The sequence below is a fragment of the Festucalex cinctus genome, chromosome 4, assembly GCF_051991245.1.
Source record: "Festucalex cinctus isolate MCC-2025b chromosome 4, RoL_Fcin_1.0, whole genome shotgun sequence".
NCBI lineage: Eukaryota > Metazoa > Chordata > Actinopteri > Syngnathiformes > Syngnathidae > Festucalex > Festucalex cinctus.
The window spans coordinates 23,493,377-23,781,734 of NC_135414.1; the positions used below are offsets into that span (position 1 = coordinate 23,493,377).

The 288,358-nt window shown below is 39.8% G+C and overlaps 5 protein-coding genes across 12 annotated transcripts in view; 2 read left to right on the forward strand and 3 right to left on the reverse strand.

Annotated features, from left to right (window-relative positions):
* Positions 1 to 266: 266 nt before the first annotated feature.
* Positions 267 to 148,716, reverse strand: insyn1 (inhibitory synaptic factor 1). Of its 5 annotated transcripts, XR_013283268.1 has the most exons (6): positions 148,665 to 148,716; positions 90,694 to 90,760; positions 82,294 to 83,057; positions 80,491 to 81,936; positions 9,157 to 10,883; positions 267 to 968 (listed from the first exon to the last, which is right to left on the reverse strand). XR_013283268.1 is itself a non-coding variant. In XM_077519780.1 (5 exons), the coding sequence occupies exons 4-5, from the start codon at positions 80,632 to 80,634 to the stop codon at positions 10,074 to 10,076; spliced, it is 954 nt and encodes a 317-aa protein (XP_077375906.1). In that variant the 5' UTR covers positions 80,635 to 81,936; positions 82,294 to 83,057; positions 90,694 to 90,760; positions 148,665 to 148,716; the 3' UTR covers positions 8,222 to 10,073. The 5 variants fall into 5 exon arrangements, 1 of the variants encoding a protein (XP_077375906.1); XM_077519780.1 differs by lacking the exon at positions 267 to 968 and having other exon boundaries at positions 8,222 to 10,883; XR_013283271.1 differs by lacking the exons at positions 80,491 to 81,936; positions 82,294 to 83,057 and having other exon boundaries at positions 148,665 to 148,710.
* LOC144017026 (uncharacterized) lies at positions 104,959 to 108,059 on the reverse strand. 2 transcript variants are annotated; one of them, XM_077518269.1, is made up of 5 exons: positions 107,815 to 108,059; positions 107,479 to 107,602; positions 107,003 to 107,163; positions 106,666 to 106,882; positions 104,959 to 105,287 (listed from the first exon to the last, which is right to left on the reverse strand). In XM_077518269.1, exons 2-5 carry the CDS (start codon positions 107,489 to 107,491, stop codon positions 105,184 to 105,186), a joined length of 495 nt encoding a protein of 164 aa, XP_077374395.1. In that variant the 5' UTR covers positions 107,492 to 107,602; positions 107,815 to 108,059; the 3' UTR covers positions 104,959 to 105,183. The 2 variants fall into 2 exon arrangements, 1 of the variants encoding a protein (XP_077374395.1); XR_013283060.1 differs by lacking the exon at positions 107,479 to 107,602.
* A 36,573-nt stretch (positions 148,717 to 185,289) lies between the features above and the next one.
* loxl1 (lysyl oxidase-like 1) lies at positions 185,290 to 205,557 on the forward strand. Its single transcript, XM_077518174.1, has 7 exons — positions 185,290 to 186,490; positions 193,104 to 193,212; positions 193,979 to 194,116; positions 198,755 to 198,911; positions 202,741 to 202,836; positions 202,907 to 203,022; positions 204,739 to 205,557. Exons 1-7 carry the CDS (start codon positions 185,494 to 185,496, stop codon positions 204,743 to 204,745), a joined length of 1,620 nt encoding a protein of 539 aa, XP_077374300.1. The 5' UTR covers positions 185,290 to 185,493; the 3' UTR covers positions 204,746 to 205,557.
* A 10,770-nt stretch (positions 205,558 to 216,327) lies between these two features.
* On the reverse strand, positions 216,328 to 224,309 carry scamp5b (secretory carrier membrane protein 5b). Its single transcript, XM_077519781.1, has 7 exons — positions 224,111 to 224,309; positions 222,512 to 222,549; positions 222,192 to 222,311; positions 221,463 to 221,619; positions 219,863 to 219,964; positions 218,908 to 219,025; positions 216,328 to 218,121 (listed from the first exon to the last, which is right to left on the reverse strand). Exons 2-7 carry the CDS (start codon positions 222,516 to 222,518, stop codon positions 217,942 to 217,944), a joined length of 684 nt encoding a protein of 227 aa, XP_077375907.1. The 5' UTR covers positions 222,519 to 222,549; positions 224,111 to 224,309; the 3' UTR covers positions 216,328 to 217,941.
* A 5,217-nt stretch (positions 224,310 to 229,526) lies between these two features.
* igdcc4 (immunoglobulin superfamily, DCC subclass, member 4) overlaps positions 229,527 to 288,358 on the forward strand; it is a 61,842-nt gene continuing 3,010 nt past the window's right edge. Inside the window, exons 1-20 of one of the 3 annotated variants that reach the window (XM_077519782.1) lie at positions 229,527 to 229,999; positions 260,946 to 261,260; positions 266,238 to 266,379; positions 270,159 to 270,295; positions 273,783 to 273,917; positions 275,223 to 275,375; positions 277,457 to 277,867; positions 279,013 to 279,177; positions 279,277 to 279,414; positions 279,544 to 279,726; positions 280,834 to 281,034; positions 281,488 to 281,586; positions 281,677 to 281,863; positions 283,476 to 283,603; positions 284,305 to 284,475; positions 284,894 to 285,028; positions 286,341 to 286,443; positions 286,665 to 286,884; positions 286,958 to 287,077; positions 288,020 to 288,358. The exon at positions 288,020 to 288,358 is cut by the window's right edge and continues 3,010 nt beyond it. In XM_077519782.1, the coding sequence (XP_077375908.1) occupies positions 229,933 to 229,999; positions 260,946 to 261,260; positions 266,238 to 266,379; positions 270,159 to 270,295; positions 273,783 to 273,917; positions 275,223 to 275,375; positions 277,457 to 277,867; positions 279,013 to 279,177; positions 279,277 to 279,414; positions 279,544 to 279,726; positions 280,834 to 281,034; positions 281,488 to 281,586; positions 281,677 to 281,863; positions 283,476 to 283,603; positions 284,305 to 284,475; positions 284,894 to 285,028; positions 286,341 to 286,443; positions 286,665 to 286,884; positions 286,958 to 287,077; positions 288,020 to 288,358 (3,549 nt within the window). In that variant the 5' untranslated portion in view covers positions 229,527 to 229,932. The remainder of the gene's footprint in view (positions 230,000 to 260,945; positions 261,261 to 266,237; positions 266,380 to 270,158; positions 270,296 to 273,782; positions 273,918 to 275,222; positions 275,376 to 277,456; positions 277,868 to 279,012; positions 279,178 to 279,276; positions 279,415 to 279,543; positions 279,727 to 280,833; positions 281,035 to 281,487; positions 281,587 to 281,676; positions 281,864 to 283,475; positions 283,604 to 284,304; positions 284,476 to 284,893; positions 285,029 to 286,340; positions 286,444 to 286,664; positions 286,885 to 286,957; positions 287,078 to 288,019) is intronic. The other 2 variants (XM_077519783.1, XM_077519784.1) reach the window with 2 other exon arrangements.

Below are 288,358 nucleotides of genomic sequence, written 5' to 3' on the forward strand. Positions count from 1 at the left end.
TCTCCCTTAGAGATAGGGTGAGAAGCTCGGTCATCCGGGAGGGACTCAGAGTCGAGCCGCTGCTCCTCCGCGTTGAGAGGAGCCAGCTGAGGTGGCTCGGGCATCTGGTTCGGATGCCTCCTGGACGCCTCCCTGGGGAGGTGTTCCGGGCATGTCCCACTGGCGGGAGGCCCCGGGGACGACCCAGGACACGCTGGAGAGACTATGTCTCTCGGCTGGCCTGGGAACGCCTCGGGATCCCGCCGGAGGAGCTGGTTGAAGTGGCTGGGGAGAGGGAAGTCTGGGTTTCCCTCCTGAAGCTGCTGCCCCCGCGACCCGACCCCGGATAAGCGGAAGAAGATGGATGGATGGATGGATGGATTAATGCACCTACAAATAATCCTATTTAGTCAGATAATTGTAATTATGAGCGTGAATGGACAGTTGACATAATGCAAGGACGGGAATGAACGGACAGATGTTGCGTCTTCATTGAGTTTTGCGTATTTACGACATCATACTCCTTTTACCTCCTACCTTGTAAATGTGCTGCTGATCAGCCCCTCCGCTCGGCGCGCACGACCAGAAGATTTACGCCCCGACACGCTCCTCGAGTCCTGAGACGACGCGGCGGCTGCCAGGAAGTCCAGATTGTCGGACAAGAGCGCACCCATTTAACAGCCTTGTGGGCTTTACGGCCCCCGCTGATGCACTGAGAACACAAGCAAAAAAGAGAACATTGATTGACCACTTGGACCGGGCCGAGGCGCCATAACTTCAAAGTGTGGCCTGATTGCCTTTTATCCCAACTACATTACGGGGCCTTTGGCCGTGCAGCTCCACCGGTGAATGGGGAAGAGGAGGCGATGCTGCTTGATGGTGGATGTGACTTGGCATGCCACCAACCGTAATACATCCCAATGCTAACCTCGCCTTAATGCTTTTGTTGGAGCAACTAAGCAATATGCTGAGTTTGGCACGGTCGATGCCTAAAGTGGAAAACAAAACCATCAGTGATCATTCATAAACCATAACAAGACACACAAGATGAGAATAACAATTGCTCTCATTTCTAATTCCCCATGCCAGTAGTGGGTGGTAGTTTTTTATTTTGTCCAGTCATATTTTGTCCTCTATGTGTTACCATGTCAATATAATCTGCCCCGGGCCTTCAAAAATTGGTGGTGCTGTATGATATCCTCCTGACAACCAGCAATTCAAATTTGTCCTCTGTAGTGGACCTTTTGTTATTATCAACTGTCATCATTTTTCATGTACAATTAATACCTTTATAAACACATTTTTCCACTTTCTGTCTACTGAAGAGGTCACCTGTGTTAAGGAAATCGATAACGACCAATCATGGCTGACCTGGTTTCTCGGTTTGGTCAGCAAACCGAGCCATGATTAACCGGTGAATTAACAGGTGATGTCATCAAAGTGGTTTTTAAAGGTAGTAATTGTTCATGAAAAATAAGTTCCAAAGTCTTCTGTCTGCAATCGACAAACCAATGAAATATTGGGCCTGGGCATCCACTGTGCTTTGCAGTTTGCACACCACTGGTTCAGAAGGTCAAAACTCATCGAACTCTCACCTGTCCTTGTACATTTCATCATCTGATGAAGACATCTGCAGTGTGCTTCAGTGTTGTGTTGATGAGCAAGAGAGGGAGAGAGAGAGAGAGAGAGAGAGAGAGAGAGAGAGAGAGAGAGAGAGAGAGAGAGAGAGAGAGCGAGAGAGAGAGAGAGAGAGAGAGAGAGAGTCACAGTGTAGAGCACAAAGGCTGTGGACGAGGTCATAAATATGAGTGATGGGGAAAGCCCTTTGTAAGGTGAAATAAGGGCCACTCAACTGTCTTATTATCATTCACTCCTCTGATGTGTAGCTCTTTCTTAAGTGTCAGCACTTCTGCGCTCTTTACAAGTAAAATGTTCAAAGTGCTGTCAAAGTACAACCGCATATTAATTGCACAGCACTTTTCTTTTTAATCAACACATTTGCTTGTCGCTCTCTACTTTTTCTTTTTATTTCCATCCCGCATAGATTTTTTCATGTAATTGTGCACTTTTGGGGAGGATTCAATTATTGTTGGGAGTTTTCCTCGCTTGGCCGAGCGTGTTATTGTTACACGCCAGCATTTGTGTGCACTTTACGGCGCTGCGCAACGAGGTTACGCCACCGCGGTAATTTCCTCTGGCAATGATGCTCGTCGTATTACATGGCTCCGCCTGTAAAGATGTGTTTTTCCACGAGAGTGCATGCTGGAAAATACAAATCTTTCCTAAACACAAGTGGAGTGGCACTCGGTGGAGCGTACCGACCCTGAGACAAGCAGCGACAAATTGAATCCGTCTACTGTAAATACATACATACATTCTACCAGGAAATGTGTGTGTTATTCAGAGGATGAAAACAACTAAATAATACACACTCACTCAATCGCCGGGCCGATTATCGGTGCCGATATTTGGCATGTTGACCAATATCGGCATCGGCTTTTTTACGAAACTGAAGGCCGATAAAAGCTGGAATCGCTCCTAACAGCAAATGTTGTTTTATCAGGATTTGCAAGATGTGCACAGACACTTTTTACTTGTTGCAAATACATTTCAAACATATTCAGACAATTTGTCAATGTCTGATCTTCTGAACCCTGACGAAAACCCAAAATTAAATGCACTTAATTTTGCATACATTTTTCACTGCTGACACTGGGAAGTCCCAACACTTTTTAATATATATATAAAAAAATAAAATAAATAATAATAATAATAATTACAAAAAATAAAATTAAAAAATTGTTGACATTTTGGAAAACTTTATTTACAGTACAAAACTTTAGAAAAATATTTATTTATTCACTGCAAACAAAAAAAATACTAAAAATGATTAAAAAAATACATTTAGAAATTATGGAAAACTATTTATAGTAGGAAACGTATTTATTTATTTAATTTATTTACTTGCTTAGTTTTGAATTTAGCTCAACACAAGCTGATGACCCTGGAAGTTCCCTACAATTTCTACAATTTCTGTTAGAATTTTTAATAAACAAAGCTGTCTATTGTTTATATGTTTAAAATTAAAAGAAAAGGCAATTTATTTTTTTTATGCTATTATTTTCTCTTTTACTGCAAATGAAAATCGGCTCAAAATATCGGTTATCGGCCTCCTTGACAACTAATAATCGGTATCGGCATCGGCCCTGAAAAAGCCATATCGGTCTATCACTAATACACAGGAGCGAGAGGACCTCTGCCAAGGCCACACTGTTACCAACAACAACAACAAAATATCCATGCCTGAAATTTGTTTGTTAGTAAGCCTCGTTTACTCCAAAATAAGTCATTCGACACGTTTATCTAGAAATCCACCCAAAGTCTAATGAATTCTTACAAATTTCAAATGTAAAGTAAGTAAAGTTTGAGCAGGAACTTTAATAGATTATTTCTATTCACATTTCTGTTTGGTTGAGTTTGGATTGAGAATGGATTGTTTCTATTGTCATTATTTCTTCTGGTAAATGGTCTAAAAGAGAACAAATCAACGGTTTACCAGGAAGAGATAATTCTATTATTTTCATATTTTGGAAGAATAAAAAAAGAAAACAAATCGAAAGGCCAGTAGGAACAGGAACGGTTAATTTCTATTTCAATGGGAATACTTTTAAAAGGAAGACAAATTAGATGTTGAATGGGAACAAGATAGTTGTATTTCCATTCATGCATATGGAAAAAACAATGAGAACAAACTGAACGTTGAACAGCAACAGGAACGTTTTGTCTGTTTGAACAGGAACAAATTAGCTCCAATTCCATTAGTCCCTCTGTCAATGATTTCTCATACTGGGGAAACTGGAAATTAGAATCAAGTGAAGGTTGAACAGGAACAGGACTCTTCTATTTCAATGTGAAATGACAGCAAATTAGTTCAAGGAACAGGAATGAATTATTTTTGTGTTGTTATGTTCATAATTTCTCAGGAAATTTTGAAATGAGAACAAATTGATAGTTGGACAAGACCAAGAACAGATTATGTATGTTTAAACAGGAAGAGGAATGAATTATTTCTATTTTCAGTACACCTGGCTAGGGAAACTCAAAATGAGAAAGTCAAAGATACAACAGGAATGAGAACTGGTTGTTTCTATTTGAAAAGAACAAGATTGAAATAGATTACTTTGTCATTATTTTTGCTGCAAGTTTGAAAAGATAACAAATTAACGGTTGAACAGAAACAGGAAGTTATTTACCTTTAAACAGGAACAGTAAACTCATTGTTTGGGTGTATGTTGTTTTTATGGGAATGTTAAAATTAGAACTAATCAACAAGAAGAACAGGAATGGTCCAATTACCATTCATTTTCAAGGGGGGAAATGAAAATCAAAATTTCAACAGTTTCAGATGAGGAAAAAAAAATCAAACAGGAACAGGATTAATATTTTTCTAACAGTTCTCATGGGTAACAAATAAAAATGTCAACAGGAACAGAAGATTTCTTTTTCCAAATTTTTCTTTGTAGAAAATTTCTCCGAGGGCAAATTTTTAAACGACAACATACAGTATGGCAGAACATGAATTGTGGTGGTGGTCCAGCTGCTTATTGGGTCACCGCAAGCCTTCTCACTTGTGAAGCACCTAAAAGTGACCGTGACTCTCATTAGGTTTAATTAGAGAGTGCCAAGTGAGATGTAACAGGTAGTGTTTTTGTTCCAGGAAATAAAAAGCAACCCCCACAGTCACAGACACACGGTGCCCGTCCTTCATCACCCACTGAAGGTCTCATCTTATCTAGGGCTGCTGCTTGCCTCTTCATTAATCACTCCGAGGCCCAATCCAATGGTGACTGATGGCTGACGCGGCCTTGTCCAGGCCATCCCTCAATTACTGGGAGTCACTCTGTGCTTGAGGGGAAGGGTGGGGTACAGTAGGAAAAAAAAGTGGGGGGACGTGGGGGTGTATGGATCGTGAAGGTGATGGAGGTGTGTCGTGTTGTGTCGTGTCGTGTCGTGTCGTGTCGTGTCGTGTCGTGTCGTGTCGTGTAATGTAATGTAATGTAATGTAAGGGCTTTTTTGTTGTTGTTGACGAGGGACTGCCTTTTGGGCCTGCCGGACAGAACAATCGTGGCTCTTGAACTTGAATCATTCCAGACTGAATTGTTTGCGAATGGAAATAATGTTTCCCAATGAATGGAAATTGAAATTGTCTGTTCCTCCAGGACATGTTTATGTTCACCTTGTTTTTAATCAGTGAGTAGTAAAATATAAGTACAGTACAATATTGAGTTTTTGACTTGATCGGTTGCCCGCCATGCTGGAGGTCGAAATGGCAAGGATAAGTTAAACTTGAATTTTTTTTACTTTGGTTATCAAGTGTGTCTATTCAAACACTCAATAAGCAATGGTTAAAAAAAAAACATTGTGTTGACCTCCAAAGGCGAATAAGTGAAAATACACGATATTATGCAAAACTATCACAATGTGTTTGCTAGCAAATCACTTCTTAGCTGACAAATGAAGAGGCCATGGCTAGCTCTCCTGTTACGCTAACGTTATCACCTGGTCTTTATTTATCCACCAATAATTTACTTACCTCTTCTGAGGTCTTTGCTAGGCTAACATAATACAGAGGCAACTGTTGTGCTACGTTAACTTGTGGAGTTGCGGCTAAATCTTCAGGCATGATGAGCCAATTTATGGTAGGTAAATTTCTCCAAATGAAACTGTGCGGTGAAATCCGAAACACAACACAATTCTCATGTTGACCCATTACTTCGTAACACTATAGCTCTTGATTCAGTTACTTCGCGGCCACACCTAGCGCTAATTTAAAGGAGAAAAAAAAAGCCTGACAAACTACGAGAAAAAGCACAACTGAGCCATCAACTTACATGCCAAGACTGTAGTAGAAGCAGAGTTAGGTGAACCAAGGCAATATTTCTTTGAAAATTTGGCGTTTATGAATATAGGCTCCATTGCCTTTAGTTTTTTTTGGTCATCCAATCCATTCCAAAAGAATGAAATTATAAATGCAAATCATGGCAGCAGGAGGTGGCAAATGAATTGTTTGCTCTCATAGAGGCAGGATATAAATGGTCCCCCAAAAAGATGAAACAAATCAAGCTGAGGGAGCAAGCCGATCCATAGTAATCAGTGGCACTGCATTGAGTTCACTGCTTCACCAATCAGCAGCGCAAATACACATTTGTTCTACTACTACCACATAAACACACACGTATACAGTGATGATGGAGGCAATAAAACTGAAAGTGTGGTAATTACATATGAAGAGTGGGCAAGGGCTATTTTTGTGTCACACTCACCTGTTTGATGCCGCACTCCCTCATGTGATTGGCCCTCAACGTGACAATTATTTGACAAATCAAGCGGTTCAAACTTGTTCCTTGTGGACGTGCCACATATGTAATGCGTACACCCACATTAGTGAGGCTGCTGTTTCCGTGTTAAATCGAGGTTCCACTGCACATGCTTTTCATTGTTTGCAAAATTCATGTCACTAAATGTGGGGATCCATGCTTGTAATTGGTCACAGCTTTAAAGATAAGGTTGATCATAAAATTCCATTATATTCAGTTTTAAGAAAATCGTCAAAAAAATAAAAATGTGGCATCTACGTTTGTGGCAGTATTGCCGATGGCAGACGGACGATGTAGATTCACCGCACTTAGACGTGAGGCGAGGACAGAGCTTCCTTTCCTAATGGAAATGAATAATGAGCCATTTGGCAAAAGAGACAGCACTTTGCCCAAACATTTCAAATCTGCCCGTTATATTGGTGATTCACAGCACAGATGACTTTTAAAATCTTTACCAGCCAGGGGAAAAACCCACACACAGGCCTCTGGCATGCTGGCGTCTGGAGGCTGTTTGGGCATCACAATGAGGGCTTAGTTTGTTTTTGCTGTAATTGATGCTTTGCCCGTGTGGTGGCCCGGCATTGTTTGTTTATGCTAATGACTGCGATGACCTCTTTGCTCCGCAATCTCGCTGCAAAATGGCAGCCGCTGCTGTGGGGAGGAAGCAGCCATTGCCTTCACTTCAATGCTTCCTCGCTTTCTTTCGTCACAGGTCAGGAGCAACAGCAAACAGAATGAATGATGGCCATCGTAATTGTTGGATAGAAGGTTGAGCAGGAACAGTTTAGTTCAATTTCCATGATTTCTTGTAAGGAAAATTGAAAATGAGGACAAATCAAAAGGTAAACAGGAACATAATGGAATAATTCTTCTTCAGCAGGAACAATGACAGACTGTTTATATTTGAACTACAATAAAGACAGATGTTTTTTGTTTCTATTTCTATTCTTTCATACGGGCAAAATTTGATCCAGATTATTTGTACTTCAATGAAATGCAATGGGGATAATTTGAATATTGAACAGAAATGGAATGTTTCTTATTTTTCTTTTGAAAATGTGCATAGGAAACAAATCTAAGGTTGAATTCAATAGGAAGGGATTACTGTAATCCAATGTCCATTGCTGATGATGGACCACATTTGACACTTGAACTAGTGAAATGTTGAACAAAAACAGATTTATATTTTCATGCTTTCCAAAAGGGAAGCAAAAGTGGATGTTAGAAAAACAGTAAACCAACCCAGGACAACAATCCCTTGTGCTAATTTCTAAACATGACAATAATAAAAAAAAATATATATCCAATGGATCATTTGGTATGATTACAATAACAACCAGAAATCGCAATGGTCACAAACAAATCAGCGGCATGGTGTCAGGGTCGTCTGTTGGCTCTTCATTCATGCAAACGACAACGGCCGCTAATGGCTATTGAACAACTGTCGCTTGCTGCAGAGCCGCTTTTGATTTACATAGAACAAATCTGATTAAATGTCACATTTGGACGACACCATTGGCACTAAATGAACGTGAGTGATATGATTCAATTTTATAGTAAAAATTGAGTGCTTCTCAAACTGTCCCATAGGGGTTTGCAAACCCTGTATCATTTTTATTTTTTTGTAAAGTGCATACCTACATAGTGGGACCAATGCAACAATAAAACAAACATACTAAACCAAATAAATACTCTTCCCGAAAATCACTTTGAATTAATTAAAACCTCTGATATGATTGCAAAGTATCAATATATGTATTGCTAAATATCAAATTCAATTTTAATTGATTAAATTCCTTTCTGTTAAACAGATCATGAATATTTCAGTGAAAACATTATTAAAACAAATGTTCCTTTGGCATTTAATTGTATGAATAGTAATTATGTTTATTTGGAGTTAGGATTATAAAGGCAGGCGCTTAGAAAAATGTCAGGAGTCACAAAAAGGTCAACTTTGCAGGTGTCTGCGAACTTTTCACTCCAAGCCTACAATATTTTTCACTTTTCAAACTCAGCAGGAAATTGGTTGAATGCTAGCGTGTTGCCGGAGTAGTAGCGGGCGTACAAAGCCGATCCACAGGGTGGATTATTGCCTGCGGACAGGGAAAAAAAAAACAACAAAAAAACTTTGAACAGTAACATTCTCTCTTCAGCTCTCACTCTTGGATGCTTATTTTTTTGTAAATGTCACTCCTATATGGCTGAAATGCTTTTTAGTTTAAGTCAATGGGTCTGACTGTGAGTTTATTGTTCGCCGTTCCCCCTGGCAGCACCCTCCCTCGAACATATTGATCCGAAATGGCTATTGGCATTAGCCCTCTGTATAAACACTCTCCTACCGACTTCTATTCTCCACTGGGCCGCTCAATGGAGAGACAAAATCCTTAGCGGCTTTTTTTTTCTCCACCATTTAGCTCCGAGCCGACGCCTTTAATGACACCGCCGCTGGGCGCACGGGAGGGGGGAACTAGGAAATGTTACGCGTTGTATAAGGAATTTATATCTGCTTCTGTCGACTGCAGACTGAGAGGTGTGATGGAATTATTGTTTGGGATTTGCTTCTGTAGTCTTGGGAAACTGAGAAGACCATGCTGCATTGAATGCATCAGTCAAAAAGAGACTTAAGGAACATAAATGGAGGAGACATAGCATTTCCTGTATTCATCTTTGGTATTCACCAAACACAAAGGAAACAAAGAATAAACATTTTGACTCAAATAGATGTGTGCAATGGTCAACCTTGCTGGCTAATGCTAATGCTAACTGAGTATGAAACTAGCATAAATAACGTTGACTCACCTCCAGCTCACTTTTCTCTCGAATTCTTCTCCGGCCGCCCAGCAATCTTAGTTAGCTTCCTTCCAGTAGTTCTTGCTCACGTGGAGTTCAGGTGGATTTGTTTAACGTGTGAGAAGTGTTGTTCAAGACCTCAAGTACCCGGAGTTTGTTTCTGTTGTGAATTAGCACTATATAAATAAACCTGACTTGGTACCACAATAGCAAGTGTGAAATTTTGTCCTCACCGTCGCCATAACAACAACCTGAAGTGGAAAAACACAGATGCCATGATGCGGTTAGGATCAGGGGTCAGGGTTCAAATTATGTTAAAGGTTTGTGTTTGGGGTTACGGATATAATTTGAGATTGCGTTGCAGGGTAAGGTTTAATTTTGGAGTGTAGGTATAATGGAATGATGGTTGATGTTATGGTTTGGAGGTAAGTGGTTAAAGGTTTGGAGTTTCGGTTTGGGATTTACATGGAAGTTAGGGGTTATTATGGGTTAGTGTTCAGAATCGGGGTTAGGTCCATGGAGTAAGGCTTTAGGTATAGTAGGTATATGCATTGATTTAAAACAGACATATTTTTATATATTGTTTGATAAAGTAAAAAAAAGTCTAAAACACGAAAAAGGGAGAAGGGAAAGGTGGGGTGGAGGATAAACAAGGTTAGTTAGTGTTAGGGATTATGATAGGGTTAGGTTAGAATCAGGGTTTAGGGGTTAGAGTCCAAATTTCACTTTTGTAACCAAGATTCAATGCACGTTCCTGAGTTTTGGAATGAATTTAGGGAGCCCAGTGATTTTTTTCCCCATATATCATTTCTTTATTTAGTAATTGATTTATTTGTGTATTAATCTATTAGCTATGTATTTAATATTAAATAATGCACAGTTCTTGTACAGAGCTGTATGATAAACGGAGGGAGATTCCGGCTGGCTCAGTGCTCCTTTGTTTTCTGTTTGTTTGGAATATAGGGCAGTACAGTTTGGGTGCTCTTATCCGACACAGTTTGCGTGCTGCTGTTTCGCAGCAGTTTTTTGCGGCAGCCGGGGTTCAGGAGGCCTTTCCTGGGTAACGTGTGCGCTCCCGTCATGCTTCTCGCCGACGGGGGTACGTAAGAGGGGTCGAGGCAGTTGTGGAGGAGCGAGTGCTCGGAGGAAGAACGTTTGGGGGCGAGTGGCTCGACCAGGAGGCTCGGCTCGCTGTCGCTGTCAGGCGTGGCGCGGCCGCTCTTGTCATCTGGTAGATCCTCCTGCTCCTCTTCGTCATCGTCGTCGTCACAGCACAGGGCGTGGTAGAGGATCTTGTCACTGAATCTGACCCTCTCCCTCGTCTTTTGGCTGTGCGTGGAGCTGCTGGCCTCCTCGCTGGATGAATCCGGCGTGATGATCCGCGGCCCGTTGGGGATGGGCAGCCCGCCGTTCATTTGCGAGTAGACTGAGGCGGTGGTGGCGGGGGCCAGGGTGGGCGTCTGGGTGGGTATTGTCCCTCGGCCCGAGGGCGCTCGTGGGTAGTAGCCCATCGGCGGTTCGCTGGCCGTGCGGGCGCAAGCCCCACTGGCCGACTCAAGGTAGCCGCAAAACTCCCAGCTGTCGGACAGCACGTCGGCGTTGAGGAAGTCGAGGCGGAAGGCTTCCCCGAGGCCGCGCTCGCTGCTGGACGTGCTGCTCGCCGTCGCCACCGTCCAGTCATCCGGATCCAGGTCAAAGTCAAAGTCTGACGTCAGTTTGTCGATCTGGCCCACCACCTGGAAGGATGTAGAGCAGAAGAGGGAGTAAGACAGAGGACGTTTTTAGCCAGTCTCAACTTACTGCTGTAAAAATGATGCAAGTCATGTTGAGCTCCGCTAAATGATTTGCAAGACGAGTCAAGGAAATGGGGTGGTGTGGCTCAGTGGCAGTGTGGTCATCTCCCATCTATGAGATTGCAGGTTTGATCCTCTCCCTGGTGACCATGTCCAAGTGTCCTTGAGCAAGACACTGAACCCCACTGAATTTGTTTCCAGTGGACCTGGCAGCACCCTGTGTGGCAGCAGCCGACCACTGGTGTGCGAATGTGAGGCTATGTAAAGCGCTTTGGGCACTATAGCTAAAAAAAAAAAAAAAAAAAAAAAAAGTGTGACATAAATAGCTGTCCATTCCAAATCACAAGGTAAGTCACAGGATCCATCCATCCATCCATTTTCTTGACCGCTTATTCCTCACAAGGGTCGCGGGGGGTGCTGGCGCCTATCTCAGCTGGCTCTGGGTAGTAGGCGGGGGACACCCTGGACTGGTTGCCAGCCAATCGCACAGCACACAGAGACGAACAACCATCCACGCTCACAAGCACACCTTGGGACAATTCGGAGAGCCCAATCAACCTACCATGCATGTCTTTGGAATGTGGGAGGAGACCGGAGTACCCGGAGAAGACCCACGCGGGTACAGGGAGAACATGCAAACTCCACCCAGGAAGGTCGGAGCCTGGACTCGAACCGGAGTCCTCAGAACTGGGAGGCGGACGTGCTAACCACTCGTCCACCGTGGCGCCTGTCACAGGATCTTGTTCAGTCATTATTGTAATTGACATTGATGTTTTAGAGAAGTTTACCATGGTAAATTATAGTACATGCTGGTTAATTTAAGGTACCAAGATGATTATTTTGAGATAAAGCGCAAATGCTAGTTCCGGCTGTTCAATTTCTATGTTGATTATCCTATTCAGGGTCCCTGTGAACAGGAACTTATCCTAGCTAACATTTGGGTAAGAGGTGGCCCACAACTTGAACTGGTCACTGGTCAATCAATCTTTGGGTACATATAGAAGCAGACTGCCATTCATACTTATACCTAGTGTTGTAGTCAAAACCACACCAACCAAAACCAAGACGTTATCAAGACAAGAGACAAAACTAAGACTTTTGGAAATCAAGACCAAGAAAAGACCAAGACTGTATATATAAAAGAAAAATTGAGGAATTTATTAGAACAAGGTCAGATATTTTGTTTATCATTGTCCGTGTTGATGTAGCCGCCACTCGGGCCCGCACTGTGGTCAATCTGTGTTTACCCTCACATGGCTTCACAGCTTTGCACAGCTTGGCCCACCAGCAATCTGGTGCGCTAAAATTGTGCTATGTATGTTAAGCTACAATTTATTCCTTCTCTAATGTCCCAACACATTTACAAATGGCATGAACAGAGGACTCACTCGGGGTTGGTGTTGAGCAGAAACGGGTTCCCACTCGTGATAAATAAATCATAATAGCAGGTGGAGCTGAATATTCGAGAGAAGCACTCTTGTAAACGTCGGACCGCGTGGAATCCATTTCCCAAATCACCACTCGAACCGAGCAGGAGAAACTATCCGGAGACTTTTTACATTACTGACCATCACTCGGCGTCACGCCGTCATGTCAGAGACGAGGCATCCGCGAGTGGCCTCTTTCATTCTGACCCTCAATTACACAACCCAATCATCTCTGACAGGTGTCGAGGTACAGTAATAAACCCTCGGCTGATGCTGTTCGGCCTGCCTCTCCATTAAAGTGACTCTGAGAGTGGCGGAGTGACCTGACTGAGTTGATCAGGTGCAGTGACCATGGTTGACTCTTGACAGTTGGCACTGGAAGGGGGGTGGAAATCATGTATCGCTTAACATCGGATGTGCTCAATGGTATCTTTACATAATTTTAATTCTCGCACACAATCACGGATATTATTGTTCTCGGTGGCTTCCACAAAGACGTAATTTACAGCAGAAAAGAATGTCATAAAAGATTATTGACTACCATTCTTTTACTATATTGCTTAACTGTGTTGCAAATGAAGTCTCTTCAGTCACCAGGAAATGCTGTCAATGCTTCATAAACTTTATAGAGTGACGGCTTCATAAAGTCCATGGGGGGAATACACACTGAACCCCAGCCTCCAGCAGCACGCCACAGATTTAGCATTGGGAGGTAAACAAAACGAATGACATGTCTACTTAGCTGCTGGAGACATTTTAACCACTTCGCCCACCTTTAGTAACCCTTCGTTCCACTGGGGACTGTGGGCATTTCAGTTGAGACTGCTGCAGAAGGGTGTGTCTGGTTGCTTTAACAAATACAGTCGAAGATCAGGTCAGGATCAAAGCATTTTCAGAAAGCTGAGCTGTAGTGTCTTTGTTATCTTTACATGCCCCATTTGTGTCTCCCCAAGAAGCTGATTGTTTGATACAAAGTCATCCCATCGGTAGCAAAACATTTTTCTCAGGGACTTGAACACAAAAAGAGTCAGGTAAGCTAGTAAATGTAAAGGTCCCACAGCCATAAATCAAGTCGTGAACATTTGTCTCGAAACACCAAACATTCTGGTTCACATATTCTTTTGCGCCCCATATTCGACCCTAATATCTGTTGATGTTATTTGCACCATCACTAGAACAGTGTGATGTCTTTGCCAAGGTAAGTGAACCAATTGTTTTCATGCTTATATTGCCCATTAATACGAGGTTGGTAAAAGTATCAAAATGCCTTGATTTGGGTCTTCTAAGACAGCCCGGTCCTCAAGTACCCCTATCCAGTTTGTTTTGTATCCAGGCATAGCTTGCTGATTGTTCGAAACACGTGTTGGGTTGAGAACCACTGCTCTAAGACACTCCACTAACTTCCCAAATATAGTAGTATCTTTCATCACAGTTTGTAAATATTTCAGAACTGACAGATGCACACACTTTCTGTCGAAAAATCAATCATCAATAAATACGGTTTAATAATATACGGATTCAAAGAATAAAGGGTTTGTTAGCTTGTCATGCTAGTTAGCGAGCTACTAACTAGCTAGGTGTGATTTGCCTGCCACTCATCATCAAAAAGTAGTAGTAATAGTAGTAGCATAGTAGTAGTAGTAGGGGTAGGTAGTAGTATTCGTTTTAAATATCTTTTGACAGTTCCTGTTTAAAAAAGAAAAAGTGGCATGACATTTACTGTCAATCATTTGTCAGAAAACTTGTTTCTCTCCCTGAGCCAATGTGAAAGTGAACAGATTGCACTTTTTTTGTACACGGAATACTCAAAATGCTTTAATTGCTGAACAGAGATGCATAATTTACGACCACATGAATGCTGAGTGTTTTCATTTTGCGATGGATTGTCATTGAGAGCGCAAGGCTTTATTGAAGGTGCCAAAATGTCAAGTGTGTGTTGTGGCAAAGCGGTGCGATTCCAGTTCAAGTGCTCCATCGTCCTCAAACATCCAATGGATGCTGATGACAAAGGCAGAGGTTAACTCTTGTTTGAAATGCTTTAACATCATACGCTTCCCATGTAGCAGGCCAACAAAGGAGCGGCATCATGGACACTACAACGTCCAGCAGAATTTTTGCTGGGGGCTTCTTTCCTTTCTCTTGCAAAGGCTTTTTCCGCAGAGCTTTTTAAACACCTGTCCATGTGACATTTTAAAAAGAGTTTCAAAACCCCCCATTAAGGATTCGTGGGTGCAAAGTGGTGTGATGGAAAAGCAAACGAAGATCTATTAGTAGCTGCGAAAAAGCAAATCTTTGCTTTTGTTCAAGCCTGCCTGAGGTGTCCAAACCACAGGATATTAGCATGTGGAAATGTGATCACGTGTAATACTGCACAAGTCTATGAATACCATTATGGGGAAATTTACTATTATATATTAGGAACATGTGGATTCAATGGCTTGGAGCTTTTTATGACTGGATTAAATGGACGTACATAAAAAAAAAAGAAAGAAAAAAATAATAATAATAATACTAAAAAGAAAACCCTCCTTTGGATGTACTTCATTTGAAGATGGACATCAGTTAGAAATAATTAACTGACATTTCAACGTGACTGATATTTAGATTTTTAAATCTTATCAGTGATTTCAAAAAGATTGAATGTCTGCCTGTGACGTCTCCTTTCTGCCTGTCCAAATATGTGAATCCATGATCAGTGAATTGGGATTATGTGGAGAAACACTATAAAGATTTCCAGCTTTTTATAGGCCAGAGAAAGTGGCCTGACCTTCACAACAGTAGTTACAGCCTCCGGGCTAACCCCCAAGCAAAGCATATTTCTATAAAAACCAACATGTGCATTGATTTCTGTTGCTTTTTAAACAGGCACAGCTTGTACACCTGTATAGTAATGTTTAATTTGCTTGGTAAACATATGGCTTGTATTCCCACTCTAAATGAAAAAAAAAAAATATATCTTCAACATGCTGTAGATGATCCTTATGAAGCGAATATTACATTTCCCAAGTTAGGGCTTAATGTTGAATACTTGAGCATTTATCGGCAAATTAAATGGCCTCTGCTGGCAGCGCAGTTGGTACATGTGTAAATAAATCAGGTGTGAGTTGCCAGGATAAATGAAACGTAACGCCCTCGCTGAATGCGTCGGGAAAAAAAAAAAAAAAAAAAAACACCATAGGAGTGAACTTCATTACTGTGTTCGAGTGGCCCCGCGCCATCTGTTCCAGCACTACGCGTCATTTTCACAGATTCTGTAGTGCTCGCTTGTTAATTATAAAGCATCCAGCGTCTAGTGCCTTCTTTGTTTGGTTCCTGGGGAGGAAAATATGGAGAAAAATGCATTTGCTGGGGGCCATTCGAACACATCGGCATCATTATTTCTCGCTCGGTGTGTCGAAGGATGCAGCGCTGCACCTGCAGCTGATCTCCACCATGATTGCCTACGCTTGTGAAAATATACTATTTGCAAACAGTACTTTAGTACCGTTCTATATGAGCTATTTCTCAGGCAAAAAACAAGAAATTGTGGAGTTTACACTCTAAAAACAAATTGGTCAAATCGACCAAAAAAAAAAAAAAGGGTTAGATTTGACCAATCTAGCAGGTACTTATGTGTCCGACAGATCCTTTAGTTAAAACAACTACTCTAGAATGGTAGGTGTTTTCAACCAATATATATTGGTGATTGGGCCAACCGATACAAATTGGTCATTCTGACCCAAGAGATTGGTTAATCTGCGTTAGAGGCTGAAAAAAAGTACCACTGATTGTCACACTTACTTTTTGTTTTTTTGTTTTTTGTTTTTTTTTCTCCAAGAGTGTTGTCCAATTACCGTTTTCTGGAATAGTGTGGAGCCAGAACCGTTAAATTTTGACAAACATTTTACTCTTGACTTATTTTTTATGTTCAGAGTTTAGCTTTCCGTCCGTTTTGGGGGCCTGTTTGAAGATGAAGTCAACCCCGATTTTTTTGTTTTTAAATAACAGTGCTTTGGAATTTAGAGGAGGGGCCAGAAGGGGCTAAATTAGAGAAGCAAGTAGAACAGCCTATGTGTCTGTCAGTATATACAGTAAGCTGACGCTCCTATTTTTTGAACAATACAATATAAAATATATCCATTTGTGTATTTTTGATACAGTTTTCCCCCATTAGGGTCACAGTGAGCTGGAGCCTACCACAGCTGGCTTTGGGCGACAGGTGGGGTCCACCCAGGACTAGTCGCCAATCAATACCACAAGGACACATATCGATAAACAACAATTCACAATCACATTCACACAAATTTAACTTCTTAAGTGAACTTAATATGTATTATTTTGAATGTGAGAGGAAGCCGGAGTAGCAGAATCCAATATGCAGTGTTACTTTTTTTAAACACACTGCCATAGGTCTTGGCTATCCTCATTCACATTCCTGACGTGAATAGAGCACTCACATTGTGCTGTTGTGATTTATCTCATCCCCGGCAGCTCATTTATCATCCCCGGCTTGTTCGCCACAAAACAAAACAAAAAAACACACAAAAGTCCACGCTTTTGAACACCTTTCCTTCGAACTGCATTTTGGGAGCGTTTTGAGCGACAGATGATGTCATTGGATCTTATTGCATTCACTTCTGTTGTTCGGAGAGAAAGCAAAACAAAAGAGACTGAAGAGAAGAAAAAAAAGACAAATTATATTCACAGTTTGTTCTTCTTCATTTTCCAGCCATATTTAATGACAATAACTCAAAAGTTTTGCAATTTAGCATCACCTATTAGTACACAAGGTTCAAATGTGGTCTGACTGACAACAACCCCCAGAATTTTATTTTATTTTTAAAGGCGATGTCACCAAAAAAATAAATAAAAAATCTCGAAAATATGTTCTATGCAGCCCCACTAGTCCAAATATGGTATTCTGGTTAATATTGTATTAGTGGAATAAGAGTTAAGCAGTAAAATCTAGCAGTTTTTATCCATCTCAGAGTGCAGCCATTTTTCACTTGCTGTCAAGTGAAAATGACATCACAGTTACTCAGGTGCCACTTAACAACCAATCACAGGTCAGCTTCAAAACAGGTGAGCTGTGATTGGTCGTTGCCTGAGGCCTGAGAAACTGTGATGTCATCTTAAGTCGACAGCAAGTGGCAAAATGGCCGCCCCCTGAGATGGATAAAAATGGCCGGATTTTGCTGCATAACTCAACAAATTTAATATTAATCAGAACGTCATGTTTAGTTAGATTAGTGAGGTCATACTATTGTCAAGAAATGTTTAAGGTTAACTTCCTCTTTAAGAATTGGTCGAATCCTGGAATCAAATCTTTGGAATCGTTGACTCCCTTGAGCATTAGTTAAGAAGCCTGTGAGGTGATTTAGGTCATTTTAACGTGTGCGATGCAGACGATGGGTGCGAGCACATGTACGAGGTGTCCCTTTGAAGTGCTTAGGGCCGTAATGATCCTGTCCCGAGCATCTTTTATAAGCCTTAAACTTCATTAGGACGTGCACATGCTGCCCTTTTCATCTCCAAAAGCTCGTCTTGGGCTCAAAGTGTTAAACTGCGATGCTATGCCCGCGAGGACAAGTCGCTGATCAAAAGCATCATTAGGGAATCTCGCTGCTTAATGGGCCTCGTTTATCCCTCTGGGGGCTTTATAGGAAGGGAAGGTGGGCTTCTGGAGTCATTAAAGAAGCAACTTTTTAATAGCATTTTTGCCGAGAGTTAGGTTACTGCAATCACAGAGGGAATAGGATTGGTCTTCTGGATGCGAGATGATCATTTATTGAAGTTCACCTTCATTGCTTCTATCGAGGAATGATCAGGAAGAGGGAAAAAAAAGAAGAGGATAATGTCACGCTAGAGCGTCTCTTCCTTCACATAGCCATGAGATTAGACCTGAATCTTGTAAGGTCACATGCCGGGAGCAAAAGGAGTGGTCTTCGTGGCCTCGCCTCGCAGTTTAACAACAGGATGATTCCTAATAAAGCCAGATGAGTCTGAAACCACAGCAGAGAATGATGAGGTGATTCTGTGCGCTTGGTGAACCTGTACTAAGAAGAATTTTTCAAAAAGCGGGAAAAACAATACTAAATTCATATACGGGGGTCTTCAATTTATAATAGAGAGTATGAGTAGAGTGGAGTAAAGTCAGAATTGCAGTAAATATTGATATGAAAACACTCATAGGCTATAAGCGTAAAATAGGTTTTCCAGACTTATGCTAAGGAAGTTACAGTATGTTATGCAAGAACAACTACATCAAGCCTGAAACTGTCATGACATGTTGCCTGTGTGTTATTTGGGGCCAGGGTTATGATTGGGTCATGACCGTGTGGTCAAGTGTCTGTTTTGAACTGATGTAACAGCATCTAGTTTCAACTGATAAGACGCTATGTGATGTCAGGAGCTATGTGATGTTAAGTATCTTTAATCTCTTTATCTAGTCAACAGCCAATCAGTCCAACAAGCTAGTCCGTAATGTAGTGTTTTTGTTTTTTTTGTAAAACACAACTGTACAGTTCAGAAGGATTCTATGATGGTCAAACAGATTACTACGGCAACGGAGGTCCTTTGACTCAATGCTAGCAAAGTGTTGGAATGCGCCAGTCAAACCATTTGAGTATCAGTGCAAGCCATTTATTTGTTTTGGGAAAGCCCGCAGAAAGTGAAACATTAGTGCGGGTTGGCTAGCTGACTCGACAGAGACCAGATAACGCGTGTGTGCTTCCAGGTCGTCACTAAAGGTCGAGTGATTTAGTGGCGTAGTAAAGCTGCTTTCATTACATCCAGGTCTGCTGAGGGTGACTGATTGTTTGCCATGCAGCCAGAGAGACACCGATAACGCCGGCCGCATTCATTCTGTCTTTTGTGTGTTTGTGTGTGTGCTGACCCACAATATCAACATTTTGTTTATTCCTGTTTGTTTTTTTCAAGGGGCAGCTGTTTAATCCCAATATTACACTTTAGAGAATGCTGGGCGCTCATTAATGTCACATCCGTGATGCACGGCTGTCGCGGAAGTGAGGAGTGAAAAGGAAGGACACCCTTGAGGGATTGTGCTAGTCCTGAACACTCACGACCATATCAAAAAAGAATAAGGATGACATTTTAACACACTTAAATGTTCAGCCTGCTTAGTGTCAAAATCGCCATTTTGAGGACTTACGCATAATGTACTACACATTTCACGAGCATCTTCATTCTGGTGAAAATAGTTTGATTCCCTGCAGTTGTTATAAATAAATAAATAAATATGCCCCCCAACGGTAGTATCACTTAGCAACTTGCCAAATGAAACTTGAGTAAACACAAAAATGTCTCAAGAACTCCTGCCCGAAAACACAGCAAATCTGCCATTTTAGTTTGAAGCGGCCATTTTGAGGTCATTTGGGCCATTTCTACACATCTTGAAAGACAAAATAGAGATTTTGTTACCAAATTTCAACCATGTATGTGTGACAGATGGGTGACTCTAAATTGTGAAAGATTTAAGAGCTTTCGTTGTGCTCAGGCTAAAATTCAAATGAGGCAGTTTTGGCCTTAATGACGATGTTTGAATAATGATAACTGTTCTAATGCAATAAAATATTTAAAAAAATAAGCCTAGCTGAAGCCAAAGAGAGACAAAATAGAGATTTTGTTACCAAATTTCAACCATGTATAAACGACAGATGGGTGACCCTAAATTGTGAAGATTTAAGAGATTTCGTTGTGCTCAGGCTAAAATTCAAATGAGACAGTTTTGGCCTGAATGACGATAACTGTTCTAATGCAATAAAATATTTAAAAAAAATAAGCCTAGCTGAAGCCAGTAGCAACATGACAGTTTGAATCATGAGCAGACTCACATAAAAAAAAAAAAAAAAGTCTCAACAACCCTTGCTAAATTGCGAATATTTTTTCATCATTGTGTGTGGGCAGAGCATGGAAAAAAAAACACATTTGAGTGTCATATTGGTTTTGTGTTTAGTCCTATATACCCATGTGACAGAAATTTGACCATAAAAACCCTCAGCCCCCCCAAAACCGCTTCACTTAGCACCATGAAATTCGGTAGGCATGTCATCAGTAGACGACCACGAAAATGTCTCAAAAATCCATCCATAAAATGGGAGATCCATTTTGTTGTGAAGATGCCATTTTAGTCATTTTTGTCCATTTCCAGGCATCCTTTAAAAGTAAACGTTTTTACACGTTTTGTCTGATTAGCACCATATTTGAACCATCTTGACTAGATGACAGATGGATAATGCTAAATGGTGAAAAATGTTACTTTTTTTAAAATTGTGTTTACCTGGTGCATTAAAGACAAGCTATCACAGAAAAAAACATTATCACAAAAATCTTAATCTAATTATTTTATTTATTTAAATTTTTCATTTTGATGAAGGGGCATTTTACAGTCAGTCGGAGTCCTTCAAAAGCGAACTTGTCCTTGAACGAAATCAACTTTGAACCACAGCAGATGGTTGACCCTGAATTGCTAAACTTTTTTTTTTTAGCTTTCTTCATCACGTGTGGCCAGAGCATGACAGCAAAGTTTGATGATGCAATAACGCCTTCCCAACTCTGTCTACTCGCATCGGCTCCTCTGTCCGGCCTGTTCATCGCTGCTCGCAGCTTTAATTTGAATTATTTTTTTTTTCTTCCAGAGGGAAGGATTATGTGCAGATAGCGAGAAGGAGGTGGACAGCCCGGGCAGAAGGAGAGATTGGCGGCAACTTTTATGACTGAGGAAGGGAACTGCAAAACTCAGCAAAATATTTCCATTAGCCCACCCCTCTCCAGCCAAAAGCCAGTTCTATTTATAGACATTATCCATGGCTAGGGTTACCATAGAGAAGCTTTCTCCCCCCCCCCCCCCCTCTAAGTCATTAATCCAGATTCAAGCTACGGCTTCTATTAGCGTCCATCCTTGGCGATGAACACGATACTTCCGTGCGGCATGCTGTCATTCCAAGACCGTCTTGCCGAAGATAAATGACAGAATGAAGGATGAATGTGGCCATTTACCCTCATGGGACATATGCCCCTCGAGCTGATGGGGTAATAACGAGAAAAGGAGGAGACGTTGAGGACAGAGGAGGTCAGATTCCAAATAGCGACTGATCCAATTTGCTAATTTAACCATGACTAAATGTTACGACAATGGAAGCGACCGGTGACAAGCGCCTGTAAAGTTGCAGAAGCTTGGACTTGCATGATGTCAAGCGCGACCTCAACACAATTTACAAGGCATCAGTTCAGAAAAGATGCAACATTTATTAATTTAAGCAATACTGTGTTCCCCGTTGCAGATTTTTTTGTGTGGAACGTACAGTGGTGTCTTGAGATAAGAGTTTAATTTATTTTCTTGTTCTCAAAACATGATCTTAAATCATACTTCCTCACTAAAATGAATGAAAATGCCATGAATCTGTTCTTGCCATTCCCCAACTCAAAAATAAACAACTCCAAATAACTCTCTCCCTCTATAACGTTGAACTTTATAAAAGCATTCATTAATGACATCATTAATTAGAAGATGAAGAATAAAAGTGTTTGTGTATCGAGATTAATTCATTGCAGCTCCGGCTGTGTGTGCCATGGCTATAGGGCAGGAAAATCCAGTCATGCAGAAACCAATGAAGAAGAGCTACACAATTACTGCAAGTGGCTCAGTTAGCTGCATATTAGTCATTTTTTGCAAAGAATATGCACCTGTGGGTGTTATACTATTACTATACTCATAATTTGTGTTAAATATCTGTTGCTTAAAGCATTATAATAGCGCCACATAGACACTATTCATTAGCTTGGTAACCGTATTCCCCATCATGTTTTAGCATTAAGCCATATATAAGTGCACAATCATACTGTATATAAAAATAATGTACTGGGCTGTTGTCAAAATTGGCATTTTATAGCAATCCTGTTAATGTTTTTCTTTTTTTGTAATACAGCTTTTACATTGACATAAATACTGTGCATGATTGACAACATTTATTGAAGACTATTTCTGTAAATTATAATAATTTAAGCGGTCTTGCGGGGGTTTCGTTGTTTTTTTGCTGTGACTGACAGCTGGTAACGATCCGTCTTCTATGACAGAACACTTTCAAGTTTCGTGTTATGCCCCTTAGTGAACCCAAGTGCCAGAGGAAGATCTTTAACATTATAGAGATGATTAAAAACTCCTGCATATACTTAAGAAAGGACGGAGTTTGGCGGCAGTTGACTTGAAAAAGCAAAACAACGATGTCGACGATGAACGTAACATCCTGCAATGGCTCGGCTGCAATTACTCCCATCTAGTGGTAATCATATCACACAGCACTTATAAATACTGTACAGTATTTTATAGGCAATTTCTACTTGCCATGTTTGTGTTAAACACGGTTTTAATGTGTTTAAAATGTGGGAGGGGTTAAACTATATATATGTTTTTTTTTTTAAAACTGTGATAAAGTTACGGTATTTACTTGACATTCTTTCCAATGGGAACATTGTTGTGGAATTCCCCGTGATTGACTAGCACCAGTCCACCCTACCTCTCGCCCGTAATCAGCCGTGATGGGCCCCATCTCACCAGTCACCCTAATGAGGACAGGCACTTTACAAAAGGGGAATGAATAGATGTCATGGATTCAGAACACCATATTTGAATTTCTTTGAAAGTTGTTATCCAAAGAGCTTCTATTCTTACTACAGACGAATTTGCGAAACAACTGGCGCAAACATCTGGCGTGTCCGATTCAGATGTGTAAAAAGCCTTTAAACTCCAGGAGGCGGTTGAAAAGCAAGTTGGCCCAAATAGTTATCGCTCCCTACCTCGCAGTAACTCATAGATGATGATGCTAATTAACCAATATTGATGGCCCGGTGTGATGACTGAGCAGTAGTTAAATTTAATAAATAATCACTGCACCTGCTCTAGTGCCGTCTTGATTGTGGGGAGCTTCTCATGCTACCTGGCAACATTCACTTACGATTTCACAGCATTCCACTGAAAATTGACTCTAACTTTCTTTTTAATTTTTCTCTGCTTCGAGCTTAGTTTTCATTAGAATCGGTGCTGGGCCGTGACTTTGGGATAAGAAGTCCAGGCTGGGAGAGTAGCGGCTGGCCCCCTTCTATTAATACAGGCCACACAATCAATATGCCGCTGGCATTTCTGGGCTTCCTCTGGGCTGTGGCGCTTATCTTAATGGCAGTGTGCTCCAATTTTCTTTTCTTGTGTGGACCCATATATCATTGCTTACAAATACATATATATATATATATATATATATATATATATATATATATATATATATATATATATATATATATATATATATATATATATATGTATATATGTATATGTATGTATAATACCTGATTTCAAATGAATTGGAGGTATTGCGACTGAGTAAAAGATAAACATTTTTTACTTTTAACCCTGAGTAGGACAACAACTATTGCTACATTATCTCAGGCCCATCTCTCTCAGGGTAGCTTCACATTTATAGGGAACTTTTCAATTGCTTGTATACACCGATTCGGGTCTCAGGAGTGCCTGCACTCCCATTAAGTGTGAAGTTACACAACCTTTTTTTTTTCTTTTTTTTTCTTACAAGCTGTCCGTTAGGCAATGTGCCTTTAAGCAAGAGGTTTACTATTAGTGCTCTTACTGTGTCAAAATTTCGCTAATTTAATACCCTTTACACCAACCAAGAGAAAAGATGCAATTTTCCTTTTACACACAACTGCTATCATGTTAAAGGCAAAAGCTAAGCAGAGCTATACACTTACTGTATTATTTGACGTAGTAGCAGCCATGACAGCCTGAAAAATCCGTATTAACTTTAAATGTGTGCCACCGTACAAGAAAATAACACACAGAGAGGTCTTTTGCAAAACGCAATAAATCAATTTAAAATCTTACAAACAATAGACCAGCTCAGTTTGAACATTTACGACAATAGAGTAAAAACAGAGAAAGAAGGATGCGACATTCTATGTTCAATTTCAATTCAATGTAGCTTTTATCTTATTCTCATATCAAAAGCGCTCTGTTGGCATACCAAAATATGATTTGAGTTCTACTTTTGTGTCAATTCGCTGGCTTTTCAGTCACTGTAGATCCCTCATTGGACGAGCGACGACGATTTGAGTGTTTACAGTATGTACTGCAGCATAAATAGCAGATTAAGCTTTGTATGTACATTTTTTTTAAGATATTTTAGGGCCAAAGTTTAACAGAAAGAAAACATTTGCTGAATAATAATATTTGGAAGTTCATATGAGGAGGATTGAATATTACATGAAAGTGAACAGACTTTTATTATGTGGCTATAAAAATGCAAGTAATTATTGGTTGATCATTTCAAATGGTGTGAAAAGTAGGCCTATCAATATCCTTGTTAAATGGTCATCTGTATTGTGTTCTTGTTAAAGGCCATCGTTGTATTCAAGGTAAATGTCAAACTTCAACTAAAAAGCCACTAAAAACAATTCAATTACATCCAGAGACAGTAGTACTGTAATACAACCACAGCATGTCCGTTATATTGATGGCCGTTTATAGTGGTAATATCGGAACGCACTAACCTACACTGACACAGCTGTAAAGACATTAATACAGTCAATATTTAGATGAAAAAAAATTCTAGGTTATAAACAATGCAACGAAGTAAGTGAGCGTGCATTCTTATGCCGGTGACGTCACATTCTTACACCACAAAATAGTTCATTGTGTGCCGTTTGCAACCTACAAACATTGTATATTGGAATTTGGGACCAATGTACAGCAACGTGAAAATACCACTCCTGTATTTAATCTTTAAAGTCAGGAAATAGTAATATAAGAAGTAACTTAAAAATAAATAAATAAAATGTCAAGACTTTTTTCGTTCACGGACACCCTGCTTCTTTTTATGACTGGTGGTTGTCACATAATGTTTTCAGCGGTGATAATCCTCATGAAGCGTAGCATAGGAAGGAGATGACGGGACGCATATTAAGGGGAGGCCGGGTGATGCGGGCAGAGATGCATATTTATGTGGACAGATTTCTTGAAATGATACGTGGCGCATCGGCGGGCTCAAAGACAAAAGCAACGGCTCGTCCGCTCGGCAACGATGACTCCGTGATGCGTTTTGGCATTTCAAATAAAAGTACGTCTGGCGCTGGCCCGCAGTGTCTGCCGAATATCAGCGCTCACTGTCGCTGCATTAGACACACTTGCACAATCTGTGGAGATCAAATATAAGGCCGAATTGGATTCTGACAAGTGTACCCGAAGCCAGTATGGTTTACTGCTGTTGTCAAGACTCACAAAGTTGCTGCACCAAGCACATACTTGTGACTTTGGTCTCCTTCAACTTGTCACCATCATCTTTGAAACTAAACCGAGTGAAATAGAAGTGCTGTTTATAATGATTCCCGCAAGAAAACACAAATGGGATTACTACATAAAAGAAGGACCCACTCACTACGGCGGTATTGAAACGATTCAGAATGCTAATGCCACTGCCTATATGTTTGTTTTCCTCTACAGAAAATAGCCTGTGAACTAACAAACAACACAACTGCTGTTATGGTACTGTTGTCATTTTGGTTTTTCGCCTATACGATTTAGAGTGACAGTCTATTTATTTGACCTCCTGAATTTACACGACAGATTAGGTTGCATGAATAAAAAAAAGATGTCACCATACCAATGGAAATTAATATAGTGCTTTATGATGGGAGTCGTGTAAAAACTTATAAGACAGAAGTGAACCAGAACAGAAGTGGACCAAAGACAGACCCCTGCGGGACGCCATAACTTTCTGACATGTACAAAATAATTATTGCCAATCCATCAACAGGACTGAAACCAACTCACAACAGTTTCTGTAATGCCGCCAACACATTAACAGTATCTGTAACGTGACAATCAAATCGTTGGTCCAGGACTTAATACTAATGTAGCGATAATGTCGTGATATCGCGACATGAAAACTGCCACAATAAAACTTCCTTGTCATGTCACGATAGTAAAAGCAGTACATCAGTTAAAAAAATAAAATAAAATAAAAAGTCAGGTTGATTTCCATTTGTGCAGTTCTAGGACCCTTTTTTTTTTAAAGTACAATTTAATTTTCATACGGCATGCTTTGGCCCTTCTTTGTTTAAAATCCACGCAAATGGTCAGCTGAAGGCGCACGTGCCACGTAATATGCTTGTGAACCGAGCTAATATGTGGAGGAACTCAATGTGTGCGTGCATTAGCAAGAAGTGTCTCAATATGAAGTGTTATTAGAGATTTTAGGTTGTTTATATGCATTGCTGTAATGCACAAAAGCGCAATATTGTATTTATTTTTAGTATGAGCTCTTTTTTTTTTTTTTTTTTTTTAACAATATTGTAACCTTTTTTGTATTGCCAACCTCCCCACAACATCGTGATAATTATTGTATTGTGGCCTTCATATCGAGATAATATCGTATCGTGATGTTTGGAGATCGTAACATCCCTACTTAATACTGATCAAATATTTCATTTCATTTACTGTTAATGTAATTTGATGATGGCCCTTCTGTGTGCAGTTAGCTTCTCCATGATTCCACCCACATTCCAAATACATGCATAGTTCACTTGAAGATTAAATTGTCTAGCGTGTGAATGTGATACGGAATGACTGTTAGTTTATCTGTGCCCTGCAACTGGCTGGCGACCAGCCCAGGATGTACCTCGCCTCTTGCCCAAAGTCAGCTGGGACAGGCTCCAGCTCACCCACCCTTAAAAAGGACATTCACTATAGAAAATGGATGGATAGAACCTTGTGGTTTTACATTAAGCTTTCTCTCTCTGATGGATGGATTGATGGATGATTGTGATGGTCAATGGTGTCAAAAGAACCATTAATATCAGCACATAGATGCATTCTGACACAGAGTACTCAAAGCATCGTCTCTTACTGATGTCAGTCATTGGAAAAGTACCCTGAAAATACCCCTTTAAATCACACTTTCTGTGGTAACAAGGCTAGAAGGCTCTATTCCTGTTGTTCTCATTCTTGGTGGCTTGATCGAACTCTCAGTCAGTCTTTGTGTGAATAAATGACTTCAACTTTGATCAAACCGGTGTCATGCATATGACTCCATCTGATTGGGATATCTGACAAGAAGGAGCATTGAGTGAAGACGTAGACTCTCATGCTAGCAATCTGCCATATGCTCGTCACTTATGAATAAAAGGTAGAGAGTGTTTGATGTATGTTTTTTTTCCCATCACATTAGCGGTTATTTTCATCTTAATCTTGTGCGACAGTTAAAAAATGAGACGTTTGATGTGCATCACCTTTATTAATATTTGAGGGTGTTTGAAGAGGATTTTCTCATATTAATGCAGTCGTTAAAAGATGTAAAAATGGGACTTGAACCACTGTCTGTACAGTTAATCAAGGCTTTAGAGACAGATTGTTTTGATTTTAGACAAATGTTTTTGTGTGAGAGCTATAAAAGTTGAATCAAGAAAACTGGGCTCTTGTTGGTTGACGACATTTTATCTTTAATGCAAAAGGCGTCAACTTTAAGCTGTAGAAAAACTGCATTGCAATCCATTATACAAGTGTTTCCAAAACTTCTTTTTGGGGGCCTGACCTGATACCTGGAAATTACGATATTCCTCCCTCTGCAGAGCCAGACCACGGATATTGGCAAGACTCGCTCTTCTCACTTTCGCCTTCCCAAAACAATTTGTCACTGCTTCTGCTGTTTCTATCTGTGACAACCTGTAGGCCGCTTGCCTCAGTGAGTGACAAAACCTGTCACCCTGTGTCACTTCCACTCTCTTCCCGGCTGGCGTTTGGACATAGCAGTGCCGTCTCCACATAAGTCAAGGCTAAAACGGGCGAGTCTGATGGAGACATGCCGGGCTGCATTTTTCTTAACGGAGAGACCTATTTGCAAACAAAATCACCAGGAGACATTCCCCCCACCAGGCACCATCTGGCTGCCTCATGCACGTACCTGCTTCCATCACCAGCGCCTCTATTTATAGACGCTCTCGTGTCCGCCACCCCCACGCTGCATCTTGTAAAAAACAGCAACCAAAATCTACCTGCAGGATGCGCAGACGGGTGATCCGTCAATGCATCTTCCGATAACATTTTGAAACCTCGTATAAGCGGTACCGTCGTATGCCAAAGATTACAAGTTTGGCAAACTAGTAGACTATGCTGATAACAAATATCATCATTACATCATATACTACACCATAATTTCATACAAAGATGTTAGAGTGATATATCTGGAATAGGGGTGGGTGAAAAAAATCGATATCGCAATATATTGTTGCGCTCTCTGTTGCAATAAATTATCGATTACAATGACGGTAGATATCGATATAATGTGTCCATTTGTGCAGTGTTATGTTTTAAATGTTTATGCACTTTAATTTGTCTCACTTTACAATGTTTACAGTTAAAAGGCTCAGAGGCAGTGAGGCACTATGCAGAACTTTGTACATTGTACAAAGTTTTGGTATTGAATAAATGCATAATTAGATATGTTTTCCTTTTTATGGGCATTTGTTGGCTTTTTCAGTCACATATCGTGATATATTGCTAAAACATTTTTTGACAATATATCAAAAATCGTAGATATCGTGTATCGTGATATTATCGATATCGTGAGCCAAATACCGTCACAGTATTGAATCGTGGTTTACCCGTATCGTCCCACCCCTAATCTGGAAACAAATTTATATGATAGAACACAGAATAGAATGACTTTCGAGGTTGGTGGATGAAGCACGAAAAAATGTCACGTGTATAAAGTAGGGGTGTCAAAATTAGTATGTTAATTTTGATTTAATTTAAAATTCCTTTAAGATCACCCATTTTTTTTTCATGTGCAATTCATGACCGCCCCTGACTTGGAATGCCTGTACTCGGGGAATTCCAGTCGAAACACAACAGACACGTCCACATCAAAATAGAGCAGTAATAAATTTAATAATATTGCATATATTTGTGGAGACTGAGGTCAAGTTTTATTTTACAATTTTAAAAATGTGTAGAATTTCGCAAATTACATCATGTTAAAAATTAGCTCTTAGTATGAAAAGAAAAATGCACTGCACTGTCACCGTCTTACAAATGCAATGATGCCATCTAGTGGCAGAAAAATAACCTCAACACAAATCAATATCACACTCGTTTTTACAGTACAGTACATCTTTTTAATTTTAACTCAATTTTATTAATTATTATGAAATTATTGTATCAATGACTAAAAGATGCAACCTGACACCCGTAGTATAACCATTTCTCAACAGGCAGATTGGTTTAAGTTGCAACCATCATTCATTTGTATCTGTCTCAGTATCGTCCTATACTTTATATTGTAAAACCAGCAACCCAAATCTACCTGAAAAATCCACTAAAAAGCGCTCAATGCTTCGTAGGACTACCAGAACGGGCCAACTCCTTGCCAGAGAAAGCCCGCCAGTGACATTGTTTGTCATCATTTGACGGCTATTTCGTGTTGGTTATGAAATACAACCCCTCCCAACTGACTTATATCGGCTTACGAGGGCGGCAACATTTTCGCATATTTCACGTCGACACCCGCAGAATGCGAGCTGATGTCAGCCGTGAACCGCAGCGGGCTATCGGGGTTATCAATAAAGTGATTAGAGTCTCATCTCAGAGAGGTGCTGACTGAATACTCATCACTCGTATTATGCTATTGAACGGGCACTCCCCAGCCAGGGGGAATGATATTGAGAGGCCCTAATAGAGACGTGCACTTGCAAGCTTGTTAGGCATTTGCTGCATTTTGATAAGGTCCACAGCGGTTATATTCGCTCTTCAAATCTTTCTTCAATTGCAATGCAGTACGTTACAGTACGTGATCCCTTGACTTATGCCTGCTCCAACGTGCACGTTTTTTGAGTCATGAGCTGTTGCTTGGTCGCTTTTGCGTTGCAAGCCAGAATTTGACTCGAGTGGGCTTCAGATATGCCATTGCTCAAAAGTGAGGTGAAATAATTTCAGTGTATCAGTTCAATTAATGAAGACCTTAGCAGTAAGCCACTAGGCCCGTCTGTTTCTATTGATAATAATGGCTTACCATTAATATCAACACATTTTAAAATGAGTGTAAACAAATCCATTCTTACATTCCTCTCCACTTAATTGCCTTTGTTGAGACTGGTCCTTCATTGGGAATAAGTCTTGCAAAAAAGTAAAAACACATGTAGAGCCTTCGAGCTTTTGCATGATATGCAGACTTCTTGCATCATCCTTAACTGTCCATATTGGGGAATGAATGTCAGAAAAGCAAAATGCACAAAGAGTTAATCATTCTATAGCCGCTTAGCTGAGGTCATTAACGGATGATGTCATGCCAAGTAAACAAATAAATAAATAATCACAAAATCATCTCTCTGTAGCCCATTGCAGATGGTGGCAGCTTTTACCATGCATGTTAGTCAGGGAAAAATAATGAATACCTTATCAGTGAGCCCATCTGCTACTGTTGAATATAATGGCTTATCATTAATATAATTCATTTTAGCAATAAGTGTGTCATTCAGCATTATGATAAGATCATCTTATTAGTCACACAATGAAATGAAAAGTAGTTGACAACAAACCAAGTGCTATTACCATGTTACGTACAACACTGCCTGTGCAGTTACTAAAAGCTGTATGATTTTAAAAGACTATTCCGCATTTAATTAATCTCACTGGGACATTTTGTTTTGAACTATTCCAATTGTTTTCGGCACAGCCCCATCACATTTTTGTCATTCTTTTACGAAATGACTTACTGAGGTGATATATCTTGGCACAAATTCCCATGGAGACCATTTACCACAGGTGCCACAGTGCTCTTAATTGACATTTGACATCAGTTTTCTTCATCTCAGTTTAGTCAGCGTACATCAATGCGCTGTGAGTTGGTGAATGCTGACTTTGAGGGTTTTCCACTACACTTTTCCTAATTGCATGTATATTCGTGTCAAAATTCCCACATCCTTATTTGTCTGTTATACACCATAAGCATCAACAGAGAACAGAAATGTCCAACTTCCTAGTTGTCTAGAACGCACAATAAATTTCCAATGTAAAACAAAGAAACGAACAAGATGAATCAAAGCAGAAAGCTTCCTAGTTGTCTGGAACGTGCCAAAAATGAAAGCACCTCAAGACAAAGCAAAATGCCCAGTTGTCCGGAACTGTTTTAAAGCCTCAATATACATTATACATCAATGAATTTCAAAGAAAAAGCGAAGTGTGGTTGTTTGATGCTCACAAAACGAAGTCTCACAAGATTCTTTGTACAACTTTCCAACTGTACTTTAATGCTATAGTTGTCAAATCCTGAATTGCACAACCTCAGGGACATTCAATTTAGTTCTTAGTGATTGGTTAAGACGACAGCTATAAATGCGATAAACCATTGGTCGATTGGCTGATTCAACAACAAAATACAGCTTGATATAAATATGATGGTTTCTAAAAAGGGAAGCTGGGACATCATTCCTTAGCATCTTGCTTCTGAATTCCTTACATTCATTTGAAACTCTTTATATTGGAATTGAGAGGCTCACGTGCAATCCCAAAGCAGGCGTCTTATCTTAACACCACAGCATTCTCACGTCTCAATAAAGTATATCACCAGCAGAACAAAAGAAGTCGTCTCGTTTCATACGCAAATCTTCACACGCGATGGCCATGGCTGACGGCTGCTGATGTCACCGATTCCCCAAAGAATAATTGCAAAAAATGAAAACTAAATACTCAGCTGCTTTTATAAACATGCCAAGGTTTCATCCAATTTAAAATTACAGCTTTTGATGAAGTGAAATCATCAGCAAGCAGATGTGCTGGCACACTTCTCTATTGAGGTGCTATAAAAGCCTCTCTCGCTCTCTTTTCGGATGGATTTCACCAGTCATCCCAACGTGGGAACAATTAGTCAATGTGCATGGATCAGCACCTAAATAATTACATATTGAGTTATTACTCAAAAGCTCATAAACATATTGATTGCTTGCATATTCCCTGAAATGTGCCGAAAACGCATGTTCCCCCATTTAGATTAACCATGCAGAACGTTTTCGGTCCTGACAAATCTCTTGATTTGTATTTTAGTGTGTGTTTGTGTGCGGTGATTGTGGAGTATGCGCAGTGTTGGCAGGGAAACACAGCGCTGTGTGAGGAGAGGTGTGACCTCGCGCCTGAAAAAAAAAACGGGAAAAAAAAAGCCCTCCCGACAAGAATGAGCAAGCTCACTAAAGCAAGTAATCAACATTGTATCCGAGAGCAAGTCAGTTCCGAGCAGTGCTCCTTCCAGAACCGAAGATAACCATTAGCATGCCAAAGTGGTGGGCAGGTGTGTTATTATGGTGCCGCATCTCTGCCTGGCTAACAGTTATTCAGACGCGCGTACTGTATATACATGCCGCCCACTCATCCCAAATTATCAGCAATGTTAGTTGAGTAGTCTAAAAGGAGACAAACATTTCACATCGCACATTGTGGATCCTTGCAGGCTCTGGTATTAAAACAAAAATAAATCCACAATCTTAAATTCCGTAGAAAAAAAAGCTCAACTGCCTTCTTACCTATTCTTGTTTTAACACTATTTACAAAAAGGTTCTTTGGAATGTCAACATTTTCAGGAGAAATGAGCTGGCTTTGGGCAGAGAACATAACGAACACTAGAACATAAAGGAGAAAAAAAAATGTTCCTTCAATCAACAGAACGTGTTTATGCAACGTGGGAAGAAAGTACACGAAGAAAATCTATGCAAGAGCCACACAGAAAGGCTGGATTTGAACATAGGACCTCAGAAATGTGAGCCGGCCGCGCTGACTACTACGTTACCGTGCTGCCCCTTCACCTATGTTGGAGACTGAGGAACCGAGGCAAGTGGAATTCGCCGATCGGCATGGCTATCCTGATTGCTCTGTACAAAAGAAAAACATCTGAAAGTGAACTGCATTTTCCATAATGACAAAATCAGACCTTCACCATGTGTGCCCACAGTTAACAACCACTGCACAATGTTGGCCTGGTCGCTGATGCGAATTAGCTCCGCTACTTGTCCTTCAGTACTTGCATCTATGCTCAGTACAATATGACTAACTACATAAAAAAAACAAGTCCATCCATCCATTCATCCATTTTTTATGCTTATCCTGTCAGGGAGGGTGAGAAGCTCAGACCTATTTCGGAGAATCAAAGTTCAGTTGCCACTTCACCTCATCGGAAGCAGATGAAGTGGTTAGGGCATCTGCATAGGATGCCTCTCTGGTGGGCTCTTCTGGGCACATCCCATGCAGAGGAGGTCCCGGAGACGACCCAGGATATACTGGAGAATAGTCTCTCAGTGGCTCCCAGCTGGCCTGGGAATGCATCTGGATTCTCCTGGAGGAACTGGATGAAGTGGCTGGGGAGAGGGTAGTCTGAGTTTCCCTGCTAAAGCTACTACTCCCGCAACTTGAGTTTAGATAAGGGGAACAAAATGAATGGGTGGATGGCTGACTTTTGGGCAAGATGCATGCTACACACTGGACTGGTCGCCAGTTTTAACCACGGAGTACATTCACAGTCCAGTCAGGAGATCTGGGTTTTAAGAATTTTTTGGAAGACCTCTGTGTGGCGTTTGCATGCTCTTTACGAGTTGTGTTGGTACTCCCACTTCCCCTAACATTCTGAAAACAGAAAGGTAAGATTCATTGAAGACTAATTTCCATAGGTGTGAATGTGGCTGCTCTATGTGACCTGTGATTGATTGGCGACCAGTCCGAGGTGTATCCCACCTTTTGCCCAATGTTGTTTCCAGTTACTCACAACCGGAAGAAAGAGCAAGTGCTATAGAAAAGTGAGCAATGTGACGGTAATCAACGATTTGTTTAGAACTACCAATATGACCTGCTAACACTCTTGGTTTGTCTATCATTCAAAATCCAAAGTACACAATAAACCCTGAAAAATGGTCGAAGTTACAAAGACAACCTGTTATCAACATTCAGCTCGGCCGCCTTGTTACAAACAAAACAATGAGGTTCTCTACCTACATCCTCCATGAGAATTAAAAGGTCTAATTACCGCAGACAAACGAGCACCGCATAGTGAACGCCAACAACAAGACATTTTTTCCCAGCCTTATCTACGCTCCCTCCATCCCCTTATTTTCTGCCCCCTAAATCATGGGCGGCTAAACTAGGGGCAAAATGAATGGTGTCGTTGATACAATAGAAGCGGCTAAGCAATGAAGATGTATGGTTCTATGTGGCGAATATTCATCTTTTAGATAAAATGTAACATTAGAAGAGGAAGTACTGTTGATACGAGTTTGAAAGCTATAAGTATTCTCTTTCAACTAACAAAAGCAGTGAATACAGGAGGTTCGTGACTACACAAGCAGAACGGGACTTTGCCATAGATTTGAACCCCGAACCTCAGACGTGTGAAGTTGACAAGTGACACGGAAGGCAACACTGTAGACAACGCTGTACCATATTTCCCAAAATAGGCATCGATGTACTGTGTTAAAGATGCCTTTCCCCACATGAGTAGACTAGTAACGGCCTCGCTGAAATAGACATCAGAATAAGCAACTATCTGACTTCCTGCTTCTGTCATTTTCAATCCTGCAATCATCTCAATTAGTTACTTTTTAGCCATTCACTGCCGTTGACGAGTATACTTGTCAATTGTGTTTTTCAATCAAGCAAGCCGGACGAACGTCTGATGCTGCTGCAACGTCAATTCAAAATTTTGAAACAACTTTATTGATACACAACCACCAGTAGATGGCAACGATGCCCATTTTAGATATGAGATAAACGTAGTTCAGATCAAAAATGGAAAAAAGACATAAAGGAGAGAGTATTCTTAGTAATAATGCTCTAAAATGGCTGGCAATGAATGAGTTTTTATGGGTAATGGTTTAATATGAGTTGGAAATGCTGTTTAAGTCTTGTGGCATATTCATTGTATAAAGTAAATATTTTGAAGTAGGCGCCAATTACATTTTTTTTTTCTATTCATGGTGTAGGCCAAGATGGCCGGAGGAATGATTAACCTCTGTGCCCACCTGTTATCATTCATGCAACATAATAATAATAGGTTTATGTTTAACTAAACAGGCACAGATTTCACACAAAGTACATTTGTGATTAAATGGCAACAAGATCATCATTAATTTCATATTAATACGTTTTGTTTGGTGGTGTGCCATGAGATTATCCTACCATGAAATATGTGCCTTGGCTCTCTCAAGGTTGTGAAACAATGCAAAAAAACGGACACCAGTTCAATCCATAACGTTGTGGGCGTCAATTTTTATGATTTCCACGGGCTGTTCTGTAGGTTCCCCAACCCTGCTCTAAAATGTTCAACAATATTAATGTGGAAAAGTATGTACCATACCAAGTTTGATTTCTTATTAGGTCTTACTCTTCATCTGCTCAGCCTGCCAACAAATCACTTCCTCTGTCCACATGATGCAATGTTTACAGAGGCAGTCGCCGCACTTTTCCTGGAAACATTTGAACAGGCGCGGCATTAATAATCCATGCGATACGTGTTCACGCGTAAATGCGGTGCCAAGCTGTAAGTGCGTGTCCTCAGTCGGCCACTGTTTTTTTTTTTACCTGGGAGATCTTTTTTCGCGGGGCTAAGCTGTGATTGATGACACAAGGGCAGGATGGGGAGATAACGGGCCCGGGCCGAGAGAGTTCTGCTGTTAGCCGGGAGGAAGAGAGCGAGGGAGGACAGTGTTGGGTAATATAACAGTCAGTATATTTATATGGTGTGAGAGAGAATTGAATTACTGGCCTAGTCCCACAGAAACGGGTCTGTTATGATACATGTAAACACGTCAGTGCAACTCAAATTGTACCAGTGTTGGTTATTGTTTGGTGGGTGGCAAGGGTGATTGTTTTTGGCTTAAAGCACGTTCAGAAAATCAGACCAAATTTGAGCATTTTTTTTTTTTTTGGAAGCTGTTAAGACTGTTAAACTCGAAGTGTGCTGTGCAGCCCCGCCCCAAGCCAATTCATCCCTGCATGTTCAACACTTTTTTTTTTTCATCTATTTTTTTTCCCAAATACAAAGAGCATGGGAATATCAAGCGCAATTTAAGTCTCTTGCATTTCTATTTGCATCATTGCACGTGTTAAAAACATAAATAAGCATCTCCCTCATCTTTTTATTGTATTTATTTTAGCTTATTTTGTTGTTCTATTTTTAATTAACCAGACATGACACAAAATATTTCATAATTGTTTTTCTCTTCACTGTGGTTTTAATCCTCCTTTGTAAGTAACTAAATATTCATTTAATCATTACCTGAACGATACAGTAAATAAACATTTTTTAAAACAAAATATGATTTTTTTTGTCTTTTTTTTCATCAAAATGTTTCATTTGACTCCTCTAAATAACAATGTACAGTACTGTCAGAAAATTAGACTATTGTGATAAAGTCCATAATTTTCTGTAATGCAATTAAATAAGCAAAAATGTCATACATTCTGGATTCCTTACAAATCAACTGAAATATTGCAAGCCTTTTATTGTTTTAATATTGCTGATTATGACTTTTTTTTTTTAACTTGGTCTGAGGAAATATTCTAATATTTTAGATATTTGAGTTTTCTTAAGCTGTGAATCAGCAATATTAAAATAACAAAAGGCTTATAATATTTCAGTTGATTTGTAATGAATCCAGAATTTATGACCTTTTTGTTTTTTTAATAGCATTACAGAAAATAAAGTACTTTATCCCAATATTCTAATTTTCTGAGACAGTCCTGTAATTTGTACTTCTAGTGAACCACCAAGAAGGTGGCAAAGTACTTCTTTTGTTTAGGCAAGGCTATGATCTCATTAAATGAAGCTCTTCCCGTCACTTCAACATGGTTGCTTGGCTTCAAAATGCCAAAAGATGGCACCAAAATAAAAATTGTATTAGACACAGCTTTGGGCTGAGAACAAAAACACACAGGGAATAGGTGAGTTTTTCCGTGACTAACAGAACCGTTTCCCCCCTAAAATCCACGAAATGGCGAATTTGTGAATGCCAAACTGCAAATGTTTTCGATTTTACTCTATATATGAATGTACAGTAAATCTTTTTTTTTTTTTTTTCTTCCTCAGTATGTGCCTAATACTCCTTCGGGCGCCATGGCTCAGTGGTAGAATGGTTTTCTCAAATCCGTGAGGTTATGGGTTCAATCCTCTCCCCTGATGACCATGTTGAAGTGTCCTTGAGCAAGAACACTCAACCCCAGTTTGTTCCCAGTGGACCTGGCAGTCAACCACTGGTGTATGAATGGGTGAGTGTGTGTGTGAATGGGTGAATGTGAGGCTATATAAAAAGACGTCCATTTCCCATTTATTACTCCTTGTTAGAAAATTCCTTACATGTATGTAAAAGTATTGATGAGTGAGGGGTTTGGTTATACAACAGTCAGCGATTAAAGAGGCCTTGCAGTTTGCTAAGCGCACAAATCTCCACCTTCGAATACGGAAGACAAACACAAGCTAATGTCGTTTCATTTTAGACGTGCGACACCGCCGCCAGTCAGGAGCGATGTGAACGAAAACCCGCGGCAGGGCCACGCCGCTGGCGTTCCATCAAATCAATCCGATGTGGGAGGCGTGCGCAAACAAAACGCACGCTCGGGCGAGAGCGCGCACGCACTCCCACGGTAATCACCCACAGATGCACACTCGCACACACTGTGTCTCCAATCTCATATCATCTGACTAGTACTCACTTAGAACACACATGCATCAATCTCTTGCTCTTTTTTTTTTTTTATACTCCTCCCTGACTCAAATATAAACAAAGTGTCATACACACAACACACATAGTCCTTCAAAATAGTAGCACAAAAGACGCCTCCTTCATAACATAAATACAACACTTTTGGTAACCCACGCTCATGTATAGTGGTGCTAATTTAACAATAACAACCCTAACACAGATGGCTCAAATTAACCATAAATTAAAGGGGAAGACAACCCCAAATAAAGTTCTGGACAATAATATGCACTATGCAGCCCCGCTAGTCTAAATACGTATTGTGGTTAATATTGTTCTTAAAAAAAATAAAAAAAAATAAAATAAAAATAAAAAAATAAAATAAAAAATAAAAATAAATAAAAAATAAAAATATTGTGCGAGTTGAATTAAGCAGCAAAATCCAGTCGTTTTTTTTCTTTTTTTTTTTTTTATCAATATCACAAGGCAGCCATTTTGCCACTTGCTGTCAACTGAATATGACATCAATGTTGCTCAGGTCTTAGGTAGCAACCAATCACAGCTCATCTTCAGAAAACAGGTGAGCTGTGATTGGTCATGGCTTGTGCAAGTGTGATGTCATCTTCAGTCGGCTGCAAGTGGCAAAATGGCTGCCTCCTGAGATGGATAAAAATGGCTGGATTTTGTTTCATAACTCATATTCTACAAACGTAATATGAATCTGAATGTAATGTTTAGACTAGTGAGGACACAGCATAATTGTCAAGAAGGTGTTTAAGGTTGATTTACCCTTTAACTCTTACAACTGGTATCAGGAAACTCCCCTGAAACTCACGTGACCTTCATCATAATGTACAGTATGTTGGACACTCACATCGGTGGTTGGGTGTTTAGCATTCTCTCCATCTCATCCGCAGACAGCAGTAAAGTTCTGACAGATCCGACCTGGCTTGCTCCTACCGCTAGGTGACACATTCTCTATTTATTTCTGCTCTCCTCCGCTTTGCTATTTACTCCATAGCGCTCTGGACCCTCCAGCTATTGTCAGTTCTGCTCGCCTCCCATGTTCGAGAAAAAAAAAAAAAGACTCAAATGGATTTACGCAAGGTTTACCATCAACCGCTCCTCGTTTTTCATTCCGACGCGAGCCATTCGTCAACGCTGACCTGGTCACTCTACTCCAATGGCTGCTCTCTGTCAAGTCCTTTGCAGAGAAGGCTGCAGCGCATCTTGACCCGCGTTCGATATTATTCCGCTGAAGACTTGCAACATCCTATATCAGCAGACTTCTGCTCAGTAAGTAGCTAAAGCAGGCCTTCTCAAACATGCATAATAGTGATGCATTAAGTTCTTTGGATCTCACATACTGGAATAGTACTTTCCAACATTAACTGTACGGTTAATAATGGTTTATGATGGTGACAGTTAGAACAAATTAATGGACTTGACAATTGTTTCCTATGGGGAATAATGCTTTGAGATTAGAACCTTTTACTAGGACAGTGTTCCACTTTGGAGATTCTGAAGCAAGACGATTCTTTCAGGCCTAATAGCAAACAAGTAAGTGATCACGCTCACAACCAAACCTCGTAAGACGGCGTTCCCACACGTGGGCTTGAATATAAACTTGGTGTTCTTTGACAAGCTCGGAAATGAGCGACTACAAAACGCTGCTCAACATCGGCACGCTCTATTCAGAATTCAGCAGACTTTGTGCAACTGCGCGATTGACACCACGGCATCCATTCCGATGAGATACCCTCTCGCTCTATGCACAATTAATTTGATACAAGTGCTCCATCTCCCCCCCAACATAAATCCTGGATGATTATGCCGTGTTCAGGACAAAAGGCTTGTGTGACTATTTCCATCTTCCCCGAGCTGGAGGGAAAAAAAAAATAGAGGAAGGGAAATTAGTTTTGTTGTATTATGTAGATGTGACGCATTCTGCCGCATAGACAGCATTCAGCAGTCAGCCTTTGAATGGGTCAAGGTTATTAAAGTAAAAAACAACACCCTCTTCCTCCATTTGAGTGACTTTGAAAGTAAAAGTTTTCACTGAAATCAGTTATACTTGTAATAATCCATCTCTTCCAAACTGTCACTTTCATAAAACCTTTACAAACCTGTACAGATAAGGTTTGAAATGACATTTTAACACTCTTAATAATCATACAATTTTCATAAGAAGTGAACCAGTCTAAAAAAAACATATGGGGCCCGAGAGTATAGTATAGTATAGTATAATATAGTATAGTATAGTTCAGGGGTGTCCAAACTTTTTCACTTGAGGGCCACATACAGAAAATCAGGACGCAAGGGCCACATAATGTTATGAAGAGAAATTGTTAGTCCTAAAGATTGTACAAATAATTTATTTGTGCTTTTGCATATTTAGAAAAATGCTACAGTATATTATTTATTTGTCATATGGCAGTACGGTTATTATAGTTTTGGAATTTTTCATTTCAGTTAGTTTTTTTATTAGTTTTCAGGGTGGTTTTGTTAGTTTTTATTAGTTTAGTTCTTTAAAAAAATGCGTTTTAGTTAATTTTAGTTTAGTTTGTTAGTTTCAGTATTAGTATTATTATTATTTTTTTTGAATTTATGTGTATTACTTGTGCGCAATATTTAAAAAACACCATGGGTGCAACGTCATCTGAAGATGCTTTTCTATTGGCTGCTGCTGATGACGTCACTTCTGCGTGACATACTTTCAAACGTCATTATTCCGGTTTATATCAAAATAAATCTACTAAAAATCAAACTTAAAATCATCCCCAAAGTCTCATGCATTAAATTAATTACCAAAGACTAAAACGAAGGACGTTTGCTATAATTATAGTTAGTTTTAGTTAGTTTTGTAAACATAAAATGTAGTTTCAGTTAATTTTCGTTTTTGAAAAAGCATTTTCGTTTTTATTTTATTTCGGTGACAATATTGTTTTTTGAATTTTAGTTGTAGTTTTTTCATTAGTTTTAGTTAACTAAAATAACATTTAATGGCACCTGTTTTTCGATACCCTTTTTAACATATGTCGCGGGCCACTGAAAAATGGATGGCGGGCCGCAAATGGCCCCCAGGCCGTAGTTTGGACACCACTGGTATAGTTAAAGTAACTGGGGAAAATCCCCTCTTTCTTGTTGCCCCCACCCCCGTACGAAAAACACAATTAAAAACCCACCGGGTGGGTCTGGAAAGCGGCCAGCTGCTACGGGTTAATAGATGGGGTTTGGCCAGACGTCTGCGAGGTGACCGCTAGGCTGGCAACCGGCTGGGATAAGGTTGCACATCGTAAGTGGACATGCACTTCGCTTTCGCGGGCTGTGTAGTTGTCACGGGAGATGATAAAGCACCTTGACTCTCCCCTCCCCTCCTCCTTTATCCTAACCTTCCTCACTGTCGACCAAGGCCAAAAGAAGTACAGTGCTGACACGTGGTGGTGGTGGTGAGGGGGCGGGGGACGACTTGGCAGACTCCAGAGCCCCCGAGTGAAGCGTCTCTATTGACTCAGGGGGGCTCCAGCGATCGAGGACAGAAGCTTCCCTGGAAAAAACAAAACAAAACAAGAGGCTGCTTCTACCGTGACGCTCGACTTCAATTTGAATCACTGCAAAAGCGCAGATATGATCCAGCCTGACCTAGAGTGACTTAGCACACTAAAACATACGCAGCACGTTGCCCTAAATATCCTCCTAGAGTGTCCCGGTTACAGCTTCTTCTTATTTTAGATTTGGCTTTCGATGGGTTCTGTCCCGCTTTTTAGAAAAGACATTGACCCATAGTCGTCTGAAGACTCGAGGGAGGAATAAAATACGTTGGCTCCTCAGTTTACGATGCCTCTTCAGTGACCTTTTTTGAATTTGTAAGTAAGTCAGAATACGTGCTAGTTTATCATTTACATAAGTATATTTGTGCTAAGGACTTTTGTTACATAAACTGCATCAAGCCTGTGACCCACTGACAACGCTAAATATTTGTACGTCTTGAAACTTGATTTGATTGCAGTATTTCATTATACCTCACTCACACATATTTTCAGAAATAAGGAGGAAATCAAATATTTACTTGGTTGTGTAATTTCTTTTGATGGGTAGGCAGTCACTCCAGAGACCCAACTATTGTATAAGCAATTAAAAAGTCAAATTTCCATAATAGGTCCCCTTCAACGATAACATCTACGACTTAATGTGATTGCAGTTACAGTTGTCTACTAGCTGATTCCTTCCTCAGGGTTCTCTATTTGAGGGCCATTATATTGGAGGAAATATGGTATTTTGTCATAGAAGCAAGGAGAAAGACTCTTGTAACAGCTCTGTACTACTTTATTGAAATATTTACTAATATGCTGTTTACTCATTCCGTAAGATTCTTCTACATGAGCAATCTTTATAAATAATGGCTCAAAATGTTTCCCGAATGTGATTGATTGAGAGACACAAAATGCTGATTTTCCATCCGAAAGGCAAAAAGTCCTTAATTATGTATGTGAACAGTGCCTCTGCTCAATAATTTACTGTATGTAGCCAAACAAATGATGGATTGGGCCTCAAATGTATTCCCCCCCTCTTGAATGTAGAACGAAGGGAAATGCGAGAAGGTAAGCAGGGCAATGAATTATAAGTAATACTTGCAGAGCCTAAAGTTAAAAGGCAATGCATGCTGTATTAATTTACTGGTCACGCTTGGTGAAAACCTGCATGGCATTAACGGACTTCAATCTGTCACAAAATGCCTTGGGTGTGTAAAACGCAGCTTAGAGTGGCAGGAGAAGTTCCGGACGCTGTAATGCGGTAGTACAGCGAAGGGGTGGGGGGGGGGGGGAGCAAGTGGAAGTCTTGCAAAACTGGCTCCACACTGGCCTGATTAATATTCTATTTACAGCACAGAGGACGCTGGTTTAAATTTATCCAGCAGAAGCGGGGGTAAAAAAAAAAAAAAAAAAAAGGAAAAAGGGGTCACTCTTCCAACTTGGAAACAGAGTGGACCAGACCCAAACTGCTGTCTTCTTATCAGGATATGGAAATATGTGGCTTTTCATTTTTGCCTCGGGCCGCGATTCTGGCACTTGAGTCAAAGTCCTGCGTCCGGGCTTCTAATGACATGCCATGGAGCGGCTGGCAAAGATGCCGTTCTTGGACGCCACATGAGTGATAGTTTCAACGAGTGTGCGGCGTTGCAAGGCCACTTTAATCGGTCGTATGAATAAACATGGAAACAAACACAAACCTCAAGAGCCCTCGTACCAAGAGCTGAAAATGTCTCTGTCGTTAGCTGTGCAATTAGTTGTCCTATTATGTCGGGATGAGTAGATCAGTGGTCAATGAGTGTCGTTAAAAATAAATAAATAAATAAATAAATAAATAAATAAATAATTTACAAACATGCACAAGACCATCTCAGGGTGGGTGTATTTTGCTGTTTGCAGACGTGTCTACTGTATGTACCACAGATCTGCAGAGTAAAGCTAAATTTACAGTACACTGTACACTACAGCCGCATATTCACGTTTTGGCATTTGCAAATTCACCTATTTGTTTATTTTTTGGGAGCTTATACTCACGATCTGCTGTTTATAGCCAAAGCAAAATAAATATTATTTTTGCGCCATCTTGTGGACCTATGCTTAAGTTACTTGAATCGTTTTATTTGGACAAATGTAACCCTTCACCGCCATTCTTATTCTTGTCGTATTTACATGTATATGCAATAACAGCTTGTGTACGAGAGTTTCCCGAATGGCCGGTTATCATTAATTTATTATTATTATTATTATTATTATTATTATTATTACCATTATTATTATTATTATTATTATTATTATTATTATTATTAGGGGTGTTAAAAAAAACGATTCCGCAATATATCGCGATATTACAACGCGCAATTCTCGAATCGATTCAATATGCGGCAGAATCGATATTTAAATATCAATTTTTGATGGAAATATTCAACGAAAAGTCCTACTTTGGGTTAGAGTTCACACTTTAAGCACAGAAGAGTGTTATATTAATAGAACAATAAGCCTTAATATTTTATTTTAATGCTGTTCAAACATGAAACAGATTGCAACCTATTTGTTAAATACAGTCTTGATGTTTCAGTTAAATAAATACATTATGATACAAATGTTACAGTGTACATGTACAAGTTTACTGATTATCCATCCATCCATCCATCCTCTTGACCGCTTATTCCTCACAAGAGTTGCGGGAGATGCTGGAGCCTATCTCAGCTGGCTTTGGGTAGTTGGCAGGCTCCACCATTAACTGGTTGCCAGCCAATTGCAGATTTACTGTTTAGTATTTTCTAAATTTGAGATAAAAAAAAAACAAAAAAATGCAATAATCGACTTACAAATTCGTATCGGGATTAATCAGTATCAGATCGAATTATGACCAATGAATTGTGACACGGATGAGGCAATTCACACTCTTAATTATTATTACTATTATTATTATTATTATTATTATTATTATTATTATTATTATTATTATCATTATTATCATCAACTGTCAAGTTCAGTGTGTGGTTGAGGACCCAAATGTGAGTCCCAACAAATATTTAATAAACAGAAACAAGGAAGTAAACAAGATACTGGCTGGGGCGAAAAAAGTACACACAAAAAAAGGCAAGCGAGGAGACGTGGGGCGAAGACAGGGCAAAAATAGCGGCAGCAGGACCAGAGGAAACAACAATGGATCAACAAGGACAGACAGGAAACCAGAGACGAAATACACAAAACACTAATTGACAAAACGAGAAACACACCTGGGCAAGACACACAAGGAAGTGCCGGCAAACACAGGTGGACATGATCAAGCTTGATGAGACCGGTGGAGACACACAAAGATAACAAAACAAAACACAGGCCATGTCTAATGAAAGGTACAAAATCACACAAAAAACAAGCTAAACTAAACTAGACAAAACCATGACATCATCATTATTGTGCTGCAACAATAGGCCTATTCAGTATGTGATCCTTGGGATATTTTGATGAAAGCATATCCCAGAAAATGTTATTAAGGTATCTGAGAACTATTTTAAAGTGAAAGAAATTCTGGAATCCACTACAACACAGGCAGTACCCTGTCTGTATTTTGATACTGTTTAGATATTGCCTCCGAAGCCAGGACATGGCTAAAGTTGACTTCATGCTCCAATTCTGTGTCTGCTGTTTATTCAGAACAGCCTCACTGCTTCTGCAGGCAGTGATAAAGGGGCTGCGGAGAAACGATCACTCAATAGTAGGGAGAAAAATGAGTTTTCTCTCAGACGATGACAAATAATCTCGGAAAGTTTGGCAGAAACATTGCGATGAGATATGACAACATGCACATGAAAATTCATCGAGTGTTGCATTGTCCTGTGAAATGATGTCCGTGCTTGACTATAAGATGGAAAAATCCCTGTACATCTGCAGATCGCACACGCAAGGATCATGTTGGGCAATGTGTGACTTTGTGACCTTAGCTAACATATCCATCAGTGGCCAAATGGTTGTCCTGTTATAGAACATTAATCCCTGGAATTCTGGGGAAGATTGTCTGAAAATTGTGACCGGAGGAGGGGCTGAAGCAAGAGCATTGCGCTGACGTGACCCTTGGTCTGAGCTATCACAGTGTCAAATATAGTTACAAATGAATAAAGCCCAGATTCCATCAAGCAACAGAGTTGTTTGATTCTCACTGTCAAAAGCTTTAAAATGTACTAAAACAAGTGAGCCGTACAAGTCTACTATTTGCTATCGAGCCATATGTGTATTGACTTTTGTGGTTCAGTTGTAGCTAGGAGGATGGATGCTACACAATTGTCACTTCTGTGAGACATCAAAGGAATGGAAATTCCACTCTACTGTAAAACTGTACAGTGTAATATAGTGGCTAGTCGAGGGTGTATCACTTAACCATTCCACATACTCAACAGTGGAAACAACAAGGATGTCATTCCAAACTTTCAAGTGACCAGCAGTCATTGGTCAGGTTTCCATCCAAATGTTTCGAAATTTTTCAGTGATTTTTGTGAGAATGTGCAAAACGGACACGCAAATAGTGAGAGGAGACTGCGCCACGAGATGACGTCATATAAGTGCGTCTCTCTGCCACAAGACACAAAATGGACAGATTGCTTATCTAAAATTGCATTTGTTTGTTTTTCCTTTAATTCATTCTAAAAATATTTGTTTCTTCATCTCCCCAAACATATCTTACCCGCCATTTTTTGGTGACTACAAACGTGTGACGTAGTATCTGGTCAAAACGTGCGACGTGACTGTCTTGTAGTCGCTTATTCGCAAAAGCAAAAGCTATTTCCGTAGCCAAAATGTGCATTTTCCTTTTTTCGATATCGTTTCAAAACTTTTTTATTATTATTATTATTTTTTTTAAATTTCCAGCGTTTCCATTCAGTTTCTTTTTCACAATTCTTGAAAGTTTGAATAAAAATAGGTGAATGTAAACCCCAATAGTGGTATAGGCTAGTTAGCTAGCTAATGTAGCAGCCTCAATCTATACTGTTACTACTTGTTATACAGAACAGACAGATGACTCAAAACAAGAACACAATTAAATAAGCCAAAATAAAGCCAAATGAAATACATTAATTAATTCAACACAAAGCTGGTGTTGTGTTGTATGAACAACAACAGGTGTATAGGAAACGCAGGTTAATTGTACCTACTGCCATCTAGTGGAAGAACGTGCAATTGTTCTGCTTGTCACGACATACCTGCCACAGCCATAGATGAGCAAAGACATACGGTATATATTATTTGTAGTAAATAAATATTAATTTTCAGACCAATTTTGATCATTTCCAGTGGCACAACAGACGATCTCTCACTGGGAACTTGTTGGGAATCACTACACTAGTACACGGTTCTGCCCAACTTAATCCAGTCGTCTCCGAATCTTAAGAATGATCTGAAATTCTCCACATCTGTCATTTCAACAACGACTGTCTGCAGCCAATTAAGAGAATGTGACGGCCTGTTTCTCCTCTCTTGCCGCAAATCATCGCTAAATAGTGGATGAAGGAAAGGGAAATCCAATAATGTCTAAAATGGATAAAGAATACTGCCAGTGGCTGTCACCAAAAGTTCACAGTGAGTTTATCATGAGAACATTTTCTCTCCTGCTCCAAAATGGAGTCTCGCTATCAAGGGCTGTTTAGGCCTGCTGTGTGGCGGTGCACTCGGCGGGCAGCTCGCCGGAGTGCTTTTCCGTCAAGTAAATGAGATTTCTAAATTAACCGGCTATGCCAAATTGTTTCTTTCTGTAGTGTCCTAATACTGTGAGCACACACCACCTCCCACAAAGTCCGACAAGTATTCTGGCGGTTTCTGAGGCACGTAGTAGCGGGACACTTATTTTAACAATGCGGCGTGAAAGGCAAGAGGAAGAGAGGAAGAGGATGAGGTGGAGCGGGGGATGAGCTGAGTGACAAATGTTTCCTCCATTTCCCATCCTTATAGATGCTATTCAATTTTCAATCCAACATGAAGAACGTGCACGCTCAAAAGACTGGGTGGATGTACCTGACCTTCACACAGGTGATGCTGCACGCACTACTTCGGACAGCAAACTAGTTAAGAGTGAATCAACAACAAGTTTAACTAAAAAGTTAAGTTTAATTCCAAAAAGGTCCTCATTTGTCCCGAGTGACGAAAAATGTGGCATCTCAAAATACTGCTGTAAAAATATTACATGTCAATACTTGTTTTCCACTTTAAACTATGAAAAAATATTTTACTCTTTTATTTATTTATTTATTTATTTATTTATTTATTTAAAAGGAATACTTTACTTATTTAGCCATTTTTGGTAGTCAAACATTAATATTTTGCCTATAATAAATGTGATATTTTCATTATTTGTCATGTAAAATTAGTACCTTTAAAAACACATTTTGCAACTTGCTGTCGACTGAAAATGACATCACAAGGGCTCAGGTAACCAATCACAGCTCAGCTTGTGAATGTCACATGACCAAACCTAGAAAACAGGTGAGCTGTGATTGGTTACCTGAGCCCTTGTGATGTCATTTTCAGTCGACAGCAAGTTGCAAAATGTGTTTTTAAAGGTACTAATTGTACGTGAAAAATAATGAAAGTATCAAATTAATTATAGACAAAATATTAACTTTTTATTGGTATAATGGGCTAAATAAGTAAAGTATCCCTTTTACCATTTATAGGCCAGTTTATATTAAAAAACAGTTATTTTATTTTGAAAAAAAAATCCATAAAATACAATGAATGAGTTATTATTATTATTAGATTATTATTATTATTATTATTATTATTATTATTATTATTATTATTATTATTATGGGCTAAAATGCATCATTAATTGGCAAAATACAAAATATATTTAGCTATTGTCAGCCACTGTAACATTATGCAGTTTTAGTAGTGCACTTAAGGTGGGAAATATTTAAAAAGTATAGTACATAAATAATGATTCAATTAAAATGTATTGTATATACAATTTCGATTAATAAAATATGTAAATAAATGTTCTTGCAGATAAATTGAAAATGTAGTGAACGTTTAAAGTTACAACTAACTCTACTTGTAGTGATTCTTTTATGTACCACTTGAGAGAGCCCACATACCACCAGTGGTCCCCAACTACACTTTGAGAACCACAAATTTAATGTATTATTTATTTATTTATTTATTTATTTTTTAATGGCGGGTTCATCTTTGTAATTAAAAACAACTCACACTCGAGGGCCGAAGGACAAAATTAATAATCCCCCCCCCCCCCATGTTTTTAAATGAGTCAATATTTTAAAATGACACCTAAATATTAAATATTACATGAATAATTCCGTAAACCTCACCGAATGACGTGCAACTTTATGAATTATGCCCTACATTAATTACCGCATGGAGGAAAAAGCATTGAATAATGTTTAAAACACAAAATGAACTGCAACGAAGGGCCATGCAGTTGTTGTAACGTAACCTGTCCGCCAGCCGAACAAACCCCTAGAGGGCAACAGACTGTGCTACCAAGCCAATAAACTTGAGAACTAATGAGGGCAATTAATACAGTATGTCACATGTTAGTTTAAGGGCACATTAGCTGGCAAATGATGTAAAATGGCCGCACATTGTAATTCATTACAAGGACCCAAATAGAAAAAATGGCTTCTGTAGGCTTTGGCCTGTTTGTGCTTCAGCAGCCTGAAACAGCATGCCGCTGCGTTTGTACTGCGTATGAGGCCAGACCACCAGCAGCCATATTGAAGTCAGACTTTCTGAAAACCCAAAGTCATTTGGACTTTTTCAAATAAAAGTAAAAATGGTTCCAAATACACTTGACTTCCTTTCCAATTTGCGTGCAATAAGTTTGCTGCCAAGGTCGACGTCTTACTGAATTTTTGTGTACATTGTTGCCAGTGTTAGGCAGTGAATTCTCTGACAACTTGTGCCTTACTGTCATTGTGTTTTAACTTCAACCAGAGTTTTGACAGCTCTTTGGCCACTCAGGATGGCAGTTGCGAGATGATCATTTCCTCATAAAAAGTTGGTTTACTGCGAAAATGCCTCCTCCCTGCTTCTGAAATGATGGCTATGACCCTGGAGGAAGGCCAGAGTCAACATGAATATCTGAGCAACTTAATGCAAGGCGTTCCGCTATCAGGTGTGGGTAAAGGATGCAACTCGTGAAAAGTTGGTGAAGTCAAACAAGATGTTTCACTTTTCACTCATAAGTCTTCTCCTTAAAATACAGTACTGCTGGAAGCTGCAAAGACCACGCCGCATTGCATACATCAGTCGGAACGAGAAATGCTAACAAACAACAGGAGTGTCTCCTCTATTTACATCTTGAAGGAGACTGTTAGGTTAGACCTCTGGCCCACATAAATGTGACTTCACTTGAGGTAGGAGGTTTGTTTGGGGTATAGTCTCATGTCTGGGTTCACACCTGGGTCAAGTTTGAATCCATGACCTGTTAAGTTGAGGTCAAGTGTCTGTTTTGTACTGATGTAACCAGCATCAGGGTTCGGCTGGTTTCATGCTATATGATGTTATGTGATGTCAAGAATCTTTAATCGCGTTCCTGCCAATCAGATAATTCCAGGTCAGCATTGGTACCCACATGTCTAGCCTCAACCAATGAGATCGATTCACTGTCAATATAAGCTGTCTGAGAAATGTGTGTGTTGCCGGATTATTGCTCTCTGTTCCTCTGTGCTTCTCCACAGCCCAAAGAGGCTTGGTGTCTCGTGATTCTCGATGCATTCTCGTTGTTTTTCGTTTAGTCAAGTTATGTGAATAAATAGTTAAAACCTTACTTCTGCCTGCGCTTTGGGATCCAACCCTTCAGCACACAACAGTGTTGCTGTGACACATCTAGTTGCTTGGCTGACTAGTTGAATCCAGTCAAAGCCGCGGAGTCACACATTATCACATGGGCAAGACAAAGTTAGTATAGGTTAGCGTTAAAGATAAATGGACCAGCCACAAGTTCCCTTCAAGACTAATTGTATCCAAGAGGAAATGGTGGGCTGCATGTCCGCCATTTGTGTCCAGAGTTTTGAGAAAGGACCTGGATCCCTGGAGCGGTCAGAGTAGTCCTTAATCCACGGATGTAAAAACAGAGCACAAGTGAAACCTCAAAATCGAAATTCCCCTGAGGAAAATTGCAAAAACCACACCACTTTGAACGCTTGAGTAGCAGACTATGGATGAGAACAAGGTCCTCCTTTATTTACTTCTCTAAGGAGACAAATTTTATTCGACAGGAAAATGTGGGCAGCATGGAAATGGACCAGTGCAGAAAAGTGGAGACTGTGGAGTCTTAATACTGCAACGTGTAGGACGAAGGCACACGGCGAGCTAATGTTGGTGTGTTGGTTTTAAACATTTCCAACAGATATTTCACAAATATTTCAACAATGTCTTGATGACATCCACTGCATGGTACCTGCAAACAGCACTAAATGTGCGGTACAATATTTTAGTAATTGTTCAATCTTGTACTGAGTTCAAACAATGTACTGCTGTATTGTCAAAGTCGAGTACCAAAAACAGAGTTTCGTAGCCAAGAGGCAGTAAATGATATGTCACCGTGTTGATTAATGACACATCCCCTAATGAACACACCAATTTAACCGACTTCTGGAAAGAGTAGCCAACACAAAGAGTTGATCCGTGTTATTAAACTCCCATTCAGCACTGTGCGAATTTCTAAACACAGTTCACAAGGAAATGAAGCTTCGCTCAGATGAAATCTCCTCCCCATTTTTTTAAATTTTTTTTGGGGGAGGAATCAAAGTGGACCATCATAATGGAAACTTAGCTGTGCATATAAATCACTGCGGGACATGACAGAGCGATAGAGAGAGGCAGGGTGTCCTGATCCGAGGCTTTTAATAGGAGGTTTTCATTTATGTAACAAATGTCCAGAAATATATTCACAGGCTCTGGGATGTTGCCACCTTGCAACATTTGAATAATAGGCATTAAGAAGTGTAAATGTCACCCCCACAGACACATATTCTTTTTCACAGTGAAAGTACCTCAATAACTAGGCGTTGGTATATTGAGGCTCTCAGAAAAATATGGACCTCATAATGTAAGAATATGAATGAATATTAAAGATAACAATGCATGATGGAAGATTCTGGCTGTGACGGACAGGCTACGTTAAAGGTAGTATATAAATACATTTTGTGTGTTAATTTTGGGGTGATTTTTTTAAATTTTATGAATGGAAATATATTTTACGTTTATTGAAGTAAATGTACATGTATGATACGTTTCATTTCAAAGTAATGTGTCAAATGCATGCACAGTAAATATATGCATTAATAGTAAATACTAATAGAAACTGTTAAAAATATCTTCTACTTTATTTCCTGATTGCACCAATTGATACACACTTCCGAGATAACATAATTGGTCAAATTACATTTAATTAATTAATTATTAATTATTATATTAATTTATGGGAATATACATATGTTAATTATCTCATAATATTTAGGAAACATAATTATCACCATGCAAAACTTTATTTTGTTGAAAGTCTGCCAGTGTTTACATTTTCAAATGACCACTTGTACAACACTCCTACAAAATCACAATGTTGCCTTACAAATATGCTATTTTTAAAATAATATAAAGTACTATCATATAAAATAAAGTACAATTATTATTATTAATAAACAAAAATATTACTAATATCATCATCACAAAAAATGAGAAACACTTAAAAAGTATATGATACACTATTAGATTTAATAATTATGAAAACGAAATAAGAAATATGATATAATAGAATATATACAGTAAACGATAGGCTACAATGTTACAATTAAACGCAAAAATATGAATAATGGCTTGACGCTGCTTTTCTATAATGCTACAAATAATTGAGTGTGACTGCTTTCTTCTCCTTTTTGGACTAGCAGCAGTTTTTGTTTGTGATATTTTATATTCAAGCTTTTTTTTTTTTTTTTTTTTTCTTCGGTTCTTGTTTTATAAATGCACGTTCGAAATAAACTTCAAACTAAACCAAAAAAATTGAAACGTTAGCTTGTCAGCAGATGATATTTTGACATTGCACGAGGCTCCTCAGCACTGTGGGTCGTCTTCCCTTCAAGGAAACCCGTTTCATTACTACAACTGACAGCCCATTTAATGATGCCTCTGTTTAGGCCATGGTGGCAATCGACTCCAACCTGGGCAAAGCTGTTCCTTTTTTTCACAGATACAAATGACTCCGCAAAGCAATATTGACACGGGATAGATGAATGTGGCCTTTCGTTGGGGCAAATTGTGAACTAAAAAAAAAAATTGAGCAAAAATGTGAATGAGTGCACACAGATGGACGGACGAGGCTCAAACGTGAAGCCTTGCGTATATACGGTCTGGCGAGCGGGACCGCCCTCGTCACTCCCCCCTACACAAACGCCAAAGTGACAGGTGGTAAATAGCTCGACGCGCTTCTGGACCATCGCGCCTCCGCCATCGACTCACGGCTATAAAGAATGACAAGGATGAACTGTTGACCCCGTGGCTCGCTCACCCCGAAGAAAAGTGCGCTTCCCTCGGGCACGTCGCGCTCAAAGGGGCCCCGGCTCCTGAAAAACAACGCTCGTCTGCAGGCCCGCAGATAAGTCCTCTCTTTCCTTCTGTTGATTTCATTTGATTTCCTCCCCCATTGAGGAGCACGTAGTCCAGTCCAAATGAGCGGAAAAGTCGTCTGTTACGACCCTCTGGGACGATATTAAGCATTGCCGTTATGAATCAGTGTTGCAAACATAATTAGATTATACGCCTTGGACACTCTGGGGTTAAGGTAAGGTTTGGTTAGACACAAAAAACACACAAACAACTAGAGCTGCGAGCAAATGTGAAGGGCCCTCAGAACCTTGGCCACATTGGGGTACTGACGTGTAGTGACTGATATGTTTTGTTCAAGGCCGATACCAATTATTAGCAGCCAAGGAGCCCGATAACCGATATTTCAAGCCGATTATTTGCAGTAAAAGGGAAAATATTAGCGTAAAAAAAATAATTTAAAAAAATGTACTTTTCCTTTTAATTTCAAACATATAAAAAATTTACAGCTGTGTTTAAAAGAATATAACAAAAATTGCAGGGAGCTTACAATATTTCAACATAATTTCTTAATTAATTAATTATTTTTTTTATATAAAAAGTGTAGGGAATTCCCAGTGTCAGCATCATTCTTTTATAAAGTGGAAATTTAAATAAATCCATAAATAAAAAGTTGTGTCTCATTGAGCGCCAAATGCATGCAAATGCACCTAATTTGGGGTTTTCATCAGAGTTCGTGAAAGGTTTGAAAAGCTCTTCACAGACATGGAAAAATTGAATATGTTCGAAATGTCTTTGCGACAAGTGAAAACTGTCTGTGAACGTCTTACAAATGCCGATGAAAACCCTAAATTCGTTACATTTGCAAGCATTCGCAGCTCGGTGACATACCGGCTTTATTGGTCTTCAGATTTGTAAAAAAGGCTGAGGTCGATAATCAGCCCAGCCGATAATCGGTCTACTGACATGTTGGGGTACTGATCACAGAGACCTCAGTCGGCCATGAGGAACAAGAACTCTAAAATCAGGAACCAACCTCTGAAATGAGGATTCTTTCTTAAATGACAAATAAACCATCATTTTCATCAGATGACAGTAGCACAGTGGACTTGGAGGATATTCTGGCTCCTTCCCGCAAAATTGTCAATTCCCCTGCGATTGGTTGCTCCCAGTGCGGGTGAACCCCGCCTCTCGCACAAAGTCAGCTAGGATAGACTCCTCGTCACTGCGAGCCTAATGAGGACAAAGCGTTCTCCTGTAGAAAATGGCTAGATGGATGACCAGATGTGTATTTACGGCCTCACAGAAGCCATTTTTGAATGTCATCGTTGAACTGAGTCGGTACCCCAACCTGATCCTATTTGCTTTTATGCTGACTAAAGCCAGCCCCCTCTCAAATGTGACAGTGAATGACCGGGGAAGCTTCACCCTCGCCTGCCTCTCAAAGTCATGACAGTGTGCGGAGCATTCCATCACGCCGGCCTCTTTGCCAACGCCAAGCAGAAGAGCTGATTCAAGGACTTGTGATTGTGGCAACTTTGATAAGCAACCAGGAGGTCAACAGTGCAGCGACAAACCGCTCGGTTTTCTCCCTTTTTCTAATCCATGTCAGTGGCAACAAAGCCAAACAAGGACGCTGCAGATAAATCGTCACATCTTGTAGTTTGCCTTGTGGCAAGTAACAGATGTACTCAGAACTGGTAATAAAGCCCAAAGTGCATCCTGGCCCGCTATGATTTATGCTGCTGGGCCAGAGTACAGAATAGAGCAGGCCGGACTGGGTCATTGTAGTCATGATAAACTTGTGAGTCTATACGCACACTGTAGCACTTATTTCCTTTCATCGGGCAAGCCTTTTTTTAATATTGATCAGCACATTACTCACTCACCCTGGGAACTTTAAACTTTCTCTCGCTCGTATAATGGCTTCATTTCAAGTTGGATTTATTCATGATGTTACTTTTCCACTTTTCATCCACATATTATACTCACTAGACCAGTGATGTCAAACATACGGCCCGTGGGCCGGATCAGGCCCACAAAGAGGTTTAATCCGGCCCGCAAGAAGATTTAGTAAAGTAAAAAAATAAATAAAAAATTTGTAATGTCGGACTAATTAATCATCCGGCCACAATCAAAACATAAATTTGTAATTTCACAAGCAGCCCTCAGATGAGCAATGCAACTTGTATGGGGCACCGTCCTTGATGTCATTATTTTACACACAACTTAAATTTACGGTTTGTTTAATTTTTTTAGTATTTTTTTTTTAATCATTGACCGACATAAACGTGTTAAAGATGACACAAATTCAATTACTGGTAACACAAATAGATATGACAAGCATTAACGGCCTTATAACGTCATTAACTGCGCCACGCAATGCATTCTGGGAACAATATATATGCAAAACAGGTAGCTTTAACACGTCCAGAACTTAGTGGTGCCGCGTTCCATTAGCATTTGTGTTATTTTTCGGAACAATATGATTACAGTTGAGCTCCGTAATTTAGGGCTGGTCCACGAAAATCTGCGTATAAATGGCGGCAATCGTTTTTAAGTTATATATCATTATTTTACCGATGTGGCCCGCTTGGTAATATATTTTCCTCCATGCGGCCCCTAAGCTAACATGAGTTTGACACTCCTGCACTAGACAATACAGTTTGAGTGAAATGCCTGATTGTTGACCCATAATATCAATTTGTGGGAAAATATGTAATTCAAGTTAGGACATCAACTTTCTGTCCGACACCAGTGATATGATGATGAAGTGATATTATTAAGCGTCATTGTCAGCAAATTATTTTAAAAATATTGGAGGTAAATTGAAAAACAAAAAACAAAAAAACAATAATAATCTAACTGTATACACTGAGAAACCTTTGATTATTTGCAATGGCAGCACAGAATGTCCCTGGAGTGAACAAGATTGTGTTTGCTATAACATCTTATTTTGCAGATCCAATCAATTACCGTATTTTCCGGATTATAAGTCGCAGTAGGCCAAAAATGCATAATTAGGTAGAAAAAAATATTTACATAAGTCACACTGGAGTATAAGTCGCATTAAATATATATAGTATATTACATTATAATTCAAGAGTGCTCTCTTGTGGCTGTCTGTGAAATTATATACACCCCCGGTATATATATATATATATTTTTTTTTTTTATGTATAAGTCGCTCCAGAGTATAAGTCGAAGGAACAGCCAACCTATGAAAAAAAGTACAACTCATAGTCTGGAAAATACAGTAAGTAATTGACCTATCAGCAAGTTATAACATTAAAACCAATGACCGATTTGACATAAAATGCAAAAATCTCTATCTACACATCTGAGCCGATCAGATCTGTGTAAAGTCTAACACACAAACATAAAATACATGAGCCTGAGTATGGAAAATTCGAGTACATAAACGTGTCTGAAAATATACTGGATACATGAAGGGACCAATAAAGGCATTTAGAAGCCTCCTCTACCAGTTAGTGAGGGATTGCGCAATCTAAGGTGAGGCTAGGCTGCAACCGAGTATTTAAACAGGAGACATGCTAATCCTGCAATTTTTAACTATGAAATCATGGTCATGATTGGATTCAAATAGGATATCATGATAAATCACAGACTACAGAACTGAAACTAAAAACAATTTGATTATTATAATTCATACAAACAGTATGGAAAATGGATCAATGGGTGGACGCCAACAAGAAAAACATCTTCGTCACAAAATGCCGTTAACTTCATTGCAAACTAAATGCGTGAATATGTGCTTCGATTTGGAAAATGCACAGATTGAGATGTGTCTGCGTCTTCCCCCTGCCTGCCTGTGATTCCTTTGGCTTTTAATATAGTGCACTCCTCACAGTTATTGTCTGCACCTTAATGTTGCATGCGCAGCGTTTGAAATAGAGGCACATAAACCGAGCTGCTAAGAGGCCGGCGGTTATTCGTCAGCTGCGAGCAATTTTCGGCCCTCCATCAAATCCATTTTTTAATGCCCGTACATTCATCTGACGAGAGGAACAACTTGACGCGCACCTCCCACATGCATTCGCTTGGGTCCGTGCTCAACCCTAAACTAGTAGCTATTAATCGTGGACATGATTTGCCCACTGACACTATTATATATCAAACGCAGTATTTATGCAAATAGTGGCCAGGGGTGTTTCGAGACATCTTTTACAAGGGAGGCCTTTATGTGTGACACATTGCAATGGATTTCCAAACAATATTCGACCATGTCACAATTTATGTCAAAAGAAAGTGAAGTTTAAACCTATAAAGCCAAACGCATCATATTAAATACAAGAGACTTTGAGCCCTCTATTTCAAGAGTATAATATACAGGACTGTCTCAGAAAATTAGAATATTGTGATAAAGTCCATTATTTTCTGTAATGCAATTAAAAAAGCAAAAATGTCATACATTCTGGATTCATTCCAAATCAACTGAAATATTGCAAGCCTTTTATTGTTTTAATATTGCTGATTAAGGCTTTTTTTTTTTTTTTACTTGGTCTGAGGAAATATTCTAATATTTTTAAATAGGATATTTGAGTTTTCTTAAGCTGTAAGTCATAATCAGCAATATTAAAACAATAAAAGGCTTCCAATATTTCAGTTGATTTGTAATGAATCCAGAATGTATGACATTTTTGCTTATTTAATTGCATTACAGAAAATAATGGGCTTCATCACAATATTGTAATTTTCTGAGACAGTCCTGTATTTTTCCCCATTAAAACCCTGATGTATATGATGTGACACATGCATTGCATGGATAATCCATTAGAGGGCAGTATCACCTAGATGATGGTTTCTCCAGTGACCTTGTAAGATCGCCCCAATTGAGAAAGGTGAGACACCGATGCTTATGACTGGTGGGAAATGTTCTATTTGATTTTTGGAATTACTGATATGTATGATATGTCTGTTTATCATTATATTTAAGACAGATATAAATGTACGAATTTTAAGTAGTGTGACTGGATGTATCAAATATGATACAAAAATCAAAAGTAATACGTGGAAGTTGATTTTCAAAATTTGCTTGTTTGTTCAAAAGGTCCACTAAATAATGTATTTATAATAAATCAGAATTTGCTCTCATACAGTATATTTCATGATTCAGACTTGACAGGTTTAAAACAACACAAATTTAAATGGATTATTATGGAGAAATGCAGCAGAAGTTATTTGGATAAAAACAAAATGCACAAAATGATTAGCACAACGTTGATCAAGAATGTCCAATGCAATTACTGACGTTGCAAATGTGCAAATGTGTGCCCATAAGTAAAACATTTTTTTCAACATGCTCTTTGCATAATTATATTCTGGATTCATTTTTCTCCACACTAATCAGAACCTGCAGAACATACCGTAGATTGCCGCAACCCACATCAACCTTGAGTGCCATCCCTGGTTAATATCCTTGCGAAGACCAAAAAAAAAAAAAAAAAAAAAGTCTAATTACATTTTTCAGTAGTGCAGCCCTTGCTGTATAATCTATTTTGCATACACGTCTGGAACCTCATTTTTGTGACCATGAAGTGCACAGGTGACGGGGGGAAAAATATTAATCACCAAACATTTTGTTGACGCCGACTGTCCTCATCTGCTCTTTGCTACGAGCCATAATAATAATTATCCTGCCTTTCATCCTCCCCCCCCCAGCCAGCCTTGCATTAGATGCTGTATTTTCCAATGACTGATGCTAAGTGCACATGCGAGCTAAAAAAGGGAAACAAATGAGGCGGAGGAAGCTTTAGTGAGACTGTTTTTTACGGCGAATACTCAAAATGGATGCATTAACAATGGAATAGGCCAGTGCTTCGCAAACCTTTTACACCAAGGACCACCTATAAAAATACTTAGCTCTCCAAGAACCGCCATCATGACCAACATTAAAACACAGTAGTGGGCCAATCAAAAATGAGTTTTTCACCCCTGAAAAGTATATTTACATTATGCAAATGCATTGTACTGAATTGGATGTTGGATAAAACAGAACTGTGCCACTCGAGGAGGCCGACTGGTGGTATGTGCACTACACTTTGCGAGTTGTCTTCTACTGTATAGAATACTATAGAATAGGGAAAGAAATAGAATCTTGTCTAAATAAACCACGAGGAAATTAGGTAACGTCAGTGTAACCTTGTGAGGCTGCAGTTTGTCATCTCAAAAGATTTATTACATTTCAAATTTATACACATGTTGATGACAGAGTCATTCTGAGTACATAAAGGCGGCAGCTTTCCATTTAAGCGTCAGCTTTTATTGCATTGCGGTGACATTTGCTCATTAAAAGACGAATAAAGAATGACAGGTGACGCTTTCACTCCTGACTGGCTTAAAAAAAAAAAAAAAAAAAAAAAAAAAGAGTTTCTCAAGCTAGCGCTGTGAAGCATCATCTGTGATCTGTTTGGTCAATAATGCATTTGACACTCGAAGCCTTCATCCAGTCATCATGTTGTTGTTTTGCGATTTGCGAAACAATCCATACAGTGCGTCAAATGCATGGCCCCATAAACTGTACCAATTGATCAATGTTGGATTTACCAAACTATCGAGGGTTTGCCTTTGTCAAGTAGCAACATTTTGCGACTTAGCGACCTTTGAGAGAACATGCGAACGTTGGGGAAAGTGTTGACGAAAGACTGATGGCAACTGTAATCAATGAAAATTTTACATCTTGCCCTTTTTTTTAAAAATGAGAATGGATCAAAGGCTAACATGCTAACAGTAGGAATGCTAACATGCAGCTAAATTGTAACCTTAGAATAGGAAGCAAATGCCCTGAATGAAACTGGAATGAGTCGAGGAATGTGGGACTAATATCTCAATGTTGTCTTGTGTGGAATATGGAAAAAGTGGGAATTTGGGGAAGATTAAACAATTCCGTAGTCTTGAATGAGCTGAACAGGTTGAAGCTGGGGTGGTTTGAACTGGTCGAGAAACGTGGGCAAACGCTTCCAAATGTGAAATGTTACTTTAGTTTCCAATATGTCACAAATAAGCTAAACAGTTTAAATTTGGAATGATTTGATAAATGATCGAATTCATAGACAAATTTTGAAGGAATAGTTATATTTTGAAAACATCTCCATTAATTTCAATGCTATTTTTTTTCATGGAGTGGTTTTAATCTATAAGAAATGAAGAAGTTTTAGAAGGACATAAAAATGGCAAAATAACAATAATAATAATAGTATATTTTTGCTCAGAACAATATACGGTGTCAATAAGACATAGGGTGGCCTGTGTATCATTTACCATTTGTGATGTCATTGTGTCTACCACAGGGAAGGAGATGATAGTCTTCCCTCCAAAGCCTCCTGTGCCTCCTATTCATTTGCAGCAGTAAAGAGTGGAAATTGACATGCTGTGACAACGCCGTTGTAGCCACGTGTGGCCCGTTAGTGCATACGGTGTGTAGCGTGTGATGAAAAAAAAACAAAAAGAGAGAGACAGCGAGGAAACGTATAAACATTAACGCAGCTAAGCAAAGATAATGCTTCCATAACTGTCATTTCAACTGCCAACATATGCTCTGCAAACATTAAGCAAAGTATAAACGACAACATCCATGCAGATATTTACACAATGTGAACCTGCAAAAAAATAAAAAAAAAATCTTTAAGACATTTCGAGCAAATAGAAAGCGCGACTTTGAAAAGATACCATTGGTATGCAAAGCATTTTTTTAATACCCTTCATCTTTATGTGAATAAGGACATTCGTAAACAACTTTCTAAGTGTTAATAAGCAAGCAAAAAAAAATAGAAGAAGAAAAATAACATTTATTAAAGTGAACCACACACTCGTAGTTCAATCTCAAGTGGAAATAGGAGGCATCAATTTGAGGTGCGGTATTTATTGCTTCAAGTGGACTACACTTTTTCTTTTTTTTTTCGAAGGGGATGAAAATGAGACTTCAATTCAGGGTACCGTATTTTACAAGTGATTGATACATTTTCTTTTCAAGAGGGGAAAGAGGAGTAAATTCTAGGTGTAGCTTTTATTTATTCAAATGATCACACACTTGTTTATTTCCCAACGGGAAAAAAGAGAAAGTGTTACTATGAGGTGCGGACTTAATTTATTCAAATTATTGTAATGACATACTTATTTCTTGCCTGAGGGGAAAGAGGCCTACTTGTGAGTTGAGGCGTTATTTTGTTCAGGTGGATGACAGTGTTTATTTTCTTCGGGGAATTGGCAGGCATCATTTGAGGTGTGGAATTTATTTACTCAAGTTATTTTAACGGCACAATTTTAGTATTTTTTCCTTTGGCGAAAAAGAACGCACTCTCTTCACAGTACAACCTTGAGTTATTCTATAGAATCTTTTTCTCCTTAGGCATCACTTTGAGGTGACGTATTTATTTATTTGAACATTTACATTTTACATTTGAAGATACTGTAATTGCACATTCTTATTTCTATTTTAAGGTGTGGCATTCATTTATTTAAGTGGATAATATTTTTTTTTTTTCGTTTTGTTTTTTTCCTGAATGAAAAAAAATGAAAGCATCAATATGAGCTCCAGCTTTTATTTACTCAAGTCGTTTGCTATTTTTCTTCTCCTAAAGGTACAAATTGAGTTGTCTATTCAAAGTGTGGCATTTATTTGTTAACTGTAAAGATACATTCTTCTTTTTTTGCATTTATTTATACAAATGCTGACACACTTGCTTTCTTCCCAAGGTTCATATTTGAGGTGAGGCATTTATTTATTCAAGTGGATGTTTCCTAAAGGAAAAAGCCAAGCATATTTATATAGTTGTGATTTATTGTTGATGCCAGAACGTCTAAATAAATTAAAGCCATGGAGTGGGGTAGCACGGATCATTGTTAAGTTTTGTATCATTACAACAACTCGCATCCTCTTAGCTGGTATCCAAAATGACAAGTGCAGGAAAAACTAAAATATGAATTCATTAATACAGGAGCATGAAGATTAGCCTTGAACCATCACAAACACGCCGCTCAGATATTCAGCCTTAAAGGCTCCTAACGGAGGCAAGTAATGAATGACATTTAAATGTTAAATAAATCTCTGTCTTATTGGCATTAATTAGGTGGATTAGAGGCAAATATCAGGAGGAGAATCCAATGTTTTTGGCATTTCTAGAGGTCTCGCAAATCATCGTGAGGTGCATTAGTCCTGCATTAGCCCATTACTCCTGACACACGAGCGTAATCTCTTCAGTCACAATAATGGGATAATTGCAAATTTGACACCCCGAATAACTGTCCCCGTGTTTGCCAGGGCGCATAAATGCTGTGGCTTGCACTATTTGATGCATTTTGCGAGCCGCCGCCGCAATAATGCTGGCCTAAATGTCTTTTAAAAAATCTATTGGTCTATTTCAAGCCGCTTTATTTAGTCGTTCCAAACAGCTCCACACAAGCACTCTTGATGTTGGTGCCGTGTAAACATGTGGGGGCGTCTCAATTCAACTGCAGCCCCTTATATTATTGGAATAATAATAAACAATGTGACAGGTGATACATATTACATACTATTACCAAGAAATGGCACAAAACGAAGCAGATTTGTGGTGGAAAGATTTAACGTGGGAAAGGCTCCAGAATTCATCTGAGTGGCTGTTTTCATGATGTGGTGCTGTTGTTTTGGTTAGCAACAGAGTTCAAACGAGTTCAGCAGTTAACTGTAGGGCTGGGTATTGCCGCCAACCTCACGATACGATACGTATCACGATACAGGGGCCACGATACGATACGTATCGCGATACATATGTATCCCAAATAAGAAACATTTCATTTTAGTTTAGTTTTTTTAAACAAAATATAGGAAAATTGGTACCCTGAGACACGTCCCATGTTAAGTTTATCAATAAATAAATGTTGACATTCTTCCTCTGCTTTCATTTTTCTTAGCAAGACACAGTGTCCAATCACCGGTGAGCTATTTTTTGGATTAATTGAAGGCAATTAAGTTCAAAGACGCTGCTGGTTTTTATTTTTTAGGTACAATGCAAGCCGAAAAGGCAAACGTGAACTGCCGATTTAAAGTTAACGAGCAATATCGATTCTGACGCCTACGAATCAATACGTGTATTGTGATGAGGCCCGCAACGATATATTGCCGTATCGATTTTTTGAGCACACCCCTAGTTAACTGTCTATTGACCACACGTGGACAGATATGGAAGGTTGTTTTTATTTGTGCGCACATAGCAAAGCAATCTCACGAAGTCAATGTACTGGCATGTTGAATGGTTGAATATTCTGGTGCATGCTGCTGTTTTGGTTAGCAACAATTTCAGACAGGCTTAGAAGTTACCAATACAACATTTGCAAATAATCCATTTTTATTCATATTTTGGGAGATGACATTTATTAGCCTTTATTTGTAGCGACTGAGCGATAATTGCCTGTTTTGCTGTTGCTGTTTTGGTTAGTAACAAGTTCAAACGGGCTCACAAGTTCAGAGAGAGGATCAAGCTTTGATTGGCGGCGACTTAAATCAGCTTTAAACACTCCCGCAGTGGCACAGCCTGCCCACCCACTGATCCACCGGGCCACGAAATTACCAACACTGGTCTCACCCGCCTGTGTCACAAAGTTGCACACCACCCGCTGTGCCGGATTTACGTCGTTCACAAAAAGACGGCCCTCTGTGTGAATGATTGCATTTATGAGATAACTACGGGTTTCGACTATTTATTTTTTTTATTCTTTTTCCTGATGGGAGGGGGAGGCGTTTAGATGTCTCTAGTGGGGGACAGCGACTGATTGTGGGCCCGACCAGCAGTTCAGGAAATATGGTGTGGCACTATCACAATTTTAGTTCTTCGGAAACTTTTCTAAAGATGCAAAAAGAGACGCGTTCATCCCGACAGCTGACTGCATGGATGTTACGCACAAGCGCATTTGATGAGCCGATTCACTCCCGTTGTTTGAATTAAGAAGTGAATTCTTTTGCGGGGAGCATCTGTCGCAAATTGATACTTTACAGTGGCCTGAATAACACCGCAGCTGTTCTGATATGCTTGCAAAATACATCATTTAGAAGCTTTGAAACACTGTTAGCCTTGGCCTGTACAGTACTTTATCCCCACTGTTAGTTAAACTAAAACAAAGCCCTAATAGCCATTCAAACTACTTAAACAATTCATACAGCAGCCCTCGCATCACTTGAATGTGAATGAATGCTCAATTTTAATTGCCTTTTTTTTTTTTTTGCCGGATCTCCAACATAATCAATAATCTGAGACTTAATGAAGATGGCCCGACCTGAGCAGATGTGCCAAAATTGATTATGCTTTTAAAAATGACTTTTCCATGGCAATTCGTCTTTTTGTGTGTGTTGATTTGCAACTTAAGTATACTTGGGTGGGGAGGGGGGGGCCGGGCGGAGAACTCATTACCAGAGGGAAGGCTAATCTATACTCCTGACAACTTCTTTAAAGAATCATTGCGTATTTACCTTTGCCGAGATAAGATCAGCATTAATCATCAAACATGAGGCGATAGTCATTCTTTATTATGAAACTGGCAAAATGCTCAGTGACTTTAAAAACACAATTACCGCCATTTTAGTTGTTTATCTCTTTTCCCCACCAACGCTCTTAAACATTAGTATGTTCCACAGTGTACACTCCAAAGTAAGCCTCCGTCCCTGTTTATTTCCTTTGCAGGATAACTTCATTAAAAACTATTATAGCCAGCCTCAGTCACTGAAAAAACAGAACAAAGAAGTTTCTATTGAAACCACACTTCTGCTTTACAGATGTCACGTCTGCTCTGTGGACAGTTTGTGTTGTGGTACAGACGCCTATTGCGACACATGCCGGTGTCAGTTAAAGTTACGCTAATTACAGCCGCTTTGGTGGCACCATTTGTTTTTGAGGTGCGGCGTTTATATATTGAAGTTGATGATATAATGTTATTTTTTCATGGGAGAAAAAGGGGACTGTTATATAATTAATGTCAATGACACACTTGTATTTTTTTTTTTCCAAGTGGTTGAAACAAGAGAAGGGGTCTATTGGAGGTGGATTTTTTTTAAATTACTATTTTTTGTACTTCCTAACTGGGGAAATAGAGAGCTTTCTATTTGTTTGAGGTGTGGCATTTTTCTATGATTTTTTTTTTTTTAATTTTGTTGTACTTCCTAACTGGGGAAAGAGAGAGCTTTCTATTTGTTTGAGGTGTGGCGTTTTTCTATGTATGCTGATGATGCGCCGGTATTTTTTTTTTCCCATACGAGGAAAATCTCAAGGTGCATATTTAGTCAAGAGAATGAATGACACATTGTTATTGTATTTTCTGAGAGGAAAAGTGAGGCATACGTATGAGGTGTGGCATAAATTTTTTCAAGTGCTCAGAACACTTTTTTTTTTTTCCTGAAGAAAAAATGCATTCAGGTGGATATTTTCTTTCCTAAGTGTGAGAGAACTGCCTATTTGAGGTGTGGCATTTTTCTTTACATGTGGATGATACATGTTTATTTTTTCATAGAGGAAAAATGGGAGGCATCTAATAGATGTGCAGAATGTATTTAACTGAATGACACATTGTTATTGTATTTTCTATGTGTGGCATACTTGAGGTGTGGCATTATTTTCAAGCTTTTTTTTGTCACTTTCCTAAATGGGGAAAGGACATCTGGGTATTTACCTATTTAAATGGCTACAACGTCACAGTTTTTGTTGTTGTTGTTGTTGGCAAAAGGCATATGTTGATTTTGAGGTATGGCATTTATATTACTGAAATTGGATGACTCATTCTGCCTTTTGCAGGTTCCGATTTGAAACGTGGCATTTATTTATTAATGTGATGCTAATACTGTTATTTGAGGGGAAACCAGGAAGCTGTAGAGACGTTGCATATGGCTCTTCAAGCCGATGACATACATGCTGATTAAAATGTGGCGTCGGTTAACAGTGGAGGCCACTTCACAGTCGGTAGTCACTCTGATGTGTCTAATGTTTAATGTGCAGAATTTGTAATGCATAAAGTCTTTGAATCTCTTGTTTTATTTTATTTTTTTTTTACGTATTTTTATCTGTATTCTGTACTTCGGTAAAAGTCTCCAACCTTTTCCATATGAGGGTTTTGATTTATGATGCGTCGCAAACTAGGGCTAAAAATAAAAAGCCTCCAGATGATCCCTCAGAATGAGACAGATGAAGATTGCAGCAAGACTAAGCTTCCCCACTAGAGAGTCGGTGGGTCCAGCGTTGCCCCGAGCGCCGCTCTGAACACGGGGAAACATCACAAATCAGATCACATTTGTATTTGTAATTGCGTGAGCGACTATACCACACCTGCTTAAAGTGCCTGACAGCAACTAATGGAGAATCGGCCATCCCTACGTGTACAGTCCGCTTTGACACAATGAAAATGATGTAACTATTCTCGGAGGCTTCCTTGTGCACTTTGACAGGTGCCATTTTTCACACCATTACCAACTGCCTACTAGCTTTATTCACAGCACAGTGATAGGCCCAAAAACAATTCTCAGCACGCCCACGAACCGGTGCAATCGCAACAATTGATCTAAAGCTTTTTACACCCAGTCTGCCGCAAGCTCTTTTTTTTCCCCATCCTCATCAACTGAAGCTGACGGAATTCCAAGTCATAACATTCACTTATGAATATGAACATATTACCATTCATTATATTCAGAAAGGTCAGTAAATGTTTGCGCTAAGTGAATAAGTACAAATATGTTTCAATCAGAAGTGTGTTACATGACTGTTGCGTAATAGAGGGCTAATTTACATAATCACCACCCCCACACTGCGTTTCTCAGACAATGACGTGGTAGATATTCTTTCCAATGAGCCCATATGGAGGAGCTACTTTGAAGTAAAATTATCACATTGATGCCAAAAGGTAAGCAGAGCTGTAGTGTTACCACAGTGGGTTAGGGATTTTGTCATCCTCTTAAAATGATTGCCGAAGTCATTTTTTTGCAACATTTTTTTTTGCCTAAATCATCTCCTCCATAATGCAAATGGTTCCATTTTTTGTTTCCTGAAAAAATGACTTATTTTAAGAAAGCGTCAAATATGGTATATTAGCCAGGGGTGGCTTTGTGCAAGGTAAGCAGAGCTGCTTTAAATTCTACATGCAGCACAGATTTACTAGAATACTTACTCGATTGCTCCATTTAAAAAAAATAATAATAATGCTTCATGTGAAGTTTAATGAATGGGTACACACGTACCCACAAACAGAAGTTCCTTGCTTGCCATACTCCCCATTGGCTATATATGTATATGGGGCAATGTGTCCAGTAGCTCACTTGCACAAGGCCATGCCACCCCCTGAACACTGCCTGATTTCAGCAAGACGTGTAAAATGTGCAAATTCTTCATCCTTGGTGTCTATTGAAAAGTCGCATCCATCTTAAGACAAGACCCAAGAACTGTTTCAAATAGAGAAATATATTTATTGCTCTATAATAGTGAGCCAACACCAAATGTTGAAAGTCAGCTGTCAATAACTGGTTATAAAGTATTTATGTGTTTATAACACCATTACAGAACACATGCAGTATATACAGTAAGTACCTTTATTGTAAATGTATAATGAGCCAAAACGCAAGATGAGCACTATTTTTTTTGTTTGTTTTTTTTTGTGCGTGTTTACCTCAGCAGAGGTCGAAAGCAGAGTCCTCATTACAGTCTATGCTGAGTGCAGGGTTCCTGGAGGGAGGCCCAGCGGGTCTTCCAAGCATGATGGGCTGGTCAATATGTTGGGGCCACATCCCAAAAGCGAAAGCCTCACGGGAATGCAACACTCTTACTTTCTGCACAGCTCGCAACATTAGCCAGCCATATACTGTACCGTACTTGCTGTTTAGACTGATAATCTAGTTTCAAAACACTCTGAGCGATGATACTACACACAAACACGCACGCGAGTTGTATTTATATCTGCTTATCTACTAGTCGATCACGTCACTGTGATGGATTTGCAGTAGAAAACATAAGCCGTGTCCATCCCCGAATCAATTTGCAACAAGTCACACACTCAACACGGACACTGGCTTTAAGGCTATTGTAAGGTTAAAGCCTATATTTATTCACGTGGATAACACACTAATGATATTTTCGGAAAAAAAGTCGCCGTCTATTGGAAGTATGCTGTTTAGTTTTGTTGTTGTTTTTTTTAGAGTGCAGTAAAAAAAACAAAAAAAAACAAAGAATGAATCCTTTGATGCTTTGAGACGTCTTGTGATTTTAAGGTGCTTTTATTAGTTTTTAAATGTCTTAACGGTCTTGGCCCATCTTATTTATCTGACTTGCTTTTACCCTATTACCCCTCGCGGCCTCTGAGGTCTTCTGGCAGCGGCCTTTTAACTATTCCAAAGGTGAGGACCAAGACACATGGTGAAGCTGCCTTTAGCCACTATGGTCCTCACCTATGGAATGGCATGCCAGAGAGCATCAGGTCTGCAGAGAATATTTATGTTTTTAAGAGGAGGCTTAAGACTTACTTTTTTAGTTTGGCATTTGATTGACCTTTTTTATTTTTATTTTATTTTATTTTATTTTACTTATTATTATTTTTACTTTTTTATCCCCTTTTATTTATTTAACTTTTAATCTATATTGTCTTGTAGCTTTGTTTTTATTTATTTATTATTTCTATTGTGTTTAACCGTTTTCTTTTAGTGTTTAAATGTTTTTATTTGGTAGTTATAAAATTTTTAGCTCCAGTGTTTTCTCATGGGGGAGCCTCCACAGTGAGAGGGATGCTTGGTCTTCATCCATCTCACTGTGGATGAACTCCTCCTGGGTGCCTTTCCTTACAGGGTACATCTGTGCCCCGCCATGTTGTGGTTTTCATGTGTTTGTTGGGTTTTGGGTGTGTCTGTGGGTACGATCATGGGGATGGGGGGGCTTTTTCTTTCTTTTATTTTATTGCATTATGGATGTCCAGCACTTTGAGTTGCATTTTAAATGTATGAAAGGTGCTATATAAATAAAGTTGATTGATTGATTGATTGATTGATTGTATGATACGCTGACGTTGAAAATAAAATCAATTGAAATGCAGATTGTTTCTGCAACTTTAAAGACTTGTCGTTCCAAAATTTTGGTGGATTTCGGAATCGTACGACCTCGGGGACATTTAACCTTGCTTATTTCCGTACTTCTGTTGACACAAACACATATAAAGCACAGCAAAAATAAGTCTGTCTGAAGTCATGACTTCAACCAGTAGTTTGAATTAAATCCCAAACAAAGCGTGCGATTCGGGGCTGACGAGATGGCAGGCTTGTTTTGTATTCAGCTCGGAAAACATTTAAGGCTTAAGGTGCCTTGTTCTTGTTGTCTTTTTTTTTTTCGGCGTAGAAAAGAGAACTGCGCTGGAGGCGCGACACCAAGCTTTAATTTAGGAATTTAATTTCCATACACAAAATGGGGTCAGGCGATGAGGAGCAAATTGACAAGACACAGCAGGCAGGTACTTGTCGTTCTTCTCCTCAAATGGCTTTTAATGAGAAGCAGCCCTTTGGCACAGTTTTTGTGTTTTGGCTGAAAAAGCACTTTGATCGGTGCGTTGCCTGCGTTCGACCCCCTCGACGAGTGCTCGCAGGCCTGTAGGATTTTAACACCATGAGACAAAACCAGAGAGCAACTCTCTTAAGACGTTAGCAAATTAGAATGCGGGGGGAAAAAAAACTCAGCCATGGGAAGCAATCACGTTTCCCCTCAAATGGGTGAGGGGAATGGTTTACTTGGAGCGAGCTAACAAGCGGTCCTCAAGATACTGAGTCATTGTAGCGAGAAGTGCTAATGCAGCGCATCCTCCTTAATGCCCCGAAGCTCTTAAAGTGTGTGGCTCAAACCAAAAAATATGCCTTCATTGTGCACATTTTTGGTGCCCTGCGATTGTCCGCTGACCAGTCCAGGGTTGACCCTAATGAGTGTACATAGCCGTCACCACACATTAGTAGACCTCATTTCAGCCAATATCAAAGATTTAACCTTGTGTTTTTGCAAAACTTTTTCTTGGAGGACGGTGGTATGAGAAGCGTGTGAATAACATTCCCCTGAGGTTTCCCTGGAGCGGCAGGGTGGATTAGCGGTTAGCATGTCTGCCTAACAGTCAACACGTGTTGGGTTTGAAAAAATAGCTTTAGACATGACTGTAAAGCACTGCATACTTTTAGAGTGACCACACATCCACGTTTAAACAGGACAGTCCCGTATTTAAACCTTATGTGTCCGATCCCAGTGAATTTGGCCAAACCTCATTGCTATGTCCGACTTTTATGGCAATGACACAGTTGTCATAGCAATTCTTAAAATAAACCAATTTAACTGTTAAATTCCTTCCTATTTACACGTTTCAATTTTCATTTGTATCTAATGGCTATCAGGCGTGTTTTCGTCATACCAGAACTGCTAGATTGGCTACATCAGTGGTGTCCAAACTATGGCCCGGGGGCCATTTGCGGCCCACCGTCCATTTTTCAGTGGTCCGCGCCATATGCTAAAAATGGCATTTGACTCAGTTCAAATAAAATAAACACAACACAAATGTTTGGAGATGGTCAAAGTAAGAAGGGAGGGTATCAAAAAACTGGTGCCATTAAAGGTTATTTTAGTTCACTAAAAGTCATGAAAAAACTAAAATTCAAACAACAATATTGTTACCGAAATAAAATAAAAACGAAAATGCTTTTTAAAAAACGAAAACTAACTGAAACTACATTTTATGTTTACAAAACTAACTAAAACTAACTATAATTATAGCAAACGTCCTTCGTTTTAGTCTTTGGTAATTAATTTCATGCATGAGCCTTTGGGGATGATTTTAAGTGTGATTTTTAGTAGATTTATTTTGATATAAACCGGAATAATGACGTTTGAAAGTATGTCACACAGAAGTGACGTCATCTAGCAGCAGCCAATAGAAAAGCACCTTCAGATGACGTTGCGCCCATGGTGTTTTTTAAATATTGAGCAAAAGTAATACACATTAAAAAAACAAAAAAAAACTAGTACTAATACTGAAACTAACAAACTAAACTAAAACTAAGCATTTTTTAAAGAACTAAACTAATAAAAGCTAACAGAACCACCCTGAAAACTAAATAAATGAAAAATTCCATATTACAAATAAATTGGTTGATCTACTGTAGCATTTTTCTAAATATGCAAAAGCACAAATACATTATTTGTACAATATTTCGGACTAAACACAATATCTCTTCATAACATTATGTGGCGCTTGCGTCCTTCTGATTTTCTGTATGTGGCCCTCAAATGAAAAAGTTTGGACACCCCTGGTCTACATGGACACTGTGTTAGCTGTAAAATGTGGAGTTGGACAAAATATTTTAGGGGGAAAATGCTATTAGCTACTAGGGATGTCACAATAAGGGGGATATCGTGATATCGCGATATTAAAACTGCCACAATATCGTCGTCGTCATGTTCACAATATTTAAAAGGAACGCATTTGTTGAAAAAGTCAGGTTGATTCCCATTTGTGCAGTTCTAGCGCCCTCTAGTGGCTAGTTTATTAGTGCAATTTAATTTTCATGAGGGATGTTTTGGCCTCCTACGTTTAAAATCTATGCTAATTGTCAGTTGAAGTGGAACCGAATTTGCTCGTGAAGCGATCAATGAGTGCTTGCATTAGCAAGTAAGTGCCTCAATATTGTTATTAGAGATTGTAGGTGGTTTATATGCATTGCTGTTATGTAAAAAAGCACAATATTGTTTTTTTTTTTTTTTAAGTATGAGCTCTCTTTTTTACAATATTGTGATCTTTTTTAAATATCGCCAACGCCCCCACAATATTGTGATAATTATCGTATCGTGACCTTCATATCGTGATAATATCGTATCGTGATGTTTGGATATCGTGACATCCATATTAGCTACAGTCGGACAATCCACGCTCAAGTATACTGATCCAAGCAGCTGCCTTAAACAAGTTTGCAAGGGAATTTTTGACAGTGAGTGCATATGGCATCTAAGCATTTATATGCATGCAGTTAATGATCTCTGACCTATATTCTCGTGAGTTTTAACGGGGGGGGGGGAATGGAACAGTACTCAAGTCACGGTATGTTCCATACTCGCTAGGGAATGAAGCTCCAGACCACGCTGCGGGGAGAAAAACAATTTCAGCTGCGTAAGTCTCAATCTCCCAGTTGCTTGTTGCGAGTGCTGAATGTAAACAGACTGTAAATTGATTTGGGTTTACCCTTCAGTTCACGCTAAGGAAGTTAAGGTTTGTTTCTCTCTCGTAATGCATGTGGACACCTCGACGATTCATTCTGCCGTGCGGCCGTGGCTACAAATTGTCAGTTCTAACTGAGGAGCAAATTGCAAAAGGCAAGATCTTAATTAGATACCAATTTGTTTTTAGTTATTTAATTTGTTAGCATGAGTACACAAAAACTACAAAACTTCTATGGAACTTGCTGCAGTGCAAGGGCCAAATGTGTTTTGATCAACCAAATCTGTCTCAAAAGTAACCTTAGAAAAAAGTAAACAGCATGCGTCACTGGATGACCAACTACAGAGCGGGGCATTTTTTTCCTTTGTCCTTATTAATAATGTTGAGTATAGGCACGAGAATGTCTCCCACAATGAGTCAGTGTTCAGCTCTCCCTTCATATTGGAGGGAGGGCAGAATGAGGGGGGGTGGAAGGTTGAGAAGGAGAAGAAGAGTTCCCTGAAGATAGAAAGTGACTCTTTGATTTTGATATCCCCGGAGCTATTTCTGGGTTCGGAACAAATTTGGTTTAGGGCCGAGTGTGTTGGTTTCAGCAGGGAGCTGCTAAACGTGGAAACGTGTGGGAACTGGTGTCAGTCTCAAACAGGAGGTGCTAGCTAGCTGGCTGGCTGGCTTGCCGGCGAACAGAACGACTGATGCTGGGCCAGCCGTTTGAAACGGCGTCGACGCCGGGCTTCAAACAATGCCGGCATTTAGCGGACCGCCTGCACTCGGAGCGGATCAACTCATTTGACGAGCTACCATTTTTCGTATAAATCTCTTGATTTATGCTAACAGCTGCCAGCAGGATCATATGCCATTCAACTGGAATTAATAAAAAACAAAAATGGGAAACTCAATTTGGGTCAGTGGAACTAGATAACTTTTTTTGCAACACTTATTTCAAAAAGTGTCTTAACAGGGGGTGATAAGTATTTTAATACTTGCCAAACTAGATATGAAGCAGAGCATGTGTTATTGTTATATATATATAATATATATATATATATATACATATATATATATATATATATATATATATATATATATATATATATATATATATATATATATATATATATATATATATATATATTAAAAGCGTTCTGTTTTTTGTTTTGTTTTTTTAATAGAAAAGTAAAGAGTAGGTCACCTGTTTTAGTAAAAACTCCCTTTGTAAGCGTTCAAATAAGGTGCTGAGCTATGTTGGCGGCCCAAATTTTAGCTCACTGTTTGCGCTCTGTGCTCCCAAACTGGTAACGTGGTAGGTTCAATCCCCATGTTGGGCACCCCAGATTTAGAACATTACGTCATTATTCATTTATCAAGGAAGACTTCAAAAGGGAGTTGCGTTAAAATAGTTTTGAGTAAAGTTGATTTAAGTATCTCGTGGCAGGACAGAGTATCTTCTTTTTTTGGGAATCAAAATATTGTCAAACTAATTTTACTGTATTGAATAAAAACAAGACCTATGGTCACGTTTGTGTCATAATTAGAATACATTGGAAGCTAAACATTTTAAAGACCTGAACTTCATATAATTGGAAACTAGAAAAAACACGCGCAATGTCAGCTTGCGAGGCTCCAGCTCATTTGTGACTCAAATGTGCCATAGGAAATGGGTGGATGGGAAAAAAAAATAATAATACAAAAAAACAAAATACAACTCAATCAAACATAGACTGGAGTCTTGCGATCAATTGTGTTTGTACTTCCTTTGTAACGTAAGATTATAAGATTAGATTTACGGAACATGGAGGGTGAAATGGCCGCAACTGCTGTCACTCGCAAATGAATAACTATGGCTAGTTTTTTGATTCACGACACACTTCCAAAGATTAATTAAATAATCCCCACCCTGCACGGTGGCCATTCTCATTAATAAAGCAGCAGGGTCTAGCGTAATGACAACTATTGAGAAAACTAGCCTCAATCTATCCTGAGGCCTCCTGTCAGGGGGCAATGTCCTCCAATGTGCTCCATTCAGCCAGTGATAATTGCTCTTTCTTTATCGTCTTTTGACCTCATCTCATTTGGAGCTTTATTGTATTTGAGGAGTCCTGATTGCCTGCCCCGTGTTCATTTGTCTTGCGCCCAACACAGATGTGCTCCATCGAATGCGTCTGCATAATAGCCGTCACAACAGTCCATCATCCCTGCTTCCTTCCCTACATTTTTTATTCTTTTTAAATGCTTCATCTTGCATATCTTGACGATCCCACCCCAGCTTGGTGCTTCATCACATTATTTCAATTTGCCAGCCTGGACGTGTCCGATAACGGGTATTGTGTACCATCGGATGCCATCGATTCTGCCGAAGTTAGTTGGAGCAAATATCTAAATGTCACAACGCAACATTCATGTAACGTTTCTTGTTTATCCTCTATCCAAGGTTGATGTTGCAACTCAATGACTGATTTCACCAGCGGAGTCGCCTCTCCTGCCAGTGTGATTATTACAAATGGAGCGCTTTATCGTGGGGTATTACCGTCCGATGTCCTTCCTTTATGTCCTTCTCATTGGACTCGTCACAAAGACTGTCATGCGATTCACGACTACGAGGGGGCCGTATGTCACCCAAATTGACTTTCAACGACAGCCACGGCGGAAAAACTTTCACAAGGCGTGAGATTTACAGACAGCAGCAGGGACATGACAACACCTTACAGTGAATATTAATGTCATGCAGAAAGTGCAAAAGTAGGCATTTCTTTATTACGTACTGTTGATGTTTGGCCAGTCTCGGATGTTGTCAAAAATAGCGAATACTTTGAATATCAAAAGTCAACAACCAATTTAAAAAGTTTTCTAAATGCCTATTTATGCCACAAGATGGCAGCAAAGCACTACTTTTCAATTTGACAGTGCTACAGGCTGAATAAAAACAGTGAAGAACTGAGTTTTTATGTGAATAACTGAATATAGTTTAAAAATAAGAAATCTCTGAATAAATGAATTTGCAAATTTGAATGAAAACAATGTAAAACCACCATCTGTTGATTATGTAAATCCGTAACAGAAGCATTCAAAAAAAAAAAAAAAAAAAAGTCTAAATAAAACCTCTGTCTCAAAAAATTCTTGACTGTAGGAAGTGAACGAGAGGAGTAGTTGTTTCAGTAGTAGTTAGCATGTCTGCATCACAATCTGTCTTGGTTTAAATCTAAGCTAAGCGCAGCATCAACAGTTTCAAAGTTTAATTCCATCCTAGAATGAAAAGCCTTACATTTTAGGAAACCAGGCCAATTGAATCTCAATAAATGTTAATCACTGTTTGAAAAATGTCACAAAATGCATGGTGCTAGACTTTCAAGGTTCCTCTGTAATTTATACGTACTGCTAATTAAGAGCGTTGATGGGAAATTTTTATGATTAGTACAGTAACGACAAAATATAAATCAAATCAATAATGGTTATCAGATGAAAGCCACCATTTTTGCAACATTTAGAAAACTGCTAAACAGTAAAGGGGTAAGAAATCTACCCAAGGCACTATAAATCCGATATAGTGTTTCTTTCTGAATGTTATAATCTCCCTTTGCCAGTGTCCTACAGAACAAAAAATGCTGCCCTAAGGAATTAAAAGTGTGAATTAACTGAGGTTCAACTTTCCATAGCTGACATTACTGTTTCCTTTTTTTGACAGGAAATTAGGACTCTGCACTCTATTTGGGGCCCAAAAGTATTAGAACGTGATTAATCAACAAGCTATTCATTACAATCGACCAACTTCCTAATGGAACATTATTTACAATTCCACACTAACTTTTGTGGAGAAGGCTTTCTTATTTGAAATATCACTCGGGAAATCTTTGGAGACCATGCTGGTTGCCAAGAGTCAGATTTTAGTTTTCAACAGCCATCTAATTCAATAGGAAGGACAGAATTACAGTTTATTCTCCTGCCAATCACTGATTTTTGGTCTTTGTGAGGGCTGCTTTCTATTGTATTCTATTCAGCACGAGGCTATTATGTTATTGGCTTGTGCATACTGCCTTTATGTAGGATAGATTTAGCAGACTATCCACAGCCATACATTGTACTGCTGTACCAGCGTATCCAAATGAATGTTTGTATCACGGTCTCAGAATGAAATGCATCATTTACATTTCATGGTTGCAAACCGTTATTGCAACAACGGAAAAGCCAACAGAGGACCACGAGAGAAAGAGAGCCAAGGATGTTGTGGATACGTGGCACCCTTCCCATCGACAGGCTATTTGGGGCGCACCAATGATTAATGTTTCATAGCGGATGACTCTGTAGGTTCGTCACAGAGCGCAGCTTGCAAGAGAATTCAGCTCCGCGGGTTGAACTTTGGAAAAATTTAGGGGGCACGCGTTTGGCACGGGGCTTTTACTAATGAGGCTGATGAATTCTGGCAAACAAGAAGGCAAGACCCTCTCCGTGACCTCCTTTCAGATGATGAGGAGAGCAACCCCCTGAAGGGAAAAGGATGGGGTGAGGTCAAGGTCTGGCAAGAAGGAAAATGATAGAATTAAAACTGCATTTTGGTATGATGTGAACCGCAGGCAAAAGCAGTTATTTGTTAAAGCAACAGTCCCAAATTTGATGACAAATAAATTAGGTTTACATTTTTTCCTATGGGAATAACAGTTTTGAACAACTCAGAAGTTAACCAGCAAGGAAAAGAAGTTTGCGTTTAAGTTTACTAAAATTGCTTGTAGCTAATAAATCATTAATATTACAGTTTAGTTAGGAATTGTACCAAGTTAAAATATCACTAGAGATTATGAGCCGTCATTATGACAGTCGCCTGTAGACTCTTTAAATGGGACCTATGTTTTTGCTATGAATCGTGTATGACCAATTCATGACCCTGCCTTGAAACTTGGCATTGTGCCATCATATGAAAAGATTTGCCTTGGCCCCAAGTTATGTTAAAAATGAAATAAAAATGGTCTGGACTTTGCTAATCCTTGAAATTCAATAAAAGTATAATGTACATTTGGAATTGCGTCTAAAATGTCTGCAGAACATTTTGATTTCTCAGAGTTGATGTGCAAGGCTATTACAGCTACAAGTTGTAACCCCCTACCCCCCCCAAAGAAAAATCGAAAGCTCATATTTTCATTCGTGTTGAGGCTCCGACTAAATGGTTTGATTGAAGGTTGGAATAAGAAATGAGTGCACATTGATAAAACGAGAAATAAGCAAAGTATGTTTTGCAGGCAGATTGCTTTGCTGAATGGAATATTGATGTTGTTGGAATGAAGAGATTTATATATATTTTTTTTTTATGTTTGCTTTGCTGCACTTGTTAGCTTCTAAAATCGCCCGAGTCATGAAGGCAAAATAAGAAACTGGAAAGGCCGCATTACAACAGTGCAGCATGTGATCTGGAATGGCATCTTTTGACTCCCGAGAACGCCGCGGTTCCACCAGCTCCCTCAAGACCTACTGGGTAATAATCAGTCATTACTGCTCCCTCACCGAATTATTTATTTCATTGCGTTCACGTGGCAATTCATCATTTATTTATGTGACGGTTGTTATCTATTATGTTGTTCCTTTCACGTGACCAAGTATGGGCGATTTTACGCAACATTGAATATCCAGCATTAGAGTGTGACTACGTGTTTCCTTGGCCAATCTGCAATTGTACGGTTAGTTAATTGCAAGATATTGATACTGATAACATGGCAGCTAATGGGTGAAAATTGCAGTAAGTCAAATATGATCTAATAGTACTTTATCCATTATACAAATAATATCACTATACAGCAATTGTGTGATAGTTAATCATTTGGAAGAAAATCATTGGCAAACATCGCAATGTCTATGTAATTGAAGAAGCCAAGAGCCAAGCATTGTGTATTTAAAAAAATATTGAACATGAAACTGCAAAATACAATTCTGTCCGACGATATAAAGCTAATACAGTGTGCCCTCACTTTTCATGGGCGATACGTTCCATGATCCCTCACGATAGGTGAATTTCCGCGAAGTGGAGATTTCCTATTTTCTGGGGTGGAATTTATGTCTCTATTAAGCCATTACACATCCATGTAAAAGATGAAGAAGAAGAACGCCAAGATGAACTAGCTTTTGGTTTCCATTATAAGGATTTACTGCACCAAAAGGAGCATTAACCTACCAGGATTGTACCTTTGACTACATTGCGACACAAGATTCTCGTTAAGGTAAGACATTTTAAACTAAAAAGAAAAACTTTAATGTAGTTATTAAGAGGCTGTTACGTCGTCCTCGTCTTCTACAGGAGGCAGGGCGTGCTCTGTTCAGATTCATTTCTCAACGCAGCCTATAATCAGCAGCTCGTGCTTCAGGTGTTTACTTTCTTTGTACTACCTGACGCAATGGGCTCGAGTTCTCCGCTTTTTGGGGAGCTCTGAATGACTGAACGGCACATTTGAACAATGTTCTGAGTTTCTGAATGTTCTGAGTGATGTTCATGGTCTTAGTAGAAAAAAAGCAAGACAAGCCAAATAGTGAAATAGTGAAATAGTGAGGTAAACCTGCACAACACGCAGTGATGACTGAAGCCTCACGAATTAAACTGTGACGTAGCAAGGAAACACTTATTGTCTAATTGGCAATTTTTCAGGTGCAAGCTTAGTGGTATTCACAGTGTCTCCTTGTATTCATACAAAGTTACAGAATGAATGAATGAACAAGGTTACACAGCGGCGTAAGACTGTTTCAACTTGGCAGAAGAGGCCATATATTGACATTCCATCTTTGACACCCGTATTTGGATACTGGATCGTAAAATCAACAAAGTGATCTTCCCACTACATATGCAAATAGATGCACGTGCTGCTTTGACTCAAAATGTTCCCCGAATATGGAGAACAACAGTAAAACAGCAAAGACGGTGAGGGTGGAGGAGGTACTATTAATGCTGTTATTAAGAGGAAGGCAAAATCGGCAATCTACAAGCGGCTAATATGAAGCGCAGCTGTCTATGCGTGATTGAGACATTCCTGCAAAGTTACGTTAGAGTCATCGTGCTCCCTTAATGGGCGTTGAGACGAGAATGGTAATGGGCATCAGGGGCTGGCAGTGGCACAAGGCGCGTGTTTGTTCATAAATATCTCCGGCCGGCATTACTCCACTTGCTGTAGCACCATAATCGTCAATCACGGCCTCTCTGTCCCACTTTAGAGGAGGCTCGCTGTGAGCCGCCCGTGCCCTACAGAGGAGGTGGGAGTCTGAAAGAATGTGTGCAAAGGGATTGTGATGCGATGGCCTGGCAGCTTCGAAACATCTATTTCAAACCTCCGCACCTTGTCTTTTGGACAGTCATTGCACCAACATGGCCCTTTACAGCATGTTTAAAGCATGCTTCCCTTCCTCTGCTTCCCTGGAAACAGGTGGGAGGTTAATAACTGGAAGGACTCGGGATGGGTTTAGCGGCGCTTCCATTCGTCTCTGTCTCCCCGGCTGCTGTTATCTCTCTCTTTAGGAGGAGCTGAACAAGTCGAGCTCATAGCTGGGGGAAGAGCCGGAAGAGATGACGAGGGCCATTGTGTACTCTCGGACTTCGATTATCAGACACAAGACACGTTTTGTCTTCCACCTAGCGACTTTACTTCAAGTCGCTTAACGTTGATAAATGCCAAACACAATCTCTCTATTGCTGACTCCTTTTCAAACATCCTTGACACGCTGCATTTGCAAAAGTACAGGAATCTCGTTGATCCTGAACAAAATGCTTACATAACTGTTGCGGTGGTAAGTGTTGGATCTTATCTAAGCCCTTTTTTTTCTCTCACAGCCAGGCTTTGCTGTTTCTCATCGGGTTTTCAAACCAAGTTTACCCCCCTCAACTTGAACAATCGAGTCGTGTTAGTAATTGCCTTGTCTTTGATGAGGAGAACGGCACCCTCACTGCGGTACTAATCAACAATATCCTCCTGCTGCACAACAAAAAAGTCAGCTCCCGCATTCAAATCTTAATCACAATCTCCACACTGTGAGGAGAATGTTACGCTTAATTAAATGAACTCTTCCTTGGTAGCACACCCACTTAGAACCCACTTTCTCCCAACAACCTCTCAAAGCCCTGAAGCCGAACGTGTGTATAATTGTCAAGCTTACCTCCCGAAGTTCCTTGGCCACATCCTTCAGCTCTCTGAGAATTCCTTCCAGCTGGTCAATCACCATCTTCATGTGGCTGCGGATGCGTTCTCTCGGGCTGGGGGTCTCAGAGGTGTCCCGGGCCGGAGCTCTGCTGAGGGACATCCTTCACAAGGTGACGTGGGGCCAGTGGCCAACAGGCTGAGGGCGTGGGGGAGCCGAGTCGGGGTCCATGTCTTTGGCTACGAGGAGCCTCAGTGCTACTGATCCGAACAGGGGCCCCGGCCACGCAGGGAGACCTCAACATCTTAAAAGCACCTGGACGACCAAAACACCTTTCCTCGCCCGCACGCTCGGCACAGGGTCACTCTCTGGCAGCCATGCCGTCCATCCGAAAACGGGGAAAAAGTGAGCGCAGGAGAAGTCAAACACGATAAATCCATGGAAAATTGAAGAGGCAAAAAATAAAAAGAAAGAAAAAAAAATGTGCCGAGGCTGGAATAAAAAAAAAAAAATCTTACATAATCACACTGAGCCAACTCATCTCATGTGTCAGTGTGTACAATTCAAATGGTTCTAGAGATGCTATTTAAAACGCTGTTCTATACTTGGGAAAGAGCTTTTCCCTCTTGCACTTGAAAAACATAGTCATGCTATCATTACAAAAGTCGATACATACCCACTATCCTAGAGATAGAAAAATACAACTCCCCAGTTAATGTCTTTTATGGATTTTGCAAGGGAGCTTACTGTTGGTTACAGAAAAAAAAAAGTGGATATTCCCTTTCCTCGGCGTCAGAGGTCATGTCAAAATAAACTTCAGATCTCCATTTCTTTGCAGATGGTAGCTTAATAATGACGTCTTTCAGTTGTTGTCTGGGATAAGGTAGGTGTCCCGGTGGAGGTCTTTTCCTAGAGAATCCAATCTCTCTTCCCAAAAGAAGGATTTATTCCAGGTGGCGTAGGATCAGGATGAATTAATTCCTAACCCTACAAAAACGTGACTCGTGGTGAGAACTGGTTAAAAAAAAAAATCACGTGGATGAGACACAGTTACAGGAGACTCTGGGGCAAAGGAGCGACTTCTTCGAGAATCTGGGTGGCACTTGATGCCCACGGCAGTCCACAGGAGTGTGCCCCTCACACACACACACACACAAAAACCCAAAAGAGCAAAAAGAGAAAGTGACTCTCCTCTATCTCCCTCAGTTGTTGCTAAGGGAACCGGGTCTGCCTCCCCTTGCAGTGATTGGATAATTATTTTACTTCTTATCCGTGCGGTGTGTGGTTTCCTATGCGGACTCTTCTTTCAGAGAGGCAAGGTGCTTACCGCCATCCAACAGGATGAGATAAATCCAAGAAAAGATTCCCGCCGGAGCCCCAGAGAATGAGCAAAGGGAAGCGCTTCCCGCCAGATCCGGGGAAACGCCGCTGCCACGGGGCGCGCCGTCCAACCGCACATGACACCTGGACAGACAGGGATGGAGGGTGGGGAGTAAAGCAATCACTTATTCTCTCACTCTCTCTCAGCACCTTCAACATGCGATAGAGTGAACAGGACGGAGAGCGGAAGGGATTAACTAGAAGCTGGTGTCAGAAAGCATCACACACACACACACACACACACACACACATGGACTTACCTTTTCCGCACATCACGTTACTGTTGCTTTGCCCGGAGCAAACTGTCCATGCACATCCTTGGCATTCAGAGCCAGAGACACAACCTCTCTCTTCTTCTCTCTTCCACACTTTCTCTGCCACTCTCTCTCTCACTGTTATACACACACGCGCATACACAGTTCCCTCCCTCCCCCGACTTACTGTCTTGACAGAGAGAAGCCTCTATCAGCAGGGGTCTTTCACTCTCAAGCTCATCAGGAAGAGGAAGATGATGCTGTGTGGAGCAAACGGCAGTCTGTTGAGGGAGCCCGAAGTGGCCAGAGAAGACGCTGCCGCCTCCGATGCTGTCAGCGCCGCTGCGAGCGTCACTCCAATAACCGCGCCACTGAAAACGAGCCACCCGTCATCCCCCGCTGGCGTTCGCCTGCCGTTGCGAGGCAGCCGACAGACGGGGCAAAGCTGCGAAAAAGGGGAGCTGCGCGCAGATGACAGCTTCTCCTCGCTCGTCTATCCGCCTCGTCTCATCGCTCTGACCACCGAGCCCCCCCGACCACCATCCTCTCTCCCTCGCTCTCTCTCTTTCAGTCACTATCTCCCCCGACTTCTGTCACGCTTGCTCTTTCTACCGTCTCTCTGCCCCCTGCACCCTAGCCGTGTCCTCCCTGACTGCCGGATGAAGGCAAGCTGATGCCAGAGTTTATCATGTGGCTCAGACTCCTGCCAGCATCACTCGGCTCTTCGCTTCCATTCGGTGGAGGAGGAGTCTGATGCTTTTAAAGGTGCAGATCTTCTGCCCTCGCCCCTCTACCTTGCTCCTCTTTTGCTGGCATCTGACGCTAACCTTGCTTGCAACTTGCCATGGAAGTTTTCTTTTGGTCTCCTGAATAGATCGGGATGAAGTCACACTGCAAGGCCTGGCGGCCACAATGTCTAGAATCATCATCATCATCATCTGCAGAATCATCCTGCAAAAGGCAGATTCATGTTTGAGTACCTCATCTGGGAGGCAAAATGTCCTATTGAGCAGAAAGTTCAATTTTTGCATCCTACGATCCATTGTGCTCACTACTGTTGTGGAAGTTCTATAGCGGATGTAGAGTGTCGCTTAACTAGACTTCCTTTACTCCTCCGTAGGCTATAGACAGTCTCAAGGAAGAGGATCTCCAAAATACATTACAATACAAGCTTGGATGGTGTTTGTATATCTGGTAGAGAGACTTGATTTGGAAGCTGCACTTAAGTCAATCTGCAATAATGTGGCACAGTGTTGCATCAATTTTGGCTCGGACCTATCTGTGCTAAGTTCCCATTTCTCTCCCTGATTGGTTTTCACCGGGTAGTCTGGTTTTCATGCACACTTGGCTAATTCTGTCGGCAATACTCACTTGAATTGGGATAAAGAGTTTCTACATCAAGAGGTACAGTGGTCTCAAGGTCCAGAGTGCATTAAATCATTGTTGTACAATGAAGGTTGGTGTTTGATTACACCATTCTGGAGACCGCTAATGTCCTCTTCATTCGAAAGCTTTACTCTCGTCAACAATAGTGGTTTACTACCTGTCATAGATGAAGACTTCCAGTCCTGCCAGGCATGGCAGTTTCAAGGGTATACATTATTGATATACATTATATCATTGATGTTTGATTAGCTTGGAGAATAAAAGGTCTGTGTCTTCTTGATAAAGACCTTTCACAGTCTAGCATGGCACTGAACTTTTGCTTTGAGCATCAGTTTTCAATGGGTACAGTACTCCGGTTTTCTCCAAAATTCTGCAGACATCCATCACTGGCTCACTAACTTCATAGAGCGTGTTTTCTCTCAGGATGAGGTCTTCCTACACTGCCAGGTGCAGTGGTATCAAGACGAGGCGTGCCTCAAATCTCTGCTATTCATGGCAGGTTTGAGTTGGGTCCTCTTGATAAGGATGGATGGATGGATGGATGGTTGGAAGCTCTCGAAACTACTGTTAAAAATGCTTTCTAACTGTAATTCAGAATAAGGAGACATGGTGACACGTGGCTAGCAGTTGGGTTTATGCCATCTCCTTGCATTCATACTGTAGTTTTAGGTACATGCCATCTAAGTTCTTTCGAGTGGGCTGGCAAGACATCGTGGTTTTATGTTCTGGCTGTTTGACTGCACGGCCACACCGGAGGATACTTCTTTTAACGATATATCCCACAGGGAATCCTTGACTTACATTAGCATTCCGCTCCTATGAAACTTGTAACCTGACGTTTAACATAAGTCTGAACAGACTCTAGCGGACATTACTATTCTATGCTAACACAGTACTGATAGTCAATGAAAAAAAAAATAAAAAATTCCTTAACTTTGAGACTGTGGCTGGCTTCCACACTTGTATGGCAGAGAAGAGGTTGACAAGTGCTGCTGGTGACCAGTCCAAGGGTGTACCCCACCTCTCGCTCAAGGTCAACCAGCATTGACTCCAAGATCATAGAAAGGGGATTAGCAGTTTGCAAATGGATGGATGGAACATCCAATAATAACTTCTAGCGAAATACACGCTACTTTCCAGCAGTTTGTTTGTTAGATAACCAAGCAGAACAGCCAGAGGCTCTGTGCATTCCTTAGCATAATTGTAAAGTGGGATTCAGGTTATGTGGATTTTCCATGCAGATTAGTTTGGTCTGGTGTCCTAGAATTGCAGATGCTGTGCTGATGCTGAAAGGCTAATTGGAGGGGATTGAACATTTTGCAGTCAATCAAATCCCTATGTATGTTTCCTTTGACTAATAAATAACCAAAACACCCTAAAAAAAAAAAAAAAAGAATGTTTGTTAAATACATACAGAGTGTGATCTATGAATTTTATTTGTTTTAGATCATTCTACACAGACGAGTGTAACATTGGAGGCAGGCTGCTCATGTGACTCGTCGAGAAACAGGTGTCCTTGAGCATTTTTTTTCCTCCACCTTCACAGCACCAAACGAGAAGGCTCAGTTCTTTGGCACTTTTTATATGACAACCGTTTTCTTTTTGCTCGACATTGCAAAACCTTTTTTTCTTGCTTTTTCTTTTCCAAGTCGTGTTTAGCAGAGCAGCCCGTATTAGAGGGCGTTTACGACTAAACGACATCCCCGTGGAAAAAGACCCAGGTGCACAGCGCAGATAGCTTCATGCCAGTGATGCCTTCATGGGGAAGGGAAATTGATTATTTCCCCCACATAAAATCTTTTTCTTTTATGTTAAGGTCATACCGTCTGGTGTGTTTTCTTTATTACATGGAATCTGGACTGGGTCCAGAATAATATGGCTTGCACTTAATATTTCCTTGGAATGATTGCGCCATGCCTTTTTTTTATGGAATGTAATTTTTCTAGTTTGGCATGGGTCTCATAAACAAGCATAAAAGTGTCGAAAAAGACATTAGTGGACAAACATTGGGAACTGCTTTACTGGGCACTGATATAAAGCGGGTTACCCACATATGGATTTTTAACATCTGAGTCGATTTTTCAAATGTGAGACTCTGCACATGACAAGGAATAACAAAGCATGTGAGCTCACTGTTCTTACTTATAATGTGTAGTGTACTCCAGATTACTAGTGATGGGGGATGGGGCAATGCAAAAGCTGGAACTTATGGATGTGGTTCAAGTTTGGAGTCGCATCTGTTGACCTGGTGTGCTCTGCAACACTCAGGCAATGGCTGTTTCTCAACTAGCATTCTTACGTCCTGGTTGATCTTCATCAGTCACAGCCCAAGTACTATTTCAATTAAAAGTATGGAGAAAGCAAGAATGCACAGACTACCCCGATGTTGTTCTTGTCAACTAGCTTAAACCAAGGATGCATCGGTTGTACACTGAATAACAGCTTCTACTTGTCTGCAGTGTTGCCAATTTAGCGATGTTTTTTTTATTTATTTATTTTTTTAATTTTTTTACAAAACAGTCATGACGACTAATGCTAGCAATGCTAGCAATGCTAGCAATGTTCTTATTTCCTGCATGGTGTATTACAATTCATCACGCTATCATAACTCAATAATATTATGCTTCCCACTTAATAATCTGTTGCTGGTCTGTTGTTGTAGTTTGTCTTGTGTTGAAGTTTGGTCTTTAAATCGTCTTATCGTTTTGCATTGTTGCTAATTTTCTATTTGGAGTTGTTCATTTGGGAGTTCTGATTAGGAACGTCTGCAATGAGTTGGCAGTTGATGGAAACCGTAATTTTTGTCGATATGGGCATATTAAGTCAAATCAAAGCAGTGGTTTCATGACTATACCTACAAATAACACATAATACCTCCACTTTTAAATAGAGAATTGGATAAATAATGAACTGAAGCTCTTTATTTATATGATTGTTCTTTCACTTCACTAAAGTCACCGGGTTGGCAGCCACTGTTACAAAATGTCCAGAGGATTTATTTTGTATTATAATGGAGACAGAGCGCGAGTGCCAGCAATCAATACAGATGTTCTTCTTCCAACATGCAGCCTTTGACTACATGGGCAGACAGACTTTAAGTCCACACTTTCTATCAACATTGAAAAATAATACGTGTGAGTGGGCCATTTCTTTGATGTATTGTGATTTTGTTGTTGTTGTTTTTCTAGGTAGGACTGTATTACAGGGGAAGCGTTAGGTTGAAAATAATCTGCGGCAGACATTCAACTGATGTCAAAACAATTCTCCCATAGGCAAAAAATGGAAATAGAAATGTTCCCGTGTCAAACTGTCCCCCATCAAGAAAACAATTTTGAAAAGTACTGGCAAAGTTACCCTTTTCACATTATTTGCATATTCTCTTTTTCTTCAAAGATTTGTATTGAATTCTAAATCATGTAACCTTAAAGACCAACTTGGAAGTCATTTCATAAAATGCAAATACAAATGATGTAATTATTCACTGTCCATAAAATAAAGCATGAAAAAATAATTTTTAATTGGTGTATTTGACAAATTAATCGTTTTTCTGACATTAGATCCTGGCGACCGACAAACCCGGAAGTGATCACACCGGGGACAACAATACGGAAAGTATACAAAGCCAGTCAAAAATGCCATTGGTATTACTCAAAAACATGGTTGCTACCTTACTTCCAAGTGGGTCTTTAAAGGTTCCACTGATATGTATTCATGTATTCACATGATATGGCACTTAAACCGCTGTACAGATTTATATGCGTAGAACCTACAAACTACAGATCCTTACTAACCCTGCCAGCAAGATGAATTCTCGTGGTATTTGTGAGTTCACAAACTCCGAAGAATACATCTTATACCGCTCCGCTGATACGTTTGCAGCCAATCTTTTTTAGGTCGGACCAATCAGGCGTTGTTTGTTTTGCGGGACAAAACCAATGAGCGCCGATGGCATGGGGGAAACAAACAAACCCAACGGACGAATGGACACTGCAATTAATTCTGTTCTCGCAGAAGTACTCACCGATTCCTTGTTAAATTTGAACAGCGAGAGGCGCTTCATGCATTTTTTTATCTGGTAAAGATGTTCGCGCTGACGGAAGACGACATTTTCATCCGTTGCCGTGACTGGTCAAAACAAATGTGCGAAGATGCCGCCTCGTCCAATCAGCTCGAAGTATTGTACAGCAAGTCCCTACTTTCCCGAACGGATCTGCCGAGTAAAGTCCCAGATTGATAACGTGATGAACCTCCTTGAGTGAGTCACAATTATGAATCTGGCTTTTGAGGTTAGATCCTTACATCATACATGCATCTTTGTACAATGATTCTGAAACAAAACCAAAAAAAGGCAATGCTATGTATCTCAGTCAGGGATCAGATTGCGGTTGATTTAAGACTCACACACCAGAATAGTGGAAATTAGTACTGGCTGCTGTCAATGTGCCCTAAGGCAAAGCATTGTAACGCCCCCAAAAGCTGAGGATGCGCCTTTTGTGTGCAGCCCCCTCGTGATGGCACATCTCCCGTCGTTTTTTTGCACCCAAAGGCCTCCCCATTGTGCAACTGTGAGCATTTCTGGTCACATGTTCGATATCGCAGCGATTACGGCTCCATGCATGCACAGAATTGGTTTACTGACACGGTGGCGTGTGCACTTTTTCCACACTTCATTGCCAAGTCCCAGTTGGCATTCATTTGGTTCAAGTTGTACAATTGAGTTATTTGACAAAAATTATGTAGGCCTATAAAAAAAATAAACATTTTGAGAGCAGCACTGTGGATAAGAAAAAGCATGCTTGCAAACAAACAACTTACTTAATATTAGGGATGGGCAAATAGGGGTTCGGGCCAATACCTGGGCTTATTTCACGGTGTCAGTACTAGCGACATTTTACGATCAGGAACTAGAAATGAGAAATTAGAAGAATAGAAAATTGACATTAATTTCAAGTACTTTTAAGGAAAATACTATATTGGGATATATAAATGTTTTTTTTAGGGCCGCACGGATATTGAGTGGTTAGCACGTCCGCCTCCCAGTTCTGAGGACTCGGGTTCGAGTGCGGGCTCTGGCCTTCCTGGGTGGAGTTTGCATGTTCTCCCCGTGCCTGCGTGGGTCTTCTCCGGGTACTCCGGGCTCCTCCCACATTCCAAAGAAATGCATGGCAGGTTAATTGGGCGCTCCGAATTGTCCCTAGGTGTGCTTGCGAGTGTGGATGGTTGTCCGTCTCTGTGTGCCCTGCGATTGGCTGGCAACCAGTCCAGGGTGTGCCCCGCCTACTGCCCAGAGCCAGCTGAGATAGGCTCCAGCACCCCCCACGTCCCTTGTGAGGAATAAGCGGTCAAGAAAATGGGTGGATGGAAGTATGTATTTAAAATGATCTATATATTAAAGAGTGACACAAAACTGGCTCTGCTGACAAGTTGTTTTTCAGTAACATACATAAATTCATTTTACCAAGTAGATGATAAGGTAACCTATGCTAAACTATGCTAAGGTTTTATGGTAGAGCCATTTTATTATACAATATTTCCTATGGAAAAATTGTCTTAAAACCATAACAACTTGAAAGTCAACCAGCATCACAGAACACATTATGTTCCACTTTGGAGAGATGCCATCAGTGGTTCCAATGAATCATTTAAGTCCAATAAGAATATCAGATGCTTTGTAATTTTCTATGTGCTCTGTGATTGGCTGGCGACCAGGACATGGTAATCCGTGTATCAATCAACGAGGACAAAGGCTATAGAAAACGGATGGAGGGATGTTCCTTGGTATTCAAGCAGAGTTCAGAAATGTTTATTGTTACAAGCCAACTGTTTGAGGAACCCCCAAGATAACATGATAAATGATCAAAGAAGGATTCATTTCCATTTTGAATGCATCTGCAGTTCATGACTAAATGTGTCTAATTTCCACCGAGAGTACGCTCACAATGACATTTTTTATTCTCATTGTCATGGTAATCCACATTTTTTACAAATGTTGGCTCACTGAGAGTAGTGATTTACGAGGCTAAAGCGCAGCTGGCATCTGCATGTTGCATGGCCAGATGTACTGTAGTGTCTCATGTGGACAAACCGGAAAGGACGGACAGATCGTTAACGGCACCTCTTGCCTGTACGCTGACCTTTTAATATTTCAACCTGGGATCCCGCATGTTTGCATTTTTTTTTGGGGCGGCGCTCGAGACCAGGCTGCCTCCAACCGTAACACCCCCGTGATGGATCAGTTCTCTTCTACAATGAAACGAGGCTTAAGTGTTTGATTGATTTCTCATTTACTTTTCCAACCCAATGGTGGCGAATGATGTGCATGTTCATGGCCTGGGAGGGTCGGCGGTCTCATCATGAAGAGTGGGCGTTTCTGTCGTATTTTTCCAGCTGAAATCACTCGATTATGAATAAATGTGGGCCTCTGAAATTTATTACAGCTTTCTAACGCCATGTATGTAAAGCTTCAATAACAGCGTAGCGTCAGAGTGCATCCAGACCACTGATCTGAATATATGACTGGAAAGCCGATGGGCCAAGACATTTGAAGCTGCGAGGCCGCCATATTGCTCCTCCCAAGAAACGTTTCTCGACATACGATCCTTTACATTTACAGTATCGAAATTGGATAACACAGTACTTAGTAGAAACAGCATGATTTATGATGTTTTAAATTTGTTAAACATAAACAAGAGGACTTCAGACTTTTTACAACTTACCTTAAATGCATGTATGAATTATATGCTCAATGATGTTTGTTTACAGGAGCAAACTTGCATATATATATATATTTTTTTTAATTAAAGAATGATAACTATAGAACACTACTACTACTACTACGACTATACTACTGCTATAGAACAAATAATTCAACAAAAGATGCCTCTTCCAAATCTAATATTGGGGTCGAAGGAACTGCACGAAAAAAAAAAAAAAAAAAAGGGGGTAGGTCTTCAAAGCAGCACATACCGTCCACTTATTCATTTATTTATTTTTTCCTTGTTAAACAATAGTGAGCACCCCAGTGTTTTTGTGACTCAGTTTGTCCTAAACTACAGTAATGAATAAAACCACTTCATTTTCTTTATACAGTATTTTTTACATTATTTTTATGTTTTTGGGATGCTGGAACTGATTGATGGTATTTCAATTCTTTTCAATGGCTAACACTGATTGTACAGTATAGATAAGTAAATTGACTTACAAGCTCTGCGATTGGCTGGCTACCAGTTCCGAAGTCAGCTGGGATAGGCTCCGGCACCCCTGCGACCCTAGTGAGGAAAAGCGGTTGAGTAAATGGATGGATGGATGGATGGCCTTACAAGCTTGGTCACACAAACAAATCAAAAGTCAAGGTACAACCGTAAAATAATGAAGGATTTTTCTCACTGCATGATATGGCATGCAAGCCATTGGATGGACACTCTCTTCTCAGGCCTTTTAAAAGATTTTAAAGAGTTATACGAAAGTTAAAAAATACTGAAGGAAAAGCCAAGAGGTTGAGGGCCCCTTCAAAAGTGCCTAACAAATCAGACCGTCTCCACTGGGAGCATGTCACTGCATATAACAAAAGGGCACTAATGGGGGCTCTTCCCGAATTCTAATTGCGGCGAGAGGCCATTGCGAGTCTTCTTGAGGCCATTTTCGTATTGACCTGCCGAGATAACTTGGAAGCATGGACAACACAATGTATTTTTGATGAGGTGAGCACAAACCGACCATTAGGCAAGCCCATCGCTCATTGGCAGTGATGGGAAAAAAACAAAAAAAAGCAATGACTGCGCTGACATTTCACCTCAGCTCCTTCAAGCACCTTGGGTCACTTTTAATATCATCCGTCTTGGATGAAGAACAAACCCTAAATGTCTAAAGAAGTGATAATGTAGAGTATTTTTTGGTTTAACTTTGGCGGTGATTTTTGTTTTAATGAAGTGCAGTTAAACTGCAGTTTTCATGTGACCGAATTTTCAAATGAAAATTTGGAAGTTTTTAAATTTGAAGACTCCCTCTCTGGGCGGCACGGTGATTGAGTGGTTAGCACATCTGCTTCCCAGTACTGAGGACGCAAGATCGAGTCTAGGCTCCGGCCTTCCTGGGTGGAGTTTGCATGTTCGCCCCGTGCCTGTGTGGGTCCTTTCCGGGTACTCCGGTCTCCTCCCACATTCCAAAGACATGCATGGCAGGTTAATTGGGCGCTCCGAATTGTCCCTAGGTGTGCTTGCGAGTGTGGATGGTTGTTCGTCTCTGTGCGCCCTGCAATTGGCTGGAAACCAGTTCAGGGTGTATCTTGCCTACTGCCCGGAGCCAGCTGGGATAGGCTCCAGCACCCCCACAACCCTTGTGAGGAGCAAGCGGTTAAGAAATTGGATGGATGGATTCCCTCCCTTTCTGCCTTTCGGGCAACATGTGCATAACGTCATGCCAAAAGTCAGACCTTCAAAATAAAAGCATTCAGGATAATCAATCAACAATTACACACAATTGAGAGGATTCTTAACACTCAATTAATGGACTGTTATTTGAGGATGACTTGAGTGATTTCAAAGAGTTGGCAGTTAGAAGCCATTGAGAATTTGTATGCAACTTTAGAGGAGTTTTTAAATAATTGTTCAAACTCAAGGGTGTCCGACAGTAATTGTGACTCCAAAAAGAGTAAATGGGAAATTAAACCAGGGTTCTTTAAGACACGATTAATCAACAATTCCACGTGACTGCAGTATGATTTGATTTGATTTGATGCTAAGCATTACTGTGGTTCAAACTCAAAATGTTTATGTGACTTTGGAGACATATTATTTCCAAAAATATTGGTTGAGTTCCAATTTGTTTAAACTCGGGGTGATTCGTTTTACAGATTCAGCTGTAATTGTGACGATTACAGTGCTTCCAAGAAGGGACAGATGGGAAATTAGTTGTCCAACTATATGACTACATACCACTTATCACATCCATTTGCACTCCTTTTTCATTTGTATGACCACATGGTGCAGTGGTAGCCTGTGCTTTTAAAGTGTATTCTAGGATAAATATCCAGCTACTATATCATTTCATATCAAAACGGGTTGGAAATGTAGGGTAATGAAATGGCCACAGGCCTCAATGACTAACATCCTGCTCAACACTGAAGGCTTTCGGCTCCCTATCTCATACGCTCGTGTGATATATCACCAACCAGTCCCGCGCTGAATTGCTCCATCTGTACTTTTTTATATGGAAGTTGTGGTGGCGGCTCATTAGAAGCGTGTCATGGCCATTGTGAAAACACTGACGGCACACAACGAGAGAGTCGCTATGAAGCTCCTGTGTCCATCACAACGGATGAGTTTTAATGTGTTTTACTGCACATCAACATAGTACATGTGAACTTTTGGAGGGTCAGACATTGGTTAGCAAATAAATACAATTTTCTCTCCAAAGTCAAAGACCCTAAAGTCTTTGAGAAATATAAGCCTTATTTGTCATATGGATTAAACACTCCACAATTACAAAAATCGGCATAATCGTTAACAAAAACAAAAGATTTTTAATACTAATTTTGAGTTGCTTAAATGTATGTATTTGCAACAACAATGCACACAAGCACACCTTGGGATAATTCGGAGCACCCAATTAACCTGCCATGCATTTCTTTGGAATGTGGGAGGAGACCGGAGTACCCGGAGAAGACCCACGCAGGCACGGGGAGAACATGCAAACTCCACCCAGGAAGGACGGAGCCTGGACTCGAACCCGAGTCCTCAGTACTGGGAGGCGGACGTGCTAACCACTCACCCACCCATAGCGACAAATGACACATGAAATAACATATGAAAACAAATGTGTAGTGGGTCTGGACAATTCAGACCAATGCACTGCCTAATGCGCCATCTTTCGCTAGCTTTCACGACAACATTTGGATTATGGCTTTGTCGAACACATTCTGTTGCAATCACAGTTTGTCTTTTAATTCTTGGAAATTGTTTCTGTTAGCAGCTTACTGCCAAAACAGTATGGCTTCGTAGGCTTTGAGCATGACGTGACATAAAGGGTTGAGTTGTTTGGAGGTTGCGCTGTAATAACAGAGCGAATTGGAATGGCTGCATCAACATACAATATTCCCATTAATCCACTGGCTGGTGCTGTTATTTTTCATTTATTTATTTTTTCTAAGGACTGAAAATCCATGTTTGTGTTCTGTTTAATTCAAACTCTTGGTGGCAGATTTATTTTTGTTGAATTTATCGAGTCATTAGCCTTGATTATACTTCTGCAATGAGCCGCAGAGAAATGTGGAAAGCTGACGATGGCGTCATGTTGAAATATAGGCTGTGATATTGTACAGTACGTGATGTCAAAGCTTTGACCTAAAACATGAAGAAGGGATGGAATCACGGAGAAATTCAAAGATGAAAGAGATAGGAAATATATTCAATAGAAGGCCATTCATGTGCATAAATTATTCAACACTTGACTATAAAATTAAAATTGGGTGAGCTTTGTTGTTATCCTGCAATAAACTCAATTTCACCTCTGTGATACGGTGATTGGTCGCTTTCAGTATTCAGTTTTGACAGGTCAGAGAATCAGCGATAAATACCCGCATATACAGCAAACCATTTGGGGTCGGTAAATCCCGCAACAGAAAGGATGCGGTAATCTGAAAACATCCAAAGCAATTACATTTAAACGGAACTCCCACGGAAACTGTAATTTGCAGGCGCATCCATCATCTTCACTCCGCTGAGCAAAACGCATCGCAACTAGTAACCGTTACCAGCTCACAATTTACATTAGCGGTGACACGTTGCATACCTTTTAAAGTGGAACCACCTCTGAAACATCTTTTACACCACAAAATGGCTGCACCACAACTGTAATACAGTCATGACCTTATTTTATATTTGCGCAAAGGAATTGCTGTTATCCTACAATTAATGTAAAAGAAAGTGGAGTTTAAAACAAAATGAAAAGAACGGTAATGGAAGAATTAAGTAAAAAAAAAAAATGCAAAGAACTGCAAATGCGTCTCATAGCTCCCTGGAGAGCGTTCACAAGTCACAATCTACTGGAATGCTAATTGCTTTTCCATGTAACATACAAACATCTTTAATACCGATCAGGGTGCAAACAAGCATCACCCCAACCACATCTTATTCATTTCTACAACTTTTCAGAGGGTTTGATACCTGCTGACACGATGACATCCAGCACACACATCAGCTGAGTGCAAAATCTATGCGACTGAATCACCCCGCGCGCCACAACTTAGACCTGGTTTACTCTACGTTTGGACACCAAATTGTCAGGTTCTGTCTGTAGTAGAAAATGTCATCGGTCCGCCGGAACACCCAGCAAGGTGTAGCGTGATCTGCCAAATTGCAAAATACGGTAAACTATACTTGCCCTGGCACAAAAATAAAGATGTGCCATTTTTTTATGATGAGCGCATGTGTTGGAGTCTACGGAAAACGGGCCCTGCAAATTTATTACCAGATAGAGGAATTTTTCCGAAGCATTGTGTATTTTTTTTCCTCAACACAGATGTTGCCCCACTCCTCTAAAGTTACTAATACAGTATGTCTAAAAGCATAAACATTTTTTGTTGACCCAGAAGTGACTGTCCAATGTTACACTTCATATATCCGTGCAAGAATATCATTGATAATTTGTCCAGTGACAGAAAATTGTTGGGTCAACTCCCATTCCTAAACAAGCTTGCTTTTACAGCAAGTGTAAAAGAGTCTCTCAAATTATGTGATGGTTCAAATTTCGACACAGATTATAAAATATAATCCATCACTTTTAATCCCATGGTGTTTTTGTACTGTTAACATGCACTTGCAGTTTGACACGCATCTCGGTTTAATCTCCAACTTCCAATCTCTTTTCACTTCCCCTTTCCTCTTCACTTTGCTCAGGATTTCCTCTAAATTCTGCCCCCACCCTCTTTCAACTTCTCTAAGAAGCTAGAGTACCTTGTAAGTGTGCCGTTTGCCAAGCCCTATAAACAAGCGTAATAGAATTGCAGAGGGGTTGAGCCGCGACAGCTAACTGCATCTCCCATCGCCTTCCCCCCAGCCGAGCACTAACAAGCGCAGCAGCATCTTTGTGAATCCATAACGAGTCGCACCAATATGGGTCATCTCTGCTGTGTCTCGGCACACCTCCTTCCCACTTCTTTTTTTATTTTGACGCAATTCATATTTTGGACAGCACACACCACATTCTACTACTGACCTACTCTGGTGACTTCAGGATGGTGAATATAGGCTACACCAGGGGAGGAAAAGTCAGAAAATGATGTTAGAGTGCTCTGACACTACCACTCTTCAGTTTATTTTTACTTAATAGGGAGTTTGTTATATAAACAAGGTAATTGAATTTTGGTATAACCCAAACCAACGAGTATGGTTACAAGCATATTCGTCGCACTTTGATTATGATGGGGAAATAATTCACGTTTTACATCTAAATGGCATTATGGTGATGAAACTACAGGTACTACACAGATGAAACCAACGACTTACCTAGCAGATCTTCGGTTTATATCTAGCGACTTATTGCCGAGTAGCCAGTACAGAGACTTGTGCCGATAGTTCAAACTAAGACTTCCCTCAGAAAATTTGGGACAAATTCTTGACTTTATGGTTAACTCATTCACTGCCAATGACGACTATAGACGTAAAAAATCCAAGCAAACAGCCAGTGCAAATTTTGACAAGAAATTTGAATTTAGTTTTAGTTATTCATTGTTTTCATTCATAGTTATTAATCCCCATTGTTATTAATAACAACAATGACAACATTTTCATTGCTAAGTGCTACCATCGTGCATAGTGATCGGTCTTGGTCTTACTGAGACCACAAACTGGGTCTCGACCTCCAGAAGTCAATTTAGTCAACTAAAATTGCTCCTTATTTTTGTCGACTAAAGGTTGGATTAAAACTCAAATACAATCAGGTGACTAAGTTATGACTAAGGCTTTAATTATATTTAGTCAGAAGACTATAACTAAAACTAAATTGAAATTTCTTTTTTTTTAATTAAAATTTTAATTTAATTTAATTTAATTTAATTTATTTTAATTTTTTTCAAAATTAACACTGGCTGTTTGCTTGGATTTTTGACGTCTATAGTTGTCATTGGCAGTGAATGAGTTAAAAAAGCATCGTGATGAGCGATATAGTGCCTCGCAAGCAGTTTAGGGTTCAACTCTTTTTTTGGATCATCGCTAGGTTGTCATCATGCCTATGGACACTCTGGTAACGCCAAAAACAAAGTACAGAGTGTGTCTATATGTATGTCTTTTTCATTTTACATTCTGAATTTTGCTTTGCAAACTTTTATTTTATGTAATGTTCGGGAATAACACTAATCACGTCTGACTGCCATTTTGTGTGATTCAACATTGGTGTTATTTTTGGATTTTTCCACATATGTTAACTAAACTGGCCTCATTGAGTTAGAACAAAAAGTTTGGTACGGGCAGATTGGGATATTCTTTTGATGCAGTTACCATGCAGACAGACAGAGAGACAGACAGACAGACAGAGAGAGAGAGAGAGAGAGAGAGAGAGAGAGAGAGAGAGAGAGAGAGAGAGAGAGAGAGAGAGAGAGAGAGAGAGAGAGAGAGAGAGAGAGAGAGAGAGAGAGAGAGAGAGAGAGAGAGAGAGAGAGAGAGATTTACCAAAGTCAAAAAGAAAGAAAGATTCCCAAAGTCCTGAGCATGTTGACTTCCCAGGAGGGTAAGATTAACACATTTTCATTCAGGCCTCGGTTGTAACTTTTAGGACTTCACTGTGTAACAAATAACCCCAGGAGTTGCTTGCTTGGTGACTTACAATTGAAGTATCTCTGAGTGCACTGACTGGTCCTATACACTCGGATTTCTCTAGCGCAGGCAAGTATTGAAACCTTTTCTTAAGTGTTCTCGTGTCCACTCAGCCTCATCCTTAACTCTTTGACTGCCAAAAACGTTCAATAACGATCAGTAAAATCACTACGTATGCCGCCATAAACGTTAAATGACGTCAACAGAGTTTTTTATTTATTTATTTTTTTCTCAGTGCAAAGTCCAAGTGCAGAGTTGCCTGGTCAATGGGTTGTGGAATCAAAAATATTCTAACTATGGCCAGCAGATGGAAGCATTGTATCTCTTTTCGTGAATGATCAAAGCCTTTGTCCTATCAAAGTTTTTAGTTTTGATAACGTGTGTCAATAAAAGAGTTAAGAATCCCAGAATGTCATCAACGCAAATGAATAACTCACAACTTAATTCATTGTTGTCGAGTGACAGCTTTTACTGTGGCTTTTTAGAGAAGATTCCGATCCAGCGAAGAGGCACCGATATTGGCATAAAGACCGTGTGGCAGACGGGATCGTAATGTCCGTTATGCAAATAGCACGTGAGGCCAATTAATTAAAAACATGACATCAAATAGACAGGATGAAGATCTTTTGGTGTAGTTGCATATCGTGTCATAAAAATGACTTAACATTCATTGAGATTGCATGATGGCACATTTGTTTCATTTCTTATTCATTAGATAGACATAAAGAAAGGAAACCATTTAATGTCATCTGGCAAAGAATTGGTGACACTGAAGCATTGTCAACCTCACAATCAGTGAAAATACTCAGATTCGGTCTGATGATGTTTTTTTTGTTTTTTTTTTAATTCCTCAAGAGAAGTCATTAGTTGCTTCACATATTTATGGAGGACTGGGGGTGGTGGGTGTGAGGTCGCTCAATTCTGGGCAAAGGAGAAAGATGGAGGATTGTTGGGATGAATGTGCCAGTGGAAGTATAAATACGCTCTGTGATCTGAGGCTGAATTATTCAGCTCGACCCTGATGCCTCGTTGCCACTCATTTCATCGCTTTGGGCAATAGTTCTTGGCTCGGTTCTCCAGTTCAGATTCTTAAGGAAATGTTTGGGCATCTTGATGGGTCTTGACTAAATGTCCTTGCTCGATCATGGAGAGAATTAAGAATGAATTTATGCAGGTGAGGGTTGACAATGACAGCATTATACAATACTGTGCAAAAAGCCGGAGGGTTTCATTTCACATGGGTGGACATCAGGGCTGGGAATCTTTGGCTGTCTCACGATTCAATTCGATTATGATTGGATCCAGAATCGATTTTCGATTCTCGATTCAAACGATTTTGGATTCAAAATGATTTCTGCTTCAATTTACAGATATGCACAACACTGTCATGATCTACTCCAGTCTGCTTTGCAAGACAAAATGACAAATAGACATTCAAGTGTCTTTTTTTTGTTTTTTTGTTTAAACATTTATTAATTTTGTATTGTAAGTGCCTTTTTCCACAAAAACAGCATGTGGGCTACAACTGCCTTTTCCCCTTCTTCTTCATTTCTAATTTAAATAAAATCGATTTTTGGATATTAAATATTGATTCGATTCGATTAATAAATGAGAATCTCGATTCTTTTATCAATCGATTTTTTGGCACACCCCTAGTGGACATCGTGAGAGAAAATGTAACCGGTATGCATTGTTTATGTTTTTATATCCCGCCCCCCTAAAGAGGTTTCCAGTTGCCTTTAGGAATAATGACTACCGCCGCCAATGGTATGGAGGGGAATTACTTCTCACACAAGCACTGAAGGTATGTAATAGTTGGGGGGTTTTCTACGTGACGTGCCGAAATCTGGGCTGACGCCACGGGGTAGGCGATAGCATAAAAGCATAAAAAAAAATTCTACTTTGCCAAACAGAAAAATTCCAAAAGAAAAATCATCAAATGTATCATCGAATGCGGTTAAGTGCCAGGCGTGTCTTTCAAAAAAGTACATTTTCCTTGCTGTGATCAATATCGACACATGGAGAGAGTGCTTGGGGCCATTTTTTCCGCCCACTGCTTGTCACTGACTCATCACGCTCTTTCAACATGTGTCAAGGTAGCCAGCAGCAGTCTCCATCCTTTCTTGCCCCGCTAGAGACAGTCAGCCATGTCCAGCGGAAGATAAGGTAATTCTAGCGACAAAAGTACGTTATGCCTTGCGACCACTCCAGCTGAAAATGAGGACTTCATTTGGGGAATGGGGGAAGTCTAAATGTCTGGGAAACGTGAACCTGGCGTAGGTGAAGATGGTGTTACATTTCAACTTTTTATCAAGTATAATAAAAAAAAAAGAACACTACAAGCACACACTTGTGTTTGTACGCCTTATGTGCGTATAAATATCACACATGTAGGCGCGATAACCACATTATCATGAATAAATTATGCTTCCCATATAGGCGTCTAAATGTGCCTCAAGTTATGCATGAATGTAACACGAGACTTGTTTTGCTTTGTCTTTTACAATGCGACTACAAAATATCAAATACCAGATACCAGCGATGGAGGAAAACGTACTGGAAATGTTTTTTCACACAGTGCTCACATGCGATTCTGTCAAATTGTCACAGTACAATAAGACTATGTTGACCAAGTATTGCAATGTAAAATTGAGCTACATATACAGCTAGGGTTTGACGGAATGAGACCCCGCCTTTTCTCACAATTAAGGAATGTGACACAAGGCCTGGCTTGTTATGCAAATTAGCCTCATTGTTAATGCTGAGTACAATCTTGCTATAGCAATAATAGGCAGACAGCCATAACAATAACAAACAAATTCAATTTAAAAATTGAGCTGTCTTCATTCATGAAGTAAACAACTCACTGCTTTTCTATGCGACGCTGGTTCTTGCTAGGTCTCATATACAAATTAGCATTTGTACTTTGGTATGCATATCTTTCTCCAGGCTGCTAAGTATAACAAATTAAAAATAGGTGGAGGAAATGCAAGAATGAGATGTGTTTAGGTTTCTATATTTTATTTTAAATGACAATAATAAAAATAAGGACTGTTAAAAAAAAAAGTTGTTTGTTTTTTAAAGTAATGGGCCATTGATGATGTGTTTTTTCCACAATTAAGGAATGTGAGAAGTATTTGCTTTGTTGACACCTTTTTTCATGAGTCAAAAAGTGCTTTTACTCTACTTTAGTGTTATATTATTTTATTGCAGGTGAATTTCAATAAATTTGAATATCATTGTTTTGGTAGTTGGACTAAGAAATAGGAACTCGAAGAAAAGGACAGAAGGAGAAAAAATGAAAACGTAAAACTTGTTTTTGAATAATGCCTCTTTATAAGTGAAGGGGGGAAAATGGGACTAAAATAGGAAAGCGGATTCTATTTAAGGCCATATGCCAAACTCGAGTAGAACCTTTTGCGACAAAACTCAATATTTGTCTTTTATTAGCATGCCTGTCCCCATAGGTAAGTGCTTCTTCTTTAAAAAGGACATCATTATTTCCATTTACTTTTGCACTCATACATCCGGGAAGCCATTTTGAGAACCAGTGCTTGCAGAGAACAAAATTAAAAGATTTTTATCTAGTTTTCTTGTTCTCCATGGGAGAAATTGGCGTGATGATTTGAGAAAATAGGATAAAATCCGACGTAGTCACAAGTGCCATTTATTTATTTTTTTTAACAAAAGGAATCACCGACAATCCGAATTTACACTATTTTGAACCTTTCAACTTGTGTGTCATGTTAGTAAAAATAGACGAATACATCAGCTTTACCCTCCAGTCTGTTTTTGCACTACATGGAGGACAGGCTGTTGTAATGTTGCAGCTTGATGCGGCGTTGAAGTGTCCTCATTGGCAGGCATAACAAAACAAAACACACATTTATGGCGTCTGAGATGACAGGTGAGGAATCAGCAGGGGAATTGCAGCATGGGGGTTGGGGTGAAGTCAAACATTGGTTCATTTATATAGCCACAAAGGTTGTCGGAGATGCCTTTAACGCACTTTGAAGATCTGCGTGGCAGGCAGTTTTTATGAACGCGAGCTTTCATGCCATTCTTTGCAGGCAGCGTAACATCTGCTACGTCTCGCTAACTCTTCGTCACATGTCGACAAAGCTAACAAGCTCCGCGGGTAGCCGAGAGTGCCTCACGGTGCGTGTTGTCTTTTTGGATGTGAGGTGTACAATACCTGAACGCACCAAGTAGAGATGAGGGTTTCCCTGTGTGGTGCTAATGAGGGCGTAAATAATGCAAAGAATGATAAAGGTGCAAAGGAGCATGTAACGCAAAAGTGCTGACTAGGTAGTGTTGGCTGAAATGTATTTCTTTGTAAAAGTGGAGGGGAGGGCGAGTGCTTCCTCTCTTTTGGCGAGTACGGTACTTTATGATGCAAAGCCTCGAAAAAAAAATAGACTGAAAACCACCGTCTGTACTGACCCGAATTGATGAAGGTAAACCTGCTTCAGTCGGTGCTCAGTTGTGATGGACAAAAGCTTCATGAAAGTATCATGAAGCACTTGTGACATTTTTTTTTCTCCTCTAGATGGCACTGTTGGTTTAAAGATGCAGTGGAAATGTAATCAATTTCCATTGCACTGGCCTTTATATTTAAACCAAGCACACCATCTACAGGAGTAAAAATGTATTGCAAGTGCTTCATGAAGCTTCATTTTCCCATCACTGGTGCTCAGTCCATGCATTTATTTTTGCGGCTTTGCGTCATAAATCACTTGCCGAAAGGTTAGCATTCGTCAGTGACGGGCCGACGTGATGACGGAAGTGCTCACCTCTGCCATTTGGGCTGTGGGCCATGTCAAGTGAATTTTTTTTGTATATGTTGCAGGCCACTAAAAAACAGATGGTGGGCCGCAAATGGCTCTCGTGCTGTAGTTTGGACACCACAGGATTATATGATACTGTACTTTTTTTTTTTTTTTACCATTCTATACAATAATTGCATGTATTAAAATATAGGCTCTCTCTGTGTTTAAAAAAATATTTGACTTACAAAAAGAATGTTTTGCTTTTTCTTGGACAATGACAGTTCAATCATTTTAATTTATTATAATTATCATCAGTCAGCTGTATTTATTTACTTGTAGTCCACACATAAATGAGAAAGAAATACCTACGCACCCAATTATGACTTTATTACTGTGTGTGCATGGCAACTGAACTCCGAGCACCCCTCTGTATTCTGCTTTCAAACAGAAATGCTTTCAATTTACGAAAAAAAAAAAACTAAATTGACCTCACTGGTCTAGTACTTTTGGAGGGCAGTGAAAAAACAAACACACAAACAAACATTCAGTCATATGCAGCTGCACTGAATCCAAGTCCAACTTTTCGTGTGTGCACTTCTGTGACTGAAGTTTGCATTTTTAAATATAACTATGCTGCTGCACAAACATTAAGAAAGACTCATATTCTTTTCTGTGGGGAAGTCGAAGAAGAAGAAGAGGAGGAAGGAAGAAAGAGTGAGGACAGAAGTGGTACAGAGTTCCATTATGCATGGTTGCTGCAGGCAGCCCGTGATGACTTGGAAGTGCATGAAGGCCACAGCTGCGAGGAATATCAATAGGGAGACAACAGTGTGATTGTTTGACAGTGCTGTTTTTTACGTGGGAGGCTGCGTTGTGGAGAAGTTGATTTCCGACGCCTATCGCACATGGGTACACTCCAAAACACCTACGTCCAGCTCATTCTTCACCCTTTATTAACCCTCTTGTGGCCAAACTCCCCCCTGTAAAAACTACAGCCAACACTAATAGTCGCCATCATCTGTCACTCAGTCCGGGCCTGTTGCATTGCTCAAATGCTGCCCCCACCCCTGCATCTCATCCCCTGCAACCGCTCCCACCACCCACGCCTCCTGCCCAGCTGTCTCACTGAACGGCCAATGATGAGATGTGACAGCCAAGGACAGCCCAGCGCTCTAACAGCCTTGGAATTGAGTCACCATGCAAAGTAGCTGCAAAGCCACAAGGAAACAGACAAGTCCATCAGTGTCTATATGCGTTCACACTTGCGAATGGCAATAAATGCTTATGTTTTATGCAAAGATATGTATGATGGTTAGATATAATGAAAGTGTCAATAATAAACACAACAGCAAGATGTGAGTCCGATGTCAAATGTTACATGAAAAAAAACTGGCTAACAAGTCAAGGCATAGATATTTTTTCACAATTTAAATCAGCTCCCATGTGTCTTAAAGAGGATATATTATGGAAAATGTATTTTTTCAATGGCTTGGATACAAATAGTTGAGTTTCCACAGTCCTTGTCGATTTAGTGTGGAATTAAGTAACCAATAAAATCTTTTATATACCTGCTCTGGCTCCTAAAGAGCCATATATTGTTTATTTGTGGTTAAAGTTGTGTCTTATTGTGACATGCAAAATAGATGTTGTACGTGTTATATTGTCTATGTTCTGTGTGAAAAGTAGTCATGATGTTGTTAATTGTAAGTTTGTATCAGAGAGATGCTAGAAGTATGTTTACTTGTGATTAGCATGGAGCTAGCAATTAGCATCTAAGCTAATGCGATAGGCACGTTAGCTGATTAACACCGAAGGTTAGCATGCTCTCTTAGCCTATTGTTAATCATATAGCAGGCAAGTGGAGCACAGTATTTTGTTGTTTTACGCCTTTGAATCATCTCTCCGGTGAATACGGGTGCAAGAACCATCAACAGGTGTTATCATTAAAGAAGTTATCTGTCTAGCTAGCGCCTAGCGGGGACGTAGCAAGAGCAGAATACTGCTCATTTCTAAAAATGTCTGTAAACAATCTGTTCTGCAATGCAATTTAAATAATAACTGCTCAAACCCAGAATTTCTCCACCAATGACTTGAGACCTACGCAGGGCAAAGATCCAGAGCCACTTTCAAGTGATTGTTAGTGTCCCCAAATGAATAACAAAAGTAAAGAGAACACTTTTCAGCTCAAAATATAATTTTTAGTTTTGAATTTTGGATTTTTTCTTGTAGATGAAGGGTTGGACATGTGCCTCTCCGTTGGTGTGAAAACAGCCCACCATACACCTGTCCAAGGTTACGCCATTTCCAGTTGGTCAGACAAAGTATACCCTTACGAAACGAAAATATATTTACCAATATATTATTTGAAATATATTGCAACATATTCAAATATATTATTTCCCAGTATATACAACAATATATTATATATTGTAAATATATGGAATTTTATATTAGTGATAATATATTACACAAGATATTATATCTTCATGTAATATATTGTAATATATTGCAAAATATCCAAAAAATTGCCGCTTTCCATATATCACAATATATTGAGTACAAGATATAATATATTTGTTTATATATTACAAAATATATTTAATTATATATTCATAAATATCCAGTCATGCCGTGTAATTTATACAGGAAAATGTATTGGTAATATATGTAAAGATATAGTGTTGCATATATTTTCAATGTATGTGTCAATGTATTTTACATATATGGAGAAATATATGAACATATACGTAAAAATATATGAGAAAATATATGGTAGAATGTACCATAAATATGTAAAAATATGTGCATTAATATATTTATTACATTATAGAATAGGTGTATAATTATATAGAAATGTGTAACAAACAGTATATGGGCAAATCATTAACACAGACTAATCGGCATTTATCAAAATTCACCTTTATTTCCTTTTAAAAGAAAAGCAAAAAAAACTAAAGGATTTTGAGGCAGACATGTACTTTGTTCACAGGAACAGCATTAAACAGTGCAAATTCTTGAAAGTGCAATCTTGTATAAGTACAAACAAATTTATTTATTATTATTATTTATTATCCTATAATAGTGCAATACACAAGTTGAAAATACTTATAAATCTTACAATTTCCGCTTCACCTGATGTCTTAGCTCACAGATTCGATTATTGATGGACTTTCTCACATCAGCTTCTTTGGCCCCGGGAAACTGCTGGACAACAGCATCTGTTAAACAGAACAACACTGTGATTACCCACCCATGTCCTCCTGTTTTCTGTCCGTCTGCCCCACTATCTGTGTATATTACTGGATAGCTGATAGCCCATACATGCCCGCGCAAGCAGTTGAAGCCAAAGACTGCCATCTTACTCCTCCCATCTCGTGAGCAGACAACTGTATAAACTGTACGTATATGCACAGCTTAGACATACACAGCTCGTAGGGTAGGGGTTGGCGGGATGGTCACTATTTTTTAACAAGTGGATGGTATATGCTGCTGTGAAGACCCCTTTTTCTTTTATTGCTCAGTTCCTTAGACCCCAATATTAGATTTGGCAGAGGAATCTTTTGTTGAATTACAGGTATAATTCTTGAGTAAAAAATATACAAGTTTCCTTCTGTAAACATCATTAAGCATATCAATTGTACATTTACTTAAGGCAAGTTGTAAAATGTCTTAAGTCCTCGTTTATATTTAACAAATTCAAATCACAAGTCAGGCTCTTTCTACTAAGTACTGGGGGTGTGACTTGCCTAGTACCTGACGATTCGATCCATATCACGATCCATAGGTCACGATTCGATTCGATTCGATACCGATTAATCCCGATATGAATTTGCAAGTCGATTGTTGTAATTTTTTTACTCAAATTTAGAAAATACCATTCAGTAAACTTGTACACTGAAAGATTTCAGTCTTATAACTGTGAGCCACTGTATTTAACAAACAAACAGGTTGTAACATTTTTCATGTTTGAACAGCATTGAAATAAAATATTAAGGCTTAATGTTCCATTAATATAACATTCTTCCATGCTAAAGGTGTGAAAGTTAGACGTTTTGTTGAATATTTTTCCATCAAAAATGGATGTTAAAAAATCGATTCGGCTGCCTATTGAATCGATTCGATTTTTTTTGTTAACACCCCTACAAGTACGGTCTCAAATGTTCTTCAATTTTGATTCTGTAAATGTATAGGATCGTATGCTGAGAAACATTCCTAGAGAGGAGCAATATGTTAGCCTTGTGGCTACAAAAGTCGTGGCTTATCGGCTATCCAGTCATATATACAAATCAGTGCTCTGCCCCCACTACTTCAACATGGATGGGCAAACTCGGTCCTCGAGGGCCGGTGTCCTGCAGGTTTTAGAGGTTTCCCTCTTGCAACACAAACTGATTCCAATCAACAGGAGCTTGCTGATGAGCTAATCATATACCATCTGTGTTAGAGAAGGGAAACATCCAAAACCTGCAGGACTCCGGCCCTCGCAGACAGAGTTTGACCCATACGTCCTGCTCTGGTTCACTGTAAATGTAAAAAGAAAAAGAAAAAAAGTCCACACTCGCAGAGGTGCCCTCAAAACCACCTCTGACAAATTCTTACCTTTCAAAGCTTGAAGCTTCCTTGGGTCGAAAGCCTGTCGACGCTCTGCATTGGGATCCAACTTGCTGCGCCCTCCTTTCAGGTTCGACTTGAGGAGGACTTCTACATCAAAGAGACCCATCAGCAGCACCCGCGCCATACCATTGGGGGTGGTATAAGCTCTTGCACTCTCCCAACAATGTGCTGAGATAGTGACATCATCTTTGCCAATTTTCACCTGGCATAGACAAAAGTAAAATAAAAATTAAATTGAATTAGAATGTGAAGAGAAGAGAAAAACACCACAAGCAATAATGCTATAAGTCCTAATGTTAGAAATTCAAATACCAGTACTTACTTGTGTGTGTCCGCGAAGTATGCAAAGTGATGTTTCGCCGAGATAGTCACTCTCAGCATCTGGTCCAACAGCATCTTTGGTGGGGCGGTTGTCAACATTTTCGTTGGTCGCGGTGTTGTGGGAAACTAGCTTTTTCACCTCCACCAACAGAGCAGGAATTTCTATTTTTTAATTTTTTTTTTAAAGTACAAGATTATACAGACAGTCAATAACTTTGTCCACGAAGCCACACATCAGTTGACATATCAAATAATTATAACTGGAGTAATTTAGAGTAGACACCGACTCCATGCACAGTTTATCATGCTCGTTCATCCTTTTATCCACAGTGGTCCTACCTATCTGACTACACATGCCAATAATGGGCGACTGCTTTTTAGATGTAGATAGCACATTAAGAATCAGCCTCAGGCTATAGTTGTCTAAATACCATATGATGTACAATAATAATGAATTACATAATGCTCAATACTCGCCTTTAACTACCATGCTTCACAGTTTTGAATTTTCTTTACATAAAGCCTTGATCTGGCTCTGCAGATCACTGATGAGGACGTCGTTTTCCTGGCTAGACAGCAGCTCTCAGTGTAGCCTCTTTTTCTATATTAATTAACAAATACAAATTTAATGTCAATGTAATTGAAAAAAATATTACAGAATAAATGATTAAAATAGTCAAACAAGGATACACGTATGCTAAACTAAACAGAACAAACATTTTGGCGTTTTTTTGTTTGTTTGTTTGTTTTAAATAACGCAACGCTAACTTGAAGGAGAAAAGTGATAAATTGTGCTTTAGAAGAGCGACTCACCTGCTAACTGAAGAACAACAGCATCTTCGACGGGCCATCATTAGCAGGCTTCTTGCTGTTTGTTGTGCGACATTGAACAAGATACGTCGTGTTTGTAATGGCAACTGGGTCAAAATCAATTATCCAGTTGATAACGAGGGCGAAGTCCGAACCTATATTTTGACATTTTCTGCTCCGGGCAATTCTTTTACCGTCGCCGGGAGCGAGCTACTCGGCATACTCTCGTCTCGCGTTCAAATGTTTCTTCGCGCCTAACATTGCGCATGCGCCAAAGACATTGCGTGCGCTATGATTGGTTGTCATTCGCGCTGAGCACTCTGGTAAATGTAGTTATTTATATCTCATCCTATCAAACGAGCTAAAGCTACAGAGCAGCTAGGCTATGACAAACATTGAAAATGGACCGATCCAAAATGAAAAGAAAATATATCCTTCCGGATTCTGATCAAACGGATATTCCAAGAAGAACCAGATGTTTAATGTTGAAAATGTAGGTATGAAAGGGAATTTCATGGTAGAAAACAGATTTTTGATTTGATTTTTTTTTTTTTTTTTTTTTTTTTTTAAAGAAAATGTATGCTAATTGATCTGCCACAACATCCATGTCTGTATTCATGCATACATCCAAGATCCAGTGTGGAGGGTTGAAAACAATGGAAGTATATTTCAAGGTGGCCAAAAATAAATATTTCATTATGCAATTTTTTTGTCTTCATTGTATTTTCTCAATGTTGTAAAGTTTATAGTGGGAATATGTGAGCGCACACGCATACACATATATTACAGTATATTGTTGTAACAATCTGTTACACGTAAAAATATAGTGCTCCTTTTGGTCTGGACTGCAATACATTTTTTATATTTATCAATATATACACATATATTGTCTATGCATATATTGCAATATATAGTAAAATATAAATACTAAATGTCATATATGGGAATATATCGCTAAATGTATTGCATGATATTTTGCTATATATTGCAATATATTTTCGTTTCGTAAGGGTAGACAAATCTGTATTGACAAAAACGTAGCTAGTGATGTTTTGTTTTAGTCTCGAGCATCTCACCTCACTCATCTCACCTGCTGTAAACTAACGTCAAAAGTCAATTCACGCTTTCAAACAATTGAAAGGCAGGGACCCTCACACCGAGTTTGCCGTTAAATGCGCATGTACTTTTCAGAGATACTCATTCAATTTAGAACCCCGCCTATGCAGAAGCGTGATGGATTGGTGAAAAGATTAAACTTGCACTCAGATTTAAAAATGAAAAACAACAGGTCACAAATGTAATCAAGGGGAAAATCAGACCACAAACTGGGACAATTTAATGCAAGTGCCCAATAGGAAGTGACATAACAGACAATCTGAGAGAGAGAACGCAGTAAATTAACCGGATAAGGACACAGACGTTTGTTTGTTTCCCCGTGTCCTAATGGGATTTGGCGTTGAATTTGCACTTGCTCAATATAGTGAGATTGTGTTACTTTTAAGCTGGCACACACTGGGATGCAGGGGAATTGATGATGCAGAGTTAAATGGCTCAATCCGCAAACATTTGCATATGCTTTCAGGACAATTTAAGCGGACATTTTATGCGACACTTAATTGGAGCCGTGCGGAATTTAAAGCGAAAAGGATAGAAATGCGCATCGATAGAATAGTTGGAATTGAGGAGGGCGGGGGGTGGAGTAAATGCTAAGCATCCTCAGGCGACCCTCCACAGATGCCTATGCTGAGATACCTCCGAGGCTGGGATACTTCCAGACATGTTGCATGTTTGGAAGGACTTCATAAACCTTGGTGAGCTCCTGGCAGTTGCTAGCCCCCCGAGGCGCAAAAACAAAAGCATGAGGGCCAGGGATGCTTTGGCCTCGGTGGAGGCACCGAGACCTTAAGGGCTGAAACACCAAGAAAGCAGACAATGATGTCCTTTAACCATTGCTATTCTCAAAGCCGATTAGAGTATGAGGGTAGGCCTAGGAGGACTAACTATATCATCCCTGTCCATGTGGAGACTGATTTTCTCAGCCAGAACTCCAAACACAAAGTGACAGAGCTGTGAGGGATGCTGCTAAAATTACACCTGGCGCAACACACTTTGGGCAACTTTGCGGCCATATAGAGCGGTTAACCTTCGAGAGGTTTGCGACGGGGGGGGGATTGCTTTATTGCCTCGATCAATCAGTCCATATATTGACATGTAAAAATTGTTCCCAACCAAAGCGCAGGCAGTGTCGTTTTTGGGTCAAATTGTCAGCAGGAAACGGCAAGTTATTTAAGTCCTTGTCACACAAAATGACAAATGTGCACAATCAAGAGAATCGCAACTGAGGTAATAGCCAAGTTTTATATTTGAGTGGGATGAACCCATTTTTCACTGACACCTCTACTTGACTGTCACTCACCGATATAGCCGTCGTCAAACAAAGGCGCATGTGGAAATACCCGCAAATTCTCTCTGGTTGTTTATTTTGCCCACCTAGCTGTAACTTCTTGTGAGCGAATCTGTCTAACTGATTGTGTTGCTGTCTGTTTGTTTATCTCATTTGTCTGTTCAATGTACAGTATCCATCTGAAAATACCAAGTGCAATTTGAAAAGGTGAGGGGTATGAAACCCTTGTATTTTGTCTTCCTAAGGCTCATTTATGCTCCCCTATTCGTATGAAAATAGCTCATGTCCTTGCGGTTATAATTCTACTGTGTGGGAGTGAACGCTTAGCAATTAATCAGCATACATTCTGTGAGAACAAAAATGACAAAAGATGGAAGTGGTATTATTAACATAAAAAAAGAAGCCAGAAATAGAAGCAATCACACCAAGGAATGTCCATTATCCCCCCCCCCCCCCAAATGATGATGAATGCCACTTAAAATACTCAAACTAATTTCAACACTGTGATTTCCATTTGTACTGCAACATTTTGACAAAAAATAAAATAAATAAATAAATAAATAAAATAATGAAGCGGGCAGACAAAAAGCTTGGTGCATATCTGTATAACATAATGCCCAAATTCACACTGACTGCGGAACGGATGTGGCACGTTTTCCGTACGGCATCCGCAAGGAATAGAAAGCATTTGAGCCCATCAGGAAAAACATTGTTGTGAAATATAAATCTAACTCTGTGAGTCACGATACACATTACTGATATGATATACTCTATAGTGGTTGATCCAAACAGTGAAAGAGGCTCTCAATTTGTACAGGGATCCTGGCTTAAAACACGCAAATAATAGAAGTTGTTGGGAAGTGGTACTTCATTTATATAACGCTTTCCACCTTACAAGTGTCACCTCTAAGCAAGCGCTATACATTTGACTACTCATTCACCTCCTGATGACGCAGCATCAGGAGCAACAGGAAATTCAGTACCTTGCTCAAGGATTCTTCAACGTGGTCACAATGGCATGGGATCGAACCCACAACCCCTGGGTTACAAGACAACCACTCTACCACTGATCCTGCTGTCTGGCTTCATCCACAAGGTTAATATTGATAGTCCAATCATGTATAAGTCTGTGTCCAAAGGGCAAATTTGTCGGCGTAACTTCCGTAACACGCCATTGTCCAAATTCTCACGTCAATCAAATCTGGGCTTAGCCTACATTGCTCCACTCTTCTTTACACCATTCTTGTTCTACACTTTAAACCCGGAGGCACCCAAAGGCACCTCACATTTGGACCTGGCGACGTTTACTTGAAAATGTAAGTACGTTTTTGTCTGTAATCTCATAATATCATTTAGAAGACAAATTAGAAGAGCTGGGCAAGACCGTTGTTACACCATGTATTTCTATAAGGCTTTGCATCATGAAGGAATCGCCGAAAGATGGAAATCCGTTAATGACGGACTAAACGGCGGTCCACAATTTATGCGGACCCGGTCTCCGAATGGTCCATCGAATGACCCGGTATTCGAATTTGAACACAGCTTATAGTAAAACCTTTAGTGTGATCACAGTCTTCCAACTGTTGGTTGACTCTTGCCTTGAAAAGAAGTCTGTTTAAAAGAGGCAGAGAGAGGTTAGTTTGTATGAAAATATGTGTTCATTGGTTGCTTCGCTTCACGGTTTCAACAGGAGAACGAGACTAATCTGGATTTAGGATGATGTCTTCGGACTGCAGCGAAATACAAGTCAATTACATTCTCTCATGTGGAAGTAATTCAACAACTGTACTTGTCTGGAAGAAATGTTGTCTCTCTCTTGACATAACACAAGCCTCAATGCCCTCCAGCCATGTTGCCCATCCAGTTACTTCAAGCGCAGGCAGGGATGATATACCGTCTATAAGTTCTCACTGCGGGTCACGATACAACCAATTGTTACAATAAATGACTAGTGGCCAGGTGCTGAGAGAAGGGTCAAAGCCAATAAGAACTGAATAAAGGCATTGCTCACCTGATAGCATGGTAGTCGCTGTTGAGTAAAACTCACATAGATATATATTTAATCCCTGCCAAAGGTCCTATTAAAGTCAGCGTGCATCCTCCACATTACATTTAACTTTACCAACAATAATCCCTGTACTTGCCTCCTTTCTAGTTTGTGGCAAAGTTCGCTTCAGGTCGTTCGTCGCTTGTGAGAAATGATTCGCCTACTGACTGAAATGTTGCAGTAATGCAGTAATGTAAGAGTAAGATAAAGTGTGTTTTGTTTTTAGTATTTCTTTTGAGATTTCATTACATTGAACGTATTTTTTCAATGTACTGCAGGTTGTGTTTCTGTTTACTTTGAGTCTTGATGCACATTTTTTTATCCTTCATTGTAGTCATTGGGCAATAGACACGATAATCATTATACACCCCCAGTGATTAGTTTCGATGACTTTCAATGTGCGTTCAATCACTCCATAAAACTCCTTAAAACTGATCTAAACTGAAGCATTTTCAAAATAAATAAAAACTAATAAAAACTTAAGAACATGCTAAAAAACGAATAAATTGACTGAATTAAAAAAAAAAAAAAAGAAAAAAAGAAATTCCAAAACTATTATAATGATCCCACTCCAGGTTTAGGCACGACGCGCCCTGCTGCAATATGATTGGCTGTTACATCCAGGCTGGACGGGCAGGCTTCGCAGATGAAATGAGATGACCATTTCAAATATGTATCACATTTGTACAAAAACAAAAACATTCAAGTTTGTTAGGGTTGGAATTAGGGCACGTTAGGGTTAGTGAGTTTCATAACAACGCCGCCACATTAAAGTCAGATACCGTACTTCCGTTACCATCTAGATTCAGTAAGGTGTGTCCTATCTGGATCCATCTTTTTTTTTTTTTTTTTTAAATACGTCAAACTGAATTAAAACAAATGAAGTTTTTTTTTGTAATTGTCTTGTCAAAGGCCATCAATGTATTATGTGATCTAGATACAAATTTTAGCTCATTCAAATGCCAGATTATTTAATTTGTTTAATGAGTTCTGTCAATCCCTATGATAGACACTTGTAAGTAGTGTATAAAGAGCTTTTATGTTGAGGAGGCTATGTCTCTGCAAACAACAAAATGTGTCTTTTTTTTTCTTTTTCTTTTTTTTACTGTTTGTTGCGGTGCCACCGATTGCCCATTCATTATGCTAATCATCTTATCACGGTTAGAGTTTTAAAGCCCTGGGAAATAATACACGTAATGAGCAGAGTGCATGGTCAACAAAAGGGAGGCGAGCTGCTTAAAAAGCAGTGCAGAGGTTCCTCGGGGGCTTGGAACTGGGCATTGTCTTCAACACAGGAATCCACCTGGCAGAGTCTTATCGAAAGAACACGCACTCCATCACACCAAGTCCACTGAGGTTGAATGTCTTCGCAGTCAGTCAAGCTTATTTCAAGCCAGCTTGACCAACGCACGTCAGGCCATTTCTCTTCTTACTAAAAATGTGCTTTCCTCAGGAGATTTCCGTTGCCAACCGAAGGGGAACGCGGCCATCGCATCGTTCCACCCCCCCCAGAGGAAAGCATTTAAATGAGGCGGACACATCTGTGTTTGCTCGGACACGGGGAGTTGATCTCGATACGAGCCACGGAGCCCAAGGCCGGCATGATGAGCTTGTGAGGTCTGCGTTCGGCTCGGCCGCCTCCTCGCCGACTTCAATCAGATTCTCGGTTGGGGGAAAACAATTTGCATCTCACGCCCCACCGGTCAAGTCTCCTATTTCGTTAAAGCACTTTTCAAGGGTGTTGCCTTTACCGATGGGGGGGGGGCACCTTGCTATTCATCATCTGTCATATGGACTCTGTCTTCAATTTGTTAAACTGATAAAAAAGGGGCAGATTTTTCAACATCTAGTTAGATTCTAGGAGTGGCATCAGAAAAGATATTCATCCAGCATTCACTATGCAGTTCGCATACATTTCGACCAGCATGGCACAGGTGGCAAACCGGAATTACTGCTAGTATTACAAGACGGATTTTTTTTTGCCATCCAGCATAATTTATATATATATATATATATATATATATATATATATATATATATATATATATATATATATATATATATATATATATATATATATATATATATATATATATATATATATATATATATACAGGACTGTCCCAGAAAATTAGAAGATTGTGGTAAAGTCCATTATTTTCTGTAATGCAATAAAATAAGAAAAATGCATATACATTCTGGATTCATTACTAATCAACTGAAATATTGCAAGCCTTTTATTGTTTTAATATTGCTGATTATGGCATTTTCAGCCAAATAATATTAGAAGATTTCCTCAGACCAAGTAAAAAAAATGCCATATATATATATATATATATATATATATATATATATATATATATATATATATATATATATATATATATATATATATATATATATATATATATATATATATATATATATATATATATATTAGGGGTGGGCGATATGGCCAAAAAATAAAATCTTGATTTTTGCTGTCATTCAGGAAAATTACGATTTTAATCAATTTTAACCTAATAAATCCAACAAACGTTTACTTCAAGGTTTCATTTATTCAGAAATAATTCCTGTGCAAAATGTTCAGAGACCAGTAACATATACTGATTCTAGAAACAGTTTTAACATACACTTAACATTCATAGTTTGTGCTTAAATGTCACAATTAAGTAGTTGGTAGCTATTGTAAACATGTCTTGTAAACCCCACATCCAGCATTCTGCCACTTGTGCAAAATTATAACACATAAAAGCATTTGGACGTAATTTAGCAAATTTTCAACGATTCGATTTTTTAAAATGACGATGTATCGAATTAATTCGATTTATTGCCCAGCCCTAATATAAATGTATGTAAAGTAATGTAAAATATCAGTCTACGTATCGGAATTTGAAGAATTCTTCAGATAGCAAACTGAATCAAAATGAAGACTCAACAGTGCCACTTCTGGTCACAGCCAAGTGGTGCACCATGAGTAAATACAGTGCAGTTGAAAAGAGGCATAAACCTGATATGAGGTTTTACCCCCTGAGCCTCCAGCAGTATCAACTAACCTAATTGAATGGCTAACGTAAATGAAATGGCTTTTGAATAGGTACTGAAAAAGTGTGGATTATTGATGCCAAATCCTTCCCACTGTCTGTGCACCACTGTGTTTACGAGCAAAGTCCCAACTTTCGGCCCTGTCGACATCATCCCCTCCCCCAGTCTCCTTCATGCCTTCATGAAGCGCTCATCAAGTGATGTACCAAGAGGCAAGCGCTGGGTGATAGGCTAATTTCTTCTGTGTCCATCAGTTTGGAATAACTGCTGCAGATGGTTTAAGGCTAAGGTCCAGTCAGCTGGAGAGAACGGAACATAACACAGCTGTCTCACGGGCTTACCGACCGCATTATCATTATAGCGGGGAGTCGTTGGCGCGAGGCTGCTCAAAGAAGACTCTCGACGCCTTGATGTTGAAAGGTCACATTTTTGCAGGTCTTGCCGGCTTTGAGTCAATCGTTTGTGCTGAGACGCCTTATAATGCGGCGCTTTCGGTTGGAAATGTAGAGGTTGTATGAGGATAGGTTGAGTTCATTCTTCAAGTGAGGTCATTCTGAGAGTTGTCATTGTGACATCATGAAAAATTCAAAATGAATAATTAATACCCGGAAAAATGTTTGTACAGTGTCTCACAAACGTGAGGACACCCCTCACATTTTTTTTTCCTGATATTTACAGTTGTGCTTGTTTACACACCTTAGCAGTGGTGTAGTCCATACATGTCTCTAATTGGCTGGTACCCCTGCCTACACTGATTAGATTGGCTAACTTTTGGCATGAGGACTGATGAGCCAATTGGAGGCAGAGTAGGGCGGGACATGCCGAGGAAAACAATTCTTCAAATGCTACCCAAAACCACAATGGTGACGCAGAAATCTAGCTCAAGTGAACTGATTTGCTCTCATACATAGTGTACTTGATTGCGATGTGGGTTCGATTCCCGCGGTGGACACTGCCAGTTAAATACTAACTACATCCTCTAGTTAAGTTCCATAGTAGCTAGGCTGGTACTTGATTTTTAAGTACTGGTAAATCAATACATAAGATTCAGCACAAAACAATACTGAAGTCTAACCAGACTGTTATTCACTATTATTGTTCATTGTTCACCAAATATTGTCTTCTTTTTTTTTTATATATATATTATACTTTGTTTGCCTCATACATTATTTCAGGCTGATTGTGTTACCAAACTGTTCTCACCAAGTCATGATAATTTCATTATTGGAAGCAAGTACAAATGACAGATTGCCACCGTTTCTAAAAGGACGTTTTTCTGGATTACTAAAAAACAAACAAACAAACAAAAAACTCATGAAACTTGAGACTATTCCAAAAACAATTTCTGGATGTGACGATTAGCATGTACGCTCAACTTCTTTGTCCGACCTTGGCGAGGACTTTTCACAGTATCGGAACAAAATGAAATCCTGCTTAAGTTTTGTGTAAACAGGAATGGACCCATTCAAAATGTTGAATTCCTTTTATTTTACTAGTATTCACGTTAATGTGTTGCAGATTCAAATGTTTGATGCATTATCAAAATAGCCAGTTGCCATTTTGCCTGAATCGTCATCAAGTCTCAAATAATTGACAATGCGTAACACACGACTAAATTTGGTTCTCGCCATTAACTGATTAATCCAGTTTGACAAATTTAAGGTCATAAAAATCTATCATCAGCGTTGCAATTTATTTTATCATCCATCAGGAACAATTCTTGTCAAAGGGATTTTTGATTCATGGAGTTTGAGTGGTAATTCAAATCCTATGCGAGATTTTCTGAATTATTATTTTATGAACAGTGTAAACGTTAGTTGAGCAACATTTTTAAGTTGGCTCTCGAGCGGAAAAAGTTAATACTCATTGATCGTCCATCCTTACTTCATTTATGTATTCAATTAACAAATGAAAATTATGTAATCTACAATTTGATATACACAGGAAGGCTCTTAAATGAGCCTATTTTTTCTATGCTAACTAGATTTGATTTAAGGCATTTTTATTATTAAAGCCCAAGTGCTGTATTTTTCTTGCTGTCAAAACTTTATTCATGTTAAAAAAAAAAAAAGACAGCTTGATGTCAGGCAGCACAGTTTTTTCGTGCTTAAACTCTCTCGGGTTTGAACTTCACGCGCATGCACACAAACACACACGCGGCGCGCGCACAAAACACGCACGTACACGCGCACGCACACAAGACAGCGCCTGTTCATTGAGAGCTGTGAACTAAATAAACGCAGCAGGCGGCACGACGAGAATAATGGCTATATTTTCTGCTCCGAGCTTGTTATGGCAGAAACATTACAAAATCATTAGCTTCAGATACAATTTCTTCCCAAAAAGGCAACAAAAGTACAGCATTGGCCTTGACACTTCATTTTACGCGGCAAGGCTCATTAAAATGACAAAAGACGTTCAGGGCTGAAATGAGATCGCAGTCTGTTAATTATTGAAAAAATAAAAAATAAAAAAATAAAATAAAAAAATAGAAGAAGAAGCAAAAAAAGAGCCTCGTACCAAACATAACAACAACAACAACAAAAAATTACTTTCTGTATATCACTATGAAAGTCAGTCAGAAATGTTGTCGCCATAGCACCAGATTATTATGGTTATCCATCCCAACAAAGAAAATTCTTGTTACATTTGTAGACAACAAAAGAGCACAATTTACAAATTCACGACAATTAAACGTGATTTGTACAAACATGGGCTATGTTACTATAATGACTCAGCATGCCTGCATGCTATTATGAAAAATAGATGATTTATCCTGAACATGTCTTAATCATTAAGCAACATTTAACAATGCCATAAAAAAAAAAAGACTAGAAATGCGATAAAAAAAAAGACAAGAAAAGCTTTAATTTCCATGATATAATCCTCGTAAGAGCAAAAATATGGCCCAATTTCTACTCCTGCGCAATACATCTTCATGGACTGTAACAACTGAATGATCTAATTACAATTGTCATCATCACAAAATTGGAACAATAAATCATACTCATTTCTAAATTTAATGTATGCATCAATCTCCAGTCATAACTACAGTATGTTGTATGTGTACATTTAATGTATTAAAATGTTCGAGCGGACTTCTTCCGACATATTTACATTTCAATTTTAATTCCTCATCATATGAACTAAAAGGTCACGCTTAGATGCTGGCCTTGGACACACACGCATAAGAGAAAATAGAATTGTATGAAGATTTCAGTTGGTTAATTAAAAAAAAAAAAAGTAAGAAAGCAACAGCGTTAGAAAACAGGTTTTCATTGGTTTATATTTTTTCTTTAAGACATTTCGTATTGAGAAATTGCTATGAAAAGCGGAGACCAATGCTGTTGTACCTGATCCACCTCATATTTGCTTGAAAGATTGTTTAGGCCTTCATGATGGTGAAATATGAAGTTTTGGAATTTTTTTTGTGAAATGCAGTTGCCGTGGCAACGTGCTGCATCCTCACCTTTTTGAGATTTTAACACAGGTTCTTGCTAATCCATTTCACTTACTGTACAATTCCAATATACTACTGATCTCCGTTTTCAATATCTAAGGATATTCAATTTATGGGGTTTTACTACATTTACACTTTTGTGATCCATATCCTAACTGAGCACATAAAAAAAATATATTTATATATAGTTGTACTGTGATTTGTGCATACATTATATCAGGTCATAGAAGTAATTGGAGCATTAACACACAATAATAAATAATAGTGTTGTTCCGATACCGATATGGTATCGGCAGAGGTGCCGATACTGCATTAAACCAGTGGTATCGGTATCGGTAACTACTCACAAGTAACATGCCGATACCATTAATTCCAACGCTAATATAGGATTTTGGATGCAGCATCTTGTGTCTTGCTGATGTACGACATTCACTGATATGTGACATGTTCACTACATGCCCATCTAAGATATCCTATTGGCCCTTGAATGCTCTGAACCAATGGCAGGACAGCTTTTTCATGTTGACAAAAAAAAAAAAAACTTCAAATATCAGTAGGGTATTGGTATCGGCCGATACTGCAAAGTTGGGTATCGGTATCGGGAGCCAAAAAACGGTATCGGAACAACACTAATAAATAGTTTTATATTCTAATTTCTGTCTCATTCAGCATCACTCTCAAATCTGATTGACAGTCACCATAATCCCTTGATGGATCAAACGCTTCTGGGTCATGATGCTGCAATGTGTGTGTGCGTGTGCTTGCGGGGGTGTGTGTGTGACAGAACGGTTGCGTGCTCGTGTGTCACTGCGCGTGTGTGAGTACTCCATGTGGACATCAGAGAGTGATGAGCCGTAGAACGTATTCGACATGTAATCAGTGATGCTGTTCATATCTCCATTTGGGTGAGTGAAATCCCGTGGGGCAAGTGTGGGCTGCGGATGACCCCCCCGGGGTCTCGAGTACCAAAGCCTCTCATGCCAGCTTCTGCAGAGCCGAGCAACGCTTGTGCCAGAAAAAGAAAGAGGGTCTGATGAAATAAGGACGTCCCCCACAGAGGAGAGTCTCTGTCAAATCTCTCTTCACTGCATGCGTTCCGGACTGCAATCTTCCGCAGTCTCTTCCACTTTGCTCCAGTGCCTTTTCACTTACGCTGCCTTTGCACGAGCACTTTTAAAAAAAATTTTTTTTATCCTGCTTTAATTGAAGTCTTTTCAATTTAGCCTTATTCTTGGTTCTTTTTAGTCAGGTGCATGTAGACATGGTAATTGAATTGTGGTGTGGACATATTAAATTAAAAAAAAATAAAAAATCCACATCATCACTGTCCATTAAAATTCCTATATTTTTATGTTTTTCTCTTCTTGACCACGACATACAATGAATAATTATCTTTTGAAATGTCTGTATTAAAATACAGTCAGCCTCCACCAATTTGCATTTGCTAGCCACAAGCAGGGCTGGACTGGCCATCTGGCATACATCCGGCATCGGTCGCTTGTACTCGTTGGCGTCACGAGTACTCGAGTACTTGAAAAAAGGCTGGTATCGGCCCAGTACCGATACCTGGTATCGGTACTCGCACATCCCTAGTAAAAACCCATAATCAACAATCACTCTGAACCGCAGATGTTTGCAATATACAGTGACACACACACCAAAACTGTACGTTGCACAAAAACACAATCGATGAACCACAATATAGCCTGAAAATCATCAGAATTACTAACGGTCAAATAATCATTTATGCCATCTATATAAAACCACCTCATGTGGTTTGGGTCTGAAACTGAAGCCGATGAGAAAGTACAAACCCAGATTACTTTTGAAAGTACCTTTCGAGATTCTTCAAAATGTCTTCCCTTCGGGCCATTCCATTGATTTCTTGTTGAATACTATACCGCAATCATTTGTGTTTAAGCAGTTGCTTTGCCATAATACGAAAATCTGACCTCATCTAGCAGAGATCACATGCGATAAACACCTGACAAGAGGCCGGGCTTCAATATCTAATCTTCTCCGTCGCTCCGGTGTTAGCAAGGTCACCTCCCGTTCTCCCTCCCGGTGGTCACTCCTCGCCATTTTTATTTCCAGCCGTCCGCCTCCCTCCCCGAAGCGAGCCATCGGATTTATATTGATACTGACCTTTCGCCGAAATTAAGCATGCTGATCCCCGAGCGGTGAGAGCAAAGTTTAAACCAATTAACGAGCACTTCACCAATCAGCAGGGCGAGGCTGGCGTCGAAATAAAAAATTATTTGCACTGCATCAAAAGCCGCTCACGGGGCAAAGAGTGTCAAAGTAATCTTATTAGGTGAGCCATATAAAAAGAGCAAAGAAGCTCCTCGGGGTTCTAAATAATACACGAGCAAAGACAATAAAGGCCCAAATGGTCCCTTTCGCTGACCTATACGAATAGAAAATGGTGACGCTTGCCAATGACAAATAAACGTGAGAATGACTGCATGCGTTATTGACTTCCTGTTGTTTAATCACGGCGAGGACTCACTGACATTTAAATTGTGTGACAAGACACCAAAACAAAGTTATAAAACAGCTATGAAATGTCCCAAGAAATAATAACGAGTGTAGTCATAGCTGACCCAGCAGAGTGGATGACATTATTTGCTGACATCCAACTTGGAGGAGTTAATGACCAGAGGGATTCTTCCACTTCATCCCCGACAAAGTCGCGGCTTTGACACGGAAAGGAGATGCAACTTTGGGCATCGGGGCCGCCTGGATGTGATTATGTGCTAGTCGCCGCCGCCGCCTTATTGGTGGCGTGAGAGGTCTGGAGACTGTCACAGGATGTTTGGATGAGAGGCCATCACTCCAGCTCTGGGAAAAGTGACCTCTGGATAAGGTGGACTCTTTTTCAAACTGAGGAATATTACTAATGAATCAAACTGTGGATTAGTTTTATCCATCGATCCATCCATCCATTTTCTTGACCACTTCTTCCTCACAAGGGTCGCAGGGGGTGCTGGAGCCTATCTCAGCTGGCTTTGGGCAGTAGGCGGGGTACACCCTGGACTGGTTGCCAGCCAATCGCAGGGCCCACAGAGACGAACAACCATCCACACTCACAAGCACACCTAGGGACGTTTCGGAGCGCCCAATTAACCTGCCATGCATGTCTTTGGAATGTGGGAGGAGACCGGAGTACCCGGAGAAGACCCACGCAGGCACGGGGAGAACATGCAAACTCCACCCAGGAAGGCCGCAGCCTGGACTCGAACCCGAGTCCTCAGAACTGGGATTCGGACATGCTAATCAGTCATCCACCCATTAGTGTTATAATGACACCAAAATTATGATTTTGATAAGACTATTATATATTTCAATCCCATTAAATTGAGACATTGTATAAAACATCAATGAAAACAAATCATTTTCAACCTATATTTACTTGAAAACACGACAAAGGCAAGATATTTAATGTTAAAAGCTGGGCATGTTTACCACTGTGTTACTTCACCTTTCACCCAATAACCATTTGGGAACTAAAGAAACTTATTGTTCAAGTTTTGTAGGTAGAATTCTAACACATTCTTATTTGATGTACATCAGTTGCTCACCAATCTCAGGTGTCCTTTGTTGTGTAAAAGTATCACATTTTCATTTTGAATGGGAGCTAGGTCTGGACTGCTGGCAGGCCAATTTAGTACTTGCACTCTTAGTGAGGGATGTAACGATATCCAAACGTCACGATACGAAGCTCAATATACGATAATTATCACGATATTATGGGGAGGTTGGCGATATTTAAAAAAGGTCACAATATTGTAAAAAAACTAAGCTCATACTAAAAAAAAACAAAAAAAAACAATATTGTGCTTTTGTACATAACAGTGATGTTATGTTACTATTATTATTATAATGTTTTATTATTATTGTTATTTTTATGTTATGTTGTGAGTGCACGCACACATTGAGTTCCTCCACATATTGACTTGCTTCACAGGCATATTCCGTTCCCCTTCATCTGACAATTAGTGTAGTTTTTTAACATAGAAGGGCCAAAACATCCCTAATGAAAATTAAATTGTTTTAAACAGAGAAGCCGGTCGCTATGCATGGTAGAGTGTGAACTTGCATCTGGCATCAGGCACATACTTAGAATGGAAGATTTACTACATGTTCTTTATGAATCAAGAATGAGGACAATTGCTTTATGACAGGAGACATATTGAACCATACACACTCTGGGCGTAGAAAAGTGTGATGTGGTCTGCCAAGCCCACAATTCAAGTTGGACAAAAAAGTACCATTTATATTTTGTTGTTATGAGCGCACAGTTCAAAAGACAGCATCCATCCATCCATCCATCCATCCATCCATCCATCCATCCATCCATCCATCCATCCATCCATCCTGCCTCCCCTATTACCAAAACAAACCATTCAGCATAAAGCCAGAATATGACAATTCTCCAAACAGAAAAAGGGCATTTTAAAAGAATTGAGACCTAATAGAACTTGTCCAACTTTCAATCTGTTGTACACAACAGGATGCATTTGATGTCAGAAAAGGAAGCAGATGAAGAATAAAAAAGTGATGGAACATAAGAAACATATTCTTTCTGTAGTGCACATCAAATAAAGCAGATCAAAGTTAAACACTAAGAACAGAAATTCATCTCTTGAAGTTTTTGCCTTTCTGTCGGCGGCCGTGTGTGTACCAAATCGTCTGTGTCTCAATGTGTGTCTCTTTGTTCGCTGGCCGACTCTGACAAGGAAACGTGACAAAGAAATTGATGCTTCTTGAAGATGTTATTCCTGTCGCATGAAAGCTATCGCCTTGATTAGTGCTGGTCAGGCTTCCAGTTGGTCGACTTTCATAAAAACATTTCCGATTGAGATCAATTATTATATTTGAGGGAGGGAAACAAATGCCTTGCAATCGAATGGCAACTAGTCCAGGATGTAACCAATTTATTTTATTTATTTTCGGCAATGCTGTACGTCTATACACAAGAATGAAGATGAAACTAAAACTAATACTAAAACTAAACTAAAACTACATATTTTTGAAAAAATAAAATCAAACATCTAAAAATTAATTCAAACTAACTGTATTTAAAAACAAGTCAAAACTGTATATAAACTAACTATAATGAAAACCCAAAACTATTATAACCCTGCAGGTGCTCCAGAGACCCAACTACTTTTGCAAAAACAATAAAAAGCCACTTTTTGAAAAGATATCCCCTTTTCAGGTTTTCAACACAGCACCCCCCTCCCCCCCAACAATAGCCAACAAACAGCCAGTGCTTTGCGGGTGTTGTTTTGTGAAATGGCAAATCTGTGATGGGGGCGGTGGATTGGTCTCGATGTTTACAACCTTCTCATATGAGATTGATCGACGCGGCATGGCGGCACAGGAGGCTTAGTGTACGCTCGGTATGCTCGGCAGTGGAAAGCGCCTGACCTTCTATTGACAGTTCTTACACTGGGTGTCACCTTGTGGATCAATTCCCTCTCGGCCGTGGAAAAAAAAAAAAACTGAGCGAGACTCCACCGCTGGGGAGCCGGAGTGCAAGTCAGAATTCCATATGGATGATGAGGCGGGGGTGGAAATGAATCGAATAAATCTGCCCGTATTCTGCATTCTCTCAATCAGAAACATAATCTCCTAAATGTTTGTATTCATCAAGCCTGTCACCTCTCCTAATCCGTGCCTTTTTGCTGACTTCTCATTGGGCATAAATGAAAAAACAAAAACAAAAAAAACATGAATATTTAACACTTGCGCTGACTCAAAGGGGAGCCAATACTAGCGCCAAAACCTAACAAAAGATTTCCATTTTTTTCCATGTAAATATTGCTGAGACAATTACAAGCGCAACAACAGGATTCTTTTTTTTTTTTTTTTTTTTTTTTTTTTTTTTATTCCAGCCGTGACTCACAAGCCTAATCCAACCTCTCAGGCGATTTGTCCTCCCACTGGAGGAGATTGAAAATTTGACGTGTCTCGAGTTGCCATACAATTTTCAAATGGTGTCGTTTATTATTCCTGGCCCCATCACAAATCGGGTTTAATATGATATGACTAAATGTGCATCAGTCTAATGTGGATTTCATTCAGAATATGTAAAACGTTGCGTGCATGTCTGTTTTTGTGGTGCATTTCGATCAAGGGCAAATATGGTCATACAATTCCGAATTTCTGCAAAACTTGGAATCTCAATCTCGAGGATTTTCCTTGGTTGTTAGGATAGGAGAATTGAACTCTCCTAAATGTTTAGTGCAATTTCACCGCAGGGTGAGTAGATTATCTAGTCATCCGTTTTCTATTCCTTTTAGGGATGAGCTGGAGTCCATCACAGATGATCATCAGGGAATATACAAACAACACTCACAATCACATCTAACCCACACAAGCATCGGGTGAGCATACAATTTGTATAAAGTTGCTCATTTCGTGATAAAAATAAATAAATCTTAAACTCTGTGAATCAAAGGAATTATTTTACATTACAAAGTATTTGCTTTTTCTTTGATTTTTTTTTTTTTTGGACCAATTATGGCAAAGTGGATGTGTGACGACAACCAAAAATAGATTTGATTGTATTGTAGCAGCAGTAGCAGAGTAAGATGTACGTGATATAGTGTTATATCAATGTGGCAAAGGCAACAATACACAGTACATTTCGTAGAGTAAATTTCACTCTAAGAAGACTATATTCGGTCCCACTCGAAAGTAAGCTTTTACAACTTGGAAAAGAGTAAAATAATTAACTCTGTGACCCTCAAAAACTTTAATAAATGACATCAACTAAGTTTTTTTTTTCTTTTCTTCTTATCAATGGGCAGTGCAACCTCTAAGTGCAGCACTGCCTGGTCAATGGGTTGTAGAATCAAAAACACTCACTAACTATGGCCAGCAGATGGCAGCATTGTACCTCTTTTCAATGGGCCGTCGGTGTATGAAATTACAATGAAACATGACAAAATCTCATGAAATAGAATGTTTTCAAGGATAACGTGAATGATCAAAGCCGTTGTCATCAAAGTTTTTTGATAAAATGTGGCAGTAAAAGAGTTAATTAAAAAAAAAAACAATATAACAATTATTATTATTTGCAAGAAACCACCATGCCTGAGGAAAAACAACCAATCAGTGACAGAAGGTTTCTCATGCACTCGCAGGCACACTCATAGCGAGCACATCCTCTCGCGGCCTCGCTAAAATAAAATTTCAAACCAATTATGTTCATGATGCGATAACAGTCCATTCATTGCGAGTCCTTTTCTGGGGTAATGAGGCAACAAGTCAGCAAAAGGTCACGGGGGTATGCCCGAGATGAGTGTTCCCCTGAGTACACGACAAGTGATTGACACATTGTAAATCACACATTCTGCCTCTGATTGGTTGTTGCTTTTGTCAGGTCATTTCCCTCAAATCAATTTAGAGGCATAAGACGGGGCCAGAGGTGTCAGATTTTTTTGACAGTACATATTTATCATGTACTGCTGTCAAGTCACACTGACTGCGTCAAGCAATAGGACAAAAAGTGTTTTCTTGAAAATCGCAAATCAAAAGTTTCAAGACGGTAACAGGAAAATTTTCAATGGGGAAAGGGGCGTTCAATCAAAATTTGTTTTTACAATAATATGTTCTATGCTTCCCCACTAGTGTAAACACAGTATTGTGATTAATATTGCATTTCTGGAATATGAATTAAACAGTAAAATCCACCCAGTTGTATCCATCATCGGGGCGGCCATTTTGCCACTTGCTCTCGATTGAAAATGACATTGAAGTCCCAAAGGGTTCAAGTAACGACCAGTAATGGCTCATCTTGCGAATGTCACATGACCAAACTCGGAAAACAAGCGAGCCGTTATACACTGCAATGTCAGTCGACACCAAGTGGCAAAATGGATGGCTAAAAAATACATCTTTGCTGCTTAATTCATATTCCACAAACACAGTGTTAATCAGAATACCGTGTTTAGACAAGAGGGCGCACGTCGAACATGTTATTGCCAAGAAAAAGTTCAGGTTGACTTGCTCTTGAATGCAAGTAAATTGGAATGGATTGTATTCACCTTATAGGTTCCACTGTACTGCTAGTGCAATTTTTATGTACACCGCTCCCGCTCACTCCCCGACCCCCCCACCGCACCCCCATCCTCTTGTCCGCGTGCTCATTTTGGCAAAAGGGCAAAAGTTTTAAAGGCACAACCACTGGAGCGCTGCACTGCCCACGGGAAGTGACTTTTGCAGCTGAAGGGGAAAGGTGACGGAGTGAGGCCAGGCTGAACCATCAAGCCGTGGCCTCTGTTCATTATCTAGAAGTGAGCCTCACTCCAGTCCCTTTGCCGGAAAGGTCCCGGAAGATGGTCGGATGATAGATCACCACGGGGCGCTCATATGGCGTGTGACATCATACAGTTAGGACCCATATTATGGAGATGACTTGATTGTGTAACAGCTACCACATAAAGACGGCGATTCTTGGACATCTAGATCTTATTCCAGTTGACTTTGAGGGAAAGGTGGGATTATTTTTAGTGAAAGAAAACCGATGGTAAGAAGGTAAATCCCACACGGGAGAGCCTAAATTGAGATTTTAGCCCAAGAAGTCTCAACTATGTGACAGATGTACTAACCGCTATTCCACATTGCTGCCTCACAAAACAGTCGGCTACAGATGACTAGATGAGTGCAAAACAGACATTATCTTTATGGAATTGGAGCATTCTGAATGTTCTCTTTCCATGCCAGTCATTTTGAGCAGAATAACGCTGCCTTATGTGCCATTGTGGAGTTCTGCGTGGATGTAGCTCAGATTTTGACTGGTTTTAACAACCTGTCAAATGCTGCTGACCATTAGTATGCATGAGTATGCTTGCCTGTGCAAACAATGTTATTTTTGCAATTTGTCTCTGATATTGTTCAGTCCCACCTGACCCATTTTTTGGGGATTGTGTTAAATGCTGTCAAGTCAAAGTATATGCTTTTCTCTAATGGGAACAAACTTCCAGGCAGATCTTTCCAAACTGCAGAAGGGATCTAAATTAAAAAGGTCTCCACTTAAAAGTACGAAGGCATCACAGTCAAAGAGAATGAGAATCTAACATTAAAGTATTAAAATGACAAACTTTTTTTTTCTCAGCTGAAGCTTAATGATTACTTTTTTAGGAACAGATCCTGCTTTTCGCACAGCAACAAGCAATAAGACAGAGGAGAGGGAATGTCCCTGTTTGGGGGCAATAATGTATGTTTTTAACTCATTCAAACCCAAAAATGTATAAATGTTTTTTTAATACTTTGTTGTTCACTCCCAAAAACATATTTATACTTTTTTTTTTTTTATTTATGCAAGAGCATACAGAAGGCTTTGATGCCGCTTCTGACATGAAGAGGTGGCTTAATGCAATTGTAAATGGCTGGCAGTGAATGAGTTGACGTCGATGTCATAACATCATGTGACTTTGAGCGTTACTGCTGTTCAAATGTAGACATTGTTTTGTCATCAAAGGAGCATTATTATTGTTCCCTTCACTTATCTTGGATCTGGACCTAGCCACGCTAGCCTCCGACAATGAAACGCAGGGACAAACGTTCCCTCTCCATCTTCTATTCTCGTCTCTTCGTGCGAGCAGACAAATGCCAAGTGAGGTTCACATGCTTGTCCTCTAAATTGGGACACCGGGTCATTCAATAAAACGCAGAGATTGAGCTTTTCTCCGACTAACTTTGATTGGCAGAGCGGCTCATTCTCTCTCACCCCTCCCTCTTTTCTCTTTCACCTGTCACAGCTCTGTTCATCCCCCTGACATCCCATCAACTCTCCTTCCCCGGATCAAAGGGATTAAGTCTGAAAGGACAGCAATTGCTCTGCTCTACCTGGGATTTAATGCAGCAAATAACACACGTGTACACTAGATACTGTACTGAATGCTGATGGGCAACAGGCAGATTGGCTTATGTATGAATTATGTTGATGAATAGTTGTGCTTATCTAGCTAAGCTACTATACGGACCCAAAAGACCAAGCACAGAAATGTGATCGTATCAAATTACTAAGTAGTACGTTACAGCAAAATCTAATGTGGTACTTTTTCCAGTCAAGTAATCACTACAGTGACTTTTCAAATATCACTAAACAAGGCAGTATATATTTACTTCACCTTGACGGTGAGATCAGTGTTTCAACGAGCAGCACTTTACCCCATAAAGGCAGTTGCAGCAGTGAGAAAAAATTGACAAAAAATGAATAAACAGCACATACTTCCCAGCCATGGTGATCAATTATGCATTATGTATAATGTGCATACAACAAAACTAAAAACTAATAAATAATAAAATACAGGAGGACACGTGATTCCTAACCACACTCAACAAATTACAATATGGAGCATGTAAGAAAGGGAAATTCTGGTACATACAGCTTGAACATAGTGAGGCAACTTCACATTTCCATCGAAGGGAATGATGTCACAAATGCAAAGCGTCTCGTTAGCGGTAAATAGTGAACCTGTTGCTGTGTGGCGATGGTCAAGTTAGTGTCAGTTCACCACCAAAGTGGAATGTCAACCCTTGTACACTACATTTCTAACAGATGGTACTGTTTGGGGTGGTCGGTTTTCCATTTCAAAACAGCACAGCAGGAAACTGTGAAAACCGCGGTGCATCATGCTGATCTAGGACACGCTCACTAACAATAGAGGAAAAGGAGGTTCTCCTGTGTTTACACAGCTTTTATCAAGACAAGATGGAGGGCAACTAGAAAAAAAACTAACACTGATACATCAAGTCCAAAGGCACAGCAAATGGATATGCTAGCTTTAGCATGGGTGTTCCATTAGCTTATTATCAGCTTAAATGTTACAATGATGTGACTTTGACGAATACGCTCAACAAATGAGCAGCTTTTTCCGTCACGCAAGTATCGATCCGAATTCCTGGCCCCTCAACTGACCATATAGCTACTAATGCTACAGAATCAATAGTTCAGCCATGTGGAAAGAAAAGGGGTAGAAACGTCACAAAAACTGGTGACGCAAGAATCCGTTCAGCCATGTGTTGTTAGTGTTGTTGAAAGTGGTAACTTTGGAAGTGTGCTTGTTCTATTGCAAATTATATCTTGTCACGTTCCTTGGCACAGTGATCAATGGCCTATTTTACATATGGGTTCATTTTTCTCTTTAATAAAGGCATGCTTGAATAATTTGCATTCTGCCGTATGCGCCATTGCTAAAGTCAATATAAAGCAAAAATATGTTGCTATGACTTACACTGAATACTATCTGATTAGTATGTAACATACAAATGCAAGTTTAAAAAAAAAAAAAACAAGAATAATTCATGGCAAGATACATATCAGCCGGAATGGAAATGTTCCAGGAAGGATACCATTAATCATGTTTTCCACAGTCATTGAACCATGCATACATTTCTGCATGCACAGGAAATGATATTTACATATTGCTGAATGGTGCCATCAAGGCCTGTAAATGGGAACTGCTTCATCTGTGCCATCTTTGGTGGTCAACATGTATTTAGTATTGGTGTGTACGACTAAATAAAAAAATTTAAAAAAAAAGCCATTTAAAATGAAATACAAGAAAACAACATTATAAAGGAAAAATTCTCGAATAAGAAAATGTATTATAAGAAATACACATGCACATGCAACAGCCTAACTCTTTAGTTTTTAGGAATGTGCAACATCGATAGTTCTTTTTTAAAATTTGTTCCGGATCAGAGTACCAGACTAAGTGTGATCACAGTTAAAGATTAATACATCCAATGCAACCCTTATCTAAGCAAAACACATTGCAGGTGCATTCCTGGTAAGGTTTTTAAAAAAATAAATAAATAATAATACTTATGGTTGCTTTTACATCTTAAGATGGCTGGTGCACTGTAATCAAGAGCAGAAACTGCAAGTTTCATGTCCTAAAGAAATTGCGACAGACTTTAAAAAGCAGAAGTGGTGACAAATATTACAAGTTGAGACTGTATGACAATGACAGAGAGTTTGAACATCCTTAGATCTGCCAAATCATAAGCACCGTAAACCGCGAGCACAACGCCGAGAACTGAACCGAACTGTGAATTTTGTGAACTGTTCCATATGATGATTTTGATCATGATATTCATGTGGGACTTTTATGTTGTTTCAGCTCATTGAATTGAGAGACTAAATATATAATGAATCAATAATATATGCTTTACAAACTGTTTATTTTTTATTCATGTAGTATGTCTTCCCCTGCTCTTCTTTCAGTGCAAGGCGAAAACGTATTTAAGGAAAAAAAGTTTTTGTTTTCCCCCCCCCCATATTTTTGGTTTGAAGCACCTCTCGGCGACACGCGTTTGTGTGCGCTGATGAGATTCCTTCCGTGAATAGCAAATGTTCAGCAAAAAGGTCAGCATAGACACGGAAAAGGGGGAATTTCTGGTGACAAGTAAGGTAGATTACTTATTAAATCAATGAGGTCTGAAAAGATGGCTTGGTGAATTGGGAAAAATATTTAATGTTAGTCCGATGTTTAAAATGGGATCATTTGCGATTGTAAGAGCGCCAACAACAACAACAACAAAAATAATCACGGTTGCCGCAGTAGAGAAATGTAGAAATGGCAAAGCTCAGAGATGCAAAATGAAGAAATGCATTCACTATTGTTGAATAAATATATAAGGGGCACTTCATAAAATATGCTGTATTTCATATTCTAATGTCTACTTGTCTTTGCCAAATTGGACAAAATTACAAACCATTTAATGGAAGTCACCAACAGTTTTGTCTGTTACAATACACAAGTTGGAAAAACTAACAAGTTTTAAAAGCACATTTTTCATTCGTTGTGATGTAGCGCTAATGTTGTGTCAACAGCAAATCGACAAACACGATTGCCGCCATGCTGCGTTGTGTATTATAGCATTAGGATCATTGTACAGTTCCATCGCTGCAATAACACACAAGGGAGCATGAGCAGTTCCGCTGTTGAAACGGAGCGCAGCTTTGTCGCCTTAGGTGCGGAAGCGTGCTGGTGCATTTTCATTTCCGTCGTATCCGTATTTGAATAACTACGCCTGGCTCTTTGAAATATGCAAAGGGGGTGTTTGAATATCACAGTGGGGTTAAAAACTTGTGCCAAGATTGCACATTAGTAACAGTAATAAGAATCGTCTCAAAGTAGCCGCATTATGTGAGATGAATAGAGATTGAATAAATGTTTTTTTTTTTTTCATGTATGTCTGGATTGATTTGCTACATTGTGATCGGTTGGGAAGTTTCAGGCAATTTTAAGGGATGCTGACTCAGTGTGTCGAGTGTGCAGCTCTGATGCGTGACCTACTTATGTGTGAAATTCATCAGGATTTACAGTCGCAACCAGGACTGCGCAGTATTTATGACTTGACATTCCACAACTACATTTTGCAGCCTTTTTCAGCGGATGAGATCTGGATTTTTGAATTCTCTCCTCTAAGATCGTTTTCGGTCTTTGTGTTATCGCTACTTACCGATGCTACAGACACAAGGAAATGAATAATGAAAGGTTACGTGATATTATTAATGATTAACTATGTAAAAAACTAAAGCCGAAGATTCAAAGCAGTTGCTGACAAGCTTATTACTCATTCCTATTTCTTAAAAAAAAAAAAAAAAACATGGCAAAGTGTGAAATATTGTTCAGCCCAACTCTCACAATGATCAGAGCTAGCGATTCAACCAGAACCAATAAAAGATTTATAGTAAGTAGGTAAGAGCATAAAAACATAGCTGCTTTGATTTTTCCGCACAGATATCAATACATAGATCCTTCCCTCTGAGTGGCTGCCGTCCCACGATGGTCTTAAAGTCCCAATTATAACATTTGGCTTGTATCATAGCTGCAAGTCTGATGTTTGTAACAAACTAATCTGCATCAATATTGCTAAATAAAAATTCTATGAGTTCTATTGGAGCCAAACATCTAATTATTGCTCATATATGTATGGTCTCCGCCGCTATCTACTGTATTAAGTACTACTTACTATATAGGTCAAATATTATTTATTGTCTGGGAACTACGTCATCGGCCTATTAAATTTCCAATCCAACCAGAATTTGTTCACTGACGTCGGCACGATTAGAGGATGACTATTTTAGGAGCGAGTCCAGCCCCTCATATATACAAAATAAATAAATAAACAAAACCTGTATTCATGCGGAGATGTATGTGATACGTCACAATCATATTAAAGGTTTTAATTGGCCAAAACTCAAGGTAGAGAGGAGTGTTGTTTATTTTATAGATGTGCCGTTCCCATTATGTACTTTGCATATGCACGTTTTTGAATAAAATGCCATTCAAATTTATTGTCAACAATTTGGCAGACCCCCAATTGTATGATTCATGGACCCTTGGGGGCCCGGGAACCCCAGCGTGAGAACCATTGATAGTGGATTAATATTTCACATTAAAATCAGAAAAACAGAACAAAGTGAATGGAGGCTGGGGGGATAATAGTTTGAGGCGGAGCTTGATGTTGGCGCTGAGAAAAGATTGATTTGTCAAAGATTTCACTTTTTTTTTTTTTTTTTTAACACAAGTCACAATAATCTTCTAAATAATACAGAACTTCATTTTCAGCAATAGAAGGAGAATTTTCCATCAAAATTGCAATTAATGCAAGGTTGACACTTTTTTGTGGCACGAATTGGCACGACTTGAGTCGTGCCAGTGCGCCAACTAGTCGTAAAGTGGCGTCAAGTGTGTGTAAACCCGTCTTGACTGCGTGCCATGTCGGGGCAAAAATTTTTAAATGTTCAAAACTTTTGTCACGACAAAATTTCGCGACCGGGTCGTGAACTATTGAACTATTGTCGTGAACTACAAGAACTGTTCGTGAACTCATCGGGACAATGCGGGAAGGATGCGCCATGCCACGACTGTCACGAAGTGCCACGAATAGGGGTTGGGGGCGACCCCCTTTTTATATGGCGTGCCCAAGTCGGCACGACACCATCCTGATTGCGCAAACTCGCCGTGCAAATGCGGGAAGTGCGTAAACTATGCGCCAAACTATGCGCGACTATGCGTGAACTCCTCGTGCCAGTTCGTGTCAATGTGGACACGAATGGTCACGCATTCGTGAACTTTTTGTGAACTCGAACTATGCATAAACAGTGCGGGAACCTCCCAGTTCGTGCCCCAAAATGGCACGACTTGCCACGACAAGATCGTGGCCAAAAGTCGTGCATGTGTCAGCCTTGCATAAGGAGAGATATGAAGAGTTCATAGTTATTTCACTATTATCTACAGAAAAAAGAAGGGTAATAAAGTAGACTAAATTACAATGAACTTGAGCTTCATCGTGAACTAAGCACATTTCCCTTAATGCTGCGTTTTAATGGACATTTCTGCAAAGACACTTTTGCTCAGTTTCAGTCTGATGAGCTTGCACATTCCCCTTGAAAACATGTATGAATTGATTTGATGGTTGTACGCATCAGAGACTCTATAACCGCTATCGTTTCACACACCCCATATTGGGGGGGGGTTAACTTAAAAGGAGTCATTTAGCCCAGAGACCCCATCTACTAGCCAATTATCTCATCAATTGAGTTTCTAAAAGCAAGGGAGGACTTAATTAAACGAGTGTCTATAGTAGTAAGATGCTCGAGTCCAAAGCTGTCAAGGCCACAAGTGATGATGCAGTCCAGCGTGCTCTTCACTCCATCCCAGAGGTCCGCATCACCATATTGCCCTAATGAAATCCTACTCCAAAGCCACTGCTGTCCAACCCGGCTGCTCAACTAAAGCCTCTCCATCAATGCTGATGATGCTCTGGAAATCTATTCACTATTTTTCAACGGGGCTTCTTCTTACTGGAGGGCTTCCAGGGAAGTGCTTGTCGGCTCGGCGCCGCAGGGCCCCGAGAAAGCCAAACTAGTTAGCTCACGGACGGAATACAATATCACTTGAGAGGCGCACGTGTCACAGCAAGGATATTTGGACAAGCTATTTTTCAAAATATGTGATCGGTTGTAAAAGATTGAAGTCTGAAAACTTTCTGAGATACTTTCTTTCTCCATTGTTGAAAAGGAAGGCAAAGCGTGTTTATTTGTGCAGCACCATTCATTCAAACATGTTAAATCCATAGATCAGCCACTTTGTTGGAGGTACTAACCTAACAGTTTCCTATGCACATTCATTGAACCCTTCTTTATTGAAAAAGAAAAAAAATCCCCCAATTCAAGATATTGATATCGGGTTTACGGGTGAAAAAATGAACAGAAGTAAGAGTAGTAGCCTTTTCATCCAATTTGGCTTCATTCAAAACAGTTTTTGGGGAGCATTTACTGTCCTTAATTGTGTAATTTCAATCTTGAATAGTGGGCAGGCACCCGACAGTAGGGATGTAACGATAAGGGCAATATTGTGATATTAAAACTGCCACAATATCGTCGTCGTCATGTTCACAATATTTAAAGGAACACATCTGTTAAAAAAGTCAGGTTGATTTCCATTTGTGCAGTTCTAGCACCCTCTAGTGGCTAGTTTATTGGTGCAATTTAATTTTCATTAGGGATGTTTTGACCTTCTATGTTTAAAATCTGTGCTAATTGTCAGATGAAGGGGAACCTGATCGATGTGTGCTTGCATTGGATATCGTTATATCCCTACCCGACAGGCGCAACTATTTGGATAAAAGCAGGTAAAAAGTCAATCAATGTCTCCTTTTTAATATTGTTTGGCATTTTTACACAGTGAGAAGTTCCCCCGAATAACATGTCATTTCAAGGTGGAAAGTCACCATGCCGGTACTCCCCTGCCTGCCCACTGCCTTTTACCCTACAAAGTCGCTGCTAAGAATTTTACTCATTGATGCGCATAGAGGTGAGTCCAGTTCAATCACGCTGCCGCTGCTCCATCTTCCACAGCTGCTGTCGCCAACAACGAGCTCGGGTTCCACATCCCGACAACCAATTTGCCATCGCAGGGCTCAGCGGGCCAAAGTCACCCCCCCTGCCGCCTGGCCTTGTGACGATGCACCCAACCCAAATATCTTCCCCTGCAGGAGGTGTGGAACCGCAGAGCGATGAACCGTGCTGCTTTTTTTTTTTTTTTTTTTTTGCAGGGTTGTGCTTGACAAGGCCTCGTGGGTGCCATCAAAGCGCTGCATGTTTCTCTTTTTAAAATAGCCGCAGTATCAAAGCACACGCCCTTCAAACTCCGAACCAGTTGCACAATGTCTTCTGCCGCCCCCATTTTGCTAAATGTCTGCCTTTCATCACTTCCTCTTGGAGAGGGGACAGCAGATTCGCTTTCTTCCGCTGCTCGGCCTCTCTGTTTGATCTCGGTAATACAGCTAATGAGGTTGGGCCTCTGGCAGGGAACTGGCACGCGCGGTGAAGATGGGCGCTGAAATTGTGCTGCTAGATGTCCAGGGCCACCCACATCTGACTCAGCACACATTTACGCAACCATCGGGGGCACTGATGAGCAAGGCAGGAGAATTGTACTTAATTACCCAATGCTAGAAAATCAGTAGAATTTTGAAGTAATGCAATATAGGTCAAAGTGGGGGGGGGGGGGGGGGGGGGCAGGGGGGGCTATGATTTCAACTGTTCAAGCCAACATCAGCTGCTTGATTTCCAAGTTGTTCTAATTTAAAACCAATTTTCACCAAAGTGGATTAAATGCTGGGCTTTGGAAAGTCTTAATCAGGGATGCACGATATTTATCGAACCGATAAAATATCGACCGTCATTTTTTATCTACCCAATAGGTACATTTTAGCCGATAAAAAGCTCAGATAGATTTAAAGTCTGTATACTGTTTGGCACGTGAGCAGATCACAATAGACCAAGTTGCGCTGCTCACGTCATGTATAGACCAGTTACGTTGATTACGTCATCTATCGCACCTCTCGCTCCCGTAGACCGGCCGCCTAGCTTAGCATAACCGAAGCTTGGCCCACACTACTGTAGTAGCGAACTAGCACGTAGCAATCAACATGTCCTCTTCACCAGTGTGGTCGTTTTTCTCCAAGGCAGAAGATCGAAACATTTTCAGCAAGGATTCTAAGAGGGGGAAAGAAGGCTTTTGCTCACCTGAAAATCCATCATCGCGGCTAAACCGTTTTGAACTAACGTGAAGCAGCAGCTAATGGCGCTAAGCTAACGGCGCTAAGCTAACAACCCAACAAGGCAGCAACGTTATCACATTCATAGACAGCCAGCCTTTTTCTGGAGCCGACCTGGGTTTTTGCAAGTTAATAGCACATTTGGAGGCGAGCTATCTTACATCCTCCCAAGCTGTCGCCTCTTCTAGTATGCGTCCCTACCCGCATGAAAAATGATGTCATCGATATTCAGCCACACCTTGATTGACAAGAACGGACTTCACTAAACACAACTCACCAACCTTTTTGAAAATAACTCATTATTTTACAAAGTAAAATCACTGTCATCATGTTTACAAATCTCTTATTTTGGCTAAAAACTAAATATAATCAATCAGCTTTCATGAATGACTACAGAAATTAGAGAATTACTGTAGAGAGGATGAAATCAGGAGATTTGGACAATTTTAAGATGAAGTATGCCTCTAAACAATTACTCAAAATAAATAGTTATTGATTACTTGATTCAATTTGACCCCTCTAATTTAATTAATTAATAATACAAGCTTCTCCGATCATGTCAATTCCAGGATAAGCCATTATGCTTTCAAGCAAAAATGCTATTTACACTAGAATCTACTTGGTCAAATAAAGTTGTATGTATTTAATAGTTAACTAATTGCTAATATAGTAGCTAGTAGACAGATCCTTTCCAATGTTGTGGTAAATTCCTTCTTCCCTCTTGTATTTAAAAATTCATTCTTCTCATTAGTATTACAAAAAAAAAAAAAAAAAAAGTAAAAGAAAACGCAGAAAACGCTGCGCTGAAGTGTATGAGGATTTGTTGACATCACACATGGCATATTTTTCCAGATAATTGGGAACTCCCAAATTTTACTTGATTGATAAAGTTCTGCTTTAGAGGTTCCACTTTTTTTTTCAAACATCTTCTGCGCAACGATTCATCTTATTTTGCCACGGAAACAGGGGAGCAGGGGGATTTGTTTTGGTTGATTAAGTCGTGTTGAAACGCTCTGCCATGAAGAAGGATTTTCACGACTTTGAAATATTCACCGCACAGTCAATTGTTTCATCGGTCATGGCCCTACTAGCGCCGAGGTGGTGTCCCCATCAATTCCGTTTCGGCATACGTCAGCGCAAATGTACATACTCAGTTAAAATGTGTGATTTTTTTTTTTTTTTTTTTATCTTTACAGTGTGGAATATGAAATGTGCCAGACAGATTTGTCTCTGGAGGGCTGGGGGAACATCTGAGTCAGCGGTCTCAGAGGCAAATGCGAACCACTCCAAAATGCTAATCTTTGATTTCTTCCAGATTAGTGAGACTCAAGCTGATCTCGGGATGCAAGAAACACAAGTAGCTGGCGGCCGTCCTATTTTGCCTGAGCATGAGATGAAAAGGAAACTTTTCAGCCGCATACTGACTGTTATTGTTGGATTAAAAGAAAATGACAGCCGTGGGTGATGTTGCCAAAGGAGAGCTTTCGCCTCTTCTTTTGTAAGAGTGTTGTTTTTGGTTTGTATCTACCATGTATAATTTTTTTTTCTGATGAAAACCTTGTATCTCCACTTTAATCATAATTTTGGATATTTAATACAGTGATATTCTCTGCAAAGTACTATAACAAGTGTCTCTAAACAACCTTGCTCGTTTTGTTTTGAAAGATGAGCAAAGATTGTAAAGACAAAAAGACTTTATTTGACGAAACCATCTCCATGCCAGTGTTGTATGTGTGACAATAATGTTGCTCTGAGGTCTTACATCGAACTTGTTCAATCTACATTGCCTCATATCAATGCAAGTTCAATCAGTGGCTGTAAGATTTCACACAGTCGAACATTTTCCAAACATTTTATACCCACCGCCATTCAAAATAGTATGTTTAGAACTTCCTGCCCTTTCAAACCATTATTACTGCCTAAGACAAAGACCATGATGATACACGGTAGTGAACACAAAAAGTTATTTTGACTTTTTTTTTTTTTTTTTTGTCACCCTGCATTTACTACATTGAAGATAAGCAAAGACACTGCTGATTGTCCTTATTTTGTTTTAGAAAACCAAGTTCCCTGAAAGAAAGCTAACATTTTCTAAAGTGACCAGAGCCTATTTGTGTGCCAAAGGTTTTAAAATGGCTCCCAGTCAACTGTGGAAAACAATAGAATTTAAAGTTCTGCTACCGGCCTATGAATCAATGAAAAGTTGAGTTCCTGAATGCTAGAAATTGTAATGGGATATAAACCCAGTAGGGCTCTGAGGTCTGCCGACTTGGAGTTAAAAGCAAACATGGCGATGCAGTATTTAGCTGTTATGCTGCACACAAATGACAATAGGCTGCTAACAGAATTGAATCCAGCTCCAAGTGTGAATCTTTCATGTCCAGGCCAACATTCTTATAATTGAGCAATTTTAAAGCATGTTTAAAATATTTTTAATCACTTTCTTGCACTGTATGTTGCTTTATTAAGCACTCTTTTATTTTTTAACTTTGTTTTTAAATGTACTTTTCATCATGTAAAGCATATGGTGTTACCTTGTGTATGAAAAGTGCTATATAAATAAATCTTCCTTAATGCAGCCCTATGGGGGGCACAAACCAGGGCAAACTGTCGGCCAGTCCCAAGCCCGAGTAATTGCAGAGGGTTGCATCAGAAAGGGTATTCAGCTTAAAACTTTGCCAAAGAATTACGAGTGTTCATCCTAAGAATTCCATAGCCGATCGGTCACAGCCTGAATTGACGACCACCATCGGTGCCGTTAAGCGCACTTTTAGAAATTCTGCGACTGTGGGTCAAAGATGGAGGACAGGTGGAAATTGTGTTCATAGACAGAAGGAGGAGAGGAAAGCACGTAGTCGAGACCTGAAAGTGGGGAATTTAAAATTGGGACTATGACAGGAAAAGCTTGGCAGCTGGTTGACATGATAATTTGGAGAAAGGTAGAGAGATTCGTATATTGTGTGTTCAAGAGACCAGGCTGTCGGGAAATGTATGTGATAACGGCGGCTTGTGTGCTTTTTCTCCTGGAAAAACCAAAAGAAAAATGTGACATCCACCAATGGCATACCATCACGTTCAATTTGTTGGAAAGAGGCTTGCATATTTTAAAACTGAGACATTCAACCCTTCTGAGAACCGTTGGCAGTCGATGTAAAAAAAAATCTCATGCTCTTTTTCATTTATTTATTTTAATGGTATTAGCAACAACAACAACAACCAAAAAAAGGCAAATCCATGACCAGCCGGATTGTCGATGCTGAGGTCATATCTGTTTGTGCCGTTGCCCAAGGTTTGCTCACATAAAAAAATGAAAGCTTTTAATCCTTTCTGAAAGCGGGTATCAGAACCGTCTCTCCTCTGTGCCCTGCTTGACAGCCATGTCCAGTATCCAGGCACAGATGGCATGAAAGAAAGCATGAAGCATTGAGGGGGGGGGGGAAAATGGAGGCGTCCACCTCCAGGCTCACGAGGTGGCAGCAGGGTGGAACAAACTCGATGTTCACACCACGGGGATCCGGCCTCTGCCACAACACGGCTGCCGATGGACTTCTCAAATCAACCAGACTCTCTTGCTGTACTTTCTTTGCTGTAAGGGACATGAAATGGCGTGCTGTCACTGTCCTATGACAACCCCAGTAAGTCAGCTTGTGCGTCTCTTTAATACCCGTAAACATTGAGCAGCTGAAAAATCAACGGAAACATGTAATATTGTATTATGTGGTGGCCATTGGGAATTTCTGGAGTTTTGCGAACCGAAGCCAGCTGGAGTATGATCCGGCATACCTATGAGTGTTAAAATTCCAGATTTAAATTACTGGGAGTTCATTTTAAATCGCAATTCTTTTTTTTTAACATTTTCGGATTGTGTCCAGAATAAGTGTTATTTTACAGAGTTGATCACCTAGAATTAGATCAACTCTAGAGAGTTTGCCTTTTGCGCCTGCACTTTTCCAGTTTGAGCGCGACAAATCTGTGCTACTTTCCTCCCCCTCCTCCTTGCTTATCACTGAGAAACACTGACATTCAAACAAAAGTCGGTGCATGGTGTAACAGGACTCTGGACACTTAAGGCCCCTCAACGTGCACAAGACTTGCCCTTTACGACATTATACTGTAAACAAGCAGATCTTAGCTACATTGCTAACATTACTTATTCATGCTGGAATGTTGTAAAACACTCAATGTTGCAGGTTTCCTCAACCTGGTGGTGACTCGATCAGGATCTTTGCGGGAATGAGTTTTACGCTCACCTGGGTTTACCTGCGCCCAGGGAACTGAGGTTTAGCTGGACTCTGATGCAGATATAAAAATGTTTACAGAGTATTTGATCTTTGTTAAATCTGTCCAAAAACATTGAAAAACAATTTCTCAGTCTTAGTTAGCTATTTGTGAAATTCACTCACGTCCTATTCATCTCTTGGGGGTCTAAGCCTCCCCTGTCCATAAAATCTAGTGGCCCAACATGTTTTTCTTACTGCACCAAACATGGATCTTCCCTACAAGAATGAAAGATTTATCATTTCGTGTTATAATGGTTAGCACTCTGGACTGTAAAATAAATCCAGCCTTCAAATCCAACTTGAAGCTTCTCCCACAATCTGAATTTCCCTACTTCTCAGAATAACTGGGCATAATCACAATGATGACAATTATTATTGCCATAAGAGGTTTCTAGATGTAATTATTAGCCCTCTTGACCTCTCAGTTCAAAATCAGATGGCTAGATAAAATTTGTAAACCTCTTGTTATATATATATATATATATATATATATATATATATATATATATATATATATATATATATATATATATATATATATATAATTAAAAACTGGGAACAGAAATTGTTATTATTATGGTTTCTTATGTGCTAGTTTGTTAGTGGATGGGGACTGTATAATGTATTTTTGCTATCAATCTAAAATAGAAATAAAATCCTCCATCAACCAGGATGTAGCCTGCTAAATGCTAACTAATAGACAATTAAAGAAAATACAATAATTTATTGTTGTTGTTTACCTCTTCTTGTCAGACAAGATATTAAAGTTCTTTTTCTCCAGCTATTTCCTCATACTGTGATATTGAATTATAATTTAATTCAAATGGCCAACATGCAGTTTTACGAAGTCTATGTGGGATCACTGTTTGAAAATCTCTTTAAAAATACCAGTGGTTCCTGAAAAATGTCAGCATTCCAGTCTCACCGTTTCATTAAATTCAACAAAATGGATGTTTGTTTGTCTCCAGCAGGTATGTCGCGGAAACAAACTCATTTGAAATTCAACTTCTCTGCATGTGAGACATCACCTCAGGGAAGCGAAATGGGAGAGTAAAGCTACAAATAGACAATCTGGCAAAGCATTTACTCAGCAAATTGCTACAAGTCTCAGGTGACATATCAATCCTATTAGGTGGAGAAGACTTGTCCCAGGTGCGTAACTCTGCCTCGAAGCGAGCACCCGGAAACACGAGTGTACGCGACGTGAGAGGGGGATGAAGTGCAGTGCAAGTGGCATTCCCTCATTAGGTGCCACGGAATTTGTTGACTAAGCTTGGTTGTTAAAATGATGTTTGGACGGCCGGGCCTCTTGGAAGTGTTTTATCTCTGACTTTTTGACATGTAGCATGTAAGGTGTAATTGTGGAGATGCACATCATGCATATCTCTCTCTCTCTCTCTCTCTCTCTCTCTCTCTCTCTCTCTCTCTCTCTCTCTCTCTCTCTCTCAGCATTATTAACTGACATACAAGTGTACAAAGTACTTTACCACAGCAAAACAAATACTCTTTGTTCATCTTTGTGGAATAAGGGTCACAGAGAAAAGCCAAGAAACACCGTTAATCCTTTGGCGTTAGCTAAGCTTGAACTGTAACATAATATGCTAAAAGACGTCTATTCGTCATACTGAAGAACAACTACTTCCTGCTTCCGTGTATAAGAATCATGGGAAATATAGCCCTGCTACGCTAATCCTGTGGTTGCTGGTCAGACCCAACGCCCGCTGAGCTTTTCTGGCGGCATAATTTCAATGTTACAATACGGAATCGGCGCAAATAAATGCCACAGCCAGCTTCCAATAGCTGCCGGGACCGAGTAAATAAGGTTGGAAAATGGTGAGTGTACTGACTTATTTAGAGCTGTTGACTGCCAACCAACATAGCATTGAGCATTAGCTAAAGTAATAACACAACCAGATTGACTAGCGTTTACATTTGTTATAATTTTCTCCTGATAAGATCTTATAAATAGTGTCCTGTTTTTAATTTTGAAAATGTGGTCACTGGAAGTCAAATCTTTAATTTTTTTGTGACTTTTGATATGTCTTTTTCACAGCATCATGCAACAAGATAATTAGATGACGAGATGGCTGGGACAAAATCTCACATCTATGTCTCAGCATTAAGTCGCCTATCCTGGTACATATATGTTTTGTCCTGCCTCTGTTATGGCTTTGATACTATCTCCAGAGCCTTTGCCGTCCCATGCTGAAAAAAAGGTGGAAAATGCTGAAAAGAATGGTGCAGTATGTGTATCCATGCATGGACAACTTATAAATGTAATCAAAGTGAAGTGACGGTGTGCGGAGGAGCAGCGGAGTCGGCAAAATAATGAAGCGCACACACCTGATAATAATGAGTCGGAGGGCTCCATCAGAGGGTGTGAAAGTGCTGAGTGGGGCAAATGAAGGTAAGTCCCTCAGGACTCGTTTGAGAGGAACAAGGTGCTTCGAGCAGCTCAGAGGCCACCAACGAAAACGATAAAAAAAAAAAAGAAAAAAAAAAGTACAATTATACATAATTACAGCCTTAAATTTGTGGGCGAAGGGACTCCTTTACCTGCCATATTGGCCCAGGACTCCACTGTGGCGGTAATTACTATTGTCGTACTAATTTACAGTCATGCCTTCATGTGTAGTCTATCACAGCTTTCAACACTGACCCGGAACAGTTTCTGGAATCAGTAAGGATGGACAATTGACAGAAATATCAATCCATTTTCATGACCGCTTATTCCTCACAAGGGTGGCGGGGGTGCTGGAGCCTAACCCAGCTGGCTTCGGGCAGACAGAAATATCCTCAATACCAATTAGGAGATTGACGATCAATAGTTAGTTCATTGTTAATTATCTTTTTATTTATTTATTTATTTATTTACCAAGGTTTGTACACCAAACGTGACGTCACACTGGAAGGGTCTATACAGAAAGCTAGGCTAACTGCTAGCTTATCTGGTACAGCACATTGTAATTGCGTACAAACAATTCTTGTCATTGGCACTGTGCTCAGGATAATCAGCACTTATTGGCATGTTTTTCTCTCAGGCCTGAGTCAAAATTCACTTGTCCCAAATCAATGACAATTACATGTTGAGTTGAGTCTTGTTTCATGTGGCTACTGAGTCAAAGCGCAAAGCCAGGCAGCCAACAGAAAGTTGAAAGTTGGCCTATTTTTGTGCCGTCACTCGCACAGTGCGTCTTATTCTCCATGTTACTTTCTACAGTGATATGTGACTTATTTTGCTTCTTATTTATCAGATGTTTTTCTTTGTTCTCCCTGTGTCATTGTTTCCCCCGTGTTGCCCTGACCCATTTGCTCTGCTCGCTGCAAAATCCAATATTTGTCGATACGCTCCCTGCCTCGCTCTCTGTAAATATATTTTCAAAATCCCATTGATGTTTGTGTCTTTTTTTTCCCTCCTCCTCTCCCGCTCTCATTCTCTCTCCGTCGGTGCAAATGGAAGGCTTGTAATGAGATTGATTATTTTAATACAGCCAGGCGGAATCAAGCTCTCCCGCACAAGCTCCATTCTCTCGTTCCGCAGTATTTATGAAGTCGCGGAATGAAGCACTTCCGTTTTTGTGTCGTGACGTTGTCGGGGAGGACGTGTCAACTGACGACAAAACTGATTATGTGCGCAGTGAATGATGCTTCCCTGTGACATAAATCCAGCCGTCACTCGATAGAGGAAAATATAAATCTTCGATCCCTTTGCACATCATGTCCGAGTGGCTGGAGTCTTAAAACTGTTCTGTCTTTTAGATTAATGTTTATCTGATAGGTTGGCCCTCTCATCTTGTTAGCACTACATCAAAATGGACAGCACTTTTGAAGCTGGGCCAGGGTTCCCAAACTCTGGGACTACCCTACTACCCTACTCCAGACTATGTGATGTCAAGCTACTAGTATTGTTTATGTCAAGTCATTAGATGACTGATTCTGCAAAGCTCAACACTTTAGCTGTCACCTATGTTGCTGTTTTTAAATACTGCTAAACTGACATATCTTAACAAAAGAACATTTTGTGTCAGGGGGTGTGAGTTAAAGAAACTCTACGTTTTTAATAACCTATAATGTGACAGCAAGGCAAAACAACAAATCCCTTGAGGCCAAGTGTATCCACAGACTAAAATATAATGAAAATGTCAGTTGGTAAAAACATACACTTTTATGGACGTGCCTTTTGGCCACTAAATGCCCATATCCTCTATTCAAGGGAAATGGGAAAACAGTGCTGAGGTTTATCACTTGGATATGAATAGCAATGTAGATGACAGAAGCAAACAATTAGTCATATTGTCGTGTCGGTAATGATTGACATATTGGCTCGAACAGACGCAGTCAGTCACTAATTACGTGTAGACTAACCAATGGCTGTTCGAGTACTGAGTGACACAATCATCTATATTCAATTATGCCTGGAATGATTGAGACAAAGACTAACCAATGTATGGATAAATAGATATATGTCTAGTTGGGAGTACTACGTGTAACTACGGACATGTAGGCTCACCAAAATAATAACGATGGACATGTCGATTAACTAATGACTGCATGAAAAATGGGTGGCACAACCTACCAATCAGCAAAGCTGCCTAGAATGATTGACAGGTAAGTAGGGCTGTAAGAACAATTAGTGGTGCTTCCAGTAGAATCGACATGTAGGGTTCTCCATTTTATTTGTAAAAGGTTTGTTTTGGGTCATAATAAAAAAGGTATTCCTCAGAAGCTCAGTAAGTGTTTTCTTCCTTAGGCCCAATGGACCTTGGAAAGGATTTCCATTTGTTTTCTGCCAAGGGTCTTCTTCTTTTTGGTTCCAGAATGAGTCTTATTAATTTTGTTCAGAAATTGATTCGTCGACATTGACCAACATCTGCATGACGAGTAGAAGTTAAGCAAGGACCTTTCGTGGTTTTGTCTGCTTTGACTAACATGTTGAATAACCTTTGACCACAGAAGGAAAGTGGGAAAGAACCGACCAGTCAGAGTTCTGTCATGAATGATTTTCATTTAAACTAACGAATGAGTGCAGGAAAACTAAGTGACCAATCACTCAGTTTTCTGACCATTAATGATTGGCATGTAGATTAACCAAAATCTGCACAAAGACAATCAATCAGCGGTGATTTTAACATGCAAACTAACCAAGGACTAAAGCAACACGAGGTGACCAAACCGTTAAATCATGGCTGTTGCCATTACTGATAGATACGTCGACTAGCCAACATCTGCAAGACTGAGACAGAAGCGTCCACAGTGCAGTGGAAGAATACATACACTAATGATTTTTAGGTCCTAAAAGGAGATGTTTCGGGCAAAAACAGATGTCTGGTTACCTGAAAACAACTTCTGCAGTGGAGCTAATACACTCAAAATACACTCACCATTTGTTTTAGTTGAGGACAGGTTCATATTGTTTCATAATGAGGTCATGACTTGGGATTGAGAATTGGTGGCCCATGAAACAAATTCTACGAGGCTTCATCATATATTAAAGAGTGATATAATATGTTTCGATGGCCCTCGGGAGTGGAAAGTCCCAATGGCCTGCTGTACTTTGCAGAAAAGGAGTTGTTCCAGCAGCTACAAATGTCAGCATTAAAACAAGGTAAGAGCGATAGAAGAGCGCAGGGGATATAGACACGTCATTTACGGAGCGCCGTTCTTTATTGCTTTGCTATATGAATCTATACACAAAGCTCCCAATATGAGATAAAACAACAAGACAGGGTGGTGCTGTGAGCAACCAAATGAATTGAATTTCATGTTCAACAAATTGCATCAGGTAGCTATCTGGTTCCACTGTGACGATTTAGATGCCTTTATCCATTTATATTTTTGCAGCATATCCCATTGTGAAGCTCCTCATCACTTCACCTCCGGCACAATAAAAGGGTGAACGAATGCACGCCCAGCCCACGCATCTCCGAACATTACACCCTTGTGATCCATTTACATGCTTGGTTCAAGTGTCACTTTGAATTAACCATAACCTCTGATTTTAGAACTATTTATTCAGGTCTAGTGCTCATTTAAGAGGAGAATAAAAAATCCCCAGAATCCCAAAAGTTATTTATCCCAGGTAGGCATCATAGTGTGCAAGTGGTGAGAATATCGGTTCAGTAAAGATTTTAGTCGGAGTTTTGCCAAATTGTGATGTCACACGATTCATTGAAGACTCTAAATTGTCCATAGCTGATATAGATATTAATATTTAGTAAGACTGGATCAGGTATTTCTTCCAATAACCCAATCACTGTTTCATTTGCTCTATTGATCATCGCATTGACTTTATACCAAGTTTAACAGCTGTGCTTGAAAATGTCATTTTTATGTCTTGACTGTGTGGCTGTGATTGAAAAGCTGCCAGTTATTATACAATTTCCCCTTTGCATGAATAGCATAAATAAGTGATGCACTTTGGTGACAGTGCACACAAGCGTGCAAACAGACAAAAATGCCACTGGATGGCTGCCAAATGCAGCTTTGATGGAAATTTACAGCCTGGGTTCAGCCTATAGATATAAATTGCATTTCCAAACACAATTTCCCTGGACTTATAAATACACAACATGCTGTATAGAAAATAAAACAAAAGCAGATGGGGGGGAAAAACAAACAATTTCGTTTACTCCCATCTTGCATCCACCCACCACATGTACAGCGTAATTTCGTTGTACATGGTGAAATGCTGCGACAAGCGCAGATGTGTCCTATAGGCACCTCTATGATTTCATTTCAAGCAGACGCCATTTCCTAACCGCTGACATCCTTTCAATCGCATTAGACGTGCTTTATGAAAATGACCTAAATCATAGCAAGTGATAAAAGATTGTTTATCCACGTCTTGCTGCAGGAACAAAAGAACCCCCTTGATCATTAACAGTGATGCGTGGATGTGCGATTGCAAGGCTTGCGCATGACCCAGATTGCAAAAAATGTTGAAATTGATGTAGCCCCACGCGCAAAGGGAGTGAATTTTTCATTGCGTCATATGGCCGTCGTTGGTGTTTGGGCGGTGTGGGGGCTTCGCAGGCAAACAGGGAGACTAATGAGCGTGTTTCGCTCCGTGTGCTGTGGCTTCTACTTTACTGCTGATAAGTGAATACATTAGGAGCTACTTTCTAAGAGTAATAAGCAGTTCGGGAAAGCACCGTGTTTCCACGGACCCTATTCGAGCCCGGTGACAATCCTATTAAGAAAACACTGTGTGCTGTTAGTGTGACGCAAATTGGCTACAAGTAGCCTGGCCCATCTCCAGGCATGACTCAAGGTGACGGCACCGCCACAAAGGCACAGAGTTACTGTCAAGATCAATACTGGCATATTGATGGCATAGGGCACGCAGCCATTTGTTTAATGTGGTGCTCTGGAATGGAACTAAACAGTAAGGTATAGAAACCGGGACAGTACGCTGTTTGTTTGGGGCAGAAATTAGGGCTGTGAAATGCAATTACAATTTCAATTATTACACTCCACAATTATAAATCAGTATAACCATTAAAAAAAAGCAATACTCACCGACTCGTCTTCATTTTTCATTTGGTCTGCTCCTCCTTGATTCTGCTGTCAGGGTTGTGTCTCAGCTTTATGTTTGCAACATTAAAGCATCAACTATAAGATCACAGCAGCTCTATCGCTTTGAACAATGCAAAAGGGTAAGAGAATGGGGTAGGTATATTCTCAATTTTCACTATTTGTTTTTTAAGCAGTCCAGAAAAATGTCCTATTTTAGAAACGGTGACATGTAAGAATTCAAAATTTGTACTTGCTCACAATAATAAAATGATCATGACTTGTTAAGAACAGTTTGGTATCACAAGGAGCCTGAAATGATGTAAAATATATTTATCATGAGGTAAACATAAAGTATATGTTATAAAACTAATTACAATATATAGTGAACAATGAACAAAAATAGTGGAAAGAAAACAGTCTGGTTAGACGTCAGTGTTCTTTTGCGCTGAATCTTAAACTGTTTCTCCCCATTCTTGTGTTTTAACTTGCCGGTACTTAAAAATCAAGTACCAGCCTATATATAGCTGCTATAACTGTCATGGCCTGGGTCGCATGCGCCAGAGTTCATGACCTGTTATGTGTCTGTTTAGGTACTGATGTGACAAGTGTCTGTTTACAAAACGTGATGTTTGTGATGTCAACCTTTAATCCTTTAGGTGATGTCTGGACCTATGCGATGTCGTCTTTAGTCCTTTACAATTCACTGCCTGTGGGTGCAGTCTGAGAATTGTGTGTGGTTTGCCGGATTATTGTCCAACTGTCCTGTGTACTGCGTCTCTGGGTTTCTGCCTCTCGATGTGAATAAATAGATAAAATCTTACTGGTGTCTGCATTTTGGGATCCAATCCTTGAGCACACAACAATAACTGTCATATGGTGTTCCACAGAGTTTTGTATGTGTGTCCCTTGTAATGAGGTCAAGTATGATTGAAAATGCACGGTACTATATTGTATAAGTAAATAGTTTTTTTTTCTAAGTATACTGACGTTGTGGACTGTCTCAATTTCGAATTGCGGGTTGCTGATGTTACAGATGCAAACTTGAAACAAATCCGTCATACACGAGTTATATTTCACACCAATCAGCGCTGATGAGGATGCCGGTGATCAAGCAGTCAATGTTGCTAATCTGTGCGAAGCGGGGAAAAGATAAGTGAATCGTCTAACGATGATTATCGCAATACAACACAGTGACAACATAATGATGATGGTAAGTAAAATGGCCCCGGCTCTTCTCATCTGTGACTTTATCTTCCATGTTCTCTAATTAAATTTGCAGTGTTTTGGAATTATTGAGGTGAAGCTGACAAGATATGGATCGTTTTCAATAAAAAAAAAATAAAAAAAAAACTGGCAATAGTGCAAGAAAAATGTGATGGGAGCGAGCGCGTCACTTATAGTGATCAACACATTTCCGAATGAAGACGCGATTTGACACAATGTTGAGTCGCGGATGAAAAAGATCTGACAAATGATTCAGTCAAAGTTTTCTGTATAATCCTCTTCAAAAGCTTTCAATAAGCCAAAGGAGCATTGCTGACACTTGCATCATTTTTTTTATTTTCTCGCTCTAATTGGCGCCGGCAAAGTATTTTTTGGAGGACGGGGGACCAAGAAAACACAGTGACGCACAAACTACAACGGAACAATGGCCGTCTGGATGTGCTGTACTTGAAACGGGAGTGAGTGTTTTCCACCTTTGATGCATTTCCTGCCCCGTGTGACAGCCTGGGATCCCGTTGAGAAAAATCCCACAATCCCTTGCCACAATGGCGAGAGACCGAATGCTATCACAGGTCAGCGCTTGCCTAATGAAATGAATTATAGTTCATATCTGTGGAACTAAGCTTGTGTTCATCTCCTTTGTATTCTATTCTTGCGCTCAAACTTTTATCTTTTAATGCAACCATTCATCTCATTGTCTAACACGGTGGGGTAAAAAAATATATATATTTATAACAGCATCCCATTTCCTCACAATGGTGAATAAATCATCGAATCCAGCTGGAATCCTTCAACGCGCTGTCCTCTGAGCTATTGTAAAGTCGTTGGTCAGAAAACACTCTCTCTTTGTCCTCAAGGAAAATTTATAGGTATTAAAAAAATGCTTTCAAGTAATTCAAAGATAACTCGCCGTATTACGCGGTATGAACTCATCATTTTTATGACAAAACTAAAGCCAATAGCACATGAGTGATATTTTGAAGAAAGTTGAAGTTGTAGTCATTGGCAGTAAAGTAGGATGAAGACCAACTTCACAATAAAAGCTGAGCATACCAGTTACCAACACAGCCAGTGCTGTCTGTTGTGTGTTGAGAGGTTTGGATCCCAAATACACAAATAAAATTGTATCTATTTATTCACATAGAGAAGCAGAAACTCAGAGACGAGGGTAACAGTTGGACAATAATCCGGCAAACCACACACAATTCTCAGACTGCACCCACAGACAGTGAATCGTAAAGGACTAAAGAAACCTCACATAGGTCCCCGACATCACGAACATCACGTTTTGTAAACAGACACTTGTTACATCAGTACCTAAACAGACACATAACAGGTCATGAACTCTGGCGCATGCGACCTAGGCCATGACATGTCACTATCAAATATTGTTAGAATTGAAGTGAAGTGAATCAAATCGGGAAAAATCAAAATCGAATCGATTGAGGAAATTAGAATCAACACCCAGCCCTCTATGCAACAATTAATCGTGATTGACGGGGGTGGGGAAGGAGCCTAAAAATGGATCGGCCGTTTAGGAAAATCCCTGAGTGGGGCAAAAAAAACCTATTTAGTCAAAAGAACGTTTTGGTACAAACTCAACAATATGTTTTGGAATACAGTAGTTACCTATTCATCATTGACCAATATCCATGACATTCTCGATTGCCAAGTGGCACTCAATCAATACAATCGTGTCTCAAGCAGTCCATAAGCTCCTTTTTTTAATGTTTGCCGCTGGTGATTTGCTCTAAATATCTCACAGATAATTTTGCGGCGTAGACTCATCACATCCCCAAATATTATTGCCACCAAATCTCCTGAATTCAAGTTGACGGAGCTTAAGCAAAGACCCCTCGACACAAACATCTCCAAGCAAATTCCTTCTTTAAGTGGCTTGCCAGTTTAAAAGAATGAAAAACGCTTTTTAACGAGCGGATTAATCCCACGATGGGCATCACATTTCGCATTCTATAGTCACATTAGCGCCATTGATATGGAAAGCCGACCATAACTGCAAATGTCAAGCGGCTACGTTCACGGACGATATTTACACTAATTGTGATGGCTGCGGGTCCATAAAGCTAAACACAATCATGTTGGAGTGAGTGCGCTGGCATTAAGCAGACACTGGCGGAGATAACAAGCACGGCAACAAGTCTTGCGTGTACATTTGGCCGGTGACCAGCCGAGGGTTGTGACAGCGCCTTTCTCCAAAGTCAGTTGGGATCGCCTCCAGCCACTCACCTGAATATATTGCTGCATTCGAGGATGGTCAGAAGTCGGACTTTTTCTGAGTTCAAACCAGGAAGTGTATACGGGAGTCCGACTTCACTGACGGACTACAAATGATGTCACTCTACAATAGTGACTCATTTGGAAACAGACCGTGAATGGTAAAGCACAATTTACTCAAGTATAAAACTAGATAGCTTTCTTCATTCATAAATATTCGACATATGAGGACGAGATGGGAGGAGCAAGATGGCCGCCCTGAGACTTCAACGGCTTGCACGACGGGCGTGTATGGGCTATCAAGTCATATATTCAGCCTATTCACCCTAGTGAGGACAAGTGCTCTGGGAAATGAATGGACGGATAAAGTTTTCGATTCTCACATAATGAAATGACTACAAACGTCTTATTTCATATTTCTTGATACCACTGTTATGGAGGTATATGTGTGCGTTTTAGAAGTATTCACGTTGTATTACTGTTGCCTCTCGGGTGCTCCGCCTTGATTCTTCCACAGAGTGCTAGCTGAAATATTTCACCATAATTCATGAAAAAGCAAAAGTAGGGGGGGTGGGGGGTGCCTTGAGGGAATGAAAGTGATTATATATATTATTTTTGCTTCCTGCAGACATAACACTTTACACCGTGTGCGTGTGTGTGTGTTGTTTGAAAGAAAGTAATCAAGCAATGACTTATTGGTCATAAAATTGGATCTGGAGACGTGTTTATGGCTTTATCATATATTACTGTCATTATTATTTTTTTTTAGGGTAAACCGGGATATGAGACTGGAAAATAATTAAAAAAGTTAGTGTGTAAAACAAATCCCTCATTCATATTATTAGTTTCTGCATGATCGTATATCAAAACCACTTTGCACATAACTAACCGTGCAAACTTTTTATGTATGACTTTGTGTTTTAATTTTAGCGCAAAGTCATTTACATTTCATCCAGGCAGTGTTTTTTGAAGACCAACTCATACTAAAACGGAATATTTTCATTCATGGTTGCAAACTGGGTTTGGTGTACAGACTGAGGGAAAAAAAACAATCCATTAATATCTATTAAAATGTGGACCCAGTGCTGTAGTCTTACCAATGTCTGTTATTTAATTTGTGCTATTCAGCTTATTACACATTTATTACATGTTTGGTAAATGTCTATTTGCACAAAGAAGAGTGTCAAAGCTATGCTTGAATGATGCAATGCCTAAACAAGTTAATTCACAAGAATAGTTATTCCCTCACCACAGTGAACCATTTCTATTATAATTCGTCTTACAGCATAAGTTTATTACATGTGTATTACATTTTTATGTTTTTATTTATTTATTTTTATTAGTGGAGAAACGAGCATCAGCACTACACTTGAATGATGTAATGCAGCGCGACGGAAATTCAGCACCACCTAATACAATAGCATCATAATTGGCGCTACCCAATGATGTTTATTACATGGTTATTACATGCTTCTTATGCTAGTGCCAACTCTAGCTTTAACATTACACTGATGCACATGCTAGTGAACGTCAAAACACCATCACGTTTTGTTTGTAACTTGGTGATAATAAATTTTATCAGTGTCTTTATTACATGCTTATAACATGTTAGTCTTCAAAGTTAGCACTGACTAGCTGTAGCAGAGCACTTGTTAAATAACATAATGACGAGTGAAGCAAAAGTACACTATTATTCCTGCAATGAACATTAAAATTGGGTTTGGTGCGATTCAGTGATGCTCATTATATGTTTGTGTTTATTTGTTGTAAAACGAGCATCGACATCACAAGTGAACAAGGCAAGATGCGAACACATCAAGTACAACAACAGAATTAAACACAAAAGAGAAGTTACATCACTAACCCTAACAGGCATTGTCGCAGGTGGTAATCACTAGTGGTCATTACATATTAATTACACATTTATTAACATGAATCTTGAGGATCCTAGAAGCTGTTTTACTTATAACAAGCTAGTGCGTCATCAACATTATTTTAAATTATTTTCAAGTCAAATAACAACAAACAAGTCATTTGATTACAGGTCATCGTTCACCTGTAATCTAAGGGGCAGGACCTAGAATGGAGGTCGCTAATTGGCAGATTGTGGTCCACATCTTAGACATTATGATATTTTGGGCATTTGCTTCAAGACATTTTCATATAAGGCCTCTTTAAAATTTAGTTGAATACCTGACCAACAAGCATGAAGGTTTGTTATGATTATGATTGAAGTCTCAATGTACACATTGATTAGGAGAGGTCCATTCGTACAGAATGGTAAACTGGGGCTGAACAAATCTGATTCAAATCCACTCAGACTGAGTGGAAGGATTTGCTCCAGACAAAAGAGTCATTTGCGATTTGAGAGAGAGCGACGCGGCAAAAGCTAAGAGTCTCTCTTTTCTACTGTGTTAACGTCGAAAATATTACAGCGGTATAATCCTCGGCGGTGGCATGTTGCGGCGGAATTGGGGCGTGCTCTCTTTCCCTTCACTTCTTCGGCTGTACTGTTCCTTTAACGGCAGAAAACAATCTAAGGAACAACATGAATGTGCTTCACTCAGCCATTCGCCAGTCCTCGGGGGGCTCGTGACGAGCAACTTGCACCATCAAGAGTAGATGTGGCTTAATTAAACATTGCGAGCAATGTCACGGACCACAGGGGCCGCCACCACTGCTGCCTTCAAATCACTACTGCCTTCAGTAAACCTAATTTAAGGACAGTGTTCCAGAATATGGCAACAAATTTAATGTTGTGGACTTTGTTGTCATGATTACAGAGCGAGTCCAGGGCTACAATGTCGGAGTTCTGAAAAAAAACAAACCTAGACCAAACCCATTTTTCTTTCACAGAAACGTGCTATTCGTGTCGTGTTTGGATGTGGATACAGAGACCACACTAATCCAATATTTATACAACTAAAAACTTTAAATTAACTTTAAATTCAGATGAATTGATGGAGTTTAACCTCCTTAAAATAATGTATAAAGCCCATCATGAAATGTTACCAATTAACATGCAAATCAAATCAAATCAAAAAAATAAAAATAAAATTAAGAGGAACAGATGGGTGTTTTTTTTTCTTCCAAATCTAAATACAGAACAAAAGAAAAAGGACTATGTATTTCAACTCAAGGAGTCAGAACAATCTGGATTATAAACATGAATAATTTCAGTCCATTTGTATTTTTAAAAAATGTATAAAAGCTCAATTACTGAAAAATATATATAGCACAAGGTCATGCTGTTGAATCATTTTAATTGTTACCTTGAAAGCATCTTGACTGCTTACTGACATTTATTTTGTGTTGATCATTATTATTATTATTATTATTTTATTTATTTAGTTTTTAATCAGGGGCAGATATGTTTCGCTTCTTTCTGTCCCCTTTCATTTATTTTTTAAAGAATGAAATAAAAATTTTGAATTTGAAAAAAAAGGGAAGGAATGAATAGTTATAATAATTTGCCAAAAAAAAAGAACTTTTCAGTTTCTATGGGGTAGTAGTTATGTTTTTTACACAAGATGTTCATGCACCAAAAACCTAATTTCTTACAAATAATTATTCTCCCAACACAGGGAAGTGTGCCCCAATCAATTAGGTCTATTACATGTTTATTACACATTTGTTACATGGTTATAAGGTCAACTTTTTTTGGGTTTAAAATCAATCAGCACATACTTTGACTTTTCTAAATACTACTTTACTACTAAGCCTTTCCATGCTTTGCCGTGGATATCCTTATTACAGAGCCAATCCTAAAAGCTTAAGGGCCTGTAAAGCATACATTCAGTAACATTAAGAAACATTTTGCACTCAACCCAAAAGTCCCAAAACAAAAAGGCAGATGAGGCGGCCTGGTCACGGCAGTGAGATTCCAGTCAAGCCCATTATCAAGAGATCATTAGAGCCAGCTCAGCCAAGCGGAAAATGGGATATTCAGCTGTTTTAGGCAAGTTTAAAGGGGCGATTGCTTTTTTGCATCAAGAAGTACCAAAAACTGAATGAATTCATCAAAAGTTAAATCATCTGTTCCGTGAAAGAATTGTCTGCCATCTCCTACCCTTTCACTTGCTTTGAGCACAGAAGCCGGTTGTTTGTCGGCTACATACGCCTTAATAATGTGTTCTGTGGTACAGTTGTGTCTGTGAAATTCACTCCTGAAGTAAAAAAAATAAATAAAATATGAATGTTGCCTCACTAAAACTCTTCTCGATGATGGAAGGCACTGTGGTCCTTGGGACCTTCAAGGCAGCATAAGTGGCAAATCCAAGTCCATAAAGTAAAAAACCCTGCCACAGTTTGGCTTTAGCCACTGATGCTAGCTAGCTCGCTAGCTCCCATAGTGCTTGTTCACCTGCTAGGGAGCTAGCTAGCTAGCACCAGGTGCTAAAGCCAAACTATTGCAGGGTTTTTATTTTCTGGACATGGATTTGCCACCTCTGAGCAGAACTGTACACTTGCCCACATCTGTGACCGACTGAGATGTTGATACGACTTCAGCCTATACGTCTGGCCACATGCTGACATCATTTCAACCTGATAAATAGCACGTAGATTAAAGAACACAAGTCTGCGTCTCTAATATGACTGAAGGTCTCATTTGGAGATATGGCCAATCTTTACTCATCTCCATCACGGCGCCTCTTCTGAAGCCAGAGGTAGACGCCCAAGCAACCCCCCCCCCCCCCCCCCCCCCCCCCCAACCCCAAGTGACATCCCCATTAGAGCAATCCTGCTGATAAATGCCTTGCAGATTACACACAAAAAAATAGGGGACACTTTCATTTCAACATGCTTCTTCTTAGGCTGCACTCAAAGATTGGCCGAAGCTTTAAATCAAAACCGCCGCTCCTTCACACTCTGAGACCGACACGCGCTGACGATGAATTATGCATCGGGTTAATCAAGGCCTCTCAGCGGATGGCCCATTGATTGATGTCTTAGATACGGCTTGCTTTAAACTTAAAACATGATAGGAACAAGCAGTACTACAGGGGCTCATTCACCTGTTTTAGGCTACATTTACACTGCCTGATTCCAACTGAGCTATTCTATTGATAGGACTCTTAGTTGGTATTGATCATGTTTTGTTACGAAGGCACTAATTTGGCGCTTTTGTGACTGGTGGTGGCTTCCATTTGAGTCCAACTGTTTGTATGCGATGAGTGAAGATGTAGAATGCTACGTCACTTCTTCATAGCTCCTCTCCACCAGTTTCACTGATCAACATGAAATTCTATGGGTAGGTCCAACATGAAAATGTCTGAGTACATCAGTCTGAATACGAACAGGAAATTTGTAATTTTGGTTTGAATCAACCATTTTCAGAGAATTGCAGGGGACTCGATATCATTCCGCTGAACTAAATAAAAAAAAAAAATAGTGGGTAATTAGTGGGTATGTCTGCTATGACAGGATACAAGGCAACATCTCAAGGACCTATGCCAGAATATCATGCGGAAGTTGGTCAGTTGTATGTAATTTATCATGTTGAGCTTCCCCAAAACACAGGAAAGGAAGTTCTGAACATCCTAAAAAATACTTGGGCTCTAATTATTCCAAAATACAACCTGCCACATGGTTTTAGGTGTTCATCACTTAACCAGTAGGGGGCAGTCATGCACTAAACGTGCGCAGAAGAAGGCAGGAACAGGAAGTTATTCACCTCATGTAGCTAACAGCTAGCGCTACACTTGTTTACTGATGGAATGATGTTGAAGCATCGTTTGTGACTTTTAAGACACTATTACAAGTGTAGATATAACTTTGCATGTATGAACTAAATGGTAGTTAGCGTTTGTTTGCCTTAAGTAGCATGCTAATGCTAACCGTGATTGCTAACCATTTAGCATAGGCTAATTTTGTTAATGTTTCATAATACATATGTCTAGAAGATAAATTATGAATATTTATATCCACTCACTTCAACTTATGTCCAACCTTAGTGGATAAACAAAAACGTTTATAATAATAGCAATAATAATTTTGGGGGTGGCAATTATTCAATGGAATAATCGATAGTATCGGATTTTCAGTTCAGACATGGTTAATAGAGGTGACGACCATTAGAGGGAGCTACCAATATTAAATTCAGGCCCAGAATGGTAATGTGAAACAAAAGTAAGGAGGAAAATGAATTTGCATTACAAATAGGAAGCCAATGAAGGATTTTTGTTGTTGTTGTTTGTTTGTTTGTTTGTTTGTTTGTTTGTTTGTTTGTTTGTTTTTTGTCCACAAATAAGCCTTAGTTGATCATTCAGTCCTTGGGACTGTTTGCTCCATGCAACAACAACAACAACAACACGAATGCTCACGAACACTTTTCCTGTGACAAAAACATTCAGACACAAGCGTGATTGTGCGCCACTGCGTCAAGATTACAAAGGTGATAATAGACCCGCAGCGCCGTAGACTCATACATACACACAAACAAATCATGGTCACGCGAATGCAGTGCAATATCGATGCAAATTTTGGAGCACACTTACAACAACACATCCATTTTTTTCCTTTTTTTTTTTTTTTTTTTGCTTATGACTGAAAACTCCTCTTCTTATGATTTATTTATAAATGTGGACATCTCTGTGTTTTCGCTTCTTAATGTCATTTTTGTGCATTGACCAGAACGTGCGGGAACCGGCCCTTCCAGTTCTTCTGGCTTTATTTATTCATGTGACATCTTGTCCTTTCGCCTCATGCAGCCGCCGCGATGCTTTTTTCGATAGTGGACACATTCGGGGTGCACGTGCGACCGGCTGGGACAACACCATTAATCTCCCTTATCGGCAACACCGCTGTGTCTCCGGCCCTTGAATTGTGTGTTCTGCATTGAGGTAGCTTTGCTCAAAGGATGCTAAATAAACACATTGCTCCCTGCGGCATCGCCTTTTAGTGCAGACTTTACAGGCCTCCTTCTCTGGAGAAACCATCACTCTCTGAGTGGCATTGACCACTTTGTGATTGTTCGCTCCGTCAAAGTGTTGGCGGCAGTCTCCCGACACCCAATAGCTTGACAATTTTGTAATTGCATTGTGTGATAAAAAGCTAATTAAGTTATAGAAGATGGCTTATCTGTTTTATTTTCCTCGCTGCTATCCAGGGGATGACCTCGATAAGATCAGTCAGAAGCTGCCGGTTGTGTTTTTTTTTTTTTCTCCTCCCTCGTCTTTGCACACATGCACCGCCTTAATGGGCGACACTTCTAACGCCAGCGGATGGAGATGAGAAAGGGGCTCCTTGATGACAGTAAGCGTTACACAAGATCCAAAGATACCAGACGAGAGAGCGCCTGAAGGGGAGTCACCCGCCAATAAAGTTGGACTTCTTGTGATCCCGTAAACAACTGATAAGACTGCAAAGCCTAATGAGTGGATTGAGTTTAGTGACACTTGGAAAATGCGGGTTGACACGTGTCTTATGAGAGGAAATGGCAGCGCTCACGCTTGCCAATTTGTGCCATAAGCGATGATGCAAAGCGAGTTTGGGAGGCGGCAAGCAGGCATAAAACTAAATGGCCCTTAGTTTAAATGTCGAAACAAGTAAAGATGAGCACAAAATTACACAAATGTAGATGGACAAAATTGTTCATGTTCTTGTTCGTGGCCATGTCACATGAAGCACATGAAGAAAATGACCAATGTCACGAGCTTTTAGCTATGACAAGGATCCCTAGAGATTTTGCACATTGACAAAAAAAAATAAAAAATCGTTGCTCACAGCCTCGCACGTCTGGACAGGAACAAGAACAGACATGCACTATTCAATTGACTAGCCCTTCAACGGCAACAAACATCCCGAGAGATGGGTATTCCTGAAATCACAATTCTCGTCAATAGTACACTAATGGTGTCCAAAACTACAACCCAGGAGCCATTTGTGGTCTTCTGTCTATTTTCTAATGGCCCTCAGCATATTTAAAAACTAATTTTTGACACGACTTACAACCCTATCACAACAGTAATCGTGTAACGCATGTGGTCAGGGTTAGTATAGTTTTGGGAATTTTGATTTTAGTTTTTTTTGTTTTTTTGTTTTTTCCGTTTTGAATTTTTACATTTTAAATTTATTTTTCTTTAAAAAATGCGCATTGCTTGTGTGCAATATTTAATGAACACCATGGTAAAATGAAATGAGTAATGCATTTTTAAATAAAAAGCAAGCGAGCCAAAAGTCAAGCACGCAAAATTGTCGCCTAGGAGCGATGTCATCTGAAAGGTGCTTTTCTATTGGCTGCTGCTATATGACATCACTTTCAACGTCCTTAATATCTTTAATAATTTATTTTGATATTTATTTAAATAATTTTATTTCGATATTTGATTTTAAATGTGATTTTAAATGTATTTATTTTGAATAAATACATTTAAAATCAACCCGAAAGGTTCATGTTTTAATTACAAAATACTAAAACGACATTTTCTCTATAATTATATAGTTAGTTTTAGTTTTTTAAATGTAAAATATTTTTTTGGTTTTTTTTTAAAAAAAGCATTTTCGTATTTATTTCGTTCATGAAAATATATATTTCTTTCATTTTAGTTTTATCTCATTAATTTTCATTAACTAATATAACCTTGCACCTGACAACTAATAAATTTGACCAGAGCTTTTCTCTGTATACAAAAGGCTATTTGATATCGGTTCAACATTTGAGAACACCTAAGACCCTGTAACACTAACAAGTCACATGAAACTGCGGAGGGAAAATGATTAACTGTGTGCAAGTTGGACATTTTCAGGTATGGGTGTACTCACTTTTGTTGCCACCTATTAATGGCTGTATTTTAAGGGAACGTTTACACTGATATAAAGCCGAGTGTCATTTCTTCAGTGTTGGCCCATGAAAATGTTATGATTAAATATATGCAGAAATATGAGGGGTGTACGCCTTTTGTGAGATACTGTTAAATACAGACATTGATGTCACTGTTTAATATTATTCTAAAATGTTTATTGGACAAACAACCACCCACCCCTGATAGATAACTATCTCACCCACTATTTGCAGAGGTATGATATGACAGAGCTTTTTCAGTCAGTTACACAAACATCAAGATTCTCAATTCAACTGTGTGCAAGCCTTTGAGGGGGGAAAAAGAAAAAAGAAGAGTGTATAGCGCATAACTTCACACTGCCTTGCAAATGAGATTATCCCAGCGTAATGTAATTCAAGTCCAAAAATCCGCCATTGTTTTGTTTTAATAGGATGCAAGCGAATCAAAAAGTCCTTGGCAAGCACTCCCGATGAATGAGTACACGAATATGCCGCAATGTGCTTTTTCCTTTTTCAATTCCTTCGGTGGCGTCATGGCTGCTTTTCAGCGGGAATTTGACAGTGCCCTCGGCATGCATTACCTAAATGAACGGTTATCCCGGCCCCTCGCCGAGGTCTTGTTTGCTTTTCAATAATTCACAACCTTCGCTGTTGAGAACTTCCCTTGCATGCGTGTCACGTCTCAGCTTGCTTTCTGCTCCTCTGTGCAGAGGAGAAAGATTTTTACGTGGATCCGGTGGACCCAAGTTATTCTGTGGGAATATGGGAGGCAGTAGCACAGCTAAACCAGCAGATGGCGCTGTACTGAAAAAGGCTTGATAATTTAATTTAATTTTAATTTTAATTCATGAAATTATGAATGTAAATCCAGTCGGGCTCTGAGGTTTGCAAACTTGGTTTCAAAGCAAACATGGTGAAGCAGCTTTAAACTGTTTTGCTGCACACGTGGAATAATTCGCCAACAGAAGCAAACTCAGCCCCGATAAAATGCTTTTAAATCCAGGTTAAAAATTCCCCCCCCCCCCACACACACACACACATTTTAGCTATACACACATTTTAGCTCTTTCCTTTGCTTTTGTCTTTAAATCATTTTCTTTTTTTATTTTATTTTTGTAATGAAGGCACAGTGTCCATTTGAGTAAATACAGTGACCTTTGCAACTTAACATTTGTTTGTACTCACTTTATTTTATTGTCTGAAATGAACACAACAAATTGCCAACCAAAATTCCCACAATTCCAAGCGGCGCAGTCGTGTAGTTTCACCTTAACGGATGCCTGAATTAATCGCACCGAATTGTTTCTGAAAGGTTTTTCCCTCTTTTTTTATAGTCCCAATTTCTCAGCACCGTGTGTTTCATTTGTCTGAGATGAAAATCAATGGTGAATGGAATACTTTCATTAAGTCATTCAATAATGAACCTGTTTGTCAGGTTCGCATTTCCCCGTGTGTTGTCAGTAAACCTGATATGAAGATGTACAGAAATCCAATACCTGTAGCAATTTGGAATATGAAAAAAAAATGTAGTTGTTTGAAGGTTTTATAAATACGTAACAGCTATCTATGCTTGTAGCATTAATAATATCCAGTATCTCTGTCTGTTTGTCTCTCCCTCTCTAGTCTCTCTCTCTCTCCTCTCACTCACTCTAATTCTCTCTCTCCATTTTCTGTCTCCCCCTCTAGTCACTCTCTCTCCTCGTGTCTCCCCTCTCTGACGCTAGTCTCTTTCTCTATTCTCTTAGTCTCTCCCTCTATTCATTCTCTTTCTCTCCCTCCCTCTCTTTGGTCTCTCCTTCCATTCTCTAAGTCTCCCCCTCTATTCATTCTCTCTCTCTCTCTCTCTCTCTCTCTCTCTCTCTCTCTCTCTCTCTCTCTCTCTCTCTCTCTCCTGGGGTGTCTTCCTTCTCTCTCTAGTCTCTCTCTCTCTAGTCTCTCTCTAGTCTCTCTCTCTCTAGTCTCTCTCTCTCTAGTCTCTCTCTCTCTCTAGTCCCTCTCTAGTCTCTCTCTCTCTCTCTAGTCTCTCTCTCTCTCTAGTCTCTCTCTCTCTCTCTCTCTCTCTCTCTCTCTCTCTCTCTCTCTCGCACAAAAAGATAACGGGAGAAGACGGGAGCAGGATTATCAGTATCCAGAAAAAATAAATAAATAAATAAATAAACCTCTTACAGATGCACAGCCATTTTTAATTTAGATGACCTCCAAAATGGGAGTGGGAAGGATCATGACACGTTTCAAAAGGCTTCAGTCTGCCATCTATTCACCAAGTTCATTTCTGTATGTCCTCACACAGGATATCAACATTTCATCCAGTGTTTTGGAATCTTGTTGGTGGACTGTATCACCTGACGTTTTGTATGCTGCTTGTTGACTTGTTGTCAAAGACTGCTTCCACCCTTTACTGTTGCCAGCATGCCTTCCTTCACACCCATCTTAGGCACGCCGCATGGAATTCTTAATGGACCCCCACTGGTCTAGTCACATGTTAAAAGTAAAGTTCACACTGCGACCGGGTTCATTATCACATGTGATCAATACACCGATTCATGCTGGCTCCGCATCTCAGGAGGTCGCCTCCCTGCATTTTTTTTTTTTTTTTTTTTGCAGAAGACGCAGCTCTGTCTCTCGCAGGGTCATAATGGAGGGGAGGCCACGTGCCAGAGAAGTAATTAGCCTGTTGGGCAGTTAAAAATTTCTGCAAGAGAAGGTCTTCCAGGCGAGTCGTGCTGATGGAAGCTTTGTTGGAGTGAAACCTCCCGCTGCACGCACACAAAGACGAGTGCAAAGACTAATGAGGGAAGCTGGAGGTAATATTGTCGAACTTGGATGAAGCTACGCTCAAACTCTTACAACCCCCCCCCCCACATACGCACTCGGGCTTTACAGCGGCAGCAGCTATCCAAAAATGATATGCTCCTTTAATCACCATCTGCTTTTATTCCTGCCAATACTTATATTACATTGTGGTTTCACCCGGCCACACCCTTGGCCAGAGAGATGTGAGAAAGAAAAAGTCCAAACGGGAGGGTCTTATCTGACATTCAAACCCAGCACCTTTTGACTGAGTCATACGGAAGTAATATTTCTTAGATGACCGATCACTGGGTACCATTGTCTATCCATACAAGAGTCTTTCTAGCAAATTTACACAAGCAAGAAAAGTGTTGTAATAAACATGTAATACATGTGTAATAAACATCACTGAATAGCACCAATTGTGATTTTGCGCCAGATGTTGGGGGAAATGTTATTCTTGTGCATTTACTTCACTAACTGTTGACTCATTAAAGTGCAAGGCAAGGACAGATTGTGATCCATTTTTTAAGGTATGTTGCAGGAATTGTTCTTCATCCATTTGCTTCAAAATAACTACTAGCACGAATTAACATGCAAATTTTACTTTATTGTGTAAATTATTATGTGTATTTACTTCAACAATAGTAATAAGCAGTTCATGATATTCTCAATCCAAATTGTACTGTGTGCTTCGGGGGAAAGTTATTGTCAATATCAGTCTAAACACTGCAGACCGTTTGACTTCACAGGCAAGCTGGTGTAACGTGTGACGTCTACAACGCATCCTCAAGTAGCAGCCCGCTTTTGCTGATCTTCTCGGCTTTGAAGTGTGTCGGGTCAGAAATACCGCGCTTTCTCAGAGGTGACCTGGTCGGCCTGAATGTGTCAGGAGGCATCAGGCCGACAAGCTCACACAGCGTGTAATCTGACGACTTTGGAGGGCACAAATGTTTAGCGCCGTTCAGAATGTCACACGTTGCAAATCTCCCAACAGTTTTTCTCAGAGGCGATTGTATAGCGTGTGTAGTGCCCCGCATCCCAAAAAGAACAAAATTCACGTTATTGCCCTATTAATGCTAGTTTTTGGCAATAAATATGTAATAAGCGTACCCGCCTACTGCCTGTAGCCAGCTGGGATCGGCTCCAGCACCCCCGCGACCCTTGTAAGGAGTAAGCAGTTAAGAAAATGGGTGGATATTTATTTATTTATTTATTTATAAACCTATATATACATAAAGTCCACTGAAAAGTTTTATAATTGCCTCTGGATGCCACAAAATGGTGGGAGAGCACTCATGGAAACATCTCCATTATCTTCAACATTGTTAATTTACCTTTGAATCATACATTGTTTATGCTAGCACAAAGTATGTAATAAACATGTAATAAATCTGTAATAACCATTGTTACCAATTAAGCCTTCATTTCTTATGTGTGCTAATGTAATTAATTCACGTGTTGCTAATTCTTCATTCCTTCGAAGTAGAATCAATGTCCTTTCAAATCTACTGTACAGTACTGGATACTTTCATTTGGTACAAAGGCAAGGACAAGCATGTCTTCACTTGACCTCAGTTACCCCATGTGTCAAGTATGCTGCAAAATCAATATGCTTCTTACTGGGATATAATAAATTGTACCACAGAGAAGGCAAAACGGAGCTGGACATTTTGACTTTTTGACCGCAGCTAATTTATCTTTCCCCTGGGGTCAGATATCCTCTTAAAGCTACAGTCAGTGATTGTCATTCTGCCATCATTTTGTGGACCCAAGACCCGAGTAGTGGGAAGCATTGAGGAAATACGTAAAACAGTATTACCACCATATTTTATTAGTGATAAGATTGTGACATGTTATACTGTTTTAAATCATAGGCAATTGTGGTTCCAAGAAAGATTGACTCCAGGTCATCATTCAAAATGAAACAAACTGCACAAAGAGAGAAGCTTTTCCACCATGTGTCAATGTTCTTCCTGCGCCAAAATAGAACAGCTTTTACCGTAATACTGAGCTGTTACGTTCATTTCCAACTTCCTTGTGCATGTAATAAACGGATTACGAACAAGATGTTTCCTCACAACATCCTAATACAATCTACAACTGACGCGCTGTTTGCATTCATCAATCGCTGCCTAATTAGGTCTGGGATCAAAGCCGGGACATGGGAGAGAGAGAGAGAAAGTTTTCTGGAAGCAAACGAAGAGAGAGAAAAGAACGACATAAGCAGGCTGTGAGATCTAAAGCATCATTTCTTACAGAGAGCCTGCTGAGCGGGAGATACTGCACTCTTACGTAAGTCATCATTATGAAGACAGTGGGAGCGCGTCCTCCCGGCTTTGGGCGTGGAGCAGTAGGAACGCCCACGCCATCTACTGGTGGGCAGGGTAGAAGGGGGGGGGGGGGGGGGGGGGGGGGGTGGGGGGGGCGGGCTCTACTAATGACCACCCAAGGGTAGAGAGTAACACTCAGGCCTTTTTTTTTTTTTTTTTTTTTTTTATAAACAATAACGACATGAGTGATCCGCAGTTGGCTGGCGACCATTCGTCATGCAAGACAAATCCTTTGTCTTTTCGTCATTTTTCCAGGTTACTCTCAAGCACACGCAGGCATTTTTGATAAAAATCCATGCGCCACTACATCATCGTCATTATTCTCTTTGAGTGGAGTCAGGACAGGTAAGAGTGTATGAATAGAAAATGCTGACGGTTTGAAATATACTCAACATATAAAGTTGTAAAGTAACAAAGAGAGAAACAAGAATCACTTTGATAGGTTGAATGACTTGTCGTTTGATTAAACTCCCTTTTTCCATATGATAGACGGATGTTTATTTTTCAGGGCCGATACAGATACTGATTATTAGTAATCAAGGAGGCCAATAACCGATATTTGGAGCCAATACACATTTTCAGTAAAAATAGCGTCAAAATGTTAGAAATCTCTTTGAAAAAGTTCAGGAAGCTCTCAGGCTAATCAGTAAGTCTTAAAAAGTTACATGAAAACTCAAACAACAGTCACGTATAGTTTTCAACAGTAAATACATTTTCCCAAAATCTAAAAAAATAACTAAAATGTTACACTTTCACTTATCTTTGCTCTAATTTCAAATAAAAATCAAAGTTGCAGAGATTCCCCAGGTTCAGCAGCATCTCTTATAAAGTTAACTGAAAATGTAAATAAATACTTCCCTAATGTTAACAGTTTTAAATTAATCTTTTATTGGCCGTCATATTTTTTTAAGGCAGATACCGAAATATAGACACCGACAATCGGCCCGGGTCGCACCGATCATCGGCTCGGCCGATAATCGGTCTATCCCTAATATAAAGAAAACCTCTAAATTTCATCACAATCTATACTTCGATCCTGGTTGACAATTTTCCCAAAAGAAATCAGTTCCAACATTTATTTATTTTTTTTACCATTGGAGGCAAACATATTTTTTATACTTTTAAAAATCAGATAATTATGATTAAACGACCAATCATGACTCAACTGGTTTCAGAGACTGGTCGTGTGATGTTTGCAAGCCGAGTCGTGATTGGTTGCTACATGCATGAGCCATGAGCAACTGGTGTCATTTTCAGTCGACAGCATGTAGCAAAATGGCCGCCCCATGAGATTGGAATAAAACAGGTGGATTGTGTTGATGTCATATTTATTCATGACATTCATACCGGTGAGCCGGTTAGGCCAGCATCATTAAACTTCGGGCGGCCCAACACGTGGTGGCCTCAGGTCACTGTTAATGTTGACTATAAAGGATTATGAGTTTATTATATACATTTACATGTTTTGTTTTGAATGCTTTAATATGCTGAATCTACTAATTATCCAACAGTCAAAGCAAAATGACGAAAAAAAGCACAAAAGGTAAAAGAGCACGAGAACTGCGCTATCATTTTCCCCGAGATGGCTCTGTCCTTAGAAAAAGGTTACAGCCTCCAATTCCCCGCTGAGGTGGTGAACTGTAATTGCCTGCTGTTGCTCTCATCAAACTGCTGTCACATCCTGTCGCCGACCCCCCACTGTAACGCCTGCGAAACCTCTTCAGAGTAAGCACAAATCACGCCGACGGTACCGTTTGTTGTCGGGGGGGCGTCTTCCAAACATTTCCACCTCGCTTATTATTACCGCAGAACTTGCGACAGCGCAGCTCAGCAGCAGAGTTAGTTAGCGATCGTTTTTTTTGATTGAGGAAACGTCTGACTCACTCCTTGACATTCCATCCTTTCACCCTCCAACTAGCAACACAGAAGCTATGCACTCTTCCTGGGAATGTTGTTTTGTGCCACGCAATGTTTTTGTTCCACAACCAGAAGTTTCCATATTGTCATGCAAAAAGCGATGAGTGTTGCCTTTGATTCCAGCTGCTAATTTGTTAGCCGAGTAGGGAAATATCCTGGGTGCAAAAGAACAGAAATATTCCGAACACTAATACATAAAATATTCAGTATTCTTTGCACTGTATCTACTCATACGTCTTGCATATAATTAGGTCAAATTTATAGAGACTTAATTGCAGTGATAATTTCGTTGCTGAAAAATTTTCAGCATAATATTCGGCATGTAAATTTTTCTTCAGACGAAAATGAAACGAAAACTAAAATAGAAGCCATTCATTGAGACTAAAACAAAGCTCAGTGAACAATCTGTTATATGCATGCTAGACTTTCTCAGGTTTAGTTGGTAGGTTAATGCATATTTTAGTCGATAAGCATTCTTGGTTTGTAATTATACTTAAAAAAAAAAAAAAAAAGTTAAATTACAAATAAAATGGGATCATATAGACTAAAACTAATGACTTGGAAAATGTATGCCGTTTTGTTTATGCAAATTTTTTCATGATACAGACCAGTGTCATTTTAGAGCGCTTTATAAATAAAGTTGAGTTGAGTATCGTATCACAGTGGGAGTGAATTATTGGAATTTTAGCGTGTTGCATTGTAGGACAGGACGGGAAAAAAAATGGCCAACATCGGCTAACTAGCGAACAACAATTATTTGTCACGAACAGTTCTGCCTTGAAATCGTAATGAATCATTTTCCAACCATATTTGCAACCATCCGTGAGTTATATTTAGCCACTTTCATGTTAACCGCACGGCCATTTGTTGTCGCACTTCCATGGAGCAAGAAGAATAGGATGATGTCCATGTTTTGAGGTCTCATTAACCTAATAAAATGGCATCTATTAGAGGTAATAACTCAACGTTGGTGCTTTTTAAGTAAACTAGCACTGAACAATTTTTAAGCCTGGTCACAGTACATCCCATCATTACTTTACGGGAGCAAAGCGACTTACGCCAAATTGTCGTGACCGGTTAAACGCGTCTCACTGCATGTTAAAGCTTCTCCGGCTAATTTAGCTTAGCATAGCTTGCACTATCAACACTCTATGATCCAGTGTGAGTGTAAAGTGACATGAGCATTGTGGGAAATGTCAATGAGAAGTAATGGTATCTGTGTGGGTCAATTACCGGATTATTCTTAAAGATCAGTTCCTGACAGCCCTTTTGATTTGCAACCAGACTGAATCATTTTCTATGGGATTATATTTATACTGTACAAATAGTGAATGTATCGTACTCCTGGCAGCGTAACGACATCGCCTCTGCCTCAGTGAGGGAGACCGTAGGGAAGCTTGTACGCAGCTCTCCGAGACGCTTGGCCCCATATGGTGCGAGGAGCAAGCCAGCGAGGGAAAATGTCAGCCAAGCCAAAGAATTGCACAAGCGACCAGCGGAGTACGGATAAGAATGTTCGGATACAGCGATGCATAAGTAAACACATCACAAGCTAAGCCTGTGTGATTTATTGCAACGCCAGGGTGACATTTTCCACAGTGGCATGAAAAGCCTGTTTGTTTATTTATTTTTTTATTAGATTTTTGGTGAGGGACTCTACTGAGCTGTCTGCTTATCTTTTAGGGGAAGAAAAGGAGAATCCAGCTACTCTGGCCTTAAAGTGGCGCAAGAGGAAACTTGATAAAGAAAGCGAGTAGTGCTTGATGCCTGACCGGAATAATGAATCAGGTCTGCTCTTGATTCTACAATACAGCGGTCTCACCAAAGTGAAGTGTGCTTTGGTTTTTGTTTGGCTTTTTGTGTTTTCCACTCAATGTTATGGATTTATATTATTATTTAAAGTTGACATAAGAGAGAGTACCTCACCAATATGTCAAAAACATACCTTGTACAGCTGGCTTCCTTTTTCACTATCTGTCATGGCAAAAAATCTGTTTGCTTTGAGGTTCAACTGTATTTACTTTTTAAATCTTCCCGTCTCAACAAAGTGATTATGATGAACACTGTGCAACATTATTGCTAATTTAGCTACAAACATAATTTCTTGTTATTGCTACATTCTGCAAATTGATCCTCCTGACTTCAGATTTGTCATTATGCTTCCTCATACCTGTTGGCTGTAAGCGATATGCTTCAGTATTATCAAGTACATAAATGTGCATTTGGTGCCTTGATTACATCAGTGAAAAGCCTCCGTTTTAAATGCCACAAGCTTGTGTGTTTAACCTCAGTTGTAAGTACTTTTCAAAATGCCCGGAAACTGCTTTTTAATTCTCACCTGCGCTCTAAATTGAGTTTAGAAGAGAAAGGGGGAGGGAGACAGAAAAAAAAAAAAAAAAGGCTGGCAAAGCAGATCCCAAGTCAGCGTTCCAGGTGCTCGAAAGCTTGCCAAGAGGTGCACAATAAAACTTGGGAAAAAGATATAAAAGGTATTGAGAAGTGCTGAAGCAGGAACTCCCTCCCATGCTGAATGTTTACATATAGCAGGATACTCTAAACTGTATTTACAAGCCATTACATAAGCCATCACATAAAAATGGAGAATATATATATATATATATATATATATATATATATATATATATATATATATATATATATATATATATATATATATATATATTCTGCCTTCAAAATGTTTTGAACTGCTTTTGCAATATGTTTAAGGATATTATTTTAAGTCAAAATATTTTTGAGCCCCTCCTCCATAAAATAGCTGTCATTCAAAGTGTGTGCAATGAAAATAATGCCAGTAATTCTACTTCCTGTGAGATGCTCTCCATGATAATCCCGAATACGTGCTTGATCTGTCACCATCGAGATAAATCATGCTTCTGGGGATTAATGTCATGTTTTCCCCTTTTATTCTATTGTGAGATGTTAGTTTGTCCACCGAGTGATCCACAAGAGGGCAGCAACTTGTTGACAGTCAGTTTAGGTTTTGGATTTTTCAGGTAAAAGGCGAGGTGGATCACATGCCTTTCTTTTCACAACACCCACCATTATTATTTGCAGAGACTGGGCAGCATGTGTCATTGTGGAATCTTTATGACATGTATGTATATATGTGTTGCATTACTACTGCGGTGCTATGGCGCAAAGCATTGAAGCTTCCAGCTGCAGTACAGCTGTCGATGTAGGAGATGCTATATGACCGTGAAGCAGCATGTGCAAGAACAATATGTGCGTATGTGTGCTATACTAACAGTGGCGATCTCCAAAGTTCATAACCCCTAAACTTGTGCAATATGATGGAACTGGCAAGTGCTGAGAGTTGGTGTTGATGTTGTGCTTTAGTGTTGAAGTTCAGCATTTAGCAACAAGGCCTTAAAATAACATCTCATGCTCTAATTCCAATGCAAAAAGCACCACATGTCTACTAGGGGTAAGGAATTTATCAGAGGGATGCATTTAAAAATACCTACATAACCACGTTTTTTTTTGTTTTTGTTTTTTTAGCGTTTGTCCACGGATGAATAAGGGCCATTAAAAACTCAAAATGTTAAATGCTACAAAAATAATATGGTTACTGGATTTGATTTTATTTTATTTATTTATTACAATTTTATTGTGTGTTCTACAAAACATGTATTTTATGAGTAAATGAAAAAGCATAATAGAAAATTAATTTCATTCAATTTTAAGGGAAACTGCTATATTGGGATATATTGGTCTTTCTTTAAAATTGTCATTTTTGGGGGGGAGGAGAGGATTTTATGTATCAACAGTAATAGTGATATCATTATCGTAGTTGGTATCTACATTGGTGACTACTCAACAGTTGAGAACTCATACTTGCATCGTCTGAAAAAAGTGGTCAAACGTACGTCCCCAAACGTGTTAAATCAAACAAAAACAGTAAGCCATTTTTGACTCCTGCATGCATATAGCAGCTTGAGGATATTCCAAGAAATGAATATGTCACATTCAATTTTTGTATTTATTCTTTTTCTATACATGAGGATAATTGAAATAATATGTATTAAACATGACATACAATATAGAATATTCTATAGTTATTAAGTGACATGATCTGGAATTCAACCAAATTTATGAAGACAAATATGTTTGTGGTGAGTCAAAGCTTATTTTGGCCGTCTTCTGGGCTGGGTAAACTATGTGCCGTCATCCGCAGGGCACTATAGAAGCAGAAATTGAGCTTATTGTGACATCGGAGGGATTCTGTTTGTCATGCAAAATATGAATAAAAGAACAAAGGACCCTACAAAGTCAGCCTTGGTTAAGTTTTGATGACGAGACTTGCCTCCCACGCAAAATGTGAAATCTGCAATTGAATTGCTTTATGCTGGTTTTCACACTTGTGAGTTGTGACATCATCACCATCATTTTCTATGGGACATTTTGTTGTAAAATGCAAACAAGCCGATTGTGCTCCAATGTAAATGTAAAAGGAGACATCATGTCATATAGTCTGCTCTTTCAGATGGAGTCCACATGTTCTATAGATGCATGGAAAGTCTGAGTGATGGCTTCTTTTCGGGAGGAAGAGGACTTCTTTGCAGTCGTCATAAACATGAAAGGTCTGTAACCCCTTTGGGGGGCGACCAGTGCAATGTAGTGCAGTGCAGGTTTGCACCAAAGAGGCTTAAATTCACGCTCGCAGCCCGACCAAAAATATCCAAACCTTTTAAAGTGTGACCTCCACATGCGACACCTGAACTAAACAATTAGCATGCCCGTTGTGTATGTGCTCAACGTGCATGTATGTGTATATATAACCTTGAGGGAGGGTGGGAAGAGGAAAAATAAAAAAGTGCAAGTACGGCGGTGTGAAATCTCCCAGCCCATAAAGTCTAATCAGCACTGAAGGCCTCGCATCAGAATGACTAATGAAATCTGGCCGGGGAGGCTGGTTCCCCTTTTAGAAACACAGCCTCTCGGAGGAGATAAGGCCAAAGAAAATAGTTGTTTCGCTCTTCTCTTATCTGTGAGAACTGCATAATGTAATCTGACTCGCTGGCGTATCAGATTCATCACTCTGTCTGGCTAAAGAAGGGAGGCGGGCTAGATGAGGGGAGGCGACGGAAAATGAAGAATGCCTTGTAAAAAGAAAAAAAAAGAACATAACCAATGTTTGTGACTAACGATAAAACAAAGAATTAGGTTTGCCATTGACACCAAAAACAAATAGGTTTGTGATCACAGCAGCATATTGTAGCAGTTTGCAGAGAATGTAAAAAGGAAATAGTTTGCGACTATATCGCACCACAGTATACCGTAGCAGTCCCCTGATACAGAACTGAAATTCCAAAAAAGGAATTTGGTTTGCAACTGCAACACATCACGGCAAATCAAGGAAAACATTATACTGTGCTGTTATGTTTATCAATCTTTTAGTTCAGTTCATTTTCTATACTGCACTTCAAACATGCAACCTCAAAACTGTGAGGCAGACATGCCAACTACTAGTTCACAGTGATGTCATCGTCAAGTCATTATTTTGTAAATGGTCTTTTGCATCTGCAATGTCAGGCAACCATCTTATTTACAGGTTGATCGACACATCATCATCTGCCAATAATTATATTCAGCTACTGAGAATGTACCCGCCTCATCATATTTTGTACACGCCATTCCACCCACCCCAAATTCCCCATTGCTCAATTACTGCTGTACTTCTTTGGCCCTTATTTCTATTAGCATGCAAAGCGAGAAGCACTTCGAACATGATGGCGCATCCGTTACAGTGTGCAACGCAGTCATTTGAATAACATTATGGCGGCCATTTGCGCATAATATAGGCTATGATCAGCAAATTAGCCCTGTTGAAGGGTCCGGAATTTGGAGGTGCCTTGATCAAAACACAGCACCCCTCATTAGAAGTCTAATGACCCTCTCGGTGTGGGTGTGTGTGTGCATCCTTGAGTGTATCCTTGTGAAAATATTTGTATTTAAAGGGACCCAAGTACGCTCCACCAAAAATCACTCAGTAGCGCCCTCTGGAAAGTTAGAAGAAAAAAAAAAATTAAACCCTGGACATCAATTTCACCAACCAACACATAATTGGGTGGACATATCTATCAGGACAGGACGCACAGAAAATTTCTAAGGACCTACAGCCAAAATTAAACAGGAAGTCAGCTATTTGGGGTGAAATCCAGGACTTGTACTTTGACAAACTTCTACTGAGAAATCAAAGAGGTATCTTAGACAGGGAATTTGCCAAGCTTTATTGTCTATGCTGTCTATTGCGGGCAGAGCAAAGTCTGATGAGCTCTTTAAGGATTCACCATTAAAAAGCAATGTCAAGTGTGAGTGTGCTCCCACCTCCCTGATTTTAATGGAATTGAGTGGAGCCAGTTCGATTGGCCAGAAATTGGCTGCATTCCATCCCACAATGCCGTACAATTGGGCAAACACTCCTTTCAACTTGTGAAAAGTCTAAGAAAAAAACAAAAGAAATTAAACTAAATTAAACCATTGCACCATGTGCACAGTTACACTGCACTCTGCGCTAGTCTTGTGCTGGGCACGAAAATAGGGCTAATTTTCTTATGTGAGGCACTTACTGTGCCACTACCAATACAACTACTGGAACCTTCGGTCCCTAGCTTCTCCGCTAACATAAAATATGTTTAAATGCAGGGAATAATCCTTTTAAAACACGAATATTTGAAATATTCGGGTTTTGTAAGGCCATGTAATCACATGCAATAACCCGAATATGCTCTTATTCGGGTTTTAAAAACCCGAATCAGAAGGGTTACCCCTTTCATAACCCGAATTCTTGCTCATATAAAACACATTCAGAATACCTCGATTGAACCTCGCATTGTTTTTCACTGTGCGCACGCCATTTTCTTCTTCCTCTTCTTTTCTCCTTCTTCTTCGCTTATTTGAATTCACAAGGAATCTTGGTTTTTGGAGTAAAAGACTTGTATGCGTATCTCCGACCCACTTTCTAAAGGAGCCTCGCTTGAATACATTGATTTCTCCGTGGCGCTGTTATTTTGTGTCTCTACGGCAAAAACGCCACAATTTGTGCCTATACACATGCATATATTCAAATACATAAGTCCGTGCTTCTGGTGTGTAAACCCCCGGAAATACTCAAGCCGGTGTCAACAAACATGACGACGCAGCAAAGAACCACACTTCAGGAGCGAGGCGGAAACCGACTACTTTATTTAGCATAGTGAGTGACAAAAATATAATGTCTTTTATTGACCGTAGAAGGTTGAAAGCGGAAATGATATCATTTATGTTATTACGCTGTCTGCGCGTCGCAATCCTAACGGGATACTCCAATCGAACTCAAATGACCATGTAAACGCGAGTATCTCTGTCTCGCCACGCATGTAAACGGGTTACTTCGAATCTTTCAGAAACCGGAATTATGGCCTTAACCCAAATATTGACTGAATGTAAACGAAGTCATAGTGCCACAGGGAGAGCAGGGGGATTTTGTGACACTGGGGTGGCGAGAACCGGTCCTCAAGGCCCGCAGTCCTGCAGGTTTTGGATATTTCCCTTCTTCAATACAGCTGATTCAGGATCAGCGCATCAGCAAGCTCTGCAGAAGCCTGATAACGAGCCTGTTAATTGGAATCAGCTGCACTTCGAGTAGGGAAATCTATAAAACCTGCAGGACTCCGGCCTTCGAGGACCGCAGTTTGCCACCCCTGAAGACATTACAGAAAGAACACAGAATTAAGCAGACAGCCACGAATAGGTGAGTTTTTCAGCAAAAAGATGAAAAAATGTGAAGAGGTAAGCTCGACAATGGTAAACTGTGAATAGCCAATGATTCACTGTATTCCTTTTGTGTGTTTGACTCTTTTCTCCTTGAACACTATCAAGCAGAGATGTGAGATGATTTTCGATGCGGTTGTTGTCTGTCTTTGTCGGTATATCTGATTACCAGGACCTTGTTGTGTCGTTTGGAGAACGTTTCAAAGTGGGGAGGGAGTGGAGTGGAGTGGAGTGAACAGTTTGGAGGACAAGGGGGTAGGCCACACTTCTCTGGGGCGTGGAGGCAACAGGACATCTGTGGAGTGGACCCATTTGGAGCTCAATGAAAAGGTCTCACTGGCACATTTCCTCACGAAACTAAATGATACTGGAATTTTTCCGATATCCTTAATCTTGACTTCCCTCATTTCTTTTAGGTTTTACTACTCCAGCCGTAGCCACTACCCCGCCGTCCGTAGCCGCGTCCCTGAGAGACCTACTTGGTATTCCTGAAGCAGAATCGGAGCCGCTTCTCGGGTTCACCTTAGCCATTAGCGAACCCCGCCGGGCTGTTTGCATTATAATCTCCGATTTAGATTGGGTATTGCCTCGTTGTCCTTCCCTTGAGGTTGAGCCGTCTGCACCAGAGGATGCCGTCATGATGGAGGCGAGCTCAAATTAGCCCCCATCCTCCCGCCCCCTGCCTTTGTAGTTTGAGTCTGAGCTAAGGGTCACTGGTCGCAAATTTTACATTACACGAGCGATGTAATGCAAAAGAAGTGGATCTCAGGGTAGCTAACGCTGGATTTATACTGAAGGTCCAAGTTCCCAATTTTTTGACTACCTATTAGGGGTGTTAAAAAAAAATATCGATTCGGCGATATATCGCGATACTACATCGCGCGATTCCTTAATCGATTCAATAATCGGCTGAATCGATTTTTTTTATTTTTTTTTTATTTTTATTTATTTTTTTTTAGGATTCACACCTTGAACATGGAAAAATGTTATATGAACGGAACATTCAGCCTTAATATTTTATTTAAATGCTGTTCAAACATGAAACAAATTACAACCTCTATAAGACTGAAATTTCAGATAAATAAATAATACATTTTCATATAAATCTTACACTCTACAAGCTTACTGATTAGTATTTTCTAAATTTGAATGAAAAAAAATCGCAACAATCGACTTATAAATTCGTATCGGGATTAATCGGTATCGAATCGAATCGTGACGTGTGAATCGTGATACGAATCGAATCGTCAGGTACTAGGCAATTCACACCCCTATTACCTATTAAGTGTGTCTGATGTGGCTGTGTTTACACTGACGGAACACATGAAACAAGCCACATGCGCAGACACCCAAACTGCACGGATGTAACTCTGCAAACATCGTCATCACGCAGTGAAAATGTGGAAATAAACATCCATTTATCCATTTTCCATACTTGTCATGAATTTCTGGAGACAATCCCAATTGACACCAGGTGACAGCGGGAACACTTCCTGGATTGGTTGTGGAAGTATACAGTCAGACATAAACAATACAAATATTGAACTCTCAAACCCATATCCCACTGAGGGGCAAATATTTTCAAGAGTTTGCGAAGGTAGCTAATGTTGATTTCTTGTCACGGTTCGTTCAAGGTTGCTAAACGTTCTCCAGAAGTTCGCCAGACGTTTGCCAGACATTCGCCAACAATTTTAAAAGTTTGTCTTGTTACAAGGAGATTTTGAACATCTTTAAAGAATGTTGCAATCTTGAACCCTGACGAGAAATCAACATTCTCTGCCTTTGCAACTGCTCATCAACGATTGCCCCGCATGGTATATGGGCTTTACCTCAATTGATTAAATGAGGGTAACCTTAGCATCAGTCCACTGTCCACCATTGGTAATTATTTTTGTTTATTTAATGATACACACACCTTAAATGTAGCATCTTTACACAGTATTTAATACTTTGATTTCGCTGTAAATTACATTCATTGCAGGTGTTTGTGTTGTTTAAGCAGAACCGGTGTATACACAATACTAAGCAGTGCATTTCAAGTGACGTCCAACTTAAATTGACCGGAAACATCCGAACTGTGTGAATCTGCTACACTAACATTTGCATATATCTGACACGTATCATTTGCTAGAGGCCTGATTCCCATCTGAAGATCCGACTCTATATATTTATGCTCCCATGACGCATATCCGAATTGGGCCACTTGGGGGGAAAAAAAAAAAAAACAGAATTGTGTCACTTGAACCATGCAGATATACGTCACGGATATCCACCGATCAAAGTTAGTCCTCTTCCAAATGCGGATACGAGTGACTATATCCAATGCAGCTTCACGTTAGCAGATAACAGACGGATCAGATTTACCCTGTCAATGCTAGCCTGATATCACGGAAATGTATTTAAAAGTGTTTACCTTTCCACCATTTAGATATCTATTTACCTGCGGTTAGATTTGTGTTTCATGTAGTCTAGCCAAACCATGAATCTCAAGTAATATGCTTTTGACAGCTTATTTTGGAACTGCATCATGTAAATGTGAATATCAGTGCAGGAAGACAAAAAAAAAGAAAAAGCTAGAGGTTATGGAGAGTACTGCCGTGGTCAACAACCCCTCCTCTTTCCATTCCCTCCAATCCCTCTTAGTATGACAGTATGTCCAAATGAAGGTTGACATGTTTTTGTTGTTATTCACCACCACAATTACAGATTATTCCAATAAATATATAGTGTGGTAGTCACATTTCAATTGAATTTCTCCCTTTCTTGAGAATCCATCTTATTCCAGTAAGAATAGCAAAGATGTAAGCAATGAAATGCGTCCAAAACAATCTCATGGGAACAATCAGGACAATCTGGGCTTGATCGTGCATTGGGGGCCAGAAGTGGTTCTCAGAGGCACAGTTTAATTGACTCAACATTGGGTTACTGTACAAAGCAATGCGGGTGGGGTCAGTCTTGGGGTTTTGCACGGCCAGTTTTGCAAAAATGTGTACTGCGGGGCAGGTTATTATCTTTTCTTACGAGTTCCCAGCACACAGCCTTTTATCCGCTTTTACTGCCTTTCGCGAAGCTGAACTCAGGCCATTACACATATTGACATCATGGCAGCAGGATCTCCGTAGTAACGTTCACTTATGTTGAAACAGTGATGTAAGGCATGTACAAATAACATTTTGATATTATACATTTTCCCTGTTAAAATCCAAGTCCAGCAAGTTGCAATGTATTTTAACATTGTGGAGGCCAGATGTTCTCTTTTCTCTGAACTATAAAACATTTCGCAAAGGGAATTTTTTAAATCCTCCACAAGTCCAGTCAAAGTCAGAATGTATTAGTCCTCTCGTTGAGACTTGGGTGTCTGTCTAAGTCAAGCCTTTCTTTTTGGTTTAACAGTACTTACTTTGGTTACTCTTTGAGTTAACACCTTTAAGAGCAGACTGGCCATCGGGACTTTCAAGAGTTTCCTGAAAATCCGGTCAATTTTCATGCTGCTTCTTCAATGGCCGCCGTATGCAGAAAATCCACGGAAGCACGGCGAGATGTTACAAACTCTGCACAGGAACGCTCAAGAAGAGATTCATGTGTGCAACCAGACGTGCAAACCACCAGTCCTGCCCAGTAAATCAAGTCAAATTAGTGTAATATATTTGATTTTGTAAGTAAGTTGGCCAACAGCTCTCAGAAGATTTGCAAACACACCTGGAACACTAAATCAGTTTTCCGCGCTCATTCTCGACAAAACAAACCGTCACTTTAAATCTCGTTGAAGACAGATCACAAGGTCCATTTGAACACATAAGAGTTATCTTGCGCGCTGAGGGGCGTTTGCACTCCGGAGCGCAGGTGCCTGATGACTCTCCTTGAATGAAAATGAAATTAATGCAAAGCAGGTGAGGACTTCAAAAGGGTGCGGACGTGAGCGGAATGGCCCCCAATGTGTTTGCAATCAGCGGCCTGAGACGCAGCAACGCTGGATGGAAGTAATAATAAGTGGCTATTTGGTGCGAGAGTGAGCAAAGCAGATGAAAGTGGAAAAGAACGGGTGAAGTCAAGGGAAGGTCGCGCGTTTTTGCGGTGCGGCCATTGCCACCCGTCTCCTTTCATAACAAGCGGCGTTGAGACAAGTGATGACTTCATTTTTTTTCCTTTTTCTTTTTTTACTGGCAGGCATGTTGAGGAGAAATACGATTTTCGCATATGTTGTCCTTGAATATGCCAATGTTGCTTTTGGTGGCATGTGTTTTTAACGTAGCTATGGTGCCTTAATTCAATTGTCTGGACGTCTGAATGTCTGCATGCTGTATTCCTCCTCTTGCTGTTTTTCACTATGCTGGGAAAGATGTCATGCCAAAAACACTGTTACTAAAAGTGACACGTCAAAGCTGAAAGGTAAGCAGACCTGCATTGACTTTTCTTGGATGCACACAGAAAATAGCAATTGGGTAGTTACAGGAAGGCCAAGGAGGCCAAGTTATTTCCAATGTTGGGAACACAGAGAGGAAATCGATTCTGGAACTACCATCTGCAACATTGGCTGTCATTGCTATAACAATCAAGTCAGATTTTTGTGCATTAATTAAGATGACCTGTAGATTACCTCCATGCTGATTCAAAACAAATGTGCAATATTACTTAATGATAATAATAAAACAAACACGATCTAAATACTGATTGCCGCACAATGTTCCAGTCTTTGAATTGACATTTTCAGAAGATTGGAAACAAAAACACACAAATGCTCAAAATAGTTAACTGTGGGACAGCTAACTAGCTAGCTAGCTTTTGGTGCTGCCTCATTGAGCTCGAATTTTATTGCTATTCTCTACGGGGATGATTCTGCTTAGCTAAATGCCAATGCTAGACACTTGCTGCTGCATAGTGACCAGCCTGAGAGGGAGGAAATTTGCTATAATTGTGTGTATGTATGTATGTGATGTATATATATATAAACCGACAAAAAAAAAGACACAACATTAAAAGCTATTCTTCCTTCTGTCCTTCACATTTAATTGTGTTTTATTTTTAATTTTAGCATGTTAATGTAGTAAAGGTCTGCTTCATGATTACTGATTGATGCCCAATCGAGGTAAACAATCAAACCTCGCCGGAAATTTGACTTTCCGTTAGCTAGCTAGTCTTCTGAAATTAGCTGCTAGTGCTAACTGACTTGAAGCTCGGCTGTGTGAAAAGAGCATTTCAGTGTTGTGCTGTCATTTTAACACCGGGAGTTGACCGTCGGTAGCCATGGAAATGAGCCCTTTGATGATAGCTGCTAGTGCTAGCCACTTCGATTTCTTCCTTTAAAACCCATTGTCGAGTTTTGTCCTTCCTAATAAGTGTTGCAAAAAAGACAAAGAATTAGCTTATTCTAAAAGCATAAAAAATGTAAAAAAATTATAAAAATTTAAAAAAAAAATCAAGCGACCTCAAAGACGTTTGAGCTTAAGTAACATTCCACCATAGTCTCATTCAGCTTTTCCCTACTCTGGGCTCTCATCCCATTCTGCACAGTCACTCCCATTAAAAACGCTCTTTTCAGTGTACTTCTCTGAGGCACGACGTGACAAGGCACACGGCAGCAGAGGCGACGGAGGCAACACACACAAAAAGAAGGGGTGGAAAAAAAACTCGGCAAATCTCACCGGAATGTTCCACTGACAGCATCTCAAGACATTCCCAATATCTCTCGCAGCAGTTTTCTTTTGCTGGAGAAAAATCCTCTGGGATCAATCTGTAATTAAGCATGAAGAGAAGGGGGGGGCAAAAGAAATAAGAAGCCCCTAGCTGTATCAGCAGAGAAAAACATCTTTGAGTATCATTAATTGCTAAACGAGAAAGAAAAACAAGGCTTTGACATGCATGCAAACGAGCTCGATATAAATCCTCTGAAGGAAATGTGCACACCTTGATGAAGCTAACTAGCTTAGGTACGAGAAGCGGGAAAACTGTCCCAATTTAAACCAATTTTCTGCACATCTTACACCTTAATCTTACACCTCTGATTTACTTTAAATAGAAACATCAGGCAAGTCGGCAACACATAATTGCACAACACGATCACTGTGATAATTAGCAAGTTGTTTTTGTATTATTGTTCTTAAGCCCAATTCACACTGACCGCGGAAAGGATGCGGTGCGTTTTCCGTACGGCTTCCGCACGAATTCCGCAAGGTCTGCAATTCACACCACATGCGTTGTGTGTCCGGAAATCTGCACCCACCAGACCACAAGATCACGTGGGATTCACACTGGAGAGCTGAGTTCACGCGATAACAACCGCGTATATAGAGTCCTATTTTGTAAACAATAGCCACGCTTGCCTGTTGTTACATCGATATGCTTTTTGGACATTATTTCTGGGACTTCTACCATGGCTATTCCATCATGGGTAAGTATGTGTTGTGTTTAAATAGTGTTATTTTGTCATGTTTAATTTATTCTGAGCACATTTTTGTCTTAAATGTCCAACTCATGTCATGCTATGTAGCTAGCTAGCTGCCCTCCCAAAAAAACGAGTTTGCAAATGGTTTTATTTTGAAATATACCGGATTTACCTTGATGCGAGACGCTCGACTTCCTGTCCGGCTCGTGTAATTTGTTCAGCTTCATGAAAATCCGCATGCGGCATCCGGAAAAAATAGAACGCTTGCGGAACCTTCCGCATCGCCGCAGTCGTTCTGCACTGCACCGCAACTGGTGTGAATTGACACGTAGACTTGAAGGCGTTCTATCGTTGCGGCGTCCGTACGGCACCGCACCACGTCCGTTCCACAGCCAGCCTGAATTGGGCTTAACAGGCAATCAAAATTGGAGCATGAGAAGGCTACATTTTCAACCCTTAAGAGATCCTATGGACTATTTGTGCTACTTACTTTCTTGTGTTTTTGTAGTTAGCCTAAAATATCAGAGCAACCCAAAAACTGACACATTTAGTCCAATTAAAAATCCCATTTTACAACTCACATTTCCTATTCAAAGAATGCAGCAACATTTCACTTTTTTTTTTTTTTAATACTCTTTTCTGCTTCTGAAATTTTTACTTTAATAGCAGTTTGGACAGTGAGTGGCTTTTGATAATGGATGTGTATGTAAAGGTGTGTGTTGGGTGGGGGCCAACATTTTTCCAAGCATCCAGCGACAGTTCACACCTTTACTGCAAAGGTGTCTTGCAACAATAATGAACCAATAAGCATGTGTCACACTCTTATGTTGTTTTATGGCTTGAATGCAAAACTATTACCTTTTAAAAGCGTCCACTAGATGGAGACACCTGTTGCCATTGAAAACCTGCCGCAAAATTTTGCGACCTTAACCATTTTCTACAACGGTTCCTCAGATCTGAAATTTTAACTTCAGTCACAATTCACGACTGTTGATGTTGGATGATGGTGTAAAAAGTCGTGAGTATTTTTTCTTAAAAAGGCCGCATTCTACATATAAAATCATTCGACATAAAAGTACAATAATGTCTCATTTATTTAAATTACTGTATGTCTTTGTCAACTACGGAAAAATGTCCAATTGAAAACCATTGGAATGTAAATAAATCCAGATTATCCATAGCGTTATTTATTTTCCCTTGACCAAATGCATTCAAGTGCTGCGTTTCTATGGGACACAAAGGGAATGTTAAGGCCTGGAGGAATGTTGTCCTTTCTTGGGCGTGTGACATCGCTGTGTGGCCAGTGGCGTCCAAGGAAAACACCTTCTAAACTGCTGACTTTGATAACAGAGGAGTGGATTGTAATGTTTTTTTTTTTCTTGCCTGCGTGCATTTCAGCATGTTTCCAATCCCATGTGAGCATGTCGACTAATGACTCGTCTCTGAACATTTGTGCAAATGAACGCTTCGAGTGCATGCATGCCACTTTGGGCTCAACCGTGTCTCAGCTCACAGGCTCAGGGGGTCTTTTGTGTGGGCATGTGTGTATGTTTGTGATAGGGGGTTAAATGAGGGGTGGAGGAAACTAGGAGTGTTTGTGGCACTGCTGTGTGTTTCAGGATATGGGAGGAGAAAATACACTTCCCACTTAAAACAGGGTCTATCCAATATACTAATTTTTTTCTATTTTATTGTTATATTTGTATTTTTTTTTATTTATAATCTACTTGTACTGAAATAAAAGGTCTTACATAACAATGATAAATACATCTCATGCACTTTGTATAATTCAAATTTTAATACTGGTACATTAATATTATGTTACTATTCTAAATGCATTCAATAAATCTTCATTTGGGAATTTATATTAAAATTCTTAATTTTATGAACACATTAATTTCAAGAGGAAAACAACTAAGAAAAATTGTTTTGTAAAATAGGTCAATTTAGAGAAAAATAAAGTTCATATGGAATATATTTTATTAAGTAAAATAATAAAAGTAATAATAATAATAGTAATAATAATAATAATACAAAAATTTGGGAACTACAAAAATGTAATGTTTGCAGTGATACTACTACTTTCAGTACAAGTACACTTGAGTACATTTGAGTACTTGCTGATAGCGAGTACTGATACTTGATTGCATTACATCACTAAAATTGTGATGGAAATGTTTTTTTGTTTTTTGTTTTTTAAATAAAAGGTGAAAACCCCGAAACACATTTTTTTTCTTGAACATGGCACAGATTTTACTCAATTCTAATATTTTAAAAGTATCAACTTGTCATTAAAAACATTTTCATATCTAACTGCATGTTTTTCTAACTATCTTGCTCCTACTTAAATGTAGCCTGTAACACAAGGTATATCAGTTATGTAGTGCCTCACTATGTAGGAGTACATATTGTAGATAAGATGAGAAATAAGAGATGGAGACATACATTTTATAATGTGCAGACCAATGATTGTCTTGGGTGCCCACAAATTTCAAAGATTGGTAGCAAGAGGTGAATTTTAAAGACATTTAAAATTAGCAACTAGCAAAAAAAATTAGCAATTAGCAACACATCTACAGCATATTTCTTTTGTAATAGAAAATATTCAGTTAAAGGTGAGTTTGATGTTGCAAAATGTGCCTCGTGTTGATATCAAGCAAACTAGGTAAAGAATTTTAAGGCCCATTCTGAGTAAACCGTGCATATTTAAGAATTTCCTGCACGTGGATGACTCCTAGGGACTCACTGCTTGTTTTCTTTCCCTTAGCAACGTGTTCCAACCATGTGTTCATTGTGTAAGTATACCCGCTCTCTATGACAGAATGCTCACTGTTACCAATTAAAGCCTCACATCTGCTTGTCATTATTGTGGTAGAAGTTTAAAAGGTAAAGCAATAGAGTAATAGCAGACCTATAAACACCTGTTGCTCGCATATGTGTACATGCCTGTCCATGCGACACAATGTGAAGAGTCCAAGAAGTTGTGAGAAGTGAGGTGTATTTTACAGTACATGCCTTTGGAGATGGTAATGTTGATTCTGGAGGCCTCACGGAGGGCTGGCCTGCTGCAGGCCAGGAAACATCACTAGCACTAGGGCCATGTGGGACCTCTCCTTCAAAAAAAGAGAAGAGAAAAAAAAACTGATTTTTTTCACAGCTCATTGTAAGCAATCAGGCAAATAGAAACTTGCAGCGGTGCAGCAGGCAGGCAGGAACGTCTGACGTTGGACAGACTACCACGTCTTTCACCTTCCTCTCGCTTGTCAGGAGAAGACCCGCAGATGTGCCTGAGCAGAAGCCCTGCATCACCTCAAGGCCGCCGACACACCAACACCAGGAAACAGGACACTCATGTTTTTTTGACGGCGCTACAGGTGTTTTGAGTCACAAGTCACAATGCTGCCTGTCGTTTGTTTAGTGTTTGTCCTGGCAGGATCGGGGCAGGCCCAGAGTCAGAGTCGGACCTCCAGGCAGGAAGGCTCAGCCACCCCATGGCGGCAGGTGATCCAGTGGGAGAACAACGGTCACGTGTTCAGCCTGCTCAACAGCGGGTCCGAATACGTTCCCGCCGGGACCGGCACGGAGGACCAAGATCACCGAATAGTGGTTGCTGACACCGCCCCTAGGTCGTCCCGTAGACCTCAAGGTGGAAACGTCCGCAGACAAGCACCTTCACGGGGATCCTCTGAGACTATCCGCGGACAAGCCAGGCATCCTTTCGGTTTTGGGCAAGTGCCTGATAACTGGAGGCAAACATCAGGTTCTACAGGTGGATTACCCTTCCAGAGGTCCTCTGGCACCCGGGTCAGACAATCCACAGGCTCCTCATCACCATATAACATTCCGTCCTACCCTCAGTATCCCATTCCTCAACAGCCCGTCTACCAACCTCTACCTTTTGAGCCCAGTTATGAGGGACCATACAGGAGCTATGAGCCGCCCTTTCAACCAGTTCCCGGAGGGGGTTACGTTGGCGGATCGTACGCCGGAGGACAGGAGTACACGGGAGTGGGGTACGGTGTGGGCCCGGTACTGCCTGGCTCTCAACCTGAATTCACAGATGACGGTTACCATTTCTACCAGTCTTACAGTTACGGGTCCAACCCCGCGGCGCCGCCACAGGCCGCCCAGCCATCATTCTCGGACGGCCTGGACCGCAGATACACCCACAGTCTGTACAACGAGGACCCCGCTGCCTCAGTCCCCGACAGCAGAGTGGACCAGCCAGGAGCAGCGGGCCAAGCACCAGTACGGAGTCCTCAATATGAGCAGTTCCCACCATTTGCAAGACCGCAGCCTCCCTTCGTGCAGCCTGTCCCACCTGGCAGAATCTCTCCAAACTCCGCCATTGAGCAAACAAACGGCCGGAGCGTATATCAACAAGAGCAAAGAGGTAAAATAATCTGCTTTTCCTTTTGCACTTGGAGTAGTTTACAAAAATGACAAATGTACACATTTTGTTCTGGAAGTTGTCTCTGCAGAGAGGGTTAGGGGTTTGAAGAAGACTCTTAAGTTCTTTAAACATTTCAGAGTCAAGCAGACTAATACTTCACTTGCAGCCACTGCAGGGATTTTTGCCTTTCTCATCGCAATTCCTTAAAGGAATTTGAATGATGCAAAAGTTGAGCACTCGCTCTCTCCACCCTCTTAAATATGCAATCATCATCTTCGAGCATGTTTATCCGATGTCTTAAGCAATCTTTGTAAGAGACAGCCTCACTTTTTTTATGGGGAGAATGGGGTGCAAATTCATCTCATGCTGCTTGTCGTTTTTTTTTTGTGTTTTTTTTTTAAAGAAAGCCCAGCACACAAGAAGCACTGTGTGCATGGGAGTGGGGTTCTGTGTGCTTCACGTGCAGTTTGCTAACGGCGATGGTGACCTCATTGCGTCTGGTGATAGGTGGGGCTCCCTCCTGCATTTGGGGACAAGAGAGAGTAAACAAGGTTCGAATGGGGTGGGTTGGGACGAGAGGGGGTGGTTTTTTTCAGCGATTCACCACTCCCCACAAGAAAGGGTGATATGGAAAGTCCCGGCAAGAGTCTTGGGATGTAAAAGAGACTTCAGTTGATGAAACACGTAGAACAACAAACAGTACTTAAGATTAACTTGTTTTTTTCTACCGAGGCACATATGACGTGAGATTTCCAATGTGTTTAACGCAGAGGGCTGTTAACGCTCAGCATTAACATTACAGATTTGGTTCTTCTGGACTTCCCTCATGCTCGGAAAAGCTTCATTCATTCAGCACCCGACGAGCTCACAGCGCGGAATGACAGAATGCGTACAGATGTCTTAGCCAGCTCATTCGTCACTCTGGCCCAGTTTGTTAGGATAAAGGAGCAACAGAGGAGTTGTGCTTGTAATTGGTGCTTCATGAAAAACAATGGCGCTGTTAAAATGCTGGGACTGTCACAGAGTGAAGGTTTTCGCGGTGTTGGAGACAAAATGGTGGACCCAAGTGCAGGAAAGCATGGGGAGGCAAGACCGAGGAGTAATCTCAAAACAAATGTACTTGTTTCAAAAAACGTAAAAAAAAAATAAAAATAATAATAAACAACAAGATTCAAAGCAGCAAACGGAAACTGGGAATAACCACAATAGTAAACAAGACATGACTCAAACATGACTGATGACAACAACAGAAACAAGAAACAATGAACCCACAAAGACAAAGAAACCCGAAACAATCCGACGCACATATGGACAAGAAATGAGTTAGCTGGATCGAGCGAGCCGATAGGTGGAAACAAAAACCTAACAGGCAAGACAAGACATAAAAAGGAAAATATGACAAAACAAAATGTCATTAAAACAAAGTCAACAAAAACACATCATGACAGGTACAGGGTGTCTGCTGCGTTTGTATTAAAGGAAACATTGTGCTTTTTTTTTGCAATTCAAAATAGTTCCCAGATGTCCTCAGCACACTTAACATGCTATCACTTTCCAGTCCCATCTCATCCAAAATGAGCCACTGCTTGTCCCACTCCCCAATACAGCAGAGCCAACAACTCACAGGGTTGGGTAGAGGAACGCTCTTACTACTAGCTTGCAGTGTGGAGAATAACGTGCAACCATAATGAGCGTAAAAGCACATCCTTTCACTCTTTGAGGCAGCACTTCATTAGGTGGCCAAAATTACACTTGGGTAGGACGTTCGTGCGGCACATGTAGCAGGCATAGCCAACACAAATACCCCCATCCCAACTCAACAATTTTGCAAACATTGAATTATGTGTCGCTTGTCAGAAACACTTAGAGCAGGTGTCTCAAACTTAACTTATGTGGGTGACGCAATAAGTGAAGAATTTTTTTGGGTTGAATGTAGCGTTCATCTGTTACTGTTGAATCTGACAATTGCATGAGATAGCAGTTTGATATTTTACTTTTATCCCATCTTATTGCAAATCAGTGTATATAAAAATAAGCAGTTGTGTTTGTGTGTTTAAATACACACACTTTCCACAACACTTCCTCAAAGTATTCATAAACAAACCCACTAGCCATCATGGCAAAGAATAATGAGACAATAATTGACACTGATTAATTCATTAAGGCTTCTGCAAAGCATTCCAAGTTATTTGGCTCATTAGTTATCACAAGATAGTACAGAAGAGGACTACTAATGATAAACTACAGCAGACTTGATAAGGCTGATGATGTCTAACCAAGGTCCGTTGCACACGGGATTGCAGACAAGGCGATTGAAATGTCGTGCAGTGCGCGGCGTCCTACCAGTACACAAGTTTTCATGAGTAGTCGAACGTCGCCCACTGGTGCAATCCCACATTTGACATGCCAGTCAACGACGCCGCAGCGTTACAGATGACAGCTAATCAAGAATACAAGTTTACAGGTTTTAAGCAATAAGCCAGAGACCCAGCTGGCCACCTGCCGTCGCACGTGTGGCACGGAGAAGCCTTGTCGCTGAAATGCACAGGTGCAATCATTGAATGCCATCAGTCTGTAATAAGACCCACACCATCATTATTGTCGCCCGTTTCTTCTTCCTCGTGGTGAGATTGATGAAATGCTAAAAGGCAGAATGTTGGTATGCTAATAAGTAGGGATGTAACGATATCCAAACATCACGATACGATATTATCACGATATAAAGGTCATGATACGATAATTATCACAGTATTGTGGGGAGGTTGGCAATACTAATAAAGGTGACAATATTGTAAAAAAAAAAAAAAAAGATCTCATACTATGAAAAACCCCACAAGATTGTGCTTTTGTAAATTACAGCAATGCAAATAAACAACCAAAAATCTCTAATAAGACTTAATATTGAGGCACTTATTTGCTAATGCACATGCATGTTAAGGTCCTCCACATATTGACTCGGTTCACAAGCATATTACAATCTCTTCACCTGAACATTGGCATAGATGTTAAACATAGAAGGACAAAACATCCCTAATGAAAATTAAATTGCACTAATAAACTAGCCACCAGAGTGCGCTAGAACTTCACAAATGGAAATCAACCTGACTTTTTTTAACAGATGTATAGCTTTTAAATATCGTGAACATGACGACGACGATATTGTGGCAGTTTTAATATCACAATATTGACCATATCGTTACATATAGCAAAATAGCAATATGTCTACATTTCCTCATATCTGGTAGCTGAGTATGAATTAATATACGAATTAATACAATTCTAAGACGTTGATATGCTAACAGATGGACATCATCATGACTACAATAAAGTACAAGTGTGAATTGAAATTACATCAAGTCTGGCTGTCGAATTCGGGTACATTTGAGAAATGACAAAATCCTGACATGCAAACAGTTGGTATGCCACCTACTGAAACAGTAAACCTTATGTGATTTCCTATCGTTTACAAGGCGGCGCAGTGTGCCGTGAAAAGCTGTGCTAAACGATGAGTCACTAGTTCGTCTTTAATTTGACCTCAATAAATGTGAAATACTCTGATGTGTCGTTTCTCTGCGGCTCATCGTCTTTAGCTTAAAAGTATCTTAAAGGCAGCCCTGCGCGTCCTTTTTACAACTTCTTCGGTATATAAAATGCCTGGCAAGGTCTCCAAAGCGTGCCCCACTTAGAGCGTAATATGTGGCATTGTCACATGCTGTTGAGAGCCGATCAGCTTTGGTCCCTCCAAACACTTCATCCCTATAAAAGAGACCCAATTTCTCATTTCGAAAGATTAGCAGGGGCAGAGAACAAAGTCTTTTCTTGGGTGGAAGAGAGGGAGAGAGAGCGAAAAAGCAAAACTGTGGTGGTCTCACATGGTTCTTACAATGTTTACATGGTCTGCCCCAGGAAGTGTGCCCTGTCCTACTACATCGGCCTCACACGGCGAGTGAGCGCTGAGAAAGGATGTTTGCGTAAGCGAGCGAGCGAGCCAAAGCCCTTCTTTAAACTCACCTGCAATCTAAACACAACATGTCAAAACTTCTTACGCGCTTCCTATAAAAATACCACAAACATTTGTCAAGTCAGTCTAGATACCGTCTTCTTTTTATACACTGTTTAAAAAAAATAATTAGTGATGTAACGATAGATTCCCCTTCATCTGACAATTAGCATAGATTTGAAACATAGAAGGCCAAAACATCCCTAATGAAAATTAAATTGCATTTATAAACTAGCCACTAGAGGGTGCTAGAACTGCACAAATGGAAATCAAGGTGACTTTTTTTTTAACAGATGTGTGTTCCTTTTAAATATTATGACAACGATGATATTGTGGCAGTTTTAATATCACGATATCACGATATTGCCCTTATCGTTACATCTAATTAACATACAAGAAGATGGCAACCTCAGTACACAAAAAATGAAAGGGCAGATCCATGAAGATTTTACAACATGCCCACTCCTTAGGTTGCTACCTTGCTATATATGTTAGCATATCGACTGTTATTATGTTAGGGATCTTTTCCACTGGTAAAACTGAGTACTATGAGCCATGAGATACTATTTGTAGTACCTGTTTAGCCATGTTTCAAGCATGCCATACCAAAACAATGTCGATAAGCTAGCACTGCTAGCTCACTTTTCTTGCTCACCCTTAAAACGTGTCTCCTCATAATCATATAAATAAAGGCAGAAGACGGTTATTCTCCTCTGAAGTTTCGGATAGACAAACAAATCAAACTTTGCTCTTGTAACATTCGCACAAACTTGTCAGCGGCCCACTTTAAAACAAAATAAACACACGAAAAAAACCGACAGCACCACTGTGAGATGACTGTTGTTTTTCTTCGACATGTTCATTCTTCTCCCTCAGCCCTTAAGGAAAGTATGAAAAACTCAATGAATGGCAATAAGCCCTCCCGTAAACCAGCTTATATGTTTCCAAGTAGCGCTTCACCCCCCCCCCCCCCCCCCCCCAACCCCCACCTACCAAGGAAGATAGAACTCATCTACACATACTTCATTAAAGGTTAACCTCAAGTGGCAGGTTCATATTAAAAAACGAGCATCAGGGAAGATCACATCACATTAGCCGAGGCAGCATAAAATCAACTGCATAACACATCGGCCTGATATTCATAATAAGTTGCATTTAGTTAGAGGCTTAGTGTGCGTTATTCTCTCTTTTGGGACGATATTACACACACATACAAAATGCAACCCTTTGGCTCAGTCACCCCAAACTCACCCCCTGGTCTGGAAAGGCCGATGGAGCGTCTCATTAGAAAAGCGTGATAATCATCGGGAATGTACGGTAATTAGCGGCCAAAGGCTGTCTGCATCGCGACCCATTCTTGAACCGTTGACCCCGTCGCTGTTGCCCCCTCGTGTCCTCCATCAGCGCTTTCATAAATGCCAGGGAATTAAAAATTGATGACAAATATAGGATGGGGCCGGAAAGGGCTGCACTGCAGAAAGATTGGAAAAGATGATCCGCGTTAGATAGCTTGTCATCGATTTCTTCAGTGGAATCGCTAAGATGGTTGACTTGCAATTTGAGCGGATTTCAAAACAATTTTCCTATTGAAAGTAAAGGAATTTGAATTCATTTGTTCGAGTCAAACTGTCACCAGCATAAAACATTTCGAGACAATTTTCAATGTTGCTTTTAACGTTTTTAACAATCATACACATATACAAGATAAACACTCAATGTGGAACGATTTGAACCTCCAAAGTGAACATAATCTGATTTTTTTGGCTTTCAAAGCATTTTCCCATTGAGGTCAATTATTAATATTGAATTATTTGTTCCAGAATCCAAACTATCCCCATAATATTGTGCTGTTATGTAGGTGCGAGGATGAGTAGGCCTAGTTTGGTGAACGATCAGATTTCTGTGGCACTTCATCTCCTCAAATGGACTCATTTGCTGTTTGATCATCATTGTACAGCACGATACAATGTGATCAATGCTGCCCACTTTGCACCCATAGCAGCTTGGTCATCGCGGAAGGGAGATCCGGATGATTTACATCTGGGAACATCACCGATATTTGTCAACTGTGAGTCTTTCAGACTCTTCTGCTATTAGGAGATATACAAATAAAGTTGACTTGACTTGACAACTCTGGGGTGAACTTGCGTAATAGGCAGTCTGACTAGCCTCTTAAATGACAGCAGCAAAGCCCAGCCGGAGTTAACAAACATACCAGACACCTTTTTAACTATCCCCAAGGGCCACATTGGACCCCCTCTGGCCCTCGGCTTGTGCGTTTGACACCCTTGGCATGTCAAGCGCAGGTCACGGTTTTATTTGAATCAGGTTAAAATGTTCATTAAAGTATTGAATGTTTTTGGCCCCAATTTTGATTGTTTTTGGTCAAATTGTTGATGAAACTCATTTTCCTACCTCGCCATTAGGTAAAACAACTAAACTTTAAATATTGATATAAATGATAAAATTGATGATGTCAAGTAGGGCCTGATGCCGTCATTTATGACCGTATTTCTAGTTACACAATGTTTTGAAACATGGTATTCTTGATGGATTGTTGTGGTGCCTGTATTTTTAATTAGCTATATATTTGATTTTTTCTTCATTCTTCAGGGTTGCCTGACCTAGTTCCAGATGCCAACTATGTCCAGGCTTCTACATACATTCAAAGGGCTCGCATGTACTCATTGCGCTGTGCTGCTGAGGAAAAATGCCTATCGAGGTAAATTGATGTCCTTGATGTTTTTTGCCTCAGCCAGGGGTGTCAGACTCGTTTTTGTCACTGGCCACATTGTAGTTTGGGTTTCCTTTGGAGGACCGTCATGATTGTGAACCTAAATAAATGTATGATCACCTCATATTACATGTATACAACAAATTGATGAATAATTTCTTTTGAAAATATAGGCCAGTAAAACATGTTTGTGTTAAATATCGTTACATTTATTTCTAACCAAAAATGCTTGCAATGTCTCAAGGCTTTTAAAGGTGAAGACAATTTGAAATTTGGTCATTTTAGCAAGAAACACAAAGTCGATATGCTGTATATAATTGGCTTTGGCCTCTTTGTTAACTCACTGGCATGCTTGAACCCGAGAACCTCCTCCGCCTTTTGCCTGACTCTCCTCTGAGGACACCATTGAGATGACGACAGGAAGATCACCCAGCCATCCCTCAAAGCCCTTTCATATCCTGTCTGAGTTTGCGGCAATCACCGCCAGATGGGAAGTCGTAATTTGCCGTACATTCCCAATGAAACAAGCGCCGCAAGATGAATGGCTGGGATCTTCCGCGGTCGAGGTCGCGCCTCGTTGTTTTTGTGAATCCTGTAACAAGAGTGTATATCATCTCAGTGGCTTGCCCCTCAACACGCGATGAAACGTATATAGTGTGCGGGATGAAATATCTACCATCCAGTCTGTGAAGCTTACCACTTCTTGTCATAAGAACAAACCATTTTTTTTTTCTTTCAACTGTTAATCCTTCAGCTCTGCGTACGCGCCAGAGACCAACGACTACGATGTCCGAGTGCTGCTGAGATTCCCGCAGAGGGTGAAGAACAAGGGCACTGCTGACTTCATGCCCAACAGGCCGCACCACACCTGGGAGTGGCACAGTTGCCATCAGTAAGCACATACATTGTTGTTATTGTTGTTGTTTTTTAAAGCATCATAAGACTGTCGCATACATAAATGCTATTTGTTAGCCAATCTGTGGTGTTTTACATTATGTATTAGCATTAAGCTAGTGTACTTTAAAGCTAAGTTATGCGATTATTTAAAAAATTTAAAAAACATGTAATCTTTGTTTCATGTTTAGTTAATAATCTTCAAGTTGTTGTGGCATTGAACATCTTGGAGCCTCTCTTTCTCTCTACTGCTTGTTATGAAGCGAGTTCAGTTGAGTACAGCGCTCTTATCTATCTCGAAATACAAGTCGGCTGATTCGGCCAAGGTTATTTTAGTTAACTAAAGCTAACAAAAAAACTAAAAATAAAATTCAAAAAAACAATTTTGTTAACGACATAAAATAAAAACGAAAATGCTTTCTAAAAAGCGAAAATTAACTGAAACTACATTTTATGTTTACAAACTCAAACTACATAATTATAGGAAAAAATGTCCTTCGTTTAAATGTGATTTTAAGTAGATTTATGTTTATATTAACAGAAGTGACATCATCTAGCAGCAGCCAATAGAAAAGCACCTTCAGATGACGTTGCTACTATGGTGTTTTGTTTTTTTTCAAGTAATACCCGTTTCTTTTAAAAACTAAAACTAACACTTAAACTAACTAAAACTAAACTAAGCATGTAAAAAACTAACAGAACCACCTTGAAAACTAGTAAGACTACTTTCATCATCTAGTCATATATCCTAAAAAAAAAAAAAATGTAGAAGAATGCCTTGGTCGTAACATTCTGTCCATGAAGCTTTGACCCTGGTTACCTCCATCAACGTGGAGTTGGCTCACCATCCAAAGAATTCTTGTTTTGACAGGACTCCCATCTAGGTGAGTCCCTTACAAATCCCGTGTGAGAACACAAAGGCAGATTCCTGTACGCCATGTGCAATAAAGACATATTACCGGCGTCCTTAGCTCCCTCCGTGGAAATGTTTGACTTGGCTCGGCGAGGCCCCCGGAGAAACAAATTGAATGTCACTCAGGAATTCCGTGTGAATTCAGTTGGGGGGGGGGGGGGGGGGGGGGGGGTGTTATTGCTCTCATTTTTATGACGGTATATTCCACGTCGACGGTCTTGCCAAGACTCTGCCTGACCGTCTTCACGGACGAGGAATGCGAGCAGCCATTAGGAGATTGGCAGTGTTGTTGTTGTTTTTTTTATTTGTCAGTCGGCATTGACACATGGCGGCGGCGGCTCCCAGGAGGCAGCAAGCCAAGGCAATCATTCCACTGACTGACTTGACAAATCAATCTCTTTTTTTTTTTTTTTTGAAGGGAAAAAAAAAAAAACGAGTTTTTTTTTTTTGCTGTCAATCCGTGACACCCGATCACATAGCTGCTCGAGTGCCACGGTGGGAATATGGGTTACTGGGGCACAGTGTTTGCTTATGAAAGGAATCGCTTTCACAATCTCCTACTATAAACTGCTGGCCTACATTTCTATTCAATAAGCTCTCCAGATGGCAACTTTATTCTCACGCATCTTTCTCAACATGGTAATGCTATTTCTTTCCATATTTTTTAATGAATAAACATGCTCGAGTCTTTATAGAGAATTGGTGTTGGTGGATGGGTGCCTTATTTTCACATTAACGCAAAATAATGTAAGAATTATATTGGTAGTGTTTTTGAAGCTAGCTAGGCAAACAAGCGTCAACAGCACAGTGTGCAATGCACCTTAATATTTTTCTTTCGCTAATACTCAAAATAGTGACTGGATTTTTCTCATCTACCTCTTCCTCCTTTTCGATCTACTTGCCAACATTGATGATATATTACAAAGTACCCGTAATCAGATTACTTCACTGATGGCTATGGGTTTACACCCTTCAGTCTACCCTTTGGCTTAAAAAAAAACAAAAAAAAAACACTATTGTGTTTAAGTCTGGAAAAAGACTTGGCTAGTCTTAATCCATTTCTTGTCATTGATGAACGTTTGGCAGCTAAATCTGCCTTTGCACTGGCCGACAAAATATTTCTGTAGACGTCCGAGTTCATTTTTACTGCTTCCTTGATGTATTACATCATCAATGAAGATTAGCGAGCACATTCCCAAAAGTAAAGGAGCCAAGCAAGCCACTGAGTTTCAAAGATTAGCCTGTATGTTGGGGATCAGGAGCAGAAAGCTTCAGCCTTTTTCCACTCTTTTGGTGAAGGTTTATCTTTGTCTCATCAGTCCATAAAACTTTCTCAAGGAATTTTGAAGGTTTGTCCCTCTACTTCTTGGCAAATTCCAATCTGGCCTTCATCTTGCTCGTTAGTCTGCATCCTTTTGGTGTAGCATCTGGAAGTTGTTGCTGCTACTTTTAATTGTTTTGGGTCTTTCAAAATGTTTCTGTTATCAACAATTGTTGCTTTCTTGGTTGTGAGTTATCCCCCCAAAAAAACAAAAAAAAACAAAAACTCAGCTTTAAATATAGTCTTCACGGGCAAAACCTGAAATATGATTGCGAAGTAAACATTTAACATTGTTAATTTTTTGAATAAACATTGTCATGGGAAAACGGTCAAGAAAATCGAAATGTTTATTGTCTCCTTCAAATATAAAGTAATTGGCCTCACTGTTCTAATTAGGGGTGTTAAAAAAAATCGATTCGGCGATATATCGCGATACTACATCGCGCGATTCTCGAATCGATTCAATAATCGGCAGAATCGATTTTTTTTATTTTTTATTTTATTTTATTTTTTTTAAGGATTCACACCTTGAGCATGGAAGAATTAATATTTTATTTTAATGCTGTTCAAACATGAAACAGATTACAACCTCTATAAGTCTGAAATTTCAGATAAATAAATAATACATTTTCATATAAATCTTACACTCTACAAGCTTACTGATTAGTATTTTCTAAATTTGAATGAAAAAAATCGCAACAATCGACTTATAAATTCGTATCGGGATTAATCGGTATCGAATCGAATCGTGACCTGTGAATCGTGATACGAATCGAATCGTCAGGCACGAGGCAATTCACACCCCTAGTTCTAATACTTTTTGGAAGAAATATAAGTCATCACCAATTATTTATCCAACACTGTTGTTCAATTTTTTTTATGGTCGGGGGAGCCCCGGAGCAAAACCAACATTCTCCATCTTTCTTCCACCAAGCGTCTTATGTCCTGCAGCTATGTGACATTCAGGGTTCATGGCTGGTACATACAGTATGTATTTATATCCTGGTTATGCTGCGTGGAGTGTCAGGTTACTGGTTAGAAGAAGAAAAAAAAAAAAAAAAAGTCAAAGCAACCTCCGAGCTGTGACCTGCCGATGGCAAACATCCTCATGACTAACAATGAGGGCTTTGAATGCTTTATATGGTTATAAGCTACCTGCTCCATATCCTTCCAACGTCACATTCTCCAGAGCTTATGTGTAAGAGGGACCCCTTGAGGCAAAGTACTGTTCTTTCCACTTCTATTGCCACACACGCATTATACAAAACATAGTACATAGCATCTCACATGCCATAAATGATTGTTTATTTCTATTTTTATGAATACCAATGGAGTACATTCATTTGAATTTCATGCAACGAGTTGATAACAAGGGACGTGTTTGTACCACACGAGGAGGTCACCGTTGGAAAGATTGAGTGCGAAAATGGTCACCCCCGTTGACTACGAATTGCTTTCCAAGTCGCCCTTTGGGTCTATTAACAACCGTTCCCATAAAAACATGCAATATAATAATAATATTTGCACAATGTCGGTTTGTGTGACTTTAAGAGTCCTTAGCGCTTACCTCACCGCAATTATGCCAACTGGAAATAAACGTCAATTTTATTACGCGTCATGTTTATTGAAACATACAGTGTATTCCATAATGCCCTTTGTATCGAAGTTTAATGAGAGTATTTAACTCACTCACACAAATGTCACTTGGAATGCGCCTCTTACATTTATACATTATGAAGGCCTCTGAAGTGTCATTATAAGAAAGTTTCATTAGGGATGATTGGGAATTAATTAACTTAATCACATCACAGTGAAAAATAATTAGTTTGCATGTGTTACTATACCTGGCGACCAGTCCAGGGTGTTCTCCACCTCTTACTCCAAAGTCAACTATGACAGACCCGAGCTCAACAGCTCCACAAATGAGGACAAGTTCTCTATAAAATGGATGGCTCATCTTCCTAAACGGAAACCCAAGTCACAGAGAGAAGAGTAATACATGCCGACTTGGATTTAAAGAAACAAACGAGCTTGGTTCACCAAACCGTGGTCGCTATTTGCCAAATCTGCGCAAATACACACAAATCAACAGCTTGTATAACTTACATGTACAGCTTGTACAAATAAATAGCTTCCCTCATACACGCTTATTTCTATTTGCGACGTACGTAACGTGTTGATTTGTCATTAATTAACCTCCCTTGGCCGTGAAAGATCCTGTTAATGTGCGCACGTCACGGCACGGCATTACACACACACAAACACTAACACATGACTTCATGATATTTACGCAAATAGAGTTTCTCCGGCATGAGCTGAACTCAAGCTCACATGACTGTTTGTTTGCCTCCTTCCTTAGCGACCGCTCTCTTTTGTCCCCCCCACCCTTTGTCCTGCCACAGGCACTATCACAGCATGGATGAGTTCAGCCACTACGACCTGGTGGAGGTCAGCTCGGGTCGCAAAGTGGCAGAAGGACACAAGGCCAGTTTTTGTCTGGAGGACACCACGTGCGACTTCGGACACCTGAAGCGTTATGCGTGTACCTCGCACACTCAGGTAAGGTAGCAGTTAATCAAACCGCAGAGAAATGTCGTAAGATGTCAAAAGAAGGTGGGAGCCAATCAAAACATGGACTGCTATTCCATTTGGATTGATTAAAGGGACACTTTACTTATTGATCCATTTTTAGCAGCAAAAAGTTGCTACTTTTTCAATAATTAATTTGGTGACGTGATTATTTTTTTATGTACATTTAATAACTTTTAAACCATTGTTAAAATGAATCGAACGCCGGCATGTTTGTTACACGTGACTAAATAACCCGGATGTTTACGTCACTAGTGTGTAAACGCTACACTATGGAAGCACTATGCAACGCAGCCGTGCATCTAGCGTCAAACCCGGAAGGATTAAACCTTATCGCTTCGAGCCAACACGACAAAATAACACTACCGAAGGAAAGTCTGCCTTGGATGTGAAAGTTGTGGCGCCAGATGGTCTTTTCGGGCACAAAATAATAGGGGTGTCACGATTCGCCAACTCCACGATTCGATTTAAATTTCGATTTTGGGGTCACGATTCGATTTTTTTTTCGATTTTTTTTTTTTTTTTTTTTTTTCCGCTCCCCCACTTTATAACACAGAGGCATATGCTTCTGTAGGCTAAGGCTAGTCTATGATCATTGGTTCTATTCATTGTACAGTAAATCTTATTTCAAAAGATCGGCTACATATAGGTGATGCAATTTCCATATTATTTTTGTGTAAATTTATGTAATATATGATAATTGACATTAGGCAGGAATGATCAAATTCAAAGAATTTATTTACAATATAAAGTTAACCGTCTTGTTCTTACTGAAGTGTAAAATAAAAAATAAAAAAACAAAAACAAAAAGTCACAGTGGGTGCCTGCCATCTATTGACTGTTTTTGGTTACAACAGTGTGCTGTGCGTTCCTCTTAAAATAATGTGCAATGTGCAACAACAACAAAAAATATATTGTATCCAAAGTCATGGAACAAATACAGCCTGAACAAACTATATCCCAACATTTACAGTTGCTGGGCATACTGTAGCGTGGTTCAAGTACACTAATTAAATGTTTGAATCCAGCGTTTTCCAAGGCTGCAGGTCTGCTGCTATAAATAGACCTATGGATCTGGCGTTTCGCGCGAGCTGAAGTGTGTGGAAGTTTCACTGTAAAGGAGGATGAAATAGTTGGTTGGACCGTTGTTTTCCCACTTCTAGTTGAATTTGATAAATCTAAATCTTTGTGATGCCTGCGTAAATGTCCCGCCGCCGGCTCCGCTCCCCTAGTATGTATGTGTGTGTTTGTGTCGGCTGGTGCCCGTATAATGGTACTTCAGTTTGAATGCGCCAGCGCGACACTCTGATTGGAGGACTGTGCCAGCGCGACACTCCGATTGGACGACTGTGCCAGCGCGACACTCCGATTGGACGACTGTGCCAGCGCGACGCTATTGTGTATCCGTGTATTATACCCCTATTGTTGTTTCTCCTCCGTTCTGTCAGTTCTGTCAAATGCGGTTATTATTTGTTCACCTTCCACTTTCACTCCCTTGTCAAACCCCTGCCTGAAATTTCAATTAAAACTACTCAGATGTTAAAGTCGACCCGTGTTTATCTACTCTATATTTTCTGTTATTGTGTTACTTCCCTTCCCCTTGACGAGCCGGGCGTAACACCGTGGCCGAGTACAGTACGCGCACATAGCATATCTTGCAACTGTGGTCTTTTTATCGACAACGTGAACGTTGTCGACATAACTCACCGGGAACGCAAAATGTTTCCAAACTGGTGACGAGAGAAGCGGGAGCGGCTTGAAGCACCATTGCTGTGTCTGTCCGCGCTTGCCATCATGACTGCAGGAGAAGTCAGCTAACAAGTGCCGTTAGCTAGTAGCTGAATGGCTGCGTCTCATTTGCTTTCCTGGGAGGTGGCGGTGGCGGCGGTGGCGGCGGGCGCGGGGGGGGGGCATCGAATCGTGTGTCCTCTCTTCTATTTCGATGCTCGAAATCGTGACGTAATTTCGATCGATTTCGATAAAAAATCGAAATCGTGACACCCTTACAAAATAAACTTTGACGAACGAGTGAATCAGGCGGGGGGTGAGTGGTGCTCGTGCGGGAGCTGCAGGAATGGACAATCCGCTAATGAATGTGTGCTGTCTGGAAATGAAAGAACTCGAGGATCGGTTCCTTGCGGACAATCTCAACTGCATCCTGGAACATCAGACATTCAACATGGCAATACTAAATAGACATTCTCAGGATAGCTTTGGTTGCGATGAAAGATGTGAAGAAGAAAAGTCTTGGAGGAGCAAATATCCAACAGGTAAAGTGACACACAGTACGAGCAATGCAAAACGTGTGGAACTGACGAAATATTTCAGGAAAAAGAAAAAATAGTAAAATTAAATGTATCGTCGTTACAGCACCCAACCTCCCCTAGCTGTTTTTTTTTTCTTTTTTGCGTAGCGTCCCACTGCGGTCAGGCCAGCCGCCACTCGAAAAGACGAAGTCAAGCCAGCCGCCCCAACGATTGTTAATACTGTGCATTACGGTAACGTGCCGACGTGCCCCTGCGTTGGCCACCTTCAAATGAATTATGAAATAAAACAGTCCGTGCAGTATAATAACCAATGCCCCCCCACCCCCGAAACATGCCTACCTTTCGCTTTAAATTTGCTTCGCTTCTCCGAGATCTTTCAGTGGCCGTAGTAAGACCTCGATTTGTGCCGGCTGTTGTGAGAGTGAAGGCTCCGTGTTGCTAGCAGTTGCGGCTCCTCCATCGGCTTGATTATTTCCCACGTCTGGTTCTTTAAAGATACTCGGTACTCCGTTGGGCTTTAGTATTAGGCGTGTGGCGTACCCCATCTCAAATTGTAACATATATTCGAAGTCCTCATGCCTGAAATGTTCGCTGCGCGCACGCCTGCTTGTCCTTCGGGAGGTTGACAGCACTTAGCAAACAAACCATTGTCTACTCAAGTAGCTTTTTTTTTTTTTTTTTTTTTTTTTTTTTGGTGGGGGGGGGGGGGTGGGGGAGGGGGGGGGGGTCTCGCGGGTTTTTCCTTGCCGACGCCTTGCAAAATTTTGCAATACAGTAAGGCATAACTGACGTTTGTGTCTTCCTCGTTGTTATGTCTGCGTGAACTACTGTTCCCCAAGCGAGTATACACACTAGTGACGTCACCACTTGGGGGCGTTGCAACACGGAAGTACTTCTATGTTGAAAAAAGTTAAATAAATCAATATAGGAGTGTATTCTTCAGCTCTTATGCATGTTTCGTAGCTATACTAACTATTTACTGCCAATCAAGCCATACATGTAAAATTAAAGGAGCCTTCCTTTAATTAATTAATGAATTAATTGTGGTTGTTAACAGCACAAAGAATAATCTGCAACGCATCAACACCATTCATCTAGCATGTACACAGTCACCAGCCCATGTTACAAAAATTTATTCAGTTCACTTATTCAACACAAGCAAACCAACTGAACTTGAGGCTAATGAGTAGTTTTAGCTAGCATGCTAGCCTAACTATTACACTTAACATCCAAAGGAGCACGTTACACGTTATAATGATAATAATGATACAAATTACAACTATTGATCTCAGAGGACCAAGTCATAATGAGCGAGACGAATCTTGCTTCTCTTAACCCATTCACTGCCATTGATGTGTATATCCGTCAATGGCAGTGAATGAATTCAGTCAATTCCGTTCCCATTGACGTGTATATCCGTCAATGGCAGTGAATGAGTTAATGAATATTTTTTTAAGTTGTGTTTCTATTTGACTAGTTGTAATTCAGTGAAAGAAATTGAAATTTGCATTGGAATAACTTTTTTTTTTCAGGGTCTGAGCCCAGGCTGCTATGATACTTACAACGCCGATATCGATTGTCAATGGATCGACATCACCGATATACAGCCTGGAAACTACATACTAAAGGTAAGAACTGAGTGGGACTCTGCTATTTTTTTTTCTTTAACTCAAATCTAATTTCCCTTTTTGTTTTTAGCTCAAGGTCAACCCCAAATTCCTGGTGATGGAATCGGATTTTACCAACAATGTAGTCAGGTGTAACATCCACTACACGGGACGCTTTGTTACGACAACCAAATGCCAGCTTGCGCAGTAAGTCCAAATCAACTTTACTCGGTCTTGAAGCCATTACTTTGACTCATCATGACTTGTGGACTTACTACTAGGGCCTTGATTTGCACAATAACATTAACAATGTCACTGGTACATTACAATTCATGTGAAATGAATTTGACGTATGAATAAATAAGTCATGTAGTCACAGAACATTAACATACATCATTGTGGACTGATCAGACACTACGACAACACAAAATTTTCTCTATTTCTTTGAATTAGCTTCAAACCAAAATGCTGGATTTGCCATATCTTTTCAGGTATGAGTTCTTGAAACATTTTTTTGTGAGCCCAATCACGGTAGACATGCAAGTTGAAAACAATGTTGCAAAATTAAAAAGTATTTGGATGGCCGGTGGGAGCCAACAGTCCAATTTGAGGGTCCATGCTTGAGATGTAATTTTTCACCAGGATGAACACAAGTGCGGTATTATTAGCGATATGTTTGGCCTCAAAATAACAACGAGAATGGCGCATGCACAATAAGCAGCAATTTCAAGGGGGCTAGTCATTTCATGGATTTTTTGGTCCTTACCCAAATTGGATAGCCACAGATGGTGCAGGTGTGCCTAATGTTTTGTCCTGGGAGAGAGGACTGTAAATTAGGTTTCACATCATGTCACCTTCCACTGAAGCACAGTATAGAAATGGCACTTATTTTATGGCAGCTCAATGAAGAGCATCAAAGTGTATCAAATTACTTACGACTTATTAGTGAACTTAATGGCTTCCCCAGCCAAACTATTTGATGATTTAACAAATTATGTTCTCATTCTTCAATTAAGATTAATGGCCTCTGAAACTTTACACATTCTTTTCCCGCCTGGAAGAAAAGATGCAGGGGTGATGAACTTTTCTCCAGCTCGATTAGCAGCACAGAAGATGCACAAAGTGCCAAACTTGGAAATATGCTCGCAAAAGCATTTCCCGTCTTTGATGAAAGAAAAGTGGACGTAATGGCTCACTTTGTAGAGGAATTAGTCAAAATTGCAGAAGCAGAGGTGTGGAGCATGACCTCCATTATATAAGAAAGATCATTTCTTTATGTGAAGCCATCCACTTAAATTGAGCACATTTCTATCGTCATCTAATTCATATAATGTATATTCATGCTACAAATTACCCTTCAAAACAACCTCATTGTAAATGCCGCAATTGCTGTCTCTAATTGACGTGGACATTACAGCATTAACACATTCACTGCCAGCCCAGCAAAAATGCATGATTTGACGTCTTTTTCCGTCAATGGCAGTCAATGAGTTAAGATGAGATGTAACCAAAATTGATGGATTTTTAAGCAAAATTTGCCTTAAAAAAGAAAAAAGGAAAAAAGGATGCTGCAATATAATCACAAAATATATTGGCACATTTTGTTTAACACATTCACTGCCAGCCCAGCAAAAATGCATTATTTGACGTCTTTTTCCGTCAATGGCAGTCAATGAGTTAACTGCTAAGTCAAATCCAACTATGTTACTAACCAAAACAGCAGCACATAGGAGACATTATGTGGAGAAGATGAAGACTGACAGGTGGTTGCTCCATAAAGTTTTGTTTATATTCAGTCTCATTCTATTCTAGCATGCCATCCATGTTTGGTATTTTGCATTCTATTTGCCCCCCAAACATAAGAATATGTTCCAATATAGGAAATGTTCTTCACACTGATTGGATCCACTAATTACGTTGCAGGTCTTGATCAGGCACTGGAAGACCGAATGAACCATCGCACTCAAGTGACCCTGACTGCTCTTCCATCGGAATGTGAATGGGACTTGTCAGCTCGCTGTAGTTGTTTGTTTGTCTTTGCTGTTTTATTTTTTTTGCGCTGTCTCAAATTTTCAGGACCCCTCGCGGCAGAAGAAGTGGGATCCGCTTTTGGCACTGATTCAAAAGGTTGGTGTGTGTTTTAAGACAGGGGTGGGCAGCCTACCTGGACAACATACGGGCCCCCAGAGTATTTGTTCGCCAACGTCATGCAAATTCTAAAAACAAATAAAACCTCATAGTGCAAAGAAAAGTCAGCAAATGCTCACAACATATAAAAAACTGAATCAGATTTTTATCTACAGTCCTGAACTGAAATAGATCCTAAATAATAAAATATAATAATAAATAAACAAATGAATAAACAAATTAATTAATTAATTATAATAATAATAATAATAATAATAATACCAATAATAATAATAATAATAATAATAAATTAATAAATAAATAAATAAATAATACATAAAAAGCCCCCCACCCCTGTTTTAAGTGACCATATTGTACAACGCGTTTTGGTTTGCTGTTATGTTTTTATGCTATGAATCGACTTCCACATCCCTAGAGACTCCTCAAACTGTTATCGTCCTGGCATTTTGCTTCCAGACTCTGTCGAAGTATGTTGTATTGATTTTAATAGGGATGTGCCGTCTGGTCACACTCCCTACAGAGTTCCTGTTTCAACTATGAATAAAAAACTGAATAGTGTCAGTGATGGAAAATAAGGATGATGTGAAAATTGGATCTTTAAAAAAAAAAAAAAAAAACGTCTTTTTTTTTCTTTTTCTTTTTTTTTTCTTTTTTTTCTTTTCTTTTTTTTTTTTTTTTTTTTAACAGTGGGTCAGGCTGGACTGAGATTGTGTGTTGATACTTCTTTTAACTTTTCAACGTCCATGCATCAATTTGTCTTTTCCTACTTGCGGTAGTTACCCAAATTGATATCGCAATTAAAAAGTCCCTGTTTCCAATTACCAGTTCATACATGGCATGATTCAAAAATACACATACCGTATTTCCTCAAATAGGTTGCCTACACTAATTGTGCCATGCCACATTTCATAATTGGGCAAATTATCCTTCAAAGGAATAAAAACTTCTCCCAGAATAGTTGCTGCGGATCAGTGGTGTCCAAACAATGGCCTGGGGGATGTTTGCGGCCCGCCATCCATTGTTCAACGGCCCGCAGCATATAGTAAAAATGACATTTGTTACGGCCCACGTCTAGTTTGAAAGGGAAATAAATAGCGTAAGTGGGCAGAGTCGGAAAAAAAATTGGTGTCGCTACTATTAATACATTGGTTTATAGACTGTAGTGATTTTCTAGATGCGCCAAATTACAAATAAAGCATTTATTTAAAACATAATCACTTTCTCTTCCAAATACTGTGCTAGTAAAGAAAAGCCAATTTTAGAAGCAAACTTTGTTTCTTCCACTTTCTGCTCGGCCAAGGTGCGATTTATGAACATCAAAACTCTAGTTACTCTAGAATCTGTTTTTAAATGCTCAGCTAAGTACAGTTTTGGTTCTTGGACACCTTCCTCAATCTGCAGTTTACAAACTCTCCGGGCCACTATTTGTGAACATTATATAATCAATTTGGGCTCCATTTGCTAACCAAAACAGCAGCACCTATCAAAGCACATTACACAGTCGGTAGGATTCAGTATGTACGGAAAGAGTTGAACATTTGTGGGCAGTGTATAGTTTCTTTACATCATCAACTACTTGCCTGGCATGCACATTCCAGTGTTTTAAAAAGAAGGTGCTCTCTTGATTACAAGGCTCACGATTGTTGTACAGTATGTAAGCTGTACGTTTACACTGTCTTCAACTACCAACACTGGTCAGGTGGCACATATGGTCATCTACGCCTTTTTTTCTTTTGTGGAAGAATGTATCAGCAAATATTCCACTGATGCATGACTGACTTAAATGACGGTTTGGTTTTGATATAGTTGTAACTATTGCATTTGTTCAATCTATGTGTTTTATGGGTTATCGGAATTTGTGTGCGATCATGGGATGAAATAAAATGCTACAAACAAGGATTTGTGATGCAGAGTGCCAAAAAAACTACTAAAAGTCATCTTCTCCTACCTCTCCAACTGATCTTGGGGAGTAACGGATTACATAACCCTTACATGACCCTAGTCATGACAGTAAACATAACCCTTGCATGACCCTAGTCATGACAGTAACTGTATCAACATGTATTTTTAAAGTAACCCTCCCAACAGACACCAGACACAGACATTAGGTACACCAGCAAGATATAATCTTTGTAAAGGCATTTTTTTGGACACGTATCTTGCAGTGAATTACACTGAATTACACAGAACATCCCCATACAAAGGCTAGTCAAGGCCACAATGAAAATCTAGCATACGTTAATAACTGGGAACTGTTTTTCATAACATGAATCCTTTAAGTTTGGGCTGTAGAAACAAATTAGCAACATGCACAAACGCAGCAAAAGGCAGGGTGAAAGGGGGCAGCATGTGCTTGAGCAAAGTGCAAAGGAAAATTTGCCCAAGGCGCGTGCAGAGCCAAAACCCAGCAGACACCCACTGCGTTGCAAAGATACGCGATATACATAATGCACACTGCCAGAGATGCCAGTGCCAGCGTGGTCTCTGGGAAAACTGGAGCAGCGGGAGACTTGAAGTACAAAATCAGCGCTGCAATCTGCACGCGGGAGCCAAGACAAGCTGTAACGGACCAGAGGATTATGCGGAGAGCCTTTTGATATTTGCCTGCTTGAACTAGCGGTTAAAGCCTGTATTTGGGACGGCGCGACAGTATGACATTTAACGCATGCCATGCAAGTCATATTTATCAAAGACAACAATGCCAAAAACAACAACTTACATTGTGCAAATTATGTGTATTATAGTTCTTTTGTTATATATCATTATAATATGATACTTCTGCCTTGGTGCTAACTGTAGAAATACTTTTTTCCCCTTCTTGCTTAGATTAGATTGAAATTTATTTTAATACCTCCTCAGTGATGTTTATACTTTTTTTTTTTTTTTTTTTTCTCTTGTTAATGCGGGTGTGTATGTGTGAATATTGCCACCGTGACAATTTATTTACATATGGTAATGCTCAAGTCCTAAAGGGGCCACTTTCAATCAGACTTTTTATCATCAAAGCTTCGTGTAAATGTTCTGTTTTAGGAAACAGTCAAGAAAAAGGCACTTCATGCTGTGCAGTATTCATTTCAGTTTAGATTGGAAAATATACTAATAAAAAAAAGGGTGAATGATTATTTTGCTATATCAACACCTTCTTAAAATAATGACCTAAGTTATGATTTTTTTTTCTGATTTTCCAGGAAACAAAAAATTGAACCATTTGTATCACGAGGAAATTAATTAAAATATATATATATATATATATATATATATATATATATATATATATATATATATATATATATATATATATATATATATATATATATATATATATATATATATAAAAAAAAATTAAGGGGGTGATGATATGTGTCCTGTGTATGACTGGCAACCACCTCTCTCCAAAAGTCAGCTGGGATAAACTCCATCTTACCCACAACCCGAATGACGATAACACTGGTCAGCATAAAAATACATAAATAAATAAATAAATAATCCATCCATCTTAACCGCTTACTCTCTACAAGGGTCGCGGGGATAAATGAATGATTAAATAAATAAATAAGTAGACAAAGTAGACAACGGTTTCTGGGCAGTTGCGGATGTAGAATCGAAATAGCTCATAAGTTTGGCTCTATTTTTTATTCATGTATTTTTTAATTTTTTGTAATTTGGCTTTCTTTTTTTTTGTTTCCAAGTGCAAGAAAACCATCTGTATTCATTATATATTTCTTAACAGGCCAATTAATTGCCTTAAAAAAAATGTATTTGTGATATTCTCATAGCAGCTCACCCCCTGGCTGACAGGCGAACCGTGGTCGGAGCCGTAAGACGCACGAGACTCAGCTGCCAGATCACAGCTGGCGTCCAAGGCGGCATGGTAGATTGTCTCAAATATTTGGATGTTGAGCTGACGGGCCCCCGGGCTTTCAGAAGGATGACCCATCAGGATGAATGCTTCGACCAGGCCTTGCACGCCAATTCCGATTGGCCGATCACGTTCGTTAGGGCGCTGACCCTACAGAGTGGAGTCCTTGTACAGCATGTAAAGCATCCTGGTTTCAATCTGAGAGTCGATAATGGCCCGCCACAAGTCTTGAGCCCTCACCGCACGCTTGGCAAGGTTATCATCATTCTCATATCTGAGGAACATTTACTGAGCATGTTGGTGCCGCAGAATGAGTTGTTCATAAATTGAAATATTTTCCACAAGGTGGAGCTCCTCAAAAACTTTACACTGGACCAATGTGATAACAAAAGGAATAAGAAGTGTCCATCCACATTGCTCATTTGCCTTTAGGAGACACAGGGTCACTAGTGAGCTTAGTAGCCACACTTTAAACCAAAAATGGTTGCCAACTAAAATGTATTATGCTATCAACTAAACTTCAGAAAGTCTAGGATGTGTAAAATAGATTGTACGCTTGAGCTCCTGGTAAACGTTCACCAGTTTCAAAGCCAGGGGAAAACAATTCCAAAAAAACTACAAATATCCTTGCACCAATGTTACGTGAAATCTCCTCTTAGAATGGTCTAATTTGAGGCAGTATGTTGTATGAATCTGTCATATATTGTTCTCGGAACAACAACAACAAAGGAACATGATGCCCTGTTTGCTGCGGTATCTGGTGGGGCACTGATATACTTGCCCCAAATACAAACTCACCACTGGTGATTGAAATCTAAGCTCAAAATCAACAATACACACATTACAACAGCAAATTCCATCCTGTTACATGCTTAAATACTCTTGGCTTTGGGTAGGAAATGTTATCTGCTTTCTGTTAAACCACCGTTCTTCAGAGACTAATAAACCCCCCAGGGAGCCACATGTCGCCACAACACCCGCATTTACGACAACCTATGTAAAGCAACAAGCGTTTTGCAGCGGCAAGCGTAATTGCAAAACAGGATCAAGAGTAGTGAAGCGAGTCTGATTAGATCTTGCAAGCGTACCTCCGCAGCAGGGATGTCACTGACGGCGCAAACTGCCCGGGAATTCTGTTAGCTAGGAAAAATCAAAGGAACGCGAGGAGGCACCTGTTACTTTCCAACTCGAGCTTGTCAATCATTCTGAAGCCACGTCAAAACAATGAGGTGGAATGGTGTTGCAGCAGTACCTTGACTTAGTAGTGCCCAATTTAGAAATGTTGTTGTTTTTGGGCTTTTTTTCTGAAAGTTGCCAAAAGATGGCGCCGAATCGCTGTCTAAAAGAAAACAGTGCATTGGTACCAAGGAAATAATAAACCCTTTACTTTGAAGATTAGTTTGAAATGATATTAAACCGTTTTGGGATCATAATTTGTGACATATTTACACTTTAAATTATTATAGGCTCTTCTAAACATTTTGCGGGGTCATCAATTATATTAGGGCAGCAGCTAATGATTATTTTGATAACCGAATGTGTGTCTAATATTTTGTTGATTAACTGGATTTAAAAAAAAATGTTTAAATTGCCCCATCCCTTTATTCAAAAACAGAACAGAAAATGTACCCAAAAAAAAGATTACGATTCAGTTTCTGGTTTGGGCCGTAACATGTCAGAAAACAGCCAAAAATGTTGTTTTCTCAGGTAAAAGCAGATGTTTGTATATGTCTTATTTTGATACAGCTCAAAGATAATCTGGCTGCTTTCATTTAGGACTACTTGAGAGGCTGGAATTTTGAGGATTTGGATAATTTTCAATGATCAAAAAATAATAATAATTGCTTAGTTGTCGATTAATCATCTCTAAATTCTGTACTTTCTTTTTCACTTTTTGTATCATGACTCTGCCCCTTTGTTGCCAAAAAGTCCACCTTGAGACTCAAGGGCTACTTTTTGCACGTAAAGACTGTGTGGCTCTGAACCAAGGCCGCAGGTAATTCATCTTCTGGCTGCATGCATCCTGGCTTTGCGACCTAATTATAAGAATAAAGATGCAAAGGAGTGACTCTCCCATTTCTGCAGGAATAAACTCATTCTTGCATGGTGGAGGTAGGAGCTTCTGGCTGTGTCCGCCTTCAGCCAGACAGTCGGGAGGCCTCATAACAACAACAACTTAATTCCCTCCTTTTTCCTCCTTCACCAGTTTTATGGAGTATGTCCTCGAGTTGCCATAAATTCTATGAATTAAACACTTTTCCTTCAAGGCAGCTAATATGCATTTTGGGTATTGTATTTTCTACTTTATTAGATTTTTTTTTTTTTATATATATATATTGGGGATCCTTGAAATTCCTTTGCTCATTATTTTGTCCACTAAATCACATTTTTGAGTTTCTTAATACATTATTTTTCAACGGTTTTCTTTCCTAGCTCTTAACATAATTCACTCAGATATCAAACTTTTGTTTTTGTTGTGTGTTTTTTCTCTGAGTAATTAGGTCATTTCCTGTCACCAGGGCCTGAGCATAAGTCAGTAGGAAGGCCCTTTTAGAATTGTTTTGTCTTTCCGGAAGCCTCAACATGCCCGAAATTCACCGTTGTTTGCAAATGGGCTGAATGGTAAATTTTATCGATATTTTCTACCTACAAAGACCTCAAAGCACTTTAACAAAGTCTCCTCATTAAGCTACTGATGACGCCGTAACTGGGGGGGTCAGTAGCTTACTCAAGGGCACTTCCACATGGTCACAAGGGCTGACGATTGAACCAACAACGTTTGGGTTTGAGACACTACGGTCCTCGAACAAGCACATGCATCCTGGTGGGAATATATTTGAAGGGTCCTGAACAAAAACTCACTCTGTTGCAGCCCACAGGAAGGTAGGAAAAAAAGAAGAAGCATTGAATCGATCGCCAAGACTGTTCTTCGTGTTTTGGTTGTCTTAGAAGACTTAGAGGACTTAGAATTCGCTCATCCGAGCAGGCTTCATCAGTTCATGCAACATGGTTTGGTTATGACTGCACCAGCCTGAGTGGGTGTGGACTATTTAAGCTCCAAGTTGGACCAGGAGGTGACACGTCTTCGAAGAAAACCACAACAGTCCAGTTGTGATCGATTCAATGCAATGACCTGGATGAAGGAGAATATTCAAAAGCAACCACTTGACAAGGTAATCATTATATTATGTAGGTATTTAATTACTATTCCAGGCCACCATTGTTCTTGTAACATGGCGCACCCCCAGTGGGCACTCACACACCTCAAAGGGTGCATGCACCCAGCTGGGGAATCCTTGCTTTAAGGATATTTATAATGGGGTGATTCAAAAATCGATTGTCCCATCTGAGCGGAGCTGATTGGAGGATATCCTTTGAGAGCAAAAACAGTATCCGCAACCTACAGGTTCCAATGAGAGCGTCGATGATGAAAGCAACCATGGGGACCACTGTCCCAACCCCCCAACTACTCTCTCACAGCAACATTCAGTATTTCATCAGTCATTCCCCGTCATAAGGGGACGACTCTCATCATGATATCAGTGATTACACAAGCTGGCAGCAGCACCCCTTCCCTTGCAGTCGATGACTAACATGGCCCCCTTCCAGACAGCTGGGCGAACCCTTCTTTAGCGTCTGGCGGCATGCAGAGATCCCCTGCACCCCCACCACTCCTCAGTAAAGATACTCTGGCACAGACTTTTAAGAGATTTGTGGAATTGTATGATGTTCACGATAATGTAATCCCAGCACTCGTAAGGAAACACGATTAAGAGCGTACTTGACAACCATCGTTGATTTCCTTGGGAGACTCCCATACTTTGACTGCCAAATCACTCATGTTCTGCAGGTCCGCTGTGTTTAAGAAAAAAAAAAAAGAAGAAGAAGAAAAAGAAGAAGAAGAAGAAGAACTGTTTTTAGTCTTTCGTCTAATATCAAACTGTATCGTCACGTCTCAATTTTTGGGAAACATCTTTGAACATATACTTTGATTGTGCTCCAAGTCCACAGTCAGTTCAGTCCGGACAATTCTTTTTCCAACGAAGAATACTATTTTATTTTCTGGGACCAATGGTCCATTGGTTGTGGAGTGATTGACATAGCTGATATTTGTCAAGATGGTATCACCCTTCACCCTTTCACTCACTGCTGACCAGTCCAGGGTGTAGTCTGGGTTTTCACGACAAGTCATTCGGGACAACCTGCAGAGGTATCAGTCGATGGGACGCCAATCCAGGACCACAAAATAAAAACTTGGCTTCAGCCAAACTATTTCAGTGCTTCTACTGAACAGGTGGAGCTGAGCTCATTTACCTGCCATCGAGTAGAAGCACCTGTGGCTAAAGCCAGTCTGTGGCAGGCTTTTTACTTTCTGGACCTTGATTCCCTAAACCTGTTCATGTGAGGACAAGGTGCTTGTCTTTGTCAGAGATGTTACATCACTGGTAACAGGAAACTGGGGGCTATGCCAGCTGATTTACGGCAAAAGGCGGAGTACACGCTGGAACTAGTTGCCAGTCGTTCGCTAGGAACATATCAAAAAACCAAAACCACAAACTCAGAGTCACACTTTTGGACAATTCAGTCTTTAAAGAACATCAAATGCATGTTTTGGGGCCACGGGAATCTGCATAATAGGAGAAAAGATATTCCAATAGAAATTCGACCTGACATCTCCTGACTGTGAGACATGATGTCCACTATTTACCATTTTGCCAGCCTTTATTTTTTTTTTCAAGACATTAAGGATCCCTGCACACCCTCGATCAGGTCCTCAAAGGCCCCATATCCTGCATGTTTTAGAGGTTTCTCTCCTCTAACACACCTGATTCCAACTATCAGCTCGCTAGCCAGCTCGGGTGTATTGGAGGAGGGGGACATCTAAAACACACAGGATAGTGGCACTTGAGGACCGGAGTTGGTGACCCCTGCCCTAGATGGTGTAGCCCTACTGTCTTGCATGGCACGCACCTGACAACCTGCTAATTCCTAAAGTCTTGGGATCTGTCACCAATGGTGGGCCATTGGTAGTGTAGGTCACACAGGATGCAGGACATTTTACATCCAGCATCTCACTGTAGCTGAGTGGTGACCTGTGCAGGATTCAGTCTGACTGCTGCCATAGATGGGGACATAAATGGCTCCAGAGTGGGAGAAATTTCCATTTAAAAAGTTCCCGTGTACATGAGGACACAGCGCTAGTCTTCCTCATACCACTCACGTCACCCACCGGATGCCGACCTGCATTGCGCTCATATGCGACTCTTACAAAAGCTTCAATACGTGCCTGTGTGAGGCGCACACCCGACAGACGTTGTCCAGACGGCAACGTGCGTGTTTGTTCAACCGCATGAACGAGCACTCTATCCACATCTCCTCTGGGACGAACAACAAAAAGCTCCTCTGTACTCTGTCAGCTTAAGGTCATACATGACCATTTTAGAAGGGGAAAATACCCTGAACTATCACTACCGCTACTTACCTTGCCCTTTTGCAGCCTTGCCCCCCTTGCCTCCTTAAATCTGCTTTTGACACATCATGAAGAAAAGAACACTCTTTGACAGCCACTATGCAATTGAAACGAAAAACCATAATTACCTCAGTGTTGACTCCCATTAACTTTATGACGCTCCATTAAGGCAACAACTTCTGTGGGCTTATTTTGTACTGAAAGCAAAAAAAAGTCCAGCCAAATAACTGTAGCAAGGCGACTTTGTAGCATCCCTGTGGAGCAATCACATATGAGTGCCTTTCAAACATCATAGGGTTCTTGCTTTGACTGAGAACAATTACGAGCAAAAACAGGAAACTGTGATTTTGAAGGTACTTCTGCCCTATCAGTGGTTGGAATTAACAATGTACAAAGAACTTCTGGTTGTTCTTACTAAGCTAAACTTAAAAAAAATCTTAAAATGTATCACTGAATTCAATGATACAACTAAGGGTGTGCTCAAAAAATCGATACGGCAATATATCGTTGCGGGCCTCATCACAATACACGTATCGATACGCAGGCATCAGAATCGATATTGCTCGTTAACTTTAAATCGGCCGTTCACGTTTGCTTTGCGGCTTCCATTGTACCTAAAAAATAAAAACCAGCAGCGGCTTTGAAGTTAATTGCCTTCAATTAACACATTCATTGCCAGACCAGCAAAAAAAATGCATCATTTGACGTCTTTTTCCGTCAATGGCAGTGAATGAGTTAAACATGGTAAAAATCAATGAAGCAATTATAAATTGTTGATATATTGTACAGCAGGGGTGTCCAAACTTTTTCCTCTGAGGGCCTCATACAGAAAAATAGAAAGCTGCAAGGGCCACTTTGATATTTTTTTTTTTAGTTATTTATTAACACATTCATTGCCAGACCAGAAAAAAAAAATGCATCATTTGACGTCTTTTTCCGTCAATGGCAGTGAATGAGTTAATGCAAAAATAGCTCAACAGTGATTGGACACTGTGTCTTGCTAAGAAAAATGAAAGCAGAGGAAGAATGTCAACATTTATTTATTTATAAACTTAACACGGCACGTGTCTCAGTGTACCAATTTTGCCATCCCATTTGTGAGACACAATTGGGTAGTTATGTACATTGTGTTCTTTAAGACCAAAATATATTTTTTCTATGGCCGGTTATCAATGGAAACCATGGACCTTGTGTGCTCAATGTTGGCAATAAATTAGCCTGTTTGTAAATGATCCTATGTGGACATTTCAGCCTTCTTTAGGTAAATACTATCACTGTAATTTACATGGAAATAAAGCATCACCATACGATTGTACTCTGATGTAAGAAAAAGCTGATTGGCATACTGAAACCACTGCTGGTTTTTCACGAGGACACACGTACAGCTACGCAACATACTAGCATTCGTTTTCCAACAGGGGGCGTGGTTCACCTTCACGACACAGCGTTTGAGAGCGGAGAAATAACTTGATTTTTCACTTTTCACGGTTTTGAAGCCTCACGGTTTTTTTTTTTTTAAATCATCATGGTGGTACTGGTTACCAACACTCTGGTGTGTCAAATTTAGAAATTCCACTTTACAGGGACTTTAACATGAAATGAGGATTTTGTTATAACAAGAATGCAGCTGTTGTGTTGAAGTCACCCACTCAATGGACAACCATTAAAGAAATGCACTAGCAGATGCTTGATTTGTATTAATCTGCAACTATTTTCTCCCACTGACAAGCTGTCCTGTTTACCTGAAGCTGTCACCAATTTGTCTCTGGAGGTTTCAGTGTGTGTGTGTTCGTGTGTCAATTAAAGCGCTGCTTGGCTCCTGTGGGAATACCCGCTGCAGTAAATGTCATTGCCGTGTTGTTTAATTATTTCATTACAGGAGAGGAGACTCCCACATAATCAATGCACAGTCCAATATATACAGTATATATATTTTTAGCCTTTGATGGGTGTATGAGTAGTAATAGTGGTATTTGTATTATTGTATGTGCACAAGTGGACACTTCATTAAATACACCCGCACAGTCCAATGCAATTAGAGTTGAAATAATTATAAAATTTAAAAAACTATAATAAATAACTAATGTACAAACAAGGTCTGTCTGCATCAGAATGCAAATAAGAGAGGAAAACAAACAGGAAAAGTAAAACATTCACATGCAATGAGACAATTACTGGTGAAGGATAAATATAAGGGTGTTCATCAAGCTTTTTTTTTTTTTTGGTTTTATTTTTTATTTCATACTAAAACCCTTAGCGCCTCCCTGTGGTCAAACAGGCACATTGCAAGAGGCGGGTGACTGCTCTCCTGTCTGTGACTCTAAAATAAATCACAAACTATAGTAAATGATCATTTAAAAAAAAAAATCTCATGAGTCTCTACATCAAATGCTTACTTAACATATGTACTTTATAGGATTAATTAAAAACACCTCCTGCAAAAATGCAGATTTTCTTCTCACTCTTCACACTTATAATAAAGGGCCACACCGAAAAGAACAAAACACCTGAAAATTACTACCAAAATTAAAAAGATGAAAGAAAGATAAATAATAATAATAATAATAATAATAACATATACAATAAAAAAAATGTACATAAAATAAACATATACAATTAAATTTTAATTGTAACAAGGGAGTTTAACACTTTCCACATGACAAAATGACAAACAATATTAACTACTTTAGATGTTTATTCTAGTTCTTCTCAATGTTACTCTCTTAAATTAATGACTATTTCTTGTCATACTCTTAATTTTATATGTCTACATCTTTGGTGTAAAAATATCACTTTTGTCTGGGAAAATCCTGTCTATTCATTTAAAAATACAACTTTATTTTTTATTTTTTTTCCCATTGATTTGTTTGATTTAAACGTGTGACTTTTCCTCTACTATTAGTATTAAAAATTCTCTCATCTCATAATTCCAACATTAGATTTGCAGTACTCTGACTTCATGACTTCATGCTTATAATTTTGTGACATTAAGCTTTTGTTATTCTTTTCAGTGTGGACCTATATTTCCTTTGGGGTATTAATTTCACAGCATAAGAAAAGTGGCAAACTACATAGAAATCACATGAAATCATCCTGAGGTAACAGCAAAAAAATTTACAGCTGTTGTAGTGCAAAATTTTACTCAATGTTAACTTTTCTTTGGTTAATGTAATATATACAAGTTCACAGCCAGTCATAAACATAAATCAACAGTAAAATTATCAATAAAATAATGCAATGTGGGTGTTTTTTGTATGTTATTTGTGATTACAGTGATTCCCCCACAACTCACAGGGAATCTGGAACGGAGCCCTGCCATGAAAATGAACAAATAATTATGCCTCCCGTATCCACAAAAATGAATACTTCAGTCTATATGAAGATCCTCAAATCACTCAACTGTTCATTGACACCAAGTGGTGCTAAATTCTTTGGCCCAAGCACAAAAAAATGCTAATAGGTTTGTTGTTCAATGAAGAGGATTAATTCAAAAACAAAATTAGTGAATAATATCTAAGGGTTCACTGTATGTTACTTGCAAAGTTATAGAAGATTACGAATTCATTTCAAATTCAAGCCAGCTAACGGATGAGGCTACTGTTCAAACTTTGGCCCCGACGGTCGCATCGCCGCTGCATCATCTGCTTCTTTACATCTGGTTGTCGTCGTACTGCGGCGCCGAGTACTGATCCTGCATGGCGCCGCTGGCTGCCCCGATGGCGGCCTGCTGGGCGGCCTGCTGGACGTGGGGGTTCTTCCAGGCACCCGTGGTCCACTCTTCCTGCGCTTTGGTCATGCTGCCGCCGCTCCCGCGGTAGAAGTTGTGAATCTGTGGAGCAGTGGCTCATTTGCATGAGACAGAACCGCCTATCCAAAACCAAGTCATGTCAAGCAAGTTAAGTGCTTCTTGGAGGTATTTTGTCAAAAGCATGTCACAGTCACGTTATTAAAGGCACCTGGATAAAAATTGTCGTCTTTAAATCTTCAACACATCAGAATGTCGGGTGCAAAATGGATGAAGCAGGACTGTGAGCTTATGTGTGCCAAATTGTAGATGTTTGTCAATTTAAAAATGCTAATGCTAATCGAGATCGCTAATTGTTAACATATGCTAATTACGTTTGTTGTCCTATTTATTATTTATGTGTATGTAGCGCAAATGTCAATTGTAAGTTTCTTGGTGCAGTTTATAAATATAAAGATAAATATAGAAATATAATATAAATAGACAACTTCACTGCACACCGGGACTCCGTGGAGTTTGTTTATGAATGTTTAGCTGCTTGGATAAGCTAGCCCTTCGACTAGCAAGGCCTTGACAATGATAATATAAGAAATATTAACATAAGAAATATTAAGTGATATTAAATGAGTTCCTGCACGTAATCCTCGTTTCTTGTTCAGCAATTTTGTGCCATTCTTGAATGGTGAGGTACACGCACATTTAATCTGAATTTAACATATCATTTTTGTCATACGTCTGGTTAGGGAATGCATAGTCCTATGCTATGTAGCGCTGATGAATAATTGTGGCACCCTTCAGCATTTCAGTTGCCCACAACAGAAAAATGTCAAAACGCATCTAAAAAGTGCTTGAAGAAACCTTGTGTGTTACCTTCGTGAGCGCGATGAAGGACAACGAGGCGACGGCGGTGAACATGATGGTCGGCACCAACATAATCAAAGCTATCAATATATTGTAACTGAAGAAAGAGATTGTGGCCAACCAGCCGCTGAAATGGAGACAAAAAATAGACGTTTCACTCATAAAAAAATGACTCATGGTTTACTATAAGACAATATTTTCACCGCCAGCACCCACTTGGCCATCTGGATATTAAATGCCGATCATTTAGCGGCCTTAAAAGTAGCAGCGGATGGAAAAACTTTGCAGCACTTTGTGCATACAGGTGTGCATCCAAACCGCCCGTGATGACATTTCGAAAGTTTATGAAGGCTGTCGTGGTCACGAGATTCATTTGTGGGTGTCGGGCCGAGTCAGGCGCTCGTTAACAGCCTCTAAAAATCTAATAACAGCCGTCATAAAACGTCTAGCAGGCTAATTCCTAATGGTCCATCACTGTCATGTTAATGGCGGCGACAGGCATTGTGGAAAATGCCTGTTTCATACACGAAAGAAGATGATATGGTCTGCTTTACACATTTTCAGATGACTTTTGCGGCACACTAACGCAGGAAGACCTTTGGCCACAATGAAAAAAGTTTAGATTTGTCACAATAATCAATGTAATTTTATTATTACTCGTTAATTCCACATAGTTTACCATTATGCATTATAATAGTAATAGAAGTTGTTAAGTAAGTAGTTGTTTTTGCTGTTCTACAATTACAATTAGTACAGATTATTACAACAGACTATTATAAATGTCAACTTTATTATATAAAATATATATTAAATAATTTAAGTCAAAGTTAAAAATATGTATTTTACTTAATGTTACTTAATGTTTAAAACTTTTTTTAAAAGAAATATATATGAATATTTTTAATGGATATTTTTCAGGCTTTAATTGAAATTAAAACTGGGCTCCTTTTTTCTTGCCTCTTACCACACTCCCCATCCCGGGATACCGATGCTTTGAATGACGCTGATGCCCACTTGAGCCATGAACACGAAGAAGAACAGCATGTAGTTGAACGAGCTGTCACTCCTGAGGGGGAAATATGATTGAGAGGAGACGAAGTGCAATTGTGTAATATATACATTTTAGCCTGATGGCATTCATGTCTAATTTGCTGTGATATGTGTCTGAAATTTGTACATGAATGTCCTCTACTGGTCTACAGTGGGCTTAACACCACACTACAGATACACTTTCAGACCAGTATTGAAAGTCTTATGAGTATGAATTGGATATCCATCCATCCATCCATTTTCTTGACCGCTTATTCCTCACAAGGGTCGCGGGGGCTGCTGGCGCCTATCTCAGCTGGCTCTGGGCAGTAGGCAGGGGACACCCTGGACTGGTTGCCAACCAATCGCAGGGCACACAGAGACGAACAACCATCCACACTCACACGCACACCTAGGGACAATTCGGAGCGCCCAATTAACCTGCCATGCATGTCTTTGGAATGTGGGAGGAGACCGGAGTACCCGGAGAAGACCCACGCGGGCACGGGGAGAACATGCAAACTCCACCCAGGAAGGTCCGAGCCTGGACTCGAACCGGAGACCTCAGAACTGGGAAGCGGACGTGCTAACCACTCGACTACCGTGCCGCCCTGAATTGGATATCCAGATCAGAAATAGAAAATAGAAATAGAAATAGTATAATTTGTCTATAAATTTGTTATAAGCACACCTCTGCATAACACTATCCGTATTAACTATAAGAGAATTAAAAAAAAGAAAGAAATATGGACCAACTTACAACAAATAATAGATTTATTAACTGTAACAGAAAAGATTTAAAGTGCATCTGAAATTCAAAAATAAAATTAAATCCTTAATTAAACTATCAACATTTTTTGACTGACCATGTCAAACCATATGATACGGAAAAATAAAATTACATAAAATCAATAAATAAAAATGCATTCAAACTGATCACCAACATTAACCCAGGAGCTCAATATTACAAAAAAACAACAACAAAACTTTAACCTGCAAAACAAAAATATATAAAATAATTTGTGCTGATTTTTTTTTTGCTGTGTGCATGCTCAGTGCAAACAAAACCCCTACACCACCGAGTGAATGCTCCCTGCGCACACTCTGCCAATAATGAGAGCGCCATTGCCCCCTAATGTAGTGGAAGTGCAATTGCACTTTATTCTAGGACAGTAAAAAAAAAAAAAAAAAAAAAAAAAAATGCATGTTCCCCGAGGTCAAGCGTGCCCCCGTTGATGGAGCCTCGCGCCCCCCTGGGGGGGCCCGCCCGCCCCCCTGGGGGGGCCCGCCCCACTATTTGAGAAGCACTGCACTAGTGTATGACGTTTCTCACTATAGTAGGACACTTTGACCTACTAATAGGACAACTCCTAGTACGCATTTCGTCACTACTAGTAAGGTCAAAGAGGCCAGAGACGTCCAGTCAGGGTCAGCAAGCGAGCCAGTGCCACCCTCTGACCTTATCTGAAACATATGTTTCTATTCAGATTTATGTGGTTGTAATTTGCAGCATTGTAAAGAAGTTGCGTCTCTACCTGAAAGCCTTGTAAATTGGCCGGAACCAGCACACATATGAGCAGGGCGTGAACATGAGCAGCCATATGATTGACAGGCCAAAGTTGGTCACGCCGCCTCCGCCGAAAAGCCATGCGAAGCAGCCCACGAGATTGACTGCCAGGGTGGCGCTGTTTACTAAGAAAATAGAAAAGGAATTAAAGGAGGATTTGCATTGGGTTTTTTTAGGATTATTGGTGAGTGTGTGTTTTGCTTTTTATTGAGCTTTTTGTGGCTTTTTTTTTGTGTGTGTGTGAATAGAGTTCAATCTTTGGAGTCAAACTGTATAAGCTTACTTAGGGTTGCATCATTTTTTTTCCACCGCAAAACTAACAATGCCTTAGCATAGTTTTAAATGTAACTTTGGCTGTCAAATTGCTGCAGGGTAAAAGCTTTATAGGAAATCTTTTTGCACTGCTTGTTCATGGTGTCATAAAATGATGAAAGCAAAACTAAAAAAAAAAAAAAGTTACATAATGCTATTCTTAAATGCCCCCGCCAACCTCCCCAGCTCAACAAGGCCATCTGCTCAGCCCTGTGGCTCGTTAGCAAATAAATCGGAGCGCAAAAAAAAAAAAAAAAAGGCAATGTGGACAGGCTATTATTTCAGGAGGACCCTTGTAAAGCATCTCCCACTTATCACGAGTGGAGAAGACAGAAAATCGGGATGATTAAATCTCTTAAATGAAACTCTTGAAACGTTTACTCACGCATCCACAGGTGGTACATTTTCTTGCACAAGCTGCGGTGTTGATCGGGGATCTCATCAAAGTCCTGGTAGAAGCACGGCTTGAGCGGAATGAAGCCGGGCAGCGGCGGGAAGTTGGGCTCTGCATGTGAAATAGATGTTAAAGACAGCGCAAGCAATAGGAATGTGAAAAGAAACGTGTCTTAAAATAATGGCCGAAGTCTTGGTTTGATATCTCCTCAGGATGTTGGCCAACGCATATAATATAATCAGTTTAAAAAAAAAAATGACTTGGGCCATTATTTCAGGAAGTTGCCAATAAGCAAGTATTGTCGTACTGACCAGCCATCGTAATATTCGATGCACCTTCTCTCTTTAGCCTGTTACAAGAGATAGATACGATACAGCAAGATGCAACATGATTCAATAGCATACAATACAATACGATGCGATACCATTCGATGCAAAGCCATCCAATACTCAACGATGCAATAGAATACGGTAATATGCAAGAGACATAAGACATTGGTGGGAAAAAAAAAAAATCAATAATATCATTGTATTATAGTCACTTTGTTTAATCTGATGTCATCTCATATGCATCTTAAACAAAATAATGCGATAAGACATGATAAGGCAGGGGTGTCCAAACCGGGGGCCGTTTGCGGCCCGTCGTCCATTTTTCAGTGGCCCACGACATATGCTAAAAATGGCATTTGACTCAGTTCAACTAAAATAAACAAAACAAAAATGTTTGGAGATGGTCAAAGTAAGAAGGGAGGGTATTCAAAAACAGGTGCCATCAAAGTTTATTTTATTTAACTCAAACTAATGAAAAAAATAAAATTCAAAAAACAATATTGTTACCGAAATAAAATAAAAACAAAAATGCTTTTTAAAAAAACGAAAAACTAACTGAGACTACATTTTATGTTTACAAAACTAACTCACACTAACTATAATTAAAATGTCCTTCGTTTTAGTCTTTGTTAATTAATTTAATGCATGAGACTTTGTGGATGATTTTAAATGTGATTTTTAGTAGATTTATTTTGATATAAACCGGAATAATGACGTTTGAAAGTATGTCACACAGAAGTGACGTCATCTAGCAGCAGCCAATAGAAAAGCACCTTCAGATGACGTTGCGCCCATGTTTTTTTGTTTTTTTTAATATTGCGCACAAGTAATACACATTTTATTAAAACACTAATACTGAAACTAACAAACTAAACTAAAACTAAGCGTTTTTTAAAGAACTAAACTAATAAAAACTAACAGAACCACCTTGAAAACTAATAAAAACTAACTAAAATGAAAAATTCCAAAATAATAACCCTACTGCCATATTACAAATAAATTGGTTTATATACTGTAGCATAAAAGCACAAATAAATTATTTGTATAATTTTTAGGACTAAACACAATTTCTCTTCATAACATTATGTGGCCCTTGCGTCCTTCTGATTTTCTGTATGTTGCCCTCAAATGAAAATGTTTGGACATCCCTGTGAAAAGGTACAGTGGGATACGGTATGGCATATTAATGTGCATAATCAAATTGCTCTGGTCTCATATTGTCATGGCATGGGGATTACTTTTAAACAGAAATAATTAACCAGTCCTATATTGACATATTGTGTTGACAGTAGTTAAACCCGATTTGTTGGCTATCACCTCTTATGCTGCTCACAGCCTCTAGTGGGCTTTTTTTTGTTGTTGTCAATTTTTGAGGATTGCAATGTGCTGTGATGCGGGTTTAGTTCAGGCTTCTAACAGTGGTGGGCTAAAGAAAGATCTGCCATTAAAATGTTTTGATGCCCTCTGTCACGTGCATAATACCATATTACCATGCACCTTTACTACAAGTCAATAAAACAGGCCTAAAAAAAAAGAGGGCAATGCAAAGGCGATTTATGGACAGAGACATAATCTTCTTACCGTCTCCTCCAGAGAACTGTTTGGCCGCGTGGCCACAAACACGTCAGGCGGAAGAGGGATGGTCTCGCAGGGTTGCAGAAGTGTGGAAAAAATAAAATAAAATCTGTGTCTAAAAAGGCAAAATGTCTAGTCGATTATAGTAAATCTCAAGTAGTCCACGCCTCTGACCAGTCAATCAAGCTTCCTCTCCAAACCAATGGGTGGGATTATTCTAATCCTTGATGGCACCGCCTCTCTGTCCATGGTTCTGAATTCAAAGGTAAACGGCAAAGAGTCGCATTAAGAGGATGTTTACACCGCCAAAAGTAAAATCTAAACACGGTTAAGTATTAAAAATCATGGCAAAATATTTCTTCTTGCCAGGCATTTTTTGTGTGAAAGAGTATTCACTTTTTTCCAAGACTGAATTAAAAGTTGCCCTAATTCTATAGTGTGCAGTATAATTTCAAATTGAAGACATTGTTGGTAGTGGCAGGGCGGCGGTATGGAGTGTAGAGTTTGAAGGAAACTATATTACTGGTCGTGCCAAGACTCATTTTCCCTTGGCATATAGTTTTCGAATTAGAAAAATTTGGTGTTATAACTTTTTCTTCTTGTTTTGTGCGAACGTTTTTTTGTTTTTTGTTTTTTTTTTTGTCTCTTTTATCATTTGTATCCACCAGGAAGAAGCTTGAAAGCACACTTTAGTTTATTTATTAGCGGTGAGGTTGATTTGCTTTCACACTTTTTTCAGGATTTACTGTTTGACAAGGAACTGTAATGACTCTCTTTTTCCAAGTGAGGTCGCTGTTTCCCCGTAAATGAGTACCCCATGAGCACGACGAGGAATAGTTCAATCTGCACTTGCACGTTGTAACGTGAGCCAATACAAAATGTTGTATTTACAAAGGTAATATGATGAATATTGATTAGTTTAACGATGTGGTTATTGTTCAGGTTCTACTTTCCTATTCTAGTTACAGCTTGAAAAAACAATAGTACTATCTATCTATCTATCTATCTATCTATCTATCTATCTATCTATCTATCTATCTATCTATCTATCTATCTATCTATCTATCTATCTATCTATCTATCTATCTATCGAAATCTAAATGTAAGGTAGTAAACAACCACATTGTTAGATGACAGCAGTGGATACCACTGGGCATCATCTTTTGCAAATGTCTGTATTCTCTATCCACATGTGTAATAATGTTGACTACATGAAGTCATTAGGCTGCACCTCATTAAATTATTCATAGTCATAGGAATCAGAACCATCATCACTAGAGTCACAAGATGGCTAGTAACCTCCATATTGGCATGTAGAATTTAGGTTAAAAAAAAAAAAAAAAAGAAAGAAAGAAAGATGGCTGTGCTTTCACCTTTTCTAACACACAAACACGCTCTTAACATGCGGGGCTGCCCCTCCTATATGAGCCCATGCGTCCCGTCATTGTCTCCGTCGCCATGGAGACGCCTTTCCTCTGGACCAGGCGTGCTGTCCGGGGGGAGGTTGGTCCACTGCACCGCTTCAGTGAAAGGAGGGGAAATAACACATTTCCATATTCAAACATTGGCATCTTCCAGTTGTTTGCTCATCATAGTTGATTTAAACCAAGAGAGGAATAATTATTCTCCATTATTGTTATCCATTCATTCAACCATTTTCAGCTCCAGGGATCCCAGCTGACTTTTGGAAAGAGATGGGGTACACCCTGGACTGGTCACTGGGTACCTACAATTCAGAATATTTCATAGACCGTCATAAGCAGGAGATGGAAACCCACACAGAGATCATGCAAGCTTAACGCAGGAAGGCCAGAGCTCGGATTCATATTTATTAGGGATGAATGCTGTTATTACAGTGCCGTAACAATGTGCACAGATGCATTTAAATGATAATATTCAATTACATATAATTGCATCCACATTTCAAAAGTATTTTGTAAAATCATGAATCATGTTTTCATTGTTTTTGTCATATTTCTGTCTTATTTGATTAAATATTTGACATCAATTATATGTCATTTTATCTTATTATATATCATTATATTTCACTATAAATACAACAGAACATTATATCTAAAAAAAAAAAAAAAAAAAAAAAAACACACTCAAAAAAACACTTATCCTCAAATAGTTCCTTCCATATGTATGCAAATGCATTACATCATGTTTATGTACTGATTCTATTGTACTGTACTGAGCGTCATCATGACGTACTGCTCGTCACTTTATCTTTGCTTGATGACTATCCGCATCGTTTGCACAGCTGTCATTGGTTGGTACTGCAGCTCAAATGGTTCTCCGTCATTACGTAAAGACTTGATATACATATACCCCTCGTAAACGAGAGGTTGCATCTCAAGGGGTTTATCCCACGATAAAAAAAAAAAAAATCAACAACTTATGTGTCCGCCATCTTTGTTTGTCAGAGTTGCTTGTTACTGCAATTATATTATATTATTATAAATTATTATATAAATTCTATACATTATTATTATTATTATTATTATTATTATTATTATTATTATTATATTATATTATATTATATTATATTATATTATATTATATTATATTATATTATATTATATTATATTATAATATATTATATTAGCTCATAGTGCCAGAGACAAATTCCTTGTGTGTGTGTGTGTGTGTGTTTTTTAATATATTCCTCGCCATTAAAAATTATTCAGATTTTTATTACAACTATTTTCTGAGACCAGTGAGTGTATTTGCAGTTTACCATTTCAGTCTATGGAATGCCAGCGCAGGAAAACAAGCCTGCCTGGGTATTATTTCACAGCACTCAAAAAGCATCAGTGAATGTTTTCTGGCTTGCATTCAAGACACTCACCTCGCCGCTTTAAACTGCCAAGAAGAACCACTAAAACCCTCTCATGTGTTTTGAATAAAGTTTACTCTGCTAATTGGTCTCTGTGAGATCCGCAGACATCACAATTAAGCCAGCGTGTACGTCCAAATGTGTCATGTCATGGCCGCTCGAAATCTATGAAGTCCACTGAGGTTCTACAGTATTTTGTATTAGTGGACCGAGTCACAGCAAGAAACTAATTGTATGATATTTGAATGACAGTTGAGTTAAGATGCGGTTCAAGGGTGAAATCAGATCACGTGTGACTAACACATGCCCAAATGATATTACAGAAAGTTATTGTTCATGTGAAGAATCCTATGGATTTTCAAAGGATCTCCAACTGTCAATGTTTATGGTAAAAGAAGACCAAGGTCAGATCAACAGTAGGAGGTGTGAGGGTATATTGAATATGTTTATAACCGTTAAGGAATGGCAGTGAAATATGCACTTTTTGTTGGGTGTGCGTGCACAGGTGCCAAACGGTGGTGCGTGGCTTAAAACTTTCTGTCAGAACATGAGGCTTGAAATATTTAGGAAAGGGCTAGAAAGATGTTTTTCAGGGTGTGTTAGGAAGAAGTGGTGCGCCAACTCTATAAGAAAGTTGTTGAAAATGGTGAAAAAGATGTGATGCGCCAACTTTGTCTGGATGTTGAAAGTATTGGGTGATTTAAATGTTTGGAATAGGCTGGAGATTTTTTTTTCTTTTTTTTTCAGGGGCTTTAGGTTAGAAGGGGTGCGCCCAGTTCTGATGTAATGATGAAGTGGATGCATGGCGTTAAATCTTTGGGAAAGTTGGCAAAGGAGACCCATTTTCAGGGTTTGCATGGAGAAGACACTATTGATCAACACTATTGGTAAATTGTGACATACCGTAGGCGTAAAAATCAGGATTACAGAGGATTACATTGAAGGATTTTCAATACAAACGACCATCTAGTGGCAGTCAGTGGAATTACACCTAAAATAGACCAATTGAGTCCAAAATAGACATATTAACCTGTGTTGGGGAGAAAGGTGGTGCGCCACCTGTATAGAAACTCAATGGTGTGACTGGCTTATAATGTTTTGGGAGGTACACTCTTTGTATGGGTGTTTGGACAAGAGGTGTGCGCCAACAATCTGGTATGCTGAAGTGGGTGCACTTGTACTGCTTTTTTTTTTTTTTTTTGTGATGCATTCCTGCATGCCAGACCAAATTTACTGCTTGGCACAATGCAAGCAAAGCCGTAGAAACAAAACAAAAAAAGAGACATTGGGGAGAATTCGAGCTTGACCACAATCACACGGGACACCGCCATCCCGTAATAATTCACATGTGCTACAATCAGACACCTGGGAAATGCATGCATCCTATTTCATTTCATCGGAGCAAATCAATCTCGCATCAGCGTGGAGGAGACGTGTGCGTTATATTACCAAAGGGAGTGCCTCCATTAAAGCCTTTAATCATTGTGCCTTTGCTTACAGTTAAAAGACGAGCGTGGGGATTTGCCACACAAATGTGCTTTGTGCTGCCTTGACTATGCTGCATTAGAGGCTATTTGGTGCACTTGAATTCAGACAGCAGCAGCGGTACTGTATGCATAGGCTGGCTCTTCATCACTTTGTTTCCTCGAGGAGGCTGTCTTTGTGTGGATGGCAGGCAGGCAGAGCTCCAGCTGGCTGCCCGCGATGTGTTTGCATGCACGAGTCAGTGAAGCCCTCAGCACTCAGCCACTGATTGATTGGGATGCACACCACTCCTCCTCTTCCTTTTTTTCTGCCCAATCTTGGAAGAAGAAAAAGAAGAAGCGTGCATGCCCTTCTTGAGCTTTTTTTTTATTTTTTATTATTATTTCTCACACCGGTGATATTTACTGATAAATTGATATATGAGTAATTAATTGAAGATGATCAAAAGGTATCATGTAGCCATCATCATTGGGGACATGAGGAGCAGCAATTCATGTGAAAGTGAGAGCACAAGTTGAGGGTGTTTGTTGGTAAGAGGGGGTGCGCCGACTCTCCAGGGACATTTAAGGGGTGCGAGCCACAATATTTGCAAAAGAAAGGAAAAACGCACCCATTTCTAGGGTGTGTGCGGTGATTGTGCTGTGTCAACTCCATCATAAGTTGACGACCAGATGTGTGGCTTTAAATATATAAGCAGACGATTTTGTGGGTGATTTTGGTAAGAGGGAGTGCGCCAAATATGACAAAAAGTATAAAAGACTGGTGGGAAAGGCACGTTATCTTTTTTTAGGGTGTGAGTGGACGTGGGGGGGTGCACCAATTTGAAGGGGTGCATGCTTGAAAGGTTTATTATTATTATTATTATTATTATTATTATTATTATTATTATTATTGTTATTATTATTATTATTATTGTTATTGTTATTATTGTTATTATTGTTATTATTATTGTTATTATTATTATTATTATTATTATGCTTGCTCGGCTGGATTTTCATCCAGCCAGCAGGCAATAAGTCAGTGTCTGGCAGCGTGCACGCCCCCCCAACCCCCGAGCCCCCCCACGCACGATCACGAGTGCGTGCGTGAAGCGTGTGTGTGCTTGTGTGTGGAGCAGCAAGCAAGGCACACACACACTAGCACCAGCACACACACCACCACCACCACCACACGCCACTCTTCAACATTGGCTGGTAACATGGCGTTGACTCGCCGAGGGACACAACGGCTCTTCCACCCGCGCTGGTGTTATTGTTGTTGTTGGGACTACTAGAAAAGAGTGGGATTAAGGGTGCGGGTTGGGGGGGCTTTAGCGTGGGGTGAGTCTCTCTTAAAACAACAACAACAACAACAAAAACAAAAAAAGCGCGAAGACAATAGCAGACTGACCACCCGCGGGCAAAAAGAAAATGCATCGCATGTGGCTGTGACGGCGAGTAGACACGGACGAGGAGACCCACGCTACCCCACTGGTGGACCCCCCCTCCCCACTAAAAGGCTGTACATGGCGGTGGAGAGCACCCCTTGGCTCATTTGTGTCCTTTTGCTCTTTTGCGCTCCGTCCAAGGAAGGTAAATACAACATTTTCATCCATGCTTTTCCTATTACGATTTGTCTTTTAAGTGCGAGTGCATGTAGGGAGGGGGGCGCGGGGGGTGTTCATGGCTCATGTGCACCTTGCACCGTGCAGGACAATACGCTCATTACTGGACAGGACTCTCAATACTCGTAGCGCTGTTCAGTGTTTATTGTGTGTCCCGTACAAGAGTTGCCTGCAAAAAGAGCAGCGAGTGAGCTTCCAAAGCAGGATTTGGCCAAGTTTGACATAAATTTTGTTGAACGGACTCACTCACTAGTAGTAGAGACACACTCGTGTGTCATATATTAGATTTGACTAGTTCTGTTCCTTGTTTGTTTATTGTTGGGGGGTGGGGACAACTTAATGACATATACAAGTAGTTATTTCACCACGATAGAGGTGACCAAAAAAACAACAACAACAAAACAAAACCACTGATTCAACTCATGCAGGCTACTTTAGTAAAAGTAAAAAAAAAGTACAGACTCTAAATTGTACCTACAGTAAGTGCAAAAGTAGAAATGCATTTTACTTCAATACTTTTGTTTAAAATGCATCAATAAACTAGTTTGTTTGTTTGTTTAAGACTATATTTATTGTAATTTGAAAGTGCACTAATTATAGTAGAGTACAGAATGGGTAACTTCTCATACTCCTTACTTGGGTATAAGGACAGATATTTGAGTTAAAAAAAAAGCCTTCTGTGGACAAGAGTAGTTATTGTCATTTGAAAATAGAGTAACTACACAATAATTAGTCCAGATAGCTGTGTAAAATAGTAATATGTGGTATTAAATAAAAGTAAAATTGTTCACTATATTTGCCCAACTTCTGCTTAAGTGTGTCGAGTTCACCGTCAACATGCAGAGCTCACATCTTAAGAATGTCTTTCGTGTTTCTGTCACTTGTTGCTAGATTGCTAGTTTATTGAGGCCCCTTAAGTTAAAAAAAAAAAAAAAAAAAAGTCATCAACTTAAATTTTTGGTTTTGAAACGCAAAACCAGATGTTGATGTGGACCGAATAATGACGTTCACGATTGGATCACTGCTCTGTGTTAACTATAAATGTCACGGTATTACGGCAAAACAAAAGCAGCATGATCATGCGGTTGTTTTTGATGTGTTGGACAACATGCAGTGTTGTGTGGAGTCCAGTCAATAGCTTCTGCATGAGATTTCAGCAGGAACACTCAAATACAAATCTTGAAAGGTCACTAAGATTTTTTTTTCTCCATTAGTTAAGGTCGGTCAGACCACGTGATCGAACTGTGATATTTAATTAAAAAAAATACTGAATGACTACAGGGGCGGCACGGTGACTGAGTGGTTAGCACGTCCACCTCCCAGTTCTGAGGACTCGGGTTCGAGTCCAGGCTCCGGCCTTCCTGGGTGGAGTTTGCATGTTCTCCCCGTGCCTGCGTGGATTTTCTGCGGGTACTCCGGTCTCCTCTCACATTCCAAAGACATACATGGCTGTTTAATTACACGCTCCAAATTGTGTGCCCTGCGATTGGCTGGCAACCAGTCCAGGGTGTACCCCGCCTACTGCCCAAAGCTAGCGGAGATAGGCTCCAGCACCCCCCGCGACCCTTGTGACGAAGAAGCGGTCAAGGCAATGGATGGATGGATGGATGGATGGATGACTACATCACTAGCCAGTACTTTAGTGTGTCTACTTGTTGTGGAATCTAAACAAAGATTGTGTCCATCACTTCAGTCATACATTTTTTTTTTATTTCTCTATCTTCCCGTGCTTACTCAAATCCACTTTAAGTGACCACTTTTGCTTTGTTGTTGTTGTTGTGTCATATATGTAACGCAAATCCTGCTTGCAGCTTGAAACGACAATTTCAGTGTGTTTATATTTGTTGTTCTTACCTCGGAATTTCGAATCTCTGTCGGTAAGATTGGAACTCTTCATCACAGCTATTGCCTCGTGAGCAATGCAAACGATTTCAATTGCCAATGTTCACTTTCCACTTGTCTTTCAACGGCAAACTTAGAATACAGCACTTTCACGCAATCTTGGTTCCCACAGCTGTCACAGCAAGCGTCAGTGAAAGTTGGTAATTGCACTTCCAGCAGTGAACTCAGTGACCCGCTAAAAGGCTGTCTTGTGTATCGTTGGCATGGAGACAAGTCCTGGTGTACATGTGATGACCCAACTGAAACGCGTAGTGAAGGAAAATGCTTTTTAATTCGGGGAAGGTGTGGCAGGCGGCCACCTCGTGCACTGCCAGTGCTACTATTACTACTCCCGATCTCGTCAGACCACAGAAAGGGTCATAGATAAGATGCAGCCTGCATCCTACAAATAGTGCATTCAACAGCCCTACAGGGTACGTTAGTGTAGATTTCAGCTTTAGGGGCCGAAATTAACTTCTTTTGTTCCCTTTATGTGGAGCTGCAGTGTTGAATAAATTGCTCAGCCAGTTTGATATGATACAAAGCAGTTTGTTCTCCGCTGCTCACTCTGGAGGTGTGAGTCGGAAAGGTGTGGAGGGGGGGGGGGGGGTCAACGGAGCGCTTGATGCGAGCATACATGCTGGGTCTTTTGTTGGAATCCCTCTGAGGGCTGACATTGAGAGACGTGGCAGCGGCGGTTGCGAGTGACGAACCGTGCGCAGGAAAATTCTGCCCACACGGGTGACGAGTGGGTGAAGGAATGGCCGTCTTAAACAAAAGACCCGCGCAGGATATCGGCGTACAACGGCACAAATGCGAGCTGCGATTCAAAGTTGCGCAACATGTCTGGTGGTGAAGTGGCTGCGGATTTGTTGTCTTATTTATAGAGGTAAAACAGACCCACTTGAACTTGTCAGTTCAAGATGCTTGTGTCACTTTGGAGGATTTTTCCAAGAAAGGTTCCACAGGTCACTGATGGTTTTATGATGTTTTCCATGTTTGTCTCCACCATCACACCCGATTCACGATCAGGATCGTTATCAGGCTTCTGCAAAGCTTGCTGATGAGCTGATCATTAGATTCAGCTGCGCTGAAGGAGGGAGACGTGGAAAACAGGCTGGATAGGGGCTCTCGAGGACCGGACTTGGGCACCACTGATCTAAAGGATTATTCGATTATCAAAAATAATTATTGACTATTTTGTTAATCGATTATTTGTTTCAACACAGAGATCAAATACACAGTCCAGAATTGGTCGGCAACCTTTGCGAAACTGAGAGCTACGTCTTGGGTGCTGAAGGCCTTTGAAAATAAATAACAAATTTGCTCAAATTGCCTTTAATTACAGTGTTACAGCACAGTGTGGCAAATGCCACATGACCAAATTCAGAAAACAGGTGAGCCGTGCTTGGTCATTTCCTCAGCCCTGAGCAGCTGTGATGTTGCTTTCTGTCGACAGCAAGTGGCAAAATGGCCGTCTCCTGAAATGGAGAAGAACGGGAGGATTTTACTTTTTCATTTATTTTCCACAAACACAATTCTATATTTCGTGTTTACACTAGTGAGGGTGCATCTTATTCAAAACATGTTCTAGGTTGACTATCTTTTTAAAGCCAAAGGAAAGCACAACACAGAAAGTTAATCTTTGATGCTAGCAGCAAGAAGTTCTATTGACCTGGTATGATGACCTGGGATGTCATGATAATGGCAATATCGTGATATCGTGATATTAAAACTGCCACAATATCGTCGTCGTCATGTTCACAATATTCAAAAGGAACACATCTGTTAAAAAAAAGTCAGGTTGATTTCCATTTGTGCAGTTCTAGCAACCACTAGTGGCTAGTTTATTAGTGCAGTTTAATTTTCATTAGGGATGTTTTGGCCTTCTATGTTTAAAATCTATACTAATTGTCAGATGAAGGGGAACCTAATTTGCTTGTGAAGCGATCAATGTGTGCTTGCATTAGCAAGTAAGTGCCTCAATATTTTTATTAGCGATTGTAGGTGGTTTATATGCATTGCTGGTATGTACAAAAGCACAATATTGTGCTTTTTTTTTTAGTATGAGCAATCTTTTTTTTTACAATATTGGGATCTCTTTTTAAATATCGCCAACACCCCCACAATATCGTGATAATTATCGTATCGTGACCTTCATTTTGTGATAATATCGTATCGTGATGTTTGGATATCGTTTACATCCCCGATGATGACACAACAGCCGTTTTTCTTAATGTGCAGTCTCGTCGTGCGTCGAGGTCGTCTTGTCTTTCTCTCCCGTTCAAGGACTTTGCCAAAGACCTTGTTGTTCTCGACTCTGAGCACATTTGTTGGACCAACGTGACAGGTTGCTTTCATTTGAACCAAGACTGATTGAAGTGATCCATGAATCATGCAGACTAGTTTACCTAACTGCGAAGTCTTATCAGAAAGCTATTTTTTTTTTTGCGTCATCATGGGGAATTTCATTAATGTGACTTCAGGGTTATGTTGTGTAATTGCGTAATGAATTTTATTACTGTGTAAGCCTAATATGTTTCCGAGATTGGTCACGATTATTAGACTTATAATTTGATGGGCACAAATAGTTTTCCCAAACTTGAAAAAAATTGTGATTTACATGCCTCATCAACATTTTTGAAAATGTTGAGTATTTCAAATCTACATTGGCGAAATCTAGTATCTGCTTGGTTTCCAGTTTGAACAAGCGGTTCAAGTGAGAAAACAAATAAAAGCGGACTCTAAGGCCAACCTTGTCTTGAGGACCTAAAAATAGCAAATGACAAAGAACATATTAGACCCATTTTTCTCGAATACAGACCACAAGTAGGACCATTTGAAACGCTCGAAACATTCAAACGCTTTCATTGCGTCCAAGGACAACACTGCTGCTAGAATTAGGGGTGCACCGATCACAATTTTCCGGCCGATCACCGATCCCCGATCTTTTAAAAAGTCTGACCTGCCGATCCCGAATATTGCCGATACCGATTTTTTTCATTACAAGCAGCATATACCTTCAGTGTTCCAATCTTGTTTTATAGGAAAACATTGAACAATATCGACGAAATTAAACAAACGGGTTGTTTTAACTGCACGTGAAGTGGTTCTCTCAAATAAAAATGAAACTCTTATTAATCATTTCAGGAAAAGAGGGTAGTGGCTGACTTTTTCAGACCTCTGAGGATGGAGAAGAAATTGGTGGAAAAGATCGGCTTCTGTTTAATAGATCGGCCGATCACCGATCTTCCAAAATTAAGGAAATCGGGGCCGATAAATCGGCCGGCCGATCGATCGGTGCACCCCTAGCTAGAATGCTAGAAATAAACATGGAAAGAAATGGCTATGATTTAGCAAAGTTAGCAATATATACAGTACATGTAACAGAAGGACATATTCATACAGAATAATATTCTGCCAGCCATGAATATCTTTTTTTTTCCTGCCCATACCTATTGAACAGCATTTACTGTTACATAACAAAGTAAAATTGTATCAGAATTTAATTGCCCGCTTCTCCGATCCCTTTTAAAATATTTAAGTTGACCAATAAATTGTACTGTCGTCAAATTTCCATTCATTGCTAACATACCAACAACAGGGGCTCATTGAGATTGAATGGGGTGAGGTTCAAAAAACAAAACAGCTCATCACTTTGTATGTACCAGTACAACTTCAGGTACATATTTGGCAATGATGAAAAGAAGGCTTAAGTTTTTACCTGTTGATTTGAGCATAAAGACTTTTAGCTCTGAGCCGCCATTTCCTTTGTTTTGATTCGCTCACATTTGCAGTACTGTCATCCATTCATTTTCTATACATTCACATGAGTTATGCAGCCATGTATCATGATCCATTTAGAAAGCTTAAACATCCCACTAGACTGAACCTAAAACCGATCTGTCAGTTGAGATAGAGGAAAAGTCTAAACCAGGCATGAGGCGGCTCTTTTGAAGTTGTGTCCCGCCAGGTATTGAACAGAATCCAGGAAGTATGTGAAGGCATTGATGTGGTGCAAACATTGGAGTAGATTCTCGAGAGTGTTTTTGAACATCATAGAGGATACTTCTGTAGAATCGTGTTTGCCGATGCGCTCTGCATGCACAACTGCACTGATCCGCGCAGTGTATGTATGCATAGCATATAAAGTGTTGCCTGCACGATTCAGAATACTTTTATTGTCCACATTTCTCCACTGTCCAGATCAAATGAGCGGATTGTACTTTTGTCTCCCGTGCGCCTTTTGTGGGGTTGACAACCGGGTGCAAGAACGAGTCGGAGGCGGTGGGGTTTGTGTGGGAACTCGAGGGGGGTGATTTTGGGACAGAGATGAATCGGCGGGAGAAACTGGCGGGGCGAATTAGAGGGCAAGGGCCACAGCTAGATCCACAAACAAAGACCTTGTTTTGTCCGTTCTAATGATCACAGGCAAATATGTCAACTTCATTTAACACGTTATGAGCACATGAAAGGGAGGAAAGCGCCCCCTGTGCCTTTGTTTCTACTGCGCCCCGCAAATTCTACAATTTGGATTTAGACCAACTGTTTCATTAAAGATGCTTTTTTTCCCCCTTCCTTCTACAATAATTCCTACAACTGTATGTCTGTGACCAGCATTAATAAAACTGTCCCAAGCAGAGCAGAACCCAGAATGCTGAAAAAAGTGAGTGCTCATGAAGACAACAAAAACATTTTCACTCATAGAAGCAGTACTTCGCGCACATCACTGGGTGTATGTGGGACATGGACGCATGACCATACCACAAACATTCCCCACCGCCAACACGTTCACAATGTTAATCAGTAACAAGCATGTTCCGTTTATAAAGTAATGCTGTAAATTAACTTTAATCTGCACAGCCAACAAAACTCCATGCAGCTCTGCTTACCCATTAGCTTTGATCAAGTGAATTTTCTTATCAGTTAATTGTATTTATTTTGGTATTGCTGTATGATCTTACAGATTAAGGAATTTCAATAGTCATTTGAGAATTGCAATTTATACAGAGTGACCTTTTTTTTTTTTTTTTTTTAAATCTTGCACTTGACAAATGGGAAATTAAAGGTCAAATATAATTAATCTCAATGGCAAACTGTCATCGATTGTGTTTGACCTTCAAGGTACCAATAATGTGTGTGCATGGAGTCCATTCAGCACAGTTGTTAATAGAAACCTGACTCATTTCATCCATTAAGCGAAACTGCAGCACAGCAACTGGTTGTGTCGTGCTGTCATGTTCCCAAAGAAATATAATTTCCTGCTAGTGTTAATAGCACTTTAATCCACAATTTCAGTGTGAGAGTTCACATCTCATTAAACAGCTCCAGAGTCATCGTCTTTCTTTTTCTTTTTTTTTCCTTCCCAGGGTTGATTAAGCTGGCAGGATTCTTTTCTATAGTGTTCAGCAACTTGCGCACATAATTTAACAGTGCTCCCGCTGTTGGTCACTGAGCGTAGATATGATGTCCTGATTTAACGGGTACTTTACATTCCTCCTGTGTCAGCAATCTGACACTGTCCTCTCACTCAGTTATCATGCATGTTTGGAAGATTCCCTCTTGCCAAATGAAAAACCGTTGCAGTCTGGCATGACATTCGCTTGTATTTTTTTAAGTATTATTTTTGGGCTTTTTGCCTCTCCATTCTAAAGAGTATGAAAACATTCGACTCGGAACTGTCCAACGATGCTGGTCGTAGCAAAAAGGAGTTCAAAACTTTAAAAAAAATAAAATAAATTCAAATGTTCATCTGTAATAACAATGGTGAATTATCAAATTTAACCACCAATGACTACAACTACAATTTGTCATAATTTAGCGTCATCAAACACTCTAGTATTTTCGTGTGCTGGAGGTTGGATCCCAAAGTGCAGACACAAATAAGGTTTTAACTATTTATTCACATCGAGAATCGTAGAACAAACTTGACTAGACGAGAAACAAAGAGAGTTGCACAGAGGGCAGAAAGTAATAATCCGGCGAAACACACACGATTCTCAGACTGCACCAACAGACAGTGAATTGATCTGATTGGTTGTAGCAAGTAAAGGACTAAAGAACAAAATCACAGGTCCAGACATCACCTAAAGGATTAAAGATTGACATCACATAGCCTAAAACTATTTGAAACTAGAAGATGGTTATATGATGGTTACATCAGTTCAAAACAGACACTTGTTATATCAGTACAAAACAGACACTTGACCTCACGGTCGGGGACCCAACTTAACAGGTCATGAAGTCAAACTTAACCCTGGCGTGACCCCAGACATGACAAGTATACGTGCTTAAAATTTGGTAGTAACTGGGAAAAGAAAATCTTGGAGAAGTTCATGTTTAAAGACCACAAGAAATAATTAAAATGACACAAATGAAAATTTAATGAACCAAAAAAAGAGTAAACATGGCAGGGGAACCTGATGTGGGAACCCTACGGGGAAGGGTTCCTGACGTTTTTTTTTTTTTTTTTTTTTTTTTGTAGATCTACTCATGGTAGACATGTCAGTCGGTAAAAACTAGGGGTGGGTTTGAATAAAAAAAAAAAGTGATTAATTGAGATCAAATTACATCATATGGATTTTTGTTTTCATAGCCCGATAGGGATTCATAAAGTGATTTTAATTTCTTTTTCCTCATGATTTCATAAGGAAATAGAAATTTAAAGCCCTAAATGTTTTTTTTTTTGTATTTTGCTTTTTTTCTTGAAATTTGCAGTTTTCTGGTCTGGTTTGATGAGTTTTTTTTTTTTGTGTGGGTATACTCATGACAGACGATAGATGGGGGTTGAATTTTCAAAACTTTCTGAGGTACGTCTTTGAAAATGGCCAGAATGACCCTCAAGCGGCAGCTATTCATGATTCCATTATGCTTTGTGAAACAAATTTCGAAACACACCTTGAGAATGTTTCTGAGTAGGAAAAAAAATAAAACCTCAGCATTTTTACTAATTTGTCTTGAAAATGTAATATTGTTGTTAAACGCAGACTTTCCATGGTGCTGAATAGTACGTACATACCCTGTCAGTCCTGCAGAAGACAAAGACTTGACAAATGCATTGTGTTTAAGTATGGCAGATGCAAACTATGTGTCATGTGCATCTTACAGATGTTCAAAATTGCACCATTCCCAGCGCACAGACGGTAATCAGAATCAACTCATCCTGGCTTATTGTGACTTTTTTTTTTTTTTTATCTTCCCTCCCCTACTGAGTATCATAAATAAAAATGCAATCAAGAAGGAAGAGTTGTTATCAAACCAGGACAGCCAACCTGCTGTCAACAACATGCTGAGAATCCATTTTAGCGCCTGATGAATCTGCCGTCTCCGGCAGAGTTTGACGAGAGCGCCGTAACGCGCAAGGTCAGGGTGACGTGGCCGATGTGTCGGCGGCAGAGGGTATTTGTAGGCTGGCTTGTTACGCGTTTGACCCTGCTCAGTATATACACAGAATAGACAGATGATGCACCACACAGGTTTATTATGTGCCTGCTTTATCGCTGCTATTATATATATATATATATATATATATATATATATATATATATATACATATTAGGGGTGTGAATTGCCTAGTACCTGACGATTCGATTCGTATCACGATTCATAGGTCACGATTCGAATCGATACCGATTAATCCCGATACGAATTTATAAGTCGATTGTTGCGATTTTTTTTATTTTTTATTTTTTTTTATTTAGAAAATCCTAATCAGTAAATTTGTACAGTGTAAGATTTGTATGAAAATGTATCATTTATTTATCTGAAACTTCAATCTTATAAAGGTTGTTATCTGTTTCATGTTTGAACAGCATTAAAATAAAAATATTAAGGCATAATGTTCCATTAATATAACATTCTTCCATGCTTAAGGTGTGAACCTTAAGACGTTTTGGTGAATATTTTCCCATCAAAAATGGATATTTAAAAATCGATTCGGCCGCCTATTGAATCGATTGGAGAATTGCACGATGTAATATCGCGATATATATATATTAGGGGTGTCACGATTCGCCAACTCCACGATTCGATTTAAATTTCGATTTTGGGGTCACGATTCGATTTTTTTTTCGATTTTTTTTTTTTTTTTTTTTTTTCCGCTCCCCCACTTTATAACACAGAGGCATATGCTTCTGTAGGCTAAGGCTAGTCTATGATCATTGGTTCTATTCATTGTACAGTAAATCTTATTTCAAAAGATCGGCTACATATAGGTGATGCAATTTCCATATTATTTTTGTGTAAATTTATGTAATATATGATAATTGACATTAGGCAGGAATGATCAAATTCAAAGAATTTATTTACAATATAAAGTTAACCGTCTTGTTCTTACTGAAGTGTAAAATAAAAAATAAAAAAACAAAAACAAAAAGTCACAGTGGGTGCCTGCCATCTATTGACTGTTTTTGGTTACAACAGTGTGCTGTGCGTTCCTCTTAAAATAATGTGCAATGTGCAACAACAACAAAAAATATATTGTATCCAAAGTCATGGAACAAATACAGCCTGAACAAACTATATCCCAACATTTACAGTTGCTGGGCATACTGTAGCGTGGTTCAAGTACACTAATTAAATGTTTGAATCCAGCGTTTTCCAAGGCTGCAGGTCTGCTGCTATAAATAGACCTATGGATCTGGCGTTTCGCGCGAGCTGAAGTGTGTGGAAGTTTCACTGTAAATGAGGATGAAATAGTTGGTTGGACGGTTGTTTTCCCACTTCTAGTTGAATTTGATAAATCTAAATCTTTGTGATGCCTGCGTAAATGTCCCGTCATGTTTGTCGTGTTTCCCGTTGTTACGGCTGGCGGCTCGGGCCCGCCGCCGGCTCCGCTCCCCTCGTATGTATGTGTGTGTTTGTGTCGGCTGGTGCCCGTATAATGGTACTTCAGTTTGAATGCGCCAGCGCGACACTCTGATTGGAGGACTGTGCCAGCGCGACACTCCGATTGGACGACTGTGCCAGCGCGACACTCCGATTGGACGACTGTGCCAGCGCGACGCTATTGTGTATCCGTGTATTATACCCCTATTGGTTATTGTTGTTTCTCCTCCGTTCTGTCAGTTCTGTCAAATGCGGTTATTATTTGTTCACCTTCCACTTTCACTCCCTTGTCAAACCCCTGCCTGAAATTTCAATTAAAACTACTCAGATGTTAAAGTCGACCCGTGTTTATCTACTCTATATTTTCTGTTATTGTGTTACTTCCCTTCCCCTTGACGAGCCGGGCGTAACACCGTGGCCGAGTACAGTACGCGCACATAGCATATCTTGCAACTGTGGTCTTTTTATCGACAACGTGAACGTTGTCGACATAACTCACCGGGAACGCAAAATGTTTCCAAACTGGTGACGAGAGAAGCGGGAGCGGCTTGAAGCACCATTGCTGTGTCTGTCCGCGCTTGCCATCATGACTGCAGGAGAAGTCAGCTAACAAGTGCCGTTAGCTAGTAGCTGAATGGCTGCGTCTCATTTGCTTTCCTGGGAGGTGGCGGTGGCGGTGGCGGCGGTGGCGGCGGGCGCGGGGGGGGGGGGGGGGGGGGGGGGGCAACGAATCGTGTGTCCTCTCTTCTATTTCGATGCTCGAAATCGTGACGTAATTTCGATCGATTTCGATAAAAAATCGAAATCGTGACACCCTTAATATATATATATATATATATATATATATATATTTTTTTTTAAACTATTTATATTTGTTATTTTAAGGATTGAAGTGTCTGTGTTAGGTTCATTTTGTCCGTGTGTCCGTCCCTCAAAGACACACTCCGGAACCCTTTGAAAATTCAGTCCACAGCGTTGCTTTTACTTCCCAACATGACATGTGGCATGTCTATTATGATTAGACCCACATTTCAAAAAGATACTGGATGTCTGACATTTTGGCTTGAAGCAGCTCTTTTAGGGACATTTTTGGTCATTTCCAGATGTCCTTCAAAAACGACCAGTAGAACGTTTGGAAAATTCAGCACTCAGAGTCAGTTTCACCTAGCAACATGAAATTTAATAGGTAGGTACTCTATCATAAATGACCTTCTTTTAGCATATCAATCCTTGCAGATCCTCAAGTCTTCTGGACTTTTAATTATTCCTCAGGTGAGAACCAAAACAAACGGTGAAGCTACATTTCTTCATTATCTGGTTTATCTATATGATGTCAAATTAGTCGATAATTGCCAATAATTATCGGCCAATTTCTTTATTATCTAGTTCATCTATATGACGTCAAATTGGTCGATAATTGCTGATAAATATCGGCCACCGATATTATTGTGCATCCCTAAGTAAAACCAGTACTGTAGTGTGGATTATTAATCAACAACATTTGTACAATTATGCAGTGAGTTGAAGCTACAATAATCAAAATTTCAGTACTGTAGAGATATGCAAAATAGGCACACCTCCGCAAAAAGCCTCTCTGGAATTTGGAGTCAACTCTTTCGGGAGTTAATGGCAAGAGAGAAGAAACTATTGGAATGTCAGCTAGCTTTTGTGTGAATAGTTTAATAGCACCTACCTGAGAGAAGAAGCTGGAAAGAGGTGGTGACCAGGATGTGGAGGGTAGTCAACATCATGCTGTCCTTTATAGCCAGCAAACTAGTTGATTGAATGAACTGCAGTCTTTTGACTTACTTGTCTTGAGGCACGATTGAGCAATACACAAGTGATAGAATTGTGATCGATCAACCAATAGATTAATTGATTATATCCATGTTAGTCACTGATTGTGTAGTCGTTCATTTACCTTACTATCTGTTCCCACTCCGTGACAGTGTAAATATGACTGAGAATTACTTTGAAAAAAATGATTCATTTCATAATGGCACAAGTGGATACGAAGAGTGCTGTAATTCTTTATCTTTTATGTGTTTTGACCGCAGAAGGTTAGATACCTTTGATTAAAGCACTTGGAAGCTGCTTTAATTTATGGGGAAAAAGGCATAATTTGAAAAATGTAGTAATTTTCCTCAATACAAGTGTCAAGGTTGTGGTCCACCCTCTCCACATCACTGCGCACTTAATGTGCTGTTTTTTTCCCCCGCCGTGCTTTCGAAGTACCTCTGCTCCGGAATGAAGTATCACGCTATTATACATTGTTGATGTTTATCTATTAAAAAAAACAAAAACTAATAAAACAAAACAAAATGCTGTTATTCCTCCCAATGGTCCACAAGGTCAGACCTTGTCAAGTCCGGCGGCTTGTTCGTACGTAAGTTTGGAAGGAAAATTACCATACGGGATTCCTGCAGCTTAAGTGACCCTGCGCAACGTGAAGCACGGCGGTGGGAGGGAAAGAGGGCAGTTTGAGTCAACCATTTATTCCACATGCTGCACCAAGCAGAGTATTTTGGGGCAAAGTCCACTTTGGATGGGGATGGGGACACAGGATATTTTCATTATGCAGGGCATAATGAAATGTGGAGTTATTTCATCATGATCATGTGACTCAAACTTTGCGTTACGTAGTCAAGAAAATTTCATTAAGATATAAACATTTAACACCATAAAAATCTATATAACAAGAAATGTTTTTCTTTGTTTTTGCGGAGCAGTTTTGGGAATCAATGACTACATTTGAGGAGCAACTTTATAATTTTGAGGAGCTGTTTTTATTTTTTGCAAGTATCATGAAGCAATACATTGAATGAGGGTTTATTTTTATATAATCAAGTGTTTTTTATTTCTTACATTCACATTGTGTATAACAGCAAATGGTGCACATTGAAAAAAGAAAACAAAAACCTACTACAATGTAATTTTGGAACATTTACCTCAAAAGTCAAAATCAAAACTCATGATTCTATTGTGAAAACCAAAAAATAATATTCCTGATTAGGGGTGTGAATTGCCTAGTACCTGACGATTCGATTCGTATCACGATTCACAGGTCACGATTCGATTCGATACCGATTAATCCCGATACGAATGGTCACGATTCGATACCGATTAATCCCGATATGAATTTATAAGTCGATTGTTGCGATTTTTTTTCATTCATATTTAGAAAATACTAATCAGTAAGCTTGTAGAGTGTAAGATTTATATGAAAATGTATTATTTATTTATCTGAAATTTCAGTCTTATAGAGGTTGTAATCTGTTTCATGTTTGAACAGCATTAAAATAAAAATATTAAGGCTTAATGTGCCGTTCATATAACATTCTTCCATGCTCAAGGTGTGAATCCTAAAAAAAAAAAAAAAAAAAAAAAAAAAAAAATAAAAAAAAAAAAAAAATAAATAAAAAAAAAAAATAAAAAATAAAAAAATCGATTCTGCCGATTATTGAATCTATTCGAGAATCGCGCGATGTAGTATCGCGATATATCGCCGAATCGATTTTTTTTTTTAACACCCCTATTCCTGATATTATATTATATTATACTATTTGTATGCTGTATTAATGTACTGTTAGGCCACTCCTGCTGACGTTCAGCGTGATGTATCATAATTCATTTCTGGTTCTGTTTAGCGAGTAGTTGAGTTAGTAGTTTCCTCTGGGGTCGACACTTAGTAATTTGCCTGGTATTTTGTTGTTATAAATTAGATGTTCTCTGCTTTAATGTGCTAACAGCCAAACAAGACATCTGTAAAAAGTGGAGTTGATCCCCCCAAGCACTTAATTCTGTTGTTAAACATGCTAGCTGTGTCAGCCTTAGGTTAGCTAAACAATTAGTATCTGGATTCCTTATCTTTCTCATCCCTTCATGAGAACGATATTTGTCAGATGTGAAGCTTCACCGCCATGGGGGTGACGATTACTGACTCAGGAGCGAGCGAGTTTGCAATGTTTTTAGCTACACTAGTAGCCAGCGAAGCTTGTTGCTAGCTAGCTGGTTGTGGCGAAAGGAGTACCAAGCTTGCCTCGACCGCCTATGACCCCTACAAAGGTGACGTTGCGGCAACATTAACATGCGTGCGTATTGTTGAACAGTAAAAACTCTTCAGTGTTGCTATTCAATGTGTTTTGATGAAGCACAAATTACAAATTTTGACCCGCAAACTGATGCGAAACCACTTATTTCGAGCGTTGTATAAAACACTTTCATTTAATTAATTCATTTCATTAGCTTTAGTTTTTTTTTAAATGAATTTCATTTATTCACTGTTAAAATGTATTTATTTATTTTGCCCCTAGCTGTATAATTTGTGCATAAATGTTTTTAAAATGCACATTCATTCACTTAATTATTGCCACAATTTGTTACTGTCTATGTTAACTTTTATGACATACCTAAGAAAAATATTACTTCCGTACATTAAAATTCATAGAGCTCAATTTCATAGTACTCAACAAGATAGAGTCGGACGTGCTCCATTCCTCCTGAGACTTAAATATGAGCACGTCGGACAGCGCTGCCTGAGGAATAGTCCGTTACACATTAGTGGTAAATTAGGTATGTTTGCGTGTGTGTGCGTGTGTTTACAGAAGCGCGTGTGCCTGCAATCTTTTGTGTAACCGAGGGGGCATCAGCTGTGATTTGTCAGTGCACCTTGAATCCATCCCTTGAGAGTCCATTCTAAATTAGGGTGTGTATTATTTAAAGGTGCCCCCGGCTGACTTTCATTCGGATGCGCTCGTGTGGTGAATATGTTGATTATTGTAACCTTGATTTATTTTTTTATTTATTTTAGATATAATAGTCCTCTGTGTGCGCATTTTTAGCCCGTCATGGAATTAGTCATACATCTATTTTCTATTAGCACAGAATTCAAACGACTTTATTATACAGTACATTTCTCTAATGGTAAGAATTGCAAAGTGATGTGATGCTTATTTTTTTCCGCCGTCAGTCCAAAGCCCGCTTTACATTTTCTACAGTTTAAGTGGATACCTGGTGTGACGCAATGCATTCATAGGACGTGCAGTAATTTTCCTCAACAAATTGCTGAAGAAAATAATGGCAATAAAAATGGTAAAAGGCATGATAGAATGTGCCATTTGGCCCTCGCTTGGTACAGGAAGTGTTCACACGTGGATGGATGGATGGATGGATGGATGGATGGATAGATAGATAGATAGATGGATAGATAGATAGATAGATAGATAGATAGATAGATAGATAGATAGATAGATAGATAGATAGATAGATAGATAGATAGATAGATAGATAGATAGATAGATAGATAGATAGATAGATAGATAGATAGATAGATAAGATAGAATGACACTCGTTTGCCTCAAGTAATTGGTCAGTCCCAACAGTGATCTGAATTTATGAGTGAGAGAAGCACACACACACTTCATGTTTGCTTTGATTTTAGCATCAGCATTTCTAGAAGCACAGCCAGTAAAATTGCCTTCTTCTTCTTGGTTGTTTTTGAAGGTCAGCAAAGCAATCCTTTGAAAGGGCGCTTCCAATACCTGCACGACCTCAGTGATACAGTAATGACTCTTGTCACTGACGAAAATGTATTTGAATATTTGAATTGAAAAAAAACACATGTCATTGGCTTACTTGGTTGCAAATTTGATTTAGTTTTTTTTAATGGAGTCCTAACATAAGTAATATGTTCTGGTGATTCATACTTGGAAGTTGATTGTGATTTACAGTGCATATTTTCTCCCAAGATTTGTGTTAATTCCAAATTGTATTAGCTCAGGGACATTCAACATTTTAGGTTCCATTGTAACCTTAACCCCCTAACAGTAATCCTTACGTGGTTCTTGTCAAATAATGGTTGACAAAAAGACAAAGAATGAGTCAAGTAAATGCAAGATGAGGTATGCAAAGCTCTTCCATGATGTCATGCTTTATGGGATGGTGGCTGGAGCTTTGAAATTTTGTGTGATTTGCGTTCAAATTCCGAATTTCACAGTTTTGGAGACGTTAAGTTTGGTGTTTATTGTAACCTATTGGAATGCTGTTTCAATTGTCCTCAGGGACATTCAACTTTTGGGGATCCATTATCCTAATTATCCATCCATCCATCCATTTTCTTGACCGCTTATTCCTCACAAGGGTCGCGGGGGCTGCTGGCGCCTATCTCAGCTGGCTCTGGGCAGTAGGCGGGGGACACCCTGGACTGGTTGCCAACCAATCACAGGGCACACGGAGACGAACAACCATCCACACACACGCACAAGCACACCTAGGGACAATTCGGAGCGCCCAATTAACCTGCCATGCATGTCTTTGGAATGTGGGAGGAGACCGGAGTACCCGGAGAAGACCCACGCGGGCACGGGGAGAACATGCAAACTCCACCCAGGAAGGTCCGAGCCTGGACTCGAACCGGAGACCTCAGAACTGGGAAGCGGACGTGCTAACCACTCGACTACCGTGCCGCCCTATCCTAATTATATAAACCCTAAAACCTACGTCAAATCCCTAATTTATGGAGTCCACATTGATTTTTTTTTATTGATTTTTTTAAATTTTCAACTTCATTTCCTTTTTTTTTTTTATTTATTTTTTTTATTTATTATTATTATTTTTTAAAACTTCTATGCAATATTGGTTTATGGTTAAAAAGGAATAGCTGGTTCATGGCTAAGAACGAATATTTTTATGTTAATCTGCTGTCTCCAGCCAGAGTGAAATTGCAAATGAGGATCTCTTGCCTTACCTGGATAAGTAATGCTTCCATAAATAAATAGCTTTTAATCCATGTAGGTCTTACTCACATCCTTATTTTAAAGCCTGGCTATCATTTCACTGACGTGGTGGTCATACTTAGTTGAGCTGAGGTCGCCTTTTACGTGCTTCTCATAGGGTTTGAGTGAGGTCATGCTGCACGAATGCCTCCCCCGCTGCTGTGATCCGCCTTACATGGCAGCTTGGAGACGTTTCGATTTTCTGATCTCGTCTCCCGTCGCGGTCTTACAGATCTTTACCTCAGTTGGGGTTATTGAATAGATAGCGGGAAGAAAAATGTTTAACTCGTTTCGGAGAAATGTTCGCTTTCCCCTGACACCGCATATCCGGGTGTTAATGTGATATAATTTGGGGAATTGAGTTTGGATTTATATGTGTCTCATATTACTGTGGTACTGTCAAGTTGTAGAAAAGTTCAACAAATCCATCAGCCACTCATTTTCTTTTGCGCTTTGCGCTTTTGCGCTTACCTCCCCAATGCATCTAGTTGTTGCTCACAGTTGAAACTCAGTTGCTAACCAAAACAGCAGCACTTGCTGACGAAAGAACATGTAAAAAAAGCCTTTTTTAATGAACACTAATAATGTTTGCTTTACAAGATCATTTTATCTCTGACAAGAAGTTGAAATATTGTTTTTTTCGAGTTATCTAGGCATTTGAGGTTTGTCCTTGAAGTGCAATTAATACACGATTGGATATTGACCTAATATCCCGAGAAGGGCTCCAGCAATATTTTGAGCAAAGACCTTGTTAATAAAGTCGTTCTCATTCTAAACTCAAACTTGAATTCCCGTCTCCTTGGATTCATTCGTTTAAATAGCAAAGAAAGAAAAGCAATATTTGTACGAGTGGAAATCTTTTCATTTGGTATTTGACATCTCCCTGCCTTGTTCTCCTCATATCATCTTACACACAAAGACGGTTTTGTATTTGTATTTGTATAGTGGAGCTGTGTTTACAGCAAGTACATATCACTTAGTCGTCATCTTATGAAATATCATTGTTGCCTATGACCAAGGCCAAAACACGTTTAGTTATATAAATCCTTTTTTCCATGTTCTAACGCTCCTCTTCAGTATTTATTGTATGCGCTGTACTAATGTGTATTTGTCAAACAACCTTATTCACTCGCCTTCAATTGCTGCATCGCGCATATAGGCTACAGTAGGTATGCTGTATTTGTATAGTGGAGCTGATAGTGGGGTGATTGAAACTGATAATTTCGTTGTGGCTTTTTAATTAAGTGATTCAACAGTGGTTGCAACTTTACAGCTTAAATCTTTGACCAAAACTTTATAGTAGAACCAAAATGTCTTGTCTTTGCATGGAATTTTGCCCAGTGGGGATTTCATTTTTACTGTGCAGCCCGTTTTGAACCCCCCAAAAAATGGCGTCAGAGGGCACATCATCTCCAGCGATTGGGAAAGAATGTGTAATAATGCAGTGTAAACGATAATATAAGAACCACCACATTCACTCCCAGAAATAAACTATTATAGTATTGGAAGATGATACACATAAGTTATGAGTTTTTTTTTTGTATAGCTTTATAGGAGTATAAATGTACACTATTACACTTAAAAGGAGAGTTGTAAAGCCCTTTTCACACTGCAATTGTTCATTGTGAAAGAGTGGCAAAACAACAATGGCAACGGCGTTCTGGTTGCCAGCCCTCTTTGAAAGTGCTGAGTCTGCTGATGTAGCTTACAAGGAAGTAAAAACGTAGACTTTGCTGCTGGTTAGACAAGATTCATCTTCCATTGCTTTACCTACTGTGGGTCGAATAAATCTTGGTCACTTGTGACACATGTTTTAAGGGGGGGGAAATATGTTACACGACCACCAAAATCTTCAGATTTACTGTAAAAAAAAACAAAAAACTTTTATACTGTACTTTAAGGACAGATTTTTGGGAGGGCTGGTGATTACAGAGCAGAGCACAGAACATTATCCTGCTATTCCAAAACACCTGTATATACATCTGCATAGATGACAAAACCAGGTCAAGAAAGTGAAAACCCTGCCAGAGTTCGGCTTTATCCACAAGTGCTTCTCATAATGACCTCGTTTACCTGCAAGCAGCTACAAGCACCTGTAGCCAAAGCCAACCTGTGGTTTTTACTTTCTGGACCTGGATTTCCCATCTCTGTGTGTCTGTCAATCTGGACAGTGGACAAAATACTGCATACCTCAAAGGATGTGCAATCCTGGTTCTTCTCGACATCAAGTAGATGCATTCTGGACCAGATGGAGAGTGTTTTTTGTTTTTTGTTTTTTTTCCTAGCTGCATTCTGGACCAGATGGAGAGTGTTTTTTGTTTTTTTTCCCAGACAAATGATAATTTTTATTAGGGTTGCAAACGGGAGGGAAATTTCTTAGAAATGGGAGATTACGATGGCTAATTTTAGAAATATTCCAAATTGAAAATTTACCGTGGGAATTGTGAGAGTAAATGGAAATGAATGGGAGTTTATTATTTGGAATTAATTGGTAATTGTGTGTAATTTAATGGAAAGGTATCATATTCCAGGATGAATAGTTTTACCTTAAATAGATACCAAACGGTGGTACATTATAAAATAAAAAAAAAAAAAAAGAATTTGTTGAGTGGTTAGCTCGTCCGCCTCACAGTTCTGAGGACTCCGGTTTGAGTCCAGGCTCCAGCCTTCCTGGGTGGAGTGTGCCCGCGTGGGTCTTCTCCGGGTACTCCGGTCTCCTCCCACATTCCAAAGACATGCTTGGCAGGTTAATTGGGCGCTCCGAATTGTCCCTAGTTGTGCTTGTGTGTGTGGATGGTTGTTCATCTCTGTGTGCCCTGCGATTGGCTGGCAACCAGTCCAGGGTGTCCCCCGCCTACTGCCCAGAGCCAGCTGAGATAGGCGCCAGCACCCCCACGACCCTTGTGAGGTGGTCAAGAAAATGGATGTATGTATGTTGTTAAAAGGGCCATTCATTTCCCCAAACTATAACCATATTTAAGTTCTCTACTAAGGACCAAACTTTCATTTATTTCCACAAATTTCTTCTTCTTCCTTTGGAAGGTTTCCAGTGTTGAAAATTCACAGAGCACAAATTCACAGAGTACAAAAGCAAACAATTAAGACTCTTAGCTGGCCCAAGGTAGGATCTGCTTTGTCTTTGTGTCACTGTACCTACCGTATATTTCTAACTGAAAAAAAATGTCAGTGAATACCATAGTGAGTACCATAGCCGCCTCCTCAAGTACACTGAAACCTAAAAATACATGACATCTCTGCATTTTTTTTCCGCTACATGTCAAATGATACAGCAGCCTCTTCCTTGCTTTTCCTTCCGATCTCGCTTCTATCTTACAAAGCTTCACCAAGCAAACAATTGAATTGCACATGCGGTGCTAGAACCATATGCGCTCGACATTGACTACCCTGACATTCACACACCCGCATTTAGCTGCAAGGAATTATTTTATTTTATTTATTTATTTATTTATTTTCCTGGGGAGTAAGACACTTAAATGAGCATGGCCAGAGCCTGATATAAAGTAATGACTTGGGAATTAGTTATTTGTACAGGAGGAGCTCAGCTGCAGGTGGTCACGCGCATGCAGATGCAATACTGTGAATAATAAAAGTGGAAATGTTGATCCGTCACTGCTATACGTTCCCTAGTGGCGCATTCGGCATGTCACACCGCAGCCTCATTTATCATTCTGGGGCGAGATGCACGGAGGCATTATTAAGTCCGTGCATGTCACCTCGGTGAGCAGCAACAAGAAGGAGAAGAGGTGGATTCGTCCTTTTTGAATCTATGCTCATATGTTTTCGCTTATCTTTGTAACTCGTATACCCCTTTGGGGCTTTTTATTAAATACATTTAAATGTCAGTTTTACCTACTGCATATTCATTAGGTTTGCTACCTTTGCTGGATAATCACTGATCAGGTCTAAATTAGTTTGAGCATGACTTTTCGGTGCTTGTCATGGCCATGAGGAGGCCCCATGCTTCTGGGAGGCCCCCCATTCAAGAGGGGCCCCGCCTCTCTGTGATTGGCTGACGCCAGGCAGGCATGAATGAGCACTGTACATAGAGCAGGAGGTATGAAGGAGGGCAGCGGTACTCCCCCCACACCCTCATTCTTTAGCTTCCCCTCTGTCCACTTACGTTCTGGTTCCCACACACATCCACTCAATGGGGATGCATGAGCCCGCCACAGTTTGAGCACATCAGAATGTGCCCTTCCGCAAGGCATAAGTAGGCCAATTAATTACTCAGATGACATAAAATACATGCTGTGTGGTGTGCTGCACACGTAAAATCAGCCTTGTGTTTCATTACGCAATCCATGGTTAACCGTCAGGGGTTTGCAGCGTTTTCAAGAAGGTTGTATTTGTCAACGAGGATGACTATTTCACTCATTTTATGTGTGGCTCAAGCCAAGGGATAACCCATGACATTTCCATCCATGGTGTCATTCCTCGATCTTTCATTAGTTTTCCTTTGTTCTCAGGGCATTGAATTGATCGCAACTTGACTGCTCTGTTTGTCTTAGAAGACGGTTCGCCTCTCATTCGACCAGTCGTCATTAGTTTATACACACCCCAACCACGAATGGTACAATTCTTTTGGAATGCAAAAACCCCCCCCAAAAAAACCCCCAACAACATTCATTTGTAAAAAGGTAGTTGAGCTGCCTCTGCAGTCACTGGGGACGGTGTTTTTGTTGTTTGTTGCAAGAACTGATGAAGGTGATGAGGTGATGACGATAGAGGCTAAATATCTTAAAGCAATCAATTCAATGGCCTGAAAATGAATGAGAATATCCACAACCATCTTTTTCGCTAATTCTACATTTACTCTGCAGGTCTTTTCCATACCTGATTTTTAAACCGGAGCAACTTTCAAGTGGCTAGTAATTGATATCTGAATTTTAAGCTAGAGCAGTGAAGCAAGTGCAGAAGAAATTTTCGTCAGCATTCGACTAGCTGCATTCTGAGCCAGCTAGAGAGTCTATAGAGGTTTTTCGCAGCGCCCTGATTAGTTTCAGTACACCCATTTGCTACAACAAAAGCAAAAATCACAATACACTTAATTCTATCGTAGTTTACAGCATATAAAGGAATAAAGAGTGTTAAACACAGTTAATATTTTGATTACCACCCTGTATTTGTGTCACCAGCAAGAAACAAAGTGCTTCTAAAACATGCAAACAAAGAACACGAGTACTTGGAAAAGTGTCTAATTTTTTTCATGCAGTATGCACTGCCAGTCGGATTGGTCATCTTTGAGAGTGTAAGATGTTCTTCGTGGCGACTCCCAGCAGTTGTCGACGTGTTCGCGGGAAGATGAGTCGCTGTGAGAAGCGCATTGAAGTTTCGTCATGGGAGGAAATGCAGCTGGAATGTCTGTGCTCCTGATAGGGCAGCTGTTCACATTGTTGAGTGAATCATAGCCTCACAGCGACTTCAGGGGAAACATTCACTCCTCTGTTTGGAGCGTTGCAGATCCAACAAGATCCAACACAGGAGCGAAGATTGGATGTTTTTATAGACGAAAAGTTTTGAGTGCCATGAGTTAGTACAAAAGATACATAATTGTCCATCCATTTATTTAATTTTTATTTATTTATTTGGTAACAGTCCTCATCAGGGTGAGAGGAGTCTATCCTAGCAGACTTTGGGGAAGACTGGTCGCAACATTACAAATTATGTCATTTTACTTATATACAAAACATTGTTGAATTGAGGCTAAGGTTAACATTTTGGTCTGACCTGGATAGAAATGATTAAAAGATGCCAAATGTGAAATAATCACCAAAATTAGGGTGATCAGATGTCCCGTTTTACTGAGACAGTGCGTCTCAGTTTTGAGCCTAATTTGTCTGTTAAATTCTTTTCTATTTACTTTCACATATATACGTTTACATTATCATTCTCATCTAATCGCTAACAGGCACGTTTTCGTCATACGGAAACTAGAACTACTTCCTGCTTCTTTGTATAGGAACCATGGGAAATGTATTTCTACTAGCCTAATGCGGTCAGACCCAACCCAAGGTGAGCTTCTCTGGCAGTATATTTCCATTGTTACAATGCGGGAGCATCACGAGGTAAACAACACAATTTGTTTGGCGCTGTTGAACTGTCAACCAAGATAGCATTTAGCATTAGCTAAAGTAATGTCAATTAATAAAACAACCACTGGTCACCAGGTTGACTAGGGATTAAAATTTTTTATGTTGAGAATTGATTGTATTTTTGATTTTAAGTAATATTGTAGTGTCCTGGTTTTTAACTTTCAAAATCTGGTCACACTAGCTACATGCCCTACTAGCTACTCATCGTTTAATCACCGTAGTTAGCGTTTAAACCTAAAGCTAATGTCTTTACTTTTGGTCCTTAATATCAAAATGATTAAAAGAGCAACACGTTATGGAAGTTAACTTGCTACTTGGCAAACTGGCAGACCCGATGTCTTAACATAAAAGCAAAGCTGTTTAAAGTGCTAATGGTGAATATTTGAAGCCATCTTGATGTGCTTGAAATCACTGCACACATTAGGTATGGTTCCACTTTAGAGGCTTGCCGAAACCTGAGCTTTGGTCTCGCCTGGGGTCACTGGGGGGGGTCCATGGGTTGTGTGTTAACAGTGAGCCTGACCCAGTGGAATATTCACTTGGCAGTGTCACTCTCATTGAACTACCCCCCGCACCTTCCTCCCAGTTTCTCTTTGGTTTCTGCTTCCTAAAACCTTTTGAAGAACTCGAGTCATTAACAGAAAGGGACTAACTATCACAACACTTTTAACTTACAGATTATTTGTGTCATTTTATGAAAATTTGACTTGCAACCGAAACAGCTGTGTTACATAGCCACTCCGTATTGGGAGGAATGCTGAATTTCATGTAAAAGTAGTATAAAATATTTGCGTGAATACATTTTATGATCATCTTCATAACAGTAGTTTGTCACATGTCCTTGTGTCTTTTATTCATTTTCAGAAAACTTTATTTAACCTGTGGGACAATTAAGAGAGGCACACTTATATGGACGAGATAAGGTTTGTCTTATATTGAGCCTTTTTGAGTCTTTACAGCCACCATCCATACTTATCAGCCGCTCCCTATAAATTCGGCCTAGCACCAAGTAACTTCCACATTGGTACCCATTTTACTAGTGAGGTTTAACAATGAATAAATCAGCATTTATTTTGTCAATGCAATTTCAATTATTCCATTTGGGATGAAAATTAAACACACACACACACACATTTATATATATATATATATATATATATATATATATATATATATATATATATATATATATATATATATATATATATATATATATATATATTTTGCCTTTACCTAGTTTTTTGATTCAGCGATATCTTGTTACAATTTGGTTATCTACAAACTTGTTGGCACAGTGCCATTAGAATAATTCATTACAGATTTGCTAAAGTGCACCGTGCCCTTTTTTAGCAATTCCTCTCTTGTTGAGTGTAAAATGGCCAAATGAGTCCTTAAGGGACCCCCACCATTCTGCACCCGCCTCGCCACTGCGCTGTATCCTTGAGGGATGCTGGCACTTATCGAGAGGGTATACATGCACTTTAATGGCTTTGTTAACCAATATACTGCTTGTGTGTGTGTGTGTGTGTGGTTTTCTTATATTCACAAAATCAGGGCATATAAAGCTTTCTGGAATGTACGTGTGAATATGCAGTGTTTGAGCCCCAGGTGGTTTCTAGTAGGGCATGTCAATCACAGTATGTTATCTAGGTTAAACAGTGCTCTTTTTATTGGTCTTATTTAACATGATACACTTACTCTAGGACAATAAGTATTTGACAGTTACTTCGTATGATTTTATATTTATATACCACCACCATGGATTTGACTAGCAAAACCACATTTTCAGGAAAAAAGACCAAGCAAAAGTTGTGGAGGTTGCTTTGACGGCCTCAGTTTCTGGCACATTCTCTTTCTGTTTCGTCACGTACTGCCCATAACACATATAGGCCTTTTTCCAAGTTCTCATTGAGCTGGGTAATGGTTGTTTTAATGACTTAATGAGACCTTATTACTGCATTTGGAATGGGGATGAGGAGCCATGGAGTGTTGTACAAGATCGTATGCGCCTCTGAAATCCTCTTTCGATGAGTGCCCTGGGTTGAGTTTGGAATGATGCATGTACTGCATATGTTGTCTCCATGACGTGCTTTGTGTGTGTTTGTGTTTCTTCGTGTGAGAGCATCGTGCAGCCTTTCTGTGGATTACCCAGCCTCTTCATCAGGACGTGACGGCAGGGGGTCAGGCCTCATTTAATCAAGGGAAAAATTCCATCTCCCATTAACGTAATTAATCCAACACCAGAGCAACAAAGAGAAAGAGAGAGAGATTCAGGACATCGTGTTCATGCGTGTGTGGAGAATGTGTTTGCAAAGTAAATGAGTAGTTTTATAGAATGTGGTATAGGAGGGATGTATAGATTCCACGTCGTAACTCACGATATGATATTGCAATAATATATTGATACAGTGATAGAACTGTAGAACTCAAAACAATCTCAAAATTGTCCTCATTAAACGTGCAAAAAAAATCAGGGAACGGTCATTTTAATACAAAATGACACTATTCTTTGAGTAGTTCTATAAAAACATTCTGATGAAACAGCGAACGTTGATTCAAATCGGTGTTCCTTGCATATCATTCACCTTCCAATGTTTCTTGAGACTGCTGTCCTTCTGTCCATCCATTTTACGCTTATCCGGGGTCGATCACGGGCACAGCATCTTAAATATGGAAGCCTGGACTTCCCTCTCCCCAGCCACTTCGTCCAGCTTCTCCAGGATAATCCTAAAGCGTTCCCAGGACACCCAGGACTCAGACATAGTCTCGCCTGTGTGTCCTGGGCCGACGCTGGGGCCTCCTCCCCGCAGGATGTACCCTGAACACGTCAGGGATTCTGATCTGATGCCCGAGCCGCTTCATCTGGATCCCCACAATACTGATCTGAGCCCCTCCTGGATGACAATTGTCTCATCCCTCCTAGAAGTTTCTCACTTCAAAGAGCAGATTTATCCAATTATATATTATCATGTTTAGTTTATTTTATTGTTTGAGAATTGTTCATTTATAGGCTCATTTATCTTCAGCTAGTAGATCGCAGTTTTATGTTTCATTTGAGATAGATAGATAGATAAAACTTGCTGGCCACATTAAAAAAAAAAAAAAAAAAAAAAAAAAAAAAAACCTTACAACCCAGATAATTCCAAATTGTTATTTTTGTGGTACCGTTATTATACTGTACATAAATGCTGCTGCGCTTATTTTGAATCTGTTGCCAACTAAAACAGCAGCATTAATCGGCTAATTAATTTGTATAATGACTAAAGTAACTTTTTTTTTTTTTGCTCACTTAATGCTTCCAACAACAAAGATATGAATTACATGGAGAACATTTGACTGTTTTACAATAATTTGTGCTTTAGTAAGACAACAAGGGGAACGTTCAAGTACAAAAACGATAAAAAACAACAAGTACAAAAACGATAAAAAACATCAAGTGATCAATTTGTCTTTCGAATTAGGCCATACAAGTAACATAATGGGCTATACTTTCATAGACAGGTACATGTGTATCTTCATTTTCCTGCCGCACGTACTGTGTTTGGGAATTTGGCAGCGCTTCTCTGGGCATTCTGGTGGACCAAGGGAAATTTCTGGAGGACCTGACATTTTGCTGATAGAAAGTAGCCTAGACATTAGACCAGCTAAAGGAAGGTCTAAGTTGTGGTGTAGAAGGTGTAATGTGATTTTGGTGGTTCTGGTCGAGGTGCAAGTAGCTCACATTTCTTCTACTCCATTATATTCCTTGCCATGAAGTGAGGACTCGATGACCCAAAATAAAAATCAGATGTACCTTTCTCAGATCTCAAAACATGTCGTGTTTGGCAGAGATGCAATTTAAATATATGATGTATAGAGAGGGTTAAACTGAAAGGGGAGACAAGCCATTATCATGCTCAGTGTTTTGTTCCACCTTGTTCAGGTCCTCTTCTAATCGTCTGTCCCAATCTCAAGGCTTTTTTAATACCCCCACACAGAAGAAGGCCAAAATTGGTTCCAATTGGAATTTATGGTCTTCCCCGATCTTCCGTTCTTTTTAATGTTCCACTCTTATCCGCTGTGAAAACTGTTTGTATAATAAATTGACAATGGATTATGCAAAAACAATATAATTCCGTTCAAAGATAAACGAGGAACAAGAGACAGAAGTGTCACAATTTCTCATAAAGATTCATTTCCCCCTCCTGAATAGGCCATAAAATAAATCAGACCATCCATCTCGGGTAGAGAGAGCAGCCGATTCATTTATGTGGATCAATAAATTAGTAATTTTTAGGAAATTTGATGCAAGCGCCTCCTCCAAGTTGAGATAATATAACAGCTGTTGGTGCATAATGAATGAAGATGCTGTAATGGTTGAAAATGTATGGGCTGGGTGCAGCAAACCTAACGACCTGGCTGGCTGTCTTACAAGCACATGAAGATAGTAGCTTTAAACATCACGATGTGTGCGTTTAAATGGACTTTTAAAGCAATTCCAGCGCAGTCCATTTTACCTGTCTTAGCCTCACTCCTTATGAAAACCAATCACATTTTGGCTGCCTGTCACAGATATTGAGTCTTCGGCTCCTTTTTATCTCCCACTTCAGTCATTAGGACCTTTTATCCCAAGATCCTCATCCCCCCTCCTTTTCTTTCTGTCTCTGCCATGCTCGTGTTTTCAACCGAACTAAATTAAGAAGCACTCTCAAAAAGTGGGGGAAATAAACCAACTGAACTATGAAGGTCAGACACAATTCATTTAAAGGCAAAGTAGGAAATTATGTGAATGATGTGTGTTCACAAATGGCAGGTGTGGGCAAACTCGGACTGAGTTTTGAGGGCCGGAGTCGTGCAGGTTTTAGATGTTTCCCTTACCCAACACAGCTGATTTATATGATCAGATCATCAGCAAGCACTGCATAAGCCTGATGAGGATCCTGTTCATTGGAATCAGCTGTGTGGTAGGAGGGAAACCTCTAAAACCTTTATGGATGGACATGTTAGAGCTTGAAATTAGCCTAAAGTGGTCTTTACTTATTCAGGTTTTTGGAGCCGATCGCGATCAGCAAGTTTAAAAAAAAAAAAGATAACCGATCACTCATCTGACCAGAATATGGACCAATCTATTTAAAAAAAAAATTCTTATAATTGATGCCCATTGAAATGCATTGGGAAAAAAAAGTAATAACAATCAAAATGCAACTATAAAAGGACTATTATGGATAAATTTAAAGAAATAGCTACTTTAAGTCACACAACATTGTGGAGCAACCACATGTTGGAGTCTGCTGGAATGCAAATTATTGTTAAAGAAGCCATCTTGAGTGGTGGTGATCTGTTACTGATCTGTATGAACAATACATTTTGTTACACTTTTTTTCCTGTTGCAAAGAAGGACACATTTATTTGTTGAAGAGCAATTGGATCATTGCGTCAATTAGGGGGACGGTCACTATTTTGAGAAAGCAAGGTATTTCCTATGAGCTATAAACTGAAACTCAGTCCAAAGAAATCAGCGTAAGCTAGTTTCTTGAAATGTTGTCTTCCAGACAGTACATATCAGAATATTATGGACAAATGCAAAGAATCTCAAAAAGAGGCTGACTGGTGGGAACTACAAAGTCACACGCTAAGGCTGGTGGTTTTGTTGTCGATAATGTACGTCTGTACTCAATTCAAATCAGCTACAACAATGTTTAATAAAAATGTATTTGCTTATATTTGAGTGAAACTTAAAGCGATATTTTACTTAATTACACATTTTCATCAGTAAAAACTTGTTTTTATCAATGATTAATGTGATTTTTTTAAATTTTCATCAAAATTGTAAGATATCATTTATCAATGTCATTGACTCACCCTGCAAATGTCACGGTATGTGGAGCGAGTGGATGAGGGGAGATGGACCCAATGGCGGAAAAGCAATGCAAGGAGACAGACAGGAATGAGAGTAACTTTATTGACTATGAACAAGCAGAAGACAGGACGGGACGCGAGCGGACTGGTCGCCATGACTTGGCTCGGACGTGGAGAGACTTGGCTTGGATGTGAGAGACTTGGCTTGGCTTGGCTTGCCTTGGCTTGGCGACAAACGCCACTAACACAGCACACCACAACAGGACAAGACAAGACAATGCTCCCACCACGTGTGAACAAACGCCACTGACTAAATACAACACTAACGAGACACTTATAAGACACACCTGGGAAACAATAGGCTGAGGGCACTGATTGGTCACATATACTAGGAAGGGAAGACACACACAGGTGGACAAGGTTAATCATAATGAGACACGGAGAGAACTCAGGACAAAACGCTACAAACACCTAAAACCAAACAAAACCTAACCCACATGGAACCAAAACATGACCGCAACTAACTGGGAAAGGCATCAATTTCAGGACAGTTACTATTCGAGGTATTATTGATGAAGAATAAACGGAAACAACATCTGAAGAAATTGGTCTCAACCTCTATCCTGGAACGTGTTCCAGTTCATGTCAGTTCATACGTAAATAGGATTAAGAGAAGAGAATTCCTATATTCATAGATAATACTCGCAAAATCTCATTCCAGAGGCACTTTGGAGGCTCTCAGTGAGTCATCTCACAACACCTCTGCCGCCAGGACTTGCCCTCTCTAAATTTAATGTTCTGCTGCTGACATCCAAATCCTTTCCAAGCGCCTGTGCCCGTTTCATTCCCAAAGCCCCTCCCTCTCCTCCTCCTCGGCTTCCTCGCTTGACTCCTCTCTGTTCGCGATATAGCCCACCTCAGGAATGCGCCACCCTCCAATCCATCCGTGCGTGTTGGTGTGTGTGTGTGTGTGTGTGTGTGTGTGTGTGTGTGTTCTGCCAGCACTATTGACTCCATCCTGCTATGAAATGACAAATTGCCCGATAGCCAAAAACAGCAATAATCTAATCAGTGAAGGGACAAATTGTGATGCTTGAGTTATAATGAAGACTAATCAAATGGTTGCTACAGAACGGCGGGATTGTGTAGCGACAAGTCCAAACAATGCATGATACTTCGAAACAGTTTCGAATAACCGTGATCTGCTTGCGGTTTACACGTGGATTGATTACAAATTGTTGTTGTGCCTTTTGTGACTTTCTTCCAGTCCTTGATTGGTGAAAATTGGCTGATAGTTACGCGTTATGCATTATATTCGCAGGTTTAACATATAGTTAATCCGTTTATCTGTTCACCGTTGTGCCTTTTCCGGAAATTACTTACTTCCAACTTCTGACTGGCTAAAGTTTTCTGACTGTTTGTGATGATCACACCACCGTAAATATTCATTCATTCATTCATGATTCCCTTTCTCAATTCACAGATAAGCCTGTTTCAGTGGAGCTGAGCTGCGGGGCCGGTCCCAGCCATGTAGTGTTGGAGCCGGGGTCCCCCACCACGCTGGACTGCAACCTGGGGGCCAGCGACACGCCGCTCAACATCACCTGGCTGCATGAAGGCCAACCCCTTTCTCCAGAAGGGAGCGACGCCCGGCGGCATGTCGACGACCGCTCCCTCCTCCTACGCCTTTCCTCCGAGGGTGGAGCGCCCCCTCGGGGTCTGGAGGGAGGCTACAGCTGTGTGAGCACCAGCGCACATGGAGCCTTGACCAGCCGGACTGTCAACGTGCTGCTGGCAAGTAAGTGGCCGTCCGCCGTGTATGTGATGTGCATAATGGAGTGGAAAATTGTCATTCTGGTAGGTGTGTCTTGATAAGTATGCAGTTGGGAATTCTACGCAGCAGTACCCCGCAAAAAAATCCTGAAACGGCGAAACCGTTTTCATTTGTATTTCTGTGCTTGTGTTGAATTTTGGGTGCCATCACATTATGCATTATTTATCTGCATTTTAAAACAATCTGGTACTTTGAAAACATATCTGTGTTATGCTCCAAAATGATAAAGGTTATCAATCAATCAATTCAATTTATTTCACTCTTTAAAGTAAAAGAAATGAAAGCGGACAGAAAGAAGTAAAACTTGTTGGTCCTAAAATAGTGGTGACGGAAGCATGGTTAATTAAAATAACGTGACGAATGGTCGGACTGACGACGAGAGTTTGGTTCGCCTTGAAAAAAAAAAATCAAGGACTGGTGCCCAGGGTCCTGATGAATGGACCAATCAGGAAAAGTATCCCATTTGGTAAATGTGCATTCACGTACAGCACCGTCTTTGTGGGGCATTTCATTTTCAACAACACTCAAAACTGGGTGAAAAAGTGTGATGTAATTTTTGATCTTTCTGGTATGTTGTCAAAAACGTTTGAAAAAATAGCCATTAATGCATTGCCTATCTTTATGATAGTGACGACTTTAGCGTGGAGGCCAAATTGGTTCATGCAATGTTATTTCCGATGGGAAAATTTGCCATAGCACCACAGAACAGATTGTGCTCAACCGTGGAAGTTGCACTGTACCGTAATTGCATAACAGACGCAAGGCACATTGGACCGTGTGCGACAACAAAGACTTCAATCGCAACATGCTCATTTTTTTTTCAAACGCAATAGTCAGGAAGGTTATGAAAGTATGTCCTCAGGTGTTTGTCCCTCGGGGAAGATATTCGTCTCTTCATGGGACTAGAGGACAGACAGTAGCTTTTTAATGGTCCCTCCAAGGAGGGCCTCATTGTCAGCGGCTCTGAGGAGGTAGTCTTTATTGAGTCATTAGCTTTGTGTAAAATGAGACCGTGTACTTTGCGGATGCCCGCGCTTTTGTCAGCTGTCACATGCCTATTTATACGGAGCTCTTGTTTGAGGGACAATAAGGCGGGTGGGAGCAGAGGATGAGGGGTGCGGGGGGCTCCGTTGTGTTGAATGGAGGGGAGGCGGATGGTGCCGGCAAGTAGTCATGGTGAAGGGAAAGGTTTCCGAGACCATTACAAGTGACCTTCAGTCTGTTTGTCTACGTGCGGTGTTTGAATTAAATCAGAGGCGGTGGTTCTATGGAGGGGAGATTTGATCAGCGCATTGAGAGGTCGGCGCTGAAGTGCTTTAACATTGACATTGAGCGGATGTTCTCCTCTTTGCTGGAAAAAAAAAAAAAAAAGAAAAGCAACATATCTCACATCGCATCTGTAAAAGCACATTACCCGAGCCACCTGCTTCGACGCTTTTCCCAGTGGTGCCATACACCGGAATGTGAGCGAGAGTGGAGATTTGAATGGAAATAACAAAATCGGGAGCGACAACATATGGTCTGCATTTTGCGTTCTGTAATGACAACCCTAAAAAAAAAACAGCTTTTGACATTCATTCATATCTAACCTCATTTCATGGCCTGCCAAAGTGAATGTTAACATGTCTTAATTTATTTCCAATTTATTAAATTTATAATTTATTAAATTTATCATTTAAATTATTTGCTTCTTTACACGATTGTGCTCAAGTTTACTGTACGTACGGTATGTAAACTTCTCAGCACAACTGTATGGTTTGAAAAAGGCTTAATGCCCATAAAATCCAAAATACTGTGGATTTTTTTTTTTTATTATATTTTTAGAGGTTGAAGTGGACATGAATCGAGATAAGTTTGGTAACTATTCATAGCATTTTTGTGTCATTAAGCGATGTTTAACTTTTGCGCACGTAAAGTTGTACAAGTTTATATGAACTTATGAGCACAACCGTACTGTAAACAATCTGTCCAAGAGCCCTACTTGCGCCCACTTGTTGGCATCACAGCCATATGTCCCAGTACTTTTTAGTCCGTATGTTTATATATGAAACCATGATAATATTTGATTGTGTTTCATCATGTAAAAAAAACGGTTTAAAAAATAGGTCACTGGAAGAAGGATGGATTATCTTGCTTGCACAAGTAGAGGTGGGGGGCAAATAGCTGCAATCTGATAGCTTTGAGGCCAAAGAGTGGGGGCACTTGCTGACACTGACACAGGGAGACAGGGTGAAGTCATATTGCACGTATTACGATGGTGTCAACCATTAAAACCATTAAATGGACACTGTTCTGTAAATGATATGACGGGTATGAATGAATGGCTGCGAGCTCTGATAGGTCCCTGGTGGACTTTCGTTGCATCTTGGGAAAAGGCATAAAAAGATGATATTGTGCCCTCTCCGTGGTCAGCTGTTATCCAAATTTACAGACAAACACACGCATGGTGGCCACTTTGGTGCCGATATAGTTGATGTGTTTACATGATGATGTAATAGCTGGAAGTTGAAGCTTAATCATCAGCTTGTCCTGCAAAGCTTGCCAAACAAAAATCAATGTCAGTTTTCTGAAGAGATCCTTAAAAAAAAAAATCTGTGTCCAGTTGTTATGAATGATAGTGGCTCAGTCGACAGTGCGGGATGTTAAATCAAAAAGTCGTGTACTGAATACTGCGGAATCTCTCAGAATGAACACAGTTCAATTCATCCATGTCTCCCAAAGGAAATAATGGAACTTGAAAAATAGTCCATCGCAGGGTTTAAAATGTTACCATCCTAAAACTACAAAGATATCACTCAATGATTGTCAAAGTGTCGTTTGACTTGGGATTTAATTCATTGGAATTTCTCTCCCCTCCTTTCCTAAAAGGGCCACAGGCCAAATAGTTTTGTTCCCCCTCAAAAAAGCCTGCTGGAAGGGGTCAAAGGTAAGACCCCCAACCCTCCCACCCCCTTTCACCCACCCCTGACATCATGCTCCTTGCTGCCCCCTGGTGCTCAGTGGTATCTAGCAGCAAGCGTTCCCCCCTGCGTGTGAAAGTGCGAAGCTGTGAACGCTGGAGCTCTGCCAACAAATTCCGGCTAAAGAGACAAAGTAATCCCGCCACATGGGATTAAATCCCAGCGCTTTGTCCCAATCACGGCGTTTAACTCCACTTAGTTTAAACTCGCTGCAGAAGAAACTTTTCTTCCAGCACAAAGAAAAGTGTCCAGTTGCTATTTGGTCGAAACTAAAACTGAGAACATAGTGCCTTATTAAAAAGAATTATGTTTCAGAGGCATATGTCCAAAAGTCAACGATCCCTGTGTGCACAATTAACATTCAGCTACATTACTGCAAATGGCTAATTTTTATTATCAGGCAAGGGAGATGAGACAAAATGTGTTGTTGTTTGTATTATAGTAATTCATTCAGAAAACACTGGATAATAACATTGCAACAAATGCAATAAGTGTCTTCCATGTGGCAGCTAGTGATTAGGCCTACCATGTCTGTCTCATAGTTCTGAGGTTCTGGGTTCAACTCTCAGCTGCGGCCTGCCTGTTATGGACTTTGCATGTTTCAGTTTTGTGAAAGGGACGCCTCATAGAATCTGTTTATTATTATTATTATTATTATTATTATTATTATTATTATTATTATTATTATTATTATTATTATTATTGGGCGGCACGGTGGTTAGCACGTCCGTCTCCCAGTTCTGAGGACTCGGGTTCGAATCGCCCTGCGATTGGCTGGCAACCAGTTCAGGGTGTACCCCGCCTACTGCCCAAAGCCAGCTGAGGTAGGCTCCAGCACCCCCCGCGATCCTTGTGAGGAATAAGAGGTCAAGAAGATGGATGGATTATTATTATTATTATTATTATTATTATTATTATTATTATTATTATTATTATTATTATTATTATTATTGCAGGGCTTCTAAACACAAACAAACATAACTACGGGTGTCAGTCAATTACACATTTTCATTTTCATTAATCACATCACTTCAGTAGCTCAACTCACGATTAATCACAAACATTGTTTCTGTTCTATAGGCCTATGTACAATAAAATGTACAATAAAATAGTTTTAGAAAAGTTTTCATTCTGTTATTAACCAAAAAGTGGAAAAAAATTAACTAATGGAAATAAGGCTGCATTTTTAGTCATTGATACAGGAATTCAATAATAATGTACTGTACTGTAAAAACAAGTGTGATTGATTTGTGTTGAGGTCAGTTTTCTGCCACTAGATGGCATAATTGCATTTGTAAGACGTTGGTGACTGCTCAATGCGTTTTTCTTTTCATATTAAGAGCGATCTAGTCTTTTACATGAAGTAACTTGTGATTTTTTGCACATTTTTTTAAATTGTAAATATATGCATTCTTATTCAATGTATTACTGCTAAATGTTGACATTGATGTCCGCTGCATTGCAACTAGAATTCCCCCTGTACAGGCTTTCCAAGTAACGGGCGGTCATTAATCTGAACTTTAAATTAACACACTCTTTTTGACACCCCTACACACGTAACGTAACTAAACAAAACAACAACAAAAAACACAGTAGATCTGAATCTGAAGCGAGGAAATGTGTTGTACCAAATTACATTACAGTACAGATGGGGTTCAAATATTTATAGTTGTATTTACATTCCTTAAATAGTTCCATAATTTTACACGGTTTTCTTTCTTCTGTATCTTTCTACTTTGATTGAACGTTTAGAACACACTCTTTTGATTCGTTTGTTGAGTTACAGGCAGAAAGCATGACTGGATACTGGAAGGGCCTTTCCCGCCTTGACCCAACAGCCTTTATAAATAGTGCGCTGTTTATATTGGCACTGCTGGGAAGGGATTTGAGATGATTGCACTGTGTGTCACCCGGCGAGCGGCCTACATAGCAAAAATCCACGAATGGTTGCCCGTGTAACGGCCGTCTTCTCCTTCCGCAGGTCTGTCCTCCTTCCGTCAGGAGCCTTCACCTCAGACGGTGCCTGCTGGGGGGGCCGCTCGCTTTGAGTGCCAGATCGATGGCGTGCCCACACCTGTAATTACTTGGGAAAAGGACAAAGTCGCTGTCCCCCAGGACCCAAGGTGACTCCGCTTCAATTGCTTTTGTACCTCGGATTTCTAAGCCTTTTCTTCTTTTTCTTCTCATTTTTTTTGGTGGGGGAGTTAAACTTATGAAACAACTGCCCACACACAATGGAAAAATGCAAATTTCCTTCAATTTGGCTTTTCGTTCTGACTTAAACGTGTATCTACAATCATCGTCCATCAAAATGGCAGGAATACTGTATTTGTCATTTTTCACAAAGGATAAATACCGATGCTATTTGGTAGCTCGTCCGTGTTTGTGGGATTTGCTGCTGATTGGTGCCACAGAAGCACAATCGATTCATCAATAAATTGCCACAGTCTAGACTGCAAATGGTCCACTTTTATAAACGGACGTGCGCGTGAATGTCATCCCGTGAACTGATCGCTCTCAGACAATTCCAAGTGATGCATGCTGGTCATTTGGCTAAAACTCCATTAACGTCTCTTGTTTCATTATTTTTTGTTCTTGTTAATTAATGACAAAATCGTAATACATCACGTTTTCTATTAAATGTCTTCAAGAGTGGTCGGATGGAATTTATTACAAGAATGCACGGTACAATAAAGTCAATGCTAAGATTGTGCTATGACCTTGGTTATCAAGCTAATTCAGCTAAGTGGTTTTTACTGTTTGCTGAATGCAATAAGCATAATACCATGCACTGAATATGATGGGCTTGTTTTATTTATTAATTTTCTTCACTTACATTTACTTTTCCATGTTTAATGGATTTTCAAGGTGACAAAAGCTACTAAGAAACTTTTTTTGTATAGGCTATAGTTATTATTTCTTAATGCTCACGATATACTAACAGTAATAACCAGAAGACTGCATGTTCTCAGTTGAAATATTTACTGGATGCCAGAAGGATCGAGTACACAGCTGCAGAGCCCTCTTCTATTAGTATGCGGAAGAGGAACTGATCTATTCAAAACCGTCCCTGCACTGATACTGTCTAGGCCGCCCGCCCACATGGGCGAACGGCTCTGCCTCCCCATGTGAGAATGTGTGGCCTCATGGCCTTAACTGCTTTTTACTGGATACGTATGTCAGAATGCAGACAGATAGAAAGGCGCCAAGCAAGAACACGTAGAAGGCGGAGAAAGCGTCTTCATGTTGTTTGTTCCCGTGTTTCGTATGTCCTGGGGAGCTACGTAACATATTAGTTGGCGTGCAGCCTGCCTCGGCCATTTGCTGGTTGTTTCCAGCTCTCTCGCAGCCGACTCGGCACTAATGGCTGCCGTAACCCCTCGTGACCTGCAAGCAGCTCGACACTTATGAGGGCTCGTGGGTGAGATGAAGCTCTGCCACCTCGGCCGTTGCTAATGGCCTGTCACTCCGAGCTGGCTTTCAGTTTTCCCTTGCTGCTGCTATTATGCCCCCCCTTTTTTTTCTTTTCTTTTTGAAACTCCCGATTGGCTTGTTTTTTTCATTGTCCTTTTTTTTGTTTCTATCTTATCCATCCTCTGGGTGGTCTCTTGTTTACAGCATACATCTACTATTTATAGTAAACCACCGCTAGTTAGAGAAGCCAATTGCTACTTTTCTATTAGCCAGGGCTTATAGCATTAAAAAAAAAAAAAAAAAAAAAAAGAGCCTCGAATAGCTGTCAAATTGCTGTTAATAGGTTTCATAGAAACATGCTAAAAGGTGAATTTGTGAATAGTGAACTTCAAATACGCCACTCTGTGTAGCACTGAGTCAAAAATGGAATAAAATGGATAAATAGGAACATAGTAATTGGTATTTTTATGGCTTCAAAGTGGTGTCCTCGCACAGCCTTGGCGCATTTTAATTTCCAACTAATCTATAAGCTATTTTTTTTTGAAGGGTAATATTAAAAGATGATTTTGAAATGATGTTAACATGTTTTGGGATGATAGTTTGTATATCACGGTTCATTATATACGCTCCTTACGGACCTTTTAAAAGTAAATGTAACAGACAGTATACGAGAGGGTTCATACATGGCAAATTGAAAAAGCATTTCTATGTCCTTGAAAAGTTAACAGGACACGTAACACAAACGAAGTGCAACATCATGCTGTAACTGTGGGGCGACAGTTGAGAAAAGCAAGCAAGTGAAGCGTTCCTCGGCGCTCTCAGTCACTCTCCGCTCAACTTGGATTAAAAAAATATTCTATTTAACCAGCATGGGAGAAACGGCCTTGATAAGCCATATGGCTTCCACAACACACGGCTGCGGACTGTTGCAGAAGCAGCACGGTCAGAGAGTTTATTGAAACTGGTGATGTAAGTGCAGTTCCTGTCGTGGTGACACAGACGCCATTGATGCGGCGGCTTCAATTTCAACGGCAAAGCAGACGAACTTGAAAGCCTCTAATGTAATGATAAGAGAAGTTCTGAAGTTTTGATGGCACTAAAAGTGATGAAACTCCCACGACTTCTTCAAGTCTTTGGAAGATGTAGCTTGTCTTATCCAGAAGTTTCATGACATCCAGATTGCTTTGAGATTTGCATGTTGAGAAAAAAAAAATACTATAACATTTACATTTTTTATTGATACATGAAGTCTTTGATTTTGGAAATCAAGAGATTCTATTCCTAGCTCTCAAACTCTTTATTGCTTTCCGATTTTCTTGCCGTCTGTGATGAGGGTTAATGTTATTGATTACTGTGTTAGTGCTGCCGCTGTTGCATTTAAAACATGATAAAGTGTGTCAAGATGGGTCTGGGAGTAGGGGTTGGCAATTTAAAGGATGTTCATCATTTTTCATCACTGCAAAAGAGGGGCTACATAGGACCACGCACTGCCTGACCAGATATATGACAAAATGTCATTTTAAATATAGACATAATACGTGCCACGAATAGCGAACATCCATATGTCATTGACGGATGACATATGAAATGCATTGGGAAAATTGGGCAAACAAATTATAATCTTTTTTTGTGAACCCCCAAAAAGTCTTGGAAAAAAAACACTGATGAGGGGTTGCAAAAAAACAAAAGAAAACAAACTTTTTTTTTTTTTTGTTTGTTTTAGATTGGAAAATTAATTCAACAAAATTGAAAAGATTGAATGTTTTTTTGTTTTTGTTTTTTGTTTAAATATACTGATTAATTATCTTTTGGTTTACGTGTCAGTTTTGGAGAACTGGGAGCAACAAGTAGTTTGAAGCAAGTACTCTATTCCTCTTGTTTGGACAATTTTGCCAGCGAAAGATTTGCCTTGTACTTTCGTCAAAGCAACGTTGCACTACAGATGTATCAAATTTCTTGACTGAGAGTGAGAACAGGCACTAAGGAATACTTAAAAAAAAATGTGTATTAAAGGTTTAAGTGTAGAAATCAACATTTTTTTTCATGAATTGGTCTGGAACATTTTCCCCCGGAGCAAACAGGGGTCCACACTTCACACTAGTCCTTTTTTGGGGTGTTGTTTTTAATTCCATTTCCCAAAAACATTGTTCCAAATGAGAACAATCCCTTCTACCCAAATAAATGCCGCAGACCTTTATTTGCAGCAATATGGTAATAATAGTACATTGGTGCAAGACACCATCCTACAATTGCAGCTCATTTTTCAACTTTATGTTTTCATAGAGCCGACTGCTATTGAGTCCAGTCATAACTCTCATGTATGTGTTCTGCACACAATGACCTCCTGGTTGAACAAAGAGGAACGACGCCGTGAGAGGACACAGCCGGAATCCCGCAGTCTCGACTCGGCCGTGTCGACTCCCTGTGCGTTGTTTGTATTCGGCTTCTGACTCCCGTCTCCCTTTCTCATCTTCGCCCCTGTGTGAAGCAGGTTCATTTCCCTTCCGAACGGTGTGCTCCAGATTCTGGAGGTTACCAGGGAGGATGAGGGCGCCTACCGCTGTGTTGCATTCAACTCCGCCGGGAGGGACATCAGTCACGAGTCCCGGCTCACTGTCACCACAGGTTGGTCTGCTGCAGAGCTTTGGCTTATATTTATTGTGCAAATTTCTTCGAGAATCTCTGAGAATTTCTTTAACCCACTAAAGCCTGAACCATGAAATATATGAGAGAATATTTGTATTCTTTGTAAATAGGGTATTTATCGTTCCTTTTGAACAAACTAACTTTTTTTTTTTTTTTTAAATCAACTTCCACGTATGACTTTTGCTTTGTATCATATTTGATACATCCGGTCACAGTGCTTTAAATTTGTTCATTTATAACTGTCAAAAAATATAATAATAAACAGACATCCAACATATTAGTATTTCCAAAAATCAGAAAGAACATTTCCCACTACTAATAAGTAATCCATCTTGCAAGGTCGCTGTAAAAGCCATCAACTGGGTGATACTGCCCTCTAATGGATTAGCCCAGGGGTGTCAAACTCATGTTAGCTCAGGGGCCGCATGGAAGAAAATATATTATCAAGTGGCCCGCATCGGGAAAATTACGATATATAACTTAAAAACAATTGCCATCATTTATACGCAGATTTTCATGGACCAGCCCTAAATTACGGCGCTAAATGGTCATCATATTACAAAAAATAACACAAATGCAAATGGAACACGACAACACTTTGCCGCTATACGTTTAGCATGTGTTAAATCTACCTGCTTTGCATATATATTGTTCCCAGAATGCATTGCGTGGTGCAGTTAATGACGTTATAAGGACGTTAATCCTTGTCATATCTATTGTGTAATTGGTGTCATATTTAACACGTTTATGTCGGTCTATGATTAAAAAAATAAACAAACCGTAACTTTAAGTTGTGTGTAAAATAATGACATCCAGGACGATTCCCCCGTACAAGTTGCATTGCTCGTCTGAGGACTGCTTGTCAACGTACAAATTTAGGTTTTGATTGTGTAGGCTGATTAATTAGTCAGACTTTACAATTTTATTTTATTTTTGTACTTTACAAAATCATCTCGCGGGCCGGATTAAACCCCTTTGCGGGCCTGATCCGGCCCGCGGGCCGTATGTTTGACACCCCTGGATTAGCCGTTCAATGCATGTGTCAGATCATATACGTCAGGGTTTTAATGGGGAAGAAATATTATACTCATGAAATAGAGGGATCAAAAATGTGTTGTATTTAATATGATACGTTTAGCTTTATATGGTTAAACGGGAGTATCCAGCCCTATTGTAAAAATCATGTGAAGACATTTAACAATTTATTCCAAGATGATACGTAAATATTCTCAGTCATAAATCCGTCAATAAAATGTTATTTGTGCGCTACAACTACAACTGAGTTGCCGTGTTTATGAAATGTGCCATATAAATAAAGTTGCCTTGGCTTGCTTTACATCAGGTGCTGGTCAACCTCAGTCAACGATTGCATACAGTAAATAGAGAACAACAAAAAAACAAAACAAAAGACAGATCTATTTTTTTCTGATCATCACAGTGTTTTCTCACTAAAAACTCGAGTTTGTCATTTAAACTGCAGTTGTTCCTACTATTTTCAACCGCACTGATAATATGAAATTCACAAAGAATGTCTGTGGTCTTTTAAAGTGAACCGATGGAATGTAATATCTCTTTTTCGTCACAGCATGATGTCTTTGGTCAGTCCGAGGGATATTTTGGGATCGATCGACTGAAATTACTTTTCATCAGTACGCTTCAAACGTTTGCCCGCTCTGGAGCTGCTGATTCAAAAGGCTGAGTTGACTTTATGCTCAGTGGGAAGTCTGATAGCCTTCCAATCTCAATCAATTGTTGATTTACAGATACAAAATGCTAATTTTATTCATCCCGCAACCAATATGAATGTTGCTGTGTTATACTTACTTCTCTTCCTGAATAATGTCTGTCTCCTCAGAGAAAGTACAGGAGAAGCTGGTTCTGCATTTTTTTTGTACTGTTTTGTATGATTGGTTCAGCATGAAAGTGGTTTTCAGTTTCGACTTAACCTACAGCTGAACTGCTATACGCAGCGGGAAAGTGACAATCCTGATGAAAGGAGACTGTTCATTATGAAGCTGACATTCGTGTTAAATTTCTCAGAAGTATTTTTTACCATTTAGCAGGTGATATATTTAATTCAGATATTTGCCCAGGTTGCCATTATACTTGTATATTATGAACATCTCCTACTCCCTCTGAATTGCCCCTCATTTTGACTAGGTGATAGTTTTAAGGTGGCTTAGAAGTAATTGTATAAAAATGAAGAACAGAGAGGTACTTGACAGTAGAAAGTACAGATCTGTTTTCTCATTTACTGTACATCGTTTCCTTGCTTTGTATCCTGAAGCTTCTATTACCAAGTTCAGAGATCTCTCTCTAGGACTTCTTAGTTTAATTCTATGTGACATTGTCTTTAAAGAGGCTTGCTGCTAAAGGTTAATGACCTGGAGAAGAGTATATGTCATCTTAAACTTAATTCTATTTGACATAATCTTAAATAGCTTTGCGGCAAAGGTTTTCCTAAAGAATATGTCATTTACACTCCCCCCAAATTTTGACATATGGCACTTTCTGAGTATGCTGGATTTTTGGTTAAATAAATTACAACTCAACTATTATTTTATTACTTTACTACTGTAAGTTGAGCTTCAATTTGTAGCATGGCCCGATGGAGTTGATAGTTTCCTGTCATATACCCTAACTGCCACTTGGTTTAGCGAAAAGCTATCTTCTTAAATATTACCAATTCTGGTTAGTATGTAACTTCTGATTTGTTTTGAAGATTCTCTTTCCTCAAATGCCACCAGAGCTGTTGTATGAGATATTCCACTCAATACCATCCGATGGTCACATAAATATCTTTCTCAAACTCTCAATAAGATGGACGTGTGACTTTGGATAAAGAATCAGAGTAAACAGTTCCAGTACCTTAGGGTTGTTGATGCAGTCTACTGTTGAGGGCCCAACATTTTGAAGTGGACAGAACTTTAGTACAAACACGTGATGGTAAATGGTCTTCTAAATTGTTCATCATTGGAAATTCAGCCCTCCGTTGTCCTTCTGTTGTTCTTCTGATGTTATTAACTCATTCACTCCCAAAAACGTATACGTTTTTTAGGTTTTTGTTTGCTAGAGTTTTTGTATGAAGGCTTTGATGCAGTTTCTGACCTGAAGTGGAAGCTTAAAGCGATAGTAGTTATTACAAAAAAAAAAAAAAAAGTGTGCTTCATCTGTTTCATGAATGAAACTTTTTTTTGTAATAACTACCATCGCTTTAAGCTTCCACTTCAGGTCAGAAACTGCATCAAAGCCTTCATACAAAAACTCTAGCAAACAAAAACGTATAAATACGTCTTTGGGAGTGAATGAGTTAAAACAGTGTGATGTTATTAAAACAGTCTCAAGGGTATGAGAAAATCCTCAAAAATGTTTATTCATTTAATCAAAAGAACAATAACAACAAAGAAATTAAGCTGTTTCAAGAGGGCCGTATCCTAAAAATCTGCACTTTCCCCCTCATCTCCAGGCTCTGCAGAAGCCCTGAACAGAGTTATGATCGTGGCACCGCCTCAGAATGCGACGGTGGTGCTCGGCCGTCCAGCTGTGATGGAGTGCATGGCGCAGGGCCAGCCCAAGCCGCTGGTGTCCTGGAGCAGGCTGGGTAATGCATTTACACAATTCTCTGAATTCAGCCCCTCTACCTGTCGTCTTCTTTTAACGTGGCGATTGCTCGTTCATTGTCAGTCTTCCCAGAAATATCTGCGTCGGCATACCTGCAGCTGTAAGAGTTTAATGAACAATAGCCGTCACCTCTATTGTTCCATTGTTCGGTTCTGCGGTGCTTTCCATTACGTGATTTGTCATGTCAAGTTCATGCACACACTCATTTTTACCATTGTAGTTTAATTCTATGCATTTGAACGGTATGCTAACCCAACTCACACCAACAGCTGTTAAAAAGGCAGTTTCAAACGCAAATATCGGTATTGGGGCCGGACCCAAAAGTAGGTCGCGGATTCATTTTGGGTAGGTCATGGACTTGCACTTGGTTTGTGATGGTACCAACATATCACTATCACTGCTTTTCATTGAATTGTTTTATATCGACTTGGATTGCAAGGGAGGGAAAGCACTCACATTTGGCTTTAGTTGATAAATGATGCCCCTCCCCCCACCCTCAAGCCATCTTTGAGGGACACAATCTAGTCAGGTACAAAGTTCCATTAAAAATAACTTAATTTTCATAGAAAGTAATAGTGGCCCAGCTAAATTAAATGTAGCTAATATTGTGGCCAATTCCAGGACACAAGTGAACCTCCATTTTATTTGGATTTTTAAACAATGTTTCCCATTGGATGTACTGGAAATCTGTTTCATGATCAAGCTGTGGGCCCCATAAGCCATGTACAGAAACTGTACATGGTTTTTAAACATTAAGCGTAAACGGAAATTAATAAATACAATATTCTTAATGACGTTGTGATTTATTTTTACTTTTTCTGTAAAATCGTACAAAAAGTCAAGAGCACTTCATGGTAAAATGTGAAATGCGCTACCTTAATTTCTATAACAAGTGACAATTTGCTTTCTTTCCAGTCGATCGTAACTGTTGCAGAAAATGCAAAACAAGACTGAGGACACATTGCATGACAATGGGGGGGGAAAAAAAGTCTCACAAAAATGTATGTAAAAGAAAAACTCCCTCTAAGATGTTCACTAAGATGGGGTCTTGTGAGGTACACTACAACAGGTGTTTTTCAATGACTGCAATTCAATTGTGAATGTTTTTTTTCTAACGGAACACTTTTTTCTAACGGAACACATCATTTCATCTGAGTGAGATTAAAACCTAAAATCCTCTTCTTTCTCAGTGCCGCATCTTTGGAAAAACTGCAACATTATACCAGCATTTCTTTGTGTCGCCAAAAGTCTCATCACAGACTGTTCATTTGTCCGCACTGATCAGATGGGAAGCCGATTTCCACGGACGTGGTTGTCCTCGCTACTAACCTGGTGATCAGAGACACGAGGCGCCACCACGGGGGCATCTACGTCTGCAGGGCCAACAAGCCTCGCACAAGAGAGTTTGTTACTGCTGCTGCTGAGCTGCACGTGTCTGGTAAGTGACTCAGTTGGGTTTAGATACCCTCAAGTTAGCAAATAATTGAACAGAACAGGAGTGTTGTTGTAACTGTAGGTAGAAAAGGAAGGATAATGTATTATGAGACTGCAAGACACAGGTCAGAGTTTTAGTTGAATCTGCTGGTAGACCTAATTACATTTAACTCATTTGCTCCCAATAACGTGTAAATACGTTTTTTTGTGTCCCAAAGACGTATTTATACGTTTTTTTTGTTTGTTTTTTATGCTAGAGCATACAAAAGGCTTTGATGCAGCCTCTCAACTGCAAAGAACGGTTGCAGAAATGGTAGTTATTACACAAACGGCCAGCAGTTGGCAGCAGAGCAAAGGAGATCAACCAGGGCCATGTATAAAAAAAGATCAATTACTTACAATTTTAAATAGATTTGTGAAAACTGATGAAACTTAGCTCTCTTCTATTGCTAATTAAATAATGCAAAACGGAAACAGATAGAAACATACTTTGTTTTCCTAATGAAAGAAGAGACTTTAATCTTTCTTTTAATAGGTTCCATGCTTTTATAGCAATCGAACACAATATTCTGTGGGCCTTGCAAAATCAGTCAAAATCCAGTAAAACAGCCGGGAGCAAACGGGACTGCGTCTGTGAAAATGGCTGGGAGGGAATGAGTTAAGTAGATGTCAAATTACTGTAAGTTCCAAAAAAAAGTCTTAAGGGAACACCTTGAAAAATCAGCAAATGATAACATGGGAGAAAAGGCCAGTGGCATTTTTGCATGAAGAAATAATAAGCTGTGCCGTCAGCCGATATTACCTGAGATTCATTTTTAAAACTGACATTTTAGTAATGTAGTAGACGTTTTTCTTGGTTTCATCTTACGTTTGTCACTTTTCTACTTAACCTCTGTCTCCAGCGCTTGGATTCCCTAAGAGCATCAAATAATTGAACAGAACATTTGCCATCATGCCAACATTTCTTTTGGGAAGGACTCCCATTTATTTGAAGAAATTCCAGCAATACAATAGGCTACAAATTGTAATCGGCCCTTATCAGAGACAAGAGAGACAAGAGTCTAATTTTAATAGACTTCAAGTTCCTCAAGGCTGGCCACACTCGCCATTAAACTATTGAAATTTTTTAGAGACAGGATTACTCAAGCAAAGCAAATACAGCAATGTACAAGTAGATCAATTCATGTTTGAGGGTTCAGGTTACCATTTACCCTAATGTTAGTTATTCTATAATAATAACTATATAAAATGGAAAATATGTTTCAGTGATTTCCCTTTCATCATTGGAGTTCTGCTATAATTTAAACTGTGAAATTCTCCTACCTCATGCTTTAAATACCTCATGCTATAAATTAGGGGTGTCAAAATGAGTGTGTCAATTTTGAGTTAATTTAAAGTTTGTTTAATGCCACTATTTTTTTTTTTAAAAACGCAATTAATGACCGCCCCTTACTTGTAAAGCCTGCACCGGGCGAATTCCAGTCTCAATGCAGCAGAAAAGTCCACGTCGAAATTTAGCAGTAATACATTTAATAATAATGTATATATTTGTGGAGACTGGGGTCAAGTTGGACTTTACAATTTTAAAAACGTGCAGAATTTCCCAAGTTACTTCATGTTAATATATAGCCCTTAATATGAAAACAAAAATGCACTGAGCTTTCACCAATATCTTACAACTGCAATTATGCCATCTTGTGGCAGGAAAATGACCTCAACACAAATCAACATCACACTTGTTTTTTTACAGTACAGTACATCTTCTTAATTTTAATTCAGTTTTATGAATTATGAAATGACTGTATCAATGGTGAAAAGATGCATCTAGAAATGTGCTATTAGTTTAACATTTTTTCCACTTTTATGTTATCAAGAGCATGAAAACGTAGAAAAAAATATTCTATGGTACATTTTATTGCACATTTAGGATATCAAATTTGCAATTATTCGTGAGTTAACTATTGAAGTCCTGCGATTGATTACGCTTAAAAATGTTAACCGCCTGACACCCCTACCCTGAAACTTATTCAAATACACTTTTTCAACACATTGTAACTAAGATATCAAGTGTGCCTGTGTCACCAGCCCCTCCAGTCATTCTTCAGCCCCCGGAGACGGTGTCCCTCTCCCGGGGAAACACGGCCAGGTTTGTGTGCAACAGCTCCGGGGAGCCCACCCCGGTGTTGCGCTGGTTGAAGAACGGCAAGCCAATCCGCTCCTTCCGTCGCACCAAGACTCAAAATCCTGGCGTCCTGCTCATCAACCAACTGGCCCTGGAGGACGCCGGCTACTATCAGTGCATCGCCGACAACGGCCTGGGCACGGCCTGCGCCACCGCCAAACTCACAGTCATCGTGAGGGAGGGCCTCCCCAGCCCCCCTCGAGGCCTCTCGGTCGCCCCTTACTCCAGCACCACTGCCCTTATCACGTGGGAGAAACCAGAGTACAACTCGGACCAAATCATCGGCTACTCGGTGCACTGCCAGCGGGCTGCAGGTGAGCGTGAATACATACAGTATGTCTTTAATTAAACAGTGGTGTAAGGCATATATGTCAGAATACAACCTTTATTAAAACACCACTAATTTTAAGTACTGTACAGCAAAATAGGCTATACAAAGAGTATGTATAAAAGACAGAATGTTTTCTTTTTAGTTTAAAATGGCTTACCTTCACCACCATTTTGCATTTTATTCTCATGTCTTTTGGTTGTATAACTTTTATATTATTATTTCTCACTTAAATTATACAGAAAAAGAAATGCAGACATATTCAATATATTTGCATAGTTACAGGGCATTCTATATTGCATTATTGTTATGTGCTGGGGGTTGGATCCCAAAAACGCAGACATAAATAAGACTTTAACTATTTATTCACATCGAGAGGCGTGGAACAAACTTGACTAGACGAGAAACAACGAGAGTTGCACAGAGGAACAGAGGTAATAATCCGACAAAAACACACACTTCTCAGACAGGCTTATATAGACGGCGAATTGATCTGATGGGTTGTGGCTAGACATGTTGACGTGAAATTATCTGATTGGCTGTCGACCAGATAAAGAGATTAAAGCTTCTTGACATCACATAGCTCCTGACATCACATAGCGTCTTACCAGTTGAAACTAGATGCTGGTTCAATCAGTTCAAAACAGATACTTGACCACACGGTCATGTCCCAAACATAACCCTTGCATGACCCAAACATAACCCTGTCATGCCCTTGCATGACACAAACTTAACCCTGGCATGACCCTAGTCATGGCAGTAAACATAACCCTTGCATGACACTAGTCACGACAGTAAGCATAACATAACCCTTACATGACCCTAGTCACGACAGTAAGCATAACCCTTGCATGACCCTAGTCATGACAGTAAACATAACCCTTGCATGACCCCAGTCATGACAATTATGGAATGAATTAGTTTTTAAATTATACTTAAAATATTTCACTCCAATCAATTAATTTCATTATTTTTGTTCAAACCCAAGCAAAATGTCACATTTACAGATGCCAAGCTGTCAGTAGTGTGTTCCATTTGAGGCGTCTACCACAAGTCCACAATGCACAGCGGTGTCTGTCTTGATGACAGCCAACTATGGCAACAAATCGACTGATTTGGATTATTTCTCAGGTTCAGACAACGTGGAGTACCAGTTTGCGATGAACAACGACACTACGGAGTACCACGTCAAAGATCTTCTCCCTCACACCGCCTACACCTTCTTTGTGGTGGCCTACTCTCCCAAGGGAGCCAGTCGTCCGTCCCTGCCCGTTACTGTTGACATGCTTGAAGATGGTAAGTGTGTCATACCTGAGGGGGATGAATCTCAATTCTGTATTCTGCCTTCGTTATTCTGTAGCCTGGAAAGACTTGATGTCCTCATCCGTCTTGCAGTGCCTAGCGCGCCCCCTCAGCTGTCAATTGCCAGCACGTCTCCGACAGACATTAGGTTGATGTGGCATCCGTTGTCCTCGCAACACAGTCGAGGGGCCGTTACCAGCTACCGTATCGAGTACAGCTCTCTAGATAATGGTGAGGAAGTTTTATGAATGATAAACAAATGTTAAGTCACTTTGAATTTTGAATTTTGAATTGCATTTGATTTGAAGTTGACAAGTTAAAATTGACTACAATTCAGAGTCATACCTGTTTTTCCCACAGCGGACACCGTCTTCTCGGTGGAGGTGGGCGGTAATGAGACCCAGTTCACACTCAGGGAGCTGCAGCCCAACCAGGCGTACAGATTGAGGATAGCAGCTGGAACAGGTGTCGGCTTCGGGGTGCCGTCCGAGTGGGCTCAGCACCAGACGCTGGCCCACTACAACCACACCAGCCACCGCATGGGTAAGCCTTATGACTTCAGACTTGTTGTGTGGGAATTCCCACATTTTAGGGTGAGGATTTATGTTTTTTTTTATTTTTATTTTTTTAAGGGAGACATATTTAGTAGTGTTAGGTTTCACAACGCAGCCTGGTGGTTTCTGTCTGATTTGTGAGAAGAGGTTTTGTTGTTTTGCGTTTTTTTCTACTTTGCAGCGAATCCACCCTCTGAGCACTTTCAGACATTAGTCGGTGCGAACAATGTGTGCAGAACAATGTCTGCCAGGCTTTGAGGGAATTGCAAAGTATTCAGTGTTAGCTTGTCAGCCACTCAAAGAAGATAACCTGTGGGGCACATATTAATTTGGGAGGGGGGAATGCAGCTAGGTCAAGCTTTATTAATCTCGAGAAAGCAAGCGTAATGAACATGGGCGTTTAATAACATACACTAAGAGGTGTCAGTCAAGAAAGTGTCTGCCCACCACACTGACATGCATATTGAGTTATGCTGTGACAGCGTGGGTGCTTCAAAGCCATTCATTAGAAGGCGGATGGATTATCAGGCTCTATAAAATGGGGTTATTTTCTATTTCACACATTGTACTGTAGATGTGATGGACATTTTCTGCCAATTTTCCAGTTATTAATTGTATTCCTTTTCTTTCCTTTTTTTTTTTTTTTTTTTTTTGTTAAGAATTCTACAGTATGTTGCTTCGATGAGCCTAAAATGTCAAAGCTACACAAAAAGCAACAAATTAATCAATTCAATTAAGGATCACTTGCTATAAAAAATGAGCAGAATTGAATTTGTCATTGTGACGTCATTGTGATTTTCACGTATCTATCCACTCAACTCTAATTGACATTTTGGTTATTTTAAAGGCCCAGTATGCCGGTTTCACTCAGGAAAATGCACTTTTTAAATACAGGATGTTACACACTTTAACTTTCTCTCAGTCTACACATCTGGGTTTATGTTAACCTTTGGTGGTTCGTCCAGCCCCGTTTCTGATGTAAATCTACATAACATACAGCATGAGTTGCCATGGCGACTCCCATATAGCTTTGGCCCCCAGGCTATCAGTGTACCTGCCGGGATACTAAAACAATCACGTTCCCTCATGTACCCAGTGATGTTCGCTCCCACTGAGCTAAAGGTGCGAGCACAAGTGAGCACTCTCAACGTCACGTGGCAGCCCTCGCCCAATCACACGGTCGTCTCCGGCTACAAGCTGTCCTGCCGAGAGGTGGACGCCGACGGGGAGAAGACGACGCAGACTCACGTGGTCAGGCTTCGCAAAAAAGCCAGATACCATCTCCTCACTGGGCTTGGTAAGTCGCTCACATTTTGTTTCAGAGCCTGAGAGGTGAATCGCTTCACAATAAAGTGTCTGTCTGTCTGTCTGTCTATCCATCCATCCATCCATCCATCCATCCATCCATCCATCAGGCAAACAAGCTAGCAGCTCTCTAGCAGGCAAACAAGCTAGCAGCTAGCTAGCTAGCAATCAAACTAACTATGTTATCAACTTTGCCATATTATACTTAGTAGGCCTCACCTGGACAGCAATGTGTGTACTGCTTTCCTACCGTTTCTTGTTTGACGTTTATCATGACACTTTTTCAAGCATTGTCGCAAGCATAACACTTTCAGTGTTCAACATGTATTGTATATACTTACTAAGGTCATACAATAAGTTGTCTTGTTGTTGCCTGTTGTAGTACATTTTTCTTAAGAATTTCTACTTATCTCCGGCCTTGTTTCTTTTGTTATTTTTGTGGTAGTTCCAGGCCAGCAATATGAAGTGAGAGTCTGGGCATTCAACAAGCAAGCAGATGGCTCAGCCGCAGTGTGGAAAGGAAGGACTGAAAAGGCTGACAAAGGTATGAACCCCATAGAACTGCAGAATGCCTTAATTAAATCAGATTTTTTTTTTCCTGGCTCTAATTGACACGCATGCGAATGCATTCCAGTATCTTCACTCCCCATGCGGCCACCCCCTTTACCGCCGAGCAGCATTCAGGCAGCGGCCAACAGCTCCACGTCGATCCGGCTCCGCTGGGAGAAACCTCGCTTCAGCACGGTGCGCATCATCAACTACACGGTGCGCTGCAGCCCGGCCGGAACCACAAACGCCTCTCTGGTCACGTATCACACCAGGTGAGCCCGGATGTCTGTCATCCTTCGCATCATCGACTACTCATCTCAGCTGCTGCCACTCAGGGTCGAGACAGGGATGCATTGTGTTTTAAGAGCCGTTATATCATTTTTATGAAAGGGATGAGGTGACGAATGATAAAAAGCATAAAGGGGTGGAACAGATTGATGCACTACATCAGTGGTCCCGTGGTTCATACTAATACATGACCCTTAGTGGACCAGCAACCATTCATCAAGAGTACTTGTACATTTTCTTTTTTATACAATAGATTAACAGAGAAATTTGTCAAAACACTTTTACCCAGCAATGCAATAAACCGTAATATCATGAATCTCAATCAAATAGTGTATATTGCCTTTAACGAAAAGCTCCCATGGTTCTTTTAATGGTGGCACCATTAAAAAAAATGCCAAAGGAAAAGCAGAACACACTTTTGGAGTTAATCCTTTACATCAGGAGTGGGCAAAGCTTGACACTTGCTCCGTTCTTTAGTCTGGCCCAACGGGTATCTACAATCAACCTTCGCAGATTCGCAATTCAGCAATCACAGCTTATTATTATTATTATTATTATTATTATTATTATTATTATTATTATTATTATTTTTTTTTTCTTCTTCTTTCTTTCTTTCTTTCTTTCTTTCTTTCTTTCTTTCTTTCTCTCTTTCTTTCTTTCTTTTTATCATAACCCGGATTTTTCATCAGAACTTGTGTACCCCCCTCTCTGGACTTTTATAGCATAAAGGAAATTAAAATGATTGTGGCAAAATACTTTTTCCGGTATGTATGCTTTGTGTTCAAGCTCTAAATTTGAGAAAATGTGGCGTTAAGTTATAGTCCTGCGTTTATCTATGAGGTCATGTAGCATGGGTTACTATGGTAGCATTTTCTGCCCCCACATGGGATGTACAGTAAAGCCGTCTTGAAAACAACACTAAACAATTTGCTACATAAAAAAACCTCAGCACTTTACCTTCAGTAATTCAACATCGGTCAACAGTATTTATCCATCATTATAATACGCTAGCCGCCCACCAAATGTTATAAAGGCTTCACTCATCCATCTTGTGGAGGTATCACCGGTGCTGGCAACAGGCTAGCTAGCTAGTTAGTGGCTAACTGGGTGCAAAGGTTGAGGAGGAAATTCAATTCTTATTTTTGTAACACAGAAGTGCAGACGTTGAGAGTAGCTAACAGCGACTTGACTAAACAAAGACATTTTTGATTATATTAGGATGAGTAAAGTACATATTGCATGAAGTTTATCAGAACAACCATCATGACATCTGACTAAAAACATTTATCCACACTTGCTTTAGATGCTCACTGAACTCAGGTTTTGCTGCTGCTGCTGCTATTATTAGTATTGTCATTAATATTGTTATATGGAATAATCAATAGGATGATCAATTCTAAAAAGGTTCAATACTGACAGTCTGAGCAAGAGGGGAGACATTCAAAGATATTGTCTGTCTGTATTTTGGTTACCTTCTTCAGTTTGGGGGAAAAAAAGGGGCTGAAAGCTTCGAAATTCTTCAATCAACATGACACGGTCTAAAAACAAGAGTGACTTGACTTACTTTTGTTTTGTACTTGACATGTGGTGTTGCAGTGCCGCTCAGGAGATCCTGATTGGGGCACTGAAGCCCTTCACCCGCTACGAGCTGGCGGTGCAGTCCAACGGCGTGGATGCGGTGGGACCCTTCAGTATCACCGTGGAGGAGTCCACTTTCTCTGATCGTGAGTCTCTGCTGGGTTTAAAAAAAAAAAATAATAAAATAAAATATGAATTGAATGGATTTGCTTACAGTTGAAAAAAAATGTTTAATTCAAAGGGTCTCAGTTTGTTTGTTTGTCATCTCAGGTCTCTCACTGTGGCGCTTGAATGTTTGAATATTTTTTTTCCTTCTGCCCATCAAGTTTGTACATTAATTTTAAATATTAGTTATTGCGTGTGCAGTACAGTGTGTACATTAGAAGGACGTACAGCAAATATTAAAACACCCCTCTTGAAATGCCAGGTAAAATGCAAGATTAAGATGAAGCATTTAAAAATTCCACCATTACAGTGACTTCAAACCTAAACTCAGATGTTATGTACTGGATGGCATCAGATGGTGCAGTTGTACCTAATGTGAATCAAACTATGTCAATCAAGTGTAGGCAGGTAATATGAGGGTGTGTGTTCTCATGAAACGACCACCAGTCCCCATTTCCTGAGCCCCAGCTTCTCTTCCCTTGCCTCCTATTGGCCCGCTTGTGGTCTCATTGCTGTACCCAGGTGGCTGCAGCATGAGGACGCAGATGGTTGTCAAATAATATGTCCAATCCCCCGCCAAGACAAAACACACGCACCCCCAGCCGAGAACCTTATTTGTGACTTTTAATTACCGACTGCTGTACCCCTAACTCCCTCCCTCCTGTTCTGGCGTTTCCATCAGGGCCTTCCTCGCCGCCACACGAGCTGCGCCTGAGCACCATCGACTCGTCCTCAGTACTGGTGAGCTGGCGCCCCCCGCTGGAGCCAAACGGTGTCATCGTGGGTTACAGGATCTTGTTCAGCAGCAACCTGAGCCAACCTGAGCACTCGTGGAGGAACCTCTCTCAGGACGGTGAGAAAGGAACCGTGCTATCTCCATGACAAGAGATGAGCATCCGATAATAAGGAAAATAGATGTAATTAATTACTGTAATATTTGGGGGGGACCAGTGTTTACTTATTATTATTATTATTATTATTGTCTTTCTTTCTTCCTTCCTTCCTTCCTTCCTTCCTTCCTTTTTTCCTTCCTTCCTTCCAAATAGAAGACTGGTTTAAAATTGCATCTGTAGACAATCATTCATACTATAAAGAATTACTTCATTAAACATGCATGTTTTGAAATGTGGGAGGAAGAGGAAAAAAAACATGTATGCAAACAAGTGGAGAACATGCAAATCCATTGAAAGTTTTCTTGATTTGAAACCTTGAATGCACTTATTATACACTGTAGAGCACTTCTTCCCGTGTCTCATTTCTCTACCATGTAGGCAGCATCACCAGTGTTGAGGTGCGGGGGTTATCCAGTGGTACCCAATACTTTTTCAAGTTGGGAGCATCAACAGAGGTGGGAGCCGGCCCTTATTCGCTTGTCAAGGACATTCATACGCCCCCTGACCAATACGGTATGTTTCATTCATATCACATATACATTGTGCATCTTTTTTCTTTTTTTTTTTTTTTTTTTTTTTTTTACAATTTAAGACGCTTCCTAGGTGTCTTAAAAACATGTCTGTGACAGTAATTCACAGTAGCTCTTGAAGGTTAACACAAAAACACACATTTAATGTTGCTCTCGAGACATAGAGTTATTTGTATACACACTATAAAAAAAAGTCGTTATTCTATTATATACACTGTTGAATATTAAGTCTCAGTATCATGCTTATGTCGTTGTCATGGGCTGCTGTGCTGGCAACTATGCACGTTGAATGGAAATGACATCGATGGTGTGTATGTGTGGGAGAAGGCTTTTGCCATCTGTTTCCTCTCTACTCTGCTGCCAAAAGGATAAGCTGGCATAAATGAATATCAATGAAGGGAGTTGAATAGATTGCGATTACATTTTAGCCTTGTCTTATATAAAGAAGTGACGTTGGTTTTGCTTTATTTTGTTCTCTTTGTTGTGCAGGCCAAAACGGAATGTTTCAATTTGTGGGTAAAATAGTTTGTTTTTATAACTGCAGTTTCTGTGAAGAAAATAGTGTATGTACGTCAATAGCTACTGTACGTGTATCTGCTGCTGCTTTATGGTGGTTTGTTGTTGTGAGGGGAAATTGGCAAAAAATACCTCATACATTAGTGGGCAGACATGAAAAATGGATTATGAAAGAATCATTATAAATGAAAGCATCACGTAATAACTTGAGTAACCATCATTTGATATCTTCTTTGCCATTATGAAGTTGCAAAATAAATCAATGGCATGGGTAGATTGTTTTGAGATATTTTTCGTGATTTATTTTAGAATTAAGTCTGGTTCAAATGTTGCAGGAAAAAAAAAAGACAAATAAAACATACAAACCTAATCAAGTTCTAACGATAATCATTGTGTTGTTATTAGTATTATATTAAAGTGGAAAAATCTTAGATGAAGTCCAATGGATGAATGATTGATAATAAATCTTTGCTCTGAAACAAAATGATACAGTGATGAATAATATCCATCCATCCATCCATCCATCCATCCATCCATCCATCCATCCATCCATCCATCCATCCATCCATCCATCCATCCATATAATCCAATCCAATAATAAACGATAGATAAATAATGCAATATATCAACAGTATCCAACATAAAAAGGGGCATATAATATAAAACATATACAGTAAATATTCCAATAATTGTATATTGTTACCAAAAGTAGTTCCAATAATGTATATAAATATAAGTATACATCTCTGATACTAATATTTTATTCTTGTTTCCCATAGAACTTGACATCCATGCAGTGACAGGCATCATCGTTGGAGTGTGTCTGGGGCTCATATGCATCCTCCTCTGCATGTGTTTCAGTTTCCGCAACACCAAGACCAGGTAATGTAGCTTCCAATAAGACTGCAGTCCTGCACCAAGACCAATAATTTTTTTTGGTAGTTTTTTGTAGCCACTGCTAGTGAGGCATCTGTGTTGTTAATGCCACAACACGCCATTGGCGATGAATTGACGACAAAACTATAATCATCATTGCGCAGTGGCTAAGTCGACTTCTCACACAAGTAAGTCCCACCTACAGTTGCCTCTTGTGCCTCAAATAGGGGGGTATCTGGAGGTCTGGACTCCACAGTTGTGACGCCCCAGTACAGGAGAGGGGGCTACGCCAGTCCCGCCCATACGCCAGAGTGCAACGATTGTCACGAGCTGGAGACGCTCATGCCCTCCACCGGCCAGTCGTCCGCAGAAGCCCCCGAGGAGCAGAACCTGATGGTGAGCGCCGACACCCGGGAGGGTGGGGACGCCCCGGCACATGAACCAAAGGTCAAAACCACCATTTTGTGTTTCACGTATTGATTTGTGGCGCATCCGACGTGTCGCCGTCGCCCTTTTGCAGGCTGCTTGGAACGGTTCCATCAGTCATAACTGGGCCAACAGAATCACCCGATACAGAGACACCGTCACCGACGACTCGGCGGGATTCATCGCTGGGGAAGTCAACGTGACAAACAATACGGTAAATGAACATATCACTCAGTGCAATCAGCTGTCAGCCTCCCAGAAGAATGGATTTAGTTTGGCTGTTTGAATGAAAGATTGACATATGATGACATTATGTGTGGATGTGAATGGAGTGTGTAAATGTGAATAAATAAGATATTCACATGATGAAAGCTGTGTGTTTGCGTTGTGAAAACAGACAAATGTGTAAACTATTGGTCTATTTGAATGGAATGACATATATTAACTTTGTGCATGTGTGACAGTCGTATTTGCATTATGCATGTATGTGGCTGGTCAGATAGGTTTACGTGTTGTAATTACATGTGTAAGTGAAGTGATAGACACGTATTACGTGTACATCAAACTTGAACTAAAATTTAAAAATAAACACTTTTGTTAATGGAATAATATGAAAACAAAAACGGAAACGAACTAGAACTGCATTCATTTTAAATGCATTTATTTTGGTATTTCTGTACGTCCACCCAAAAGAAGGAAGGTCAAATAGTTGTTTGAGAATTGTAGTTTATGTGACTTGATTACATAATACTGAATGTTACATATCAATTTTAGTGGAAATATTTGGCCGGCTAGCACCTCGCTGTTAGCCAGCTAACGTCGCGATAGTAACAAACAAAAGGACGCTGGACCTGAGAGACGAACTAGCTTAGAATGAGGCTAGTAGCAACATAGATTACTGTACTTTAATTAAAATATGACCAAAAAGAAAAGACTTCCTTTGTTCTGCGGTTGGCCAGGGTACAGCACACGATCTTGGAGGTTAAAGTAAGTTATTTTAAACTAAAACAGTTAAATTTTCTATGTGTTGATTTGCTGCGTCAACATGCTAGCAGTGTAGGCTACACTTCAATAGGTTTGAATGAGATAAGTGATTATGTCTTTTTGTTATACTTATGATCAAGCTTTACGATTTTGATCAAACTGGTTTTTGCAGGATTGTCCGAGCGCATCGCCGTCCAGTAACCAGGTGGAGGCCGAGGTCATCGTCCACTCGGAGCTGTCCGACCCGGTCATCGGGAAGGCCAAGGCGGACTGCGGGCGGGCCAAAGACTCCAAAGCCACCCGGGGCCCCTCGTTAGAACAGACCGAGGAGAACCCTCCCGCTAAACGACCGCTGGGCGCGAGCCTTCCCTCGACAAGCCCAAACGGGGAGCCGGAGGGCGGCGCGGCGGAGCCGGTTGGCGCCGGCCCGAAACAGGACTCGGGGCTGACCAACGGCTTCCACTCCCCGAAGACGCCGCGGCCCGTGCCCAAATCCGGGGAAAACGGGGAC

Coding starts and splice junctions, on each gene's coding strand:
- loxl1 (XM_077518174.1), top strand. CDS start 185,494: ATGCTGCCTGTCGTTTGTTTAGTGTTTGTCCTGGCAGGATCGGGGCAG. Junction 186,491..193,103: donor ATATCAACAAGAGCAAAGAG/GTAAAATAATCT, acceptor TTCATTCTTCAG/GGTTGCCTGACCTAGTTCCA. Junction 193,213..193,978: donor GAGGAAAAATGCCTATCGAG/GTAAATTGATGT, acceptor TTAATCCTTCAG/CTCTGCGTACGCGCCAGAGA.
- LOC144017026 (XM_077518269.1), bottom strand. Junction 106,883..107,002: donor TACTTCGCGGACACACACAA/GTAAGTACTGGT, acceptor TGTCTATGCCAG/GTGAAAATTGGCAAAGATGA. Junction 105,288..106,665: donor GAAGCTTCAAGCTTTGAAAG/GTAAGAATTTGT, acceptor TCTGTTTAACAG/ATGCTGTTGTCCAGCAGTTT.
- scamp5b (XM_077519781.1), bottom strand. Junction 219,965..221,462: donor CCAATTTACAAGGCTTTCAG/GTAGAGACGCAA, acceptor TTTCCCCCTCAG/GAGTGACAGCTCGTTCAACT. Junction 219,026..219,862: donor ATCCCGGGATGGGGAGTGTG/GTAAGAGGCAAG, acceptor TCTCCATTTCAG/CGGCTGGTTGGCCACAATCT.
- insyn1 (XM_077519780.1), bottom strand. CDS start 80,634: ATGTCCCTCAGCAGAGCTCCGGCCCGGGACACCTCTGAGACCCCCAGC. Junction 10,884..80,490: donor TGGCCAAGGAACTTCGGGAG/GTAAGCTTGACA, acceptor ACATCCTTCCAG/GTGGTGGGCCAGATCGACAA.